The sequence below is a fragment of the Polyodon spathula genome, chromosome 4, assembly GCF_017654505.1.
Source record: "Polyodon spathula isolate WHYD16114869_AA chromosome 4, ASM1765450v1, whole genome shotgun sequence".
In the NCBI taxonomy this organism is placed as follows: Eukaryota; Metazoa; Chordata; class Actinopteri; order Acipenseriformes; family Polyodontidae; genus Polyodon; species Polyodon spathula.
This window is the reverse complement of record NC_054537.1, coordinates 62,431,645-62,674,144: the sequence shown is the minus strand read 5'-3', so window position 1 is coordinate 62,674,144 and position 242,500 is coordinate 62,431,645. Positions and strand designations below refer to the sequence as shown.

At 38.0% G+C, this 242,500-nt stretch overlaps 3 protein-coding genes across 6 annotated transcripts in view; 2 read left to right on the top strand and 1 right to left on the bottom strand.

The window, feature by feature from the left end:
- The window catches only part of LOC121314714 (dolichyl-diphosphooligosaccharide--protein glycosyltransferase subunit STT3B-like), a 66,353-nt gene extending 18,746 nt beyond the window's left edge, over nt 1-47,607 (top strand). The window contains exons 2-16 of the mRNA XM_041248282.1: nt 6,219-6,327; nt 7,581-7,868; nt 18,123-18,188; nt 22,882-22,981; nt 26,289-26,387; nt 27,660-27,806; nt 28,616-28,664; nt 31,885-32,039; nt 34,033-34,244; nt 40,013-40,200; nt 42,791-42,962; nt 43,392-43,565; nt 44,250-44,363; nt 44,699-44,911; nt 46,410-47,607. Of these exons, the coding sequence (XP_041104216.1) occupies nt 6,219-6,327; nt 7,581-7,868; nt 18,123-18,188; nt 22,882-22,981; nt 26,289-26,387; nt 27,660-27,806; nt 28,616-28,664; nt 31,885-32,039; nt 34,033-34,244; nt 40,013-40,200; nt 42,791-42,962; nt 43,392-43,565; nt 44,250-44,363; nt 44,699-44,911; nt 46,410-46,490 (2,167 nt within the window). The 3' untranslated portion in view covers nt 46,491-47,607. The remainder of the gene's footprint in view (nt 1-6,218; nt 6,328-7,580; nt 7,869-18,122; nt 18,189-22,881; nt 22,982-26,288; nt 26,388-27,659; nt 27,807-28,615; nt 28,665-31,884; nt 32,040-34,032; nt 34,245-40,012; nt 40,201-42,790; nt 42,963-43,391; nt 43,566-44,249; nt 44,364-44,698; nt 44,912-46,409) is intronic.
- Nucleotides 47,608-64,698: 17,091 nt separating this feature from the next.
- Nucleotides 64,699-189,853, bottom strand: LOC121314713 (oxysterol-binding protein-related protein 10-like). 2 transcript variants are annotated; one of them, XM_041248281.1, is made up of 14 exons: nt 189,681-189,853; nt 189,322-189,520; nt 170,337-170,512; nt 165,390-165,469; nt 163,080-163,148; nt 138,485-138,679; nt 113,983-114,190; nt 107,914-108,068; nt 88,555-88,701; nt 73,306-73,801; nt 68,795-68,981; nt 68,071-68,253; nt 66,065-66,218; nt 64,699-65,479 (listed from the first exon to the last, which is right to left on the bottom strand). In XM_041248281.1, exons 1-14 carry the CDS (start codon nt 189,703-189,705, stop codon nt 65,435-65,437), a joined length of 2,319 nt encoding a protein of 772 aa, XP_041104215.1. In that variant the 5' UTR covers nt 189,706-189,853; the 3' UTR covers nt 64,699-65,434. The 2 variants fall into 2 exon arrangements, with proteins under 2 accessions (XP_041104215.1, XP_041104214.1); XM_041248280.1 differs by lacking the exon at nt 189,681-189,853 and having other exon boundaries at nt 189,322-189,630.
- A 22,921-nt stretch (nt 189,854-212,774) lies between these two features.
- Nucleotides 212,775-242,500, top strand: part of LOC121314712 (programmed cell death 6-interacting protein-like) — a 31,295-nt gene continuing 1,569 nt past the window's right edge. The window contains exons 1-17 of one of the 3 annotated variants that reach the window (XM_041248278.1): nt 212,775-213,057; nt 221,594-221,648; nt 221,769-221,838; nt 223,483-223,610; nt 224,388-224,541; nt 227,561-227,661; nt 229,361-229,477; nt 230,606-230,828; nt 232,947-233,070; nt 233,689-233,866; nt 234,203-234,314; nt 234,587-234,756; nt 235,310-235,558; nt 238,203-238,337; nt 239,086-239,180; nt 239,616-239,757; nt 242,380-242,500. The exon at nt 242,380-242,500 is cut by the window's right edge and continues 67 nt beyond it. In XM_041248278.1, coding sequence (XP_041104212.1) covers nt 212,852-213,057; nt 221,594-221,648; nt 221,769-221,838; nt 223,483-223,610; nt 224,388-224,541; nt 227,561-227,661; nt 229,361-229,477; nt 230,606-230,828; nt 232,947-233,070; nt 233,689-233,866; nt 234,203-234,314; nt 234,587-234,756; nt 235,310-235,558; nt 238,203-238,337; nt 239,086-239,180; nt 239,616-239,757; nt 242,380-242,500 — 2,380 coding nt within the window. In that variant the 5' untranslated portion in view covers nt 212,775-212,851. Of the gene's footprint in view, nt 213,058-221,593; nt 221,649-221,768; nt 221,839-223,482; nt 223,611-224,387; nt 224,542-227,560; nt 227,662-229,345; nt 229,478-230,605; nt 230,829-232,946; nt 233,071-233,688; nt 233,867-234,202; nt 234,315-234,586; nt 234,757-235,309; nt 235,559-238,202; nt 238,338-239,085; nt 239,181-239,615; nt 239,758-242,379 lie in introns of all 3 variants that reach the window. The other 2 variants (XM_041248276.1, XM_041248279.1) reach the window with 2 other exon arrangements.

Below are 242,500 nucleotides of genomic sequence, written 5' to 3'. Positions count from 1 at the left end.
CAGCGACCCCTGTAGTCTGACTGGACGCCTGTGGGTTTGCCTGTAAACTGCCTGGAGCTGCACTGTCTTCCGAAGCAGTTGGCTGATGACACACAAAATGAAAGACCATCTGTGTGTGTCTTCGTGAGAGTGCAGCAGTGAGCTAAGACTAAAAATGATTGGCTATTCTAAATTTGGGAGAAAATAATAAAAAATAATTGCTGTCTACTAAATTTAAAAAAAAAAAAATAATAATCAAAAATGAAAGCCTGAAATAGCAGCAGCGCATTATGCAGTTCCCTTCTTGGAAGCATGGTGTTGGAGAAACATGCACTTTAAGAAATTATAGTTTAGTTTTAGATTGTTTAGTATTTAGGTTTCATTTAATTAGTAAAGAGACAATTTGGGTTTAATATTAATTACTGCAGCAGGAAGACAGATGGTAAGGGGAAAGCTTTAAAGTGCACTAAATGGCGATTTAAAAGGGGACCCTGTGATTTGTCAGCGAGAACACTTTGAGGACTAAAACCTTCAAAAGCTTAAACAATCTCCTTCCTTCCTTATCTTTTAAACTGTATTGTTTCTAAGTGGAACATCAAACAGGATTTGATGTTACAGTCACTTAAGGTAATAAAATAAGTGGACCCACGTGGTCAATGGTATTCTGACGGGTGATATCATAAAGTTAAATCTATATTAACCCAAAAATTGTATTGTCTTGTTGATTCTGTTATGACCTGTGCATAGAGAAAATGGAATACCCAACTGTTCGACTGTATTTAATAAAATAGCTTTGAAATCTACAACAGAGTTTGGAATCACAATAGTTATTTATGGTGACGGATGCAGAAGGAAAAAAAGAATACTAACCTCCAACAGGGCTCGCAGCATCGCTAGCCCGACGTTCCGGGACAACCAAAAAAATCTGTTGTACAACATGTTTTTTTTTTTTTTTTTTTGGGCTGCTTGCCCGACAGGCAATCCCATTTTTTTTTAAATTTATTTTTTTTACTCTATAACAAGATAACGTTTTGTGCTATAATCAAATAGCTGTTTCCCTATCTATCATCCCAGTAAAACACATTTAGAGGGATCAATGTTTTTCTTTGGGAATGCATGAGTAATTTCCGCGGTGACGTACACTTACACATTGCTTGTGACCAAATCCCGCGAGGATTGCCCGTGTAACAGCCCTGACTCCTCAAGCAATCCTGTCTAATCAGCGCGCTGGTGTATGTGACGTGACTGTCTGCTCACTGAAACGAAGCGTGAAATAGACGGTACGACAGCCAAAGTATATACTTTTATATTGAAGGGTATGATTTTTTAAACTAAGTTACAGACTGGAATTACATGCTACTGTACTCTGACCAAGATTGACATTTTGTTATCTTGTTGTTACATTTATTAAATCGTTAACGTTATTTCCCAACCCTCGAAAAAAAAAAAAAATCGAATACGGCAGTTATTATCACTGACTCATATTTAGCACGTATAGTGTTGACATCGCTTTTTTCTTTAATGTGCTTAATAAAATGTACCATTAATTTTTATTTTTAAATGTATGGTGCTTGCTTGTAAGTTAGTAACAGTCTCTGGTCCAAACCGTCAGCCGAGAGTATATATCAAGTGTGTGTGTGTGTCTCTCTCTCTCTCTCTCTCTCATATATATATGACACACACCAAAAATATAAACGCAACATGTGAAGTGTTGGTCCCATGTTTCATGAGCTGAAATAAGATCCCAGAAATTTTCCACACACACACACAAAGCTTATTTCTCTCAAATTTTGTGCACAAATGTGTTTACTTCCCTGTTAGTGAGCATTTCTCCTTTGCCAAGATAATCCATCCACCTTACAGGTGTGGCATACCAAGAATCTGATTAAACAACATGATTATTATACAGGTGCACCTTGTGCTGGGAACAATAAAAGGCCACTTTCTAAAATGTGCAGTTTTGTCACACAACACAATGCCACAGATGTCTCAAGTTTTGAGGGAGCGTGCTATTGGCATGCTGACTGCAGGAATGTCCACCAGAGCTGTTGCCAGAGAATTGAATGTTCATTTCTCTACCAGAAACCGCCTCCAACGTTGTTTAAGAGAATTTGGCGTGTATGGCGTCGAGTGGGCGAGCGGTTTGCTGATGTCAACGTTGTGAACAGAGTGCCCCATGGTGACGGCGGGGTTATGGTATGGGCAGGTATTAGCTACGGACAACGAAAACAATTGCATTTTATCGATGGCAATTTGAATGCACGGAGATACCGCGACAAGATCCTGAGGCCCATTGTCATGCCATTCATCCGCCGCATGTTTCAGCATGATAATGCACGGCCCCATGTCTCAAGGATCTGTACAGAATTCCTGGAAGCTGAAAATGTCCCAGTTCTTCCACGGCCTGCATACTCCCCAGACATGTCACCCGTTGAGCATATTTGGGATGCTCTGGATCGACGTGTATGTCAGCGTCGTCGTATGTTCCAGTTCCCGCCAATATCCAGCAACTTCGCACAGCCATTGAAGAGGAGTGGGACAACATTCCACAGGCCACAATCAACAGCCTGATCAACTATATGCGAAGGAGATGTGTCACGCTGCATGAGGCAAATGGTGGTCACGCCAGATACTGGTTTTCTGATCCACGCCCCTACCTTTCTTTTAAGTTATCTGTGACCAACAGATGCATATCTGTATACCCAGTCATGTGAAATCCAAAGATTGGAGCCTAATGAATTTATTTCAATTGACTGATTTCCTTATATGAACAGTAACTCGGTAAAATCTTTGAAATTGTTGCATGTTGCATTTATATTTTGTTCAGTGTGTGTGTATGTGTGTGTGTGTGTATATATATATATATATGTGTGTGTGTATATATATATATATATATATATATATATATATATATATATATATATATATTACGATTCATTATACGATTAAATACTGATTTAAAAAAATAAAAAATCAAACTGCTGCTGATGTTGGCTCGTACAGCTCTATGCAACTGGCATGGCAAAGCAACATTTTTTTTATTTTGTTTTTAATTTAAATAAGGAACCAATATTTCAATTAACATTTGCAATTGAAACAAAACAAACTTTATTGATTAGCTTTTTTTGGGGGGGGGGGGGGGGTGGGGGTTGTACTGTGTTCTTCAATGAATTAATATATAGCTAGAATACTAGATGCAGCATGCCACAAATAGGTACTCTACTTGTAATTCTACTTTTATTCTTCTTCAGTGCTAGTAGTGACAAATACTGTAATAAAGAAAATCAAAGAATGAAATTATTAGTATTATTATTAGTATTATTATTATTAATTTAGCTTATGCCTTTATCCAAGGTGACTGCCTTAACTAACTTTATTGTTGGTTTTGGATTGTCCTTTTACTATAGCGAACAAAAGACTTTGGACCTAAACAGGGTTGTTATAGCAAGGGTGTACTGTATTTAGTATTTGACTTATATGCTTAATAGACATTTTAATATATAATGTGTGCACATTTTGTTATTTCATTTTTGTATAAAAAAAGTTTGGATCAGAATCCAATATCATCTCTTACAAAAAAGTAACACACTGCATATAGTATACTTAAGTATACTAGTGCCAAAATTGTCTGGTTTTAATATACTATTGGTACTGTTATTCTGGCCTATTTTGGCACAAATGGTGTATACTTACAGTATACAACTTTGTATATGTATATATATATTTTTTTAAATAATGCAACTTAGTTCTCAAATATTGGACATTTCTTACATTGTATCTTACTTCTCTTTTGCATACCTGCATTGTCTCTTGCAAGATGTGCACCTCCAGGTTCTGACAAATACTTTTAGAAAACCAGGAGCAACTTCTGCTCTGGATCAAAAAGCTATAATGCTCTGCAGCTGCCCGCCTATGTGACTAACTATCAAAAAACTAGTAGAAACTAACTAAAACACAAGTCTGGTAAAAAACAAATGGAAATCTAGAAAAAGTATGGAATTTTAATGTTGAAAAAGTATGTAAGAACATAAAGTTTACAAATGAGAGGAGGCTATTTGGCCCATTTGCTTGTTTGGTTGTTAGTAGCTTATTGATCCCAGAGTCTCATCAAGCAGCTTCTTGAAGGATCCCAGGGTGTAGGCTTTAACAACATTACTGGGGAGTTGATTCCAGACCCTCACAATTCTCTGTGTAAAAAAGTGCCTCCTATTTTCTGTTCTGAATGCCCCTTTTTCTAATCTCCGTTAGTGACCCCTGGTCCTTGTTTCTTTTTTCAGGCTGAAAAAGTCCCTTGGGTCGACACTGTCAATACCTTTTAGAATTCTGAATGCTTGAATAAGATTGCTGTGTAGTCTTCTTTGTTCAAGACTGAACAGATTCAATTCTTTTAGCCTGTCTGCATATGACATGCCTTTTAAACCCGGAATAATTCTGGTCGATCTTCTTTGCACTCTTTCTAGAGCAACAATATCCTTTTTGTAGCGAGATGACCAGGACTGAACTCGGTATTCTAGATGAGGTCTTACTAATGCATTGTACAGTTTTAACATTACTTCCCTTGATTTAAATTCAACACTTTTCACTATATATCTGAGCATTTTGTTTCTCTTTTTTTATAGCTTCCCCACATTATCTAGATTAAGACATTTCTGAGTCAACATAAACTCCTAGGTCTTTTTCATAGATTCCTTCTTCAATTTCAGTATCTCCCATATGATATTTATAACGCATATTTTTATTGCCTGCGTGCAGTACCTAGCACTTTTTCTATTAAATGTCATTTACCATGTGTATGCCCAGTTTTTAATCTTGTCTAGATCATTTTGAATGACCTTTGCTGCTGCACGAGTGTTTTGCCAGTCCTCCTACTTTTGTGTTGTCTGCAAACTTAACAAGTTTGCTTGCTTACTATACCAGAAGCCAAGTCATTAATGTAGATTAGGAATAGCAGAGGACCTAATACTGATCCCTGTGGTACTCCACTGGTTACCTCACTCCATTTTGAGGTTTCTCCTCAAATCACTACTTTGTATTTTCTACATGAACCACTCCCTTATCCATGTACATGCATTTCCTTGGCGTGAGATACCTTGAAATACTGTTCCTATATTGAGTACAGTGTACTTTGTACAAATAACAGTCCATAGGTCAATTATGGACAACTTGACATTTTTTAGGACAACCAAATGTTGACAATGGACTGTTGTAACTAACCTTTATTTTTAAGACAACACATACTCTATGATCAGTGTCTTTAGTAAAGAATAGAGGCAGCAATTAACCTTTTTGTACTCTGTGCTGGAGATTTAACTAGGTTATTTTGGGTAGGTGTGTTATTGTACAATGTGATTTTATGCTGTACAAAACTTTCATAGAAATCAAATAGAAATTCAGAAATTCCATTCTGTGGAAGATTTGTTTTCTTATTGAACCCCCCCATTTTCAAGATGATGAAGCAAAACAAAATTACTTTAATTTGAAAAAAGTAAGCAGGAAATTAAAAAAATATCCTATTGAATTTCATTTACATTCTTATCTTTAGTCTTCATTCTTCATCTCTAACCTCGCACTTGGTCGTTACACATTCTCTTTTTACCCATCTGCAGGGAACAATGCTCAGTGGGACTGTTGGATAGTCCGCAGTGACTCACTTCTATTTTGACCTTTTATATGATCAAAGGTTTTGTGTAGAGAATCTGGCATAATCACATTCAGTGAAATGAGGGCTATCCCACTATTTTCAAATTAGAAATTTACAGCAAGTAGCTTCAAATATTTTTTTAATTGTTAATATTGGTCTCTTACTTTTTTTTTTCTTTTTTACGATCATTCTCAGTCGTTCTTGATGCGATTTACTCAAATATTGTTATGTGTATTTTTTTGTGTTCGACTAGGAGTTGTTCAGGAGATGCTCTTCAGTTTTAGTTGCCTGACAGACACACTATATGTAATGTAACTTAGATCAGCCAAAGTGCCGAGCTCTTCTGAACAGTACGGATGCATTCCAAAACCTTACAATCTTACAAATTGGTTCCGTCATCACCCGCTGCTCTTAGAATAACTGACAGAAAATGACCACTCCCAGGGTATTCGTGCAGTTATAGTTTGGCACAGTTTAGACTTTGGACAGCAAAGCATTTGTTATGCCAGCTAAAATGAGAAAAGCTCCTCCTACTTGTACAGCAAGTCTATTTTTAAGAATCTGTTTGGAATTAAGTGTCTTTCTTTTTGTCTTGCAGGTTTAACTACAGATCAACACATCACCTCACAACAAATGGGTTCTATGAATTTTTAAACTGGTTCGATGAGCGAGCATGGTATCCTCTGGGAAGGATCGTAGGGGGCACAGTAAGTACAGTTAAATTGCTGCAATCATTGTGGTATCGGCGGTGCTTTACAGGTACTACATAAATATGAAAAAATAAACGCAACACAATAAACTACTGTAAACAGTTGTGGAAAGCTGTATACACCTACAAAATTATAAACAATAACTGGTTATAAAAGTACAAGTATAACATAACAAGCAACGTGAATGCGCTTTGAGGGAGTCAGAGTTCAAAGGCATATCTATTACAGCTGTCTAATCGGTACAATCCACACAGAAAACGTGCTTTTCAACTTTACCAATGCATGTGCCTCAGACTGCCTTTTCACGGGCACAGACATCCAAAGTTGTTTCTGTTGCGTTTAGCAACCATTTGTCTTTTCTTCCGTGTGCCAGTGGGCGCAGCGCTGGCTGAAGGTTGAGGGGCATTTGCAAGCTGGCTTGCGCTTCTCTGATCAAAATGTTTCTTCCGTAGCTCCAGGGCTAGCTGCAAAATGAAGTCCTTACAGGAGATTGTGTTCCCAGTACACTCCTTGTACAAAACAAAAGCCATTCCAAAACATTAAAAACCGCCCCAGGCTACCTGCGAGAACCAGCTTTGACAGAATACTGCCGTGCCATTTGATCAAGTACATCCACACCATACTTTGTTGCTTTGCAAGATGCCACAGTCTCTGGCTTTTGTTTAGCATCAGTCCCAATGGTCACTGATCAGTGCAGATGGCTAATAATAATAATAATATATGATGTGTAGAATGACTTTCATCAGTGTTTCAAGCACTCAACAGGATTATAATATGTTCTTTCACAATGACTTTGATTGTATTACAAAGGCCAGACTAAATTGCCAGACAAAGCTGCAAGCATGAATATAAACCAGGTGAGGGGATGCATAGGGACAGTTCTGGTAAGAAATGCCTCCATTGCTGTAGATGCAGTCTTTATAATTTTGCATATTATTTACAAACCTACAGTGAATTTCTCTAACAGTGTGACATGATGTGTAAAATTGTGTTTCTTGCCATTGCTAATTCTGCATGTATCCTGTAACTAAAGGTATTTAAATATTTGGAGAGCTTGGTTTGGATAACATTAATAAATGCAATTTCTACTGAGTATGCATTATTTTAATCAAGCCAGGGAGAGTTGCATAAGCAAAACCTAAACTGGGACTGGTGCAGGATGAGGTTTTTTTTTTTGTTTGTTTTTTTTTTAATGAGAATGTTGGCGATCTGAATTCCTCTCCCTTTTTTTTTTTATTTCCTTTTTGTAGGTGTATCCAGGTCTGATGGTCACAGCAGGCCTTATCCATTATGTGTTAAACCTCCTCCACCTCACAGTCCACATTCGGGATGTGTGTGTCTTCCTGGCGCCCGTCTTCAGTGGCCTCACATCCATCTCGACCTTCCTGCTGACTAGAGAACTGTGGAACCAGGGAGCTGGCCTCTTAGCTGCCTGCTTCATAGCTATAGTCCCAGGCTACATCTCCCGTTCAGTCGCGGGATCTTTTGATAATGAAGGCATTGCAATTTTTGCACTTCAGTTTACATATTACCTTTGGGTAAGTCAGCTAATTACTGTGTTTTCATTTTTTTTTATTTTATGCTCTGTTTTCTGGAAGTTTTACTTTACAAATTGGGTTGACTTGAGTCCCAAATAAGCAGTTGCCTCCGTTTTTAAGTTTTATGTTGATAGAATAAAAGTAATCTAGTCTAATTCTCCTTATGGATTAAAAAAAATAAATACAAAAAATAATGGCATGTCGGTAGACATCCAGTAAACGCACATTGATTTATAGCTGGTTTAAAGTCTTTGATTTATTGCTGTATGGTGCTGTCAGATATATTGAGGAAAACGATTTAAACCCAATGTTCTGTGTACTGTCTGTTCTACAGTTATTTTAACAAATAGCGAAGGGGCTGAAACAACTGCCGCTAATGATACTGCTGGTGGGATGTTTGCCAATTTTAGGAAAAGCTTTTGATGTAACTTCCTCCCTCTCTGTATAAATCATGAAAACAAATTACTGTAAAGGCAATTAAACAATCATACATGACACAGCATGCATTTGCTGCTAGTTAATTTCCCCAGTTTTGAAACGTCATAATCGCTTAGTGTCAATAGGGCAACAGTTTTGCATAGGTGTGGGCATCGATATTAAAACTGTATATCGATATCGTGCATGTATTTCGATATCGATAATATTGACATCTTCCAAAACACAGAAATATAATAACGCAATATGAAACATATATTCATATCATTAACAGATATTTACATAAGAAAAGCAATAACTTGCTTTAACCCTCCTATTAGGTTTCGGGTCTGTTCGACCCGACTCTAGTTTCCAATTGGCTTTAAATGCTATTTTTCTTTTAATTTTCTGTGTAATAATTTATGGCTTTTCCTACGTTGGTGTCATGAACTTATACACAGAAAACCAAACCTTTTGAGATGTGTTTTTTTTAAGAATAGGTCATGTAGATGTTTCGGGTCACTGTAACCCGTGGCATTTATCAATGTAGGTTTGTGTGCAAGAATAAAACAAACTTCTTCAATTTGTTATATTATTATTATTATTATTATTATTATTATTATTATTATTATTATTATTATTACAATAATAATAATGAAAGAAAGGAAAGAATGTGAAAACAGCAGCAGGGAGAAAGACGTGTCGGTCAAACCAGCGGCCGCCATTACAGAGGCTCCAGCAGCCACGGCTCAGCCATTTCCTCCGCAGCTGCCTGTGCCTAAAGATCGATTTTTTTCAATGGCTTAAGGAATATGAGCAGTCAAAGCAGGCTCCACCTTCACAGCCTGTAACCCACACAGCAAGTTCCGGTACTGCTGCACCTGGAAGTACACAGGAGTAGTACTTTCGAGGTGCTACCCTAGTAGATGATGATGTAATTGACTCCTCCCTCAAGGATGATGCTTTATTGTACACAGACGGCCCCTCTCCTATATGTACAGATGCAGATGCCGTACTGAGAAGGATTTCTTCCTGTCTCAAAGTACAACCCCAGACCTGTTCAGATCAGGGTGACTTCCTTAGCATCTTAGATTAAAAAAGCCTTTGAGTGGTTCCCCTTCCGTGAAGCGATCTGGAGGCCCATTGAGGCTGTTTGGCAAAAGTCTGATACTTCTGCACCATACCATTGGTTCATATAAAACACCTTTTCAAACATCCTAAAATGGATGCCATTATGGGTACCCCAACTGCAGGGTACTGTATGTCTTCCAGATCTGCTTCTTTGGGTGGATCTGATTAAAACTGATAATTAAAAAAAAAATAATAATAATAATTACTCTTCCTTCACATGCAGCATGTGTGTTAATAATTCAGGTCTATGCAGCAAAGTGCCAGCATGTGCTGTGGAACCAGCTGTCTACAATTTTGCAGTCACACACACCTGAAAAATTAGAGGTAGGCATGCAGCTTGCAGATGAGGGAAAGAACACTGCAAAGGTTAAACTGCAAGCAGCATGTGATGCGATTGATACTAAAGTCAGAGCTATGGCTAATGTCATCACTGCAAGATGGTGCATCCAAATGAGAACATCTTCTGTGTCTGCGGATACCCAGACAAAAATATTAGATACCCTTTCAGGGTGATCTTTTATTTGGCACCAGCCTCAAAGATTATCTGTCTGTTAAGAAGGAGGATAGACAGACTAAGATCTTGATCTTGCTCTACAAAATGGAGAGATGCATCATACAACAGTTTTTTTCAGCAGACAAACCTCATTCAGAAATCAGCCACCTCAACCATGGTTCAACAGACAGACAGGGCCACTTTCAGCGTATTCAAGGGTTCAGACCACGCAGAGCAGTACGTGGCTATGATATGGAAGGAGGTAGACCTTCTACCTGTTGCTGGCATTTATTCTCTCAGCTTTCCAGCCAGACCTCTTTATTCCACCAGAAAGTCAAGATGGTATCACTAGCTGTTGTCATCAAGGCAGTTCAGCCAGGGCACTGGCTGATTTCTGTAGATCTGAAGGATGCCTACTTCCATCTTCCCATACACAAAGAATACAAAAGATATCTGGTTCTTTTAGCAAGAACCATCAGTTCCAGTTCAAAGTGCTTGCTTTTGGGATCTCCACAGCCCCCCAGGGTATTCACCAAGGTCATATTCACCAAGGTCATGGCTGCGGTAACACTACATCTCTACGGCATGGGCATCCATGTTTACCTGTACATAGACGACTGGCTGGTAAGGGCTCCCTCTATAGAAAAAGCTTTGGAACAGAGAGACAAGATACGCCAATTTTTTCAGGATTTGGGCTTAGTGGTCAACAAAGAGAAGTCATCTCTTATCCCAGCGCAGTCTCTAATCTTCCTGGGAGCACAGTACAATATAATCTCAGGAAGAGTGTACCTGACCGAGAACAGAGTTGCCACAATTCAACACATGGCAAACCATTTCAAGAGGAGCCAGACCAACAGCACACTCCTGTCAGCAGTTTCTGGGACACATGGCAGCATCAGTCTTCCTAGTAAGAGACGCGTCTCTACATATGAGACAAACTAGTAGTGCCTCCTTTCTTATTGGAACCCCACTCTGTCAGACTCCAAGCGCATAAACGTCTCTCAAAGGGCGGCTACAGAAGCCAGATGGTGGCAACTTTCACCTCGGGTAGCTATGGGAACGAACATCTTGCTATCTTCAAGAAAACCACCCACCTTTCACACCTATACAGGTAAATGAAGGGAGTTTGATTCCTGCTGTAAGTCAAACATTGCCCTCTCAGAATTTTTGTTTTAACCTCAGCCACCTATTCCATAGGGGTCTCTCCCTATCCTCTATTAAGGTGCATGCTGCTGCAATCTCCAGTGTTCTACCTGTTTGGGATAATCACCCTGTGGGTTCCCAATTGTTGGTTACCAGATTTGTTAAAGGAGTAATCCATTTAAAACCCTCAAGGAAATGTGTTATTCCACAATGGAGTCTCAGTCTGGTACTTCATAAGCTCTTAGGACCACCATGGGAGCCCATGGCAACTTGTACCTGACATAGAAAATGGCATTCTTGATGGCGGTGACATCGGCAAGAAGGGTAAGCGAGATCCAGGCACTGGTTATTGACGCTCCATATTTCTTTTTAAGGACAGGATTGTTTGCAGAACTAATCCCCAATTCTTGCCAAATGTGTTCACCGAATTCCATCTGGATCAAACCATAACATTTCCAGATTTCTATCTAAAACCTCATAAGTCAAAAGAAGCAGCAAATCTATGTCAAAAGAGCCCTAAACTTCTACATCCAGACGGGTTATTAACCCTTTGCAGTCCTATGTCGGACCAGGTCCGACATTACAATTTTTCCTTTCCGGTCCAAGACATCAAGCACAGGTCTCTAGTCTTTTGTTCTCCGGAAAAAGTCGAGAAAAGCTTTCAATTGCCAAGAGAAGCTGAAAAAAGAAGTGCATCTGAGCAATACGCATAGTCCCTTCACCATAGATATAACACGGACATAAACAAACAAGATAGCTGCTTCCACATCCAGTACTCTGAGAATATCACACGCATTTGCCAAGCTTTTTGAGATGTTATAGTAATACAACAATGACTTGCATAGCATTATTGAGGAGTTTGGTGATAAATCGAGTGATCAGGAGATGATTTATCAATATGCAATAATATGAAGAGATATGTGAGATATACAGCGAACAAGGAGTGGGTTAGGGCTGGAGATGCAGTACTTAGTGCCCTGTTGATATGCAGTGTCCTGACAGGCTCTGAATAAATAGACCGCTAATGGTTAATGTTGATAATCTCATTGGGGCGACTGCGAAATTTTACCTGCTCTGGCCGGTTTAAAATCCAGTGGAATTTTGTGAACCAGAACATGTAGAATCACTTGGTGTTCCTCAAGAAAAAACTCAAAATATAAAGTTTATATTTGTTTTAAAAAGAATCTGCATTTTGAGATTTATTTATTTTTTTTTTTTTTGTGAGATTCAGAACTTGAAAAACTTTTGTTTCCATGAATTGTGCACATTTTTATGTTGTTGTTGCTGCTGCTGCTGGTGGTAATTTATGGTTATTTAATCACTCAAAGTCTTTAACCTCCAACTTCACAAACCAGCCAGCATTTTTGTAAATAGCAACATATGTAATGAACAGTAAAACAAACCTTTTATCGTGTAAATTTCAGATGGAACTTCATGGTCGGCAAGGTGACTTCGCTGAGAGAACTTTTTTTTAACCTGGCCTTAAAGCTTATTTGAGCAAAACTGCTTTACAAGGGTTCTTGCAAATACTTGCACAAGCAAATGAGACAATTGTGTGATTTTTATGTTTCATGCTTCATTTACTTTATTGTGATACATGCGCTACACCGATAAATAGATACACAGGTTTAGTTCAGAAATAATTTGTTTGCAACATTTTATTCCATTTAATAATTTTACTGTGTTTTTAGTTAAACTGCTAGAAACTGTTTGTTTGTTTTTCAAAATGTAATAAGTAATAATTAACCAAGTGTAAAATAAAGTTAAACATCACATCTGTATTAAACTACCAGTATTTTATTTTAGCTTATCAAATACCAAAACAAGTTCAAGAACATATCATCTTTGCTTTATTGAACATTTCTTTCCAAAACCGTATGCAAACAATAGTTCCCACTGGACTGGCTTTACAGATTCATTGTATTCAAATTTTAAAAGAAAAGTATTAAACAGTGTTGCTTCATCAATTAAAAAATGCAAATAACGATATACACATACTTTACAAGTGTACCAGTGCGTTACAGTGTGTATTCAAGTCAAATTAGTCTAAACAGAATGTTTTCTACATCGGGTCATAAACACTTTCCTCCTATCAGCTTGTTTTTCTTTGTCCGTTTTAAGTTTGTCTTTGTTTCGTCTCTAGTCCCGTACTGTTTTCTCAGCATTGCGATTTAACATGTATTTCAGCAAATTCAACAACGTGCAATTTCAAACCTGTTGAGGTAGCATTTGCTTTTTTAATTTTTATTTATTTATTTATTTATTTTCATACTGGCCTACTTTTTATCCCGACTCAGTCACCTGCATTATTATATAGCATTGCAGGTACAACGAACAGAAGACTTGAAAAGTTTACTACTTAGATTTCTAACCAATAGCTGTTTGGTACGGATCCCAGGGGTGGGTTTCATTTTTAATGTTGGCACATAAATGGCTCGGGATGGTGGGAATAAGGAAATTCCAAGAGACTGACAGTTATTGTGTTAACACTAAGTGAAACAGTGCAGCTGTGATGTTGGAGAGGTGGTCAGTCAAGAGTTTGAAAGCTTGCGTGTAACATGCAAAATAACTAAGGGTATTGTGTCACGTCTGCTGCATTCACAGAGTTTTACGTACTCTCTTTTTTTTTTTTTTTTTTTTTTTTTTTTTCACTCTGCATACACTCTTAACTCAGGGGAGACGTTAGGAGGACAGAGATGTTATAAACTCCTAGTGGTTTATGTTCGAGCACTGGACGAGCTTGTATGTATGTCCATATAACCCATATTGTAATCAAGAAAAACACTCAAGACTCATTCATCTGAAGTTTTATGAATCAGAGCAATGCTCCTTAGCTTTATTAAAATGCTTTTAATATTGGAAAGGCAGTTTGCGCACACCACCAAAATCCATAAACATGTAATAACAATTAGCGTTTATAGGTTTTTGTCTCCATTGAAATACATGGACAGACTTAATCAAGTCCAGTTATTAATTTGGTTAGACACTTCTTATCTTTCTTTGGCACGCAACAACCTAAAAATTTAGGGCCATATGCCAATAACTTTCCAAGATTTCATTTCCAAGATCTCATCCGCTCATTTCTCGACCCCTCCTCTATCTAAAAAGTTAGGTGAAACATAGTTCACAAGACTCTTGCTAGCTCTCTATTTTATATGTGTATACAAAAAGAATAATGTTACTTTGAGTATATGAGTGTTGTTTAAAATATATACAACACTGTCAGTTATGATTATATTTGATTATGTGTATTTGGTGCCTAAATACATATTCCCTTACACCATTCTATTCTTCAAATTAGTTTTCCTTCTCTCTTTACAGGCGTGTGCTTAACAGATATAGGGAACTTCCATCTTATGTTTTTCTAATATAGAGTTTCTCTTCATGTATAATCTATTTGTTTTTTATTTAAGTGTAAGATTGTAATGTCTCTGTCCTATGAGTTTCTTAACAGCATGAACTCAGCTGAACTACGGCCGACCTATTTTCAGTAGCACACAAGCCAGCTAAAACCAGTTTGCTAGTGGCACACCAATCTTCCTAATTTCCAGCGATTAGCAATGTTTCCCACCTGTACTAGCTCATTCTTTCCAGGCAACTAATTTCCTAAAAGATAAGGGAATAATTTCCCTTGTTAAATTTTAACCTTGACGCTATAATCTTTTTGATAAAATAATTCTCTCTCTGCGTGCCAACTGTGCCTCCCTTTACCAGGCGTGGCTTTCTCTAAAAAACAGGCTCACAGAAAATTCGGGAAGAAAGTTCACATAAAGTTTACCTTTTTCAAAACCTATCCTCTACTTTTTATTATTTGTTTAAGCTTCTTATTTTGTATTTCAAACAACATCTCTTTATGTTGCATCATCTTCTAACTCAAACAGTTTATTCCCTATGGCACACAATTACTATTTATTTTAAATGTAAACTTATCTTGATGAGAAATAATTTCATGTATATTATTGTAACAGGCAGTGTTAAGCATATGGTCTTACACACACACATTGTTTATAGTAAAAAGCAAGCATATTATATAAACCCTATTTCAATATTTTCGACATTTCCATAGGCTAAAAGGGTGCTGTAGAGACTTAGCATTCAATTCTGGGAATCAAGCCTATCTTGATAAGGAACTGCCTAAAAACTGGCCACTTGTATCAAACTATACCAGTTTCTACTGCATGATTTTTATATAAAGAGAATACATAATTTTCACAATTACTGATTAAAACAGCATTAAGCGTTACTTTTGATTACACACTTACATAATTTTCCAAACTAAAGATTATACAAACACTACTTTTTCCAAACTAAAGAGTATACAAACACTACAAAGGATTATAACACACATTATTGCATTAATACATTTCATTTTAAATCATCCAGTCCATGTCCAGGGTTTCAGCTTGCTCCCAGCAGGACTCCACTTCGGTCTCAGGTTCAGCTCGGGTTGGCTCAGCGAACACGACAATAGGCTCTCGAATCCATCGGCTTGTGAGTCACCATGGCCTTGACTTTGTACCTACAAGACACTTGTACACGCTTAGCAGGGACACCTTCCTCACATTCTAATTTTCTCAGATGTGCCCATTTTACTAAGTGACCCTTTCACAAGTCATGCATTCAATCCTCTTAATATCTTTTTGGGTTTGCATTTAAATGAGAGAAAGAAACTCCTACAGAATCATTGCATTCAAACAAGATTCTGCAGTGTTTAGCCAAATGACTGCATGCCGGCCAAAGTCTGGGCCCAGTCACTGATGACTTGCTTTGGCAGATATTACATGCACAATTAACAAGAGGATTATGTTTTAATTTATGTGTCAGGGTTACTTCTGCACCATGTACAATAGTTCTGGATCTGTACACATTGTTACTATACATTTCTTTCTGCTCACATAAGGTCACTTTGCGCGGTATGCCTTCCATTCAGAATACTGAAGAAGGCCAAAACTCACTGTTATTCATATTTTCTGGTATCCAACTACTGTTCTGCCTCACATCATCAGTTGGCAGACACAATACAACTGAATCTGAATCAGTTGATGAACCATGAGCCTTAGCTACTGAGATTCTCCATACAAAGGAATTCAATGTTTTACTGACCAGCCTAGCTGATTCAGCGTTACTTGTGAGAATTGAGAGTAAGAAATTAAAACTTTTAATTAGAACAGTGGTTTTGTGTTTTTTACCTAGCAACATGACCTGAATACCGTAGATCCTGAAAAAATAATTGAATTTTGGTCACAATTTGGTTAAGGGCTGCAACGAAGGGTACGTGTTGACCTTTGAATGGTTGGAACACATTAACGAAGGAAGGTTCAAACCTTCGATTGGTACGAATTTGCATAATTTACTGGTGATGTCACTATAGCTACATTTTTCATATTTGATTGAAAATCCTGTTTTATTTTACAGGTAGTCCATATATAAATGGAATAAAACATTCACATGTAGTTTAAAAATATGTTATATAGAACAGTGATCACGTTTTTATAATTAATAAAAATACACGTGTTTATTTACACGTAATTGATGCAGCTTGTTGTGCAGCAGCACTAACTGCAGCGGTCTTAAACAAAACAAAGCTTTTTTTTTTTTTTTCTTATTATATATTTTGTATGTTGCAAACCTATTCTACCATAGCACTTCTCTTACACTGTCTTGTACACTAGGTATTCAGTACATATTTTACTAAAGCACTACAACTGCTATAGGTACCCCCACCACAGTGCTTTGGCATACTTTACCCTGCTCCGTACACGCCAGTGGTGCCATATATTTGTGGTGGATTTTAATACAGTAATTTTTTTTGTTAAGGTAATATGCATTATACAAATCAAAAGATCGAATTTTGCATGCGAGTGACATTTAATGCGTGAATTCCAGGCTAAGGAACAAACCTTCGAACGCAGCCCTAAATTTGGTTGGGAGTAGTGTGCTAGTGGTCTTTGACAAAAATCGATTTGGCAGAACTAACCTAAAATATGTAGCCCTCACCCCTTTATTACTAAATTGAGGTTAGCTTATCTAATTTAGATGAGGCACAGCTAAGTCACTCGTTGCCCCTATTTTTCAAATACATTTTTTTATGTGATAGATCTGTGGTTAAAAAGAATTACCACTGTATAAGCAGGAAATTGCACAGATCGCTCATTCAGACATCATTCAGTAGCCTAATTGTTCAAGATTAACACATGCTGCTCGATTGAATATACTGTACTTGTTAAGCATCCCTGTGAGGGGAGCTTTAATGAATAAATAAATCCGCCACCACTTCTACAACTGCTAATATCGCATATGCCATTTCAGCTTGCAAACATATTTTCAGTGTTCTGAAATGTCCTCGGGCAAAATCAAACGACATCCTTCATTTTAACCTTTTGACTTACGATGATTGCCATATTTGGGTTGTGTAAGTTTTTGCTTTCCAGAGGATGAACGGCCTCCTCCTCCATGGTCAAGTTCAGTTGTGGGTATTCAAAAGAAATGAAACCTTTCATAGCAGTTATTGTAAAGCTGCTGTTGCCAGTGTAAAAGCCTCTTTTCTCAGAAACCATTGGATAAATCCTCCATGCTAAGTGTGCTTGTGACCATGACATTGACCTTGCATGTCCTCCAGTCATATACCTTTAAGTTTCTACTGTGTAAAGACAGTTATTGTCTTAATATTTGGTACACAGCTGTGATTCTTTGATAAACATTAATACAGACCGCACGACTTTGACTTGTAGAAAGCTGGATATTGCCATTTAACGTATTTTTCAGGTTTTTAAGCATTTACATGTTTTGTGCACTTTTTTATTCTGCATCGGCTCTAATGAGGGTACCCTCTGGGTTTTTGATACACAGACTAAATGTACAGTAGAGGTCTTATCTGCAAACCATCCTCAAGTCTGGTTGGAACTAAGGTACTTGGTGTAACATTTGGGATTTAAATGACATCTAATTAGAATGACTTTCTTTTAAGCCAAGTTAATTTTTTTTTCTCCACAGTGTTCTCTTTTTATTATGTGTGTATATATAATATTGATATTGTGCCAAATTTTCTAATTTTCTTTTTTTTTTCCCTAAAGGTGAAGTCTGTAAAAACTGGCTCCATGTTCTGGGCGATAGGCTGTTGTCTATCTTATTTTTACATGGTAAGTTTTCAGAACTGCAGCTTGCCATGGCTAGTGGGTCAGGGTCTGAGCTTGCTAGAGTTGACGCAACTTTATGCTAAACTGGAAAGCTTTGGAATAAAATCATGTATAGGATTATTTAATTTGGGCTCCATTTCAAACCTGGCAATACAATTAACTACTTGCTCTTGTATACTTGTATATATCACAACCCCTGATTTTGTGGATTTTTTATATATAGTTTTAGCTACATCAATTTACACAAAAGCTTTCAAATAGAACACAAAAACCAATAATGTAAAGACTATTGCTTTTGACTACTGACAAGTTTAAATGGTACCTTAGTCTACCATATACATCTATATACATACATACATACTTTTTCATGACACTGTATGTATGTATGTATTTGCCCCTGTCTGATTTTCTGCATTTTTGCAAATTTCTGACACTGAATGTTATCAGACCTTCAACCAAAATCTAATATTAGATAAAAGGGACCCTGAGTGAACAAATAACACACAATTTTGATACTTATTTCATTTATTTGTTAAAAAAAGGTTCTGCAACACCCAATGTCCGTTTGTTAAAAAAGTAATCTCCCCCTCAGTCAGTAAAAAAAAAAAAAAAAAAAAGACTACAAAAACAGATATACCTCTCGATCAGTAGTTTGCAGGAAATAAAGATGTTCAGTGGCAATGTGAAGTACTTTGTTTTACAATGTTTAGTTTTTGAGAAAGTGTATTTATTTTCATGGAACGCCATTTGTGCCAAAAATATTCATCAGTTGATTTGTGAATGAATTAATACATTTGCGCATACATTTATAGAACAGCTACAACTACTGTCTTAAACTGCAGACACAAAACTACAGTAATCATTCTACAAAGATGTTAACTGGATAGGTGTGTGTGTGTGTGTGTGTGTGTGTGTGGTGTGTGTGTGTGTGTGTGTGTGTGTGTGTTGTGTGTATATATAATTATATATATATATATATATATATAAGCTATATATATATATATATATATATATTAATATATATATATATGTAATATATAATATATGTGTGTGTGTATGTATATGTATACACACACACATTATATATATATATATATATATATATATATATATATATATATATATATATATATATATATATTATATATTTATTTATTATATAACATATAATATTAATATGGGTATATGATAAATATACACACATACAATACATTTTAATAGAGTAACATATGTATTTATTCATGATATAATTATAAATATTCTACATCGTTTGGTACAAACAGAGTAAAACCAACGTGTTCAATCTACAAACAAATTAGAAATAGCACATATCGGTGTATGTGACCGTGATTAAATTATAATATAATATTATAATTTATAATATAATATAAATATAAATTTTTTTTTTTTTTTTATTAATAGTTAGGGTTCTCTCTAAACCACATATTTGTTTAGGCATTTGTATCGCTATGTTATTTATGCTCTTATACAGTGAAGTCTTGGCAATTAACAACTTTGTAGAATCTTTATCGTAGTTTTTGTGTCTGTAATTTAAAGGCCAGAATGGTATGTCAGATCGTAAATACACAGAGCACAAAAATATATTTGTAGAGCCCACCGATCTAGCCCTCCTGATCTCACTCTACACGCTGATGCAACCCTCTGATCTCACTCTGCATAGGAGCTGCCTCTCTGATCTCACTCTACACACCGATCTACCCCTGATCTCACGCTACACATGATCTACCCCTCTGATCTCACTCTGCACACCGCTCCACCCCTCTGATCTCACTCTGCACATTTGATTTACAGCAGCCTGGATCCAGCATTGCATCACCAGCTATATGCTGCCACCCCACTGGACCTATGCATTCTGCAAACTTCTTATTCTTATCGTACTTTGTTTTTTTTTTTTTTTCATTCTACCGTGTTTGCATTCTATTGTATTCGTCAGTTACTGCATATTGATTAGAGTGGAAAAAGACAACCAATTCTTCATAGAAATACTTGAATTATTTTTCATTTAGGCTTTTCTGTTCACATTTTTTTAGAGAACAAAAAAGCACAACAAAATATCAGCGTGTTTCGACAAAGTCTTAATCATGTCAACACTGCAGGTACCTTGCCTTGTGATAAAATGGGATTTCATTTCATGCAGGAATAAAAAGCAGCATTTCATTTTGTTTAGGAATAAAAAAATAATAATTTTACACATTTTTTTGTATGTAACATTTAATCATAATGTGATTTCATTCTTTTCATTTAGAAACAAAGTGTGATCTAAGGTCTTCTCATCGTTCTCTTTTTAATTGGGACAGCTACTTATTCTGGATATTTTTTACTTCTCTTGAGGCGTTCCAATAAAGCTGCGCCGACTGTACTTGAGGGTGGCCCCCTAGTGTTGATTTCCTAACACAACATCCCTAATTGTAATACTTTCACTCTTCTCTCTTGGTACCACCTTTACAGTCTAATTAGCTTTTCTAAAGGGGTACATTTCATTATTAAATTGATCAAAATTCAGAAAAACATCTTCCATGGATCTACTAAAAATAATCATGCACAATTTTTTTTTTTTTTTTCTTGCACTGAGTATATTCTTTTTATTTCAGTAAAAAAGTATCCTGTACATGTTTCAATATATAGTCCCAAAAGCTTTATTTTAATGCCAGAAACTTGGATCGGGTTACAGGAAGTTATTCGTGCCTGACTCCCAACCCCAGAGACTGCATCTCCTTGTCAATTCAGTCTTACTATCCTAACTGGCAGACCTGAAGCGCACTGTTTAAGTGTCCTTACACACAGGAATGTTGTATGCTAGGCTTCAACCAAGAGGCAACCCTGCCTCCCTAATGAATACTAATTCTTAAGTTGTTTTAAGTTCCTCGTGTTTAACTTATTTGCAAGGCAAACCTTTCTCTCTCGACTACGAAACAGTAATAAAAATAGACATTGTTTTTAATGTAGTCCCATTTAAACATTAATTTGTGTAGGCATATTGCTCAGATTACCTCAGCTCCTGCAATTACAACATTTATTATTAATTATGATTAAAAACACTTAAATGTATTTCTGAAGTTGATGCACTATACCATAAATGTACAGTTTGCATTCTCGTTTCGTCTTCCCGTGAACAGTATATCATGTCATCTTAGTGTTAGAGAACCCTTTACAAGAAACTATTACATTTGGGGTATCTTGCTTGTGTTGTCATACTGCAGCAATAGTCCCTATTTATTTATTTATTTATTTTTTATTCACATCCTAGGCAAATAAACTAGAATTACTTTTTCCAAATTTTACTCTAGAAAGTTCGTCAGAAGAAAGGCAATGTTTCTTCTAAACATCACTGTATCTCGTTCAAGCTCCCACCTGCAACAATGCCGCTGCATTGATTTTTGAAAAGTGATTTCAAAAACAGCAGTGTTGCAGGAGGGAGTGATTTGGTTACACTGAGATCCTTAGATATTTATTTTTCTATCCTAGAACGCTCCTAAGTAAATGTTCAGAAATGTATTGTCCAGTTGATTTAGACCCATGATGTGTGATTCAAAAGTCTGCAATATGTTTAAAAATATATACATTGCAATGTAGACCACACAGGAATGCTATCCATGAATTTCTTGTAAACTTTGGAGGGCGTTCTGTAACACTGAGTCAATTTTATTTATTTTTGCAGACTCTTATAACAACTATAGTATTGCATGTATGTATGTTGCATATAGCATTATATTTTGCTGTAGCAGATGTAAAACTAGTGCCTTTTGTTCCAACCACATAAGGAAACATGAAACTATTTTAATATACTTTTTTTTTGTATACCATTTTGAATTTGAAAGCCACATTTTATATACCAAGTTTCTACACTGTGTGCCTGAATTTACTTATCCTACCAATAGTCATGAGGGCTGAGCAGCAAACTCTGGTCACTCCTCTTTTTTTTTTTTTTTTTTTTTTTTTTTTTTGAAGAACTACTTTTCTAATGTGACTGATTGCACCTCCAAAAGCTCACTGCTCCTAAACATCCTGCTGGGGGACAGTGGTTGATTTTCAGTGCATTTCATTTCCAAAGGAACCTCTTAAGCCTGGTACATGGTGGTGAGACATGCTGGCATTTTGACAGCGTCTCAGATATTGTCTGTACGCAGTTTGGTTGGTATCTGATGCTGTGTTGCAAATTAAATTTGCAAACAGAACTGCTGTTGCTACAAACGGTGTAATATGTTGTATTCCATCATACTCTAAAACACTTCAACAAAATGTATTTTAAAATCCATTTCTACTTTCTTGGTGCATTGTGATTCTAACCAGATCTATACTCTGTACATAAATGATGCATCAGTTTGAGAGCTTGCTTACACACCTAGGTACTGTTTTTATCAATCTTAGAACCCTAAGTGCAGCAGTGTCTGCAACCATCCTCCCTCCTTTCTCCATATTGTCTGCTAAGCTTCCTCAATAATGGAGCATTTGCTGCCTTGAATGATTCTTCATAGAGAGAGGCCATTCAAAAACCTAATTCATGCACTAAAATTAAGCTAGTCTAGGGTTAATTAGAAAATGTAAATGTGAATGCTGCAAGTGCTGTAGGAATTAAGATGTCTGACACAGCAACTAATACGAAACTCCATAATAGGCATATAAAGAAAAAAATGATTAACTGAAGATACTGAAATCAGTCTCTGTATTCCTCTAGGTGTCTGCATGGGGTGGTTATGTGTTCATCATTAACCTGATCCCTCTGCATGTCTTTGTGCTGCTCCTCATGCAAAGGTTCAGCCGCAGAGTCTATATAGGTAAGTGACTGGAAGCCCTTTGCATTACTTTTTATATTAAACACAAAGATTTTAACATCTGCTTTTAAAAATATTTAAATACAATATAATCTCTGATACTCCTTCCAAAGTATTGCATAGGCATGTTTTTGTTGTTTTAAAAATGGACCATTGTGCTGAAAACAGCTTTTACTACAGTATGGGCATGAGATCACTTATGTGCCCTGCTGGGTTTAAATTATTGATAAATTTGTTCAGCTCCTTCTCACAACTCCTGAAATTGGCCAGCAGCTTTTTTTTCATTCTTCTAATGTGTCCTTGCTGACTAGTTTCAGCACACATTTCTGCCCTATGTTGACCTGTTTTTAGAGCAGGTTTTATTTAAAATCTAAAGAATATAAAGCACATTGTCTTATACTGGTGTAACAGTATATTACTCATCTCAGACTCATTAGTCCTTCCCACCTCCTTTTTTTTTTTTTAAATTTGGAATCGCCAATTATTTTTTCTAGTAGAATACAATGGACACCATGTTTATTTTACATGGTTTTTCTACCTCGGAATAAGGTTGTTTGCCTTGTCCCATAGTGTTCATTTGTAAAGACTAACAGTAATTGAGATTATATGCTATAAAAATAGTCTTGAAATATATAGTGAAACTCTGTTACAACGTGCTGCCTTGGGACCGTAAAAACAGTATGTTATAACAGAGGTATGTAATAACTAGATACATGCACATACCCGCCAAATCAGCACAAAAATCAAAACCTAGTATAGTACTAATTAATTGTACAATGTATGTAGTATAAAGGTTTATTACAGAAGAAACCATATAAAACCATGTAACTTGTACTGTACGTTACTATGCAGTATGTAACATTCTGTATTTTAATTATTTAATAGTAATTTTGTTGCCTTGGATAAAGATGGTCAGCTAAATTAATTATAAAAACTTACAAACATGTAACTAATGTACTTAATATTGTAATTAGTAAAATAAACTAATACAGTACAGTAATACATTTTAGAAATAATAAACCTGATAATAATAATAAAAATTATATACAAGTCCATAAACATTACCATAGAAACTGTCATTTCACGTACAGTACAGTAATCATTGCCTGTGTGCTATTTTAAGTTTTAGGCCCTGGTCACATTAGCGTTTTAGAACCGAGTTATTAACAAGTTAAAAGTCTTTATTTTGACTTTTAATTAAATTAAAGAACGTCTTATCCGCCCCAGATTTTCCCTTTTGTGCAAATGCCCATCTAATTTATTTACTATGGTGTGGGCATCTTTTCCCCCATAAAAAGGATTCCCCTTTTGATTACTTAGGCACTTTCTCGTCGCTCCTCTGTTCTGCTCCCGTGTTCAGTGAAAATAAACAACAACATTTACAGGGGGGAAAAAAAGAAAGAACGTGTATACATTAGTGGTTTTTGGGATTGTCATCCAACGAAGTGTTTTTTTCAACAACAGCAGGGTTAAACTAACCCGGCTTCCTTAAGGCAATCCGGACACTAACACTGTTGGGCTAGCGTTCAGGTTAAACTGTTTTGAACTTGAGCTCTTTGACAACATAATTCTGACTGCTTTCATCCCTTTAAGATTTCTCCAATAATGTACAGTTTGTCCTTAAGTGAAATTGTCGGTCATTTAGCTTTGACCATAATAATACTGCATAACTTACAGTAATAGAGAACAAGGTCAAGTTCAAACAGCAAGAAGTACGCAATATACACAGCACAGACCACTGCCAGTACTATCAGAGTACGTACTAAAAGGATAATTTAAACAGGATTTAATATGATTTTATTTCATTTTTTTATTTCATTTAAATGTGTATAACACAATTTTAGAACACTGGCCTAAGTATAAAAGTGTCTTTGTTAGATGTTCTCTGAGTTAACTAGCATGTTACCTAATTAACCTTTTGTCACCAATTAGTGTTAACATGTGAGGGTCCATGATTACTGTAAATATAGGTAGCATAGGCACAAGTTTGTCATTCCTGAATGTAAGGGAGCAGAAAATGGCAAAATACGCTCAGTTAAGCAAAGAAAAAAGTCTGTAATTACTTTAAGAAATGAAGGTCTATCTTTAATACAAACTGCAAGAACTTTGCAAGTGTCTGTAACTGCTGTGGCCAAGACCATCAAACAATTTGAAGAAACTGGCACTCGTGAGGACCGAACAAGGTCAGGCAGGCCAAGGGTGACCCCAGAATCGGAGAACAAGTTCATTTGAGTCACAAGTCTGCGAAACCAGCGATTAACTGCCCCTGAAATACAAGCTCAGCTAAATGCTACTAGAAGTACAGAAGTTTCAACATCAACTGTTCAGAGGAGATTGCGTGAAGCTGGCCTAACTGGAAGAATTGCTGCAAAGAAACCATTGTTAAGTGTGCAGAATAAGAGGAAGAGACTTGCCTGGGCCAAAAAACACAAACTGGACCTTTGAGGAGTGGAAGTCAGTCTTATGGACCGATGAGTCAAAATTTTAAATATTTGGGTCTAACCGCCGAGTATTTCTAAGATGCAGTGAGGTTGAGCGCATGAGTTCTGCATGTCTGTTTCCCACTGTCAAGCATGGAGGAGGCAGTGTCATGGTCTGGGGTTGCTTTGCTGGTGATAGAGTTTGTGATCTTTACCAAGTCCATGGCAAGATCAACCAGCATGGCTATCATAGCATACTTCAGAGGCATGCCATTCCATCAGGATTACGGCTAGTTGGGCAGCCCTTCATTCTTCATCAAGATAATGACCCGAAACACACCTCAAAGTTGTGCAAGAACTATCTGGCGAAGAAGGAAAGTGAAGGACAACTCAATCTAATGACCTGGCCCGCCCAGTCTCCAGACCTCAATCCCATAGAACTTGTATGGGACAAACTGGACAGAAAAGTCAAAGCAAAGCTACCCACAAGTGCCCTACATCTCTGGGAATTGCAGCAGAAGAGCTGGGAAGACATGTCGGGTGATTTCCTACTAAAACTTATTAACCGAGTGCCTCGTGTTTGTGATGCTGTCATTACGGCAAAGGGTGGCTATTTTGAGGAATCCAAGATTTAGAGACAATTTTCAATTTTCTTGAACATTGCTTTGATACTCCTTATGTTTTGTTTTGTATATTGAAACATGTGTTTTCATTTTCAAGTATTTACAGAAACTTATACGACATAAAACATTGTCTATTATGAAAAAAAACCTATTTTCCAGCAAGTGTATTCAAACTTTTGACTGTGTGTGTGTGTAATTGCTTGCTGACATACGTGTTCTATTTTTATAATGGTATGTTATTCTTAACATGTCTTTTCTTTCCTTTAGCTTACAGCACGTTTTACATTGTAGGGTTGGTGCTGTCCATGCAGATCCCGTTTGTTGGGTTCCAGCCTATAAGAACAAGTGAACACATGGCAGCAGCAGGTACTTTGTAGATTTCTGTCTGTCGCATAGTCCTGGATTGTTAAACCCCAAACAAGTCCAGATGTAATGTTGGGATAGGTAAGGTAGTGAAATGTTAGTTCCAGTAACACCCTCTTTATGTCCAGTACTAACACAATGCAGCACTTTTACTTGTTACTCTAGTGATAAAAAAAATCAATAAATGAATCAGTGATGCAAAACATTAACAATTATATATGTCTGTATGTTTAACCCACTTCTGTGTTAACACTGTAAATCATATGTGTCCTCCTATGCACTGATCAAAGGGCATATTAAAAAGGGCATTGTAGGTTTAATCAGTTTTACTTGGATGGTTTGATAATAGCTTTTGATAGTAATTAGATCATTGGGGGACAAGAAGAAGAAGCCGTTGTTTCGGGGAACGTTAATGGCTATTGTTATACAAGCAGATTGTTTCAGGCATGTTGGTAATGTAACACTATCACTCTGACAGTAAAATGTTCCTGCCGAAGGCTAGCAATACTGCTGGCAGAAAACCCCACTGTCTGTATTGTGTTGATTCAGTCAGTTGACAGCTAGATATATATGTCTGCAATGTGGCTAGTGAAGCGTGAAGAAAAACTATTTGACCTGCGAGACACTGCAGTTTCCAACTATAATAAAATGTAAAAATTGGACAGGCATTCAACACTTCAAGGCAATTGAGGAATAAAAAAATATGATTTGAGCAAATGTAAATGTGCTCGTTTCTTTAAGTACTTTCCAATGCACTGCAGTTGCCCTGTTTCTAACTATGTGGAAAGGGTATTGTTGAGTAATTGTTTGCTGTGGTTTTCACGGTTCAGAAGTTTCTCCTGTTTTTATATAGGGCAAGGTATTGATTGTTTCTGATATGTATTCAGACATGGCAGATTGAAATTGATGCAAGAGCTACAGTACAGGTATATTGACCTTATTCCTCTACTACTCATCTGGATTGTAGATTGGCATCATTTTAAAGGTTGAGTTTAGGTAAGCCTGTGTTTCCTGTAAACAGGCCATCACGTGCATCCGTCCCCTAACCCCCATCAATTGCAAAGTTTGATTTTTTTTTATATTGCTGTAACTGATACTTACTCTGGTCTGCTATATAAAAAGATTATTATAAAATAAAAAAAAAAATAGCTGTGAGATGTGACATTTGTTGCGTGTTAAACCCTAATTGGACCGCTTATCTACTGAGTATGCTTTTAAACCAAGGGTTTCTAAATCTCATTTAATCTTTCAACATTTCTTTTTATTTCAAACCAGGTGTATTTGCGTTACTTCAAGCTTATGCCTTCCTGCAGTATCTTAAAGACCGGCTAACTAAACAGGAGTTTCAGACGTTGTTTTTCCTTGGAGTTTCGCTGGCTGCTGGAGTGGTGTTCCTGACTGTCATCTACCTGACCTATACAGGTAAGCCTCTTTTGAGAAACAGGTGACTTCTTGTGGAAAGTCCTCTGGGATACTGTTGGAAACAAGTTGTTACAATTCAGTAGTTTAGCCATGGCATGTACATTTTTTGAAAAGAACAAAAATAACAAATAGAACAATAAAACTTAATTGTCAGGTGCTTGAGTTCTAGATTTAATATTTAATGACTAATATTGTTTTTAAATAATTAAGAGCACCTTAGTTAATTCCTAAAGTATTAAAAACACTACTTTAGATAATTGGTATGCAGTTCTTATAGAGTATGCATTGGTGAAGCTCCTTGAAGCTTGACAAACTAAAGCTGTGGTGACTTAACTTTTTGAAGCAGTTCGACATAATCAACCTTGTTGTTCTAGTTTGACAAAGCTTAACAAATCATCTGAAAAGTAGTTATTCTAAGACCTGAGGGCTCTCTCCCTTAAGTCGACTCTTAATAGTCATCCCTACCTTGCATTTTAAATAAATTCCAGTATCAACTTTTGTAACCCATTACCTATGTTTCCCTGCCCAGTTTAATTGAGCTTGAAACTTTTAAGAATTGAGAGAAATAACATCAACTTCAAATGTCCTTTCTTGCTAAGACAACTCTTCTTGTTTGGCATTTTAAATAGTAATTCAGGTCAGCATATCATATCCCATCTTCCCAAACTCTTCAGCTTTTCTGTGAATTGAGATTATTAAATCTATTTGAAAAAACTGAGACTTTTTGAAGACAGCTTGGCTGAGTGCTGATGGGTAAGATGTGTGACCTTCTGTGAAAAGCAGTGGCTTAACCCTTTATCTCTGTTTAGGGTATATTGCACCATGGAGCGGCAGGTTCTATTCACTGTGGGACACAGGGTAAGCATTTTCCAGCAGTGTTGCTGTCCGCATGCCTGACAAGCCTGGCTATGGCAAGCTCTTAAGTAAAAGGGAAGGTTTATTCTGTGGGACTGCCTTTATCTGTAATGCAAAATCATCTTCACCTCATTGAGCTGCTGTGATGAACCTCCACCACCCCACCCTCCTGTTACAACTTCACCCAAATTCAGTGTTCTTTTCTTAATTGCTTTTGTTTGATCCTAAAGGATAATTTTAAAGCCTTGCTTTGTAATCGCAACCAGTGCATTTACTAAGCAGACAGGCCATGTTGGCCCATTATTGTGTAATTTTAGCTGCTGGAATTGGTAATATTACTGTTTTTACATGCACATATCACATATTCAAATCTTTTGAAAAAGGTCTGCTTTATTTTGTCTAACTTGTACCAAACCTTTTTTTTTAAACCCTGGAAATGTGTGCTTTGTCTTGGGTAGCACTGTCGAGGGGTATGTTAATGAAGGATATATTCTCAAGGGCACCAAACTGACTAGCACAGACAAAACGATATCACAAACTGCACTATATACAATGGCTGAAATTATTAAAGTTGATTTTTTTTTTTTAATTTGTTTTAGAAATAAACTGGCCTTTTCAAACTAGAAATGTTCTTTCTTCTTCCACTGTCCCTGGTGAAATCACATTTTAGATTTAAGAATCGCAGCAAGTAGGTAAGCTATTGGAATCCTGCAAGATTAGTTTCCATTCCCAATGTCTGTATATAGGAGTACCTCCTAAGGGAACACTTTGGCTAAGCGAACAACCTTGTGGTGCAACTGATTTTTCTCATTATCTCCGCCTAAAGGAACAGGAACTTTGCTTAAAAGAACACCTTTTTGACAAAGATAGCGACTCATTCACAACTGTCAACACAGTACTGTTTTGTAACCTGACGCATCGTCATAATCAGACTTCAATTTAAAATAGTTTATTCAGTCTTTTCAAAACTGACTTTGCGAGAGTCTTGAGGAACACTGATTGGCTTATTCAATCTTTTCAATTTATCATTGCCTCGTTGTGTATTCTGATTTCAACGAGTGCACCTCATCGCTACAAAATGGCATGTAAACAAAAGAGAAACGCACCGCTGTTTCTCTTGCTACACAAAGTTGGAAATTGTTCGAGCTCTTGAAAAAAAACCTGAATCAGATACAAGTTGCAGAGCAATTTGGAGTTTCCTGTTCTGGCAAGTTGCATCACCATTCTGTTAAATAATTTTGTGTGTGTCCTTGAATATTGCTCCTGTACTCATAGTACTCATAGTTAATCTAGGGCTGCTACATTTTTTTAATCTGTGTAGGGATGCTGTGTTAATTGAGTTTGACAGTTTGTTTATTAACGTTAGTTTGTCTTTTACTTTTATTATAGTGCTGTGACAAATACCCGAATATTCGAACAAATAATTTTTGACATGTATTTGGATACAAAACTCAGATGTTAGTGTGCGCTACAAATGACAAAAATACCTTGCACTTGTTTACCATCTCAAAAAGATGGCAAATGAAAAAGAGCTCTGTGTGATATTTCAGACTAAAATATATAAAAAAACCACAGGATCAACACAGCAGCTCTTAAGCCTCTATTTAAAAGTTTTAGACAGCAAAAATTAAACAGACCAGATTATGCGCGTGCACGCATAGTGATCTCTATGGAAAGCCATATGGGACAAAAATGCATTGTGCTGCTTTAGAGCGAGCCAGTACACCTGCTTGAAACCAGGTTTTTCATGATTATCTATACTTTTAACTGTATAAACTTGTCTATAAACACTTAATATTTCATTATGTGATACATGTACTTATATAAGTTGATAATCATAAGTGAATTGCATTCAAATACATGAAAATGTAAATCTTGTTACAGCAAGGGGATTTCAGTAGAACACTGGCCTAAGTATAAAAGTGTTCTCTGAGTTAACTAGCATGTTACCTAATTAACCTTTTGTCACCAATTATTGTTAACAGGAGTAGGTCCATGATTACTATAAATATAGGTAGCATAGGCACAAGTTTGTCATTTCTGAATGTAAGGGAGCAGAAAATGGCAAAATACGCTCAGTTAAGCACAGAAGACAAATTGCAAGAACTTTGCAAGTGTCTGTAACTGCTGTGGCCAAGACCATCAAACGATTTGAAGAAACTGGCACTCATGAGGACCGAACAAGGTCAGGCAGGCCAAGGGTGACCCCAGAATCGGAGAACAAGTTCATTTGAGTCACAAGTCTGCGAAACCAGCGATTAACTGCCCCTGAAATACAAGCTCAGCTAAATGCTACTAGAAGTACAGATGTTTCAACATCAACTGTTCAGAGGAGATTGCGTGAAGCTGGCCTAACTGGAAGAATTGCTGCAAAGAAACCATTGTTAAGTGTGCAGAATAAGAGGAAGAGACTTGCCTGGGCCTAAAAACACAAACTGGACATTTGGGAGTGGAAGTCGGTCTTATGTACTGATGAGTTAATTTGAAATATTTGGGTCCGACCACCGAGTATTTCTAAGACACAGTGAGATTGAGTGCATGAGTTCTGCATGTGTGGTTCCAGTGTCATGGTCTGGGGTTGCTTTGCTGGTGACGGAGTTGGTGATCTTTACCAAGTCCATGGCAAGCTCAATCAGCATGGCTATCATAGCATACTTCAGAGGCATGCCATTCCATTAGGATTACGACTAGTTGAGCAGTCCTTCAATCTTCAGCAAGATAATGACCCGAAACACACCTCAAAGTTGTGGGATAGACTCCAATATCCACATGCCCCGGGTGCGTTAAGTCACGAGGCGAAGCAAATATAAGTGACTTAATTCTTCACAAATAAGACACTTTACTTCATATCCTGACCTGGACTGTAAATGCACAATATCTCATCTAGCAACATCCAGTGGGCTCCTTTTGCTGTGCTGCTTTGCAGTCTCTTTGTCTCTACTCTGAATGAAGGCCTGTTGATGGCTAAAACTGCCTTTGCTTATTTTGTTATAGGCTTGTTGAATTGCTTGTTTTTTTGTGTGCCGTTACTGTAAAAGTTTCTAACAGAAGTGATTGTTAGCCGCGTCAACACATTGCACTTGAATATGTTTTTTTTTTTTTTTTTTTTTTTTTTTAGGTGAAAAACTACCACCTACAGTGCTAAACGGTTTGGTATTTCCAATGTAAACATTTTAACCTGCTAGTTTGCAAGCATTACAGCTGTTGATTTATCTCTTTTCAGGTATGCCAAAATTCATATCCCGATCATCGCTTCAGTGTCCGAACATCAGCCCACCACTTGGGTTTCCTTCTTTTTTGATCTGCATATCTTGGTCTGCACGTTCCCTGCAGGCCTTTGGTTCTGTATCAAGAACATTAATGATGAAAGGGTCTTTGGTAAGAGCAGGATTTCTTTCATAACCTGCTTTCACATGGCTACTGCATCATCCTTCTCCTTAAGCTTTTTTTCTATGCGTGCTGTGTACAGGTCATATCACGAAGGATGTACATGGTTTTACTTTCACATACCAAAAAAGCATGTTGCACACCAATTAAGTAAGAATGTCTGTCTGGTTTGGCTGCCCTGCCTGTCATGCTTTTTGAACAGCAGACACTGAGGGGTGTCGACTCCCAAGCCAGCATGTAAAGTATATGTGAAAGCTTTTTTTATAAAGTATAACTTTGAACACAGTTCTGGGTTTTCAAGTCTTTGTTGGATAACGCACTCTTGACAACAGAGGATTGTTTTTTAAACAGGATGGGGGGAATACTGCTTCTTTGACCAAACAATTCAAAACAATAAAATAAATCCTAGCTCCTGTTTGAGCGCTAACTAAACTTAACAAGACCCCTAACTTTTTTTTAGTTGGCTGATCAAACATTACTGCATGGGTATTTACCTCTTAAAGACCCGAAAGCTGAAATAAGATTATATCAAGGTTGATTGCAAAGCCTGTGACAGTCATGGCCCACCCCCAAGGACACAAAAATTCTAAACGCATCAGTGATGTAGCCAGGATTTTGTTCCTGGGGAGTTGATGGAGATTCTTTGAAGGTTAGTAACACTGGCGTATCAAGGATTTTGTTCCGGGGAGTTGATGGAGATTCTTTGAAGGTTAGTAACACTGGTGTATCAAGGATTTTGTTCCAGCTAGTTGGGGTGCTGGTGGTGAATCGTCTGAATTTTGTTGGCAGGGGGGTGACGGAGTTGTTGACGGTGATGGATTGAAATTTTTGCACATGGGTGATACTTATTGTCCCACCTAGTTGAGAAATTCATTTCATGAGGGGGTTAAACCTCATAAAACCACCCCCCCTAGCTATGCCACTGGCACACACAGATCTCAAGACTGACCTAACAGGAGGAGCCTGATATCAGATAAGTACTTGTTGCTTATGCCTGTATAATTTTTCACTCATTATTGTATTTTACATGATTTATGTAATTTATTTATGCTGTAATAATAGGTTTTTAAAAATTAATTAGCCTTAGCCTTGTAGCATTCCAGCATTTTGCAATATTGCCTTTGCAACGGCTTTGGTACACTTACCTGTGTGGTAATGGTTACATTTCGTACTTGAAAGGTAACTATAGGACTATTATCATAACCCTAGTTCCCTGAAATAGAACTGTAACCATTAACCTTCAAGGTCACTGTGTCCATGATTGCAGCAAGCTTGAGGGAAAAGTGACGCTGAGATCTGTGCACCAAGTATTTTTGTGTCCTCGGGGTGGGCCGTGACTGTGTCACAGGCTTGGCATTCAACTTTTGATATATCTTATTCAGGTTTTGGGTCTTGAAGAGAGAAATACCCATGCAGTAATGGTTACTTTTCTGTTTGAGGGAACCAGCATTATGATAATAGCCGAACAGTCTTTACCTTCACACACCCAGCTATTGTATTTTTATACCTGCCTGACTCATTAAATTCCGAAGTGTGTTAACTGATTGCCAGATAGCCATTGGTATCTGAGGTGTCGTTTTCATTCATCCTTTAAACAGGAAAGACTAAATTTCTTTTTCACCAACTTTTTTTTTTTTATTAAATGCAGATCTTACATTCCAGGGTAAAGACTAAAGTTCTATTTGGGTCCTACATATCTACCTTCTACAGTTTGATTAAGGACCAACAAATTACCTTATTTATTTTTTCTGTATCAAATGTATAACATAAGATTTTGAGAATTTGAAAAATGTGTAGTTTATCCAGTTTGCATAGCAAAGTTTCACGTTGAATGTGTACTGCTCAATTTACAATGCTGAAACTTCATAATGGCACAGTGCATTTGGCGCTTCGGGCTGCTTGAGTTAATTTAACTGCATGGTGCAAGAGAGACTAGGGATTGGATAATTCTCATTTTGCAAGATGTTGTACTTTTCCATTGCAGTGGCCCTCTATGCAATCAGCGCAGTGTATTTTGCTGGAGTGATGGTGCGGCTGATGCTGACATTGACCCCAGTGGTGTGTATGCTGTCTGCCATCGCTTTCTCCAATGTCTTTGAACACTATCTGGGGGACGACCTAAAGAGGGAGAACCCGCCCACAGAGGACAGCAGTGATGAAGATGACAAAAGAAATTCTGGAAACCTCTACGATAAGGTAAGTGCGCTGTGTTCACTGTAGTGCACATCACGCTGTATGTTAGTTCTGTGCTGCCACAGAACAATTCTGGGACAAACATTTGCTTGCTTTCAAAATCTGTTTTTGCCAGAAAATAGAATTTAGGTTCATTTGGCAAAATGTGCGTCACTAATAAAAACAACCCTTGCACAGTAAGCTTTCCTTTTATATATAATCTATTTAGGTACAGCGATAGCCTTTTGTAAGGCAGTTTTGCATGGGACAGGTGTAAACTCTTGAGGCTTCTCCTTTTAAAACAGTACTGTATTTCATGACCAGTACTACGCTTTCATCAACATAGCCCATGACATGCTTATACTGTTAAATCATTTCTCAATCCAATTTATTGTTACACAGGAAAAACCTCCTGACTTTTCAGAAGTGTTCTTGCTAAGCTGCTGCTCTTGCACAGGATGTAATCAGCACAAATGGGCAATTACATTACGTTGACAGTGAAAGCAGCAACCAAAATTCATGTAAATATGAGTAATTTACAGTACATCTGCTGACACCACACCCACTCTATCTATATCCAGCTACTGCCTCTGCAACTTAATAATGTTGTTTGGATCCAAGTCATCCCTGTCTTTGGTAGACATTGTGGGACATATTCCCTGAATGTGATAATACATGAACGTGTATTGGAAATGTAACAGAATTAATTAACCTCTTACGCCCCCCTGTTCCGCGGACGGAACATTGGTACTGCAATTACACATTATATTTCAAAAATCATCTGTAATATTATTACAAAAGCAAAACAGCAAAAAAAAAAAAAAAAAAAACTCAATATCACAAACGTTGTTTTCCTACCGTCAGACAGCGAAGGAATTTTTCGAATTCGCCATTTCACCGCTGAGATATTCCCTTCGCAATGTGTCTAGTACCTCACGGTTCAAAAACAACTCAGATCGACTAGCTGTGTGTTTCGCTGCTCTGGCTTTACATGTATCTGTTGATGGTGAAATCTCCCTGATCACGTTGTAGGGGAGGTCACAAGCTGTCCATTCATACCTTGGCTTTGTTTGTAGCTTAATCCATTTAAGAGTAATCGAGGTGCGTCCGTAAACAAGACACATATCTGCAAACGAGAGCGCAGTGTTAGGCACATAGGATCAAGGTTTCTTACCGTTTTCTGATCATTTTTCAATTTGTAAAATTTATAAAATCGAACGAAATGGCGAGCAGTGTTCCAAAGCATCCCAAAAGAAGTAGATTCATTCCTTTTGAAGTTTTGGAGGAGATGGATAATGGTGAAAGTGACAGCGAAAATGATCAACTTTCTGGGTTGGAGAGTGCTGATTCAGCATCTGTGAAGCAGCATTTGAAGATGGATTGGAGCCTCTTCAGGATTTGTAAGTGTAATGGATCCACACTACATTATTATTATTATTATTATTATTATTATGGGTAATTTTCAATATGCATTTTTACTGTAAATGTTATTAGAAAATGCAACCATTTGACTCTCAAGGGGCAGAGAAATAACACATTTTTAACAATTTTTATTGCATAGTAAAGAGCAACACCATGTTTCATCTGTGCTGTGCTGCTGTATACGGTCCCTGATCTTTACGTTGCAATACAAGTTGCAAGAAGTAATTGTTGCTTCCCGGCTGTCTTTATTATTTTCTTATTGATGTTCATTGATTTAGATTATTGCATGGGAGTGTTTAGCAAACTTTTTTATATTTCCATGATTACAAGGAGTGATGCTACTCACCTAGAGACAGTGTAGGTTTCTTAGCCTTTCAAGATACGCTGTCTGCCTGCTCCAACAATCACTCGCACAGTTCCTTTGTTTGCCACATGTCAATCAAAGTAAAGATTGAAAGGAACTGAGGTGTTTTCAGTCTGGCATCCTGATTTAGAGCAGCAAAGGTGTCTGCAATCTTATTATTATTATTATTATTATTATTATTATTATTATTATTATTGTTATTGTTATTATTATTGTTATTGTTGCTGTTGTTGTTGTTGTACACATTTAGCAGACACCTTTATCCAATAATCAACATATGTTCACCTGTCAGCAGTGCTTGAATGAGTGTAACCACTTTTATTTTGAAAAAAAAAATCTCATTATTTTGCTTCTTGACATTTACATACTTTCAAGCAAGTGAGTAACAAAAATAGTCAGGTACTTAAAATTCAGAGCTACAGAAAAATCTCAGTAGCAACATTCTCCTGCACAAACACACAGTTATATGAGAGCAATGTGCCTGACAGTAGTGGCATATGAACTGAGAGTATTTGTCATGCATACTCATTATGGATACATTTCGGGCACCCCAAAGCTCTCCAAAAAGGCCACCTTTTGAATGAAATATTGGACAAATAAGTAAAAAAGAGTATTACAAAATCTAATTCATGTGACAATGTATAGCATGTGAGGTGCCAGAAGGTAACCTCCCTTTTAGAACTTGCTCAAGAAACTAGTGTATGACTGGCCATAAAGATTTACATAATATTCATTTTTGGAGAGGTTTGGGGACCCATGAGCCTAGCTTTGTAAAAACTCATGTAGAATTTGATCCCTTTATTCAATCAGTTTCAGTTTTTTATCCAGTGTAGTAGACATATTGGGGAAGCAGTGGGAAAACAATCTGGCTCTTTTCATGTGCTACAAGGTGAAAAAATGACGATAGAATATAAACAAATGAAATGCGTTTCTTGTTTTTATATGTTTTTTTTTTTTTTTTTTTTTTTTCTGGATATCTCCTTCCAGTATGGTACTGAGTAAGACTTGTATCAAATCTGAGTCCTATTGGCCAGGGGGTTACCTTGAATTCAAGCCCTGAACCATGCCTGTGCTGTCTATACTTTGGAAGATTATATGATTTATTTAAGGTCATAGCCCTCCAGGCAGAAATTGCCTGTGGGAGGCTGGGGGTTTAACAGGTTAATGAAACTGTGTGTCCTTGAGAAACAAGGCAAACTGCTGTGTCTTGAAGAGGGCCTCTTTCTTGCACACATACTGAACTATGTGACCTGCTGAACGAGGTGACCGGTGCTAGGTGATGCATGGACTGGATTAGGCTGAAATGACTTTTGAATAATGTACAGATAATTCACAAGTGCAACAACAATCGTTTTGACACAAGGACGACATAAACTGGTGATGTCCCAGTGGAAAAGGACATTGAAATTTAAAGAGGCAAGATGCACAAATGACGTCATTAAGTGTCTGTTTAGCAGAGTCAAAAGACTATAAATATCCAAACAAAACTAAACATTTTGAGCCCCACATCGAATGCTAAACAAGGTGCTGTCAGTCTGCTAAGCGAAGCTGCAACTCTGGGACTGTGCCTAAAAACGGACCCAGGAAGAGGAAGCAAGCTGCAAGCAAGGCACTACCACAAGCAACGGCTGGAGGACTGCCGTAAAACTTAGAGACTATTATAAGACAAACCAGTCTGGGTCTGCTGTATACCTAACCACAGTATCCAAAAGAAACTGTGCCCTGCTACCTGCGTAGCTAAAAGATTCAGCGAAGAGGACAGAACGGATGGGCGCTGTTGTGGATCCTTACAAAGGGACTGAAGACTTGGTTGCAGCTGTATGTTGATTCTATCGAGAGTTGAAAGGTTTGTTGCCGAGTTTGATCCAACGTGGGATTGAAGATTTCCTCTCAGCAAGGAAGGTTTTTGTACTGGACACTTCAACAGATTGAGTTTCCAAGCCAGCAGACCAAAAGCCTAAGCTTCAAAGAAGCGTTAAGTATAATTCCAGTTGCATTTTCCTTTCATGGAACTAAATTAATTCTAACACATTCACATATAATTGAACTGTTAGTTTAGTTTGCACACTGCGTGTGAAATAACCTTTAGTGAAACTTGAAGTAACTAGAAATAATCTACCTCTGTTGTATGAATAATTTCTTTAAAAGTGAACTTTCCACATCCTTAATCTATGTACCATTAATAAACTTAGTGTGATATATTCAAAGATTGCATCATTTCAGTTGAGGCTGTGCTTCTATGTGGACGTGTGTGTGAGCAATTTATTAGCTATGTCACAGCTTGCTTGAGTTGCTGCAGTGGCTCCTTTGTGAATCAATCAATAAAGTACAGACTGTAAATCTCATGGCAATGTGTGTGTATTAATTCATTTATTTATGGATTTTTCAGTGAGAGTAGTGCAGGGAAAGAATGTTGCCCTCCCAAAAACAAAAGTAAGAACAACAAAATGAAAAAACAACTTTTGTTTGCAGAATTTGATGGAGCCTACTGTAAATGTGCATTTTGGTAGAAAAACAGTAAACAGTAAAAACTGCAGAGAACCTTGACAGGTTATACACAAATCTGGGGTTCAGCAGTTACAAAACTGAAAGAACATCAAGAAATATCAGAATTCCAGAAAGCAGCAGTAATAGTTGGCAATGATTTCATATCTGTTATGCAACCCAAACTAAAACACCTGTACATCAGGAATTGGATTCAGCTTAGAGAAATAGGTGGGGGGGTGGGGGACAGACAGAAGCTATTTTTATATTTGAATAACTCCCAAGTACTGCTTATTATAGTTGTACTCTTAGTATGTTACTTAAATTTACCAGCAAATGTGTTCCAAACTGCACTGAAAGGAACATTTCCTTAAAGCATGTTATACATTTGTTGAGGAGAGGTGGGGTCACAGGGAACCTTTTGTCTGTCTTGAAGAACTTTGGTGAACCAGTCAAGCTACAAGGCTAGATCTGCCCCTGTTAATCACTAATCGATTGCTAAATAAAAGCAAAATCCTACTGTGACAGAAATACAATGATTCTTGGTTGTAAATCTTCATCTTCCTCCTGACCTGTGAGGGCACTAAGCAGCGAGAAGAGTTCCTTGAACTGGCTGGTCTGACAGTTCTTTCTCAGGGTTCAAGGGAAGTCGGCCAACCAGGAAAGGGGCGAGACTCTGATGCAATAACACATTGACCTGGATGGGAAACGATGTGGCAGCCGCAGATTGGAGATGCAGTTGCACTTGTTTACCAAGGGGTTATGTGTGGCAGCATAAAAGGGGACGGAGAATCGTAATCTGTTGCTTCGCTTTGGCTTGTGTTTATGAACCGAGAAGGACTGTGAGAGACCCTGTATCCCTTGTTTCAGTATTGTGAGCGTTTTGTTTGTTTGTCTTTGTGTAATTTGTCTTGTTTGTAAATCACTAGACGGCTAACACAATTCCGGAGCTGTCGCTGAGGGCCAGTACTAGCCGGAACAGCACTACTGTCACAAAATAAACTGTATCACCCACCTTGAGCACTACTGCACGCACCCAGGACTGGTGACCGTGTCGGTATTGTTGTTGGGCAGATACATATTATTTATTGTTTAGGATCTAGAAGGTCATTCTAGTCTACCCCGTGCAGTACACATTGCTGTGTATTGCCAGGGGATTATTGTTTATTGGTAACCAGACCAGGACAAAAATAAGGCGCACTTTCCAAACTGGAATACAAGGCTCTGTCTGATTTAATTACTGCACTGCTTCACCTCTGCACCTGCTTCAACTCAGCCACTTTGTCACACCTACAAATTATATTCTACTTTTTTGTGTTTTGTGCGATGGGTAAATTTTTAAGGGACAAGTAGATTCTTCTAGCATTTTGTCCCTTGGACAAGTTTTTTTCAACAGTTGCATACCCTTGAACGTGCAGATTTGTGATTGTCCTTATACGATTTCTGTATACTATGAATCAATTTCTTTGCAGATTGTATGTGTTATATTTTCCCATGAATAATGCAGTGTCTCCCTCTGCAGGCTGGCAAGGTGAGAAAGCATGTATCTGAACAGGAGAAGATGGAGGAAGGACTAGGCCCCAACATCAAGAGTATAGTCACCATGCTGATGCTTATGTTGTTGATGATGTTTGCTGTCCACTGCACTTGGGTCACTAGCAACGCTTATTCCAGCCCTAGTGTCGTCCTGGCATCTTACAATCACGATGGGTAAGACATTGAATAGTTGTGTGTAGAATCTACAACTTTAAAAAGGCTAAAGAAACTATGATTAAAACTAACTAAGACTATTGCTTTCTTTGGTTTAACTAGCCGAAATGTTTGTCTGTGATATAGTTTCTTTGTTTTACCTTCTCTCTAGTTCATGCGTTTCAGTGCAAGGTTTAAGCTGGGCAGGTAGATCTTTCTGGAAGCAGAAAGCTAGGCTATTAAGCAGGAAGGCTGCTATTTTAAATTGTTTGTTTGGCTGTGGTCTATAGTAATTTAAAGCGTGCACACTTTTTCTCCCAGGAAATGAGACATTGCACATCATTTTTAGTTTTGAAAGGGTCCAGATTTTGTTTTTGAAAAGCTTCTTGTCATCTATGTCTCTTGATACTTCCTGTTTTTTGAGTATTTGTTAAATAAAGTACTTTAACATGTATTACTGTATTGGTAATTTGTATAGTAACACAAGGTGTAACAGCAGGTTTGAAAGTGTACTGAAGACAAACAGAAAAGAAGGGTGACGGCAACATCTTGTCAAATGTAGACAACGGCATACAAATAATAAGATTTATTACATAACTTTGTACAAAGCTTACTGTGACTGAATGCTTAGTGTTCAGTCGTCCTCTGCATTGGAAACTCTGATTTAAACAAAATAGTAAGCACAATTAATATCATGACTATTTGTCTATAGCAGCGGTTCTCAGCAGTATTGATAAATAAAACAGTCAGCATCAACAAAACTAATATTGAGTCGTTGGTTATTTTTAATACACAATACCATGGCAAGACAGTTTCTATAATTAGCGATAAAAAGAAAACATTGTTTGGATAAACCCAAATCTGTAAGACAGGGCTCTGTGCTGCTGAGATGTACTTGTTTTTCAGTAATGCGAATGCAGAAACACCTGCTTTGAGCTCATGAGTGCTTTCAATGCTGCAGGTGGTAGCTCTGGGTATTCTTGTCGCACAGAAATCTAAAGGTTAGCAAGAGGTGTTTGAAAAAGTCTGAGCTTAAGTGTCTCGTCGCAAGAAAAGGATTAGCAATGCTTCTCCACACTGCAAGTGGCAAATTAGTTCTTAAGTCATTTCTGCAATAAAGGGGTTTCTAATCCACCCTTCTGATTTTTCAATCCTTTTCAGAGGACAACTCGAAATTGCAACTGAAGGCTGTCCCGATGGCTGGCACTGATGGGTTGTAAGCCATTCTTTGATAAGGAACTCTCATCCAAAAAGTCGTCCAGTGTAGGAAATGTTTCCAAACTGCCACATGAGCATACCACAAGGACAGCTTTTTGATCCAGCTTTCGATTTTGTCAGTGAGAGAATGGACAGATGTATCTCGTCCTTGGAGTGACGTCTTAAGAGTATTTAAGCAATCATAAATATCTGCCAGGTAGGCTAGCAAAGCAAGCCATTTAGCATCTACGGACTTTTCGGTGAGCACAGAGTCCTTGTCGGAAAGAAAAACTCTCACTTCCTCTCTGAGCTCAAACATACAATTTTGAGCATCATGAACCGAGACAGCCAGCAAATGCGTGGTAAAGTAGCTGATGGTGCTTTTCTTCCAGCTCATCACATACAACTCCAAACAGACATACAGTTGTTGGACAACTCTTGCTGCAATTGACAATGCAAAAAAAATTATTGAGCACTTGTTTCAAAACAGATGGCATTATTTTCAGCAAGGACTTGCCTGTGTATCATGCAGTGAGTCCAAACAGCTTGTGGTCCAACAGGCTGCACTCTGGTGACTAACCCGCTGTTTTTTCCTGTCATGGCACGAGCACCGTCATTGCAAATTCCTACACAGCGCTGCTATTCCAAGCCAGCATGGGAGAGAAAACAATGCAAAAGAGCAGAGCGGTTTCCCTGTAGCATGTTGAGGTACTGGCTGGCAGAACAGTTTTTTCATCATTCTCAGATCTAATGCAGGTCAGCATCTGAACAGCACCTGGCAGATCAGTCGTCCACCTTTTCAATAGCAAAAAAAATAAAAAATCTTTGCTTTACTGTGATGACTGCATGTTCGTACATGTCAATAGCTATACTGTGAATATGCCTGGTAATTGTATTAGACTGCTGCATTTTCCTCAACATAATGGAAACCGTTTGCTTGGCAAACAGTAGAAAAAAAGGTTCTCAAGTAGTGTGGGTTTTACCAGTTTTGGCTATTCAGTGTGACACAGTATAAGATGCATGGGGAGCCTTCTTGTGAGTTGCAGTCAACATCTTTAGTACTTTCTTCTGGCCCCATAGCTGTGTCTGCCTTTGTTGAAAAAAAATCATAAGGTTTTCCTTGAAGAGAACTTTGCTTTGTCTTAAGTGCTGCAACATTTTCGATTTGGTTTTACACTCTTCTTGCCAGCACATCCCCACACTGTGGCTGTGGCTCCTCTTCGCAATCGGCCCATGTAAAACTGAACCCCAAATATTTTGGATCTCATTCAGCTTCTTGCTGCTGCTCTGAGCCTTTGCTTTTGCTTACGACTTCCCTTTCCATTATTGAAATATAAAAGGTGGTTGAGGCCCACAGTTTGATAACCACTGGTCTATAGGAAGAACATGACAGACCCATTTTATTCCTTTTCAGCACGCGGAACATCTTGGATGATTTCAGGGAAGCGTACTATTGGCTTCGGCAGAACACAGATGAGCATGCACGAGTGATGTCATGGTGGGACTATGGTTATCAGATAGCAGGGATGGCCAACAGGACGACTCTGGTGGATAACAACACCTGGAATAACAGTCACATAGCGCTGGTAAGCTGGGCGGGACTAGAGACATGTATTTATTAATGAGACTACTGCCGACATATCTCAAAGGGCTGTTCGTTTTTTATCTAAGGTTTTTTCTGTGTTAAATGTCCTGCTCTTTTAAAACCTTGGGACCAGCTTGGATTTTAAGAAACAGCCATCCTGGTGTTTGGGTCTTTACCATGTTTCAGTTTTGTGATGCAGTGCAGGTCATGTTGGAGCATTTCAGTCCAGGTCTTTGTTCTAACCACGTCCTTAGTTTTTAAATGTAATCGGTGAAACCAGGTCCTAAAGGGCTTGATCATTTCATGATCCCTATTAGACCTGGAATATGTCAGCAGATGTGGGTGGATTGTGTGCAGATCATGATTTTTGGCTCTGTTGAGATTGAGGGAACTGGTTCTGTTTCTCATGGCTCTGGTTTTTGCTTCTCAGGTTGGAAAGGCCATGTCTTCGAATGAGAGTGCAGCTTACCAGATCATGCAGAGCCTGGATGTGGATTACGTGCTGATCATCTTCGGGGGAGTGATCGGATACTCTGGGGACGACATCAATAAGTTTCTGTGGATGGTCAGGATAGCAGAAGGAGAGCACCCCAAAGACATCAGGGTGGGAAATTACATCCTTTTTTAAAAAATATTGATGCAATTGTATTATATTTATCCCCCCGCTGTGTTGTATACATCTGGACATAGTGTATAGGGTATTGTAATGTTAGCCAGTACATGAGTCAGATGTGGTGTGTCTCCCATCATGACAGTGACTCGAGCAGAAGTATCGGCATTTATTATTGTGTCCAAGATCCGATGCCTGCTGCAGAGAATATTGAACTGGGAACTGAAAACATGGAAAAATAAATAAATAAATAAATAAAATAGTCCATGTGGAGGAACATACATTTCCACAGAAGTGTGTAACAGATATTGTGTGTTTTATTTTCAACCCGTCCTCCAAATGGACTAATGATTTATTTATTTTATTTTTGAATTGCAGTTCTTTGAAATATTCCATCTGCTTGAATTTTTTTATTTATTTTTTTGTTATGCTCCCAAGTAAAGGTTGAGCACTGAAGATTACCACTGGGTTTATTACCCTCTGCTGCAGACACGGCACGTTGTATTCAACGGGTTTAATGTTCTGTTGCGTATCCCATTGTTTCCCATGGTGTAGCACAGTAAGCTTTTGGTATTGGTATGCATTTGTTTTGTTGTCTTTGGTGCTAGTTGGTCCTGTTTAATAAAAATCCAGTGTTGGAGTTGAAGTGCTCATGATTTTTGTTTTGTTTTATTACAGGAAAGTGACTATTTTACACCCCAGGGTGAGTTTCGTGTGGATAAGGCTGGCTCCCCCACCCTGCTGAACTGCTTAATGTACAAGATGTCCTACTACAGATTTGGAGAGATGCAGGTATGAACTTGGATATGGGGCCATTAGTTTTGTTTATTTGGTTAGCGCTGTAGGGAGCAAGTGCAAGCTTTCTCCTGGCAATTTGAGCAATGCAGTCCCCAGAGAAGGCTTTGACTGAAGTCGAAGAGCCCTCTTAAAGTCAGTTCCATTTTACATTTACAAGGTCATGTATGTGGCAGATTGATTGGCTAAATAATGGAAAGGGATTACATGGGTTTCTGCCTGAATAGCTTTTTTGTTGTTTCACCAGGTTACAGGCAGGCATACTGTGGCACTGGAAAGACCCTTATTTGATGCTTTATTATTCCTGATAGTTCTAGCGTTTCCTTTCACAGCTTGATTTCCGGACGCCCCCTGGATTTGATCGCACGAGGAACGCTGAGATTGGAAACAAGGACATCAAATTCAAGCACCTGGAGGAGGCCTTCACCTCCGAGCACTGGCTAGTCAGGATTTATAAAGTGAAGAAGCTGGACAACCGGGAGATTCTGGATCACAAACCTCGGATCACCAACACCATTCCCAAACAGAAGTATTTATCAAAAAAGGTGGGTTTGACATGACAAGATCACCTTGGCGAAAGTTTAGAAGTTTTAGATTCATTCCGTGTGTTTTTAAATCTGCAGAAATTCAGATTTGTAGTAGTGTAGGTGTTTTTTTTGTTCTGTTCATTATTAGTTTTAAATGACTAAGCTTAATTAGCAAATTATATGGGGTTTTTTTATGTTTTATTTGACTGTCCCAGGTGTGATGCTAGACACCCCATTTGGATGTTTGATCTCGCACACAATTACATAATCAATAACTCATTGTAAAACCATCAACGAACACCGACCTCTCACGTATTCTTAAAATGGACAATCGGGTGAGATTTATATTTTTTACAATTTCCTTGGAAGTGTGTTCCTAATTTGACGGGGCAAGTTTGCTGATGGAGATCCTTTCCAGTAACCTGTTGGTATAATATAGGCGGGGGTACTTCTGATGGTCATGTTATATATTATCTCAACCACTGTGCATACATATTTTACTTTTGTTTAGCAGCTCAAAGTGAACTGCAGAAAAAAATAAAACACAGAATCTGTCACGTCCGTACTGTCCTCCCGTACGCAAGCGTGATTTCGATTGATTTAGTGGATTTCCACTCTGATATGGGTGGGTGAAGCAGCGGTCTAGTGATTTCTGCCTATGGAGAGCGCTCTGTGTTGCTCATTAACTTTGCTGTTTTAACTTCTGGCATACTTGAATACTAATCAGTGAAGCACACTCTTCTGTATTTTTTTTAGAAGTATAAATGCTCTGGTAAACATTACACAATAATCACAATACTGATTTGTTTATGGTTTTTGCAATAGCAGCTGGCTGAATTTGTTTTTGGTGTTTTTGAAGTGGATGTATTTCATCCTTTTGAAAAGTAGGAAGGAAGAAAATGTAAGAGCACAGGAAGAGCATAGTCATTTTATTGTTGGCTTTAAAAATCAATAACTATCAATGTTAGTTATTACAGTTTTATCTTGAGTTAATGTTTTTGATTTTGTAACCCATTTTAAATGGCACACTATTGTGCTGAGATGGGAAGTAAATGGTAATGTGCTAAACATTTACAGTGCAGGCTATTTTGTATTTATAATAACTTTGGAAACATTAAAACTTGTATTTGCTTTCTATTCAGCAAAGATATTCCCTAAATAATATCTTTTAATTTTGTGCATCCAAAGACATAAGAATTAAGCCAACTGTTTGGTATTTTGTCCTAAACCAGCAGTTTGTCAGTCTCAAACTGTTCTGATATATTCAGTTGAGTGAAAGTTGTAGGGGAACTTATACTGAAAACTCCAGACAGAAGTGTTAATAAGAAGTTTAAAATTAAAAAAAGGTTGAAAACCCCTGCCAATAGCCGATTTTATATTAAGTCCAACACGTGAAAGCATTGGTTTCCTGGAGTAGTAGTCCAGTACATACAGCAAAATAACAGGACATTATAACAAATTTTAATGTGTTGAGATGTATGCAGTTTAACTACAAATCGAACTTTATTTTTGTTAGATTGCCAAAAGGAAGCGTGGACACATCAAGAATAAACTAGTTCTGAAGAAAGGCAAGAGATCTAACAAAAAAGCAGTTTAAAAATAAATAAATAGCAGTCATCTGGAATCCCTGACTGTCTTTGCCTTGAGCTGAAGTCCTATTCTACAAAACAGTGGGGTACAGAACTACCATCTCTTCAGAGTTTATATGGAGATTCAGATTGGAGCTGATAAGAGAAATGCATTGGTTTGATGAGGACTACTCTGTGTGTGTGTTTCTCTCTCTCTTTTTTTTTTTTTTTTTTTTTTTTTTAAACTTGAATGTGCTGGCAAGGCAGAAAGCTGCAGCCAACCACAATTATTTTGTGGCAAATATTATATAATCCTATAAATCTACAAAAAAAAAACAGTTAAATTGGACAGATTGCACCAAAGAACCCTCTCTTATTTTGTACTCGGCACATGTAAACTTGTTACCTTTTTAAATAAAAACATCAAATCATACTTCACTGTAGGGTTCATTTAAAGATGTGTTCCAGATGTGTGTACTGACAAAGCAATATACGAAATGGAGGAACGTCATACGAGCGCTAGAGTTGTACTGTGTCGTTTTTAGGTTTATTTTGTCAGTCTTTTCTAAAAAAAAATGTTTACCAAATGTAAATATGTTATCTAAATAGGGTTATATAATATATTGGATTTTTTTTTTTTTTTTTTTTAAATATGCATAATGTTTGTTGCTTTTTTTTTATAGCAGTTACTGCTCTCCTATTCCTTGCCAGAATAAAACAAAAAGTCTAATTGATGTAATAACCTCTACATAACCTGCTGCTGTGAAATTACTAAGACTGACCAAACCTAGTAAGGTGTGCTTTTGAAAGCTGCATTCTTTTGCATAAAATGAAATGTCTGTTAACCTTAAAAAAAAAAAAAAAAAATTGCAGGCCAAACAGGGTCTGACTAATACATACAGTGTATCTATCTGCCGTCAACAGCTTTAATAGCAAGCCTAACTATCCCCATAAATATTGCACGTCTGTATATTATAATAGGAAGAGAGCTGTCCATTTTTGAAAAGGTGACAAGTCTACAAATCTCAGACTATGTAGGAGAGTAGAGGGTTTCTAATGTAATTGTTCTCCAGTTCAATACTGCTTACATCTTAGGGGTTTTTTGTGTGTGTGTGTGTGTGTGTTTTTTTTTTTTTTTTTTTTTTTTTTTTTTTTAACCTTTGAATTTAAGCCTTTTTCTTCTTTTCTAGTGTGCTAATTTGACTTGTTGTTTTTCTTAAATAAATAAGTGTGCCAGACTGAGATCAGTAATAGCTAAATGTGGAACTACAAACACTCCAGCAGACAGCTCGTCTCAGTAAACGACTTGAGAAGTCCTTGCAGCGTGTTTAAACAGATAGCAAGATGATCAATTTCAGATTTTAGTGGGGGCAAATGTTAGTGACATCCTGTAATTAAGATGTAAAATGTTTATTCCATTTAAAAAAAAAAAAAAAAGTGACAGTGTAAAAAGATGAACGAACCTTTTGAAATATACAAAAAGGAAGTTAATTGGATATGTTATAGTCTAATCAATATGTTTGGTTTCTGAAGATGTAAAATATTCTTTTGAAAAGCTTTTTTTAAGCTTTTTCTGTCCCACACTCCCCCTCCCTTATATTTTGGTGAATTCATGCTACAGGCATCTCCCATTCTCGATAAGTTGACCAGTATTGGGAGCTTTTTCTTTACCCAGGATTACTTGTTTTTTTTTTTTTTTTTTTTTACATTGTTGCTTAAAGACTTCAGACCTGTTCAAATGTAGACAAAATAAAGTTCAAGTTTATGTAAATCAAGTTTGTTGCTTTTTTTTATTTGTGTGTGTGTGTGTGTGTAATTATATATATATTACACACAGTACTGTGCAGAAGTTTTAGGCAGGTGTGAAAAAATGCTGTAAAGCAAGAATGCTTTCAAAAATAGACATGTTAATAGATTATATTTATCAATTAACAAAATACAAAGTGAGTGAACAGAAGAAAAATCTACATCAAATCCATATTTGGTGTGACCACCCTTTGCCTTCAAAACAGCATCAATTCTTCTAGGTACACTTGCACCCAGTTTTTGAAGGAACTCGGCAGGTAGGTTGGTCCAAACATCTTGGAGAACTAACCACAGTTTTTCTGTGGATTTAGGCAGCCTCAGTTGCTTCTCTCTCTTCATGTAATCCCAGACAGACTCGATGTTGAGATCAGGGCTCTGTGGGGGCCATACCATCACTTCCAGGACTCCTTGGTGTTCTTTATGCTGAAGATAGTTCTTAATGACTTTTGCTGTATGTTTGGGGTCATTGTCATGCTGCAGAATAAATTTGGGGCCGGTCAGATGCCTCCCTGATGGTATTGCATGATGGATAAATATCTGCCTGTACTTCTCAGCATTGAGGAGACCATTAATTCTGACCAAATCCCCAACTCCATTTGCAGAAGTGCAGCCCCAAACTTGCAAGGAACCTCCACCATGCTTCACTGTTGCCTGCAGACACTCATTCGTGTACTGCTCTCCAGCCCTTCGGTGAACAAACTGCCTTCTGCTACAGCCAGATATTTCAAATTTTGACTCATCAGTCCAGAGCACCTGCTGCCATTTATCTGCACCCTAGTTCCTGTGTTTTTGTGCATAGTTGAGTCGCTTGGCCTTGTTTCCAGGTTGGAGGTATGGCTTTTTGGCCGTAAGTCTTCCATGAAGGCCACTTCTGACCAAACTTCTCCGGACAGCAGATGGGTGTACTAGGGTCCCACTGTTTTCTGCCAATTCTGAGCTGATGGCACTGCTGGACATCTTCCGATTGCGAAGGGAAGTAAGCATGATGTGTCTTTCATCTGCTGCAGTAAGTTTCCTTGGCCGACCACTGCGTCTACGGTCCTCAACGTTGCCTGTTTCTTTGTGCTTCTTCAAAAGAGCTTGGACAGCACATCTGGAAACCCCTGTCTGCCTTGAAATTTCTGCCTGGGAGAGACCTTGCTGATGCAGTATAACTACCGTGTGTCTTGTTGCTGTGCTCAGTCTTGCCATGGTGTATGACTTTTGACAGTAAACTGTCTTCAGCAACCTCACCTTGTTAGCTGAGTTTGGCTGTTCCTCACCCAGTTTTATTCCTCCTACACAGCTGTTTCTGTTTCAGTTAATGATTGTGTTTCAACCTACATATTGAATTGATGATCATTAGCACCTGTTTGGTATAATTGTTTAATCATACACCTGACTATATGCCTACAAAATCCCTGACTTTGTGCAAGTGTACCTAGAAGAATTAATGCTGTTTTGAAGGCAAAGGGTGGTCACACCAAATATGGATTTGATTTAGATTTTTGTTTTGTTCACTCACTTTGCATTTAGTTAATTGATAAATATAATCTATTAACATGTCTATTTTTGAAAGCATTCTTACTTTACAGCATTTTTTAACACCTGCCTAAAACTTTTGCACAGTACTGTGTGTGTGTGTATGTGTGTGTATATATATATATATATATATATATAATATATATATATATATATATATTATATACACACACACACACACACACACACACACACACACACACACACACACACACACACACACACACACACACACAGTGCCTTGCAAAATTATTCAGACCCAATTCTCATATTACTGAATTACAAATGGTACATTGACATTTTGTTCTGTTCAATATTTTATTTTAAAACACTTAAACTAAAAATCAATTATTGTAAGGTGACATTAGTTTTATGTTGGGAAATATTTTTAAGAAAAATAAAAAACTGAAATATCTTGCTTGCATAAGTATTCAGCCCCCTCACATTAATATTTAGTAGAGCCACCTTTCGCGTCTTTTGGGGTAAGTATGTACCAGCTTTGCACAGTGTCTGAGTGATTTTGGCCCATTCTTGGCAGATTTGCTCCAGGTTGTTCAGGTTGATTGGACGACGCTTGTGGACCGCAATTTTCAAATAGTGCCACAGATTCTCAATGGGATTGAGTTCAGGACTTTGACTGGGCCACTGTAGGGCATTCACCTTTTTGTTCTTGAGCCACTCCAATGTTGCTTTGGCCTTGTCCTGTTGAAAGGTGAATTTCCTCCCAAGCTTCAGTTTTTTAGCGGACCGAAGCAGATTCGCTTGCAGTATTTTCATGTATTTTGCACCATCCATTCTTCCTTCAATTGTAACAAGATGTCCAGTCCCTGCTGATGAGAAGCATCTCCACAGAATGATGCTGCCACCACCATACTTCACTGTAGGGATGGTGTGTCTCGAGGCATGGGCAGTGTTAGGTTTGAGCCACGCATAGCGCTTTGAGTTTTGGCCAAAAAGCTCTATCTTGGTCTCATCTGACCACAAAACCTTTTCCCACATCACAGCTGGGTCACTCTCATGCTTTCTGGCAAACTCCAATGTGCTTTCATATGGTACTTTTTGAGTAACGGCTTCTTTCTTGCCACCCTCCCATACAGGCCAGTGTTATGCAGAGCTCTTGATATGGTTGACTGGTGCACTATTACTCCACTCCCAGCCACTGAACTCTGTAGCTCCTTCAAAGTGATTGTTGACCTCTCTGTGGCTTCTCTCACACGTCTCCTTCTGGTTTGAGTGTTGAGTTTTGAGGGACTGCCTTTTCTTGGCAGTGCCTGGATGGTGTGATGCAGCTTCCACTTCCTGATTATTGATCCAACTGTGCTCATTGGGTATCCAAACACTTGGATATTGTTTTGTACCCTTTCTCTAATCTATTCATTTGTATTACTTTATTCTGTAGAATGCTCTTTGATCTTCATTTTCCTTCACATTCACAGCCTTACCAATGATCCTTCAACAGTGGGGTTTTTATCCAGAAAATGTGACAGCAACTTTAATGGTTCACAGGTGGAGGCCAATGGTAAGGTAATTGTGTCCTCGTTAGGGTAATTTCTTTCATCGGTGCAAACTGGGAGCTTCCACAGCACAGGGGTTGAATGCTTATGCAAGCAAGATATTTCAGTTTTTTATTTTTCTTAAAAATATTTCCCAACATAAAACCAATGTCACCTTACAGTAATTGATTCTGAGTTTCGGTGTTTAAAAATAAAATATTAAACAGAACAAAATTTCAATGTACCATTTGTAATTCAGTAATATGAGAGAATTGGTCAGGGGTCTGAATACTTTTGCAAGGCACTGTATATAGTCAGATTAAAAAAAGTTACATTTTTAATACAGTACTGTTTTAATAAAATAAAATGTATTGTATTTCGACACAGTTCCGGTACTTTTCTCTATAGAGAGAACCTTGACTTAAGAATTAACTAAAAACATTTACTGATCTGTTATGAAAATGCTTAGGTAGTGCCAGACCGCTCTAAATTCGGTGCCTAGGTATCAATGAAGCAATATATTTTCTGTTGGGAAATCAAATCCATTGAATGCGCAATAGGAACACAAAAATTGAAAAAGTCTGATTCCCTACATACAGATTTTGATGGTACACCCTAATTTGGAAACTAATAACCAGCATGTATTTAAAATGTTTGCAGTCAAATCTCCTGCATAATAGTCTTATTCAGCCAGTGGCCTTTGTGATGCAATCAAGAGAGCATTAGGGGCTTCTATTACAAACTACAGTACTACTTTAAGAAAGCTGACATTTTTGTAATAAAAATGCTGACGAAAACAGCTGACAACCTAGGACGGTGGCCATCTTTTAAATAAACAAATAATAATAGTGTTATAGTTGTATATATATGAGACACATGAGTTTTTATACATAGGCTAGGTAAGTATGGGTTTGTAGGGGTCTGATTGCTTTTACTGTATTTCTATATGCAACATTTACAGTAAGTACAATTTTGTGAAAACAATAGCTAAGCATAGTTCTTATTAAATAGTAAACATTAAGGACATAGTAGGATGTTTTTTCAAAAAGAAAACCAGTGAGCTAGACATCACTTTTGCAATGTAAGTCCATTTCTAGCCGTATCATTTAGTTAAAAAAAATCCCCAAAAGAGGGCAGCACACTCTCAGTAGCTTTTAATAAATGGGATAGGATTTGCATGCCATGAAGTTACACAATTGCATATGGTGATAGGAATATACTGTAAGATCCCTGCTGTGAAATTCTCAAGAGGATTCTACATGCCTAGACTCCTTGTTACATTCACAGACTCCATTTTACATAAAATCTCATGCCATACAAGGAATACTGTAATGCTACTGCAGCCATCTTACAGGTTTTCTGTCTGAAGAGTTTCTATAATGCTGCCTTTTTGTTATTTACAACAGTTTGAAATATGAGCAAATATATGAGCAAATACATGTTTGTCAATATTTTTGCCTCCTCCATTTTAGCTGCTTCTGTCATAAACAATCATTGTAAATTTCAAGCAGCCTAACTGATCCAGTCCAAAACTAATAATTTAAAAAAAACATGTCTTATTACACAAACATTTTATTGCTTCAATATTTTCTGCATGAAATATTATCTATTTATCTATAGATAGCAACCTTAATGAGATACCTAAATGTTAAGCTGGTCAATTTTATAGCAGGCAAGGGCCAGTGCGTCAGACAGTAATACTTAATAGGCTGCCAAGAATTCTTCCACTTGGAGCTCCAAAGTTCTGCTCCCTACAATGACTTTAGTTTCAGTGGATTTCCCTTCTGAAAAGTGTTATCGTTTAAACATTTAGACAAGCAGAGCTGATTTCTACAAAAGTATACCATTCTGTCCTGACAAACAAGTAGAAAGAAGACAGGTTGTCCGCCTGCAGGCGTCTATGCACTGGAAGTGCCTTGTGAAACCGTCCCCTGGTATCTCCATACCTCCAGCGGACCGGAATGTTAGCCTGCTCAGGTGTATCGCCTTGTGCAATTCAAGGCAAACCATATGATGCAGGGGAGTAGTAGGGTTCCCCCAGGAATTGTCTGGCAAAAGAGATAAGGGCACAAAAATCCCTCCCAAAAACAATGCATTGCAGTTCTCTGCTTGCTGTGTGAGTTGAGAGGGGCTCTCTATGAAAGAGATTAACTATAGCTGAAATTTGACTTTCTAATAGCTAATCAGTCTGGAAAATATCCCAGTGTCATTTGCAGGGTGCTTGTTTAGGAGTGGTCCTGTCCGACACACTTCAATTCTTTAATAGTATCCAGTCCCACGCTCACTGTCTGTAATACAAAACACTGGAATCGACACCTCCCTCTTTCTGGCATCTTTATTCAAACAAAGAATGAACTCTCGAACTTTTGAATGAACTAGATTATTTGGTTCCCAACCTTTTGGCATCCTGTACATTGGTCACAAAATTGTTCCCGTAACAGTTGGTCCCGTAATTGGATGACATTCAAATGCATTGAATACAGGTAGCATTCCACATAAAAAGTACAAGATGATAAATACTTTTGGGAGAAAGTAAACAGCATTCATATCCCAGTAGAGCAGATTCTTGATACATGTTCACTTCTGAGATCCAATGCAATTAAAACTATATGAGATGAGATAGCCATGAGATACGTTGTGAGAACCCCCAAAAACTGTGTTCTGACAGATGCAAATCTTTGCATCTCTGTATTGCTCTTGCTGAGCTCACCTATAACTCAAGGCCCCACTTACTGTGAGTATTAGCCGATTATAAATGTACTGAATGTAAAATTACTGTATTTTTCTATTATTTGTAAGATGTTTTTATTTTTTATTCACTTGAAAAAGAAAGCACTGATTTTTTTTCAGTTCACTATTTGCTTTGTTTTTGCAATGGTGAAATGCAATGTTTGGCTATGCTAACACAGAAACATGAGAATACTGTAGTGTGTATGGGTGATTCACTTATAACTCGATTTTCTTTGAGACCGTTTCTGACTTAATGATGTAAACATAATGACGTAATTACCAACCTGCGTACTGAGGACACTCTACTGTCAGAAATAGCATCATATTCTCAGACTGTCAACATTTTGACAGTCAGACATCCGATTTACCACCAACAGGCATAGCAACACAAATTCCGTAATGTTAGCGAGCTACAAGTCACTACCACACATAAAAAAAATGACAAAAGTTTCTGACAAAAGCTCTCAAAAGTGTATTTGACTTCCCAAAGTGAGCTTAAATTTAAAAAGCTCTCATACAGTGACAAAAAATGAATGTTAATACTTCCCTTTGAGCTTTAGAAAAGTGTCAGTTACATGGGAACAAAAACAAAACAGGAATAGAGGCATGAGTTGAGCATAACATACATCTCAGCTGGATCAGTCAACTGAATTCAAATTGATAAAATTAAATGCAGGTACTTACATTACTGGCGAATTTGTCAATCGTCAGTTCGTTTTCTTTTTACAAAATGTGTCGGGACCTAGCTAATGCGTAAGACACAGATATAGCTCCGGTTTACTGTAAAGTTGTCTAAATGTTTTGTATTATTATATTTCTTAGCAGACACCCTTATCATTCAGGGCAACTTACAATTGTTACAAGATATCACATTATTTTTTACATACAATTATCCATTTATACAGTATAAATAATTAAACAGCAGCTGCACAAGCTGGTTGCTTGCGTGCCTTGCAATGAAAGAAAAGTTCCTGTATGTTTATTGCCACTGCGTTTAATTCCAATACTATACTATCGAAGACACAAGATCTCATATCTCAGCCGTCCAATCACCAATCTTTTTTTCATAACCATGACAACGGTACTGGGGTGGGTGGGACGGATATATTTTTTGAACCACGGGATGAGTTAGACTCGCTGCAGCGGATTACATTCTGACACGGTTTGGCATGAAATGTTTTTAATTGTCAATCGCTCCATAACTGAGTGGGCCTATGAGCAAAATGGGTGGGCCCAGGCCCCTCAGTCCCAAGCGTGGCACTGCCCCTGAAGAGGACAAGATTTATTTAGTGGTTTTCTATCCTCTGGATTACTACCGACACTGGTATATAATAATAATCCATAATGAAAAGGGGAAATCGAAACAAAACACTGTAAATAAAACTACAAATAAAAGTGCAGCTTTTAAGCAGGGTCTCGCTACCTCCGCTAACCTGAAAGGTGAAAGCTCTTAATAACGTTCACCTATTCCTCAACACTTTTTTGGGGTGCCTAGATCCCCTGAGAAAAACTATACGTCACCAGTATGGGGTACATAGAAACTACTATCCTGGCTGTTGACTTTAGCTGTCTCCACTGCCTTCTGCTGCTAAATCAGAAACAGGCAGCCTTCTTTTTCTCAATCCGTATCTGTTCTGTCTCTTATTCCACTCCTCCTGCCAAAGATTCCACTGTGTTATATCCTAAAAGGGCTAACCAAAAGAATAGGAGAGTGTTACTTTAATGATCCGTCCACCCAAGACTCACCCCTCAACCAATCAAAGAGAGCCGAACAACACACCCTCGCTCAACCTTTTTGTGTCAGCACCATGATTGACAGGCGAGTTCAACAGGGCTTCCTTCCCCTCCCCCTGCAGGATCATGCATGCGCCTGCTAGCCAGCACATATCCTCCCACTCAGAACGGCACCACCGGTGCATTCAAAACTTCTACAGCCCCTATGCATTCCTGAAAGAAAATCTGTGTTTTGATGCAGTTTTCCTGCTCAGTGGACTACCCCAAAGGCATAGGACAGAGCCAAGTACCACCACATGATACAGGCGTTGTTATTTTTCATCCGCTGGAGCCATGCTAAAGGGGCATGATCTGTAACCAGGGTGAAGTGTTGCCCCAGGAGGTAGAAAATTAGTGCCTTGACAGTCCACTTTAATAAACTGGTATAACCGAAGGGAGTTGAAAACGTTGTCCTCTCCCATCACTCTGGAGTTAGGGGTATCTGCCGGTACCCCTTTGTTAAATCCAGTGCCTAGACGCTCCAGCAGCTCATCTATGGGGCATGGGATAAGCATCAAACTTCAATTTTTCATAGACTCTCCTAAAGTCAATACAAAATCAAGTTGATCCATTCCGCATATTCACTGAAACAATCGGACTATTCCAGTCACTCTGGTACTCTTCTATTACCCCCAACTTAAGCATGTTTTCAATTTCCATTTCCACTACCTGTCATTTAAGTTCAGGTATATGGTATGGCCTCTGGTGAACTCTCGCCCCCGGCTCAATGTCAATGTGATGGTGGGCTACTCAAGTCTGCCCCAGGACTGGAGAGAACACATCCGGAAAAGCTGCAACCAAATATTGAGCCTGACATTTATGTTTTGTCTCCAATCTGCACCGGCCCTGTTCTTGCCAAAACAGAAAGATCAGACCCCAAGTCGTGATGTCATCAGCCTACGCTGTGAACAGAGCCTCCTGTTGCAACCATGGCTTCAGGAGGTTTATATGATAGACATGTTTTTCTCTCCGTCATATCTAGTCCACTGTTCCCACCTGACATTTAACCTCAAGGTCCTTGCCACTTTACCAGGGGCTGTATTCACAAAGCTGACAAGTCTAAGACAAAAGCTTTTGCTGACTTTGTTATGACCAAGTCTTAAGACTGTTTCATGAAACGATTTTCGGTGGGGGTCTTAACTTACACCAGCGTATCTGTCCTCATGCAACGTCTTCCACTTGAGAGAAAGCCGCTGCTTGAGGGACAGATTTATCAATTTGCTTTTAAGCTGTAACACATTTTATTGTGTTACAGCTTGGACTCAGAATGGATTTAATTAGGAGTCTTTGCCACTGATCAACACAGAAAAGTCAATAATGTCAAAGTAAAAAATGAATTTTACAAATTGTTCTAAATTAATTACAAATATAAAACAGAAAATAAGTGATTGCATAAGTATTCACCCACTTTGCTATGACAACCTAAATAAACTCTAGTGCAACCAATTGTCTTTAGATGTCACATAATTAGTTGAATGGAGTCCAGTTGTGTGCAATTAAGGTGTTTCACATGATTTCAGGTTAAATACACCTGTCTCTGGGAGGTCCCACAGTTGGTTAGTACATATCCTAACAAAAACTACATCATGAAGACAAAGGAACATTCAAAGCAAATCCAGAATAAGGTTCTTCAGAAGCACCAATCAGGGGAAAGATATAAGAACATTTCCAATGCCTTGAATATCTCCCAGAGCACACCCAAGAAATGTAGAGAATATAGCACAGCTGTGAATCTGTCTAGAACAGACCATCCTCAAAAACTGAGTATCCAGGCGAGAAGGGCACTAGTCAGGGAGGCCACCAAGAGGCCTATGGAAACTCCAAAGTAGTTACGGTCTTCCACGACTGAGCTGGGAGACACTGCATACGGCAACAATAGCCCAGGTGCTTCACAAAACTGGCCTTTGAAAAAAAAACTCACATCAAATCTCGGCTAGAGTTTGCCAGAAGGCATGTGGGAGACTCTGAGACCAAATGGAAGAAGATTCTATGGTCTGATGAGACCAAAATAGAGCTTTTTGGCCTCAAAACGAAGCACTATGTTTGGCGCAAGCCTAACACCATACATCATCCTGAGAACACCATTCCTACCGTGAAGCATGGTGGTGGCAGCATCATGCTATGAGGATGCTTCTCTCTGCATCAAGGCCTGGAAAGCTTGTGACGATAGAGGGCAAAATGGATGCAGGAAAGTACACAGAAATCCTGGAGGAAACCCTGCTGAAGTCTACAAGAGACCTGGGACTTGGGAGAAGATTTATCTTCCAGCAGGATAATGACCCCAAACATACAGCCAAAGCCTCACTGGAGTGGCTTAAAAACAAAAAGGTCAAAGCCCGGACCTCAATCTAATTGAGAATATGTGGAAAGAGTTGAAAATTGCTGTTCACCAAAGGTCCCCATCCAACTTGACGGAGCTTGAGCAATTTTGCAAAGAAGAATGGGCAAAAATTGCTATGTCCAGATGTGCAAAGCTGGTAGAGACTTATCCTAATAGGCTCATGGCTGTAATTGCTGCCAAAGGTTCCTCTACCAAATATTGACTCAAGGGGGTGAATACAATCAATTATTTTCTGTTTTGTATTTGTAATTAATTTAGAACAATTTGTAAATGTTATTTTTCACTTTGGCATTATGGTCTTTTTTTGTGGGGTGGGGTGAATACTTTTGCCACTGTAATTATATTTAAAAGTATGATTAAACTGACCTGTTGAATTATTTTACAGTGGTTGGGCTCTCATTGATTACTTAAGTGTGTGTGTGTATATATGTATGTGTATATATATATATATATGTACATGTAATTACAGTGAAACAAAAACAATGCAGAATGTTATGCAATTTGTATATCTGTTTATCTTACTATTTGCTGTTAGACATGTATCCCCTTAAGAAAGACAGTCTTGGTTTTTAATGAGTGTATGCAAGCATTTTTGTAAACAGGATATAGTTTCTGGCAATGGAGCAGCCAGGCAGAGGGTTAAACAGGCAAAGAAACAGTAGTAGGGCAATCGAAAAAAAAAGGTACACAGTTTATAGATTTGTAGTTTTTTGTTTTACAGCTGTGGCAAGTTCAAAATAATTTTTGCTAATCTAGTACTATAGATAACGCTATAGATAACAAACACAAAACTACAACGACGGAGCTGGTATTATTTTGTATGTTTCTACCTCTGCTAATGAATCTTTGTTCCTCTCAAGCCGTGCTTTTGTGCTGTTTGTTATAAATTAAACATAGATTTACAGCCCTGATTATAGTAATAATATCAATGGTATGATCTACATTGCAATAACATGTTCAATACTGAAATAAAAAAACAAAAAAAACACTGCAACAAAGCTGGAATTGCATTGCTTTGGTTAGTTAAAATATTTGTTAGGGTTTCAATTGACTGTCTAATAAAACGGTATTGGCTTCTCAATTCACTCTAGCTAAAAACTTACAACAGGGTTCTCTTGTCTACAAAACCACACGTAGGGCAATTGTCATCTGGATGATCATCAAATAAATCATATACTATCACCTGTCGAGCCATAGCAGAAAAAAAAAAAAAAGTTCTTTCATGCTTCCTTCGGGGTAGTCTTAAAGACAAACATAGACAAATAAGACTTAAGTCCAAATGGATGACTTATGACCAGTCTTAGACAAGTCAGCTTTGTGAATATGGCCCCTGAAGTTTAGACTCAAAGCTGGGTAATAATATAAGCGCTTTAGCCTGCTGCAAATTGTCATGTGCCCACCAAGCCACAGACTCAAGACGTTTGCGCAGGTCCAACACATACCGGACTGTATTGGTCGAATTGTCCTGCTGCTCCTCCCACATCGCTCTGACCAGATTGAGCACACCCGACTACTCATACAGCAGCTTGAATAGATAGAACCCCGTGGAAGCCTAGGGGACCTCTCTGATAGCAAAGACAAGGGGAGGGATCAGCTGGTCACAGTTGCACACGTCGCTTTCAATGAAAACAGCGCAACATGCTTTTAGTCAGGTGGTAAACTGGTGGTTCTAATCCCGAAAAGCTTACATGTTTTGCTGACCAGCCATAAAATTGGTGCCTTGGTCAGTCAGCATTTCCCAGGGAATACCTACCTGGGAGAAAACGTTCACCAGCTCATTGGCGTCAGGCTTAGCAGACGCAGAGCGGAGAGGGATGGCCTCTGGATAACACGTAGCGTAATCCAAAATAACCAAGGGTTGAGTGTATCCCGCCGCACTCCTCTCAAGCGTTCTGACTAAGTCTACCCTAATACGCTCAAAAGGAGCTTCCACCGGTGGCAATGGCAACAGTGAAGCCCGTGGGACAGTTCTAGAGCTGGCAAGTTGGCATTCCCGGCAGCATTCGCACAAACGCTGCATGTCCCCACCAAGCCCTAGCCAAAAGAACAGTGTCACGAGCCTCGTTCTAGTTTTGTCCCAGCCCAAATGACCAGAGAGGGGAATAGCATGAGTGAGATGCAAATAAATCACCCCTAAATGGCTTAGGAATGAGCAACAGATGACATACTTCCCGCTCTGGGGTAATAATTTATCAACCCGATACAGTAGATCTCGATCAATTTCAAAGTATGGGCATGTAGATGCACGTCTGGGCTCGATGAACCGACCATTAACCACATCTGATTGGTCAAACAGCCTGCCCAGCACGTCATCCTTGCTCGAGCTGAAAGTTATGGGAGCAAGATAAAAAATCAGCTCCCATGGTTTCCAACTCAGGGTCAGGTTAGACTTGGGACCACTTTGTCTTGGGCCCCATTACCCAAACGGTTGTATAATGTCTGCTAATGCCCTCTGTCTTGGATCTTATTGCTTACATCACCTAGGTCTGGCAATCGTACGTGAAACAAGCAATGTGATTGGTCAAGCAAGGTTCCAGCTGTCTGTATAGTGGATGGATATGGACAGTTGGAGCCTTGTCACATATTGTAAATCACTGCACTGCTTCACAGAAAGTATCGGACGGTAGCCATCTTGCTTTTACAGGTACAGATGTACAGCTGTAATTATGACACTGAGTGACCAATTACCTGCAAAAGCATATATATATATATATATATATATATATATATATATATATATATATATATATATATATAATATAATAAGTTTTTTTTTTTTTATTAAATATCCTTACGCCAATACAGTAGTCCCATTTATAACTTTGAATTACAAAATAATTAAGCTGAGTAAATTAATTTTACTCGAATACATTCAAAAGAAAGTATTTTTGATATACTGGACATTGCCACACCAGGGGCGGAGTTGAGACTGCACCAGGTTATTCTTTTTTTCCCTGTCACTGACAGTGCAGACACACACTGTTTGAGCAGAACAGACAGGAGGCAGAGCTGTCATGACAAGTTAATGACTCGACTCATTGTCATCAAAAGATTTGACTCGACTCTAGTCTCGCACAATAGTCTCCATCTGACTCCAGTCACTGTCTTTGTGATAAAATACATTTTAAAAATCAAAACGCGTGCAGCGGCAGCCCCTCTCTACAAGCAGCCATCTTATAGCATAAACAGAACAGGCTCGTGCAGTGAATGTCAAGAGCGTGGCTAAGGAAACACGTTTCAAGCCTATAGCACCGTTCCATGATCAAAACGTCATAAGCACAAGCTGGAATCAAGCATAATATGAGGCGGGAAGAAGACATCGGTGTAAGTTAACTGTATATTCGACAATGTAGAAAGCAGCACACTAAAAGTAGATGCGGTGGTGGAGTTCTCTTTCAAAGATTACACTATTGACAGGGAGAAGAACAAGCAGGCTGCATCTTGGCTACACTGTTAAGTAAAAATATGTGAAAAACTTGGAACATCGTCTAACTTCACCCAACATAACATACTCATATATGTATGTATGTATGCACGTATGCGCGTGCGTGAGTGCATGCATGCATACATACATGGAATGAAGGCTTAAATTAACATTGAAACAAAACTGAAACTTGGCTGATGTGCTTTTAAATGTTTAATTACTGATCGCGGTCTGGTATGGGGGTGGGTGCTACTGTAATAGCCTAATAATAATTAAAAAAAATAGAAACAGGACCGATTCATTTAACCAAGTCGACTTCAGAAAAATCTTGGACCCCAACAGGTTTGTAGATCGAGGCTGTACTGTACTATCGGTCTTTTTACTGTATGCCTTAAAATTGGATTAAATCAAGAGGTCTTGAACTGTCGGAACTAATGACTCGAATTGAGTCTTTACTCCTAAATGACTCGACTCGAGTTCCAATTTTAGTGACTTGGTTACAACTCTGACAGGAGGATTACAAATAAATACAACAACATCTCGGATTTCAGTAATTGTATGTGTTTAAGAGGAGTGGATAATGTGCAGAAGTGTCTGTGTTTTTCTGTAGCGTTTACAATCTGCTAAAAATACATTATTTTAAGTGACAAAGTCGGGATGACTGAGTATAAAGGCAGTGATTTTTTTGCTATCTTCCAGTTCAATTGATTGTTCTTCATCCAAATTGGCAGGTCTACTCACTACTTTGATTTTTTTGCAGGTAATTGGTCACTCAGTTTCATAGTTACAGCTGTACATCTGTACCTGTAAAAGCAAGATGGCTACCGTCCGATACTTTCATTATGTGAGGCAGCACAGTGATTTCTAATATGTGATGAGGCTCCAACTGTCCATATCCATCCAATATACGGACAGCTGGAACCTTGCTCGACCAATCACATTGATTGTTTCACGTTCCATTGCCAGCCCTGGATTATAACATTTGATATAATCGAGTCATTATCATCTACCCCTAGATCACATATTAAAAGGCAACAAGCACAGTATTATATCAACCTTAGTTAATTAGTCTGTTAAAATAATACCAACAAAATATAATAATTTGAATGCTACAACCTTAAGGAAAATAATCATCTTTAATAAATAACACTGGTCTGACGGTAAATCACAGGACATCTGAAAATGTGATTGCCACGGCATGTTTATTTTAACAAAACAACTTTTTTTTTTCTAACTATTGTGTAACATAGTGTTGCATAGGTTCTACACAGGTGAACACAGAGTTTGGTTAAAGCTATTGAATACACTGCAAAGCTGATCGTAGTGTACACATACATTTAAAAGTGGTGTTTTACCTGTACAAATACAGAAAAGGACAATGCTTTAAAATAAGACATTTGGATCAAGAGGACAAACCCAAGATTTATTATTCACTCAATTTCCTATCTGTTCTGGCCAATGTAAAACAAATAAAAAGAAAACACTTAAGGCAGGGCAAATTACAAATGCCCACTATTGAGCATGCCAAGATAATCATCACACAAACGATTTCAAAGAAAAATCTAGCCAAAGAATAGGTTATTAATTATATTTGCACTTTAAAATTAAATTACAAAACCAACAAAGCTAGAATAATAGTTATCAACTTATCCATATGGACACCATAGTGACAGTTCAAAATATGCTAAAAAAAACTTTGTAAATTCAATGACAAATGTTTGACTATAAATATTTTTGAAGACATTGAGAAAGACAGACAAAACATTCGACATTGAATTTAGAGTTCCTTTTAGTTTTTCTAAATATTACTTTCTAAATATATTGGTGATCTTTTATGTATTATCAATTAAGTGCAAGTAGAAGTGTTGAACTAGAGCATTCACAGAGACATACTATCTTTTCAAATAAGAAAAACAGAGACCCACTAAAAAGAAGCTGAAAAAAAATCATGACAACATTTTACCGTTTGTCTACATGAAGATATTAATGACCTCTCGTTGAAACATAATGTTTAGTATTCTACTTTCTTTTAAGTACTTCTAAATATCTTGTCAAATTAATGTTTAAAGTTAAGATTTTTGACTGGCCAATGTTAGTAAATGGTGGTACTGCAACTTAAAGAATTGTAGTTCCATACACATTTTATTCTTGCATGCATTCTTTTTTTTATGTACTTATAATGGCATACACAGCTCTGGATATCTGGAAAATGATGCCCAACATTTTACAACTGCACCATTGTGTAGTGAGGATGAAGAAATACTGCACTTGCCATTTCTACCTGTTAAGACAAATTGAAACATGGTGGTCTCATTAGTACCAGCAATGATAATTACACGAATATGTCATTGTCAACTTTTCATCACATGCTTCCCAGGAAGAACATAACACTGTTTTACAGTGTACTGTTTTGAAAAACCTGAATCTAATATTGGTATTTGTCCTTTTCCGTAGGCCAAGGAAACATCAAACGATGTAGGTGGTGGTCTAGAATTAAACAGGGTAATTCACAGCAGATGTGAATCTGGTATATCTTTAAATAACACATTTAAATGCAATCACTTGTTTTTGTTCATGATTTATAACATGGATATGTATCTTATAATGCTGAATGTAATTACAGGAGTATGAATATGTGGCTCACTGAGTGGTAATATAATAAGCAGGATTCTCTACAGCTAAAATGACATTTAAAAAATGCAAACTAGGATATGTATAAAGATTCCTTCTTCCCAACACATCCAACTGGAATTCATTCAATTCTAAATATGTGGCCATAGTTTGGAAGTGTATCAGTATAACTGGACAATCTGTTAAAAAATAACTAGAAATTATATTGTAAGCCACGTGAATTTGTCTCCATGAAACAAAAAATCAAGCAAATTCACGCAGAGTAATCTCTTTGAAGAAGTCAGTTTTAGAAAATGTCTCAGTTGTGACCTACAGCTGCTGAAGAACAATTATTGCTTGCTTTTTATTTGACCACACCTGGGCCCAAATTAAATACAAGATAACAGCACTGCGAGAGATACAGCAGGGTTGTAGTGCCCCAAAATAAATGTCTGTAGCCAACAAACACCAGGACTAAAGAACAGAAGACTGTGTTTGGGGGGCTGTTAAGCACAGTACAGTGTGGGATTTATCAGCTACTTTCTTTTTTTTTCAATGTCTAAACACCAGGAAAGCTCAATACATCAATAGGAAGCCCCTTAAGACTAGAAAGCAAATGAATGAAACCGAAGACACTTACGTTACAATAATCCAGGTATTAATTTGATGTTACTGATCGGCAGAAAGAAAAAATCAATCATAAGGTAAGACACATATTGAATATGAACATAAACAATGTGCAACAGGCACGCACAAACACAAAAAGGCAGAACTGGTGGTTCTTTGGAATCCAAAACAAGATGTTTGCAACGTAACACACTGCAGCGGTTCTGTATTGCTGCACTAGGAAGGGACAGGACTCATGCTGCTGCAGAGTACATTCTCACAACCTAAAGGAGGTGCACTAGCTTTGCATTGGCAGGATGAGTTGTATAACACAGTACATGATGTGAAGATGAAGAAAAAGAAAAAGAAACACCAATGGCTAAATCACTTTGTACAAGTGCAAAAGAGATCTTGGCAAAGTGAAAAATAGAAATATACTACTTGTAATAATAAAAATGGTCTCTCCCACCAACCCTAAACCCTCTGAAAGTTATCGCTGTTTTATACAAGGAGTGTATATACAAGGATAGCTCGTCTTAGTAGACATCTGGAGCTTGCTGCCTTTATTCAATTCCTCACTATTCACAGGGTTGTATCTGACTTTTCTGTATCCAGTAGTTTGTTGTCTTTTCCCCAGGTGGCTCCTGTAGCTAGCCAGATGGACTCTCATCATTGTGTTTTCCAGAGTGGACTATGGTACACCCAGCCTTCTCCCTAGCAGAGATACAACAGTCAATCATGTTATGATCATTAGGTCTTTTCATCTTTTTTAATACACATTTCATTTAAATATATTTAACAAGGTAGCAATAAAGACATCTTTTGAAATGGTGCTGGTAATAAACCTGTTATGAATTCCTATAGAGTGCTTACTGGTCATCAGCACTTTCTTCTAATCATGCCCAAAAATGCAAACAAAACATGTCATAACCTGTACGTTTGGAAATAAAAATTCCATTGCTCCAATTATTGCACAATACACCTGTGGCCCTATTTTAAAATTAATTTATGACCTTTGTAAAGGTTTACAAACATAATAAAAAGAAAAAAAAAAAACTTATTGAAAAAGTCAAAGGTTTCATGAATGCCTTATCTTTTTTTTTTTTTTAAGATAAGACAAAGGTCTGAAAAGCATCCTAGAAATATCAGACATTTATTATTTTTGCCAGGAATAGCAATTTGAGGTTCGTTATTCAGGCTCATATTTCATCAATGACTGTCGAGTTTTATTAAATTATTTACAGCTTTCTGAGTCTGTTTTATCTGAAAGATAGTAGTTAACAGATGTTGTGGATTCACCTCTTTTATAAAGTATTTGGGCTTCCAGGCCATGTTAGCAGCTGCTCTCTGCCTCTCCTCGGCCCGCTGCCTCTCCTCCAGAATGTGTTTGTGCTCAGTAGCCGTGTCAATGTTCCCGTCTTTCAGTGCAGTGGTGACATGCTGCCACAGGCGTCTGCAAGACAGCAGGCAAGAGCACTCTTACACACCTGTGCTGCAATTAAGTGAGCATGACACCACCATAGCTCATCATCCACAAACAACTGCACTGTGTGTGTGTGTGTCAGAGAATATGTGTGCCCTTATTAAACCACAGTAAAAGCGTAGCGCAACAGCTTAGTGCAAGCATGGAAAGCATTATAAAGAGTAGTTAGGTATGGTAGTACAACCATAGGAAAACAAAAAAATTCCATGCAAAAATACTTTAAGTATTTGGCTCATTTACAATGCTTATGGCATCAAAAAAGTCCCCACAAGGTAGGAAATCTTGAAAAAAAATCACCTCATGGGGACACTGGTCAAGTCCCTGTAATGTTTCAACCATAAAAGAAAAAAAAAAAAAACTTTTAAAAAGAAAACTTTTCTTATTTTGGTGATCCCTGTGCCCCCCTTTGAACTGGGTGTCAACTCAAAATCCACAGAAACACAAAGTGAACTATAATGTGTGTGACCTCAAATAGTTAGATGTTAGCTAGATGGGTGGAGAATGGTTAGCAGGAAAGTGGACTGTATCTGCATCCTAGTATTTGATCTATCCTACTATTGAAATGCTAGTTCTTTAACTAAGCAACAGTTGCACATGTGCAAAGCTGGTAGAGACTTATCCAAACAGACTCATGGCTGTAATTTCTGCCAAAGGTGCCTCTACCAAATATTGACTCAAGAGGGTGAATACTTATGCAATCAGTTATTTTCTGTTTTGTATTTGTAATTAATTTAGAACAATCTGTAGATTTTATTTTTCACTTTGACATTGTGGACTTTTTTTGTGTTGATCAGTGGCAAAAACTAACTAATTAAATCAATTTTGATTCCATGTTGTAAAACAATAAAATGTGGAAAAGTCCAAGAGAGGTGAATACTTTAGAGAGCCACTATATCTTGCATTTTCTTTCAGAACTGTACTACCATAAAATAAAATGTGCTTACTATGTGCGCGTGTACATTAGTTTGTAATTTACATGCTAGCTTGAGGCTCCCGTCTCTTCGAGGTAATACATGTACATAGTCAGTATTGCCCGTTTATTTGTTTACTGTGTGTGTGTTTTTTTTTTAATAGGGAATAAAAAAAAATACCTTAATGTTTCTTTATTGATAGCTGCATTTATTCGAGGGCGGCCTCTATTATAAAACTGATATATAACTGCGGCATCAATACGAGGGCGTCTAATTCGAGGTTGGTGTCAAATTGACGTAATGCAGTACAGATGTAGTTAAATTTTTCGCCAGCACCTTGCTTTCGTTTGCCATTTTCTGCAATGTGAACTGTAGAACTGCACCATGGCTATTTAATTCACAGTACTTGTTTGTGGACCAATGAAACAGCAACCGGCCAAGACAGCCGTCTGCATGCACCAATGGGGTACACAATGTAAAAACCACCATTAATGAAACTCTGCCTTTTTTTTTTTTTTTGTAAAAAATAAAAAATAAAAAATTTGAACCTCACCAACTGTCACAAATGTGTTAATAGCTTTAAAAAAAAATCCCAGGCCTAAAAAAAACAACCAAAAAAACACACATTTTTGTAACAAGCGCAAATTTCCTGGCAGCCAGCATAGTACAGATTTAAGTATTTCCTGGGCCAAAATTACAATTGCAGGAATAATCCCTGCTTAGTAATAGCTGCCGCTTCTACATGGACAACCTAATTAAGAGCTTTACACGGCTGCCTAATCCAGCAATTTTGTTTTTAGTGCAGTTTCAGCTTTAGCCTTTTACAGCTTCTACATAACCTATGCTATGACTAGTTGCTACTGTGAGTGTGTGAATGCTGTCAGGCTGGCTGGACTCTCATGCTGCCCCACCTTGACTCGTATGGCCCCTGTTTCTCCACTGGCCTGATTTTCTTCCGGATGATTGGCAGCTTGGTGGTGTCAATCACTTTGGTCTCTCCGCTGCTATAGGTGAACTCGAGGGTTCCATTCCACTCCCCCTGTGCCTTACACACGATGGTGTTGGTAGGGTTGTGTTTGACTTCGGCTGTCACTCTGCCAGGAGTGAAAGAACAAGTGTCAGTTAACTGCAGATGTTCTGGTTTGGGTCCTAGCCAGCCATCCTTCCTTCACAGATATTTCAACACAAAACGCACACCCAGAATAGTTTCTCCCTAAGGAATGGTTTGACCTTCACAGAATTTGTAAGATGCATATCCAGAAATATCACATTTATGTAACTGCATATTTCATATGAAATTATGTGAACTGCTTATTGCAACCATGCAAATATTTTAATACTGTGCCTGCTGATTGTGAATTTTAGCACTAAGGAAAACACAAATTGTTCCTCAAGACTAAAATCACTCAGAAACAACATAAATAGGCTGAAATAAGCTAAAAAGATGCACTGGCTGCACCTCTAAACAGTAATTTAAGTTCACAAAATACAGTATAATTAATTAAAAACAACTTTAAAAAAAAAAAAAAAAAAAAAATCTTCAACACCGCAATTCTGTTTTAATGTCCAGTGCAAACATTAACACACGCACACGCACGCACCAACAGAAGACTATGTCGTAAATGGTTGGAATACCTGTGGACTTTTCCTCCATAGAAAGGTTTGGTGTGGAATGTGACGGTGGCTGAATAGCCAGTCTTGGCACAGTTGATTGTGACTTTGCCCCCCAGCTCTACCCAAGGAATAGTGAGTATCGAGCGTGCATAGGCACAAGGCAGCGTGAAAACATACTCCTCGTCATGCTCCAGAAGGCAAAGAACACCTGGGGGTGGGGGAACAATGAGGACACATTACTAAAGTTTAATTAGCAAGAAAAGACTGCCTTTATTTATTTCTGCCTTGTGGTTCTATGAAGACTCCTTATTCATGCATAAAATTACTGCATACTTAGCAACACTTTAGTACATTGCCTGCCAGAGCTGTAAATACATTACAGGCATTAGAATGATGAAGTAAATCACCATAACCTAGCCTATGTCCACTTCATGTTCATCCTTACATTTCCAGATTCTGATACTCTCAATAACTTGTGGCAAAGAATCCCTATACCAAGTTTCAACTTTCTAAGAATCTGATGTTCTCAGTGGAGTCATGACTGATAATCATGAACCCAATAGGCATCTTATATAGCACTTGCAATTAACCAAGTCTCTCTCTCTTTTTAGATGTTTTGTACAGTTCTGCCTACATTGAATGAATCACAGTTTTGAAACATGTCCCTCTGTTCACGCCTACGGCTGATTTGCCTGCACTGTTGCTTGGCAGCAATCAAATATATATATTTTTTAAAGTAGCTCCCTTCACTAAACATGCAGAAACCTGCAGTTCAGCGCTCCACACTTATCCAATCCTGCTGTTAGATAATATCAAAGTCAAAGAGAATGAGCTCGGCACTGCTCTGTCATACAGTGGGTGGCTCTATATACAATATATATGTTAAATTAGCGTGTAAAATCGGTGAATCAGTTTAAGCAGTAAATGAGTAGATTAACCAGCTCAGCGGTCAATGTATAAAATAACTAAGGAGATGGTTAATGCTACAGCATGAGATGAACTTGGAAATAAAGTAACGTCAGGGAGCTTAGTGGCAAAAAAAATAAATAAATACAAAAATTCTGTAAGATTTGTTACATACTTGGGTAAATTGACTACCTGCCGCAAATTCCAGTTATGCGTTATGGTAAGTGGCACCCTCATGTTGAATGTAGACAAGATCTACAGTACAATATAATTATGAAGCAGCTCTATGCCCTCAGCCTTCTTTAGTTTTTAGAGGCATAATTCCAGTGTGACTTACAATTGCATATATTCACTTTGTACCAAAAAGCTGAAGATATAACAAATACATTAACAGACAGATTAAGTCCTGCTGAGGCTTGTAAACAGTTCTTGCAGTGCAAAGTTTATCATATGTTCAACCTGTTACTGTTTCAATTCCCTTAATGCCACTGACCATGTTTTAATTATCTGCTTGCAAAATGAGACCAGGGTTCCACATTTTGTTACTTTATCAGAATTTTTAAATCCCATCATTTACTGAGTGCTCCGGATACCTCAACAACCGATTGTAAAGTTAAGCTGTATTAAGGAGACATCGTGGTTGTAAGGTACTGTGATCAACTGGCTATTGCAGGTGGCAAGAAACAGTCGGAAGTCAGGTTTAAAATGCCACAAGTGAGATTTTATTGAAGCCCCCGTTAAATAAATGTTGGCAGTTTTAAAAACACAGGAATAAACTTGAAAATAACGATCAAATAAATAACAGTTCTATAGAATACAGCACTTCTCTGAACACACATCTATTCAGTCACCCCAGGCTCTCTGGAGTGTTCAACCTGCTCTCCTCAAATGAGCTCTGTCCAGGTTTATATTCCCATCTTCGCTGGGTCACTAGCATCTCCCTGAGTCAATCCACTACACCTTTAAACCCAAAAGCATAGTTACAATAAGGGTGACATAACTGCATTATAATTAACAAAATGATAGGATCCTTCCACTTGGTATTTATCTATACCTGAATATCCACACTCACATCAATGTGATATCACAGTTAACATCCTCACCAAATGGAATACTTCCTCCATTGCCTGTCATTGAGCGTGCTCTGGTCTATAACCAGCATTACGTGCTCAAAAGTCACCCCAACTTGCCGTTAGATTGTAAACCAAAACATGTTTTAAAAATTCACAAAAAACATTTGGAATGCCAAACTTCACCCACCACCTAAGAACCCACAATAACACTGCAAAGAAAATGTGCACCTATTCAATACAAAGTATTCATTGTAGCCGCGTTCGACTCAAAGTTGAACTTTTCCCTGTTTTGTTTTTACAAAGGAGAACGGCAAAGCGCAGTTTCATCTCCTAAGTAAATTATACATTTGTCTTTCCATTTTCACAGTATCTGTTATTCTTTTATATGTTTACATTATTTGTTTGAAACAGACAATAATGAAGAGAATGTCTTTGTCACATCATCTTCTATATTTTAAGTGTATCTCAGATCACACCGTCACAGTGGTCCACTGGTTAAAGTCCAGGGCTTGTAACCAGAAGGTCACCAGTTCAAATCCCACCTCTCGCACTGACTGACTCACTGTGTGACCCTGAGCAATTTACTTAACCTCCTTGTGCTCCATCCTGTGGACGAGATGTTAAATCAGTGTTCTCTTGTAAGTGACTTTGCATATAATGCAGAGTTCACAGCCTACCTCTGTAAAGCGCTTTGTGACAATGGTCCACTATGAAAGGTGCTACATAAAAATAAAGATATTATATAATAATAATAGGAAACATAGCTTCAAACAACATTTAGCCTATGTTGTTTTTATTCCTAGGAACTTTTATTTTTGAAAATTTGCAAAACTCTCTACAATACGTTATGAGACTATACCTATATATATATATATATATATATATATATATATATATATATATATATATATATATATATATATATATATATATATATATTAGTGGCAAGTCCGGAGATAAGTATGAACGTGCGCACATAACCAGTAGCAGAGATCCTCAAAGTTCCACACAACACAGTAATACGGTATTGATACGAGCAGCACCTGATACATTTATTTTCCACAATCCAAAGGCCGGTCAAAACACAGGCAGGGTTTGGTACACGTTACGAGTTCTCAGCAAAGTTCATCTTACTTCCGGTAATGTGAGGTCATAATTTGCCAGCAAACTTGCCCTCACATACCTCCCATTAATGACTCTACCCCTAGCTTTATCACAATACACATTCAACCTCGGTTAACTTGACTGGTGCATAGCTCAACACCTTGCTTACATGTAATTGTAAGTTAACCAAAGTGAGTCATTTAAAATATTAGCTTAGTTTTTAATTGTGGTTTGAGGCGTTTTGCTGAAGAGCTTAATCATGGCAGATCAATGGTTATGTGAAGGACGGATACACAGTGGGTTACTATATGTTGTATTTCAACTATATTTTTAAAAGCAGCGTAAAAATTTGCATTATAATAATGCAGCAACACCTCTTAAACCACAAGCGTACACACTCATTTACATAATCAAACCGCTACTGTGCTCTGCTGTGAAGTGGGAAGTGCAAACTGTTGCAATTAGGCTAATAGTGTCTGTTGGGTAAATAATCCCTCATGGAGTCTTACAATACTGTGAACATGTTTGGTTTAACAAAACACTTCAGTGGAAAAAAACGGCTTGGCTCTGCAAGGACAACTGTTCTTTGTAAAAAACGTGAAATAAATTAATAGTTAATCCATTCCAGTGATTTCCCATAAACATATTTATAGAAATGATGTATCAGTTTTAGAGAACATTTAGTAACAAATTATTTAGTATTATTGGTGTAAACAGTAAAAAGAAAGCAGCTCTGTGATTTTTTAACCTCATACAACACATTTGCTAGCAGCAACTTGTAACCTAATACAGTTGCCTTTACTTAGCTGCAGTCAACTAGGGAAAAGGACAAGCCAATGCAATTATCCAAAGGACCTTCAAAATGGGGGTCTGGAGTGTTTCTCAAATTTTTAACAAAGAAACAGACAACACAATAATCTACTTTTTATAAGAAAGCTTGAACAAAATTTCACCCAGAAAATTGTTTAAAAAGTTCCTTCTTTAGACGAGTATTTTACAGATCATGCATTATGCAAGCGTGACGTGTGTGCTTCCACCATATTCTTGTAGCAGAAGGCACACCTTTCCTACTGGAGATAATAATTGTGTTGTAATCCCACATCAATTCTGAGCCCAAAATAACGTCAGATGTAATATATAAATAGTAAACCATCATAGTCCCCAGATTCTAAAACTCTCAATACCCAATGAATGCCCTTAACCAGTTTCATCACAATTGGCTCTCTAGATATCTCTAAAACATTAACTGCGAGAGACAGACAGCAGACTAACAGCCTTCATGTGGCCCGAGACTATGTCAGTGGCAAGTTTTATCTCAATTGGATAAGCGATTCTCTATATGTAAAACATATGCGCGTTTGGTTGACTATCTGCATTATATTCCTGTCCCCAGGGGTTAGATGGTGAATAATAAATAGACACAACATAGAAATATCACATTAAACTTACCTTCCCCAACCATGGACACACCTATAGACATCCCCATGAACTTGCTCTTGGTCCAGACATGTGCATTCACACACATTTGCCTCTCCTTGCACTCACAGTAAAACCCTGACACAGGTGGATGATGGGACACTTGCTCCGCCACAAAGCGCACTTTGTAGCAGTCGGCCTGGTCCCTGCAAGACTCTGGGGCATGGATTTTGGCCTGGTCCTTGAGGATGGCAGTCGTGTTGTAAGTCCTCAGGGGTTTGACTTTGTCTTTAGGTACGTCCCAGGAGCAATGGAAGGTCTCACCGATGATGGGGTTGTAGGGTTTCTTGGCCACGGCACCCTTGCGGCCCTCATGGAAAGCGGTCAGGTAGTACTCCACGAAACGGATGATCCTGTCCTCGGGGCTGGAACCGGCCACGATGGTGACGAACATGTCCGGGTGCGCCATGAAGTTAGCGTACATCTCCAGCAGGGACCTCTTCTCCAGGATGAAGGTGGGAAGCACAACCTGGAGGCATGGGAGACATGCATACTGGTTAAATGAAGATCAGACTGTTCTGTAATAGAATTTTATTACAATAATTGATACAAATAAAATTTATAAATTTAGCAGGGTAACACATACTTTCCAGTATTGTAAGCAGCAGGGGGGAAAGTGTCTGTAGCTGGGGCATAAAGAAATACAATTAAAAATAAATGTTGATGGCTCCCAAGTGGTGCATTCCGGTTAAGACACTCCGCCTGGAGGACTGGATGCATCCTATAACTTGGAGATCGCCGTTTTGAATCCAAGCTATGTCACCGCCGACCGCGCACAATTGGCCAAGCTCTGCCCGGGAGGGGCAGGGGTTAGGTTGGCTGGGGAGTCCTTGGCTCACCGCACACCAGCAAACCCTGTAGCTGGCTGGGTGCCTGCCCCCTACAACAATAAGATCCCAATGTTCGAAAACGTCGGCATGACACTGGGCTGTGCTTTCTTTTCTCTGCTTGAGATCACACACAATGCATTGCATGCCAACGCTGCCTCAGTCGATTGCCGTTTCTGCTGGGTCCTAGTGGAGACTACTATAATGACTAGTGATTATACGAATATCATTGAAGAATAAAAGTTTTAGTACTGCTGCAACATGAGGGGGAAATTTTCCCATTGCTGAAAATATGCAATTTGCATACTCATTTTGGACAATTCATATCATATCAAACTGCTAAATTAATGTTCAACAACAAATATTACACCACTATTATGGCTTTTAAAACAACCACAGGACGAATACATCACTTTTTAGGGTGCCGCTGCAGAGATGAATTTCCCGTCTTTTCGCTATCATATTTCATTAATATTCTGCAAGATCTGCATTGTACAAAGCTACATGGACTTATTATCACTGAATACAGCAGTGTCATAATTTTTCCCAAAGTGGATTTAGATGCACCCTCTCCAGTAACAGAACGTTCCACTGCTATACATTCTCCTGTTGATATTTTATTTATTTATTTTTACTCCATCAGCTGATATACAGACCAATTATGACATCACATTACGAGTGCGAGAAAAAAGAAGAAAACTAACAATGAATTAAAGAGCAGTGTTTTAATACTAATCGTTCTTTACATTTAAATAAATGCATATAGTTTACCACAGGACAAATCCGTTTTGTATTATTAAATGGAAAGAAACAGTTTGTGTCATTATCTAAAAAAGGCATGAATTGTCTACAGATGACAGCAAGCAAGGAAATTATGTCAGTTTATCAGCCAAGACGATTATTGGTTGTTTGTTGCGTTGGAAATTAATTATATCCTGCGGTTATGTAGTAAAGCCCGGCACTGCTTAACAAACCAAAAAGTTAAATATAGACGGGTAATGGCAAGTGCGTATCTAATCTGAAAATAAAAAGGCTTGAAGTACTGGACAAGTACTTCTGTGATCACACTAGACTAGATAATCAAAGAAACCAAGCCGCCTTTACACTATTCGACAATGCTGCAGAAATAACTTGCATAAAAATCAAAAGCTCACCTCTATGTGTCTGATACAGGTTTATGATTTATTAATTTTTTTTAAATCTATTTATATTTAATGAATTTGTAACAAATAGTCCACCCATGCAAATGAATCACAGTTCAATAAGCGGAGCTTGAGATGTTCTATAAAATGTATAAGTATCAGATGGGGTCTTTCCCACAGACAAGCACACCTGTTCCGTGGTATAAAGACTTATAAACTTTATGGGTTCGTTAGACATATGTTGTATTGTTTTTTTAGGTAAGTAATTATCTGTATCTTAAGTTTCCAGTTTTCCAGGAAAATATAACACTTGGTTATGCATTGGTCTATGTATTTTTTTAAATGGTGTCACATATCTGCAAGCAATGATCAAAGCGTAACATAGCTATTTGAAGAACTGAACTGAATAAAGTTCTCCAGATATGCTAATTAATGCAGAATGATAGGTGGCTTGTCTAAACTAGCTTTTCTTTTTGCTGAACAATGCTTAATGAACATCTTTGATGGGCTTTCTGTCACTTTAGAAAACCACTCAAATGTCTCTCTGTTGTCAGCTCAGCACTTGCTTGCAACATTTTGACAGGCGACGCACATAAGGATTCTTTGTTCTTAAAGGTATCGCTTCATATTTTAGAATTGCGTACTGATACTAGATATGTGAAACCTCATGGAGTCAGTTGGAGGAGAATTGTGGTCCATATTAGCATGTCATTTCTGTTGTATTATTCCTTGAACATAACATCTAGGTCATGAGGACTTATTTATTCATGATTTCTGACCTTGGTTCATCACAGTCATAGTGCTTTTCAAGCTTGAGCAACAACACATAGCATGCAGAGTATTCGACTCAAATATCCCAAACCAGGACCCTGACTTTCAACACGTACGACAACTACTGTATTGGTGCATTAAACATGAAATAGTACATTAAATACAGTGGAAAGTGCATAATACCTGATAGTAACATAATACATGGAATAGTAGCAGCAACATAGCAGCTAATAGCAGATATCAGGCTTAAAGAGCATGGAAAGCAAGAGAGAACAGGTGGGTCTTCAGAGTTGATTTAAAGCGAGCGACGGTGGGAGCATCACGCACAAAGCTGGAAGAGAGTTCCAAGAGTCAGAGCCATGAAGCTAAACGAGCATTCTCCAAGCGTGGTGCAGTTTTACTTGGGGATAACAAGCAGGCCAGAGTTGGAGGACCTCAGCTTGTGGGCAGGGACACAGAGGGTCAGCATGATGCTGCCACCACCATGCTTGACAGTTGGGATGGTGTTGACTGGGTGATGTGCAGTGTTGGGCTTGTGCCAGACATACCGCTTGGAATTTAGACCGGAAAGTTCAATTTTTGTCTCGTCTGACCACAAAACCTTTTTCCATGTCTGCAGTATCATCTACATGCTTTTTTGCAAACTCCATACATGCTTTAAGATGAGGCTTTTTGAACAATAGCTTCTTTCTTGCCACCTGTCCATACAGGCCAGCTTTGTGTAAGGACCGGCTTATTGCTGGTGTGTGAACACTGACTCATCTCAGAAACATAACTTTGCAGATCTCTCAAGGTCATTGTTGGCTTCACAGTGACATCCCAAACTAGTTTCCTGATTGCCTGGCTGCTCAGTTTAGGAGGGAGACCTGATCTGTGTAGTGTCTGGGTGGGATGAAGCATCTTCCACTTCTTAATGACTTCACTGTGCTGAGAGATAATCAGTGCCTTTGAAATTTTCTTGTACCCTTCTCCTGCTCTGTGCCTACTGCTTTATCCCTGACTTGTTTTGAAAGCTCCTTGGTCTTCATGGTTGCTTTGTTGGATCACTATGTGAGTTGCAGCCTGAAAGTCTTTATATACCTGAGGGAAATTATCTACAAGTTAAACCACTTTGAGTACACAGAGGCTGAAACCATTTCACCAATTTTGTGACGTTTCAAACAAATCATTTGCACATCAGCTGATTTGTGGCTGCAGTAACAAAGGGGTTGAAAACTTATGCAACTGGGATTAATCTGTTTTTCTCTGTAAATCTTACTCATTTATGTTCTATATGCATTTTTTAACTATCAAAGTGGAGTAGTTTGTTTAGAGTCTACATGTAAAGTATATATACATACATATTAGAATATATATATATATATATATATATATATATATATATATATATATATATATATATATATATATATATATATATATATAATATAATTTTTTTTTTTTTTTTTTGTACCAGGAGGGCTTATCGCATGCAAAGCCATGCACTGAATGCATGCCTGGCACAGAAGGCTCCCCTGGGTCCTAAACCCTGCTAGGTACAAACGGGGATTGCAGTAACCACAGACCACACATGACTTTTGCAGAAATGAAAGGTTTTCTGACATATAGGGGTTTAACAGTAGAGTTTTTAGCAAAATACGGGAGAAATTTTGTTCCGGGAGTTGTCTGGGAGAAGTGTCCAAAAAACGGGCAAGTCCCGGCAAACAAGGGAGAGTTGACAGGTGCAGTACGATGATCTGACACTCTCAATAAATTATGCTAAGTAATGTTAATGTGAAGTTTCAGAGCACCTGGATAAGCATGCAGTTCTCTAGCAAGAATGTGTGACAAACAGATGGACAGATAGACACCCCTCTATATCCTAACAATCTGATTCTTAAGCTACTAATAACGTTAATACAGACAAATGAGAAAAAGTAAGTGTGAGAGATGAATGGACACACAACGTATGATCCTCCAAAGGGGATAAAACAACTGAAGTGGGTGCTGACTGGAACACAGTGGCACAATATTCAACAGCTGGGAGGTAGTATGCCACAATAATGCTGAATTGTCTACAGAAGCGGTATGCGTTTCACTGAATATGGATATCTAAAAAACCCAGAACATTAAAAAAAGAAACCCTGAAAAAAAGGAAAAAGACAAACATAATGCGGACCTACTTAAATGGTAGAACATGTCAATCAAAGTTTACATTTCAGCAATAGCTGGTTGCCTCTTGGCGACAATCCCTATTGGATTGCTTCTTATAAAATTGAAACAGATGATACGCAGCTGTCATTTTAACTAATGTTCCTGAAAGCTGTGTACAGGCTTAAACCGCAATGCCAGTGCAACTAATGTTGTACTGTATCCTATTTTCAGTGTTTTACAAATGAAATTCCCAGTGATGGCTATGGTTATAAACTCAGCTGGAATTTTGGGAGACGGTACTGAATAGACTATAACCCTTGAAAGCATAGATGGCCTAGAGTAGAGGAAAGCATCACTGTGTAAAAATCAAAATACCTGTCTGCTGTGATACTATAAGAGCATAAGGGGGGAAAAAAAAACCCAAAAACACGATTTCTCTCCTGCTATCTCCAGTTAATCTGTTCTTCCTTTTGTTGTCATGGATGAATTAATTCAAGCACTGTACCTTTAAGGTCTGATGGTCGTCTATTATTTTTTCACGTGAACCTTGTCTGAACCTGCCAAACAGGCTACAGTGGTTATCACAGAAGCCTCACACTTGTTATATAGCTCTTAAATCCATCAATGTGGGGGGAGCAAACATCCCCAGTGAGACCTATAAAATCAGCTCTGGAAGTTTAGGTTTTAATCTGGTTCAGATCAGAAATGAAATGAGTTTGGTGGTCTCAGTTTAGCCCCCAGTATACATTAGTCCACGTAACAAAAGTGTCTTGAGTGAATGATAGAAAGACAACCAGGATATAACAGCTTGGCAAAGTGTAGTAAAGCATGGTATTTAAAGTGGTATTTAAGCATTTAAAGCATGTTAAACATTACAAAAATATGGTGTGGTAAAGTATGATACATGCATGGGTTAAGGATGGGAAAAGGAAGTATGTACGACCAGTAAATCCCCATGTACGCTTACAGAGCTTCATGACACGAGCACTAAATTCACAACCAAGAACTAAACCCTTTACAAAATCAGTCTACTAACCACTGTTATCCAGCACAGGTATACCAATTTATCATCTTAACATTGGACTCTGCTTTTACCAAGACAAAATGAGATAGTAGTGGTGAGGACCAACCAAGACATGGTTTTGTTGAGCATCTGGTCACAATGAAATAAGATAAAAGCTTCCAGTGCTTTTCCTCTGCCAGGCAACCTGTACTTCTTATTGGCCCGATGTTGATGGCTGAAGTGTAATGCTGGTTCCAAGTATCAGCCAATTTGCAGCCTCCCTCGGTGGTGATGCTAGCTTCAGAAATCAACCCAAGTGCGGCTTCCTTAGCGCCTCATCATGTCAATGGTTTGAATGAGCTGGGTGGAGCACTTCACTGGGGTCATCAGATGGGTGTCCACGACATCTCAGGGAGGTTTCAACAGTGATGCTGGCAACAGCACCACCCTCTTCCATCATCTACCCAATCCAGCCAGCCCTGTTTACTTAGCTTAGCCATTCACTCCTTTTCATGTATGTTAAACTTCCCCATTATCTCTATTGAGGTCTCCACAGCCAGTTGCTACTTCTCTCTGCCTCCTCAGATAGAGTCTTCACTATATGCCACAACTCCTGTCCACTAAATCCAATATCTCTGACAAGGATGGTCATGGGATGCCCAGCAAATCCCTGACAACCCACCTATACTGTTCTACATCAGTGGCTAACACTAGGATATTACCATAACCCTGGTTCCCTAAAATAGAAATGTAACCATTACCTCATAGGTATTTATCTCCTAAAGACACAGTAACCGGAATAGATAAAACAAAGATGCTCGTCAGCCTCTGACGCAGTCATGCCCACCCCTGAGAGCATAACTGGACTGCACACATAGACATCGTCATCATTTTTCCTTCAAGCCTGCTGCAATCATGGAAAAGGCGACCTTGGCGGTTAATGATTACATTTCTATTTCAGGGAACCAGGGTTATGATAATAATAACCTAACGTTCCCTATCAAGTACAAAATGTAACCATTACCTCATGGGTAGAAATACCAAAGCTGCCGCAAGACAATATTGTAGACCAACTGGAATGCCAAAGCTAGGCCAAGGCCACCTTGCGGGTTACCATGAGGAACCCCAGTACAAGTAGCTAGGGCTAACTATTGAGGGAGAAACTCACCTCTGTGTCTATTTTTAATGGTTGACCTGGAAGTCACCCTTAATACTCTAGTGCCAAAGCCAGTTTTCTTGCGGATCCACAACCTAAGTCTTTAGAGTCTAGTAAAGGTATGGGGAGTAGCTCACACTGCTGCACTGCAAATGTCATTTACAGATGCACCCTGGAATAAAGCCCACAAAGCTGCCATGCCCCCGAAGGAATGGGCAGTCAACTTTCTGGAGGATGCAAGTTGGCCAGCTCATAGGCAGTTCTGCATTTATCTGCTATCCATTTGGACAGCCTCTGCCTAGACAGGGCTTGACCATGGAACTTTGTCCCAGAGCAGACAACACATCGTCCGGACTGCCTCTTTTTTATCCTGTCAACATAGCATGTCAGGGCCCAGACTTGGCAGAGCGTATGGAGCTGCAGCTCCCTGTCAGACTGGAAGGAGGTGAAAAGAAGCTTCCAAATCAACAGACTGGTTGACTTGGAATGCCAAGATAGTGTTCGGCAAAAGGCAGGATCGGTACGGAGCGTAACCTTTGTCCTGACCTTTAATTAAGCAGATTCTCAACAAGGAGAAACCCTAAATCTTGCTCACCTGATTTGTTAAGTGATAGCAAACAAACAGTCGCTTGAGTGATAATATTTTAGCTCAACTGAAAGCGTGGGCTCAAATGGAGGCTTCAAGAGCATTGAGCACCAGGTTTAACCTTTAGCGATGAACAAAGTCCTTCATAGGTGGCCAAATGGCACCAAACCACTTTCAAAATTTTATGCCCTGCCAGGAAGCTGAGTCAATTTTACATGGCAAGCCGAATGCCTGCCAGATAGGCCTTTATTCCTCTCATCAACAGGTGCTGCAAGTCGTAGGGTCGAACCCATGAGGCAGACACCTTGTCTGTAAGACACTCCACTTGTACCTGTACTGGGAAGGCGTCGACGCTGCTGTGGCATTTTGCAAGGTGTCAAAAACCCAGACGACTCAATGCAGCCGTTCAGGGGCCAGACCCAGAGCTACAGGTTCGATGGGTTGGAATACCATAAGGTCCCCTCAAGCTTGGGCAGTTTCCACGACTCTTGGGCAGTCTCCATTGTTGCCTGGCTCTTGGGCAGTCTCCCATTACTAGGAGCACAGCCCGGTGCCTGATTTTCTCAGCACACAGCAGGAGCAAGGCGAGCGGTGGGAAGACATATAACAGACATCTAACGCCTATTATGGAGAGCCAGAGGCAACTGTGGGTTAGAAATTAAAACGTTTAATTAGAACAGTGGTTTTGTGTTTCTGCCTAGCAACATGACCTGAATGCCGTAGATCCTGAACAAATAAATCCAGTTTTTACAGTATATCGCTTCAGACAAACTGACACAGTCCTAACGAGGGAAGCCTACTGTCAGGGGCCTAATAACACGAATAGTTTTCGTAATAAAAAACGAAACTAACATTTTAACTTCAAATCGAAACTAGCAGCCTACAAGACAGCACAGTCTAGCCGACTTAGGTTGTCTGATCCCTGGGAAGGTGTGACGGAGCTGCCTGCTTTGCGCAGGGCACATGGCTGATGTGGGATGAAACAGAACAGGCTGAGTGCACAATTACGTGTAAATAGCAATTACTAATACAACATTAATAATATTGCAAAATGTATTTGTAATACACAATAGCGAATAAGCAGATAAAAGTGACTTGTTACATATCTGTTTATAGCTCTCCCTTCAGGTTTAGAGGAAAGGAAAAATGATAATGTCTGCAGTCCAGTTATGCCCTCAGGGATGGGAATGACTAAGTCACAGGATCTGACGAGCAATCTTTGCTATATCTATTCAGGTTATAAGGTCTTTAGGCGATAACTACCCAAGAGGTAATGGTAAGGTAAGGAATGCTCATTACAGCCGTTCTGAGACTGACCACAGGACAACATTAACATGAAGGGTTGTTGTAGCAATCTCGGTGGGAAAATAAGATGCTGACCAACATTTATCTGCATTCTATAATCTCTGGTAGGTTTAAAATGTCCCCAGCGAATCTTAGTTCTAATAACCTTTCCTGTTATTTGCTTTCCTGGGCAGAGCAATGTCGTTCTCTGTGTGCAGCTGTTGCCGGTAAGCTGTTGATCTTAATATGCTGTTTTTCCAGTGCTAATGCATCTCAGCATGTCAAGTGAAGTGACCCTGATTCAGAGCCACTTTACAACCTGTAAGAATGTCCTTCAGAGTAGCCAGTGATAAACACAAATGACATGAAGGGTTCTCTCAACCCCACATATTCAGGTTATGTGGTGAACAAGATCATATGAATATCATATATAGTCATGTATGCTCTTTTTTAAGTGCTGGCAGCCACATGCCAGAAGCCAGCAGTTCTCCTCCTACTACCTATTTTGTGGCCCTAATAATGAATTCCATTGCCATGGTAAAGGCCAGTGGAGAAATGGTGCAACCTGACATGATTCCAACTTCGAGAAACTGCCAAGCCGTGGTAAAGTTGATAAACAGAACTGCAAGACCCTGAAGTAGGTTTTCAAAAACCCTATTGTAGTGCTGGGTATGCTGAAGAACTCAAAACTCAGCCCAAAGGAGCTTGTGTGGCACTGAACCATATGCATTAACTAAATCCAGGAATGTTATATGGAGCTCTTTCTCCTTTTTGTAAACTATCTGTTGCCAGATCAAACTGACATGCTCCAAGCATCCCGGAAAGCCTGGCATATCAGCTTTCTGTATGGAGATGTCGATCATGCAGTTCTTCAAAAGATAGGCTGACAACCTTTGTACCAAAATGTGTTTAACACACACTACCTTCATCCCCCTCCACAAGTGCACTCTGGCAAACTCTGTATGGTGCAACATGATGAAGCCCTTGCTTTCTTAATGGCTTGCTTCACATCCTTCAACTTACAAGCAGAATATTCCATTTGGTATACTGGTGTACTAATTAGAGGGAATCAACATTGACTCCCCTCTTGGATCAGTGTGCGTCTCTCCAACTCGACTCAGTTCCCCCAGTTCCATTTACAGTAGGTGAATAGTCTTTTGGAGCGCTTCAATGAACAATTATAAAACCCAATGCAAATATGCATTGCCCTCTTCTTTCTACTCTGAAAAGCTATATGGTTTTTCATGTAAAAAAAAAAAAAAAAAAAAAAAAGGTTTTCCCATGTATGTAACGCTAGCCGAATCTCCTGTAGATTTACATTATCACACACAAACAGATGGTAATAATAAAATGTAATTATGTAAAATCAGCTAGGATTTTCTATAAAACACTTAAATTGAACACATTTAACACAAATACACACTTACATATTTTTTAATATTAATTCACCTGATACTGACATCAAAAGTTTTCTTTTCCCCTTTATAACAAAGTAACTGACTATAGGCGGTATATACTCTAGACTAGATCAGACCTTATTATTGATGCTTCTGGGCCACTGGGATGCATCAAAATGAGAATAATATTATAATGCATTCAAAACATGCCCTAAACAGAGTCTAAAATTAAGACACACTCACAATCTACACACTGCAGCAACCTAAAACAGAAGAAAAAAATACCCCTAAAATAGCCAACATGTTTAATGGACAAACCTTCCTCAGGGAGCATGTTTTATTACTTATATTGACAAGTTCAGTAATAAGACCTCACAACTCTTTCCCAAGGGTAGGAGTGCAGATAAACCCTTTGTAACAACAGAATAACCATGGTGAAAACCACACGTACTTCTGCACTCCCTTGAAACTTCAGTCCCTGATTCACATCTTTTAAAGAGTTTACCTTAATCCTGGGTATAAATCTACAGACACGCATAAGACACTCAAAGAATGCATTGTTCTTAATACTGTACTGTATTAACCCTTAGCGGTACAATTATTCAGCGCTTGTCAGGCGCGTCAGGTCCAATTTATTTTCACGTGTGCTGTCTATTTTACACGCGCTATTTAAAATATACTTTTTTTCAGAGTAAAACAGGTTTATCTCTGTGGTGCATGGGGCTATCAAATACACCCTTTTCTTCGGCTTAATTCGGCTCCTATCAGTCTCACTCAGCCATTGAAAGGTTTTCTCAGCTTTTCTGAGAAAAAACGACTAGACCTGTGCTTTACATCTTTTTGATGATTTGTCGGATAGGATCCGAAATCGGACTGGAAAGGGAAAATTGTAATGTCGGACCTGGTTCAACATAGGCCCGCAAAGGGTTAAACAGTTGGTATAATGAAACATTTTTTTTGCAGTTTACCATCCTTGTACTATTAGTTTACAGCAATTTACCATACTCTCCCATTCTCCGCCTCACCATGCTTTCACAATGTCCTTTCACACTTTTCCCAATGCACGCTTCAGTATACTTTTTTATAAGAAGTCAGTCAGCCGGGTACTTGGTCTGACAGCAGCTTCAACAGCAGCGCAGTGAAAACAAACCCAGATAGCACCATCTTTATGCTGTTCGTTCAAATTGATGGTCAATAAAAATACAAAATATCTAAAAACAGCTGCCTGTGGAATTTTAAAAACGACACCATAATGAATTGTCAAGAGTGGTTCATACTTCAGTCTTGCGACCACTAGGAGGTGACTGTGCGACAACCAGCTAGAGTTGAGAAAAAATCAACTTTGGCAACCAGTCTCCCATGGATTAATAGAGAGCTGCACGACTACAGAGACATGACAATCGCCTCTCAGCAACGTTTGCACGATTGAAGTATAACCCTCCTTCACTTGTAAAAACTACCTTGAAATTACCAATTATAAGCACTAAAGACTGACAGCTAATAGAGCCGCATCAATTTTATTACAGTTGTTATTCAAATACTCAGCATTGTTTATGTTCATATATTTTCTTTTAATAACAACCTTGTTCAGTGAGAAATGAAGATTGATACAAGGGCAGGTTGGGCAATGCAGCACACAGTATGGGTAAACTAATAATGACTGCCAGTGCTATCCCTGGTTCAATCTTCTTTTTCTTCACACTTAGATATCCAATCACTTCATGCGTCAACGCTGCATTTTTTTGTATGCAATGTCTTTATATTTTACAATTATCGAACAGCTTGAAAAATCAAAGCAGACACAAGGAAACCAACAATTACTATTTCCAAGAACGGACTTGTTTTCAAATCAACATGGGCTTATTAAAAGGCACTTTGAGCCAGATGTGACTTGTGACCAATATAGAGAACAACAAAAGAAGGTGGCTAAGAAGGGCGTTTAAGAGCACTGATGTTGCAAGCAAGTATATATGTGGTTACTACAGTCACCAATCCAGTGTTAGCAGAGACATAATGCCAATCACCAGTTAGTGCAAACTGCTTCTGATCTCAGTAGGTAACACATGTGAAAACGCAAAATGAACAGGTCTAATAGACTGTCTCTGTTACAAATCAATCATGATTGAATGGACATTTTGAATGCCTCCCTAAAGAAATAGCAAAAGGTGTTTTCTGTAATAATTAAATCTAATGTTAGGATGCACCCTGTTGACAGTTCAGTTTGCCACCACCACCTTGTCATAATACATTATGTGAGCAACACCATATAGCACTACTAGTTGCTTAAGAAGGTTATTAGTGATTCTCAATCCACAGTATGTTAAAACATTCTAGACTGGCTATTTTTCAACATGGGCTTATTAAACAATAGACTTGTTTAATTTGAGGAACTACTTTTGAAACCATATGAGTCTGTAAGCTGTCAAAAATTTGCTTTTCACTATATACAGTGGTAATTTTCTGAAATTTCCAAAACAGTCAATGACTCATTTATGAATTTTACTAATATTTAAGTCAAAAAAGCACTGCAGACCACATCCATTCAGTTTAAACCATGTATTAAAAAAACAAAAAACATAAATGTACTTTAAAAGCAGGCCTAGTGATGAAAATATGACAACAATATATTGCACTTTCACTATATGACCCATTTAACTAGATTTTCTCATCCACATTGACAGTTAAACCAGCTGATGTATTCTATGCTGGGAAACTAACCTACAGATATGTCAAGAGCAAAGAACATCAGAGCAAAATGTTTCTGAAGTAATTGAGGCAAAGGCTGGCTCTGATTAATACAGCAGCTGCCTCAGATGCTTCAGTAATTCCCTTTCAGAAAAACTATACCCTTATTTGAAACTGACTCCCATTAACTACAGTAGTTCAAAAACTGTACATGAGACAAAGCTTGTAAGTACTGATACAGAGATTGGTGTTCTTTTATTTTATTTCTTCCCCACAAAGTAGCCCAATATGTTTACAAAAAAAAATAATGTAATAGAACATAGGAACAAAAACATCTTGGACTGAGAAAAGGCAATTTGGCCAATTAAGGTAAGTCTCTTTAGCACACCAATTGCCCCTACCAGCGCTGTTTTATGCAGTGAAAAAATATGAATTATGTATGAGATTTAAATTTAATACGTAAAGAATATGCATAGTAATTTTGTTGTACACCTTGAGTTTGCATGTCATCCAGTTCATGGCATCTCAATGGTCAATTGTTAGTATATTGCGAGTGGTAGCTAGAGAATGGATCACACAAATGCTTGGACAGCCTGGGAATTACCAGAAGCACGTAACCACCAAGTGTGGGTTTAAAAAAAAAAAAAAAAAAAAAAAAAAGAAGTAGGGTTGAATCCATTCACTTGCAATACGTGTTTGTGACTGGTGAATAAGCGACTATATTACTGATCGTCAGGATTTTTCTGCGCCATCTTAGCACCCCCTCAACCTAACCTACGAATTTACCAATCTTCCAACCAAATTTTTGGAAGGTAAATACATATAATAAGTACAATATTCTGTGTTTGGAGAGAGTCGGGATGTTTTATATTGCTATAACAAGGCGATCAATAAGGAATACAATATTATTGTTCTTTTATTTGCATTAGTTCAGTATCGGTACATCGACAGTAGCAACTTCCCAGACTATAATGTTATTAATGTTATTAAGGCAGGACTAAATGCCTGTGAAGAAGACACTGCTGGATTTTTTCAGGTGGAAAATAAGGAAAGGGAAGTTTTTATTGTAAGACCATGTTTTTGTACAGCAATTCAAAGTAACATTACAGTTAAAATGTAAAACTGTAGATAATGCATACCCCGTAAGTTAGAATTAAAGTACAGCACACCCTCGCTATAACAAACCTGTTGGGGTCCAAGCCTTTTGTTCAATATATCGAGGGGCTCCTTATAGCGAAAGGACAATCGAAATGAACGATAAACTGTTGGAGTAAGTGAACGAGATAAGATTGTGAATAAAAGTTGAATTACATGTACCTGTTCAGTGTTATGCCTTTGCTTTATCCTATTTGTTAAAGAACTAAAACGCAGTACAAAAAGCAAAAATCCAAAACTGACGCTGAACTTTTAATCAAAATCAATCTGACATAAATGATCTCAAAGTGCACCAAATCTTAATCCAACATGCAAGAATCCCACACTGAGCTTTTACTCTAAATCAACCCGACATGAAAAGTTCATCAGATCCTCGTGTTGTTTTTTCTTTAATCAATTTTGCTTTGCCGCATGGTTGCTGAACAAGCCAAAAAATAGAGTGCTTTTTGACATCCTATATTCACTACAGAGATATGTCTATGTTACTCCTTTTTTTCCCCAAACAATCAATATAGTTTCCAGCTTTGAGGAGACATGAAATGATTTTCGTTTCAGCGCGTGCTTCTTAAGACAAAAGAGTTGACCTCACTGTTTAGGTGGCATCCCGTGCATAGAGGCCAGGATGTTGACAGTGTGTGTTCTTTATTTATTTATTTTTTATTTGGGGGCCCAGGTTTGTTATAGCCGAAGGTTCGTTATAATGAAGGGCGTTAGAGTGAAGGTGTACTGTATTTCTTGGATGTACTGATGACTTCAAGGTAATGTTACATTTTACTCACCCAAAATGCATTTTACGCACATAATGTTTAAATTGGAGAGTAAACTACTCAATGACCCAAAACCTTACCTGGAACGCTGTTCCCTATTAAGGGAATTTAATTTAAAAAGGACAGAATCTAAAGTTGTTAGTCTTTTAGATGTCACTACTTCACTTTGTAAGATATTTACGAGGATCAGTTTTTCATTAGGCAATGGTAACTGTATTTTAAAGGTATTCCATTGTTAACTCTGTAAGGGAGAGTAGTTCTGCTGTGGCCTGTATGGTGACGCAGTGCACGTTCTCTAGTGCTGTGCTGAACCTACCTTGGTGAGGTCCATCCCCAGCTTGAGCTGGGAGAGGAGATGAAGGATGATGCTTCGCTGGTCGTCCATGACTCCTAGATCCTCCTCTTCATTGTCCTCTGTGTCGGTCACCTCCTCATTCAGATTGATCACTTCTGGACCTGGGTGCTGGAGCAGGCAGAAAGGATAGGAGGTCAGTATGGCCAGGCTGAGAGATAAATACACTACAGTATTGTGCAACCAAGCAAGGTTAAAACAACCCAGTCTAATATCAATCAGTTGAAATTTATTTTACATATCATAGATTTTATATTGGGTAGTTTTATCTTCCTATGATCCGAACTGCGACTCTTGCAACAAGTGCTGTGAAATCTTTACTATCCACGAAGCAGTTAGGCCTTTCTTGTCTTGATCTGAGGACAGCTCCTTCATTAGGATACCAACACACACTGTTCAGATCAATGTATCCCCAAGGCAATACACCATAACTCTGGTTTGTCCTGTATGTTAAATTGATTTCTGATGATTTTAAAGGGTCACCACGCCCTGCTCAATTACTGAGAAACTTTGTGAAAACAAGCATGTCAATGCCATTCATTTTCCACCACGCTGTAAATACAGAATTAGATCTATCAGTAACATGAAAAAGATCACCATGACCACCATCCACTATATCCACATATAAAAATGTAAGTCTGACATAGACAAACTGAAACATAACTTCATATACCCATATTATGATACTCCCAATAACAAAAAAATGTCCAAACCATTTTTCTTGACGTTTGAAAAAAAACCCCAAAAAACCCCCAAAACTTTTCAATATTTAAAACAGTAGATGGTCAGAAAAACATCCAGGTATAACCTTCATACTTTATATCCCCAGATTATGATTTAAAGAATCATGCGCTAAAGAATGTCCTTAGTAAGTTTCAACATAATTGGACAAGCAATTTTCATATAAAAAAAAATAAATAAATAAATAAATGTGTGACTTAGACAATCTGTATCTAAACTTTCATACCAATAGTGTATGGTATCAAGAAATAAAAGTAAGCTGCCAGAATGGCAGGTCTCCCTTTTTCTTGTATGGCTATATGCAGATGCTGGACTATGAGCACCGCACTCAATGACTGGTAAACTCACAGAGTTCATACAACCTATATACTGTACAGAGATACACACCAAAAACAGATAGATTAAAAGATTGTTCCACAATATAACCACACAGAACATGAGCAATCAATAAAATTCCCCCTATCACTGTGTAATTTCTAATAAATAACCCTATAAAATTAACACAAAATAAGTCTACACCAAAGTTAAGTTAACCTCTTTGGCTTAAATGGAACCTGCAGTATAACCAAGTCACCTCCATACAGAGCTGCTTTTCATCCCCTTGCAGATACTGCCAAGTTGGACCCCCACTGATTGTAAAACTTACAAGATATGCGTGCGTGACAACGGGCTTTCCTTTCATCCAGCTAGACCTCATTGCCAGTGCTGCCTGTCTGCTGATAGTCTGGCAGGGAGATTCAGAGAGATCCAGCGTGTGTGTGAGACAGAGTGTGTGCAGCTAAGCTGGTTGCTGGCTGTTCCTCTTCGCGTGGGCTGAAAACTAGTGATGCTGCCTATTCCCTAACCCACAATCACACCCACCCCTCCTCCTCCCCCACCCTCAGGTCATGTGACACCCAGAATCAGTCAGCATACTTCCAAGCCTGGCAGCCCAGAAGACACCATCCGTTCTCAAACCTGTCCTGGTGGGTGGTTTTCAAACTATTGTTTTTCATGTAAGCTATGCTGGAATACGTGGGTGGAACACATAGTGGGGGAAGCCTACAAATTATTTCACTTCAAAGCACTCCGTCTATGCTCTTAAGGCGGCATTAAAACTGATTCCCCCACTTCACTGTATTTTCCCCATCCTGTTCAAAAAGGTATGGGTAATTTCATTACTGCTAACAACGTCGGCTAACGTCTGACTGTAATCCCACACACAAAACACAAATGTCTGAAATAGAGAAGGCTGCTGCCTGCTTTAATCAATGCTACGCCACAATAAATGGTGTGTCGAAGCAGAAAGAGAAAAGGAGGCAATTTTCTCAAATGTCTCCTAATCAAGATGAACCCTTTCTTCACCAAGAAAACCCTATGGCGGCTAATTGCATGTTCTGTTACAGGTTTTCTTTCTATGCATGTTTGGTTGCCAGGTGTAAAAGTTGACTACATTTTTGGCCACAACCTGGCAATATAAGTCAATATCTTTGTCTGCATAAGTTGCAGAAATAACACTGGAGCACCCCAAGGGTTCAATCAGAACCCAAATGGCAAGGTAACAATATTGAAAAGGCTTATCATTGTGTATGTATAGACTACAGTCTGATAACACAACTCAACACCTGTTTATGTAATTCAAAAGATAAACTTCTGTTACATAGTCCAGTTACATACAGTAGCAATACAGTGTAAAAGGCTAACACACTAGTACTTACTCATTCTGTCCAAGTTACTGTACAACTTGAATGTGGCAGTACACTACAAATTATCATTACAACACAAATCTTTTGCGCACCCTGCCACAAAAAAAACTGATTTGCAGAAGCAATCCTTTGCACTGCATTTATCCCAATTTAAAAACCCATTAAATTACCGATTAAATTTTCTATTACAGTACTTAATTTAAGACGCAATACAATTTCACAGATTTTTTTTTTTTATTTAATTGAAGCTACTTTTTATTCTTGATACCAAATTATTTACTTTTACATTGTGTTTCAAACATATCCAGAATTACTTTTTTAAAATGTTTTAATAGATTTCAGTAATCAAAAATTCAGAATAAACTTCCCTTAGTGATATTTGCATAATATTATATAATTGTACATAGACCTTTCAAAGTTTTACATTTTTACTGGACATGTTTACAGCAGGGTTTTTTGTTTGTTTTGTTTTTGCACCTGATGACAGTTCTTAATTACTTTAAAAGGATCCTTGTATAACTGTACAGATACTACAATAAAACATCATTCAGGGACTGCTATTAGCAAACCATCAAAAAAAGACAGAAAAACATGATATTATGTATAAATTGATGTAACACTGCAGTGCCGAAGAAGAAAACGTGAACAACTAGGTCAAACTTTGAAGTCACCTAAGCAGATCACTGCACACCCCAAACACATCCCTTCATAAACAACTGTGCCCAAAACTTGATGTAACATTTAATAAAACTTTAATTTAAAACACATGCAAAGTATACGATGCATTTGGAAACTTTGAATGAATGCAAATTATAAATGGTTTTATCTAATCCTCCCCTAAGCCCTTTTAAGAAATAAAATATGCTAAACATTTTGGCTACGTATTGAAGATGGTTGTGTCACTCAATTGTATTGAAAGAAATTATGAAGCAGAAGATAACTATATTAGATAGAGTACAAAGAACTACAAATCACTAGTCTCTGGAATGTTCTGCCAAAGCAGTAGCAACAGTACGATTTCCAAGTTTGCAAAAAAACAAACTGTTCAAGTTTGGAGCGCTCACACTCCTAGCAATAAATACCAGGTTTAAGAAAAAAAGTAATTTTAACAGCCTGCAGTAGGTGGGAATATAAGGGACGGTGATAGAAGCAGTATCACAACAGACTTGACATTAATAATATACTGCAATGTACATGCTTAAGTAAATGCTAATTTGCATTTAAGGCACTATCATAAAACTTCACTCCCAACTTTGCAATAATATATGTACTGAATTAAGCCTTTCATCTGGATTTGAGATTTCTGACTGCAGAGGCTTCCATTTCCAGGTCAGCTTCTTAACTTCACAGACTCCATTAAGCAAGTGGAAGCAGTTCTTTCCAGGTTACTTCCTAAAATTCTGTCCACGCTACACTGAAAACACATACCTGCAATATTTTAGCCAAACAGTCAGTAATCTATGAAAAGTATTTCAGATTTTCAGACATGCCAAATGATTACCAGCAAGGAAGTGGAACTTCCAATTAAGAAATGCTAACGAGTTAACAGGTTAAGACAGTTTAGACACCAGACTTTATTGAATAAAATAAGCATTTAAAAAAAAAAAAAAGAAAAATTTAAGACCCAGAGTTGGCATCCCACATGTGTACAAAGTGCAGCTATTTTTAAAGCTTGCATCTTCAGGAGCAGAGTCTTTCTTATATCTAATAAATCTAAATAAGCCATAATAATTTGAATTTGATTTTTTAAACATTGTTTCTTTGGTTGATGAAAGCAGAGCTTCTCTCAAGATATTACTGTTCTAGAGAGAGAGACGATATTGTCCATTTTTTTTTTTTTTTTTTTTTTTTTCTTGTCGCCATATATATATTATATATATATATATATATATATATATATATATATATATATATATATATATATATATATATATATATATATATATATTATAAATAGCATTAACCAAAAAAGCATTTGTAGACATACTTTCCACTAAAAAATAAATAAATAAATAAAGAAAAATAAATAAATAAATAAATACAGACAGATGACTCCCCGGGCCCTTTCTTAAATAAAAGAAAAAATCCTCGAAGGCTGGAGCAAATCAATTACACAGGAATCAAATTATGTCCCAGTCGTTTCTACTATAAAAGGGAGATCACAAAAGCACATACTTAATGTATCCCCAGCCGTTCGTTTTATTCCCCTTTGTTCTGCTGCACTTACCAGTAAGGATAGCATAAATCTTTAGAAAACAACAACTGCTGGATGGAAACAAAGAAAAAAAAAAAGAAGAAAAAACTGTCTAGTAATCCTGTAAAGCGGAAATCTGAGGAGAGTGACGTGCGTGTGTGTGTGTGTGTGTGTGTGTGTGTGTGTGTGTAGTATGAAGAGAGATGTAGAGGAACTGGTTGGAGCTCACAAGTGGTGTGTCGCCTCCTCACTGTTGCCTGACTGCCGTGTGTGGAGCCAGGCTCATAGCGAAATCCTTCCTCAGCTACTACACGCTTGCTTGCTTTTTTTTTTTTTCTTTTTCTTGAGCCAGAATACTAATGAAGAGGAGAAAGTGACAGCTCCCAGAGAGTTGCCTCCAGTCACTTTTCTTCGCCCAGCAATCCGGATCTGCTTTCCCAAAACTCTATCTATCTGCAGTAATCCATGCGTCCCATTTCAAGCATGCAATAATACTTATCTAAAACAGTCCTAGTAACCACAGTGTACTATAGAAGCAAAGCTGGAGTACCTACAAAACAGCACATACAAGTAAACTAATCTTGTAAAGAACCTAAAATGTACGCTACAGTATAAGACATTGAACAGGGGTATGTAATTTTGGAAAAAAACAAACAAATAAAACCTAAGGGTCCAAGGGTCAAAATGTTAGAAAAATCTACTTGTCTTTCTTAAAACTCTACTTGCCCACTCCCCGTCGCACAAAACACACACAAAAAAGTACAATATAACTTCTAGGATTTTGGTTTTATTTAACAGTGAACACAGTCAATCAATTCGTGATTAAGAGGGGTGGATCTAGTCTTGTAGCTTGACTGGTTCACTAAATTCTTCAAGATAGACAAAGGGTTCCCCGTGACCCCACCTCACCTCAAAAAATGTATAACATATTTTCAGTGAGTTCAGAACACATTAGCTAGTAAATTTAAGAAACATATTCATAAAACTTCATAAAAATTCATAAAACTTACTGTCTCCTTTATTGTGCCAGTAATAGTATTTAACATCGGGTGATGTATAAACGCCATTTACAGTCAGAAAACTTCACTCATTGTGACGTTAGAATAATGTGCCCAATTTTCTCATTAGCATACTACTTGTCTGATTCATAAATCTGTACTGTGCATTTTATTGACCCTTAACTGCATTATAATTAACATGGGCTTCAGGCCAGGCGGAGAATGAGATGTGTCTTAATGGTATCATTTCCAAGCATAATTTCTGCATTTAGGAACATGTATTTAAGCCAATAGTAATAATAAAAATGTCTGTGTTTTATTATCTAGTAATTATGTCACTTAAGTATGGTATTTTGTTACTTGCAAAGCATACATTAAATTGCAATGTTAATTCAACTTTTTACACAGAGAATTGTGGGAATCTGAAACCAACTCCCAAGTAATGTTGTTGAAGCTGACACCCTGGGATCCTTCAAGAAGCTGAATGGCCTCCTCTCGTTTGTAAACTTTATGTTCTCATCCCTAAAGAGTGAGAAGACCCCTCAGATTTGAGCTGTGACTTGCTCTGTATTACTCTGATGATGTAATTTTGGCATGTATCGATTTAACAGGAGCACAATTATTCACCTTTTTGGAGAACTAACATGTACTGAAGAGTCAAACTACTAGAAACAAGGCTGTCCTCGTATTAATGTGTATTACTGACATGATTAGGATTCTGATGTTGGGGAGTTCTGCAGGTTTAAAGAAAAACAAACAAACAAACAAACAAACAAAAAAAACACACCTTTTTTGTTCCTACAGTATATTCATCACTGCCATGTGCAGAAAGCTAGTAAGCTACTTTATATATTTTTCATAGCATTCCATCTACTGATAGAGGAGCTCAAGTCATTTTAAAGTAAATTATATTTTAAATTATAAGGCCCACAACATCTACATGTGTTTACTATTTACAGTTATACTCAAAAGTTTTGCATCACCCTATAGAATTGACTAATTTTGCTTCATAAAGTCGAATGAAACCTGCTGAATAATGTTACGTTAACATATTGAATTCATTTTTGTAGTTTTTTTCTACCAGTGATTTTTCAATGTCAAGTTCATGCATGAAGAAAGCAGTATCACTTATTTGCTAATTTACAAAAAACGTAAAAAATACCTTAAGTTTAAAAGATTAGTCTGTGCATTGCCAGAGGCTCTCAGGCAGCCATTTCGGGGTTTCTTTCTAACCAAAAGAAGATCAGCGTCTTTCACAGCTAGCCAATCAGAAATGAAAGGGGTGGGATGTAAACACTTAAAAATGTTTGCACTTTTTATATTCAGAAACTTGCGTGGCTCTAGAAATATAACGGGAGTGTCTTTCTAGCAACAGAACAAACATAGGAAAAATAAATAAATAAAAACTACTTGTCCAACAGGCAAAATACAACGGCAAAACTTGTTGTCCCTCACACAAATCTTGTTGTCTAGGGTATCGAGCGATACGAATTGCACATCTCTGATTGAAACAATGCAACTGCTTATTTAGGGTAATCTTTCTTAGTGGGTAGGGAAAGGTACTAGAGCTGATGCCAGATTGCTATTAGGTTTGTGATTTATGCCATTCCCACAGTACTTAGATGGGCAAAGTGTGTTAGAAACCATCAACTGCTAGATGACAGAGACTGCCAGAAGGCATTCACATCAAGCATGTTGAAGACAGAAGGTCCTTGACTCAGAAAATGGTATCATTGCTATAGTTCTATTCCTGCCCTGCCCAGGAATAGCACTGCTGTTTATATTAAAGAAAGCATTCCACTCAAGCATTCCTACTATGTTCTCGCACTTCCCTGACCTGGTTTCACCAATACTATCCTCTCTTTTGCTAGTGAGAAATCCCAGTATTTTTTTTTAGAAACCCAGCATTTTCTATGTCTCCTAACCAACCGACCCAACAACCTCTCTCCTAGGTAAATAATCGACCAAAAGCATAGATTAGATGCAAATTTTACAGAATTTTATACATAAACATTCTCTGAAATTAAATCAAATATATACCAGTTGCAGACAAAGGTACTGGCACCCTACACTTAATATAAGATAATTCAAGAAAACATGCTAAATACAAGCACATGGTGAACATTAGCCACTAAATATAATGACAAAGACCAAAATACAAAATTTCTGGTAGTTTAACAGAAAATCTTTATTAAAAAAAAACAAAAAAAAAACAAAGAAACAAAAGCACTTAAGCCATTTCAAATATCTGTTCATGACCTTTACATTAAGTATGTAAAAATGTAATAGAACTAATTAAAAATATATATATATTAAATTGATTGAAAACCATTACATAATAATTCAGCTGCATTATAAAAGTCAATAACCAGAAAGAGGTCATTATTTCCAAAATCTGTTGAAGAAACATTTTGGCAACACAGCAGATGATGGTAAAGACAAAGGAGTTGGAGTCACAATTGAAAAAAACTTGTAGCAGACTACAAGAAAGGAAATGGCTACAGAACAGTATAAAAAAATATGGAATACCAAAATCCACAACGACAGCAATAACCCAGAACAAATTCAACTGAAATGCTTGAAAAGATGTGGACGTCCAAAGAAAATTACGGTGCAGCACGTAGGAGAACTGTTCAAGCAGCAAAACAAAATCCAAGATTAACAGCCAAGGACTTAAAGAAAAATTTAGTGCAGGAAAGAACTATACAAAGGCAACTAAACACAGAAGAGTTGTAAAGGCATAGACCTCCCTGCAAAACACCTTTAAAGAAAAATCAGAAAACAAACTGTCTAAAATTTGCCAAGAAATACAAACAGGAATCTGAAGCATTCTTCAACACAATGATTTGGTCCTATGAGACTAAAGTATAACATTCCCCCCAACATGGGCCACAATATGTTTGGAGAAAAAAGGGGAAAGCCTTCAGTGAAGAAAACCTCACACCTGCAGTTAAACATGGAGGTGGTTCGATCATGATATGAGTAGGGCTGCAACGAAGGGTACATTTTGACCTTCGAAGGTTCGGAACACATTACCGAAGGAAGGTTCGAACCTTCAATGGTACTGTGGAAGGGTGGTGGATAATTCACTGACACAGGAGACAGACAGGTGGATTTGGCAACACCGCACAGGTGCCCAGTTTTATTTTCGGGGTGCTGTTTTTCAGTTTATCCCACAGATGGCGCTGTGGGTCCTTGGTCTGATTTACCAACGATGGTAAACAGAACCACGGGCATACCAAGCGATGGTACACAATACCGGTGCCTTGCAGGTGCTCAAATAAATAACAACGAAAACAGAAGGCAAAAATAACAAAGGACAAAATAACACAATAACAAAACTACAAATAAAAGGTGCTGCACTCTGCAGCAATATCCCGTCGCCTCTCAGCCATTCAGAGAGGGGGAAAGTCCACACACCCACTTTCCCACCTCCCTGTGTCACTGCCATGACTCACAGGCGGTTGTTGGGCGACTGCCGCCCTCTTCCTGCAGCCCATGAACATGCCAGCAGAGTCAGCACAGATCTCTCCCTGCTACAGTACCAATTTGCATAATTTACTGGTGATGTCACCATAGCTACTCGTTTATATTTGACTTGAAATCCTACTTTACAGGTGATCCATATAAATGGAATAAAACACTGTCGTTTAAAAATATGTCATATAGAATAGGGTTCTCCCCAGGCCTTTTCAGCCGGATGTCGCCACCTGGCTGAAAAAAAAAAAACGTTATGTCTGTCTTGCAGATGCTACTGTGCCTTTAACAATAAGGACTGATTGCGCTTCTAGCAGACTAGATCACTTGCACGTGAAAAAAAAATATCTTGGAACCACATGACAACTGTGTTGGGTCTTGACACAACATTTAACCAATCAGAGAATTTAAGAGGCGGATTTTGTGTTTAAGCACTTCGAGAGGCTTAAACATTAGACTGCTAAAAAAAAAAAACTGATTATTTTCAAAGCAAAAATAGTAACAATGAATGCATTGTTTTTTAAAATAAGCCAGCGATCGGTGCAAATATAATATTAGGTGGTGGATTGTGCCGATTGCTGGCTTATTAAATGTTAAGATTTTCAGGTATTATCATTCAGTCCATTTTTGGTCATATTATTGTACTGTTCGGTGAAATATAGTACATAATAGCTGTACATATGCACCAAAAAAAAAAGATTCCTTTTGTTGTGATATCGTAAAAATATGTACCCAGGTGTTTGTGAGAGATATTGGAGGTTCATGTATAGAGGTTGTACGCTTTTAAGAAGAAAGGTGTGATGGTACATCTGCGGAACACTTGCCAGCTGACATACAATTACAAATGCTTAAATGCAGATGTGTTGGATTATTACAGCCTGGTATGGCAAGCCAAACTATCATTTAGAGATATCTCAAATTAATTTATAGATATCTCTAAATATTTGAAGATATCTCAAAATAATGTCCAGATATCTCTAAATATTTGAAGATATCTCTAAATAATGTCCAGATATCTCTAAATATTTGAAGATATACATGAACAGGAAGTTATTTAGAGATATCTTTAAAGGATTTAGAGAGATTTTTAAAACTCTCATTTTAAGATATCTCTAAATGACAGTTTGGTGTGCCATGCTAGCACAATCCATATGATTTCCATAGTATTTAAAGACATCTGTAAATCAATTTGAGATATCTTTATTTCATTTTTAAATATCTCAAATTGATTTGATTCATACAACAGTTTTGATGGCGACCAAACGTGTGTGAGTACTGTTGTGTAAAAAAAATGTAGAAAAGCGAAAACAAAATTAGACATGCATTAAAAAGTGAAAAGGTTACTGGTTTTCTTTTGTTTAGTTTTTTTTGTGTGAACTCTAATAACCCTACGCTATCTTTCCCTTGTCAAATCGCAGAGTGCCTAAATAAGCACACTAATTTACCATAATAAAAAACAGTCATGAAAAAGAAAATAGAACAAACAGAAAGAGTCAACGAAAAACAACACATTATTCAAATTCTTTATCGCATTATATATTTAAGGTAAGGCAAGTTTTTTTTTTTTCAGTTAAAAGTGCTCCCAGCTATAATGTTCTGCCACACGGCTGTACGGAATAGGCAAAACTAAGTTTTATTTAAGTCACAATTCCAAGCAGGTTATCAATCAGTGTCACATTTTACTACTACTAAACATCATAATAATAATAATAATAATAATAATAATAATAATATAATAATAATAATAATAATATGAACTTACGCTTGTCAGGTGACCGTAGAGATTGGATGTGCCTCCATGATACATCAGCAGTTGCTTGCACACTGCTGTGGCATCATACCCTACTGCATACACAGCAGTGGCTCCATACAGAGTTGATACATATAATGATTTTATAGTAGATTTTAATACAACAACTTTTGTTTACGTAACATGCATTATACAAATCAAAAGATCAAATAATGCATGGGAGTGACATTTAACGTGTGAAGTACAGTATTTCACACATTGCAAATGATTTCTGTTAACAGAAAAAAATACCTTCAAACTCCTGGCTAGCGAACCAACCTTCAAACTCAGCCCTAGATATGTGATTAAAGATCGAATGAATGCAGCCATGTATCAAAAGTACAATGATACCATCTGCTCGTAGGCTGATTGGCAGGCAGTTTATCTTCCAACACGACAACGACCCAAAGCATACAGCCAAGTCAACCCTGGAATTCTTAAAGAAATTAAGATAAGAGTTCTGGAATGGCCTTCACAATCACCAGATGTCAATCCAATAGAAATGTTTTGGACCGATCTGAAAACAGCTGTAGCCAAGCATTGTGTGTTCAATCTGTCTGAGCTGAAGGAAATATGCAAGACAGAACAGGCCCAGATTTCACCAATAAGATGCAACATACTGGTCAAGAAGTAGCATAATCGTCTGAAAGAGATAATAAAAGCAAAATGAGGACACACAAAATACTAGAGCAGGCCTTTTGTCATGAACAAATACTTTAAATAAAATAATTTTCATTGTTTTTTTATAAAGGTTTTTTGTTATAAGAAAATTGTGTATTTTGCTTTTAGTTTTATTAAAAAGTGGTTAAAGTTTACTAAATGCTTGTCGTTAATCCGTTACCATGAATTATGTTGCTACTTGTAAATTAACCCTGGAGACAAAAGTGAAGGTGTTGAAAATTGCAGATAATGCACCACTGTACAAGAAGAAAATATGCTGCTGAAGATTTCAACATTCCTGCAACCACTGTCAAGCATTCTGAAAAACTGGGGTAGAATAATACAGACCTGTGAACAGAAAACTGTGGAAGTAAGTTAGTGTTTCTGATTTTCTCAATACCCGATGTTGAGGACGCCTTGCTTTTGTGGTTTAAAAATGCCAGTGATCAGAAAGGGACATGGGATATTCCAAGTGCTGTTCATTTGCAATGCATACTTTTTAAAAGTTCACTTCCAACCGTATTTTCAATAAAATGCACAATACTGTAACATGTATATTACTTTTCCTTGTACTGTAATTGAAATTTGATTTCAGTGCTACTGTAACTTCAATAAAAACTGACAGTATTCATTTGGCTTCCTGATGATATGAATTACAGTAATAATATCTATTTTTATATAGCACCTTTCATAGTGGAATAACCATCACAAAGGGCTTTACAGAGGTAGGTTGTGAACTGTGCATTATATGAAGAGTCATTTACAATAGGACATTGATTTAACATCTCATCAGCAGGATGGAGCACAAGGAGGTTAAGTGACTTGCTCAGGGTCACACAGTGAGTCAGTCAGTGATAGACGTGGGATTTGAACCGGTGACCTTGTACAAGCCCCGTACTTTAACCACTGGACCACACTGCCTCCAGTAGTCTCTGCCTATAGGAAAACCTCCTATAGAACAACCCGTGGTGAAACAGATTTTTCCCATTGTAAATGCTCTGCCTAAAGGAACAGGACATTTGCTCAAAAGAACACCTTTATGGTACCGCTAGCAATTCGTTCACAATTGATAAAGTACTGTTTTGTAACCTTGTAAAGGTCACTACAAATTATGTGCAATAACCAGCTACAGTGAATAAAAAAATAATTTCCGATTTGCAAACAAGGAGAAATGCCAATGGTATTTTATTGCACTGCTCACAAGAGCTACACCCAATAATTGCAATAATGGCTTACACCCACAAACAGGTAGTAATAAATTATACGAATTGCAGCACCCTAACACAATGAAGAAATTAGAAGCAGCAGAAACTGCAATCCTTATAGTAACGTTCTGGAGTATACAATGAGACACGGGTGATTGAAGGCTTCAGCTATTCAAAGGGCAGATCCTGTTATACATATACAATTGCGAGCAAGTCCTTTAAAAGAATGACGAAAAAAGGACGAAGAAAAAACGAAAAGCGCAAAGTAAATGTCCGAGTCCAGCAGTTCAGCAAACAAAAAGGCTTCCAAACCCAAAAACCGAATGGCCATTCAAAAAATATAATTGTATAATCCAAACCATATTGCCCAAAGAAATGGAAATCTCTCACCGGTTGCTGAGTCAGCTGTGTAGATCCAATGCTGCAGCAACACGTTGTTGATAAAACATTCAGAAAAATACAGCGCATCCACAATAGGAAAATAATAGAAAACTAGTGTAACCATAAATAACAGGCTACTGATGTTAGTGTTGTTGTAATGGTAAATGTTGTCAAAAGTCAAACACAAATAATACTCGAAACATTTAAGGAATGAGTTGACTGCTAGTTAGACATATAAACACAAAATATATTAACAAAATAAAGCTGGATTGCTAAATGAACAAAAACAGCACAAAGGTTCTAGCAAGTAGAAAGCACAGACCTCATTTAATACATTGAGCAAAAAGAAAGCAAACCTTTCTTACCATCCTCTCTCTCCCTTTAAACTTCACCTCAAACTATGGCAAGCTGACTGGGCAAAACGTGTGCTTATTTAATACATAGAACTGTAAACAAAATTAAGTTTACAAGGATAAAGAAAGTACCTGTTTTTAATATTTTCTTTTAATGAACAGGGCAGAGGGGTCAAAAAAACTAGGAGGCTAGCTAGCCTGGCCAGGCACATTGCTACACAAGTAAACTACAGCAGATGTAGTGTTTATTACTCCATATTGGGTGGCAGGTGCCTCATCATCAAACTTAAATTCAAATGGTTTATTCAATCTTTTCAAATGTGACTTGTCATTACAAGAGTGTCTTGAGGCACACTGATTGGTTTATTCAATCTTTCCAGAACTGCCATCATATCACTGCCTCGTTTTGTGTTCTGATTTCCACCAGTGCACCTCATTGCTACAAAACGGCACGTAAACAAATGGCGACATGTGCCACTGTTTCTCTTGCTACAAGTCATTTGTAAATTGTTCGAGCTCCTGAAAAAACCTGAAATCAAGTACAAGCTGTATTTAACATGTATAGGGGTGCTGTGTTAATTTAGTTGGTCAGTTAGTTTATCAACGTTAGTTTGTCTGTTACTTTATTTTTAAAGTTTAACATACACTTGCCTATTGCTTTTATCTTCTATTTTTTTAATATGTTGACACACGTGCGTCAAGAGAAGTAATAAATATTTATGTATTTATTGATTCATATTGTGCCTGGTGGTCAACTCAGTCTTAGAGAACACTTCAGCTAAAAGAACACTTTGCTTGCTTCCTGAAGGGTGTTCTCTTAGCAGGAGACTAATGTACTGCTAAGACTATTTTTTTTGCTGATCTCTTGTAATTTGTATTAAATGAGGGTTGACTGTATATACATCTCTGTAGTGTTCCACTAGACTGGGGAACATGCCTTGCTAAAATCGTAAGTTTCTTTTCCAGAGTTCACAGGAGCATGTATGAGTTGACAATACACTTGCTTCCAGTGAGATGACTCTGGCTGAACTAGGACTGCACAGCATTGAAAAACACCTCTACCTATTTACAACAGTATATACTCTGGATTCCCCCAAATAAACAGCAAAATCACCTTAACAACCATAGCTTGATATACACAGCAATTTTTACATTAGATTGGGCTAGATTATCAGAGCTACTTTCACCAAATTATCATTAACACAGGTAAACAAAATTCAGATAGAAATAAATTTCCCAAAGCTTAGAAATAAAAATAATAAACAATTCAACTTAGGGGCTTGTGGAGAGTCTTGAGTCAATTTGGAGTAAATCACTTTGTGAATCTAGTCCATAATCCAATAGTAATGGAACGTTATTATTTTAGTTTGGATGCCTGTTTTTGTTTTTTCTTGAAAAGACAGTTCATGAGCCCCAAAATAATGAATGAGAGTAGGTGGCAATACGAGCGACCCTGACAAGCTTAGCGGGTGCAACTAAAGCAACTGATGCTCGGTCCAGCAATCCTGTGTTTCTAATATTAGTCAGTTGAAACCTCTCAATGTAAAACCCAAACCTAATAAAAGTGATTTGTTTTCCATATGTCAAAAGGGGGTATTACCGTATTCCTTGAATTTAAGATGCACTTCTTATACAATTTTTTCCTTCTCAAAAATAGCCTGCTTCTTAAATTTGAGTACATTATAGTGATGCGTGTATTAATTAATCACCAACAAGAGACGTGACTACTCGAGTACATAAACAGCAACGTGACACTGCCGAGAAAAGACAAACCAAAACGTTACTGCCCGGTCTCGAATCATCCATGACATACAGGCAGCCATTTTCAAAGAAGTGTCATTAGCTTCTTAAGGAACTCTAAGAGAAGCTTTTACAATTTCAGCGTTTCTAACAAACAGTACCAGCTTGGACAGATCATAAATGCTGATCAAACCCTCGTATTTTTCGACATGCCAAGCAATACCACAGTTCACAAATTGGGAGAAAAACAGGTGTGAGTAATCACAACTGGAAATGAGAAGCAGCACATAACTGTAATGCTCTGTGTGATAGGAGACAGCCGCAAACTGACTCCATACGTGTAACTAAGGTCGCATCTTTGTAAATGAGGGTGGGAAATTGTTGTCTTAAATTTGAAGAAATACTGTATTACTGTGTATCTGTCTATGTCTGTATTATTTATTTAAAAGGTTCCCTGGTAGGCAGGGTTGAGGTGCTGAATCAGATAAAAGGGAAATAAAAGACACAATATAAGACATGCTTACTATCTAATAGGATTCCTAGCTGAACAAATCAACAAAGGACTTGCATCCCTTAAAAGATAAGTATTGCAGCTGGGTATGGTACAGACCAAAGTCTTTATCTTCCCATTACTTTAGACTGCTATACATGTGATGTAAAGCTGTTGCGGATTCTGGCCCCATGAAGGTTAGAAAAGCCCTATAACTGTTTGTGCAATTGTGTCTGGCTACACAGCGGTTAAGATGCTCTCTCGGAGAAAGAATAGAGTAAGTTGAGCGAGCGGTCAGTGAGATTGTTCTGAAAATGACTAAATAAATGGTGTCATCTGAAGAAATCCTGTCATCTTAAGAAACAGAACTGGGGTATACCAGGAACTAAAAAAAGATACTGTGATGCTGGCATCAAATTGTTTTAATAAGCTTTATTTCAAAATGCTCAATATAATTAGGCCTAGCTGTAATTTTTCCAGACTGAGTCTCTGTCTGTCAAAACTTCAAAATGCAGAAGGAAACGATGTATTAATACCAATGAATCAAACATGGGGAGAATAACATTCAGATTATTACACTGCTGGCAATTCGATATTAAAAAACATTGGTATGGTGAATAATTAACTGTGATTACAGCCACAAGGGTTATAATTCTGCATCTCTAAACAGTTTAAATGGCAGAACGTTTCAAAAATTTCAAAATGAAAAAACTTCACAGCTGTAATAAGTGTCAACCAAACTCCAACATGGTGTTTGCTTTTCCAACAGAATTAAAATGTACAAGACATGGCCACCAGCATATTTAAAACTCTTTCTAGTGGAAATACTATAATAAACTGTAAACAGCATAACATTGCATTTTCTTTTGTAAAGAGCATTGAGATATATTGGCAAGATAAGATGTTAAGCACTGTAAGTTCAGGTTGTTGTAAAGAACAGTATTGTAGTAATATTAAGTTAAGTGGTCCTCAAAGTTTTTTTTTTTTTTTTTTTTTAAGCAATGTCTTATTAGGTTGAGGTCATAATTTCTCATTTGAGATTTAACTTATACAGTATTCCAAAATATGAATAAAATTACATTAATATACCAATTTAACAAATGACACAAACACATGTATTTTAGTAGTAGATGCTAATGACTTTATTTCCTCTAGCAATACAATAATATGGCAGTTTTCCAGATTATATTAAGTTGTCATCACACAGACAACACTCAGGTGCAGCAACTTTCCCTGTGGAATCCCCAGTGCAGACTGAAGTGAACCTGCACTTCCCTGACTGTCTAACTTCCCTTACACACTTGGTCATGTCCTTACCAGGTGAGCCATTGTGTGGATAAATTGCAATTACAACTTGTGAACTCCAGCACCACCTGGTGACAAAATTAAGGAATTTCCCCCACTGTTTAAATCTTTTTGTGCTGTCTGAGGATTATGCAGACTACACAATTAAATTACAGTACAAGTCGCAGCCAGAGATTTAATAAAGCAAATTAGAGGGATATCCTGAATCTGAGAAACCCTGCCCTGTTTTAGCATTAAGTTTCTCATCATAAACAAATCACAGTTCTATAAGAGCAGTACTGACATTTTAGTATATCACATACACGCTAAGCCCCTGCATATTAAAAGATGAAACATATACATGTACAATAGTGGAGTGAATCATAATAACGCATGAAGGACTGCAGTAAACAGAACAAGTGGATTATAATTTAGTGTAGATGTGCTACTTGTGTAAGTCTTCGGGCAAGGGGTAGCAGGTTATAACATAAAAGAATAAACAGAAACATAGATATATAGGCTAAATTAAGTGTAATACACAAAACACATGAATACTATGTACTTTTCTTTAAGTCAAAATCAGCAACTTACAAACCAGAAATTAAACTGTAAATAATGAATTTGTGTTTTATTATTTTACCAACATCACACTGTGTCCCAGGTATAAGCAACTGACACACACCACGACAACTGCTCACATGTTATGAACACGGGAGACTAATTATTTCCATCATTATGTAGGTATCTCTTTCTTATAGTTTTAATTTTACAAAAACTATAAACAATGAAATCAAATGTTTGCGCCCTTAACCTTCTGAATTGCCTGTTAATTTGTATTTTAAGAAATAGTTGTAAAAACCTTGAAGAATGTGTCCTTTTCTCTGGTATAGTCCTGCAGCAGTCTCTCCAGAATGCAGACAAAGACGATTTCAATCATCTAAGAAAACGATGCACCTCCTTATTGTAACAAGGTTTGTGACCTGTGCCTTACAGCAACATCCGATCTTGTAGTCCATTCTAAACACAACATCAGATCTCTGCTCTATGGATCTATTTATGGTAACTGCAAGCCATTTGCTGGTTAAGTGAAGGCAATGAACGGCAACCCAGCTTCTAAGAAACCTTAATGAATACATTGGAGCAATAATAGAAATGTCCCACAACTGTAAATTCTCTTTTATGGTGCCATATCATTCCATATACTGTACAGTATGTCAATAACACAAAAGTCCCATTAGACAAAAGATAAACCAATGTTACATAGCTACATTTTCTTAAGGATTTTTCAGCAACTTGAGCACAAGTTACCCATATTCATAAAGACAGTGAACCTAAATGCCCCTTTCCAATATTTATACACCCTTTTCAAAGCCATGACCTAAATCTAATGAACAATCTGTTATTGAACGAAGGCAAATGGAAAGAATAAATGAATGCCTGAGCCTGCCAGAACCAAGGAGCAGAACAAATGAAACGAGCGCAGTAGGATACCTTATCTGATGATATGTCAACCCGAATGAAAGCAAGCTTTGAGAGCACAATGCAAGTTATACAGAAGTAGTAAAGGTAGATGAACAGTGTCAAATATCATGCCATGCTGATTCTTTTGCCTACTCTACATGATTTCAGCTGTGGAAACTAGCTTCAAATACCACAGATTTATTTTCCTGTCAGTTTCATTTCTCAAATAAAGAGTTTCATGAATATTTTAGCCTGACTAAGATGACTTTAGCTGTTTTGAATAAGGCAGCCCAAAATACGAGAAGTTACTGTCCTACCCGATTCTGGTAGGTGTTATACAAGACTGGCTCCATGACTACCAGTAACCTGTTTACTATGGAGTGGGCAGTTTGGATTTGCAAAAATCATAAAAAGAGTTGAGGAGACAGTTAAATAAATAAACAAATACATAAAAAGAAGAAAAGCCTATCAACTGGTTTTCTTAAAGTCTTTTCAAATGTTCATATTGCTCCTTTTTTATATAACATATTTGTTTCTGAGAAAATGCAGTATGAAATGATGTAAACCTAAAGGTTTTTCCACTGCAGCTGTAAGAATACAACAGGGACTGACATATGTTCACAAATATCCAATTCACTGGAAAGCTAGTAAACAGCAGCATTTGGTAATCTAAAGTGTTTACTTATTTTACATGCCTCATCAAACAATTAAGTGTTTATAAGTGATCTCTTGGAGACGTGCCAAGCTGATCTTCAAGTTCTCAAGGGAGAACACACACAGTTTATCTAGATCACCCACTGACGTTGGATACAGTGCACTGTCCATAGAGTACTAGTAAAGCAACTTAATGTGGGCAGACACTCGCCTCCAAGCTGTGCTGTAGTCCTTTGTTGGTCTGAGAAGGGGAACGTTCGGCCGACCAGGACAGGTTGGCACTGGTAGAAGGTAAAGGAGTCAAGCCACCATTCTTTAGCTGCTCAGCAGAGCTGGACTTTGGCCCAGGCCACCCAGGAACAATTTCTGAAATAAGAAACTTTTATTAGCCAAACCCATACTAGTTTTGAGGACACAGACAATTAACAGTATTTTAAAATAACAGTGTTTTACAAACGGTATACCTGGAGAGGATCGGGCTGAGCACAAATGAAAATGCAGTACCTGATATCACTTGTCCTTTAAATGTGTTACTGATCTTTGTTTGAATACAAATGCTTTTTTTTTTTTCTTTTTAAAGAGAATATCGAAGTTTGTGTATTACAGTACATCACAACGATGGTATCTAAAATCTACAACGTATGCTCTTTTTATGATTTTAAATCATAAATGCCTCGTTTGATACTTTAAGATAAAAGGTGGGCCATTATGTGCTTATTTGCTACAGCACAGTATCTCACAGCACCTCAAGTTTCAATGCACAAGTGCAAGTAACAAACAACTGCATTATTACTAAGGGTATTATGGGTGCATATACTCTGTGTGTGTGTGTGTGTGTGTGTGTGTGTGTGTGTGTATATATAGTAAGCCCTTACTTTTAGTATTACATCTAGAAAGTTTCATAGTGAGTTCAGTGTTCAAATGGCTGTTCATAACATTCTTGACCACAATGCATCTGCATTTGATTATTTGTTCAGACTATATTTTTAATTATTTTTTGCTCATGTGAAGCAGCAAGAGAATGTTTGGGAAGCACTCAGAATGAGCTGGCAGCAGAGCTAAATGCATCACGTGTGTGGGTAGGCAAGCGCATGCATATTCTAAACCGTGCTAGGAGGAGGCAGGGCAACAGTTTAAATTCTTGCAGCGGCCAATATTGCACACACTGCTTTCACAGGCTAGTATGAACACCCCTGAAGGAACACCAAATTATAAAAAAATTATATATTTTATATATATATAGACACACACACACACACACACACACACACAGTGGCTTGCAAAAGTATTCAGATCCCTAACCAATTCACTCGTATTACTGAATTACAAATGGTACAGTGACATTTTGTTCTGTTCGATATTTTATTTTAAAACACTCAATTACTGTAAGGTGACATTGGTTTTATGTTGGGAAATATTTTCAAGAAAAATAAAAAACTGAAATATCTTGCTTGCATAAGTATTCAACCCCCACACATTAATATTTGGTAGAGCCACAATACCAGCTGCAATAACAGCTTTAAGTCTTTTGGGGTAGGTATGTACCAGCTTTGCACACAGTGTCAGAGTGATTTTGGCCCGTTCTTCTTGGCAGATTTGCTCCAGGTTGTTCAGGTTGGTTGGACGACGCTTGTGGACCGCAATTTTCAAATAGTGCCACAGATTCTCAATGGGATCGAGATCAGGACTTTGACTGGGTCACTGTAGGACATTCACATTTTTGTTCTTGAGCCACTCCAATGTTGCTTTGGCCTTGTGCTTGGGATCATTGTCCTGCTGAAAGGTGAATTACCTCCCAAGCTTCAGTTTTTTAGCGGACTGAAGCAGATTCTCTTGCAGTATTTTCCTGTATTTTACTCCATCCATTCTTCCTTCAATTGTAACAAGATGCCCAGTCCCTGCTGATGAGAAGCATCCCCACAGCATGATGCTGCCACCACCATACTTCACTGTAGGGATGGTGTGTCTTGAGGCATGGGCAGTGTTAGGTTTGCGACATACATAGCTCTTTGAGTTTTGGCCAAAAAGCTCTATCTTGGTCTCATCTGACCACAAAACCTTTTCCCACATTGCAGCTGGGTCTCTCTCATGCTTTCTGGCAAACTCCAGACGTGCTTTCAGATGGTGCTTTTTGAGTAACAGCTTTCTTCTTGCCACCCTTCCATACAGGCCAGTGTTATGCAGAGCTCTTGATATGGTTGACTGGTGCACCATTACTCCACTCCCAGCCACTGAACTCTGTAGCTCCTTCAAAGTGATTGTTGACCTCTCTGTGGCTTCTCTCACAAGTCTCCTTCTTCTTTGAGCGTTGAGTTTTGAGGGACGGCCTTTTCTTGGCAGTGCCTGGGTGGTGTGATGCAGCTTCCACTTCCTGATTATTGATCCAACTGTGCTCACTGGGATATCCAAACACTTGGATATTATTTTGCACCCTTTCCCTAATCTATGCATTTGTATTACTTTATCTCTAACTTCTGCAGAATGCTCTTTGGTCTTCATTTTCCTTCAGATTCACAGCCTTACCAATGATCCTTCAACAGTGGGGTTTTTATCCAGAAAATGTGACAGCAACTTTAATGGTTCACAGGCGGAGGCCAAAGGTAGGTAATTGTGTCCTAGTTTGGTGCAAACTGGGAGCTTCCACATCACAGGGGTTGAATACTTTGCAAGCAAGATATGTCAGTTTTTCATTTTTCTTAAAAATATTTCCCAACATAAAACCAATGTCACCTTACAATAATTGATTCTGAGTTTCAGTGTTTAAAAAATAAAAATCAAAACAGAACAAAATTTCAATGTACCATTTGCAATTCAGTAATATGAGAGAATTGGTCAGGGGTCTGAATACTTTTGCAAGCCACTGTGTGCGTATGTGTGTGTGTGTATATATATATATATATATATATATATATATATATATATATATATATATATATATTTATTTTAATTTTTTTATGATTTGGTGTTCTTCCAGGGGTGTTCAGTCCCCACTAGCCTGTCGAAAGCAAATTACAATGTTTGGTGGATTATACAAAATAACCAAAAAAAAAAAAAAGAAATTGGCCATTTTAAATCAGCAGGGACATTGAGCATTGAGTTATTCCTTAAAAGGGTCATTGCACATTGATTAGACATTTCTAATCCTAACACATTAGCAACCGTCAGGGGTTTGAATGATTGGGGAGGAGAGCGTTAGGGAACTTTGTTTTTTACTGACTTGTGGGGTCTGTTTATTGTTGTTTATTCTGGCACTGAAGCTCAGTCTGAAAGACTTTTTACATTTCCCTTTCTCTTTTATGATATTTGAAGTCATTCTGATGCATCAATACTGACTTCAAAAGGGACTGAGAATAAATGGTGACTATAAGCAGAGTTGACATTAGAGTTCACCAATAACCTAACATTGGTAGCTGGGACAACGTTAATAAAAAAACATTCATTACAGTAGAAGGCAAGACAAGCTATTAAAAAGATGTGGTCATGAATGCAGTGCAGCACCCAAGTTTGTAACAGGGTGGATCCAAATCTGTATTTAGCCCATGCTCTAAATCACAATCTAATTCAGGTATTTAAAAATGATAAGAATTAGTAGATAGTTCAAGGTCATGTAATATTCAAGACCACCACCGTAGTCAAATAGACTATTGCATACAGAAGTGTCCTTGAATATTGCATTACCTTGAACTATCGAATAATTCTTATAATTCCTAAATATTTGAACTTTTTAGTTGGTTGAACTGTTACAAATTATATGTAATGCTTTAGAGACTTGAATATCTGTCTATCTAAACCAGTTACCTGTTCGCTACCTTTTTTCTACCGTGTCTGTTAGATTTGTCTTCATTATCACACTTAATGCCTTCTGTGGTAAATTCATCAAATTGCATAATATTGAAGGATATGTTACTATGAACACTACTCTGCACACTTGAAGCCATCAGTGCCCTTACATCCTATCTTCTGTTATAATGGCAACTATTCACAAAACTGTGAAGAAATGTTTAAAATAATATTTTGTTAACACTGGATTAAACTGCTTTATTTTTCAGAATGAGAATACTACTAAAATACTCTCAAACAGTTGAAAAAAAGGTTTCATGAACAGATTTAATTATTTAAAAAGGGCTTGGAAAAATACTTCTTAACAAAACATTCCTTAATGGGCACATTCATTTGTAAGTAAGTGGCATTCAGCAGATGCTGAGTTACAGTATCAAGCCTCTGGTCAAAGTAAGAACCTGTGAAATCTTAATCACAACTTATAATTAACTTAAAGCAGTTGTACTTGTTTTTCTGTTTTTTTTTTTTTTTTTTTAAAGAGGGGCTTCTATTAGACACAGATGCCTTAAATTGTAACAGTTTAACCATATGCAAAGCAAATAGTGATAAAATGCAATATTTGTTTACAGCCCCTGTCTATATCTATTTACATACATACTGAACAAAAAAAAAGTTTAGCAACATATGCAAGGATTTGGCACTGTATACTGAAATAGGTAAATGTATTAAATAGATGGCTGAGCTAACATTCAGTCAGAGTTGTGATCCCAATGGGTCCTGCAACACTCTACAGTGTAAGGTATCGGTACCAGATGCTGACTGGGTCATCTTTGAGCGGACATTTTAAGGCCATGAAAGAATAAGGAACTGTCTTTGAATGGAAGGACAGAGTAAATAAATCCAGGATTAAAAGTAATGCCACAAGGGAGAAGTTGACCAACCAGTGATCGTAACCAGGAAGTTGGCATCAGATCAACCTGCCCCATCTAAACATACTAAAAGTCCTGCCATGGCCAGCCCAGACTATGACCAGTCATCTAATAGAACCCTTGTGGGGGGTGACTGGGAGACCGCAGGTGCAACGTCGTTCCTCTTCGTCAGATCCAGCACCGGATTTGAGTATGTGACGTTTCTGCAAAACCTACTCTTCATCACTCTCTGTGGCAGTTATGAGTGCTATTTCAGAGCTACTGTTATTTTAAGAAAAAAAAAACAGCAGTCTTCATCTGTTCATCTACAGCAAACAGGTAACGAAACATTCTGAAAAAGCAGGCTTTGCTAAACTCTTTGTGTTCAGTATGTTTAAGGCTGAGCAGAGAGGTGTTTTTATACTTGCTGGACAGTAGTCTTCTGGACAGACTACTTCTGTGTGTTGCAACACTTTGTAACTGCAGGACACAAAAAAAAACCAGGCATGACCAGAATAAGAGATTTTTTTAAAAAACACACAAAAAATACAGTAACAAAATTGGATAAAAAAAAAAATATGTTCCTTTACTAATAATTTGAAAACGAACACTATGACTACATACAGAGGGTTTTACAGCTTATTTTTTTTTTTTCCCCAAAGAGGAAGCTTCATGATCTGCACATCTTACTATATAATTGAAGTAGGAAGCTCCGTTCTTGGTTTTAGAAGGTATAAATGCATAATTAAGTGATTTAGGACCTGGTCAAGGGATAATTAATTAAAATGTAATATTTAACGACCTGGGCATCTATTCTTCTAAATTAATTGAATACACCCCATTTGAGAGACAAAAATATCAACTGGATGCTGCTTGAAAATATACATATAAAATAAAAAGTTGGCAGGACTCCATTGTATATATTTTTTTAACAGTTTCTTTTTATTTCAGTCCGCGTCTGTATGACCTCCATGGTCCATATTCAGAATAGATCTGTGGCACTTGTGGCTCTTACAGTTCATTCCAATCCAAGACTATGTTATAATAATTATTTATCTGAATAGCTAGGTTCAATTAAACAAGACCTGTATAAAACAAGCCTCTGGACTTCTCAATTCAATAATTAAGTAGCTAGTTAGAACAAGGTCCTGGACTGGAATGGATTGAAAGAGTTGCAAGTGAGGGAAAATTGTACATCATCCTCTTGCCAGTAAAGAGGTGAATGCAAGAATGTGCAGTAAATAGCACAACCTCAGAAGCAGTACGTGGACTAGCAACGGTATCTCAATTCTGTTGAAAACTGCGACGGCTGATTCTGCAATATAGGGGTTGTAACGTGTAAAACAAACAAGTTTTTCAACCAGTCTACTTAAGAGGTACTCCTGAATATTATATTTAGAATATGATTATGAAGCTCCCCCTTTTAATTACATTTATAAAACACAATTTTAATGATATTTATTTTCCAACCTTATTCAGAGAGAGAAGCTCAGTGCAAACTGACCCCGCTTTTTAACGATTCAGTTGCTTTGCCATCCTTCCCGAAGCCTCTGCTGTCCAGTCAGTCCTGCAACAACCCATTTCCCACTCACCTGTAGGCAGTGGCTTGCTCTGCTGGGTCACTTTGCTCATGTTCTGCTGCAGGATATTCAGGCATTCCCCAAGGCAGCCGAGCGTAGCAGCTGAGGTAGCCTTGAGGAGCAGCAGGTCCTGATCCAAGGCTGACAGAGATCCTCTAGTTGGGAGAGACTCGATAGAGTGCACAAGGTTCTTCTGCTGGCCCTCTATCTGGCTCATTATCTGTACAACAAAAAAAAATTAATACAGACAAAACAGTAATAACTTAAAACAAAACAAAAAATTATTTAGCCAGAAATGCAGTGAGTTTCTCAGCACTCTAGATCAGGTAGCGAGTGTTAACATGCCAATTACTGTAAATTTGGTAAACAGCAATTAGGATTTTGTTACACCTAGTTTATTGGAGTGGTGAGTTAAACATTGGTTTGAGTGAGAATGGGTATATTCAATAGGCGCTAAAACAATGCCTGGCAGTCATCTTAAATAGCTATCCAACTCTTTCCATTTTGAGATCACAGCATGTCTTTTTTCACTGGCCTCATTTCGCATGTCACTGACAGAAATGAGAATGCTGTTTGGTACACTGCTGTGCAGCCTCATTTTTACTGTGCTCTCCAGATTTGCAGCAATTATTACCTGGCAGAGATGATTTTTCAAACATCAACTCATTATAGCTCTGTTTGAATTTTTCTCTCCAGTACAGTGGCGTACAAAATATAACTTAAGCACAAATAATACATTTATTAAAAGGTAAAAGACCAGCTTAACCAGCTCCTCATCTCCTGAACCAGCAAATCAGCAGCTCTGACAAGTATACACTGCTAGAATTTCCTTCAGGGTCACCAGCTTCCCAGCTGATCCTTTAGCAACATCTTCCCTTGTATTAGAAATAAACATGAAACCAGAATCTGGATTAAGCTACGGAGAGAGGTGGAGGGTGACACTAGAGTGAAATTATGTGGGTTTGACTTTATTATTTATATTACATTTTCTCTCAAGGGAAGTATAGAACACCAACTACCTGAAGCCACCCCAACATCATTACTTAGACAAGGACTGTAAAATCACTGTAGTAACATTCAAGTGAGAGATGTGAAAATTGATAACATGACAGGTTAAAAACATTTGAAGTCTAGAAAACCAAAAATTAAAGCAGAGGAATATTCTATGCTTTTATAATTAAATTAGCTTAGACAAACTCAAAATTTATTTAATTTGGAAAAATAGCAAATGGTTCTAATTGCTTGAAATCTTTAAGCTACTTTGGACAAATGCTGCTGCTTCTTAAATTTAAATACAAACATCAATGTACAGTACTAATACTAAAGCAATATATATATATATATATATATATATATAATTATATATATATATATATATATATATATATATATATATATATATATATAAAAAACATGCAAAAGATCCTGAGAGTCTATCTATTTATATTTCTTTTGCATGACTTATCCAAATACATGTCAGTGTTAATTCAAATTTGACATTTCCCAGTATCATGCTCTATAAAAAAAAACCTTCTATGCTTGATCTCATTGATAGGAGAGATAAAGTACTGTAAGAAGAAACAGTCTAATTTCAAAAGCCATTTTTGATGCTGCAAAACAACAAGCACATTTTAGCAAGTGTGCTAGCATGGGACCGTTTCAGTTTTGAAAGCAATTTCTAAACCGCTCTTGCCAGTGAGTAGTATTACTGGAGTTATACAGGTGTCACAACCTGGCTGGAGGTGTACAGCAGTAGATAATGTACCACTGTTCCATCAATTGACACTTAACCATGGCACTGACAATGATTGGAAAAAACTGAAAACTGCCTGCCCAATTTCTGTAACATTGGATTAATTGGCATTCAGCTCCTACTTTTAAAAGACAAGATGGAGTCACAAGTATCGTAGCCTCTTACAGCATAAGGAAATCCACATTTAAATCTACTCTACTACACTGAGCAGGGAAAGTAATGATTTAAAAACACCAATAACTGATCTGAATGCATACTGCCGACTCCAGGTATTGCAGATGGATACAACCAGGGAAGCAGAACCTCAGGAGTAAGAGTTTTAGAGGAAAACAGTAATACTGAAGAAAAACCAATTTCACACAATCCAAAAGAATTCTGAATTCAGCTAAAAACCTAACAATTTCTCATGCCTTTCATTCACCTCTCAACGTTTCAATTGCTTTTTAAATGTTTTTATTTTCCCTTACTGGTTTATGATTTTTGTAACGCAATTATCTTTTTTTTTTTTCTCTCTAAATCTCCCTATACCTGGCTTTGAGCTTGCCCGTGTCCTGGAACTAAACAGCCTTTCTACCAGCCCAACCACTCAAATGCCTGCAAACACCATAACAGTAAGGGGAATGTTATATAAAAAAAAAAAAAAAAAATCAATTAAAATGACATTTTAAGCAACTTACTTTGGAACACCTATAAAAGATACAACACCACTGCTGCTTTTCGCTAGGATGGTCCACAAGGTATTAGAGCTTCGTAATAAATAATTCAATTGCATGTCATTACATAATACCAGAATGGAAAGGAAATAGCACACAAGTATTTTCAATGGATTACTTCTGGTTGTATACATATTTCAGTTGATCTTATTAAAAAATGTATCACCACTCAACCCTTGCTCACATTAAATATGAGGCTCCATACCTAGAGAAGATATTCTGGAAGGATAGAACATTTCAAGTAGTTACAAATTACAGACTGAAGAAAATATGCCCCTAGGTTTAAATCTTACATTCAACATAACAGTCTCTCTCAGCATCAAACCTATTCTTTACTACAGTCAGCATATTCAATAATTGGCTTCCATGGCACAATACCCATTGTTTCTTAAACCACATAAGCAAAAATTAAAAATAAATAAAAAAACAATATTCTGAAGTACCAAGATGTGTCACCTTAATTAAAACCACTTAGAGTAACCTACTATAACCAGCACTACATTAAACATCTGGTATTGAATTGCACACAGTACAGTCAGCTTAACCTTTTCAGCTTTTTACATAGCAGCTAGCTGTAAAATGAACAGCTTCTCCCCTAAAACTGAGCAGTTTAGATAAGGAAATGCATCATCATACTAATACGTTTACTTATGCCCCTTCTCAGAAATTAAAATAAAGCAGATGCTGTTGCCACAACTATTTTGTAACAATTCTAAATCATTTCAATAAAATAGAAAATTGGAGAGGTCTCAGGGCTGCGAAATGGACAATGGTCTGCAAGATGGGAATTATATATTGTAACATTCACTGTGTTGTACTGTCGCTCTGGCTTGCTGTGATGTGATTGACAATTAAAATGTCTGTTCTGATTGGGTCAAGTTCAAGGGTAGTGCCAACAGCACCCTTATTTGCATATGGGCAATTCCACGATAAAAGTGACCCTGACCAGGAATTTTTTTTTTTTTTTTTTTTTTGCCTATAATAAAAAACATTTCTCTCTCAATTTTTTCTAAAATGTGTGTACTTTTGCATGTTGTATCATTTTTGTTCAATTAGTGTTTGACTTTTATACATTTTCAGGTTTCAATTGTTGGATAAATGTTTTATTTATACATTTGTAAATATGCCTTGTTTAAACTCAATGGCTATGCAATGCCAAGTTAATAATATTACATTTTCTTGTAAAAATAATGGTGTTTATAAAAAAAATATATGGTCACGTCCATAACATTTTGTTGTTAAAGTTTTTATAAAAGTCGTATACTACGTTATATTTTTTTCAAAGCCTCTCTGCAAAGCTAACTTTTTAAATCTTATGGGATAAAAACTGTTCTTAATAAGGACCCTGTTCTTAATAACAGTTGCCCAAATTAGCGTTATGGACGTGACTGTTATGGACGTGACAATAATGTCCTAAGTAATGCTAAGCTTGATGGGATTGCAAATAAAAGACATCTTACCCTGCATACGAATATGAATTACATCACGTAGCACAATGTCATGCCATGATATTAACACAACACATCATTTTAATGGGTTTTAAAATGTTTTCTTTCATCTGGAGAACTTAAAATTGTGTCAGCACTCGTGCAATAGCTCTTCATAAATTAAAGGTTTGTGGCAATGTGTTAAAAAAAAAAAAAAAATGCGTATAATGCTGCTCTTCAAGCTATGCTATGAAAATATTAAAAACCTGATGTATTACTTAATATGACTTTTGGGAACTGCCAAGTTGTTTTTACAAAATTACATTTAATGTTTTGACTGCAAGTTCCAGAAATCGCAGAATTTTGAGAACATGTGAAGTGACCCAGCAATACTTGTCCATTTCTGTCACATCATTAATGCAAGTTTCTTTGGATGATAAAAAATGAATGGTGAAACTTTGAACCTTGAAATTTTAATAAGACACCATTCAAAAAGCACATTATCTAAACAGTGTATCATATTTAGTTAATTATTTAAATGGAGGTCTTGTATATGGTAACAAAGTTTAATTTTGTGTGCAAATGTCACATCCATAACACTGGAATTGCCCATATAAAGGGGCGGAACCAAAGGAATAAAGAGTCTGTGCCCGCCAGTTTGGGTCTTTGTTACTGGAAGCAGTGTTGCTGTCAGAGCTGTGGACTCTGAACCTGCCTGCGAGAGCGGCACTTGATAAAAGTGTGTCAATTCCCAAAGAGCGCCTCCGCTGTCTTTCTTCTGCCTTGCCGACACACTACACTGGCATCAGAGGGGGGATGGAGATCAATCCAGGCAGCGTGAAGCAAAAGCTGCCAAGAGACAGAGGGATGATCATCTCCAGCACGAGAAGGTGGTCTCTGGAGAGGCGGACAGAGTCTTGGCAAGCGCCAGAGAATGGAACCTACCGGCAATCGTAAGCACAGACCATGGCTGGGCTCTGGGAAGCGCCATGATGGTGCTGCTGAACCTGGCCGAGGAGGAGATGGGCAGTTACCACTGGTTCCCGCCCTCCAATGCCGGTCCAGCAGTACTGCAGAACCAGAGCTGCTGTGAGCCAGATTCCAGAGGAGAGAGTAAGTAGCGGGAGAGAGCCTGGCCCAGCTGGTGACTGACCTAGAGAGGGAAGCCCGGCTAGCTTACGCAGATGCTGCAACCAGAGAACAGGAGGAGCAAGCAAGATTCCAGTTTGTTGAAGCCATGGGACCGGGTGAGCTCCGCAAGTAGTTGTGCCTTGCCAAGCCCAAGTCCTGCAATCTGCTTTTGGATTTGCCCAGGGGAAGAGAGCAGTGCCACTCAGAGGTGCGCAGTTCAAATGAGAGGGAGACAAGGCCAAACAGGGCACCACACAGCTGGCGGAGATCCTGCGGGAGATCGTGGCTGTCCAGCAGGCCATGTTGGGGCGGTTAGCACCACCCACTGCCTCTGCTGGGGATGCGGTCAACCCGGCCACAGCAGTCACTGATGTGAGGGAGAGGGCTACTGCAGCTGCAGCAAGGGTGGAGAGGGTGCACCAGCGCAGTAGCATGGGGCTGGATGAACAGGAGGATGGCCAACTCTGCACGCTACTGCAGGAGTTTGAGCACCTCTTTGCAATCAAGCCAGAGGATTGGGGACAAACTGGCCTGGTCCAACATCACATCAACAGCGCAGTTTGCTGGGTCTCACTTCTTACTATTAGACACTTGTGAAAGGATTCGCCACCATCACTAGCCCCCATCACTGCCTCCTTGAGAAGAGCACCCTCTTCCAGTGGACCCCCGAAACAGGAGTATGCTTCCTCCCGACTGCGCCATGCCCTGACCAGCGCCCCCGTGCTCGCCCCGTAGCGGCCTTTACCCTGACACAGATGCAGGCAATGTAGGCATTGGAGCCATGCAGTCCCAAGGAGAGTGGCGACAAATTACAGCCCTGCCCTCAGCAAAACGGAGCGCAACTAGTGCATGACCCGCAGTGAGCTATTGGCAGTAGTGGAGGCCATCAAACACTACCGCCCCTACCTCTGTGTTTGCCAGTTTGTGCTCCGCACCGATCACGCCTCACTACAGTGGTGGCTGAGATTTCAGGGACCAGAAGGATAAGTAGAACGCTGGCTTGAAATGATCCAAACCTTAAAATTCGACATCCACAATCAACCATGGCGAAGCACGACAACACAGATGGCCTGTCCAGGTGACTGTGCAGCAAACTGGGTTCAGGGCAGGTGCTAGGTTCCACTGGGCCCTGGTGCAAGACTGTGAAGTAGACCCCCCCCCCCCCCCCCCCCCCCCCCCCCCCCCCCCCAAAAAAAAAACAACAAAAAAACCTCAACCTAAAAAATCTAATTGAAGTTTTGTTCCAAAAATGAGTACAAATAATGTCTGATTTTTGGGGAATTCAACATCAGTTTATTTAGCTGCACAGGTTTATGTTTAATCATTTCACTCTTTATTAGTTAAAAGTCAGAAAGTCTTGCGCCTCCATATGCACAGGCAAACTCTCCATACACAGGTGGGAAAAACTATCAATAACTCAATGTGTCGGTACCCAAAAGGGGACTGCATGGAGAAGCTACTAGAAAGTGATAAAACAATTACTGAGAGCTAGTTGACAATACATAAACAAGTGCACTAATCAAATCAAAGTGCACAATTATAAAAATAAAACATACAAGTTGCAAATACATGAAATATAATAGGCATTATTGACCCTGTTACAATCTTAACTATATTTTAATGAAACAAATATGATTTCTCTGTTTTCTGTGTGTGTGGCGAGTTTGTTTCTTTCTTTCTTTCTCTCTCTCTCTCTCTCTCTCTCTCGTGTGTGGTGAGTTTGCCTGCACTGATGGAGAAGCGAGATTTTTTTACTTAACTTTTTGGGAGAGAGTGCTTTTAACCGCTATTAAAACCAGCCCTGGTGTCCTGCCTTTTCAGCACCACCGCTGGAAACCCAGCACACAGTCGCTACATTGTTGTCAGAAGTGGAGGCGAGGCAGGTACCCCGGCACCCACTTGGAAGCTGGCAGAGGAGAGTGTAGAAATGCAAAACTAGACTCACACAAATAATTGGCATACGCAAAACTAGATTGGCCCAGTATCTACGTTGAATCTTTGGACGAAACTAGACTCAGCATTTGGCAAAACTTCAGAAATGTAACCATTTTTCCCCCCATGTGTATCAAATCCAATGAAGGCCTACTTCTGCAATTTTTATCACATCTCATAATTACAAACATACTGAAGACTGCTGTTATTAAAAGAGGCAAATTAACCCTACGGCAGTTCCATTAAATATGAAACTGCTTCCACAGTACATATTTAATTTTTGTAGGCAAGATTCCAATATTAAAGACCTTTGCAGTTTATGGAATGTCATATGCAAAACAAATATGTTTTCTACATTTTAAAATCAGGAAACTGTATATCCCACACATTTATATAATTGTTTTACAGATTTATTGGTTGCACATGTTCTTGTCATTTGACTCATTTATACACAGCTAATGTAATTCAAATTGATTGTGCATCTCCATAAAACCACCTCATTATTTTACTTCCACTAATTCACCACAGCTTGAATACAGTACTTTAGTTTAAAGTGACCTTCTGGGAAAATCTGATGTATCATTTCTGGTAAATTACTTTTGAGAACGAGACGCGTCTCCAATATCTAATCTGGCACTTGTTTCAGAAGTTCTGGCTTAAGTTCTTGGCTTTATTCACTGCACTATGGGGTCTGATTACACCTATAATGTGATTATAATGCAACCATTGTTACTCAACAGTTCACTCCATGAACCAGTTCCTGCAGAAAAAAAATTGGAACAATCCCGAGTATTCAACTTCTACATCTAGTTTAAAAGAAACAGAAAACCTGCAGTTACCTGACTGCATCAAACACTTGCTAAGATACATTGTACAAGTCAATATGCAATACCTTAAAGCTTTTGTATTGCAATTAATTTTTTTAATCTGACTTATTTTGTAACTTTGTGTTTGTTTTTCTCTTTCAAATTGTTTTAACCAATGCATGTGCTTGGAACTGTGCGAGTCAACAAGGAACTTCTTGAACAAAACGCAAATCTCAACAATGATCTCAAGAGGTCTATGCTGTGAGAGCGAATGTATTACCAGTAAATAACAAAAAAGAATTGCGAGAAAATGTCTGAAATCTATGATCAGGAATAAACAGCACTGCTGTAGTTAGATAACTTTAAGTCATTATGAATGCTGTTCCCAAATAAGCAGCAACAGGGAGGTACAGTACACAAGACATGTCTTTGACCTACTTATTTATACACACACACATTAATCACAAACCATACTTGAACAATAGATTCCAGCACCTGCATTGATTTCTTAAGGGAGATACAGCACTTTAAAACTAGATGACGAAAAGATAAATTTCAGAGAGTCAGCAATGCAAAATCACATTAATCATCATTATCTAAAGCTCACATTTCTGATTTGAAGTTTGGGTGATACAAGAATTCCCCATTAACTACATGACTGAAGCTACTGTATGGTATAACAGTTCACTATTGCAAAAGAGGTCAAGTTCAGGACTGGAAAAGCCATCTACTGTAGACAATGAAGAGTAAGAATTACAAAATCACAAAAAATAAAAAAAAATCAGGTTTCACTTTAATTTGATTTGAAGTTAATTATCTTAGACAAATAATGATATCCTAGCAGATGGCACTATGAACAACAGGTAAACTTGAATTAACTCAAAAAGTAAAACATTTCCGCCACTCTACAATATATATTATAAATTTTCATTTTATTTTTTAATAATTCAACAAATGTGTATTAAATCAGAAGGAACAATGCATATAAAGAATTGCAATCAACACGATAACGTAAAAAAACTAAACAGTGCTTGCTACTGAGCATTTCCTTACATATGGTGCTATGTACATCTTTCACTGGCTCACCTTGTCATTGTTAGTAAGTTTCATGGTCATTGTTTTTGTAGGTTATCGGTCTGGAGTGTGCTGCAAGTAAAAGCCTGCGAAATGCAGTTCACCAGACTCCACAACTTTATAAAACATGGGGAGTGAAACGCTACAAGAGATTTTTTATTTATTTATTTTTTTTAAAGCTAAACTTAAACCTTTGATTTGTATGCGTGGGTATGTCTCTGTGTGTGTGTCTTGAAAGTCTTGCTGCTATAAATCCTTTTTTATAACAACATCAAATGGAAAAGATTATGAAGTGCACTGAGGTGTGATTGGATGACTTCTCTCTATTGCTGTGAGGTGCGCAACTATACATTTCTTTCAATCTGGATCCATCTTGTTGGCATGCGGTTCAAGGAAAGAAGTGAGGAAAGAGCTGCTGTTTTTCCTCTATTTTGAGAGCTGCTGCTGTATCTAAAAAAATATTAGCAAACATTTCCATAGAAAACTATTACTTAAACAGAATTCTGGTGAGCAAGCATTACCGTCAAGTAGCTGACCAGAATGAGGGCTTTGGGTCCCCTTAAGCAGCAATAGAACCTTATTGCATTCTAATAATAATAATAATAATAATAATAATAATAATAATAATAATAATATAATAATAATAATGTAACGTGGTGCTTAGGTCAGGTAAGTCCAGTGCATTGGGGTAGATCAAGAGATCTGTAAGTGCAGTCTAAACAGGTTTTATGCCAATTCGGCTGTTAAACACATTTTCTCCACTAGCCAACAGAAAAAAGAAAAAACAGTAGCCCATCATAGTTTATTCTAATATACTTAACTGTTACACACTGCCAGTATATATTTAAAAAGGCACTGTGTACAACAAAAAATATATAGCATAGATTTCAAGACCATGTCAATAACATACTTTGCATACAATCTTTTTAAGGCAGGAGAAAGGCAGAAAACAATCAACCACATGCTATCGACTTAATTTGCTAAACTTAAATGAACAACAAAATTATATACAGTACAGGCGAACAAATACTGCTGGGGAAGGGCTAAAATAATATAAATACGAAAATAATATAAATACGACTTCCAACAAACACTAACAGAAAAAAAAAAAAACAACCCAAAAACTAGATTTATTCTCAGAGAAAGGAAGTGATATAATATGAGTTTGAAAATATATCTCATTTTACCGATGCTACCGTGCAACGAGCATATGCTGTGCTGTGTCTTCTGGGTATAGTACTTTATCTGGTACACAGCGAAAGGTGTTTCCAATCAGCAGAAATGCAGAGGAAAACTACAACTCTCGTAATCCATGCATGTAAACAATGTTAAAGTCATAGGAAACAGTCACGCTATTGAGTGTTGTGACGGGGTACACCCCTGCCCGTGTGTATTTTGTATTACGATTTAAATGCATTTGTGTTAAAAATTATTTATTGATGTTTTGCTAGCAGGGAGGGTGTTTTTAAAAAAAAAAAAAAAAACCTTCCCTGCTAGACATACTTGTGTAGAACGTGGCTGTCTTCACACTGGCTAACTGCTTGCCAGTTTGAGGACAGCCACTCAATACAAAAACTTGCTTCGGCTGAACGGGGCTGAGTGTGTTCTGAGGCGGAACCCGAGTCGGGAGGTAAAGCAAAAGAAACCAGGAAATACAACAGTTGCTACTTGTGCTAGTTTAGACTAGCACAGTACTTGTTTTGTTCCGTGTCTGTTTGTTTTGGCCATTTTGTTTTGTATAATTGTTTTATTTTAATTTTGTTTATTTGTTATTTAAATGTGCGCTTCAGTGCTTCCATATCCCAGTATGGACAGCCACAGTACAGAAATGTTCAATTACACCGTGTAACAAATATTATTATTTTTTTTTGTTCCTGGCTGGTAAGCATTATTTCCTAATTGGTTATGCCTCAAAAGTATAGAAAATGGCTATTATTCCCCACAGACTTTGCTTTTGTGACCAGGACAGTGATATTTCAAAATATCACTATTTCCAATGGGAAAACAGGCAAATGTGTGTCTTTTCGTTCACATAAAGTCAGAAAAAAACAACATATGAATCCAAATTAACAAGTATTTATACTAAAGTAATACAAAAATGACTACAAAAGATTTAGAAGTGAGTAGTTTTTTTAGATTTACAATTATACTGTATTTACTCCTTCTAGGAGTTAAATACAGTCCTTTGTTTAAAGTGCTCTTGGACCAGAAGCTATATATTTATATATCTAGGGTTTAACAGATTTCTAGAGTAAAAAATGGGGACCTTATTTGTTTTTCTTCAATTCACTGATGCCATTAAAATAACAGTCATAATTAAAAAAATAAAGATTGGGTGTATTTATTGCAGATCATAATCTGTTGTTTTCTATTGTCATCTAATCAAAACATACTGAAAGTACAAAAAACAGATTAGAAAAAATTGATGACTTATTGCCATTTAAAACAGGTGATATACACATAATCTGAATTATTAAACACAGCCTAATGCATCAGATTGTTTACTTTATTTTGAATGGCGCTAACACAATGTGAATACAATAGCAAAACCAGGACTATAACAATTTTGTTTCCGACAGGAACAAAAAAATAATGCTGAAAACTGGGACAACCCCAGTTATCTAATTGTTAGTGCCGTAATGTAATGACTTGTTTAATTCTAGAGGTACCCACAAAACCGAACATTTCCTAATATTAATTTGTATCTAAATACGATCACAGGTTACGTTTGTAGAGATGTGTAAAAATTTATATTTCTGACAATAAATATTTCATGGCAACTAGGCTTGTTTCACACTTATCCCATATGAATTGTTACATGATTTTTTTTTTCATATTATAGCACAAATATAAAAGTATTTTTTAATCCTCTGCCTCTGTCTCCGTTCTGTCAAATATATTTTTTGGTTCTGCCTTCCAAGTAACAATTACAACTTCCTGTTGCTGTTGTTTGTGCCGGTATGACTGACAACGGGGGCGTTGCCTCCGAGTGTACGTGGAAAACGTGAGCCGTCTCAGGGACCTCTGTGTTCACAGTAGAACAAAAAACAGACCAAAGTCATCAGAGTCCCCTTTGGAGCAAGCCACTTCTAGGATGGCTGGACCAGCTGCATTTACACTACAAAAAAACAAAAAAAATCTTGTCGGCTTAAAAGGTGACTACTGTAAATGACCTGTTTTCTATTAAGTGATATTTGGATACACCAAAGACAGAACTGGAGGTTTTTCTATGAAGCAATTCACAAGTGTCTTGAACAGAAAACAGCAAATCAGATTGAATAGCATATATTAGCAGCACACATATTGGAAATATTTTAAAACTTGTCCCCAGGACTAGTAGTTAAGAGTCCCCCACTACAGTGGCAAGACAGATGCAATAGTTTGAATCTTGTCGCCAACACTGCTAAAATACTTTCCTCCTACATTCTCTACTTTCTCACTTTCTACCCTGCTGTTCATTAAGATAAATAAATCATGAATAATAGATTGGTAATTTGCTTCATTAAGATTTGCATTGCTCCATTTCGGCCTTTGATAGCTGAGAACGTTAGGTTATTATCATAACCCTGGTTTTCTGAAATAGAAATGTAACCATTACCGCATGGGTATTTACCTCTTAAAAAAAAACCTGAATAAGATATAGCGAAGCTGCAATCACGGACACAGCGACCCTGAAGGTTAATGGTTACATTTCTAATTCAGGGAATCAAGTATGAAATTTAACCATTACAGTATGGGTAAGTGTACCAAAGCTGTTGCAAGGGCATGATTGCAGAATTACTGGAATACTACAAGGGTTTTGAAGATCCACAACATTAAGTCTATAGAGCCTAGCAAAGGCATGGTGAGTAGCCCACACTGCTGCATTGCAAATATCCTTGACAAATGCAGCCTGGAATAAAGCTCATGAAGTTGCCATGCCCCTGGTGGAATGGGCAGTGAGCTTTTCAGGAGGGGGCAAGTTGGCCAGTTCATAGGCAGTCCTGACAGCCTTGCTTGGATGGGGCTTGGCCATGGGACTACGCTCCATAGCAGACAAATTGTTTGGACTGTCTCCAACTTTTCATCCTGTCAATGTAGTATGCCAGGGCCCACACTGGGTAGAGCATATGGAGCCGTCGCTCCCTATCAGACTGGAAAGCTGGATGGAAAGCCTCCAATTCCACAGACTGGTTGACATGGAATGCTGAGATCGTCTTCGGCAAAAAGGCAGGATTGGTACAGAGTGTAAGATTAGTTTTGCCCTCTTAAGCAGGCTTTCGCTATAGAGAATGCCTGTATCTCGCTCACCCGGTTTGCAGAGGTGATAGCACGCAAAAAAGCCACTTCGAGCAATAAATATTTCAGCTCAGCTGAATGCATGGGATCAAATGAAGGCTTCATGACTGCATTAAGCACCACGTTTAACCTCCAACGAGGAACAATGTCCTTCATAGGCGGTCGAAGCCGTCATGGCCCTTTCAAAAATTGCCTGCTAAGAAGTGAGCTCCAATTTTGACCTGGCAAGCTGAAATGGCTGCCAGATAGACCTTAAAATGTGGAGGGGAATTTCACCTCGTCAAAAAGGTTCTGCAAAAACTGTAATATAACTGCCATGGGATAGATTGTGGTGTCAAACCCACGAGGCAGACACCACGTCTAAAAAACACCCCACTTGTACCCATACTGGGAACGCGTGGACGGTGCTCTGGTATTCTCATGGCAAGACCTTATTAGAAAGCCCCAGATGGCTCAATGCAGCCATTCAGGGGCCAGACCCACAGCTGCAGGCTTGATGGGTCAGGATGCCATAAGGTCCCCCACGCCTGACTGATTCCGGAGCTTGGGCAGTCTCCACAGCTGGCCGCTCAGGAGCTGCATCAGGATTGAAAGCCAGTCTCCTGGGCCAATAAGGGGCTACTAGAAGCACCTTGGCTTGGTCCTACCTGATTTTCTCCAGACACAGCGGGAGCAGGGCGAGTGGTGGGAAGGCATACACCAGTTACTTCAGCCACTAGTGTGCCAAGGCATCTATTGGCAGCGGGTCCCTTCCTCCATTTTTGGAGAACCAGAGGGGAAAGTGGGTTGTTTCCTGGGTGGCAAAGAGATCTATCTCTGCTCTCCCAAACCTCTCCTAAATGAGGCTCATCACCTTCACAGAGTGAAGCCTCCACTCTGAGGCACCAAGGACTCTCCTTGAGAGTAGGCATGTCACCCCAGGCAGATGTACTGCCCGTAGTGAGAGGTTCTCATGTGCCCCCAACAAAAGCTTGCGGGCCACACGATGGAGACTGGCCTAGCTGAAGCCACCCTGGTGGTTGATGTAAGCCACCACTGTTGTGTTGTCTGTACGGACAAGCACGTCCCTTGAGCCTCCTGCAACAAATTCTGCAAGACTAGGTAAACTGCCTGCAGCTCCAAAACACTGATGTGGAGACACTGTCTCTGCACCAGGCAGCGGAACCTCCATAGCAGGCAGCCGGGGCCAGTTCTGAACCTCACCTCTGGCAGACGCCACAGCCAGTTGTGCCAGTCTTTAAGACCGCTGAGGCCTAGAGCGTCAGTTTGACGCTGGTTTACGCACTGGAGGTGGTTGTTTGGGAAGCAAGCGAACCAGATCCTTTGTGGATTCCCGCGCTGCAGGAATCTGGTATAACAGGCACGCATGCATGGAAAAGCCATACATTTATGTATATATATATATATATATATATCTATTATATAGATATATATATATATATCTATATATCAAGTTTAATCCAATCAAGTTCACATTGGTTAGTGGAAGTTTTAGGTGTGGTTCAATTGTGTTAAGGTGAACACAATTCACAACATCACTAAGTGTTCATGTAATATGTGTGGTGTGCGTCGAGACCGTTCTATTAAGAGACCACTGCAAATTTTTCTTAAATCAGCATCTCTACATGTATGGCAGTCATTCCATTCCAGTGTCTGTTGAATTCCAACACAGGCACACCTCATTCTACTGAATGAGGTACTGATTAGGGGATCACCTGAACCAAATCTTATTTAACGAGGAAAAGTATAAAAACCACTCCTGTGGTCATCACTATCCTCTTGCAATAGGACCAGCTGGATGGCAAAACAGTGCTAGTAGTACCTCAAAAGTAATTGGAATCAAAAAATAACTATTGACCATGCCCAAAGAGTTGAAAAGGAAAGTTTTGAGTGAGGAAAAGAAGGGTTCAATTCTGGCTTTACTGGCAGAGGGATACAGTGAGCGTCAGGTTGCTTCCATCCTTAAAATTTCAAAGACGGCGGTTCATAAGAACAAGGTCAAGCAGCACACATTGGGGACAACAAAGCTACAGACCAGCAGAGGGCGAAAACGACTCTCCACTGACCGGGATGACCGCCAACTCATTCGAATGTCACTCAGCAACCGTAGGATGACATCAAGTGACCTACAAAAAGAATGGCAAATGGCAGCTGGGGTGAAGTGCACGGCGAGGACGGTTCGAAACAGGCTCCTAGGGGCAGGGCTGAAGTCGTGCAAAGCTAGAAAAAAGCCCTTCATCAATGAGAAGCAAAGAAGAGCCAGGCTGAGGTTTGCAAAAGACCATAAGGATTGGACCGTAGAGGACTGGAGTAAGGTCATCTTCTCTGATGAGTCCAATTTTCAGCTTTGCCCAACACCTGGTCGTCTAATGGTTAGATGGAGACCTGGAGAGGCCTACAAGCCACAGTGTCTCGCACCCACTGTGAAATGTGGTGGAGGATCAGTGATGATCTGGGGGTGCTTCAGCAAGGCTGGAATCGGGCAGATTTGTCTTTGTGAAGGACGCATGAATCAAGCCAAGTACAAGGTTGTCCTGGAAGAAAACTTGCTTCCTTCTGCTCTGACAATGTTCCCCAACTCTGAGGATTGGTTTTTCCAGCAGGACAATGCTCCATGCCACACAGCCAGGTCAATCAAGGTGTGGATGGAGGACCACCAGATCAAGAACCTGTCATGGCCAGCCCAATCTCCAGACCTGAACCCCATTGAAAACCTCTGGAATGTGATCAAGAGGAAGATGGATGGTCACAAGCCATCAAACAAAGCCGAGCTGCTTGAATTTTTGCGCCAGGAGTGGCATAAAGTCACCCAACATCAATGACTGGTGGAGAGTATGCCAAGATGCATGAAAGCTGTGCTTGAAAATCAGGGTTATTCCACCAAATATTGATTTCTGAACTCTTCCTAAGTTAAAACATTAGTATTGTGTTGTTTAAAAATGAATCTGAACTTATTTTCTTTGCATTATTCGAGGTCTGACAACACTGCATCTTTTTTGTTATTTTGACCAGTTGTCATTTTCTGCAAATAAATGCTCTAAATGACAATATTTTTATTTGGAATTTGGGAGAAATGTTGTCAGTAGTTTATAGAATAAAACAAAAATGTTCATTTTACCCAAACACATACCTATAAATAGTAAAACCAGAGAACTGATAATTTTGCAGTGGTCTCTTAATTTTTTCCAGAGCTGCAGCTTTGATATATCTTATTCAGGTTTCAGGTCTTTAACACTGGAACTACCACAGCAGCCATTTTGACAGTTTGAGGTTTTCAAATTTAAAATTACTGTGTGTGTCTGAAAGTTCTTTGGTTGCCTGTTTAACACTTTTCCTAAATACAAGTATTAATTTTTATTTAATTTATTTCTTATATACAAGCCTGTTATCTCTACTGGACTTAGCAGCCATCAAATACTTAGTTTTGTACAACGAAAGCAAAGGGGGAAAATATCAGTAGGAGAGATTTCATCTTGAAGCTAGCCACAGTACTTGGCAGAAACATTTTGATCAGAAAACTGCAAAGCAGCAGGCTGCTGCAGCTCAACCTGGATTCAGTGCTGCACCGAGTGGCACACGTGAAAGAAAACATGTTACTTTCGTCTTAAATTAAAAAAAAAACAGTTTTGTTTGTACATATACCTGTTTACATCTATTTACACACTAGTTTCTTTTGAACTTATTTTATTATAGTTTTTAATTTTTTTAAGTAGTGCTTTATATGTGGCAAGACAGAAAACAAACCCTTTTATGTTTAATTGTTCACTTAAATTCTGTGTTTCGGCTGTGCAGATGTTTGATATGCTGTGTCTGAATGTAACTTTTGAGTTGTATCCGATAGTTTGTTTTTCATTTTAACACTTTTGTTGTTTAAAATGTAACTGTCATAATGACTGCTGTTGGCAGTTTCAGGTATGATTAGAACCGCGGCGGTTCTAGTGTTAAGCTGTAACAGGAATTGCTGGGAAGCACGTAGTATATATTTTTTTTACATGACCCTCCGTCACATTAATGTCACTGTTCTGGTTAAATAAATATAATACAATTGAACAAAGTATTTGGAATAAATTAGCGGAATAAATATATGCGGTGACATCAGGCCGGAAGGCAGAACAAAAACAGACAGGCAGGTACTGCAGTTCACAGGTGCGGCGTGCGCCTTTTTATTTTCAACACAAAAATAAATACAATATTTAAACAAAAAATAAACACTTGCTCACAGAGCACAAATAAAATATTTAAAAAGAAACAAAATCACGAGGCTGGGCATTCGCCTTCCCTGGTCCTATACTTAGTTTCGTTTTGTTTTGATTTCTCCTCTCTCTCTTCTCCGTACACCCCACCTGGATTGCCGAGAGCTGCAGGTATTTATGCAGGTGACCATCTTCCCATTAGCAATAAATTAATCACTTAATTTGGGAGATGGCCACCTGCTGCACGAGTTTTTAATATGGAATGTTTAATGTAATGTTCCCATCCACGCTGCAAAACAATACAAACATATATATATATATATATATATATATATATATATATATATATATATATATATATATATATATATATATATATCACATGTTTTTCAGGTTTTTCTGGGGTACATTTACCTGAAGAAAAAGAATCAAAGTGTATTCAATCTCATCTACAACAGTGCTAGTCAAAGCTGATCATTTTGTTTCGCTTTCAGGTTGTAAAAAACTGCCTGGAAGAGGTTAATACTTGTCCATGGCATTAAACCCAAATTTAACTGCTGCAGAGGGAGCAAAGCTCTGGTCTGTTTTCTCCCTTGACAGAACATCCAAAACCTGCCTCTGCTCGTAATTTATGAACTTGTCAAGAAACAAATGAAGCGAGCGAAGAAATAATGAATGCCTCTATAATGTTAGCACTGATATTGATATACAGTGCTCCCTCACTATAAGGCTATTAATTATAACACGCCTCAGAATATAACGCTCCTACAGCATACCCCCCCAATTCTCTATACTAGAGATTCATGCAATATTTCAACAGTACACACAGTACCGGTGTTGTTCAAACTGTAAACAGCTTCTCAGTCTAACTTCCGTTTCTGTCTCTCCCTTTTAATATAGTATCTGAACTGAAGAAAAGCTGCGCTGACACTTTATAATACAGATATCTTATTCAGCATTTGTTTTATAACTAAATAAATATTAGGTCTATTACGTGGTTATCTTTCTAATTTACTTTTTTGCTGCAAGAGGTGCTGCAGCATTCTCCAGGAGACAAGATGCTTCAGTTTCGCTTCAGTCCCGCTCCGGCAACCGAACCTGGGACGAGCCCGTTCCCTCTTCCCCTCGCCCGACCTGCTCTCCTTCTCGCACTTGGTTTGCTTGTCTGTCGCGTCAAACTGAAGTCCCGACCACCATTTAGCCAGGCTATTTACAGTTTAAAAACTGCTAATTAAAATGACCCACGAGCAGGAATGTTACAAATATAGCGTTGACCTTATGGTGCTTTATGCAAGGTTAACTCACGGAAAGTAACATTTTTGCTTCACTATATGTGCATTATCGAGAGGGAGTTATTTTATATTCTTACTTATGCCCTTGAAATGGGGAGAAAATGTACATATACAAGAAAATGTAAATAGCTTCATACGCTACAGTCAAGGGATAATGTTAGGATTTTACACAATTCCAGCTTTTTAGCATACACTTAATTAGAATCACCCCTTACAAGGCTCAAGATTTCAGAATTAAAACATAACTAGGGCTTATGCAAATTGTTTCTTTTCTTTTCACTTTTTATGCATTGTTTTCAGTCACTTTCCAAAATGCTTGGGTGTTTTTTTTTTTCTATCACAATATGTATAGTAACTTGACAGTACATGCACACTTAAGTTGTACCTGACTAGCACACCTACTGTTCTTCAGAGCAGTAAGAGACGCAGGGTTCTCCCCAGGAATTCTGTACAGCCTGCAGCAGAACATTATAACGAGGAGCACTTTTAACAGAAAAAATAAACTTGCCTTACCTTAAATAGATAATATGACAAAAACATTTTTAATAATTTCGTTGACTAGATCTGGTTGCACTTTATGTTCTACATTCTTTTTCTGTTTTTTATCATGGTAAATTACCGTGCTCATTTAGGCACTCTATGATTTGACTGGGGAAAGATAACATAGGTTTATTGGAGTTCACACAAAAAAACGGTAACCTTTTCACTTCTTTTTTAGCTTAATTGTTGAGCTTATTGCTTCATTTAAATTGTTTTCTTTAATGTTAAGTTTTCAGGGCATTTTGGTAATGCACGCCTATTTTTGTTTTTCGCTATTCTACATTTTTTTAATGCAACTGTTCATTTTAACACAACAGTACTCACACACATTTTGTCACCATCACAACTGTTGCATTAAACCGCAGTGTAATAATCCAGCACCTGTGCATTTGAGAATTTGTACGTCAGCTGACAACAGCTGAAATCCCCATCACACCTTTTTTCTTAAAAGCTTACAGGCTCTATAAATGAACCCCAAATATCTCTCACAAGCACCTGGGTACATATTGTTCTATCACAGCAAAAGGAATATGCTTTTTGGTGCATATGTATAGCTATTATGTACTATATAAATCACCTTACAGTACATTAATACGACGAAAAATGGACTGAATAATAATACCCAAAAATAATCTTAATATCTTTTTAATAAAGTAGCTGGCGCTAATATAATATTAGGCGGTGGATTGAGCCGAACGGCGGCTTATTTTGAACGCCTGCATTCATTGTCACTATTTTTTATTTGAAAATAACTGGTTATTTTTTTAGCAATCATTTTTAGCATTTTAGCCTCTTGAAGTGCTTGACACAGAAAACCAGCCCCTTCAACTCTCTGATTGGTTAAATGTTGTGTCAAGACGTAACACAGCTTTTCATGTCGTTCCAAGATGTTTATCACTCAGCAACGCGCAAGTGATATAGTCTGCTAGAAGCGCAATCAATCCTTATTGTTGAAGGCACAGTAGCATCTGCAAGACAGGCAGATCGTTTTTTTCCAGCCAGGCGGCGACAACCACTTTGCTGGCTGAAAAGGCCTGGTGAGAACCCTGACACGAGACCTCGATTTAATTCCTTTTCCCGATGACCGTCCCTCCTTCAAAATCGTGCCTTCTGACACACTGCCGGTGTTTTGGTTCAGCTCCACAAACACCATTCTCTCCAGGACCTGGTTATCTTTTTTTTTCTGAAGAACCTTCTACATTACATTGGGCACAGTGAATTTAAATTAAACCATTCACCTGGCCCCTTACAAAGACGGTCTTTGTTGAACAGTGACTCATCACTTCTCTCTGTGAAAAATAATACCCAAGTACTGAAACAGAAACAAACTGCTGTGAACTTTTCACTCTGTCTTTACTTTCCCAATGGGGCATGGCCTCCGACCATTACATTTTAGTCTTGTTACTACACAAAGTGTGAAATAGTAAGACAGTATTTGGGGCAATACCATGTCAAAAGAACATTTTCTAGCAACCAAAAAACTTTGAAAATCTAGATTGTGTAACACTCTGTGTGTATGATCAGCATGCTCTATTTCTGCCAGATGCCTGACCTTCAGATCCTCTGCCTTGGTTCTTTGCTAATTGCCTTATCTAGAATTTATTCCAAGGCAACTCTAGGGGCTTTACAATTCTAAAAGTAGTTTCATATTCAAATACCCCAATGTTCAAATACGTTTTCTATTTTCTCACAAAGACCGTGAAACTGCTAGTTTTACATTTGAAAGAGGTCACTAAATGATCAACTTCAGTCACAAGCTTTGGATTAACAACTGCATCATAGATATCAAAAGACAAACAGACAATTACCAATAAATAATACAGATAATCGAATGCATTAGAACAGCTGCAATTAAAATATATTAAAATCCAGGTGCTACACGTGAACATAAAAACCAGTATGATGCATGTGAACCCAAAATATTTAGAATGCTAACAGAACAAGTGGGGGCTGGCAAACTGCAGTTTTCTCATTATTTGAAATCATCCTTCAACATGTACTTTAACCCAGGATACCACCAGCAGAACCGTAAGGAAAAGCAATCCAAAACTGCTGGTCTCAAACAGAAACATGATATTGTTGGATTAACTATTGAATGAAAGCCTATAGTCGCTGTTTAACTATGGGCTCCTGGGAGTAATGAGCAGTCATCGAAAACTTGTGTGTAAAAGAGGGATTTTGACCCGGCTACAGGAGAATCATTATCGCTGAAAGGGCTTTGCTTTCAACAGTCCCTGCAGCAGTTAACGTTATACAGCACATGAACCCCAGGTGTCGATGTCCCAAAAGTTAATATTCGCTTTCATTTTATAGGCAGCCTTTGTGAGCTGAACAGCTGGTGTGATTGTTCACTTGAATTGTCATATCCAGCCTACTGTAAAAGCTGTTTTATTTATCTTGGCAAATTTAATACATGTTCACTGTGTTAAAAATAAAAGTAAAATGGAAAGCCAAAATATATTGTATAAACACAAAACAAAGGCTTATTCCCCCCTCTTTACTAATGTGTTTTTAACACGTTACAAAAAGTGGTGAAAATAGTTTCAATGATATGTAAACTGTATCAATATCGTGCACGTATTTCAATATCTATAAAAGCAATAACATTGAAGTTTTCCAAAACACAGACAAATACACCAACACAACTGCAATATCAAAGATATATACATACAGTGCCTATAGAAAGTCTACAACCCCTTGAACTTTTTTCACATTTTGTTGTGTCAGTGTCTCAAGAGTTTCATACATTTAAATGAGGATTTCTTCCCACTTTTTTTTTTTTTTAATGCATTTTAATTCCAGGCTATAAGGCAACAAAATGTGAAAAATTCTGAAAGGGGGTGTAGACTTTCTATAGGCACTGTATATTGACATTAACAATAACATTCACAATATCCATGGAGAAAAAACAGGTCTTGTTATATTGTTTTACTATTCTTTCATCAGCCACCTCAAAACCAAAATATTTCTATACTTCATTTAACAGACTTCGGACTTGTTCATTTTCTAGCCAATCCAGAAGTAACTGAATCTTCAGATGCTGAGTATCAATGCTGACTCACAACAGTTCAAAAACTATTAAGTACAATGTCATGCCGAATTTTGTATTATTTTGGAAATGTGTTTTGATGTTTTAAAAGTACATCTCATTTACAATACCGAATCTTGACATTTAAAAAACACATTAATAATAGCACAAGTAATTACACGGACAAATTGAAAAATGAACCACTGACGCATGCGTAGATCTCAAAATAATGCAAAACCGATGGCCAATAGTGTTTAATACAGCATGCAAATAGCGTTTGGTACCTGTGTGTGTGTTGTGTCTTACCTTTATACCTAAAAAGGAGTATAGCACCATCTACTGGAAATTTTACATACAGGAACGCGGAACTGCATTAGAGGAGCAGATGGATAAAATGGCCGTCTTACAGTGAGCTTATACTACTTCGAGTTACATGTTTTCTTTTAACAAAGTGTTTGGTTCATTGAATTACTTGCTGCTGTTTTTATGGGAATACATCACAGTGTGGTGTTTGGCTACGAGACGAACATGGTTTGTTGTATCTTAACATAAAATAAACTTGATTATACTCCGTTTGCATTTGTAGCAGTATTAGCAATAAAAAGCATGCCGCCATATGGAAATTATTTTCAATACAGAACGATATCAATATCATTCAAAATATCAATACTGGTGCCCATCACTAGTTTTTTTCTTTTTTTTTTATTAACAGACTCCCTGAACAAAAACTCTAGACACTATGTCACTTTTCACTTTATAGGTTAATTAAAAGAGAATGATTCGACAAACACATGTCTTAAGGGTTACAGGATCCCCAGAGGTGTAAAGAAAGTTTGTTTTCTTCCAGTTTTATTAAATTAATGGAATCAGGGAAAGTCTAACCACCTGTTAAAAAAAGATGCTAAAGAACTTGATTGCCAGATATTTTCTGAGGATGGATGCATCACTGTCACTACTGGTCAAGGGACTACAGTAATACAAATCCAGCTTGAGGACTGTGCTAGACATAAGCAAATCAGCATAATGTGCAGGGGGTGACTTGTAAGTCAATATCTGTTACAATATTCTCTCAGACTAGATAAAGCACATTTCACAGGTCCAATGTTTCTTGAAGGACTACTGTACTGTATATACTAAAGGGAATCACAGAGCAAAATGTTAACCCAACACAATTTAAAAAATGTAATATCTTAAGTATTTCTAGTCATGAAATTGTTTTTACAGGGACTAACAATGTGGTTGGACAAATTCTTCCATATTTAAAAGACTCTACCCTTGTATAACAGGTACCTGAATCAGTACCAATGAAGCTCAACTGTGGTTTTTCCTTTACCAATTCAAGAAATATAAATATTTATTTATTTACTTTAACAAAGTTCTAAGATCTAAAAAGCCATCTATTTAAACCCTGGCAAGAGCTTCAAAATACCACCTTATAATACTAAACCAGGTACTGAATTTGTCGCATTCCAATCAGATTAATGCAATTACTTTGTATTTTACAAGAGGGGAATTCAATGTGGGGTGGCTGGCTTCTCTAATTTTAACAGGTATATGTGCACCCTTTGCCAACCATAACTTCTGATAATGTGAACTGCTGACTAAGTACTAATCATCCCTCATTTAGTAATTCTGATGGAACTTTGATGTAATTCAACTGTAAACTCTAGCAAATTGTATTGCAGAAAGGTTGACCTTTTGATCCAATTTATCATTATTGGGAGAAAAGTGAATTCTAATAAATGCCAGCCTAAAACTCGGAAGCCTGCTGTGTTGTTGTTACCCTATCCTGTTTCTCAAAAGATTAGCAAACATTTTCTTTGTTTTATTCGGCAGGGATAGTGTCAAAACACCCTCCCTATCCCTGAACAAATGGGAATGTAGTCTGGCTAAACTGAATAACTGATCTGCTACTACAAGCTCCTGACCCTACCTAAAAGGTCAGTACCTTTGGTTCTGAATTTTGTTTCATTTGTTTATTATGGAAAATAAAAGTCTGCTCCCCAACTCTTAACCACCTCCCTGAGTCCAAGTCTTTCATATGTTATTCCTGCTGCTTGCCCATCTTCACAGACAAGCTACCTTACCACCTACCAATAACAAGACTCTTGAAAATGTTTTCCAGAGAACACAGACCTTTCTGGATGACATTGCAATTGGAAATCTGCACAAAACTCACTTTCATCTTTGATTTTGACTGTTTCATGGTAAAACTGATTAAATAAATTATTTCAAGCTAGTCAGAACCCTCATTTTCAAAAGCAGATGTAAATTTTATTCGAAGCAAACCGCTTGCTGCCGTCATGTTCACTACACTGCTGAGTCCAGGAAGCAGTCCATCTCCTACCTCTTTGACTTCGAGGAGCCCTCCTGGATACTGGTTCTTGGCCCTCCTTGCTGCCGCTGGAGACTTGTGGTGAGTGATGGTGACGATGCTCTGCGTGCCACTGTGAGACAGGTGCCTCTGGCTGCTTGGCGATGCAGAGTTGGAGCCGCCGTGCGGGAGCAGAGAGAGGCTTTTGGTCCTGGCAGCCGCGTTGCTCTGGAACACAAGCATTACAACCACGCACTCTTTACTACACAAAACTTAAACTTAATCTTTTTTTTTATTTTTCTGCTGGCTTTCTTTTCAAGCTGTCAGTAGCTAATAGGAAATATAACTGGGTATAGTAAATAATGTCTTTAGTAAGACAGTCATCCAAGAAAAATAAGTGACCATCATCCAAGAAAAAAAAAAGTGAAATGTGTTTATTGTCCAGAAGGACTACTGTAGCACTGAGGGGTTATGTGTTGTGGAGAATAAAATATATACAATGTCGTATACTGTATAGATAATATAAGGATTTAACTAAACCTGGGTGCACAAAGTCTCTTCTGGCTTGGGAGGGCTTAAAGCCTGCATTAAAGAGACTGCTGTCTCTCTCTCACAACCAGGAAAAGCCCCCCACTTATGCTAGCTTCAAAGACTTCCAGCTGTGAGCACAAGCTTCTTTTAATTGTTTTGAATAAAGAAAAATGGTATGGTTAAGACAAACAGTCTCTCTTTGGAGGTATTTGTCCCATTACAGTGTAAAGGGACCAAGCTATCTACTTTACAAGGCTTTGTCTGGAGAAAATGGGAGTGTTCAAGAAGACATGACCAATTCTGTTTTTTCAAACTGTTCAATAATGGACCAGAATGTGTAAGGACTGTGTTTTCCTAAGGTTTGTAAAGGGACTGCTTGTGTCACAGACACTCTCTCTTTCTTACCATTCAAAAAACTCTCTACACATTCAAAACAAACTCCCTCAACATCTGCTCTACACAAATTCTGCGCTGCTGAAACACGACAGGGTTTGTTGGAATGGACAGCTTCATGCTGGAAATCCATACCTACTATCTAAAAAGACCACATACAGGAATTCTTTTCTTTGAAGAAATCACCAGGAAATGTAAAAGTAAACCTCAAATCTTCCACTGAATCGACCTTGTTTGCAAAGCCATTCACCACAAGAGGAGAGATTTACATGACGTCGCAAAGTAGTGGTGCTATCGCAAAGGTCGTTTGGGCACGATTTTTGGAGCTCAAAGTCGCTATAAACTTTTTTTGCACTGGAATTCAATTCTGGAGCCATGCTTTGCACAGTCTTTTAAGGTTAGCGCCAGTGTTGGCATAACTTTTGAAGCACAGTGTCATTAACATTTCATTGTGAAGTGAATTTGATGCGGCACAAAGCTGGCACTGTGCTGCGTTTGCCTTTTGTAAGAGCCATCTCAGGCAGGCTTATTGGAAGGAAGTGAAACGTGGAGAAACAAGAGAAGAGGAACATAAAGACAGAACTTAAAGTTTGTGAACACCAATGATAATTATGGAATTTCCATGACAGCCTTCTTGAATCAAAATTAGTCTTTTCTTAAATATCCAATAGGGTTTATGTTAATCAATTGCATGTCTTTTGAAACAAAATGATGTATGAATTTGACAAACAATGAGTAACTACGACTCAGGGTATGTGAAAAAGTAAGTGAACCACTGGTTTTATCAGCTCAACTAAGGGGATAATTAGAATCAGGTGTTTAAATCATTAGGTAGATCTTCACACTATATAAAGATCAGAAACTTTGTGAGTTTGGTCTTCACCATATAGGTGTGTGGGAACACGTCATGCCACAATCAAACAAAATCTCTGAGGACCTCAGAAAAACAGTTATTGATGTTCATCAATCTAGAAAGGGTTACAGAACCATTTGTAAGGATTTGGGACTCCACCAATTCACTGTCGGACAAATGGAGAAAGTTCAAGACCACAGTCGCTCTACTCAGGAGCAGTCGTCCTACCAAAATATCATCAAGGAAGTCACAAAGAACCCCAGCGTAACATCCTGGCAGAGATTTAAATTAGCCATGCTGACGGGGGGCAGATTTAAATTAGCCATGCTGACGGCTCACTTAGATTCTTGTGCTGTTAACCATGAAAGTCCCCACAATACTGTTTACATGAGCAGAGAAAAGTTTCATGAGAAAGAATCCACATGTCATCGTGTTTAACGTAAATGGTTATTAAAGATCTGATTTGCCGATGGATAGGGCCTGCTTTTTTAAAACTATGTTTTAGTGTTGTCGCCCACACTGCTTTGTTAGATATTTATTAATAATAAACTGAGCCAAATCCTCAGAGTGGTCGTTCAACAGGCGTTTGGGCTATTGAAAGGGAGGGCATACATACAACTGAAGGGTACTGAAGTGAACCACAAGCTTATTCCCCAAATTATTACAGCCTCCTGTATCCTGCACAATCTCTGCCAGGACCGTAAAGAGGTTCTCAATCAAGCAGAGGAACAGCTACCTCAGCCTTCAACAAGAATTGTAAAACGGCTGCTATTAGAGATGCACAGCTATCTTTATTTTTGTAATCTGACGGTGAACTTTTATTTTGTATCACATTTTCTTTCATTAGCTTGTTTTGCATCTCTTTATACTTTGTACTTGTATAACTGCTTCTGCTTAATAAAGAAATGGAATATTGAGTAGTATTGTTGACTCACAAGAAACAAGTCACAAAAATTCAACACCACTTTTGATTTTAAGAGTGGGTTAAACAATGTTCATTTTGTGCATTGCATCAAGCTGCCTCACAAGCCCACGATGCATAGTAATTTGCATATTCCCATGTGAATTCTATAGCAGCTTTAGGAAAGGACTTGAACAAGCTAATTAACATTTTCACAAGAAACTTGTGTTTACATGTGTAAATGGCCGTTGACTTCACAAGTTTTTCCTGGAATCTCACAAAAAATGAAGACCTTCACAGTAAAATACTGAGACTAGAAATAGGTCGGCCAGGGTGTCCTCGGCTCACCGTGCCCCAGCGACCCCTGTGTTCTGGCCGGGCGCCTGCGGGCTTGCCTATATGCTGCCCAGGGCTGCGTTGTCCTCCGACACTGTAGCTAGGAGTAGCTGTACGGTGAGTCTGCAGTGTGTAAAAAGGCGGGCGGCTAACGGCACACGCTTCGGAAGACAGCGTGTGTTCGTCTTTGCCCCTCCCGAGTCAGCACAGGGGTGGTATCGGTGAACTGAGCTAAAAAAAAAAAAATAAAAAATAACTGGACACTACTAAATTGGGGAGAAGATAAGAAAAAACTAATTGGCGACTATTAAATTAAAAAAAAAGAAAACATAACACGGTTGATTATTGAGACGATCGCAATTGGCGTGCAACCAACGTCAATTAAATTTAAATCTCCAGGAGGCTGTTGAGAGCAACCCGTGAGACAAATCAGGGCATTCTGAAAATTAATATTTAATTTTGAATCCAATTTATACAGTAGTCCAGCCAGTGTTTAAAATGCTGTGGTAATGCGACTATGTCATTACGTTAAGTCTGTGAGCCGTAACAGACATACGCATGCAAGCGGGCACGTTCATGCGCGTTGTCTCTTAGTCTACGCTACACTGCAGCTGCCTTGCACTTTCAAAAAAAAGAGAACACAAAATGGACAACGGCGAGGGTTCTTCAAATCATAGCAGCTCCAAAGATACCATAAAAACAAAAGTACTTTTGTTGTTACAATGACGACTGGTGTAAAGACCCTGATTATAAAAACTGGCTTCGCAAAGTCGAATGAATTTCCAGCAGAATGCATTTTGTGTCATCAAGCATTGTCGGTTAAATAAGAAGGGAGATGTGCGGTTAACATCCACGCTGAATGCACAAAAGGAAACTGTGAAAAATCAGTACCAGTAGCGAACACCTCAGATTACACACCTTAAGAAAATCTAGTAATGGCAGCAGAAATTGGAGAAATTTACCAGAGCGTGGCTCATCAATTAAGTTATGCTAGTCAAGACTGTGGAAACAAAATGCTTTAGAGGTTTTTACAGGACTCAGAAATTGCAAGAAAAATTACTTGTGGATGGACAAAAGCAACCAGTACTATGGAGAATGTTTTGGCACCAAAATCTTTTGCTTAATGATTTTTAATTGGCAGGGGTTTTTTCAGTTGGCCTAAGACGCCTCTAATAAGGGAAATAGGAAGTTTTTGCCAGTAACTGTTCGTTATTCCCACCCAGCCCCACCCCCCCCAGCAGAAGAAAGCAAACATTTTACCATTATAACAAACAAGGCCATTGCTGTACACATTTAAAATATTATTGAAGAAAACGGCCTTAGAATAAACTGGGTGTCATCTTATATAGCTGATAATGCCTCTGTTAATTTTGGGAAACACAGGTCAGTATATACATTACTAATAAATACAAATAAATAAATGCAAAAATATGTTTTTGTTTTTACTCGTTGAAATGGAAAAACTGAATTGTGATATTACGCGTTTACAACAACTACAGGGGGGGGCATGACAGACGGACCCACACTTGTAGATACTGCAGTCTGGCGAGCAGATGATAATTTGTGTTTGTTTCTCTGCCAGACATCGTTGAACCGTTTTCGGCACTTTTGTGCAGTTCTTCGGATGCCAGCCAAAGAAGCATTCATAGATGCAGCTGTTTGTTCCCATGCCTCTTTCACCTTATTTGTCCTGGGTTCTTGATGTTTTGTGTCATATTTATTGTCAACCTCCTGCAAAAATATCAAGTCCTGTGGCATGAAGCGTTCCTTTCATTGTCTGCAGATTGCCAAATTCCACTTTATGGTGCGATGGTGTCTCTTCCATGCCGGACACCAAAAACACAGAGGTAGCACTGCTTATGCTTTTGCTCAATTCAACAATGCCGAGTGTCCTGTGCCAGCGCAAACAGCTTCTTAAAAGGGAATGCTACTGCCTCACGATTGGGCAACAGATTTCATCTACCACTCTGCAGTGACTGGTGTAAGGCAAAGACATTGTGTCAGATTACGGTTGCGTCGGGCGCTAAATTTGATCAAAATCACCATCTTCGAACAGACCACTCCCTGCAGCACTACCGCAATGATTTTGTGCGCTGCCCTCGTGTTATCAAAATCAGGCTCAAGGAGTCAAAACTTTATTCCAAGACTTTTCAACTTATTTCTAAATCAAATTTTGGTAAATATATGCAGATTTATTAAATGTCATTGTGCATATAAATTATGTTAACTGAGCACTGTGAAGATATAATACCTATTAAGGTATCACAATACTAATATATGTAGTTTACTTAATTTACCCTAGCTAATCAACATTAAGTTAAAATATCCGCTACGGTGTTGTATATCCAAGTGGCAAATTTGTAAACAATCTAAATCAATATGGAATCAAATCAACAACAAAACACTTCCGATTGCAGAGCAGGATTTACTATTCCGATGCTGACTGAAAAGTAGATTTTTTTTTTTCAAGCTATTAGGACTCTTGTGTTACGCAGAAGTGTAGATTAATTAATTTATGATTGATTCTTCCAATTTAAAAATGTATTTAAAAACCGGCCAAGCTTAAGACATTTTTGCAGAAAATGATGCAATATATTTCTTAATTACGAGTGACACACTCAGCAAACCATTAAATATATTATGGTTTATGTACTGTAACAGAAGTAATGCAATGAAGTTTATACTGGTGTTGGTACTGGTTCACAATACTTTTTTTATGCAAAGACCACATAATAGCAAGCAGCCAGGCTTAAAAATTGAACATGCTAGACCACGCTCCCCAGTAACCCAAAACAGATTGATCCTCCTAATACAAAGTGTGCAAAAAAACATTACAACATGTTGTTTGGACAGCAGAAGTGATCAATAAATGTTCAACAGTTTTTTTTTTGTGTCACCTGCGTTCTTTTTTACAGACTGTAAAATGACTGCATTGGCGCTGGAGCTTTGAAATGTATGCTTCAGTATAAGCTAAAGAAACCAATGTCTTGCTATTGCTTTATTTTCAATAGTCTCAAAAGTGTCTTGCAGTGGTGCGGCTGGATTTCACAAATTCATGTATTCATTTAGCACAACCATTCAATAGACATTTGTGAGAGTCAGCTGTTCAAATCCAACACACTCATAGAAAAGAAAGTGCTATTTTTAGGCAGGCAAGAAATAAAAAGAAACAAAATAAATAAAGACCTGGAAATGTTACAGTAGAATCTATAATATCAGGTAAATATCGGTAATTGATCAATTAATGTTTTGTGTGAGAAGAGATGTGCACGCTGGGTCAATCTGCTTACAGCTTTTCCCACAGTGTCTCTGTACCACATGAAGATCTGCTTGCAGATTTAGTGTGAAGACTGTTAGGGCTCTAGCAGTAGGCTTTCCTTGGGTTTCAATCTGTTGGCTAGCCAAAAAGCGTTACAGGTGGGCATCCCTATATCACTCCTGTGGTAACTGTAGGTCCCAGACTGGCTACCACCATCATATATATTGTACTGCACTGTACGTGCACTGTCTCTGTGCACTGAAAAAAAAAAGTCCTGTTGCACTGTACTGTGTGTACTGGGCTTGTGCACTACAAAAGGTGTTACGTTGATACTAGTAATATAGGCTATACTGATAGCAATTGCAGTTCAAGGTTGTTTGTATTGCGCACCACTGCAGTTACATTATGCCGGGGTTTCATTCGAGCGACATATGCAAGAAAGGTCTCCCCACAGAGGACAGGTTGTATCCTCTCTGTGCCTCTGTGTATAGCTCTGTGCCTAGGGAAAATAGGAGAACAAGTAGGAGACTGGCTTCATGGTCCTCCTCATCTTCTCCTCCCCCCTCCGGCTCCCAAGCCTAAGAGGAGAAAAAAGAGCCACTGATCTCATAGATCAGACAACTGAGCAGCTGGATAAGCTCTGGGAGGCAGTCTCCCAACAGGGAAACATGTTAGCTGAGCTGTTGCACGAATGCACCATTACACTCACAAGGTGTAGTACACACAGAATGGCAACAAGAGGATCTGCCGTCTATCACGGCGTCTGATGAGGCAGTCAATCGGGAGTTCCCCTCTGAGGAAGGTGACTTGGATAGTGCAACACTAGTAGCACAGGTGCCACTATCAGCAGAGCTTTTGCCACTGATTAAGAGAGCCATTGACGTTTTGAATGTTCCATGGCCTGTAGATGACAATCGAAAACACTCAATTTTTGAGGACGGTCCCGCTCTCTCAAATGTCTCCTCCGGTACACCTGGATGTCCTCTTTGAGGTGCATTCATCCTGGGGTCCCCTGGCTACAGCGCCTGCTGCTTCATGTTCCTTGGGAGCGCTGTACAGCCTGCATGAGGCAGATAAACTTGGCTTGGCTGATTTTCCACCAGTAGATGCTGCTATCGCATCACTGGTGCAAGCCTCTAAGCTAGCGTTTTTAAATGAATGAATTAATGAATAAACAGTGCCGGGTTTCGGAGATCATGCTTAAAAAGAGCAGCATAAGCCTTTGCTGCGCACCTCGGAAATTATAACAGCATCTTGGTGGCTTTCCAGAGCTGTTTATTAAAGTTTTTTTTTCCCCCACAGTCACAGACCCACACCACAACAGCTTGAAGAACTGCGGCTGGTGAATAAAAACCTGCTCTGTTAGGGACTATTTTCCTCAGCGGAATGTTACCTGGTGAAATATCAGAAGTTCAAGGTAAATATTAAAGTTTTAAAGAGAAAATAAAGAAATAAATTGTTTTCCAATAGCGAAAGAGCCCTCTCGATGTGGGCTCTATAGTGTCGTTGATGACCTTGACTTTTGTTAGGGGTTAATTTCAGGTGAAATGACCAAGTAAGAACCCCTCTCCCTACCTGAACACACCCTGACCCCACCATATTCTCAACCGTCACACCACTACCTGACTGACCTTTGTTCCTTACTCCTGGCCAACTATATTTCCTGCCTTCAACTGCCTCAAACTCACCTGTTCAGACTGCACTTGTAGACTGCAATTGTAACCCTGTACTAACATGTAACACTTGTAAGTCACTTTGGATAAAGGGGTCTGCCAAATAAAAATAAATATATAAAAGAAAAGTATGTTTACTAAAACACGTGTTTCATTCACAACTGCACATTTGATAATATGTAGCTAATGGAATTATTTTGTTTGTTACAATCACTTTAATAAAAATCTAAGACATTTTTATTCGTCTTTCTTCCTAAGCTTTAGCAGAGCTTGTAGATGGCATTATTAGTCTCTGACTGTTGAAGCTGCTGCAGGAGTTAAACTATTTCATTTTCAGAATAACAGCATGACGAGCAGGTTTTATACTTGTGTCCCTGCAGCTAAAAATACTTATGCCTCCTGATGAGAACTTGCAGCTTCAATATATAGATTTCCTTCTACCACACTGATTCAAATAAAATGCATGTGGCTGTAATGCTCGACAGAGCTGGACTTATCTAGCAATTACTATTTTACCTTAAGCGTTTGACATTAAATTGATCTTGTCACAAAGCTTGTTTCATTGCTTCCAGAAGCTTAGTTGTATAGATGTATGTCTTTTGTTCCCTGCCTCCCAATGTCACAGCTCAGTAGGATGAGACCCTTAATAAATGCAATGAACAGAATTGGAAAAGCAGGTCAGGGTTAAACTCTGTGGTTTAAAAGGCTCCATGCAATTGCCTCTGCATGTTGGCCTCCCTGTGCTCCAGCACTGCATCTTCCCAGCTGGGTTGTTAAAAGTATTAAACCTTACATTTTCCCTCCTTAGTCATAGAGTGTAGGAGTCAACAACTATGCACCTTACACCATGAGAAGTGCACTTTGATAAAAAAAAAAATATGGCATTTTGATACTGCCTTCCAGCAAAAGTACTGTAACCACCAGAGATCTCACAGTTCATGATATTTTACTATGAAGCATGGTGGTGGCAGCATCATGTTATGGGGATGGTTCTCATTGACTGCGACTGGGGCACTTGTCAGGATAGAAGGGAAAATGGTTGGAGCAAAGCACAAAAAAGTCCTTGAGAAAAACCTGCTGCCCTCTGCAAGAAAGCTGAAACTGGGACGGAAGTTCACCATTTTTGCATAACAACGACTCAGAGCACACAGTCAAAGTTACACTGGAGTGGCTAAGGAACGAAAAGGTAAATGTCCTTGAGTGGCCCAGTCAGAGCCCCGACCTAAATCCAACTGAAAATTTGTGGCATGATTTGAAAATTGCTGTCCATCAACGCTCCCCAAGGAACTTGACAGAGCTTGAACAGTGTTGTAAAGAATGGTCAAAAGGTGCTTCCACCAACTATTAACTCAGGGGGGTGGAGACTTATCCAATTATGATCTTTCAATTCCGTATTTAATTATTATTTTTTTTCCTCAATAAAAACCTTTTTCCCTTTAAGTGTGGAGTATGGTTTGTAGATAAGTGGAAAAAAAAAAACATTTAAATGCATGAAACTCTGAGGCACTGACACAATAAGATGTGAAAAAAGTTCATATATATATTATATATATATATGCAACCAATAGCAAATCAATTCATAAAATGTTGTTTGATAATACTGAAGTAGTACTGAACACAATTTCAAACAAATTCCCTGATCCTAAAGATAATTTGGGGTGGTGATTTTAACATAAAACATTTGGATAATAATTTGGATAGATGGCCTCACAAAGTTATCAAAAGGAGAATCTGCTGAAATTAATTTTGTGTTCAAGTTTATATATTATTGTAACAATGCCCGCCCCTGTGTATATTATCTGTTATGTGTTGCGTGTGGTGTGTTAAATGTTGGTGTATAGACATTGGTACACAGGATATAAACAGGTCTGTGTAACACGAGTGTTTAAAAATGTATATGTGTATTTAGGCACGAGGATTGCACAGCACTTCACGTGCAAGTAAAATGTAATAATATGTGAGCACAGGGAATTGCACTTTTATTAATTCAGTGCTGGGAATAAAGTGAATAATGGGGAAATGCACTTATTTAATTCACAGCTGGACATGGTGAATATTATAGACGTGCACGTGTAGGTTGGGTGTTGTCGGTGAGTAGAGATGCACATAACCTCTGCTGTGTTTGAGGGAGAAAGGGATCGTAGTCTGTTTTTGTTTGTCTATTTATTTTGGCGTAGAGTGCCGTGTCCTGTGTTTTTCGTGTTTGTGTAAACCTTTTATTTTGTAATAAACCGGCGCCAACAGGCGTCTTCATCATTTCATTTCATCCGTCCTGTGTTTTGTATATTTCATTACCTTTCCTGGTTCTGACGCCGCCCACTTCGGCCGTCTCTGTGACACGTGGTGTCCTGCGTGGGATAACAGCGCCTCCAAGCGTCAGACCAGGAGAGGTGTTTTGTCAAAAAAAAAAAAAAAAAAAAAAAAAAAAAAAAAAAAAAACCACAGCAACAACAAAAAAAATAAAACATGGAAGGCTGGGACTGGAGAGATGGCTGCCAGGACCTGGAGGAGTTCCTCGGTGGTCTGGAGGACCAAGGCTGGTGCCTTGCCTGTGGGGAGTTTGGGCACCCGGTGGTGCGCTGCCCCTACCAGGAGGGAGAGGAAGAACTGCGGCAGGAGAGGAAGGTGAGGAGGTGGCAGAGAAGGGGAAAGGGGAAGAGGAAGGCAGAGGTCCAACCGCTGTCTCCACAGCCGCACCAGTATCCTGCAAGTGAGGAAGAGCCGCACCAATCCCCTGCAAGTAGGGACAGCCGCACCAGTCCCCTGTAACAAGGGGAGACTCATGCTGCTCCCACCTCCACCACCAGGAGACAACACGCCGCTCCCACCTCCATTGCCAGAAGCAGAGCACCAGGAGCTGCCTCTGCCCCCGCCACCACCACCGGCAGGGGGAGAGCGGCGGGAGCTGCCTCTGCCTCCGCCGCCACCTCCACCGCGTCGATCCTCGACTCGTAACGTCCTCGCCGATCCCCCTAGTCCGTCCTCAGACAGGAGACGAGCAGCTGGAGAGCTGCCTCTGCCTCCGCCACCTCCACCGGCAGGGGCAGAGCAGCAGGAGCTGCCTCTGCCTCTGCCTCCGCCACCTCCACCGGCGGGGGGAGAGCAGCAGGAGCTGCCTCTTTGCCTCCGCCCCCTCCACCGGCAGGGGCAGAGCAGCAGGAGCTGCCTCTGCCTCCGCCACCTCCACCGCCAGGGGCAGAGCAGGAAGATGGCTGACAACTGCCTCCGCCACCTCCACCGGCAGGAGGAGAGGTGGACGAACCAGGAGACAGCTCTGTGTCGACCCTTACGGAGGAGCGGAGGTGCAGGAGTGGTCGTGCGTGCCCACTAACCGGAAGACTATAGGAAGGCGGGGTAGGATCCCACTTACGGACGACCATAGTGAAGGGGGATGGCAGAGGGTGAATGCCTGCTGGTATCCCTGTCCACCAGCAGAGGGTGAATGCCTGCTGGGTCCCTGTCCACCAGCAGAGGGTGAATGCCTGCTGTATCACTTCCACCACCATCACAAGGAGAGGGAAATGCTGAACAGGTGGTCGTGTCCCACTTCCCACTGTCGGACGACCATGAGTGACGGACAACTTACGGACGAACCATTCCCTGGAGTGGCAGAGTGTTCTTGTCCCACTTACGGACGACCCCTAGAAAGGTGGTAGTAAAGTGGTGTTTCTTACGGGACGACATAGTTGAGGGGGTATTGGTATACCACCACGGAAGAGTTGAAGGGGGGTATCGTGTCTCCACTACTTTTGAAGCCATATTGACCTGAAGGACGGATGGTGGAACAGGAGTCCCCCCTCCTCGACTCGACGAAGGGAACGGAGCTGCGAGCCCGTCCCCATTTATTTCCTCCACGGAGTAGACGAGGCTGCTTACCTGCACCACAAGGGCCAGGACTAGATGCTGGCGGTCCTCAGCAGCCCTTGCATAGGCTGCTGAGGGAAGCACGGGGAAGAACCTCCCGGCTGCAGTGGCCGAAAAGAGGGCCAACACCCGCACCCCAGCTTGTCCTGACTCCCTGCCTCGCTTCGCCCAAGGATGCCAGCCTCGCTTCGCCCAAGGATGCCAGCCTCGCTTCGCCCAAGGATGCCAGCCTCGCTTCGCCCAAGGATGCCAGCCTCGCTTCGCCCAAGGATGCCAGCCTCGCTTCGCCCAAGGATGCCTCTGCTCTGCATCGCCTGGGGTTGCCCGCCGCTCTGCATCGCCTGGGGTTGCCCGCCGCTCTGCATCGCCTGGGGTTGCCCGCCGCTCTGCATCGCCTGGGGTTGCCCGCCGCTCTGCATCGCCTGGGGTTGCCCGCCGCTCCGCATCACAGCCGGAAGTACTGTGGCCGGAACCCCACGAAGGGGAGCTGCCGGCCATGAAGAAGGGGGAGGAGGTCTGGAGACCGCCAACCCCAGCAGCAGTTTCGCTGCCGGAGAAGGGGGAGGAGGTCTGGAGACCGCCAACCCCAGCAGCAGTTTCGCTGCCGGAGAAGGGGGAGGAGGTCTGGAGACCGCCAACCCCAGCAGCAGTTTCGCTGCCGGAGGAGGGGGAGGAGGTCTGGAGACCGCCAACCCCAGCAGCAGTTTCGCTGCCGGAGAAGGGGGAGGAGGTCTGGAGACCGCCAACCCCAGCAGCAGTTTCGCTGCCGGAGAAGGGGGAGGAGGTCTGGAGACCGCCATCCCCAGCAGCAGTTTCTCCGCCGGAGATCGTGGGGGAGGTCCGGAGACCTGCTCCCTCTGCAGTTTCTTCCCTGCAGGAAGAACGGTGGTTGAAGCCCCACCAAGGGGAGCTGCCGGCGCCGAAGGAGGGGGAAGGTCAGGAGACCACACCCCAAGCAGCCTTTCCGCTGCTAGGACTACCCTGGCAGGAGAATGCTACCCTGCTGACAGCATTACGACCTGTGGGCCCCTGGAAGCCTCTGGTCCTGGCCAAGGACTTTGGGCGGGACTTTTGGGCTTTTAAGGGGGGAGGTGGCCATTGAGGCCATGTGTGCTTTGCACAAGGGGGGTATATGTGGCAAAGTGCCCGCCCCTGTGTATATTATCTGTTATGTGTTGCGTGTGGTGTGTTTAAATGTTGGTGTATAGACATTGGTACACGGGATATAAACGGGTCTGTGTAACACGAGTGTTTAAAAATGTATATGTGTATTTAGGCACGAGGATTGCACAGCACTTCACGTGCAAGTAAAATGTAGTAATATGTGAGCACGGGGAATTGCACTTTATTAATTCACGTGCTGGGATTCAAGTGAATAATTAATTGGTAATTGAATCCCAGCACAATAGTATATATAGATGCACGTTGGCACATACTGGTTGTTGGGTGTTCGGTGAGCGGAGAACGGGATTGGAGACGGAGGAAATTAGTAGTAGTAGTCTGTTTTCGTTTGTCTATTTATTTTGGCGTAGAGTGCCGTGTCCTGTGTTTTTCGTGTTTGTGTAAACCTTTTATTTTGTAATAAACCGGCGCCAACAGGCGTCTTCATCATTTCATTTCATCCGTCCTGTGTTTTGTATATTTCATTACCTTTCCTGGTTCTGACGCCGCCCACTTCGGCCGTCCCTGTGACAATTATATATGGGATACAAAAATCCTGAAAAGAGCCAATAAAGATTTATCTACACATTCACATGTTAATTTCTGATTGATATCAAATGTTTTAGGAAACTGGGTAACAGACATTATTGAACCCTTCATTCTGATCATGAAGCTATATATTTAAAAGATGAATCTCTTGATCCCACACTGCTAAAAATGAATATGACTTATTGGAAACTTTAAAAAAAAAAAAAAAAACTTTGGAGGATGACAAATGTAGGGAGGAAGTTAAACACATTATTATTTATTATTGGAACCAAGCAGAGTCAATTAATATGTTTGGTAAATATTGGAAGTTTATGAAATATAACGTAAGATCTGTGGCTGTGAAGAGAGGAAAGGTGAAAAGAAAATAAATCTGACTGAAAAGCAGGACAAATTCAAAGGGTCACAAACTATTATTATTACAGTTAGAATTAGACAAAATGTATGATGAAAAAGCCAAAAGGTGCATTTGTAAGAGCTAGAAGTGCATGGGGGGGGGGGGGGGGGGGGGGGGGGGGGGGGGGGGGTGGGGGGGGGGGGGGGGGGGGGGGGGGGGGGGGGGGGGGGGGGGGGGGGGGGGGGGGGGTGGGGGGGGGGGGGGGGGGGGGTGGGGGGGGGGGGTGTGTGGGGGGGGGGGGGGGGGGGGGGGGGGGTGGGGGGGGGGGGGGGGGGGGTGGGGGGGGGGGGTGGGGGGGGGGGGGAGGGGGGGGGGGGGGGGGTGGGGGGGGGGGGGGGTGTAGATTTAGAAAAAATATGGTTCTTTTTTTCTCTTTGAGTCTTGATCGGAGACGACCTTTTTAATATGAAAAATTACCGTACGGTTACACTGAATACAAAAGTGATTTCTAAATCTCTCTACATTTTACCAGACATTATACACATCATCTCAACAGAACTCTGATATGGATACATTTTTTAATTCAAATCAAGGCAAAATGCAAAACCATTAGTCAAGAATGTAAGAGTGTATGTGATAAGAAGTTAGATATGACAAAAACTAACAAGCTTAAAGACAACAAATCTCCTGGTAATGACCTAATTAAAGTCTAATTAGTGCATTTTATAAAGTCTTTCTTAGCTCAGTTTCTGCTATCTGTGATTAATGAAGCTATTGAGAGGGAAGAACTACATCCTTCCATTAAACAAGGTTTAATCTCTCTTATGCCTGAAGCAAATAAGGACTTCTACTATTAGAAAACTGGAGGCCAATAACACTATTTGCTGGTAGACTAAAAAAGAGAATGGATTCAAATACTGATCAATCAGAGTCCGGTTTTATGCAGGGTAGACATATGTAAAAACATATGCCCGATTCTGAACAGCTTGATCTTATTTGTACATTTTTACAAAGCATTTGATAAAGTTGAGCATGAGTTTATTTTGAAAACTCTACAATTTTTAGATTTTGGTTTATATTTTCAAACGCTAATCAAAACCCTGTAGATTTCAAATTGGTAGAGGAATTCGACAGGGATGCCCCATTTCCCCTATCCTCTTTGTATTAGCCACACATACTTTTGCCCTATGTATAAATATACATTCCACTGTATAAATATGTTTGGTAAAGAACTGAAGATATGTCAACTGACACAGGGGCACCCCCAGAAATCTCACGAGGGACACACAACTGAACCACACTGACATATTATTATTATTATTAATATTAATAATAATTTATTTCTTACCAGATACCCTTACAGTTGTATACCAAAAATACAATGTTGTCCAATTGCTTTTCTGGTATTTGATGAATTTTCCTATTTTCTTCTAGTTATGCTTCTACTAAAAACAAAAAAAAGAAGTGTAAATGTATATCACTCAACGTCTTTTCTTTGTCCTGATTTTCAACGAACACGTCTCTGTTTTCATCAGTAACACTTTGAAATCTGGTCGTCATTTTCATTAACTGCCAGTTTGTGTGCTGTTGTGAAGTCAGTTAGGATCTGGTAACTTACCCTCTCATTTTAACAATTACAGAGTAAAATGTATTTATCAGAATGCAAAATGCAACTTTACCTAGAAGTCATATGTAATCTCAATAAATATGGTACAATATTTAATGGTACAGTAATGGGGCAGGCATTAAAAAAGAGCCTTCCATTTTAACTGCAATGTTACTTTGAACTACTGTACAAAAATGTAGTATTAAAATAAAATCAGAGACAACAGCTATTCTTATTCACTTTATTGACCACAGCCAATACAACTTTGAAGATAAGCAAAGAAACAGTAAATGCAGTCAAAAGTTTACATATCCCAATATTATTTCTAGAAATTTCTCAAACAAAGAATTTTAGGAAAAATCTTTTGTAGCAGAAGTTTTTTTGTGGAAGAGGAAAAAGAGTTACAAAAAACAGATGTCTACAATTATTTATTTCAGCAATTGCTAGACATTTCAATATGATAATGCAGAGCCTAATTTTAGAACAGTCTAGAAAATGCTGGATTGTATGTGAACATTCTTAGAGTATACAAGGGTTAGGCACAGGATGACTGCTGTCATTACTGTAAATACAGGAAAAAATAAAGAGCTATTTAAAGAACTTAGGCATAAAATGATTTATTGTCAAAGCTGGAGAAGGATACAAGAAGATATCCAAGCACTTGAGTATCCCAATTTCAACTACTGTTTCTATTATCAAGAAGTCCAAGACTCACGGTACTGTCACAATGATCCCTCGATCTGGAAGAAAGAAGATTCTTTCACCAAGAACAAGAATTGTGAGGAAGGTGAAAAATAATCTGAGATTGACTGCCAAAGACATTTAAAGTGAATTGGCTGCAAGAGGGACTGGGGTTTCCATGTCAACCATAGGCCGAGTATTGCATGGTGATGGTCTCAATGGTCACAGGCCGAGGAAAAAACCACTCTTAGGAAAATGTCACAATGACAATCGCTTAAAGTTTGCAAAATGACATTTGAATGATGGATATGAGTTCTGGTCAAAGATTTTGTGGAGTGCTGAAACAAACTCGAACTATAACGCTAGTCATTATGTTTGGAGAAATTCTGGTGAGGCGTACAAAGAAAAGAACATCATCCCTACTGTCAAGGATGGAGGTGGTAATAGCCTTCTATGGGGCCATTTTTCCTCAATGGCACAGGAAATTTAGTTCCAATTCATGGTAAAATTGATTCCATAGCATACCAAAATCATACATACAATCATCTGAAAACCTCCACTACAACACTTGGTTTAAAGCTCAACTGGATGTTCCAACACAATAACGATCCAAAATATACTTCAGAATGGTTAAAGATGAATAAAATCAAGGTTCTGGAATGGTCTAGTCAAAATCCCAATCTAAATCCAATTGAGAATCTTTGATATAAGTTGAAGAAGACTGTACACAAGAGAAGTCCTCTGAATTAATGAACTGGAACAATTTTGCGTTGAAGAATGATAAAAAAAAAAAAAAAAAAAAAAAAAAAACACTAAAGAATCATGCCAAAGGCTCATTGACAAATATCCTAATCGTGTAAAAGAGGGTATTATTGCTAAAGGTGCCTCAACTAGATATTAAATTCATTAACTTCTGAAATGGCATATTTGTGGGGTTTTGAAAAAAAAAATTGCTGAAATAAATAATTGTAGACATCCATTTCTTGTATTTTTTTTCCTTATCCACAAAAGCAAAACTTTTGCTACAAAAGATTTTTCCTATAATTATTTGTTTGAGAAATTTCTAGAAATTATAAATTTCCATTGGATATATATATATATATATATATATATATATCTATATAAATATATATATATAGATATATATATATATATATATATATATATATATATATATATATATACACACACACACACACACACACACAGTGCCTATAGAAAGTCTACACCCCCTTTCACATCTTCTTGTGTCACTGCCTCAGTTTCATGGATTTAAATGAGGATTTTTTTTTCACTTATCTAAATATTATACTCCACACTGTTAAGGGGGAAAAAAGTTTTTATTGAGAAAAAGATTATATATTAAAAATACAAAACTGGACGATCATAATTGGATAAGTCTCCACCCCCCTGAGTTACTACTTGGTGGAAGCATCGTTGGCAGCAATTCCAGCTGTGAGTCTGTTGGGATAGGTCTCTGCCAACTTTGCACACCTAGATTTGGCAATATTTGACCATTCTTTACAACACTGTTCAAGCTCTGTCAAGTTTCTTGGGGAGCGTTGATGGACAGCAATTTTCAAGTCATGCCACAAATTTTCAGTTGGATTTAGGTCGGGGCTCTGACTAGGCCACTCAAGGACATTTACCTTTTTGTTCCTTAGCCACTCCAGTGTAACTTTGGCTGTGTGCTCTGAGTCGTTGTTATGCAAAAATGGTGAACTTCCGTCCCAGTTTCAGCTTTCTTGCAGAGGGCAGTAGGTTTTTCTCAAGGACTTTTCTGTGCTTTGCTCCAACCATTTTCTCTTCTATCCTGACAAGTGCCCCAGTCCCAGTCAATGAGAACCATCCCCATAACATGATGCTGACACCACCATGCTTCACAGTAGGGATGGTATTCTTTGGGTGATGCTCTGTGTTGGGTTTGCGCCAAACATTGCATTTAGGCCAAAAAGTTCAATTTTAGTTTTGTCAGACCACAAAACTTTTTGCCACATGGCTACAGAATCTCCCAAGTGTTATTTTGCATATTTCAAATGGTATTCAAGGTGGGCTTTCTCGAGTAATGGCTTTCTTCTTGCCACCCTACCATACAGGCCAGATTTGTGGAGTGCTTAGGATATTGTTGTGACATGCACACTTTGACCAGTCTTGGCCATAAAACCCTGTAGCTCTTGCAAAGTTGCCATTGGCCTCTTGGTAGCCTCTCTGATCAGTCTCCTTCTTGCTCAGTCATCCAGTTTGGAGGGACGGCCTGATCTAGGCAGGGTCTTGGTGGTGCCACACACCTTCCACTTCTTATTAATCGTCTTGACCGTGCTCCAAGGGATATTCAAGACCTTTGATATTTTTTTTATACCCATCCCCTGATCTGTGCCTTTCAACAACTTTGTCCCAGAGTTCTTTTGAAAGCGCCTTGATGCTCATGGTTCAGTCTTTGCTTCGAAATGGACTACCAGCAGCGGGAACCTACATGAACTGCTGAATTTATCCTGAAATTATGTGAATCACTACAATTTAACACAGGTGGAGGCCACTTAACTTGGAGTGTGATTTTGAAGGTGATTACTTACATCTGAGCTAATTTAGGATTGCTGTTAAGTGGAGTGGACACTTCTCCAACCAAGCTATTTCAGTTTTTATTTTTAATAAATTTTCTGCAAATTTCTAGAATACTTTTTTCACTTGGAAGTTGTGGGGTAGGATGTGTAGATAAATGAAAAAAAAAAAAAACAAAACAAAAAAAAAAAAAAAACCCAACTATTTCAATGCATTTTATTTCCAGGCTATAAGGCAACAAAAGGTAAACATGTGGAAAGGCGGTGTAGTGTATATGTGTGTGTGTGTGTGTGTAATATATATAAATATATATATATATATATAAAATGATATCTAGATAGATAGACAGACAGATAGACAGACATATAGATATATACACACACACACACACACACACACACACACAGTGCCTTGCAAAAGTATTCAGACCCCTGACCAATTCTCTCATGTTACTGAATTACAAATGGTACATTGAAATTTCATTCTGTTCAATATTTTATTTTAAAACACTTAAACTAAAAATCAATTATTGTAAGGTGACATTGGTTTTATGTTGGGAAATATTTTTAAGAAAAATAAAAAAACTGAAATATCTTGCTTGCATAAGTATTCAACCCCCACACATTAATATTTGGTAGAGCCACCTTTCACTGCAATAACAGCTTTAAGTCTTTTGGGGTAAGTATGTACCAGCTTTGCACACAGTGTCGGAGTGATTTTGGCCCATTCTTCTTGGCAGATTTGCTCCAGGTTGTTCAGGTTGGTTGGACAACGCTTGTGGACCGCAATTTTCAAATAGTGCAACAGATTCTCAATGGAATTGAGATCATGACTTTGACTGGGCCACTGTACGACATTCACCTTTTTGTTCTTGAGCCACTCCATTGTTGCTTTGGCCTTGTGCTTGGGATCATTTTCCTGCTGAAAGGTGAATTTCCTCCCATGCTTCAGTTTTTTAGCGGACTGAAGCAGATTCTCTTGCAGTATTTTCCTGTATTTTGCTCCATCCATTCTTCCTTCAATTGTAACAAGATGCCCAGTCCCTGCTGATGAGAAGCATCCCCACAGCATGATGCTGCCACCACCATACTTCACTGTAGGGATGGTGTGTTTTGAGGCATGGGCAGTGTTAGGTTTGCACCACACATAGCGCTTTGAGTTTTGGCCAAAAATCTCTATCTTGGTCTCATCTGACCACAAAACCTTTTCCCACATTGCAGCTGGGTCACTCTCATGCTTTCTGGCAAACTCCAGACATGCTTTCAGATGGTACCTTTTGAGTAACGGCTTCTTTCTTGCCACCCTCCCATACAGGCCAGTGTTATGCAGAGCTCTTGATATGGTTGAATGGTGCACCATTACTCCACTCCCAGCCACTGAACTCTGTAGCTCCTTCAAAGTGATTGTTGGCCTCTCTGTGGCTTCTCTCACAAGTCTCCTTCTTCTTTGAGCGCTGAGTTTTGAGGGACGGCCTTTTCTTGGCAGTGCCTGGGTGGTGTGATACAGCTTCCACTTCCTGATTATTGACCCAACTGTGCTCACTGGGATATCCAAACACTTGGATATTATTTTGTACCCTTTCCCTAATCTATGCATTTGTATTACTTTATCTCTAACTTCTGTAGAATGCTCTTTGGTCTTCATTTTCCTTCAGATTCACAGCCTTACCAATGATCCTTCAACAGTGGGGTTTTTATCCAGAAAATGTGACAGCAACTTTAATGGTTCACAGGTGGAGGCCAATTGTAAGGTAATTGTGTCCTCGTTAGGGCAATTTCTTTCATCGGTACAAACTGGGAGCTTCCACAGCACAGGGGTTGAATACTTATGCAAGCAAGGTATTTCAGTTTTTTATTTTTCTTAAAAATATTTCCCAACATAAAACTAATGTCACCTTACAATAATTGATTCTGACTTTCAGTGTTTAAAAATAAAATACCAAACAATGAAATTTCAACGTACCATTTGTAATTCAGTAATATGAGAGAATTGGTCAAGGGTCTGAATACTTTTGCAAGGCACTGTATATAATTAGCGCTCCTCATAAGCTATGTAATGGGTGTTTTACATATTGAAAAAAATATGAATGACGCATAGATTTATGTGTCTCAATGGTCAATTGTGAATATACTGCATGCAGCGAGTGCAGAATGGATCACAGGAATGCCGGGACAGCTAATTGTAGCCTGCCTGGGAACTGCCAGAAACATGTGACCACCAAGTCCAGGTTTTCGATAAAAAATAAAAATAAATAAAACCTAGAGTTGAATCCAGACTTGCAATGTGCGTTTGTGAATGATGAATAAGCGACTGAATTCTTGATTTGGGATTCCTTTGCTCCGTCTTCTTGTTTCCCAACTAACCTACCAATTTATCTACCTGACTTGAATTTTTGGAAGATAAATCTATATGATATATGCAATATTCTGTGCTTGGAGAGTTGGGATGCTTTATACTGCTATAGCAAGGCGATCAATAAGGAATACAATATTCTTGTTTCTTTATAAATAAAGAATGTCAATGCAGACCTTGTGTTAGTATATTCCATCTGCAGCATTAGAACAAAAAAAAAATATTTCTGTTATTCAGTATTGTTTGTGCTTAATAAAGCAAATAAGCGGTCCCAGAGTGGCCAATTAAAGCTCTGTCGCTGGGAGCGCAGGAGGAGTCATACAGCTTGGATGGCACCAGTTCGCGTTCGGGCTGTGCAGAGGCCGAACTTTGCTGGGCACCTTGAAGGGGGCGTCACATTGGCCACGACACTCCCAGGGTGGGGGATGGGAAACCGGCAGGGATTGCTTCTCCTCATCGCGCAACAGCGAACCCCGCCGACCAGACACCGAGCACATTCAGAGTGGATAAAAAGCAGGGCTGATCTCTTCTCCATGATCGGTAGCCCGCCGACCTCTCCTCTGGATTGCTTAGTGTATAAGCAATTCTGGCTTTAGGCTTGTGAGATCGGAGGATGCTCACACGCCTTCAAAATAACTGTGCTGTGTGGGGACTCGCTGCAGGGAGGAGAAAAAAAAACATAATTGGACATTCCAAATTGTGGGAAAATAAACAAATACTAAGTTTAATTTAAAAATAAATAAATAAATAAATAAATAAAAATAAAGCAAATAAGTTTTTTTTTTTTTTTTTTTTTTTTATTGTTGTAAGACCACGTATTTGCACAGGAATTCAAAGTAACATTACTGTTAAAATGTAAGGTTGTAGTTAATGCATACCAAATAAGTTAGCATTAAAGTATGTATAGTATGTATTGCAAGTACTCATGACTTCTAGGTAATGTTGCATTTTATTCACCCAAAACACATTTTTCTCAGTGTCTAAATTTGAGATAGTCTGACTGTACAACAAACCTTGCACACTGCCAGGACAGATGAACAAAATAAAATACCATGAACCAGAAGACCACGTTTTTTTTTTTTTTTTTTTTTGCAATTATAGCCAAATGTTTTAATGTAATTAACGAGCTGCTTCCTGATTTGCACTTTGATCTGATTATTTTTAGCAGCACATTACACCAAACACTCCTCTTCTCTGCAAAGTCACTTTGTTTACCTTTTAACCTAATGTTAAAATAGTTTCAATATCAAATATGACCTGTTGGAAACAGGTTCACATTGTCTTTGAGGCGGATCAAAAAAGTGGGGAATTTACAGTTGCTTTGTATCTTAGGTTATAATGTCCACAACAGAGACAGGGTCTTTAATGTCTGGGCCTGGAAAAATCGGTGCTAAAAATAGGAAATTGCAGATAAAAAAAAAAAAACTAAACAATGAAACAGATATAAATTTGAAGCATGCCACAGAAACAGCCCTAAAAATAAAAAGAGATACTCAGCTAAACAAATGATCTTCCATTTCAACGGTATTGATCTGGTGTAACGCAGGCATTTACAGCTAATTGTTTATACTCTTGGCTTGATGCCCAACAGCATTACACAAGAAAGTCATCTTATTTTCTCTCTCTCTCTCTCTAACACTAAGAAACATTAAGAAATCCTATGCTTAAGCAAAGATTTGAAAATAAATAATGATTTGAAAAAAAATAGAAAAATGTGTTAACAGTAAGAAAGCTACAAAAACTCATGCAAAAGACAATTTAGCAGATTAAACAGAATATCTAACCTCTAATGGAAGCTTCAAAAGTTGTGGTTAAGAGTTTTCACCTGGGGCATCAAGTGTCTTTAGAAAAAGTGTTATTTTTGTGTCCATTTCCATGCATCCTACACTCCCTTACTGCTATGCCCAGAGGAAATGCTGCCTCTCACAGATGTTATTTTAATTTAACAGCCATAACAATAGGCGACTCCTATTTCTAGGTGCTTTGACAATCATGGCTTTCGGCAATTGAGCTGTGAAACAATTTTCCATTTTCATTTTCTGCACTTACTTGAAAACATGTTTTCTTGCTTTGTATGATACGGTACATTTTGTTCCCCATTATTTTTGTTACTGGACAATAGTGCTCTGCATCAATTATTAAGCCACTAATCATTGAACTGCTAAATGCTGGTCAAAAATTATCCATATTGAAGGTAGAATTCCACCAACAGCCCTAACAAATGACTTATCGCCAACATAAGGCTCCTATATAGCTAGCTTTATGTATCTGTTTATGAAAATCACACTATCTGGTAATGAAACAGAAGAGGATGATGATCCAATTAAGTGTGCCACTTCACAGGCAAGCAATTAAGGAAAGAAACAGCTTTAATGAATAAGAAGATACAGTAATGATACAGTTGGTTTCTCGCGCTAAATGTGCTAACCAGGTTTTATCATAATTGGATAACCTGTTCCATAGATATATCAAAATATATATGTGACATATGGATAAAAGGATGGGCAGAAGGATATACACAGATTCTGATTCTAAATAACTAGTAGTTAAGAGGTTCTCTAGACATTTGATTTGCAAACATTCTGTGTGTTTACATGACAAAGAGTTTTCGGAAAACTGAACCAGAAAACTGATTTTCTTAAAAAGTCACTTTTCTGTGTTTACATGATTAACAATAGAAAATCTAATTAGGATTCAACTGGATACATGGAAGTTTTCGGAAAACGCAGGATATTTTCGCATGTAAAGTACTGTGGTAGCCTAAGTACAATTTCAAGACCGGACATTTCTGCGACAAAGGAGACCAATCCAATATAGTGCTATATCGAAGTGTCAGGTCTTAAATGCAATTACTGTCCTATACCTCTATTCATATTCCCCTCAATGTGCAATCAGCCTTTCCAACAGTTCATCATGTTCTATATTACCAGTTTCTTTTGCAGACATTATTTTAACTTATCACGTCATTTAAAGCTGGGAAAACATTTGCTGCTTCAGTAAGGGCTATTAGTATTAACAATACATACAGACTAACAAATGTATTACTTTATCCCTAACTAGATAAATGGATGCATGCAGACTGACTACAGATTATTATTATTTTCTGTTTTCTAAAACCATGTGCAGGAATGAAGGTCAAAGTTTGCACATGTGTAGTAGGTTAACGGAATAAGTTTTCTGAAAAGTGTGTTTACATGATATACATTTTATTAGTTTTCGGAATTTAATCGGAAATTTCTAGGTGTTTTCCGAAAACTGACATTCGGAATATTCCGATACATTTTCTGAAAACTGTGTTTACATGATTTCTGACATAGTTTAGTTTTCCGAAAAATATCGGAATTCTTATGCTCATGTAAATGCACTGATTGGTGATGGTTTTACTGGTTCTCCAGTATGTAAAATTGTAAGTGTGTCATATGTATGGGCAGTGGATAATAAAACTATCTGGTTGGATAAAGGGGCATCCAATCCATAACCAAAGTCTTTTCCAAATATTGAAATACTTTTTGTAAAGTAAATGCTTAAGGAGAGACCACTGCTCACTTTCAATACATGATTTAGATGAAAACTCACAAGCCCATCTTGGCTGCCACCGGTCTTCTCCACACAGAGGTTTTCATCCGATTCCTTTAATTTTCTTATCTGAATAAAAAGACAAGAGCATTAATCTATATGATTATATGCTACATGCTATAACACACACAAAGACGCACACATGCTTACAATACAATAATGACAAAACACTGTAGACAATACATTTATTTGTAATGCATTTCTCATTTTCAACTTGCTGAACACTTTTTTTCTCCACTAAGATCCTGATTATTTTTGATCAATGAAGCACAGTACATTGCCAGAAGTATAAGCAACTTCATTTCATGAATCATCAGGACCAGACACTTTGGTCAGTGTTTTTCCTCTTTTTTTGTTGGCAACACAGAAGTCTCAACACAAACAAGAAACACACACACACTTATGTTGATGCCTGTCCAGGTCCAGGCTGGACTGTTTCATTTGGTCCTGTCTCCAGGCTGGAAAAGTCATGGCTTGTAGATTTCGACAACACTGACTATAATCTCTTTCAAGTTAATTTCCATAAGCAATCAGTAGAGTGTTTGGAAATAAAGACATTACAGTACATTTGCTTGCTTACTGCTATCAGTGACATCAACTTATATTTAGTTTATGATTAGAAACAGACTGCAGGAGATAATTTAGCACAAATGTCTTGCTCACACACCCAGAAAAAAAGGAATTACCCAAAACAGGAACAGCAGACAAACACTGTCAAGTGTACTACCAGCAGCTTTAGAAAATCAGTGATTTATTTACCTCAACTCACAACAAGCAACAGAGAGCAAAGTTCAGACTTACTTCGCTTCTAGTGTTTATGGAGTGAAGACTAATGTAAGGAGTACTATTATTAATTTCTTTAACTGTGTGCTGATAGCTAAAGTTATAAGCACTGATTAAGAAAATCATTCTGAAATTCATAGCGACACAAAGGAGGCTTTGCTAAACACCTTCAACACTAGGATGTGTAAACTCCTAGGATATGAATTAGCCAATCAGAAACTTCCTTTAGTCTCCTTCGTTCCAAAATGACATAAAAAAAAAAGAGCTTTAGCCACTAAAACGCGTCTTCACATGCGCTCCAAGCTGTTACTGTTGCACCAGTCTTCAAACTGCTCCGTGGAGGAACCCAGTTTTTTGATGGTTTAGGAAGTCCTTCCTGCTTTATAGTGGTGCAATCGCCACCCTAATTTTCTATTCAGTTATCCTATACACTTGCATCGATTATTTTTCAAAATATAGAACAAACATTTGTTTTAGTTAACAGAAGACCCAATAACTAAAAACAGTTGTGCATAACAGTTATACAAAAAGGCACAACTTATATTCAAATTAGAACACTTCCAATTGTAAAAAAAGAAATACAAAAGGACTTAAAAAAGAATATGCGTCCTTCTGCACAATTGGTCTGTCTGTATGTGTACCCTGGCTACCGGAACCTTCCAGAAGGTAACAGGTGATATAGTGGGGATCAACCTGTCAGCTGTGTCCCACCACCTCAACCGGTTCATAACCGCGTTGCTGCGACGTGCTGAGGAACATATTAAATTCCCCAGTACCAGAAGCAAACAGTGAGGAGATTATGCAGGGTTTTTATGAGGTCGCGTCACCTGCCGCTCGTGGTAGGTGAAATTGACTGCACCCATATTGCTATCCGGGCAACTGTTCCAGTTGTCCTGTTCTATCAGGATTCCAGTTTTATTCGGAATGGTGGGAAATTTGAATAGCTATTCCATGCAGTGTAAACAGGTTATTCCAAAAGAATTCGGCCGTATTCTGGATACCAGTATTCCGAAAAAGTGCTACCGAACACCCACTTAGTATGAGGATACTATCGGAATACTAGCCCTTCTAGACACCTTATTCAGAAAACCTTTTTTTTTTTCTAGACACACAAGTCGTCGTTTTACAATCTATAATATATATATATATATACATTATATATATATATATATATATATATATATATATATATATATATATAGCGATCTATAATATGCGCCAACCCTTTGCAAAAACTGTGCACAAATATTTTAGAATTTGTGACCCCAAACTGGTTGCCGACCAAACACTGGGAGTTTGACCAATTGGTTGCCGACCATGCAATATCTCCCTTTTTTTTTTTTTTTTTTTTTAAGTTTTTTAGTAGATCAACAGTCAATACAAGGAGATTATATATATATACACACACACACACACACTCCATTCTAGCACTTACCCCCTTCATGCGTTTACTAGGAATGTGTTGTTAAAGTAAGAAGTATTTTCTGAAAGTAGCCATGTCATAATGTACGAGGATGTTTACTGTACCTTGGCATTCCCTTCAGAGTGGGACTTCACACAGGCCTGCAGCTGGTTTATCCAGTACTGCTGTTCCTTGGCATCAGCAGCTAAGGAAGGGAAAAAACAACAATGTTAACACATAGCTGAATGACAAACCAACTGATCTGTATACACCTTAAAACAGTAAAGATGGCTCACACTTATTTTTCTCCAGGTGACATGGCATCATTGTATGCACTTATAATTTTATTGCTGCTGGAATCTTCATTAAAAGAACAACACAACATTTTTAATAATTTTAGGTGCAGGCCTCCAAAATGTTTTAATGCCAAAGTGTTAATATGTATTTTACAGTTGTTTTAGTGTTACATACACCCAAATTTGTTTATGGTTTGCAGGGCATCACATAGGTAATATACCTCATGATATTGTGTAGGGTTTTACTTAATCAATAGTTATTTTAACCCTGTCACTTGAGGTTTCCACTCAAGCTCACCAGGTGCCAGTCCAGTTGGGGCCACTGTAGCGCAGTAACTCAGACCCTGTCAAAGAACATAAACCTTGCATAGCTAGGACACAAACCTGAGCTACCCTGACTGTATAATAACCCTGCACACCATTCAATCGTGCCTAGAATGCATTAGGCTCATGGTATCACTTATGTATGCAAATTTGTCCATTTTTGTGTGTGGGTGCTGTATCACTGCATTGCATAACTCGGTGGTACTCAACTCTGGCCCTCAAGATCCAGTCCAGTCCAGGTTTATACTACAAACAGGTTCTAATGTAGTTAACTGAAGCTGTTAAGAGGCAATTAACAAATTTTTGGACCTGGTTGAAATAAAGACCAGGACTGAAATAGATCTTGAGTGCCAGAGTTGAGGAACACTGGTATAACTTAACTTTGCCAAAAAAATCTTCACAAAAGGGTGGACTGTAGCTAGGTTTATTTTATTTATTTTGGTATTAATTTGAATTTAATATCACAAAAGCATTTTTATAATGGTTAGAAAAACCACTGTACTGTGTTTCACAATACAGTAGCCTCTGGCTAAGAGAACACTCGTCAGGAAGCAAGTGAAGTGCTCTAAGATGTAGTTGACTAAAGACACAATATCAATCAATCAATAAATAAATAAATATTATTTGTCATGACGCACGTGCTTCAACATATGAAATGAACAGAATAAGTACGCGAAAAGCAATAGGCAAGTGTATTTTAATAAACTATAATAATAAAGTAACAGACAAACTAATGTTAATAAACTGTCAAACTAAATTAACACAGCAACCCTACAAAACATTAAAAAATATAGCAGCAGCTCTAGATACAGGAGCAATATTCAAGACATGCATAAAATTAACAGGATGTTGAAGCAACTCACTAGAACGGGAAATACAGAATTGTTTAGTGACGTCTTTCTTTTTCCAACTTTGTGTAGCAAGAGAAACAGCGGTGCATTTCTCCTTTTGTTTACATGCCATTTTGTAGCGATGAGGTGCACTCGTGGAAATCAGAATACACAACGAGGCAATGAAAAACTGAAAAGACTGAATAAGCCAATCAGTGTTCCTCAAGACTCTCGCAATGACAAGTCAGTTTTGAAAATGTTGAATAAACTATTTTAATTTAAGTCTGATAATGATGAGTTATTAGGTTACAAAACAGTACTGTATCAGTTGTGAACAAATCGCTATCGGTGCCAAAAAGGTGTTTTAAGCGAAGTTTCTGTTCCATTATGCAGAGCATTTACAATGGAAAAAAAAAAAATAATCAGTTTCACCACAAGGCTTTTCTCTTACCCAGCATATTCTCTCGGGAGCTGTACCTATACACGGACACTACTGTAACAACCAGATAATTCAACAGTGTGTAGCCATGTTGGTTTTTTCGGTCTAGGCATTGACATGAAGATAAACTACATCAACTAAAAATGTGTTTTAAGTACTGTAATCCCCATTTTATTTGGGTCATTAATTGTATCTAATTTTGCAAGATTTAATTATATTACTATTTTAATGGCTGCTAATTGAGTAGTGGCCTGTTTATTTCATTAATACGTTTTATGGTGTCCTATTTCTGAATTTCTTGAAAGGGGCAATAAAAAAGGAAGCCTATATTCCAGTAGTTACAGCTTTCACTTGGGTCTAAAGTCCTTTTCACTTTTCACAGAGGGCTATGAAAACATATATGTGCATGTGTAAACCAAACACAGAACAGGTAAGTATACAAGCCCAAACAATTATAAAATTGCATGACACACTGTGACAAAGTGCCCACCCCGTGTATATTATCTGTTATGTGTTGCGTGTGGTGTGTTTAATGTTGGTGTATAGACATTGGTACACGGGATATAAACGGGTCTGTGTAACCCGAGTGTTTAAAATGTATATGTGTATTTAGGCACGAGGATTGCACAGCACTTCACGTGCAAGTAAAATGTAATGATATTTGAGCAAGGGGAATTGCACTTTATTAACTCACGTGCTGGGACTCAATTGAATAATTAGTAATTGAATCCCAGCACAATAGTATATATAGATGCACGTTGTCACATACTGGCGTTTGGGTGTTCGGGAGTGGAGAACGGGAGAGAGAGAGAGAAAGAGATAGACAGGTGTAACTATAAATCTCAATTGTTTGTGTAGCGTTCGTCCACTCTGTGTTTTGTCCATGTCTGTTTATTTTGGCGCGAAGTGCCGTGTCCTGTCTTGTTTGTTAAACCCTTTTATTTTACAATAAACCGGCGCCATCATCATTTCATTTCACATCATCGTCTTTGTATATTTCATTCCTTCCTGGTTCTGACGCCGCCCACTTGGCAGTCTTTGTGACACACACACACACACACACACACACACACACACACACACACACACACACACACACACACACACACACACACACACACACACACACACACACACACACACACACACACACACACACACACACACACACACACACACACACACACACACACACACACACACACACACACACACACAGCTCCACTCATTACATTCTGGGAAAGAAACAATATAGGGTTACTGCCATAATTGTAAGGATAATGATATACAATAACACTGCTAAATAGTAGTAATTATATACTATAAGGAATAATGTACACAAAAGTGTAGATAAGGCCTTAATTTCCATTGTGGGGTTCTGGTGACAAGAAAAGTCACAAGTGAGAAGAGAGTGTATTATAAATGTTACCAAACCCTGCAAACATGTACAAGCTACACACAATACTTCCCTTAAAGTGTTGCAAATAAGGCTTGCAATTGCATCTTTTTATGGATAGTTGTTGTGTTTTTTATTTGTTATAATACATGCTAGCACATAGCATAATTTTTCACCAACAATTTCTCCCTTTCTTGTCCAAGAAAAAAATAAAAAAATAAACGAAGAGGCCTTTTGTTGATTTTGCCGTCGTCGATTTGTGTAGGATGATTTGTTTTGGAAAGAATTGAATGTGCATAATAAAAGCACTAATACTAACTCCTACTGCTACAAATAAAATGCTGTCCGCAAGTGGCTGTGCTGATGATAGCAACAGTAGGTATTGCTTCATTACTGGAATAGCTGTGAAGGTTTTCTGTGCAGTGTTTACTTTGTATCTTCTTGTTGAATTTTTCTCTGTCTGCAGCTGGCCATGGTATAAACCTTTCAGGTTTTTTTATTTATTTGTTTTTTTACAGTCTGTGTTGAAGGGTGGCTCGCTCAAAAGTTGTTAATCCTGATCACATCACTTTCATCTGCTACAAACCAAATTATCTGAAACCAAGAAATTTCAGGAGGACTAATACACACACACACACACACACACACACACACACATATACATAGTACTGTACAAAAGTTTTACGCAGGTGTGAAAAAATGCTGTAAAGTAAGAATGCATTCAAAACACACATACATTGTATTACTTCAATTTTATAATAGAGGCCACCCTCGAATAAACGCCTCTATCAATAAATAAACATTAAGGTATTTTTCTCCCCCTACTAAAAAAACACACACAGTGAACAAACAAATGCACAACACTTACTACGTACATGTAATGCACCCAAAGAGACGGGAGCCTCAATCTAGCACATACATTGCAAACTAATGTACACACACATAGTAAGAACATTTTATTTTATGCAGTTCTGAAAGAAAATCCAAGATAAACTACGTACAGAACAACAGTCTTTCTGAAGTTCTTACAGGTGGTTTTGCTGTTTTGTTTTCGGTTCAGTTGTAATTCCCGTACTCAATCCCCTTCAAATAAAAACAACACGCTTACTATCTATGAGAAGATTTAGTTTCGGTTTCTCTTGCAGAGAAATTACAAACAAGCAAGTTATAGAGGGAAAAAAAACAACAAGTAGGATTTACTGAGTTTTTACAGAAATCAAACCGATATTTGGAGGTACTTTTGGTGCAGAAAAACATCTACGTCACACTCTTGGACTTAACAGCCACAACAGCATTGCCCCGTCCCTTAACAACCAATACACACTCCTGATTTGCCGGTACAGTACTCCCTGACCTTCCAACTCCCAACTAATAGGCTCGTGTTAACTGTCAGTAAATGCACGGTGTTCAGTCTCAAAAACACAAGAGTATAGTGCTGCAGATCAGAGCCTCTCACGGCTTCGCTTCTAAAATGCCTTACATCATGTAACAAAATATCGCAGCGTTTGTAAAGCATACTATTATTAATAAAGGCAGTCCTTGTATAACTGGCTGTGGCGCCAAATTGAAGTAATACCCCACACACACACACACACACACACACACACACACACACACACACACACACACAGAGTTAAAACAGAAAATCTGATTCCAGGCTACAATTTACCTACCTATTTTAGCTTCACTGCTTCGCATGTCATAGTAAGGCACTGAATTTGCACTGAAGTCATTTACTAGACAAACAATGTACCAAATAAGTATAAAACAAATGTTCGGCACTATACCTCTGAGTTTGTAGAGCTCTCCATTGGTAGCAGATACTATGAACATGTGAGGGGCTTCATCACTGAGAGAGACAGTGGCCCCAGTTAAAGGCAGGACTCCTCTTGGCTTCTGGCTCTTGCTGGGCTCATTCACAAAATACTGCAGCAGCCCAGACTCCATATCCAACACAAAGTACCTGCAGATCAAGGAAAAAAAAAAAAAAAAAAAAAAAAACAGTTAACACAGGACTGAGTAACAGCCCTATGTACATGTGGCTAATGTTAATTAATATCAGTATATAGCCGGAATTCATACTATATTGAGACATTCCAGACAAACCAATTAACTCCTGAGTGCATGTCTGACTGTAAAATGTGTAAAATCCCCAGAGAGGGACCTATTTGGTGATTTAAAAGGACAGTGGTTATGTTAAAAAAGACAACAGGTATATCCTGGTAAATGTTTGCCTGGATTTGATCAATATTTGTACTGGTGCTACAATATACTGAAGCGTTCTGCAATTCCGGTTTATTCAGATTTGTACCGAAAATAACATATATTTTTTTCTTTTTTGATATTTTTACTGATTTATACACAATGTCTATTATTCAATATTTTCCCGATACTAAGCAGCTCTACACGATATATCCCAGGATACAGCAGATGTTTAGGACGTCAGATGATCAAATAACATTAAAAACGTGGTTCCTGTCACTTCACAAGCACATTATCACCTGATTATGTTGGCCAATCAAAGTCTGATTATTGTGGTAATTGTTGGGCATAGTAACTACTAGCTTGATCAAAAACTAAACTGAAATATTACATGAAAATATAATATTTTTATTGGATGAGGAAAGGAGAGAACCTAAATCAGCTTATGAATATTCAAAAGAAAACAAATGTTTCGAAGTACGCAAAAATAGGAATCACCAGGAAAAGTGGTCCTAGTTTCTTTTAAATTTTCAAACGTTCAAGTTGGATTTAATACAATTCTAATGATTCAGTATCAACAATATGGCTAGACCACCAATTCCATACCATCACCATTCTGTGTAAAGTGTCTCCTACCCTCTGTTAAGTCTCAATTATTTCCAACAGTGTTCTCTGGACCTAGTTTCTGTGCTGCGCTTAAAGTAATAGTAAAGATTAACTTTGTCAGCTACTTATAACATTTTAAAGACTTCATTCATGTCCACCCTAATTTTGTTTTGTTCTAGGCTAAATAAATTCAGATGCCTCAATCTTCTCAACTGATTCATAGTCCATAGGATTATTATACACTGTTCTGTAGACATAGGTCATGGTACCTGCTTTATCAGGATACTGGCACCTCTAATGTGATATTTATATACTTTGACTGGGAATATATATGTAGCCAACATATCAATTATTCGTGATATACTGTAGCTGCCAACAAGCTGAGGAAAGATACTGGAACAACCTAAACTATAAAACAATCTTTCAGTAGCAGCCATTCCTGACAATCAGCAAAAACTAAATGAATTCATTTTTCAATCGTCAATGCATCTGGTGACAGGATGAAGATTATCCAAGCAGAAAGAAGTTAGTAGTCATGTGCTAAAGATCTTGCATTCCTCAAGGGGACCACTAGTTGACTGACCGACACACTGGCAACTGTGGAATGCTTGTTACTAGTTACGGATTAACTGGCCTGGCTGATTACAGAGTGACAGTGGTTTGGGGTTGACAGAGAGAAAGGGAGAGGTACCGGAGGCACCAAATTACCTGTGTCCATAGAGATTAAACCACTTGATTCTCTTTTCTTCAGGTCTACAGTGCGTAGTGAAAACCCTTGCAGGTATCAATGACTAAAAATAAACAATTAGTGAGGGAAGACCTAAATACAGAGGGACCAAGACCTGTGTTGTTTACTCAAGAATTGATTATTTTTTTTAGTTAGTTACCCACAAAGAACCAGTTGCGTTTTATGCTTATACCGCACGTAATTAACAATTTAATCATGGAACTTATTATTGTGTTACAGATTGAACATTGCAATTGCTATGGGGAGGTCTGAATTCAAAGCCATTATTGTGACATCACTGCTACAACTGGCTTCCTGTTTGGTCATTCAAATATTAATTATTAATACAGTTTGGATCACCCACACACGTAGTATAATTCTATTTACTCTGTAGTATTTTGTTTGTTGTGCCACGAAATGGCCAAACCACCTGTTGTGTGAAATTTAATTACTTTAAATTTAAAAGGAAGTTGATGTGGAAGTAAATAAGACAATTACTTCACAGAGTAATTTTAAAAGGTCCTTTATTATTTCACACACACACACACACACACACACACACACGCAGTTACATACACAGATGCTATACTGCGAATAACGATATCCCTAACGGGACACAACCCAACAAGGTTACATACAAAGATTATATTAATCACAGATCAATACAATCCATGAGACGCAACTGAACTAATTCTTAACCTTCCAAGCGGATCGGGAGAGCCCTTCGACCCTGGTAAGAGAAAGCAGCTGTCACCAAGAAATTACCGAGCAGGACTGCGCGCTAATCCTCACGGCTGACTCTCATCAGAGCAGGGGAGAACCCCGTCCTTTATAACTTACCAAGTTAGGCTTTTGCATGCGAGAGAGTAATTGGCCAGATCACTCCCTCGAGGCTCGGCCCTCTGAATAAACCATTCCTTTCCCTAGAACATTCTAACAAAAACAAGTTATATAAACGTGACAAAAACAAGTTATATAAGATAAGGGGTTATTATAGGGCAAGGGCAAAGATGAACTCGAACGCATTTCTAGAACTTTCTAGAACACACTTTTTTATTACATTACCTGATTGATGTTTTATGTGAATGGAAACAATACAATCGCTCCAGACCAGAGTTAAGCACACAGACTGCAAAACCACTTGTAAATACTTCCATGAACGGTTTTATTTGGCCACCAGCCACAAACTGTCCGGTTTTCTCAATGGGGTTGAAAAGTGTGGAGTCTTTACATGTAGATTGTACCTGTGTGTTAAAGTATGCTCAAAGACAAAGTTTGGGGGGGGGGGGGGGGGGGGGGGGGGGGGGATTTTTTTAATTAAAATTAATAACAAGTGTTTTTTGGGTTTTCGTACAAAAAAAACCAAATTTTTTTCGATTCAAAAACTGGTCGTTGGTCATTTAACCAGCTGTAATTCAGAGTGTTCTTTAACAGTTAATTATGTGGATGCATTATTAGAACACAGAAATGGGTTATTAATAACAACTAAAAAATCTTGTGTTCTTTACCCAATGGAACTATTTTTGTCTTTGGGGCACCGTCTGAGTTACCCATACTCAATGGGAAATGACAATTACTGAATGTGTACAATGTTACAGGAATCATATAAAAAACAATGTCCCATTTCATTCCACGTAACACACTTTAGCTTGTCTTTACTGTCGCACTACAAAATGATAAGTACCGTTTCACAACACTGTTACACAACACTCCAAATATGAAGTCACTACCTCAAATGGTTTCTGAGATACAAGGGATTAACACTGTTGTGGTGGCAGCCTTATACTGAGTATGAAGCGAATACCCCAAAAGACATATGACACCAATATGACCACCATCTTGGGTAACAGGTCATTGTGAAAGTGCCATTAGATTTGCTATAGGAGTTTCCAAAATATGAAGTTGTTAGCTGAAATGGCTTATGAGATATTCACAGATGTACAGTAGGTAGGGTGATGGATGCAGAGCTGCATATTCATTGAAGCTCCCCTCAGAGGTATGCTTAAATAGATATTCTTGGTTGCTGGTTATTAGTATTTTTTTTAACCAAAGTCAGCTATGCATGTTCACAGGTGGCACTAAGTTGAAAAGTAATTGAGTAACAACAGGACATGCATTATAAAATGGCATTTTCTTATACACACAACTACTAAGGAAAACAAACACACAAAAAGGGAATATTGACAAAATGCCTCAAAATCACTGACTATTTTAAAAAATAATAATAAAACTGCCATCATCACCATCATGTTTTTCTATTATGAATGTTTATGTTTGAGTTTGACTGTTGTCGGATATTGGATAGGAATGTTGGTTCTTGCCCTACAAATCTAGTTAATAATCCATCCAGTTGTCTGGAATAAATAGCTGTTGTTGACTTGTCTGTTCTCATTCATTATGTCTGAGGTCAGAGTGCAGAATAAGCTGACGATATCAAATTCATAATAAATGTGCATTCAGTTCCCTGTGGGGTCAATTCCCAGTCCAACTATGGAGACAGCTTTCCCGAAAACATCTTTAGGACTCACGACAGTCTGGAATTGACAATGAAATCAGCTCAAAGAAGGACTTGGGTTAAACAGCGATAGCAGCTCTCACAGGTTCTGCAGTGTCTACTTTGACCCTTGTACACAATAGGTTCTGCTGCTAAAGCTTTTAACCGGTACACACATTTTCAAAAGGTAAACAAAAAACATTATTTAACAGTTAAATATTTAATGTGTTTATTGTCAGTCATGCAAGCCTTCCCACAATGTATTGTTTACATGCATGTAAATGTAGCAGCAAAAAATGTTCTATGTAAAAAACATGCGTAAGTCTGAACTAACCAGCAACAAAGGTACTGTGTGACAGTGCTACAGTGCCTCACAACCATGTTTAGTTTTACAACTTAGCCCCAACAGTGAACAGTCGCTCATACCACAAAATCACAACTAATCTGCACATAGAACAACACAGTTACAGTCCATATGCTTATTGTTCACATGGGCTCATGTGCAATATTGTTAGATGTCAAATACAGTGAAGATTACACTGCCATTGAAACTAAATATTCTTAGTATGGTTATGGTCTTGTACAATTTCAGGCTGCTATTTATAGTATACTGCAGGCTAGTGGAGTGTGTTTGAATGAGATTAGCTTATTAGTGTAGTGTTTCATAGAGCTTTTAGATATTTTAAGGTCAGTGTTCTTTCTGACAATTAAGAGAGCACAGAAGGCTAAATGTAGTAAAACAGACACCACAGAATTATTGTTTAGTGTAAAACTAAATGTACAGGAGAACACATAGCTGACTGGGGCTGCACAGAAAATGAATTCCCATTTACTGTATTTGTTTTTGACATTCCTAATCAGAAGATGATGGTCTTCATTGATTGACTGCTTCCAACTGATGGCACTTTGAGGGGGGGAAAGGGGGACATACTTAACATACATGACAGTGAATATTAAAAATCAAGAAAGACCCTAACTATAGATATTAAACAAAATAAATTATCATGTGTCCTCCTTGGATGTATAATTAACATATGTTTCACAGAATTGCCTTCCAATAATAATCATTATTTGCATACAGTACTACAAGTTACTTCACAAAAATACTGTAATCAATTGTACAGCTAGGACTAGACATATAAAAGGAAGTAATAATATAAGTTAATATGTACAATAACTTAATCCAGTACCCTAGGGGAAACTACTTATGTGGGTGGGCAAAATTAAATAGTGGCGCTCTAGCTAGGATACAGCTCAACTATGAATACTAATTTCTTAAAAAGATCCTCATGTACTTTAACCACTGCTATCAAAATTGCTATGTGCCTTTGACTACTGGTGCAGTACATATGTAAAATGTTGTTTATGCATTAGAAGACTTTGTTGGGATGATAGCAGAGATGCTGATGCAATGCTGGAAACATCAGAAGCTATATAATTTAAGCAACAGCAGAAGCATGGTGACACACCAGAGGCAGCAGCACAGAACATTCCTTACAGACAGCCTAGATGTGTATGCATAGCCTGGCCCTGAAGATTAAGCTACTGTATGACAGAAGATTGCTCCTTGTACTTTCTGTATCAGTTCCATGTTCAGTATCGACTAGAAATGTATTTATGTGCCTTTATCATCTCCCTTAAAGTGCAAACAGCTACAATATAATTCCATAAACATTCCTGTTGTGAACTTCCATTCATTATGCAGGTCTTATTCGTGCAGTTTTGAAAGTAGTATTTTAGAGCAAATATATTTCTTTCCTGAATGTAATTTTTGTATACATAACATACTGCTATTAATAGCTCCTACAGTACCAGATAAAGCTTTGATATGAAAAAATATGAATGCTGAACCCAAAAAACACATTCGCTTAAAAGTTATCCCTTTCTGCAGGCAAATAGGTTAGTTCACTGAAATCTGTAAAGGTAAACTGTAGTGCTGCAGTTCTTAAATAGATTCTGAATGTCTTAGATTAAAAAATGAACATAACCCTTCATTCTTCCCAAAACCACAATACTGTTGAAGACAAAGGCGGCACAGTACATGTAGAGATTTCTGACAGTCCCATTTGCATCAGAAAAGCAGCCATTTGGACAACTGAAAAGTGAGTTTGTAGTGTGGTATAGCTAGGGCTTCTGATTTTCAGTTTTAACTGATAAAACAGCCCTGATACAAAAAAAAATTAAAATCCTGTAAATCCAATAAATACCTGAAAACACCGTAAAACCTGTGAAAATGGTCTAGCGACCTGTCCTTTATGTCTTTTTGATGATGTCGGACAGGGTCCAGCATAGGACCGCAAAGGGTTAGAGCTGCATTACTGTGAAGATACGGAGAATTTAAAACAGAATTGTTGCGAAATGTACAAAAATGCCTACGCACGATAACCCCAGACCACAGGGATTTCATTGTGGAAGACAGCAAAGGAAAGAAGGTACAACTTAATAATAAGGATGCAAGTACTGTCAAGTTACTATACATATTTTGACAAAAAAACAAAACGTTCAAACATTTTGGAAAGCAACCGAAAACACAAAATTTCATACAATCAAAAACGAAAGCCCTGACAAAAAACAATTTACACAAAACTCGAAAATAGCTAAAAATAAGCACCGAAAAATACAATTAATAAAAACCGAAAAACAGAAGCCCTAGGTATAGTTTACCTTTTATAAAAAACATTCAGTTTCCCAAAGTGGGCCACCCAAATACAACAAATGAAAGTTCAACATGACAAAACAAACAGGATTTACATTTGCGAGTCCTGTGGTTGATTTGGTGCTCAAAACACTGGATAAAACAAGTTGGTTTGGTCACAGTTCAAATCTCCACACAGGTTTCAAGAATGAGAAAAAAAAAAAAAATCTTACCACTCTGGGGCAAAGTGGCCGCCCGAGACTAATGGGGGAGGTGGCCGCTGAAGCCATGTGTGGTACGCACAAAGGAGGGCGTATGTGGCAAAGTGTCCGCCCCCTCTGTATATATGGGTGCTGTTATTACTATTATTGCACCCTGTAAACTGGAGATTGCAGGTTCGAATCCAGGCTATATCACTGCCGACCATGACAAGGGGTTTACAGGGGTTAGCGCACAACTGCCCAAGTGCCGCCCAGGTAGGGATGGCTTAGGTCGGCAGGGCAATCCACGGTTCACCGCGCACCAGAGACCCCACACTGTGGCTGATAGGGCGCCTGCGGGTCTGCAGTGGAGCCATTCAGATCTGTGTTGTCCTCCGGCACTATAGGTCTGGTGGCTTTGCTGTGGATCCGCAGTGAGAAAGACAGATTGGCAGGAACACGTTTCAGAGGACATGTATTTCAGCCTCCGTTTCCCCGAGTCGTCGGGGGGGTTGCAGCGGTGAGTCAGAATAAAAATAAATAATAAAAATAAAGTTGATTGCAGGTACTCCTCTATCCAAAGACTGGATGATTTACTGATGTTTCATAAGAGATGACTAAAACTTAGGGGCTAAGAGGCAGTAATCATTGGTCAAGTATTCCTCCAAAACAATTAAAAAAAAAAAAAACACGGCAGACTTGTCACGTTGAATCAGTGCTACTGTATCCTCGCCACACATTGTGTCATTGTTAGGGCAGGCGTTTCTGTGTTGGAGTAGATCAGTGAATACACTTTCATTGCCTCTCACTAAGTGCTCATTTCTTTTTGTATCTCCTCAACATTGTAGCACAGTGCTTCAAGAACAGACCACTGGTATGGAACAAAAATACAGCAGCTGTCTTACTGTACTACTGTAGGGTGCATCACAAACCAAGCTCGACCAGGAATTAAAAGGACATAAAAGGATTAAAAGGATACTTCATGTCATCTACAGTATATTTACATAATATTGTAATTTCTTACCTATCAAATATCCTGTTAAGTGTGTTTGCTATCTGTGGTGGAAGTTTATACTTTAAACTCCTGTAAGACAGAGACTCAGAACAAACAAGATTGAGTAAATAAGTTTAATAGTTAAAGTTAAAGTTTGCAAACCTGTGAACACTCTCAACATACACAGGTGTTAGGAAAACCGAGCAACGTTCTGAGCTACTCAGAGCCAGTAAGCATAATATATACCTTGTAACCTACAGTTATTGCGAGCCAATCACAGAAGCTTAACTCAATATTAATGGATAGCAACAACTTGGAAGATTAAAATGAGACCAATCATAACAGTTTATTTAAATTGCAAGACCCCTAAAATAAAAGTAAGTCTGTGACATTTCTGTGAAATGCCACGGAAGCAGCTTGTGGTTGCTAAAGAGATAGAACTTCCTCTGTCTAGCTAGTAGTTCAGTACCTTTCCATCCCTTATAAGGGAAATGTCGGTTCTTCAACGAGACAGAGGAAGGATGTTCACAAACAACTATTGATAATAACACATTATTATTATATTATACCTAAATCTTATAAACCTGAGCATGGAAAGCTTAAACAGTTATAGCAGTAATAACATCAAAGAGGCCTATCAAATTATACAATAACAACACATCATATAACTAATACCGTAACTACTTATAATTAACTTATTATGGTTTTAGCAAGCAGTTTTGTTCCTCCTGGCACCATGACAATCTCCGTCTTGTCACGTACGCTTCTTGCAGTTTACTTCAAAGCATGACTATATACGGACATTTCCGGTCTACCTTGGACCCTCTTCACTTAGCAATAAGATGTGTGATGAAGGCAGAAAGAGGAAGAGAAGCGTCCAGACTATATAAGTGTATTTCTTAATTTTAAACATTATAGCAAATAAGCTTCAAACTTCTTATTACATTGGTATAATCCCTTTTAAAGTCACACAGGTTAAACAAACACACGAACAAACAGCTCAGAGGTTAGTACATAAATTGCATGGGATGTAATTTTCCCATCACACTATCATTCCCTGCTGTTGTTTCTGCTTACTGTATATCATTTACCATGCTAACTGCTGTAATCCAGCAAAAATTTGTGGTGAGGTGATTTTACAAATAGCCACTGGCTGCAAGTTGGCATATAAAAAGCCTCTGAACGGACACAAAGCGGATAATGATAGAGAGCTTGCAAAACAGAATTGTAACCAGGTAAGTAATTGGTAAGGAGCACGAAATAGCTCACTGTTCCTCTAAACTAGGAGATAAATACAGTAATTGATCTATTTTATGGATGACAAGAGTGTAGTAAAGCAGGTGGGCCGAAGAGCTTCAGGAATATTTTGCCAAGTATAAAATATAATGACAGGACCTGTGAAACAGCTATGCTTTTCAGTACAGAAGCAGTCCTTAGTTTGTCTGTTAGTATCATAGACCTCAAGAAAATATTTTGAGACAAGCATGTAACACTATGAGTAAGGTGTAGGACAGTGGTCCTCAAAGCTGTGCCTGTGGAGAAATTTGTGCCCATGAGACCAAAGTGTGGTGCCTGCCATGACAGCTGACATAATCTGCAATACTGATAGTTTATTAGCAGAAGAACTACACTGTAAAAAACGTCCGTAAATTCAACGGTAAAATTATGGTAAACAGTGAAGGTAAATTACCTTCTCTTAAGTAAAGCCCTGCCCCCTAATTTGGAAGGTTAAATTACATACTAGAGAATAATTATTGTACCATCAAACTTAAAAGAAAAACACAAATGTGCCTGTGGTCAACAAACTTTTAGCACCAGAGGAGTAGGGCTATCATGGTCAAAGTTATGTGGACATGACCAATTGCACAGTTTAACCCAAACAAAGCACAGTTCTTGCTTTTTCTTGGAACATTTTATTTAGATATAAATTAATTTTTGGTCTTAGAATACAACTCACAGAATGGGTTAAACATTAAGCTAGATTCTGGTTAAATTACTAGTTAGACAGTAAGTTGACAAAGTTATCTTTCTGGTCACTTTGTCCTTGTTAGGACAAGGCTGACCTCCAAGACATTTTGAAATAGGTTTTGGCCTCTACTTTGCTGTCCAGTTCTTGCCATTTAGAGTGGATCATTTTCGGTTTTGTGTTAGGGGTACCATCATATTGTTAAACGTCTTTACAAACTAGATAGAAAACTGGTTTTCTTAGGAAATTACAGTTAACTATGAGGATTATAAAAACTAGCTACTTCAAAGAGAGGCTTGAACCAGATGCTTTGAAGCCAGGGTTAGGACAAATGGGCAAATAACCAAGTGATAAGAGATTTGTGTCTTTTTCTAATTGGTTTAAGGAAAAATCATGATGTCACTGAAAAACTGTATTTAAACTGAGAAAACTGAAATGTTCTTTGTATTGCTCTGATCCGTGCTTGGAAAGAGGACACCTCCAAACTGTTGTCACCATGTAAAAAACTTTTAGAATGTCTGGTTGTAACTTTGCAAATCAGAACTTTTATCTTCAATAAACTATAATTATCTGGACTCAAAGAAGCCGCCAGTTACTTCTCTTTCCTTTCTTCTTTTATTTCTTATCTCAACACTTTTGAAAAATCAGATTCTCTCAGGACCACTTCTCAGGTTCAGTATCCCCAAAAACATTCTTAAATTTAGTCCAAACCATCCTTGTCTTTTTTTTCCTTGTAGTCAAATTAATTCCTTTTTAATCTGTAGCAGCTTGCTGCCTATGGCTGAACAAACTCTATTGCGTTGAACTGCCAAGAACTAAAAGAGTAGGTGGAAAAATTTTGGTCCCCCCCCCCACCCCCCCACATACTTTCTCCAAACAAAGACATACGCTAGTATACATGCCTGTATCAAAATAGCAGATAAGGAGAAAGGAGAAATAAAATATATAAAAAGCTGCATAAAAGTTACATATACCATTCGGTAGACATTTGGAATATGTCCACATTTGGGAATTGCCATGTCAACATTTGGGCTGATATTGACATTTAGGGAATAAAGTGCTGACTGTGATGATTGACTGCGGAGGCAGTGTTTCTTGAAGCTGACATCACTTGCTTCACTCCCTGTGGATACATTAGCTGTCAATGTATGGAGTCTCATGCCAGTCCCATGTGGATTGTTGTGGTTTTAGTGGTTCATTTTGGGTGAAGTCACGAGGGGGTCAGTGGTTTGTGTTTCTTTGAGCTAGCGGCCTAGCATCCACAAGTATGAATGTGTGTACTGGCTGGTCGAAGAAGGGGCGGGTGCAGTGATAGGGAGAGAGTTATGAGGCTGTGGAGTACATTGAAGCAGCTAAGAACATAAGAAAGAAAATTTAATAATGAGGAGGCCATTCGGCCATCTGGTTCCTAGCAGCTGATTGATCTCAAAACGTTGTCAAGTTGGGTGTTAAAGGATCTCAATGACGTGGGGTAAACTATCCACGTCAATCCATATATATATATATTAAATTTACTTTTGAATCCACTCACTTGCAATGCATGTTTGACTGGTGAGTAAGCAACTGGATTGTTGCTCTTCAGCATTTCTTGGCATCAACTTAATCACCCTCACCTACCAATTTACCTATCTGTTAACCAAATTTTTGGAAGGTAAATCTATATAATTAATACAATATTCTGTGTTTGGAGAGAGTCAGAATGCTTTATATTGCTATAGCAAGGTGATCAATAAGGAATGCAATATTATTGTTTATTTGCATTAGTACAGTATCAGTACAGTTTTAAAATATTTGTTTATTATTTATTTTTACTTTAGGGAGCACAAGAGAAAAGAAGATTTACAGAAAACAACTGTAACAGCCTAGTACAAGTGGGAGGAGACTCAGTGAATACAGTAACTACATCAACAGTTGCAACTTCTAGCAACTATAATATTATTAATGCAGGAGTAAATGGTTGCGAAAGAGACATTGTTGGATTTTTTTTTTCCCCAGGTGTAAAAGAAGGAAAAATACGTTTTCATTATAAGACCAGGTTTTTTTGTTCACCCTCTGTGCTGGATGCAAAGTTAATTGTTTGAATTTACTGAAACGCATTGCATCTTTTGAAGTAAGTATAAACAAATTTTACAAAAACGTGGAGATTTATACTGGGTTACAACTCTGACTGAAGATGTCATTAGCAAAGAGGGCTGGCTGTAATAACAAGGTCAAACAATAGGTCATGTTTTACTAAACATTTTAAAACTAATAAACAAACAATTACCATAACGATCATTATTGTAGCATGTTGCTTAAAACATAATAAAAAACAATATGTTCAAAATAAAGTTGAGTTCTTAACTATAAACAGTAACACGTTTAAAGCTTGGGACTCGCAGTCTGTAGCTTGGTGTGATTTACATTATTGTCAGCATATTTTAAGTGACTGGAAGCTAAAATTACTTTTTTAAAAACACTCTTTTCTTATACAAATTCAGTATGGATGAGCGACAATCAGGTCGTTGGAAAACCAGGCTTTAAATCACTGATAACAGGTGCACAGGCATTGATTCTGAGAGTGTTGCAGGGCTCAAGAACCAATAGGGGAAAATAAGGTCCCCCGCACAGTGCAAATAAATCACCTGTTCTGTCAAACTATAGTGTGGATGCTTCACAAGAACTGTTATTGCATCATTTAAAAATATAAAATCTGTTTATACAAAGTCTCCCAGCTTTCTTGAAAATATCTGTGTTTCCCTTGTTTTTCTTTTGTACTTGTTATACTCTCATTAGTATCTAAACCTAGTAGCTACCTCGTTCATCAGTACTAGCAGATTTTACTGTACTGCTGAAGCGCTTTTCTCCCACTGCTAATTAAAAAAACATAGCCACCTAGCTAACAATTTCATCCCGAGGGCTACAGTGAAACATACTGTCTTTAAATTGGGACTTTAGTGAAGACCGCATGTGTATGCAAGTACATTAATTATTGTAGATAGTAATTCATAGCCATCCAGCATTTTTGTAAATAGCAACACATGTAAATGTACAATAAAAAACATTTTATTTGTGTCATCTGTGTCAATTTCAGGCAGAGCTTCATGGTCGGCAGGGTAACACATCTGAGAGAATTTTTTCCTCCGTCATTCCGCCTGGTGCTGTCAGTTTAAGTTTCTCAGCACACAGTGCAGTAGTCGCTCAGTAACGAGGTGCAAACAGGTTATTGATTGATCTGAGCGTTAGCAAAATAAAATCTAAGCCTATTTTTTAGGGACCCCACTGTTGTTTTTGATTCTATCTTAGGCACTTCACATAAGGACTAGCAAGTCTACATCAGGACTACCAAGTTTCAAAAGGTACTAGTCCTTTGGACTAGTAGCACAATATTGTTAGTTTCTAACCCTGATGTACTTGCTCAATGAAAATCTGAAATGCAACTAAATGTTAGATTTCAATAATTTAACCAAGTCTACTAAGAGGTATAATCATGGTTAGTGCTAAATGGCCAATTAGGCATAGGAAGCTAACGTTCTGTGAAAGACTCATGAATGTTAATGATTAAATGAGAAACAAACACAGCTTCCACTGAATTTGACAACAGGTCTCCCAGTGCATCAATGTTGTTGTGATAATGGTATTCCTCCCCTGGGGCTGGCCAGCCTTTAAGCCTTGTTTGGTAAGAATACAGACATGTGTTGGTTTTCTAAATCTAGAACACAAGCTTTCAAAACTACATTAGATTGCTTATTCCTTAGGTGCCAAAATTTATACTATGGCTATTGCGCCACTTCAAGATAAACTCCCTGCTTTGTTTCCAGGGAGACAGATCAACTCAGATGCCAACTTTCCAGGTCATTTGATTGACTGAGGAGGTCAATATGTTGTATTTTTCAAACCTGGTACTTGAACTAAATATTTGTTTTAAAAAGGCAGTTTTCCAGTGCACATACTACTATAGAGTACTTACAGACTGACAGAAAAAACACACTGATGTCAGAGGTACACAGATGTGCTATCACTGTTCTGGGGCTTATAAGAGACACCTAGTACAGAACATGCTTTAAAAAAACAAAAAAAAACAGTTATTGTTTTTATGTCACCTTCTAAGGTAGGGTGATAGGGTTATACTTTTATGTGTTTAGAATGGTTTCCCAAGCCACTGGGCAAGAGTCTCAAATGGAAAGAACACCAATAAAACGTCACAAACAAATAAATACGAAACAACTTAACTAACACTCCATTCAAGCACCTGAACGAAAAGTCTTAGTTGTTTATTTCTGGTTTGGTAACTTTAATGGTTACTTTTCTCCTTTCTGAAAAAAATAAAAATTGTGCCAATGATTGTTTAGGCCCAACATTAACAAGTTTTAACATCAATCAACTACTAGGAACTGGGCGTGCACCAACCCATTTTCTCATGTTTTCATGTACTTGCTTTAGAAGTACCTTAATGACAATTGCTATAAACATTATTAGGTTCCAACAATCAAGCCATGCTGAACCTCTCCATAGGTGATAATGAGACTTAAAGTATATTGTTTGACAGGATAGATTTTTTTATGATAATAAAAGGTTTTACTGTCCAGTTTTGTTGGCGTTCCACTTCACGGTTTTGTCTGATGGGATAAAATGGAAGAAAGGACTTATGAACACTTAAGACTTAACATTCTTAACTGAACTACTGTGCACTAGCAAAGGCCTTGGCAGATACGTAAATATTTAGCCTAGATGTACTATAATGTAATATAACAGACCCTGCATCATAAATACAACTAGGCAGTGAATTGCACAGCTTAGCGCCAAAGCAGCTGAAGGCCCAACTGCCATCAGTTCAGTAAGTACAGAAGCCCAGGGCAACATCTGAAAACCTCAATTGACAACCGGGTGCACACTAAGGATTGAATGTTAATGTGAATGTTTCGCTCAACATTAATTTTCCTGGCTTTGTTATCAACGGTTTTCGCTCTAGAACCAAAATCATGGAACTTGGGTGTTATTTTCATTTCTGAGCTGTCTTTTGAGACCCATATTCTCCACAGTCTCCTTTTTTCCCCCTTAAAAATATAGCCAAGCTCAGGTCCTATCTATCTTTGCCTACTGCCAAGACTTAGCCATGCTTTAATTTATTCTAATATTGATTAGTCCAATGAGCTCTTTGCTGACATAACTGGAAGTTTTATCCACATGTTTAGAATGTTGTTGCAAGCGTGGTAACAAGTCTAGGAAATGTGATCATGTCACCCCAGTTTTTACCTTGTTACATTGGCTTCTGGTAAGATTCACCACCTTTGGTCTGCTACTATTTCATGTATTATGCACTTTCCACTCCACAGTATTTAATGTATTATGTTTTTTTTTTTTTTTTTTTCTGTATATCATGTACAGTGCCTATAGTAAGTATCCACCCCCCTTGGACGTTTTCACAGTTTGTTGTTACAACCTGAAACCTTGATGCATTTAAATGGGATTTTTTTTTACTTTGATTTACATAACCTACTCAACACTTTGAAGAGGCAAGAGAATTTTTATTGTGAAACAACAGTTAATGGAAAATAAAAAAAAACTGAAATGTCTTGGTTGGATAAGTATTCACCCCCCTGAGTCAATACTTGGTATAACCACTTTTGGCAGCAATTACAGCTTTGAGTCTTTTGGGGTAAGTCTCTACCAGGTTTGCACATCTGGATCATGCAATATTTGCCCATTCTTCTTGGCAAAATTGTTCAAGCTCTGTCAAGTTGGATGTGGATCGTTGGTGGACAGTAATCTTCAAGTCTTGCCACAGATTCTCAATCGGATTCTAGTCCGGGCCACTCTAGGACATTCACTTTTTTGTTTTTAAGCCACTCCGGTGTCGCTTTGGCTGTGTGCTTGGGGTCATTGTCCTGCTGAAAGGTGAATCTCTGCCCCAGTCTTAGGTCTTTTGCAGACTGCAGGAGGTTTTCCTCAAGGATTTGCCTGTATTTAGCTCCATCCATTTTGCCCTCTACCCTGACAAGCTTCCCAGTCCCTGCCAATGAAAAGCATCCCCATAGCATGATGCCACCAAAGCTCCTTGGTCGTATCTTTGCTTTGATTGCACCACCCAACTATGGGATTTATTTTTAATTGATTTGTTTTTTCACCCCCCTCCCCTCCCCTCCCCTCCCCTCTTTTCATACACTGAAAGGGTCGAGTAGGTTGTGTAAATCAAAGGAAAAAAATCCCATTTAAATGCAAAGATTTCAGGTTGTAACACAAACTGTGAAAACGTCCAAGGGGGTGAATACTTCCTATAGGCACTGTATTATGCATTTCTCTGTAATTAAAGTTATGGATTTTCTTGTTGTTACTGCATCTGGTAAAGCGCTTTGTGATGGTGGTCCACTATGAAAGGCGCTATATAAAATAAAGATTGATTTATTGATTGAAAGCTCTTTTCCAAATGTCCACTCTAGTGCACTGCAAGTGTAAGGATTACTGCCCGTTGTCAAAGAGATAACACATCAGTAATTATCCATGATGTGGTACAGAACAGAAAAGCCAGAGCACTTATGTTTTCTGGTTTGGTTGGTTTTTTTTGTTGGTTTTTTTTTTTTTTTTTTTTTTTTTAAATCGCTCTTCCTGCAGTGATTTAGAGGACACATCTCAAACCCCAGTGAACTAGAGAGTCCATTATAAAAAGCTGTCAGGATGTTAACAATGAAAAGAGAAATAATGTACCTGTAACTTTAACAGTTGTAGTAATATGTGCAGACATATAATGGTGTATTATTTGGAAACCCGCTACTTAGTCTAATGTGGTATGGAAATACTCCTAAGGTTCTGCTGTGTAAATCAACAATATCCAAAATTGTAAGCAAGTCTTTTAGAATTAATTCACCTCTCATTAGTGTGACATTGTCCCTTGTTCTTTTGTAGCTTTTGTTTAGTTTTCTAAACTTTTTTTCTTTTATCCAGCCACCAGACTATTAATTCACTGTTAATGTTGAAAAATCACTGTAGTAAATTGCTTTACTCTAGCTACAAAACATCATATTATAAAGTACAATCAACTACTACCTATATATATATATATATGTGCATGTACAGTACATAAATAATATTTTCTAAATCGCTAGATGGAATTACACTTAAATCACTCCATGAACAGCAAATGTCTTCTAATTGTACATCAAAGCCATTGAAAGAACAGACAGTATGTGTAAATTAGTGCTGTACTAAAAACATAATTTGAATGTGCTAATCAGCAGGCTGCACAATCTTACAAATTGAACACTGCATGTATAAAAACATTTATGAAAATGTTAAGAATTCAGATTTCTACTGTAAAGCAGCAGGGGTGTAGAAATTCACTGGCCCAGTTCCCAGTTCTGTTATGCAAGTATAAATACACTATTGAGATGTGAAATTAAAACATATTCACACTTTCAAAATAATCCACAATTACCACACATTATAAACATGGATGGGGCATTTAACCATTAAAAGTCTCACCCTAGTCACTCATCTGCAGACCTTCAAATCACTGACCTATTGAAAACAGTAGCCACTGCTGCTGAGCAGCTGACCAGCAGAGTGTTATATGTAGAAACCGTATGGCACCCAGAAGGTATATAAGATCCAAGACAGAGCTTATGGAGTGCAGTCTTAAAAGTAATTCTGACTTGAAAAGTTGTTTATTTAGAAATAAAATTGAATATTGTTACTGGACTAACTTTTTCCATGTCATAAAAAGGGCTAGGTCGATTCTATAAAAACTCTATTTAGACACATTTTTATCAATTTACGTTAACACAAAGTCATACATGGTAATGGCAGAAAAACTAATTTCTAAGTAGATGCAGAACCTGTGGATTTCCCCACGGCTGAAACCGAGATTTTGTCTTTGGTTCTGCCAGATACAGAAGCACCTGCCGCTTGAGTGTGCCTGCAAACCACACCTCCATCAGTCAGACCTACAGATCTTGCAGCAGAGAGCTGCAGCTATTTTCATATTGCACAACACGTCATGAATCCATGAGCCAAGTAAAATAAAACGGTTATTTTATACTTTAACAAATAGGGTCCAATGTTTGCAAAAAGTTAATCAGTCTGTGATACAGTCCAGTTTGTGTGCGTTGAACATTGCAGGTATTATTATTACAAGTAGTTTTTCTCATAAAAAAATCACAATATTGCACTATAAACACCTACCATGTACACTGCCCTATGGCAAGACTTGTTTTCAAAATACCATATCCATAATGTGTAATGTATTAGTAGCAAAGTGAACTGACAAACATATTGCACAGCGTGTCCTGATAATCCACAAGCGTGTGAACCACGCAATATGCTGGTAAATATACTGAGAAACAAAAATAAAATAAAACTACATACCAAAGGACAGCTGCCCAGCTAGTGCGGGGATTATGAACTTTTTGACTCATGGTATCCGTAAAACCCTGATCCTTACGAGAATGTTGCAGCTAAATTCGAATAAAAGATATTGGTACAATAGCGCTCAAGGTTATGTGTTTCTTACTAAAGCTTTTAATGTTTTTAAGACAAGCTAAATTAATAATTAATTTCACCACCAACTGACATTTACTGCTATGAACTTTTTTTTTTTTTTTTTTTTTTGCAATCCTGCAGATTAGTACAGCGAAGGTTTGTTGCCCAAAAAAACGTGTTAAGGAATGAATATTGAAGTTATGTCTACTGTATTAATAATATTCTCTCCCTATCAATCTAGTTAGTATAATGTATGTCCATGAAATGTATGTGCTATCCCTTGTTTTGGAATCAAATACCACCACCAATATACGCACATCACGTAACAACCCATCCAGGTATCTGTCCATGAAAAACACACACATCCACGTGACTCACTAATTGTGTTTTAACATCGCTGTGTTTGAAATGCATAGTGCCATGGGTCTAAGTTAAATAAACTTTGTATTCTTATTACGTCAAAAAGAACATGTATTAATATCGGATATTATTACCTGTTCTGCCATCCCTGCAGCAGGTTTGTGTATTTACTCAACACTCCTTCCAGCTGCTGCCTGTGTTGGTGCTGGACACCACCGCTGTTCCCCAATCCCCCAGCCCGGCTGGCAGCAACTCCGACAGGGCTGCCAACCGATCCCGAGCCGGGGCTCTGAGAACCACTTCTCCCGGTCTTCCTCGTAGAATTTCCTCGCTCTGAGAATGAAGAAGACCCCGAGCTTGTTTTATTAGTCACGGGATGCGAGCTGCTGAACGCAGCCTTCTCCATTATTTAAATTGGACGAAGTGAATATTTATATTCATAAGTAAAAAAAAAAAAACTAGTTATCATTATTGAATTAAAATCAAAACAAACCTAATGTGGAATATGTCGTATCCATATTTCTCCGTCCTTTTGCCTATGTATCTCCGTCGGTTGCTCTCTCGGTCATATTTCCAGTTACACTTACAGCCAGAACTACCTAACCACTTTCTCGCTGGTGCGGCTGCACTACTCTGGAAATCTCCAGAGGTCACTCCTTTCGCTTCTCAGCCAACCCGGATATTAGAGTAAAATAACCAGCACTTCCAAACACGCCACCCTCAGCTCAAACCAGAGAGGCGGGGTATACAATATTTGGGGCTCGCGTTAAGGAAGGTCAGCCAATTGCAGGTTCCTAATCAGATAACGACTGAATCTGCGAATTTGTTCAGGAACTATGCGATCGTCAACGGTAGCAACATTGCAGGTTTTGGTGGTAGAAATACCATTAGAACTCAGGAGGGTAGGATATTATTAAATATTACATATTGGAGTAAACTTAAGGCATTGAGTATGGATCATCCAGTCAGAAATTGTGTAAACGAAAACTGATATTGGCAAAAATGAAAACAACTTACAGAAATTATAGATAAGAGCAGTTGGGAATAAGTAATTAAAAAAAAAAACAATTAATATGTGAAAGGGAAGAAGAGAGCATGTATACAGATGGATCAAAGATCCAATGTCATGAACAGCGGCAATGGCAATATACCCGAGATGGAGTTTTGTAGAATGGAAAGATTATCTGATCACCTATATATATATATATATATATATATATATATATATATATATATATATATATATATATATATATATATATATAGCTGAACTTCTGGCTGTACTGACTGCATTGCCCTCGGCATTATTGTTTGCCATACATAATGCGATGGCAATAAAACCAGATAGAGTAGTTCTGTTTACTGTTTCTTTGAATTCACTGAATATTGTTGAGACAGGGAGTGGAGTCAGGAAAGACATTGCATTTGATATTTTAATAGCATTAAATGAATGTGCAATCAGACATAGACATTATATTAGCATGGGTACCAAGTCATTCTAACAAAACAAAAAAATCACTGAATTATGGCAAAATCAATGAGAACACAATCCTAAGGGAAGGCTTTATTATGGTGTGCAGCCAAAGGTTAAGATTAGGGAGTGAAACATTTAGAGGGGAATTGAACAAGGCAGAACAAACTATAATGAATAGATTGAGAATTGAGCATTGAGTCAGCAGTTTTTTAGAATAAGGAAACATGTAGATGGATTATGTGGAGATTGTCAAAGGTTGGAAACTACAACATTATATTTTGAAATATAGTAAATTCAAACAAAGAGAGGTGTTAATAAATCAGTTGAGTGCATTAGAGGTGGATAATAAATTAATGCATAGTGGGTAGGGTAAAGGAAAACAAAAATTGTAAGAACATAATATAATACAATATATTCAGTCTCTTGCATTTTGTGATTCTGTACAAATGTATCAAGTATCACATCTTATGTTGATATATCAACACCTGTTAAACCATCTTTCTGTTCCAAGCCTTTTTTTACCTTTTAAACCCAAATAATTTCTTGTACTTTGTTTATTTTCACAATAGACATGCCTAACATGAATTCCGTCATGCAAAGCTGTAATTTAATTTCAATGTATGAAATTCAGTTATAGACATCAGTCTATAGTGCTGTTGCATGCCGCTATAGACTAATGTGATTTGTTTTACTTCTCTGGCTAAAGGAGACCCAGATGTCAGATTTACAAAATGTTTGGATAAATATATACAATATTTAACAATAGCCTATACATAATATTTGTTGCAGGCTTTGTATAAACCCCCTCGCTCAATTATTTTATATTGTGATACTTTTCCACATTAGATGCATGCTTTATACTATAGTTTTCTTTTTAGGGTTTTAAGATACTGGTCTATTACTAAGCACAGTGTAAGTTTGATATGACATCACTTAAAAAGCAAATAAAAATACATCAGCTTTGAAGGCAGAAGTGTACAGGTCACTGACTTAACATGGGGAATTTACTACATGGGTGTGAATTCAGGTGGACATTAGCGCACCATACAATTTGACATTAGTCAGCCAGTTTCACGCACTGCTAAACCAAATGTCTAAGAATTAAACATAAATCTTAGACAACAGATTTTAAACATTTTTGCTTTTTACTTTATTTGCTTGCTTATGACACACTGAAACCTATTACCTTCAGTATGGCATGTGTGCACAGAAATAATGCATTCTCAGGGAGCTATTTCAGTGGGAACACGACAGATTACAAAGCAGAGGAAACACACACACAATAAATACATTTTACAACCACCAGCATCAAAACAACAAAGCCCACATAATGATGATACAGAACTTTTATTATTTAATATAAAAAATACAATATTTCAAGGTAACTTTTTTTTTTTAAGTACAGAAACATATTTGCGCCACAGAGAAAAAAATATTTATTTCATTATTATGAGATAACATTGCATTGTTTCGCAACAAATATTGCGTTATTTCGCAATAATGTTGGGTTGTAATTATTGTATATGTTCCAATAGTCTCAGTATGAGTGTCTATCATGGATGTGCACCAGTCAGCAGTTTGATTTGATGCGGATGAGTTGAGCCAGGTAAGACCTCATTCATTTTAATAGTGATATGTAAATACTACTAGTTTCACTGAATGCAGGAAACTAATAGTGAGATGAAATAGAGCAGGTTTTGAGGATATTATATACAAAATAGGCTGCATTATCTCTTTTGTTGTTTTGTGAGGGATAAAGGCCCATGGGCTATACATATTCAAAAAGTGTTTTCCACAAATACAGTTAGCATTATTTTTTCCGCAGATTGTAAATGTTGACATAAGCTGTAAAATGAAAGAATGCCTTACTCACACACAACATCTGTGAAATAAATCATATGAGCTGTGACTTCTTATATTTTAACTTTTGTTTTATTTTATTCCTTTTAATGTTAGTTAATATAGGCCTATATTTTACCCAATAGAACAAAAAGACAAAACTATCATGTAAATATAGTGGAATTGTCATGTTAAGCCTGTAGCAGGAATATAGCTGGTTTCACAAAAGTACATCTTAAACGTTTAACCTTTTCTTTATATGCCATGGACTTACAAAACTAACTGCACAGGCTACATTTGTTTTAAAGCATTTATGTAGCCAAACAGAACTGGTTCAGTAACATATTCCTTTACGTTTTTTGTATTTATCCTGATTTAATATATTTGCTGTAAGGGTAAATACACTCTAATTGAAATATTTATTATCATCTTTCTAGTGTACATACATGTGTTTTGAACTGTGCACTATTCCACTGTGTTTTCTTTACCTTTTGCTCCGTCCTTGTAATGAAGGGCCTACAGAAGGCTTTCCATGGTTTCCGATGTTGCTGAAATTGCAGTTTCATATCATGAGCAAAGTATCACAAAATTAGTATATTTTTGAAAACTGCTTTTCACATGAAAAAAACTGGTCTATAAAAAACTGGCCCCAGACCAAATCTGCCACATCGACCTAATGGCAGACTAGATTTCAATGGTGTTGTAGCCCCAGGTTTGTAGGTCTAATTTGCAATTGGTGGGTTGGTCAAAGTTTTGATTTGGTCTTACCCAAGTTCAGTGATGTAGTCAAGACCAAACTTACCGAGACCAAGACCAAGACCAAGACCAAACGTATCGAGACTGAGATAAGACCGAGACCAAGACCAAGACTGAGACCAAACGTATCGAGACCAAGACCAAGACCGAGACCAAACGTACCAAGACTAAGACCAAATGTACCAAGACCAAGACTGAGACCAAACGTACCAAGACCAAACGTATCGAGACTGAGATAAGACCGAGACCAAACGTACCAAGAACAAACGGATCGAGACTGAGATAAGACCAAGACCAAACGTACCAAGTCCAAGACCAAGACTGAGACCAAACGTACCAAGACCAAACATATTGAGACTGAGATAAGACCAAGACCAAACGTACCGAGTCCAAGACCAAGACTGAGACCAAACGTAGCGAGTCCAAGACCAAGACTGAGACCAAACGTACTTGGACCAAACATATTGAGACTGAGATAAGACCAAGACCAAACATACCGAGTCCAAGACCAAGACTGAGACCAAACGTACCAACAGCAAGACCAAACATATCGAGACTGAGATAAGACTGAGACCAAACGTACCAAGACCAAGACCAAACGTACCGAGTCCAAGACCAAGACTGAGACCAAATGTACCAAGAACAAATGTATCGAGACTGAGATAAGACCAAGACCAAACGTACCGAGTCCAAGACCAAGACTGAGACCAAACGTACCAAGACCAAACGTATCGAGACTGAGATAAGACCAAGACCAAACGTACCAAGTCCAAGACCAAGACTGAGACCAAACGTACCAAGTCCAAGACCAAGACTTAGACCAAACATATCGAGACTGAGATAAGACCGAGACCAATATATTTTTGCTGTGACCAACCTTGTAAACTAAATACATTTTTGCTAGAACAACAACGATAATAATAACTTTTTCTTTTTTGAAAGCTGTTTTTCTTTTAATAAACAAAATAAACACAACAAATGTAACAACTGAAAAATTTGTTCTATTGACTTTTTCCAGTTCCAATCAATTCACTTAGGAATACACACCCTGAAAAGGTGTATAAAAACATTTACTGCAACAGATGGCTGTGAGCTAGAAGCGGATGCTGCACTTAGCTTCAGGAGCATGAATAGAAGGATGTTTTCGCTTAACAAACGTGGTCCTGTATTTACTGATCATTCTCATGTCAGTAAAACCACTTGGGGCATTAATATTAATGACCTTCACAATTAAGATTTTATTACAACAATTTTTTTTTGGCTACAAACTTAAAATTATGCTCCAAACATGCTATATATATATATATATATATATATATATATATATATATATAATATATATATATATATATATATGGTTGTTTTTCATCTACTTACAATCTACATAGAATTTTGTGTAACCTTTGTGTTACAATGCTTGCACTTTGCCGTCCATTTATTGTTATGTTCATCAATTTAAAAATTGATGTAGGCAAACTGAATGACGGCGGCTGCTTCCATGCCATTTCAGCTCATAGAGAAGAGAAACCTGTGAGGTCTGAATTTGTTATGGAAACTGTCTGTAGCTATGTTTCCATCCAAAAAAATAAAAATAAAAAATGTGCTAAAACGTATGATGTGTATGAAAAAAAGGACAACAATTGAAACTGCAAAATTCGGTTACATTATATAGATATATATATATATATAATATACTCACACACACAAATCACATGGAAATAAGAATCAAGTACAGTATTCATGTAAATGCACCACATTACAGGTTGCATGTCGAATAGTAAATGTTATTCATGGACATTGAAGTATGTAATAACGTCACCCCCCACCCCCACTATCATAAATTAATAATAATATATAATAATAATAATAATAATAATAATAATAAACTTTTACTTTATATGGTGCCTAAATGCAAAGCAACTCAAAGCGCTGTACAGTTTCAAACACGGTAGCAAAAAACGTAGCACAAAATGCAGGTGCACGGACATATTTTATTTTCGACAAAAACAGTGATACATAATTCTAAATTTAAAACCTAACCGTGCCAATAAATCAAGATACATTTTTGGTTGTTATATGTTTTAAATAAATAAGAGAAAAATAATATACTTAGCCTAATATACAAACCAGGAAATTCCTAGATTAAACAGGCTCCAGGCGGGAGGGTCCTGATCAAGACTTGACAGATATGTACAGATAATACTATTTCTAGGCGTTTGTGTTGCTGACACAATTTTGTTAAAGTAACTAATATATTACAGGAAATTTATTTGCTGTCAGGAGGAAAGTTTGCTTATTTAATAGCTGTCAATGTATAAAAGTGAGAGCATTTTGAAGGATAAAAAAGGATATATGATAATCGAGGAAATAAAATAATCTCGAGAATGTTTATGAATAAGACCAATCTGCGTGCTGCCTGCTGTCAAGACCAAGACCCAGACCAAGAACCGACGTGCCAAGACCGAGACCCAGACCAAGACCTTAAAATGTGGCCTAAATAATCGATTAATTACATATGTTCTTTCATACTAATTCTTTTTCACAAGAACAGTGCGATGTTATTCATTGTATTATTAATCTAGATGGTACTATGCATAAGACTATTTGCCCACAGATGTGTACTTCATGCTCTAAAATGGATGACAAGGCATTATCTTTATATTTCCCTTTGTATGGTGACTGTCTGGCAGTAGTAGACTTCTGCAAGAGACAGACATTTCAGCCTCAAGAGAAATCCAGAAAATGTATTGATCAACCCCCAGTACCACTTTTGGTCACCTTGCATGTGAGACATGGACAACTGATTGTCCGCACACATTAATCAATCAATCTTAATACTATTAAGGAAATACAGTGGTTAGTGTTAATATTAATTTTTTTTATGAAACACTGCTCGTGTAGACCTTTACGGCCCTGAATTTTCACTTATTCTTTTTATGAACAATTTCAGAGGATTTTTTAAGGTAAAAGTCTTTATAATATTGTTTTTCACCCAATTTTTCATGTAAATATCTGGGAAAGTATTGTTGTACCTTTTCTAATTATATTTAAGAATGGTATTACATGGTACCAGAGTTTAAATGAGTTTTATCATTAAAAAAGTAATATTTCTTATTACTTTTTTCTTATTACTATATAAAGGAGTATTTTCATGTATTCAAGTGAGTCAAATGTTTGTTGAAATTCTGTTAAAAATGCAACTTCCTTTTTTGAAAAAGCATCAGATCTCAGTCTCACATGACAAAACTTCATCTTAGATCTCAATACTGTTAAATTTTCTACCCTGGATGCAATGTTTCTTCACCACTGTCTAGAACAGGGATGTACGGAAGCTTATTACCACCACAAGAAAAATATATTTATTGCAATATTACAAGATAACATTGTTTGTTACTTTGCAATAATTATTGTGTTACTATGAGAGGTTAACACCTAAACTCACATCCCTATACTGACACTAAAATGTGACAACATTAGTTCTGTGAAAATTATGCATCTTAATGCTTGCATATTTATGTTTAAACGTGAAAAGAAAGCTACAAAAACAGCTTATTATTGTCTGCTTTTTTATTTTTCAAATTTTGCAAGTTTTTGGAGCAGCTCTTATTCTGATAAACAGACAGACATAAATGACACCTGTTTTTCAAAACTTTTAATCTGGATAAGTGATCTGGTTTTATTTTATATTTTGTGTTCCATATTTCAGTTATCTGTAGTTTTGACATGTGTTTTTCAGAAAATGCCACTGCTGGATTACTTCTAGCCACATTACAAATAATTGCTATTATGAAATCCGTTTTGTTTTTAAAGGAATCTCGATCACAAAATACAGGATTATATATATATATCACTTGATCCAGATTATGTTTTGAAAAACCGGCCCCTGCAGACCATCAATACATACTTTGAGCTTCGGTTAGGACAAAAGCAAATTTAGTCTTGTTTGACCCATACATAATTATGGTATAATTCTCAGCTGTCAGACTTTGCAAAGGCACCTGCAGAGGTTAAACCTGTATTATCGAAACAACAAGACAGATGTTGTGGATTTAGCCATATTCCTTCAGCAGGAAATTATTAAATCTTCATGGATATGGGTGGATGCATACAAAAAGTGAGGGATTGTCACTGCATCGCATATTCTATTCTAATGCAAAATACAAAAACACGGAAAGCCATCTGTAGGCCCTTCTTTACAATAAGGACATAGCAAAAAAAATAACAAAAACAACGCAACAGTGCAGTTCAGAATACATGTACGTGCAATAGACAGATGATGACAAACATTTCAATTCGAGTGTATTTACCCTTACTGTGAATACATTCAATCAAGATAAATACAATAAACTGAAAGAAATATGTTAGGCCTATTGAAGTGAAAGACAGCCAGTTCTGTTAGGCTACATAAACAAACAAGCTTAAAAACAAACATAGCCTGTGTAGTTAGTTTTGTAAGTCCACGACATCAGGAACTAACGCAGTGTTATCTCGTAATAGTGCAACATATATATTTCTTTCTCTCTAGCGCTAATACATTTCTGTATGGATGGGCAGCTCCAGTTTTCGAGGGCCAGGTTCCTGCAGGTTTTATAACTACCTTTCAGTTAGCAAATGATTGTGATCTGGAAAAAAAAACAGGTGATTATACAAATAATAACTTTATTTAAGTAATTAAGAGCAGAGGTAGAGTGAAACCCTGACAGCCCTGCAGGACTGTAGCTTTTTGAACTGTTTGCTTGATTAGCTCAGTTGGAATGAAAACCTGAAGACACAGGGGTGTCCTGAGGACCAGGATTGAGAGACCCTGCACTGTCGCCCATGTGTTCAAGGTTTTTACTTGCAAAGTTACAAAACCAGTAATAAATAACTCAGGAGGTTAGTTTAAGAACTAATTTAAACCCACTTAAGTCAATACTAATTTTGTGTTACTAGTTATGTATGGACTGCGCTTGAATTAATGATTCAACTTAACCAAAATCCCAACTAAAGATTCTTGGTTCGATGTGCATATTTTTACCAGTGGGTGCAAAGTCTACTGTGTATTTGTGAACAGCATTGATCATGCAAGGAAAGAATATACATTATTTTGAAATGTTTGTTACATAGGTGAAGAAGAACATGTGCAATGTTGCAGTTTTGAAATGAGTACAAAGGTTTTATTTATTTAGGAGAGGCTTTATTTGTTGTTTAGGAAATTTTCCACTGACCAGGGTCCATTTAGATTTACTTCAGATCATCAAACAAAGCACGTCTCTGAAAATAATGTATATGTTGTTGTGGCAAAGTGCCCGCCCCTGTGTGTATTTTCTGTTATATGTTGCGTGTTAATGTTGGTGTATAGTCATGGGTACAAGGGATATAAACGGGTCTGTGTAACACAAGTGTTTAAAATGTATATTTGTATTTAGGCACGAGGATTGCACAGCACTTCACATGCAAGTAAAAAGTAATAATATGTGAGCACGGGGAATTGCACTTTATTAATTCACATGCAGTTGTACCGCAACACCAATTGAATGATTGATTCGCAATCGAGTCTCGGTACAGCTTCATAAAAGCTGCTTGTTTTCACCCACTCTGGGTTGTGTGTTCGGTGAGTGGAGAATGGGATTGGAGACGGAGGTAATTGTGATAATTGTAAGAAAAATAGAAGCTCACCGTGTTTGTCTGTGTAGTCCGTTTTGTTTGTCCATTTATTTTGGCGAAAGTGCCGTGTCCTGTGTTTTTGTTTGTTGCAACCTTTTTATTTCCTGACTGTCTGTTCAATTATTAATTGATGAGGGAGACCATTCGCTCAGCTCCACCAAACTCCACCTCTCTTGTTGTTTATTTCCTGGCTCTGGTCTGACGCCACCCACTCCAGCCGTTTTTGTGACACGTGGTTTTAGAAGTGGGATAACAGCGCCTCCAAGCCTCAGACCAGGGATACTGCAGGTAGAAAATTCATTAAAAAAAAAAATGGGATGGGAGGAAGAAAGGCAGCCATGGCGTAATCGCCACGAGGAGTTGAAAGAAGGAGGGGCTTCATGGTGTGCCTCCTGCATGGAGTATGGGCACCTCCGGGAAGTTTGCCCCTATGAAGACCCGCTCTTTTTGAAGGCCCTCGATCACGGAAAGGTGGTGGATACGGAGGAGTGGCTTCGCCTGAAGGCCACGAGACCAGTCACAGAAAGGGGAAGAAGCGAATGCCAGCTCCACAGCCAAAAAGAGAAGAGTCGGTGCATCCACCACCCAAGAGGGAGGAGCCTGTGCTGGTTTTGCCTCCAGAGCCAGAGGGAGAGGAGCTGTCTCCAGCGCCAGAGGGAGAGGTCCCACCGCTGTCTCCAGAGCAGGATGGAGAGCCGCACCAGTCCCCTGTAACAAGGATAGACTACACACTGCTCCCACCTCCGCCGCCAGGAGACTACACACCTCTGCCACCTCCATCGGCAGAAGCAGAACAGCAGGAGCTGCCTCTGCCTCCACCACCTCCACCGGCAGGAGCAGAGCAGCAGGAGCTGCCTCTGCCTCTGCCACCTCCACCGGCAAGAGCAGAGCAGCAGGAGCTGCCTCCGCCACGTCCACCAGCAGAGGGTGAATGCCTGCTGGGTTCTAGTCCACCAGCAGAAGATGAATGCCTGCTGGGTCCCTGTCCACCAGCAGAGGATGAATGCCTGCTGGTATCACTTCCCCCACCAGCAGAGGGTGAATGCCTGCTGGATCCCTTTCCACCAGCAGAGGATGAATGCCTGCTGGTATCACTTCCCCCACCAGCAGAGGATGAATGCCTGCTGGTATCACTCCCCCCCCCCCCCCCCCCCCCATCACGAGAGGAGCTGGAGCTGCCTCTGCCTCCATCACCATCAGGGGGAGAGGAGCAGGAGCTGCTTCTCCCTGCACCAGAAGGACCAGGAATAGATGCTGGCCGGTCCTCAGCAGCCCTTGTATAGGCTGCTGAGGGAAGTACGGGGAAGAACCGCCCGGCCACAGTGGCCGAGAAGAGGGCCAATGCCCGCACCCCAGCATGTCCTGACTCCATGCCTCACTTTGCCCAAGGATGCCTGCCTCGCTTCGCCCAAGGATACCTGCCTCGCTTCACCCAAGGATGCCTGCCTGGCATCGCCTGGGGTTGCCAACCTCTCTGCATCACCTGGGGTCGCTGTCAGCTCTGTTTGGCTGCAGGGGTCAGTGTGGCCAGAGCACCACCAGAAGGAGCTCTCAGCTATGAAAAAGGGAGAAGAGGTCAGGAGACCACCCTTCCCCGCAGCAATTTTGCTGCCTGAGAACTTGGGGGAAGTCTGGAGACCACCAACTCCAGCAGCTTTTCCGCTGCTGGACTGGCCCCGGCTGAAGGAGTCAGTCTGGAAGCTTTCAGCACATCTGCTGACAGCCGCACCATTGGCAGCATTTCCGCTGCCAGTGGTACAGCGGGAGGAGAGATTCGCCCCACTGTCAGCACTTCTGCTGACAGCAGGGCCAGTAGCAGCCTGGCTACTGGCAACATTGCTGCCCATCAACCCCTTAAAGTCCCTGTTCTTGGCCCAGGACGTTGGGCGAGACACTTGGGATTTTAAGGGGGGAGGTGGCCATTGAGGCCATTTGTGCTTTGCTCAAGGTGGGGGTGGGGGTGGGGGGGTATATGTGGCAAAGTTCCTGTTGGAAAACATGGATTGAGAATTGATTAGCAGTTTGCTACGCATGTGGACTGGCAGAGCTATACTGGTGTTTTTTTTTCTGAAAAGAGACTAATATTGCAGATAGCAGACTGTTTGGTTCAAATTGCATGTACTGCTTACAATTGATAGAGACAATGCGTCTACAAGTTTCTTGCCCAGCATTGACTGCAAGCTAAAAAGATAACAATGCTGTGGACCAGAAGGGGTCAGGCTGTAAGACTTTGGAATGCAAAGCATAAAGGGGCTAAAAGGCTCCCAGGGACTGGCGTTGGACCCAGAGGTTCTCAGAGAGATCGAAAGAGATAATGCCACTGGGATCAAAGGGGCAGATTTATGGACCTTTTTTCTCCAGGAGTGTGAAGAATGCACTGAGTTCAGAGGTTGTCACACTAGACTACACACACACACACACTAAATTAACAGAATAATGTGTTGTACCTTGACCATTGGTTAAGTGTCAGAGAAAGGGGAGGTGGACCATCTATACAGAAGGGTATTTAATGTCACGCAAACATTGTAATGTTGAGTATTGTTTGTCCTGTACCTGGGACCAGACTCCCTGCATATTTCAATACACCTGGCAACTGATTGAAGAAAAGGACTCTGTGCATTTTCTTGAATCTACTTACTCACCATCTATTTTCTTTAAGTTACTTCAGTGCCTGTCCCTGTGTGTATTTTCTGTTATATGTTGTGTGTTAATGTTGGTGTATAGTCATTGGTACACGGGATATAAACTGGTCTGTGTAACATGAGTGTTTAAAATGTATATTTATATTTAGGCAAAAGGATTACACAGCACTTCACGTGCAAGTAAAAAGTAATAATATGTGAGCACAGGGAATTGCACTTCCAATTGAAGGATTGATTCGCAATCTTTAAGTCTCGGTACAGCTGCATAGAAGCTGCATGTTTTCATCCACTCTGGGTTGGGTGTTCGGTGAGTGGAGAGCGGGATTGGAGACGGAGGTAATTTTGTTAATTGTAAGAAAAATAGAAGCTCACCGTGTTTGTCTGTGTAGTCCGTTTTGTTTGTCTATTTATTTTGGCAAAAGTGCCGTGTCCTGTGTTTTTGTTTGTCTTACAAACCTTTTATTTTCTGACTGTCTGTTCATTCATTAAATGCTCAGCGAGACCATTCTCTCAGCTCCACCAAACTCCACCTCTCTTGTTGTTTGTTTCCTGGCTCTGGTCTGACGCCACCCACTCTGGCCGTCTTTGTGACAGCTGTACATTAAAAAAAGACATGATAGTGTTTTTGGTTTTATAAGATTTTTATTTTACCAAATAATATTCTATAAAGAGTTCTCTACAAGTTATCTAGAAAAGAGCAAAACATATATTGAAAAAATGTGACAATCATACATTTGTTAATTTAGCAATAAGGGTTTTATTATACAGCATTGAACAGTTTCAGTTTTCTCTCTTGTTTTCTAAAAAAAAGAAACCTTTATTTTGGGTACATAAGCTCTATGTTTGGCTAATTCCTGCAAAACGTCCCAGTGAATCAATTTCCTGGGGCTCCCTCATATAGACACTGCCAAGAATGGGCTGTAACCCTGCAGACCAGGATTGTTGATCTCGTTCACACAACAGGTCAATGTGTTGCTGCTTTACATAAAGCAAAGGGTGGCGCTACCAAGTATTGAACCCACTTCTATTTTGCCAATGCTGTATATGGTTCCAGAATAAAAAAGTGTTGTTTAAACCTGGGAGTCTCTTTACTTATATCAAGTTTTTCTTTTTTTCTTTTTTAAAAGTAATAATAATAATTTAAAAAAACCTGCAATTTTCAATTATGCTAAGTATCATTGTGTAAAACATTGTATGTCAAATTATGCAGCTAAATATAAACATCAAAAAGTAAACTTTAAAAACAAATGTTTAATTTCCTCTTTCATTTTATTGTTTAGAGCAGGAGTCCCCAGTCCTGGTGGGCCAGTGTATGCAAGTTTTCATTCCACCTGAGCGCTTAACTACTTAATGTAACTAATTATTGTGTCAACAGACCAATTTAACATGTTAGTGATTTAATAAGAGCTAGAAAACCTGCCTGACTGTGGGCCGCCATGACCAGGATCCCTGGTTTAGAGATACAGTATAACAAATATGTAAATTAAATTAAATAAGGCTGTTCACTGAAATGATTTTTTTAAATAAGAAATAAGCAGTACAAACATGCTCAGTTCATTTTTTTTTTTTTTTTTTTTTTTTTTTTTAATTTCTTCTGGAGGCAGATGAACTAAATTCAGTGTTATTGCCTACAGCTAGAGATGGGAGGTAAAAGCTCCTACCATTCTTAAACCACACCCTTACCCTTACCCTAGCCCAGACCATAACTGTATCTGAAACCTGCCTTCAAGACAGATCTGCTCCCTGAATAAGGGGCCTTTCACACCTAGTTAATTTGGCTAGGATAATTCACACTAGAGTTCAGTTAAAACCTAAAGGTCCTGTCCAGACTACAAAACCAATTTAGTGAACCATACTCAAAAATGTTTTAATTAATCCAGCTCAAAGCGTCCCCACTGTAGTACTGTTTCATGTTTAGTTGGACTTAATGAATACACACACTATTAAAATAGCGCAATGAACAGTGGAAATATGCACTGAGGTTTATTATAAAAGAACGTGTTATGACCCATATTAAGAGGTCCATATTGTTAAAAATAAATAAAACAAGGATTTTGGAAAAAGTAAATGCGAACACACACAAACACACACACACACACACACACACACACACACACAATTTGGGCTTGAAGTTTTCGGGTTTTATTTTTAATCAGGTGACACCCCTTTAAACAAATTGAGCTGATTCTGTTTCATTAAAAAAATAAAAAAGTTAATTATAAAACAATATTTGTTTTTACCTTCATATCTTACATCAGCCTAATTCTGGTTCCCATATAGTTTCAAACAGAGCTGGCAAATTATGTGAATTGTTCATCCCCGATCTTACTTTTAACTTGCATTTCATTTTAGCCATTGCCTAATGTAATGTAATGTTGTGCTTTTGTTATTCTCCCCACCAGTGATGTCATGACATGTCATTTTTAAGCATAAAAATTAATACCCAGTACAGAGTGTACACTGATAGCAAGTCCTTCAGGTGCGCCTGTTCAGAGTATTTCACCAAACATATCAAAGAGCATTTTAGGATCTCAGAGGGGATCTACACAAAACATTTTGTTTGGTATTACAGCGTGAACATAAACCGCACTGATGCAATCTAATTTAGAACCGGACTCGAGACTATCCCCTGAAGTGGTCTCCAGTACGGTACTAAACGCTGGGTAGTGTAGACGCTAACCATATTTAGCACTTTTAAACTGGTTTAAAGGCATAGTGTGGACAGGGTCTTAGTTCGGGAAGTTTTAGCAGGTGTGAAACAAAAATATTAGTTTCGCATCAGAGTGCGCACCAAAGAAGAGGACTAGGGTTCACCTGAAAGGGTGGTCTTAGCTCAATTGAGGGGGAACTGTAATGCGTTTCCCTCTTCAAGTCAGCCAGCGTGAAAGCAATCATGTTAGAATTCACAATGCAAGAGAAACCTAACCAACTGGTGGTGATGTAATGCATAACCCACTGTATATATTATATATATATATATATATATATATATATATATATATATATATATATATATATATATATATATATAGTAATACAGAGTACAGTGACGTCCTGTCAATGCTTATTGTATTCTGCCAGGTCACTAACTGTATATAGAATTATTATTTTTACATTATTGTTACATTACATATATAAATAGCTTGGTCTCTCGCATAATTGGTCTTTCTGCCTTGACACACTTTTTCTGCGTTTGTGTCATTACAATACAATCATATTGAGACGAGAAATGCTGATAAACGGACTGCTTACAACTCACCGATGTCGGGCTAATGCCATAGGCAATGCAACAGCCGGCAAAAAATTCAAGAATAAAGCGTTCCTCAAATGTCAAATAAACCAAATGAACGTAGATAGCAGGCTACTAATATCTCAAGTCTGACACAGGCGGAACCCTCCATGTTTATACGTTCACTCTACTGAACATCTGCCTGGGCATTAACAGGAAGGTATCATTTTGGTTTCGTGCAGAAATCCAGACAAATCAGATTAACTTCAAATAACTGCAGTGAAAACAAATGCATTCTGGTGCGATCACAGTTGTGAATGCGAACTTAAAATTGCTTGGAGGAAAAATTTAGTTTGTTTGAGATTTTCTGATATGAAACCAACCGAAGCAAAAGGACATTTTGGTTTGTTTGCAAGTGAATTCTAAACCGGATCTACGAACTAGGTATGAAAGAGCCCAAAATTCATCCAAAAAAAAAAAACTGAACTGAGCTAAATGTAAGATGAGCATGCAGTCGTAACTAAGTTAGTCCACCTGATCAGGACCATCTCACATCTGATTTGGTACGCTGCAAACAGAATCTTGTTTAGTCCGATTTAGCAGATGTTCCACCTGTGCTGAGGTGATTATCTTTTGGTACGCTGCAAAAAGGTTTGGAATGTGTAGTAACTATAGTACAATCAAGTGGACTAAACCTGATTAATCCACTAGTTAGACGCATCAAGTGTTCAAACTTTGGTACACTGTAATCGACCCTGTAAGTTCATAAAATTGGATTTTGGCCCAGTATTTAAAGCACATTTCTCATCAATGTCTTCAGTCAAAAGGATCAGAGTGTGGGCTATTAAAGACCAATGGATGGGCATGAGTATCTGTAATAGTTTATTTATGTCATGTAGTTAACAAATAAGTAATTCTATGATGTGGACGAACTTATAAGGCGGGAAAACCTATCGACCGTTGGTCTTAATTCCAGCCATTCTCTTCTATTAAAATGCAACACAGCTCGAATACATCCTGGTCACATGAATATCCATTCGCTCTTTGGGACACTTTCTTGTTCACCAGCTTGAATTTCATTCAGGTCTACAGGAACACCCTGATCTTGACATCCATATATTTGAAGAAGACTGTGCAGGAGTGCTGGTTTTCCTCAAGGGAAGAATAGCCGATGGGTTTGATCTAATACTGTGTCTATTCCATACAGCAACAGCGTCATCCAACTCTGCCTGGAAAACATCATACAATAACTCATGTCCATCCATTGGTCTTAATAGCCCTAAATACTAACAATAATCTTTTAAAACCAGACCTTCTGACATACTTTAGAAGACCATCGGTTTTCATCCGTTTGATTGACAAGATCATTTTTTGTGATGTGAACAGCAGATTCACTGTTGTATAGCTCAATAAAATAGAAGCTACCTTATGGAAATCTCAGGAAAATCATTTCATGAATTTGGGTAAATTAGACCCTGTGGGAAGAAAGCTGCATGCTATAATAAAGTATTTGTAATAAAGGTTTTATGCACATACACTATAGCTATAGGCCTATATACTGTAGTAGCATACAAGTATTGGCATCCCCTGTCTTCACTCAGTAAGTTCAATCAACTGGAATATTTACTACTTCTCTACAGACTGAATCAGTGTTCAATAAACTCTGAAAAGATATAATTAATAAATAAATATAGTTCATTAAACAATGTTTATTAAACTAAATAAATTAGTGAATAACATTGTTTCCAATGAAGAGTGCCAATACTTTACTCTGCGACACATAACATCAATCATTTCACTGCACAAAATAAAAATAAAAACATATACACCTGTATTAGTTTGAGAAAGCAGAATCTTATCAAATGTTTGTCCAGGTAATTACCTGAGAAGTTGCCATCCTCTTGAATTTGCTTAAATAGATCCATCCAAACCTGAAGGTTTTCCTTCCTCAGAATTCCCCACCAAGATTCAATTTGTTGATTTGTCCTGCTTTGTCCATATGTAAGCTTTTTTTTCTGTAGCATGACCATCTGTGTGGTTTCTTCTTAGGAATATCTGCATTTTTTCCACATGTGCATTCTCTACACCCAGATCAACTCGAACAACACATGGACAGCCATTCCTATTCTGAACTGCCTGCACATTATAATGAGCAACAACACTGGCCTTTCCACTGCTACTTGCTTCCAGCCAAATGCTAAGGCGGGAAAACCCATTGATGCAGCCGTTAATGAAAATACTATAGATTCTCAGTTTGTCATTTGAGTCTATGTGCCAGGTGAAGCTGGGCCCATAATTGAAAAACTGGCGACGTTGTTCAACACCCGCAGAGTCAAGTATGTTTAGTAGAATCCTGATGGTTTCAGAGTCAGTGACAACTCCCTCACTTAAGCACTTTGTATGCATCAACTTGTTCCCATGAAGCCCTGAACTTCCTGCTGAAGGAATATGGCCAAGTCCACAACACCTGTCTTGTTTTTTCAACGATACAGGTTTAACCTCTCTCTGCAGGTGTCTTTGCAAAGTCCGTCAGCTGAGAATTATACCAATTTCAGCAACATCGTTGCAGATACTTTCAGTAGCATCAGAAGACATTACTAAAAAATACACCCCTACCGTTCGTTTAAAAATCGCTCATTCTATTGATATGCAGAATACAAAACCATGGAAAGCCTTCTGTAGGCTCTTCATTACAAAGACTTATAAAAGGGTATTTTAAATACTCTATCCTAATTGGTCAAAGCCGGTCACATGGGGGTGTTGATATTACAGAATATCACCATAGGTCGGCACTTTGTTTTTTCAAAAACGGGCAAATCAATGGCAGATGTCCTTACCACTAGAATTTAAAAATAAAAACGTCAGATATATTGGAATTTATCGCAATAAACATAACTGACGAGATTTATGTAAATGTTGAACTTTTGGGAAACCGATGTGTAGATGAGATATTGAATTAATCTGAATCGTACACCAATGATTAATTAGTGATAAAAAGCATAACTAAGTATTCAAATAAATTCAAAATTTGCCATTCTGATCGCTCTGTTCATTCTCCTTGAACTACGGCGTTTCATTGTCCCATTTTGAAAATAAATCGTTTAAACTTTTTTGAAAAAAAGTCTTAAACTTTCAGCTTTTCATAAAAGATTTGAGTCCCTCTTAAGAGACTGGGGTTAAAACGTGTTTTGTTACCGTTGCTCCCGCTGTCTGTGCTTCGGTCTGCTTGCCTGCTCCCACCCTTGCGCTGCTGTGTGATCTGATGCTGAACATTTATAAATTATTTCGACTGTTCCTGCCATACCTTTTAAATGTGTCCAGGTAGGACAGTATCATGTCTTCTGCTGTGCCCTGCATTGTTTTAAATTGTTTCTTAACACAGGCCCAGTAGTTCTCTACGTTACCAAGCTATAAATTGCAAAGTCAGTTTGATAAGTGACCAGGTATTCCATTCAAATAACGTCTTTCTCGCCACTGTGAAGCTGTAGCACAAATCTGGTATGGATACCTCCTGTTACTACCCCGGATAACAAAGAATGAAAAAAAACGCACTCTCACCTGATACTATTGCAGGTGCTGTGAGGAAGGGTGTGCGTGATTTAAAGGAAGTACTACTTTACTTTAAAATGTAATGAATAAACCAAGAAGTGTAACAAATCAAAACTGCACTTTCAATGGCAATGTTCAATTCGACATCTGAAATTATTTTTTAATTAATTAATTTTAAGGAACTTTTTTTCTAAGTTCAGGCAGAGGTGGAAGGATATTTAATAAAAATTACTTTTTTTGTTAAAATATGTTTTTAAGGTTTTTTTTTGTTTGTTTGTTTGTTGATCCATTTATAAGCGCAATAAGGCACTTCAGGGTGTGGGATATACGCTATATCCCACACCCTATACCAGACTTTTTGTTCTATTGGGTAAGATATAGGCCTATATTAACACATTTGCTTTTACCTACAGTAAAAGGCATAAAATAAAACAAAAGTTAAAATACAAGAAGTCACAGCTCGTATGGTTTATTTCACAGAAGCCTGCAGAAAAAATAATGCTAACTGTATTTGTGGAAAATGCTTTTTGAATATGTTTAGCCCATAGGCCTTTATCCCTCACAAAACAACATAAGAGATAATGCATTCTATTTTGTGTATAATCTCCTCAACACCTGCTCTATTTTGTCTCATTATTAGTTTCCTGCATTTGGTGAAACTGGTAGTATTTACACATCACTATTAGAATGAATGAAGCCTTACCTGGCTCAACTCATCCGCATCAAATCAAACTGCTGACTGGCGCAAATCCATGACAGGGACACTCTTACTGAGACTATTGGAACATATGCAATAATTACGACCCAACATTATTGCGAAATAACGCAATAATTATTGTGCAATAACGCAATGTTATCTCGTAATAACACAATAAATATTTTTTTTTTCTGTGTGGCGCTAATGCGCTTCTTTAAAAAAAAAAAAACTGATGGATGTGGCTGGGCCGGGTGACTATAAGTGATATATATATATATATATAATTATCATATAATATATATATATATGGGATATATAGATACCCACACACACATACTGTGACACAGTGTGGGGGGGGGGGGGGTGTCTCATTTTGTGACTCACTATAAGTCTGAAAGAAAAAGTTTTTAATAACAACTAGAATGGAAGTTTCTGAAGAATTTTCATCTGCGTTGTAAAACACCAGTGCAGACGCTGTTCTTATATACAACTGGTCCATGTAAACAGTGTGGTAGAAGTGGTTTTAAACAGCTATAGTTTTAGAACTGAATTTAAACACCTTTAAACAAAAACAAACAAATAAAAACATAGTTAGAAGCCAGTTTTAAATGTATTATTGTTATTATTATTCTATTTTAGTTTGTTTATTTTGTGTAAGGAATTATAATACAATTTTTATACCAGTGTTTACATTTAATGATTTATACCTGAACAATTGTCGTCAAAGACTTACATAACCCAGTGTACGGAAATTAACACACCCTGGGGCATGTGAACTTTTCACGGTCGTAAGCGCCCTCTTGTGGTGTATTCGAATGCAGTCTTTGTTCAACAAAGCTTCAAATAAAAATCAATGCAATAAGCTTAACTGTGTATTTAAAACTAACTTTCAACGTTACATTACAGTAACAATCTTAATAGCCCTGGGATTATACTAGCTTAGAGCCTTTATTTTTAGTTTAAATTTCGTTTGTGTCCTGGTTTAAAGCAATCTGAAGCAGTTTTTCTTCTCGAGTAGATTACAGCAGCTGTTCAGTGTGCAAAAATACAATTCCATTGTAACATTTTTTGTAGCTGACCCGACGTTTAACTTGCATGTCACCTTGATTTCTAAGGTGTACCTTCATTATAGCTTCTAAGCAAAGTATAACATTACGGCGCAAATATCTCCAATCATTGTTATTAGTGCGCCTGGTGTAAAATGTTCGTTTTTCGGGGTGGTTCATAATCGTGCCATCGTTACCGTTTCAAGTGTATTTCATAGAGGAAACGATTCTGCAGAGTTTTGTCTATTTTTACATAAAATAGTTTGTTCCATAAAAGATAAGCTGGTAAAGTTGCACCACCCCTTAGTTAAAGTCCAAACAGATTTTTTTTTTTCCCCCTTTCACTTTGGTTTATGCAAAGTACAGTGATATTTGTTTTTTTAATGCAGGATTTACTGTGTGTGTGTGTTTCAGTACAGTAGTCTGCAGTACTCGTATGCCTGCATTTTAACTTGGTTATTTTAAGTCGACGAACAACATTAGGACAGAACAGCTGCTTAAGCGTACTCAAATTAGTGTTGTGATTAGTGCGCTGCGGTCTAAAATGTCCGCTTTTCAGGGGTATTCTCCGTGAATAACCGTGCCTGTGACCGCGAAATCCATATTTCACTTATTTATAGTGAGTTGACAGCAACAAGCATGCACAAACAAACCAGTTCTACGTGACACAGTTCCCAAGTTACAGCCATTACAGTTTTTGGGAGTTACAGTCGGGGGTCAAAGTACAAAATACAGGTTTTACATCAAGCACACACAATATTTCACTTATTCAGTATTTAGAGATAGTTGAGAGCTACCACCAAAGACACAGACACAACAGTTCTACGTGATATCGTTACGGGGTTATAGCCGTTACAATTTTGGGGGGGGGGGGGGGTCACAAATTTGGGGGTATTGTCTGGGTTTACAACGCAGACAATAATAATAATACTAATAACACTACTACTAATAATACCGAGAGAAAACAACCTCTGCGTTTTACAACGCAGATATTTTTAATTATATATATTCTAAAACAAAATTAGAAAACGAATATTACACTATTGCATTTAAAAGTACACATTTAAAAACCTAAGTGAAATAAATAACAAACATAACTTTAAAATATATCAAATACATCTTAATCAACATTTAAAAAACTACATGAAATAACAGAAACGTTACTTTAAAATATATCAGATACATCTTAATCAACATTTAAAAAACTACATGAAATAACAGAAAGAAACATTACTTTAAAATATATCAAATACATCTTAATCAACATTTAAAAAACTACATGAAATAACAGAAACGTTACTTTAAAATATATCAAATACATCTTAATCAACATTTAAAAAACTACATGAAATAACAGAAACATTACTTTAAAATATATCAAATACATCTTAATCAACATTTAAAAAACTACATGAAATAACAGAAACGTTACTCTGAAAGTAAAATATCAAATATATCCATATCTAGCGATACTATTGTATTGTTATAGTTGTCCTGCATTATAGTACCATAATAGGTAATTGCATTGATGGTATAGGATATATTCATATATTATACAGTATCGTTGTACTTTCACTGTGATCCAATGATACCATTGTACCTTGTTCACAAACCCAGTGGTACAAAAAGCATGGTACATTTTTATAAGGGGTGGGCTACTTTTATATATACAGTCCATAATAATTTAATTGTGTATGCATTTGTTGTAGATTGCCGATATGTCTAAGGGTCAAACCAAAGAATTGCAGATCGAAGTAAAAAACACTGCATGAGGAAAATGCCAGCCTTAAACAACGTCTGTTGCAAGGTATTTTATTGTTTAAATATTTATTAGCTATATTGCTATATATTGCATTCATTGAATGGTTAAACACATTTTTTTAAATAGCTGATTATTCTGAGTTCCACCTCCAGTCTCCGTCATTAAATGTTTGCAAGCAAGAATGCTACAATATTATGGGAACAAACGCATTTAACCTAAGAAAAAATGTCATATTTTGTTATTTATTCTGAAACCATAAAACTTTGGAGTGCTTACTACAAATTGCTAAATTAGCGGTACGGAACCAATCATTTGATACTGAACCCACAACTTCTAGGACATCAATTACTCCAATTACACCAAAAGTGGCCAACTGAAAGTAACGAAAAAGAGGGCACAGATGTGAGCAGGAGAGATGTCGTTGTGTGTGATAAGACGGCTGCGGCAAACTTCTGGTGACTTCAACCCTTGCCATAGCCTGACAGTGTAATGCGCTATCCAGTGTTTATAGATCAGTGGCTGAGCCCTGGGCCCCCTTCCCCAGTCTATAACACAGTCCAATTAAGTATTTTTAATGAGCATGGCAAGGAAATGAGAAACAAGTCATTTGTCCAAATGTCCCGTTCCTCCAAAATATGAAGTGCATGACCTTTCAAGCCTAAGTAACAAGGTATTTTTTTTTTGTTTGTTTTTTAATAGTAATAAACTCCAGAGATGTTAACCTTCTTGTAACTGCTGTGTGCAATCCATTTTCTAGCGTCAGAACAGTTCACAGATGTATGCTTATTAATTTTGTTTAGCATCTCTCTGTTAGTGTCTCGTGATGCTTGAGTGGCATTGTGTCACTCATGTCATGTTATGTCCTCCACTCCCACCCGAGCTCTCGCACGCCCATTATTAAGCCAGTCACGGTTACGCACAGACGTCACCTGACGTTTGCAGCCGTACCCAGGAAGTACTGAGGTTTGTTGTTGATCAGTAGATTGTTCTCCCTATCGGATCATTTTGTTGTTAGCGGGGCGGAATGGCGACTTTTATTTCAGTTCCACTAAAGAAGTCCTCCGAGGTGGACTTGGTGAAACCTCTGACCAAATTCATCTGCGCTACCTACACAGCGGCGGAGGACCAGGGGGAGTACGTCCGAGCGGCGGAAGAACTGAACAAGCTGCGGAAAAGTGCGGTGGGGAGGCCGCTTGACAAGCACGAAAGCTCTTTGGAGGTTCTGTTGAGGTGAGTCCTGTCTTCCGTGAAGTTCGTGTCTCAGCGATTAGGAGTAGGGCGAAACACAGAAGTTACGCTGAGAAGGTAGGTAGTACATTGTTGATTTTATTAACATCGCTTTCTAGGCCTGCTCATTAGCTTGGTTTAACGACTGGAAATGAGCATGACTGTTTCGTGGATTCACAAACAGGTTGACTGGTTAATGTCATAGCAATTGACATACTGCTATGGATACCAGTTTAGTATCTCCAGGACCACAACTAGTGCTGCTGTTGATTCGAGAGTTAGCAAAACGTAATGATTTTGTGACAATCAGATGAAAGAAACAGCAAGGATTGTTTTTTTATTTTTATTTATTTATTTATTTTTTATTTTTATATTGAATTTGCGAATGTGCGCGGTTACAAAAATGTTATTTGCGCGTATATATCTATATATATATATATATCTATATATAATATATATATATATATATATATATATTGCATTTTCTCTTGTGGATAAATGTTACCTAGTGATGAAAAGGGAATGTAAAAAGTTCACTTAATGTGGAACTTTCTCCTGACTACTTGGATATAACGATAAAAAACAGTAAACCCTGTTATTTTGTTTGTCGAGGAAGTATAATAAAAAATGTATCCCAAACTAGGAGGAACAACGTATTGGATGTGTCATTGTGACTTATTACGGTATTTGAATGAGTGTCCGCCCCACCTATGTGGAATTTGATAAGCAGGCAGGTGAAAACCGCATTGTTCTCTTCTGCATATAAGTGCAGTGACAGGTGGGTTGGCACTTCTGTGTCGCTAGATTTTAAAAAAACATTTGTTTAAACCTTATTTCAACTATTAGTATCACGTCCAGAGGCTGCTGTGTTGTCCAGTGGTTCAATAAAGGGACTGTAACCAGGTCCCCGGTTCAAATCCAGGCTTAGTTCCTGACTCATTGTGTAACCCTGCGCAAGTCCCTTAACCTCCCTGTACTCAGTATTTCGGGTGAGACGTTGTTGTAAGTGACTCTGCAGCTGATGCATAGTTCACACACCCTAGTCTCTGTAAGTCACCTTGGATAAAGTCTGTTAAATAAACAATCATTTTGGCCCGAACGGTAGTCGGCTATGTTTTGATTTGTTTTGACCTTTTCGACGACACGGTCTGAACAGGTCCTGAGACTGCAGTGTGCACTGTCTAATATGTGAGACGTGTGTTAATTTGTATTTGGCCACTTCATTTAAATTCTGTATAGGCAAATCTATCTAGTAATATATTATTTATTACAGTAACAGAAGTGTCTTTAAACAAAGTGTACTGCGTTTCAATACATCTCCTGTAACAGACATATTATGATCGGAGATTAAAAGCTCTGTTATAAGACCTTACTAGTTAGACTAGGCCGTCATCTAAAATAGTACAATAGTACAGTATCTCTAATTTACCTGGTTGTAATGTGAAGCGAGCAACTACATTGGCTTTTAAATCGTTCAAGTCTTTACTTTCTAATTAAAAATTCAATGAAGAACGATAAAACGAGATTTTAATTAGTGATTTATACAGTAGTGATTGTAATAGTGCCTACTGCATTGGTTTTTATGCAGTTTATTTGTTCTGCACGCAGCAAAACACGTTTTACTACTAAATGGCTAACATGCATCAATCGAATTCTGAAAGGGGAAGAAAAACAGTAATAATAATAATAATAATAATAATAATAATAATAATAATAATGCTCGTTCTATTAACTTATTAAAATGAAATGTTTAATACGTTAGAAAGCTACTTGTCAACAGTTAAGAAAATAAATTACCCCTTCAAATTTAGCATGAAATGGCTTATTTTCAAATAAAAAAAATAGAGCTTTTTATTCATGCTGATACTTTTCAGTTTCCATTGTATTTGAAAATAAGTAATTTTAGAGAGCTCATCTTTAAAAATTTTAAACTAAATAGCTAAGTGATGTCTTTTTTTTTAGGGTGGCTAATTGCTGAAGCAGGAGACACAGCCAAAAGCTTCTGCAACTACTGCAGCATCAATAAGAGCACAACCTAGTGACATTCAAAAACAATAAAACATGTGCCTTGAATAAAATAGCAAACTGCTTCCAAGTAGTATTATATACTATATATCTAGTGACAAATCACACCACCATTTGCACTGTGGATTGGTTGTCTGAGATTGTCAAAGACTTGGGGTGTATTAAGTAACTGAGTGGCTCAGAGCAAGACATTTTCAGCTCACCTGGATCACTGATGAAATCCGCTATGCAGCACTCTGAGCTGCTCAGGCCATGCTTTTTAAAAGTAGGAAGAAGTAGGTGGGTTTTTGTAAAAGTAGTTGGCAGCCCTGGTAGGCTGTCCTTCATTACAAATGCTAGTTGCAGATATGCATGGTCGAAAGGTCACCTATCTACAGGGCTTTTGTGTCCCCTAACAAGTGATATTTATTGGCAACACGCCATAATACAGGAACAAATGATCACTGTAATTTATCTGGTAATTACCCTTCTCCTTTCTTGTTTACAGCTCACGGTGTATGTAAGCTGCCCTCATGCAATAAACTTTAGTTTCGCCACATACTGTCTGCACATTCATTCCCATTCACGTCAGCACACTCCATAACCTAACAGTTTTTTTTAGTTTATTATTATTTAACTTCTTCAATTAATTACTCCTCTGCTATAACTTATCTGTCCTTTAGGTTGCTGTTTAAATGCTTGCTGTTTACCCTGGTCCACTTCTGACATGGAAAATAATTCAAATGTATTTATGCGTGCCCACACAAAGTGAGGCCCCCTCAATTTTTTGTTCTTGTTTTAGAGCAAGAGTAGATACACAATACATGCAAACGAAAACAAATTCCAGTGTTACAAAGAGCGCATCCACCTTGACTTGTTTATAAAACGATTGTCGCCATCTTTCACACCATAGTAAAATTCAGTAATATTTAATGTTCCTAAATACTGTGAATGTATTCATTAACAAAGCCTGTTTGCAAATTAGTAACATCGTATAAAATGTTCTGTACAGTATGAAATACTGTATTTTTACAGTACATTTAACTAAACAGACATGATTTTTTTTTTTAAATTATGGTAGATATTCAATATTGATGTAAAATACTTAAACAATGATGTACCTTTAATAAACTGGCATTAATCTACAGTTTTATTAAGTAATTAATAAGGTAAATTTACTGTAAAATATGGTATTTCTTTTACAGTATACACGTAAATGTGACTGTACAATCAGAAAATTATACTCGAGCAGTGGCGACTCCAGGATTCTGGAAAAGGGGAGGCAAAGGGGTGGCAGAGTGTGTGTTTTTTTTTTTTTTAAACCTAACCCTTGCCCAGCACACACCATATCATGATAGGAACAGGTGGAAGTTATTCGGAACCCCCCAGTCTGTATGTTACGGAGCACACCGCACCCCTGTGTTTATTTATATTTGTGTTATTGTTATTGTTTAATGTATTTGTGCTGTTGTTATTTTAGTTAAATGTAGTTTGCAGGGACAATGTTTGCTTCTCGTCTCTGCCAAAAGACCTCCGTGAGAATGCGTGGTCGACATCTAATAATTTATTGACAGGTTGGGTGCTGACCACGAGAATTGTGGTCGAGGGATAAACGAGGTAACCAGTTAGTCCTTCGACCCCTCTATAAACCAGCAGCTTTTGCTGACTGGGGTTGGCTGTGGTGGAGTAGAGGAGACTGGAGACGGAGAGACAGTAAAAGAAATAACTAAAAACAATTGTCTTTACACCAGCGCAATTCTTGTTGAAATATTGTTTGTTTATTTGGCCACCATGGTGTTCTGTTTGTGTTTTTAGTTTATTTAATTTGTTTAATAAAAAGAGTGCATTTGAGACTCACCCCGCAGTACTGAGCCTGTGTATGCTTCCTGGTCTTACGTCACCCAGCTATCCGTTACGCGTGTTATCTAAATGTACTGCAGTTTGAAGTAGAACTTTATCCATCCATGCCTTTCCTTTAAATGCAATCAAGGGGCATGCCACATTTTCAGATCTGTTTCATACACCTTTACAAATCTGTTTCTACAGTGCCTGAAAAAAAGAAGGGGAAGACTTAAACTACAGTATTATTTACTTGTTCATCACATTGACTGACATTAGCTATTCCATATGAAACTTAATGCACTGTTAAGTCCTGTTTCATCTCCAGTAACGCAGTATTATCAATACTTGCTACAGACCTGTCCGACATTAGACAAGTAGTTTTCAAACTCTGCGGGCACGTTCCAGCAATGCAGTTTTCCAAGACAACACAACACATTAGTCTACTTTTTTTTAAAAAAAATTTCAGGTAGCATTCATAAATCTTTTTTTTTTTTTTTTAACACATTTTATTTATTTCCAATAAACCATAAACCATCACACAGTAACATGCTGTCATATGTTTCCTAAAGCAAAATGTTTGGTCTCTGCATTGGAAAAGAAACCAGACACATTCATAAATATGTACCTGGTACTGGCTTAATGAAAGCATACCATTTTGAATGGAATACTGTTGTGTACTGTTGTACACAAATATGAACAGAACCTACGAGTACTAAATTATACTCAATCCACATTGCGCACCAAACTCATCCTGTTTCATCAGCGTTTTTATTATCAGCCCCTTTTCCATGCATACACTCATAAGCATGAATACAAACATCACATATACCATTTGAGTTTATTACAACTCTGTGTGTGTGTTCTACACAATGTTCTTCATCAGCTCGGCGGAACATTCTTTTCATTGAGGTTTGACACCGACTCTAGAAATAATGACGTTACTTGGGTCCTGTGTTTAACTCTTCATCTCAGTTAACTTGTTAAAATGTACAACACCATGGATTAGCTTACTTTGTATTTTTATTAATAAACGGCAATCAGAAATTGTATCATTGTAAGCTCAAACATAACATTAACTGTGTTTTCTGAACGTACTCAAAATACAGCAAGAATTGCCCAAAATACAGTAAAATTATTCGCTTGTTTTATGTGCAAGGATATGTAGCCATAAGCCGATACATGTAAGTTGTATTGTATTGATTTCAACTTTGTTCTGGTTTCATTTTGATCCTACATTTTGCACTGGCAAAGCAGGACTTGATGATATTTTTTAACAGCTGATATTTTTAAATCGCAATTCAGAATTTGCATAAACTGGAAAGCTTTTTTAAAACAGTTTTCTTGTAACCAACCTTTGCTGCATAACGTTTATTAAAAGTGCAGGTCTATGAAAACTGTCTAGTTTTTATTTCTTCTGAACTCAGTGCCTTGTAGAAGCGGTATTCATGTGGTTCAAGTGTATTTAGCTTTAAATTTGTTCAGTTCCAAGAAGTGTTACATGTTAAATTTATTCAGCCCACAAGCATGATTATTGTGATAATTTATAGCTGATAATCGATATATGAAAAATAAACATCATGGCAATAATTGTTTTTATTACAGTGTTCAGAATAAAACAGTATTCTTACTTCAATAATAAGAGCGAAACATTTAAATTGAATTCGTATTTCTGGGTACAGGACTTCCTTTTAAAAAAGGAAGTGGACTTGAAAGGTCACACCACACAGGTAGGCATCTACAGTGTTAAAGAAACAAAAGATAGAAGATAACGAGCAGAGAACACATTATCTCCTTTATCTACAGTTTGCAGGGAATAACAAAGATGTTCTATGGCACACTGTGTCAAAGTGGTTGGTAGTGCTCCGGTGTATAGGTGCGGTGCTCTGAGTGCTGGTGCTCGTGCGCGTTCAAGTCCGGGCTTCTTGCTGCAGCTCCAGCTTCGTATCAGCCGTCTGGTAAAACAAACACAATACTCCTCAATGAACCCACACTTCATTCAAGATTCCGTCCTTGTCTCCTCCCATTAACCACAACAAAGGAGCCGATTACGGCGTCACGTCCCCCTAAAGTACCCTAAGCCCCGCCCCCTCCGATAGCTAGTTCAATCACGTCTCCTCCAATTCATGACTGAAACTTCGCTCATCGTACTAGGGCGATGACTCCAGGTACCGTAACGCCGCCCTCTTCCTGAATGGCCGGCTCCCGACTGTCTCCAGGATGAACTGCCCAACCATTCAGTAGGAAGCCCGCAGCTCCTGTTGTACAGTGCCCTCACTGGTCGAGAGGGAGATTCTTATGTATTTTGTTTGAAATGTTTTTGTTTATTTTTTTCGGGGGGGGATTGCATTTATTTTCATCAGGCTGCATTGGGCCGGTGGGACCAGGGGAATATTAGTTATACTGCTATACACTGCATTGCTGAGTTCGAGTAAGGGATTTTTTCTGATTGTTCCACGGACAAGTGAAAGGCAGGGAGTTCACCTTGACAGGAATGCACCAAATGTGATTTTTGGAGTCTATTTCGATTACCGGTATTCCATATCAATAAATGTCAGGAACCGATTCTGATACAAACTTTTTTTTTTCATTATTCATGATACAAATATTTACTGAACTAAAAATATATACATTCACTAGATGAGTGGATTTACTAAAGTTTTTATTAGCAGTCATGCTACACTAAAACCAGCATTTCCTTGTTTTCTGAGCTAAAATAATTTGCTCACAAAAGCCTGTCTGCTGCATCCATCTTGCTCCACTGTGTTTCCTAATTTCATCTTACCATATTCATGGAGGTCGTCGTCTTGGTCGCTTTATATATCTTGGGATCAGGTCTAGTATCTCCTTGGTCCAGCGATGGTCTGTTCTTCTTGCTTCATGTCTGTCCCACTGCCATTTCAGTTTTTTCGCTCTTATAATAACATTGCATACTTTTGTTTGCGCTCTTATCCATTCCTTCCTTTTCCTGTCTGTCCTTGTTATTCCCAGCATGCATCTTTCCATATCAACTTACTATAAACAATGTTTGTTGTATATTCCTTAACTATGGAACAACAGTGACAAACAGGTTTTCCACTTATTCTTGCAATCGTACCTGTGATCAAGTGTAAGTTACGTTTTTTAAAGGTGCAACAACCATATATATCGGAACAACGACAACAAAAGCAAAACTCCACAATCACATGATCACAGTAAAGTTTATTAGAATATTTCAAATTTGAGATAATGCACAGATAATACAATACAACTCGCATGCAGAAACTACTACTATGCAGTAGGCTACGATTGGTGGGGGGGGGGACCTAATATTTATGCTATTTTTGAAAGAAGAATAAAAACAGCACTAATTAAATCGTAGGCCATTCTTCCTGTTTTGAAAGGTAAAAACAGGTTTCTCTGTCTGACAGAAACGATAACACTATGGCAGAAATGTAGTTTCCCCTCCGTGGACTGGCGTCTATGCGTTGCTAGGGAGTACGTCCTCCTATGACACAGACTGCATCTATCTACTGACAACCATTGATCTAGAATGTTATGCTGACAACTACTTCCACAAAGCATAACCTTGTGCATGACTTGTCCTGCCTCGCCTGCAGGGGGTTGTGAGGATCTCTGTTTCTTGCTGTGTTGCAGCGTGGATGGGAAGTCCCATCCACATTAATAAACTCGTGCAGATTGCGGCTGAGGGGTAATACAATAATTACTCGCTAGTTAAACCCCTTGGCCACTACATATAAGCCTGCATTTCTCTCTGCTAGGAGAGAGAGAGAGAGAGAGAGAGAGAGAGAGAGAGAGAGAGAGAGAGAGAGAGAGAGAGAGAGAGAGAGAGAGAGAGAGAGAGAGAGAGAGAGAGAGAGAGAGAGAGAGAGAGAGAGAGAGAGAGAGAGAGAGAGAGAGAGAGAGAGAGAGAGAGAGAGAGAGAGAGAGAGAGAGAGAGAGTAAAAACAGCTGCTATGAGGGCTGGAAGCTCCAGCACCGTATTTGTTTAGTTACGGTTATTTTTTGTTTGAGGCTTTGTTTTGTTTATCTGTTTTATTTGCTGTGTGACCAGTGTTTTCTGTTTAAACCTTTTTATTTTGTTTTTGTGTTTAAATAAACACAGCGCTGCCATTCAGTTCCTGCCTGCTTGTTTATGTTCCTGCTTCTGGCCTGACGTCCCAACACTGGCTAACCAGTCACAGTACTACATTTGCAACATGCCAGTCGACATCTCCTGTCTTGTCCTTGTTACAAAATAGGATCTGGAAATACCAAAACCTGACACCCTACAAAATAATCTAACCTTGTAGACATTGTTAGTATTGTTTTTAGCTAAAAAACAAACAAGTAAGTTTTATTGTTTTTTGTAATGCTACTTCTGTATAAGTAGCTCTCTAAACTAAAAAATGTGATGGTGACATCATTAGCCCACATGCTTAACATATTTATATATTTTTTCTGTTCAAAGCAATAAACAGGTGAGATTTTTGAATACCAGGGAAGTGGTCTGCAATGGGTTTTGTTTTTGCAGTACAGAGAGAAATATGATGAAAAATGCAGTATGGACTTAACTGAATCTCTTCTGGCATTGTGTGTTTGTGTTTTTTTTTTTTTTTTTTTTTAACATCATTTAAAAATAAGTACATTATACGAATGGGGCCCTTTTTTCTAATCAGTTCTGATTTCAAAATGCAGATCTTTTTTTTTTTTACAGGTACTATGATCAGCTGTGTGCCATTGAACCCAAGTTTCCATTCTCTGAAAATCAGGTATGACAAATTTGGGTTATCTGTTGAATTGGAGAAAAAAACCTTGGGAGATGGGACAGAATGAATAGACCCTGCAATTGTCTGGGCAAGAGACATTATTAAGTATGTTTTGTTTTTCAGTTGTGTTTAACGTTTACCTGGAAGGATGCGTTTGATAAAGGATCACTTTTTGGAGGCTCAGTCAAGCTTGGTGAGGTTTATTTTTCTTATGTTCATTATTTAAGTGTAACTCGCCTCCTCTGGGGTTTTAATTTCCAAATCCATTGCATAAGCTTTAGAAGGCATTATCACCATTTGAACAAGCTTATTTGTGCTAGGCAGATACAAAACCCTTGACTTATTTTAGTTTTTAAAAAAAAAAAAAAAAAAAAAAAAAAAAAAAAAACATTGATTGTAAAGCAAATGTTGAAGCAGTAACCTTGAAAACTATATTTAATAAGAAGATAGTGTACAGACATACTATTATTCTGTTTCTATCAATAATAAAGAATGTGCTTTGCACATTTCAAGTATGATGTCCAGATAGGCGGACGGACAGCCAGCCAGCTTCCATTTACCATTGGATTATAATACATTCAGTAATAGTAATTTACATTCGCTAAAGATGGTCGTTCGCAAGTTCTTATCACATTTGGCCAAGCGGTTCTCTAGATACATTAAAAAATCATCTGTGTGACTGCCTCCATTGTTTATGAGAAATGTGCATCCCAGGGGGGGAGTTGAACTGTGTAATGGTACTTTAGTAACACCGCATTAAGCATAAGGCTGAGCCCATGTTCCGTGCCAGAGACCTGAGTAGCATAAAACTTGAATACTGCTAAGAGATACATACTAATAAGGTATAGATGTGTGCCTGCAGTGTGCATCACAAATGGCACACATTCTGGAGTTCAGATACCACTGGCAATCTGAATGCAAGGTCATTTTATTTATTTTTTTTAATAATCGTAGGATTAAATATCTTGTGCTGTTTTTAAATGTGCTAATTGTGTTCAATTGTATGAAGGCTGTATCGTGCAGTTGTTGGTTGTGACTGGAGTTATGTGTTCTGAGCTGAAGGAAGGGGCGCTAACGAAAGTCAAGGTCAACTACTACATGGTAGAGCATTCATTGAGAAGGCAGTATTGCTATTAAACTATTTTTCATTATTTTCTTTAAAAAAGCACTTCAAAACCTAGACCGGAACTTATAATGATCTGTGGGGTACCCTTGCACTGAGAAAAGCTTCAGGAAAATAGTGCTGAAACTGTTTAAAAAGGATCATATACACAATTAGAGAAAAAAAAAAACTTCATTAAGCAAATCATTTTTTACTTGTCAGAGTTACTTATAGTTTGTCAGTGTCTCGGTTTGATATTGTTGAAAGATGTGGAGCTCTAGCCTAGCTGATATGCTGTGTTTGGCTGATGTGGCAGTTGTAGGTATAAGACTGGTTGCTTTTGTCGGTGAAAAGTATTTTTTGGCTAGTTTTGATGGTGGGTAAAATACATTTGGACCTATTGTGTAATATTTGCTGCCCAGTAGATGAACTGAGCTTTCATTACGGTGAGTGAAAATAAGACTACATTTGAACAGATTGATGCTGTGACATTCCAGCGGTCATCTGTCTGATAGAAGCCCACTAGAGCTGGAAGCTGATTGGCTGATGGTACTCTGTTAATAATAATTTTACATAAAATACCAAAAACAATAAACTATGTATCTCAGTTATTTTTTGTGATTGATTACCATTCATTAGTACACTATGAACTGAATAGGTAGCAAAAGTAAAAGCACATGGTGTGTATGTGCCTGTGATATTATCCAGCTTAATCAATGAGTGCTTGCCTTGCAGCCCTGGCTAGTCTGGGATATGAGAAGAGCTGTGTTTTATTCAATATTGGTGCCCTGGCCAGCCAGATCGCCTATGAACAAAACTTAGATAACGATGAAGGACTGAAGACAGCTGCTAAATATTATCAGGTAAAATCAAGGGATTGTCCTTGTTGCCACACTGTTCACTTCCTGCTGCTTATTAAACACACACATTATTTATGTATTTATTTTATCTATAGTTTGTGTCATAGCAAACAGTATCTTGAAGTGTTACTTAAATGATCATACAAGATTTTGAGAAATGTATTTCTAGATTATGACCCATGCTTTATGCATACACATATCCAATCTGTCAGGTTTATGTTAAATTAGGTCTGTATCCTTTTAATATTTTCAGTGTGGATTTCCGTAGCAGTGGAATTCGAACACATTTGCATTTTTAACCGTCCAGGTTATTTTGCAGTTGTGTCTAAAAATATTTGAATCTTGATTCTTTTGACTGGCATGAACCAAAATGTTATTCCGATTTGGGTTCTAGCTTGTGGTTTCAGTTTGCTGTTTTAAATTGGACAGATTCACAACCTATTTCCAATGCCGGACCAGATGGTGGCAGCGGAGACATTTACAAAAACTTCTGCACATAGATGTTTGGAACAAAATTCAGATAATCAGTGTTCTATTAGTTACCTATTTTTAGCTTTATTATTTTAGCTTTTTTTTTTTTTTTTTTTTTTTTTTAACGACATGCAAATATTTCAAATACAGCACTGCTGCATTCTCGTAATTTTGCTTTAGGTTTTATTGTATCTAGAGAATTGGAATGTGTTTGAACTGCAAAACATGACGTTTTTAGGTGCAGGGAAGGCCTAGCTTGCTCAAAGTGTTTCTCTAATGCTCCTCTTTATTTTTATTTTTTTCTGACAGCTGGCCAGTGGGGCTTTCTCCAACATTAAAGACACAGTGTTGTCTGCTTTGAACCGAGAGCCCACCATGGACATCTCTCCAGACACGGTCGGGACCCTCAGTCAGATCATGCTGGCTCAGGCACAGGAGGTGTTTTTCCTGAAAGCCACATCAGGTATCCTGTCTTCCATTTTTGTTTTGGCTTGATCTAATGGTGGGATTAAGAACATAAGAAGAACATAAGAAAGTTTACAAACGAGAGGAGGCCATTCGGCCCATCTTGCTCGTTTGGTTGTTAGTAGCTTATTGATCCCAAAATCTCATCAAGCAGCTTCTTGAAGGATCCCAGGGTGTCAGCTTCAACAACATTACTGGGGAGTTGATTCCAGACCCTCACAATTCTCTGTGTAAAAAAGTGTCTCCTATTTTCTGTTCTGAATGCCCCTTTTTCTAAACTCCATTTGTGACCCCTGGTCCTTGTTTCTTTTTTCAGGCTGAAAAAGTCCCTTGGGTCGACACTGTCAATACCTTTTAGAATTTTGAATGCTTGAATTAGGTCGCCACGTAGTCTTCTTTGTTCAAGACTGAACAGATTCAATTCTTTTAGCCTGTCTGCATATGACATGCCTTTTAAGCCCGGAATTATTCTGGTCGCTCTTCTTTGCACTCTTTCTAGAGCAGCAATATCTTTTTTATAGCGAGGTGACCAGAACTGAACACAATATTCAAGATGAGGTCTTACTAGTGCATTGTACAGTTTTAACATTACTTCCCTTGATTTAAATTCAACACTTTTCACAATGTATCCGAGCATCTTGTTAGCCTTTTTTATAGCTTCCCCACATTGTCTAGATGAAGACATTTCTGAGTCAACAAAAACTCCTAGGTCTTTTTCATAGATTCCTTCTCCAATTTCAATATCTCCCATATGATATTTGTAATGTACATTTTTATTTCCTGCGTGCAGTACCTTACACTTTTCTCTATTAAATGTCATTTGCCATGTGTCTGCCCAGTTCTGAATCTTGTCTAGATCATTTTGAATGACCTTTGCTGCTGCAACAGTGTTTGCCACTCCTCCTACTTTTGTGTCGTCTGCAAATTTAACAAGTTTGCTTACTATACCAGAATCTAAATCATTAATGTAGATTAGGAATAGCAGAGGACCTAATACTGATCCCTGTGGTACACCGCTGGTTACCACACTCCATTCTGAGGTTTTTCCTCTAATCAGTACTTTCTGTTTTCTACATGTTAACCACTCCCTAATCCATGTACATGTGTTTCCTTGAATCTCAACTGCGTTCAGAGATTAGAGTATGTTTTAGTTTATTGAAGCATTTAGTCTTGAACAGTTGTCTTTGGCATCTGTTCAAGACTAAATGAAACATGTGCACTTCTAGTAGCATTTAGCTGAGCTTGTATTTCAGGGGCACTTAATCGTCGGTTTCACAGACCTGTGACTCGAATGAACTTGTTCTGTGATTCTGAGGTAACCCTTGGCCTGCCTGACCTTGTTCGGTCCTCATGAGTGCCAGTTTCTTCAAATTGTGTGATGGTCTTGGCCACAGCAGTTACAGACACTTGCAAAGTTCTTGCAATTTGTTTTAAAGATTGACCTTCATTTCTTAAAGTAATTACAGACTAATTGCTTAAATGAGCGTATTTTGCCATTTTCTGCTCCCTTACATTCTGGAATGACAAACTTGTGCCAATGCTACCTATATTTACAGTAATCATGGACCCTCACCTGTTAACAATAATTGGTGACAAAAGGTTAACTAGGTAACATGCTAGTTAACTCAGAGAACATCTAACCATCTGTCCATTTCATTGAAATTGACAAGATTTACATTTTCATTTAAAAATTAAATTTTTGAATGCAATTCACTTGTGATTATCAGCTTATATAAGTACACTTATCATATAATGAAATATTAAGTGTTTATAGACAAGTTTTTATACAGTTAAAAGCATAGATAATCATGAAAAACCTGGTTTCAAGCAGGTGTACTCAAGCTTTTGACTGGTACTGTATATAAAAACTAACTTAAACTAGTCAGATTTACCCATTTTTAAATAAATGAATATGTTAAAAGGATAAAACTAGTCAAAACAAGTACAGAGGGTAAGGAGTAAAGAAAAAGAAACTACCTATTTTTAGTGAGACCGTAAAACATGTTTAATCAGTATGTGAAGGCTGGCATATTCTTTGGTTCTCCCAATGAAGTTCCATTACAGGTGATACTCAGCAGATATTAACCATGTCACTGCCCCATTGTTTCAACCGCTGAAAATACAGGTAAAATAAAATATAGCTAACAACTATTATTACTTGACAAATCCTTTACAGCAGCTTTACTCCTATTTTAAATGGTACCAAACCTGGTGATTAAGACACTGGCAGGAAAACTCATGAGCTTTAATTAAATAGGCGTGTCTACTTGTAACAAATTTTATGTTGACATTTTTAGTTTAATATTAGTTTTTCCTTTGACCATTCCAAAATATTATGAGCATGTACAACACTAGAGGGCCCCAAAACGAAATAAATTGAATTTTTATTGAGGAAAACCCTTTTTCCATTCCATTGCCATTCACCAACAGACAAACGTGCACAAATCTCGCACATTCATATATAATCCTTTTGCAGTTTTAAATATAAAGATTCTGAAACTAGTAGTGATAAGGAAGCAAAACAACTGCATTGGTCATGTTCTGAGCATAACTGACAAAGAGGGGGTTGACGTCCACGATGGGGTATTTTTCAAATCCATTGTAAGCTTATATAGAAAGAAATAATCATTATAAGAAAAGTAATATATACGAACTATGGGAGTTTATAGCCTTATGTGCAGTTGTTGTGTGACACCTGTAAGATAAGACTGCATGTTCCTCCTGTAGTTAATAGACACAAATGTCTTCACTTGCTTTGCCTCAGAACAGCTGCACAAACCCACGTGGAGATAAAAATGATGTGTAGAATAACTCACTTATTATTTAAAGTTGGGTGTACTTTTATTTTTAATGATATAGTAATCTCTGTTCCGATGTGGATTCTTTTCCCCCAAAAGTTTCTAGAATGTTTCAATAAATTATGACAAAACCAGGAGCAGCAATGGATTTCAAAACCCTGACATTGCCACTTGCTTAAAGATTTGTGTGTTCTAAAATATTTTCTTTCTTTATTACAGACAAAATGAAGGATGCCATTATAGCTAGACTTGCTAACCAAGCTGCAGATTTTTATGGTGATGCCTTCAAACAGTGTCAGTACAAGGAGAATTTACCAAAGGTATATGACTACATTTTCATTTGCCCATTTTCATTTTAGAAAGACAACACATACAGAATCCCCACACATTGCAAACCAATGTAGACTATATATAGTTTTTGGGGTTTTTTTGTTAATTAATGTTGTTTTGCCATTAAAAGACCAACATTTATTTGGTTGCATATGTATTCGTAGATTATGATGTTAAAATAAAAATAAAACTATGTGACCTTTTTTGTTTTAAGATTGGTCTACATGGAAAATAAGACACCATACATACATACATAAGACACCATGTATATGTATTTTTTATTAATTTGCAAGGTAGTTTTACATTGAGTAAATTTGTTGTATTTGTCATCACACTTTTCCATAAGACTTAACAGTAAACTTGAATAAGCACCTTCACCAGTCATTTAAAAAATAAACAAATGAATACATACATACCATATAATTCTGGACATTGAAAAGTGCTGCTGTCTCCATACAGTCAGGAGACCTGCCTTAACCTACTGATGCCAAGAATGTGCCCCAAAGCACTCCTTACAATCTTAACTGTCCCTTTTCTTTTCTGGCCATGCTAACTCCTCTGTAGTATCACACATCATATTGTTTTGTAGAAGATGTGTGACATGAACAGTGTGTCTTTTCACTTTAACCATGGGATTATTGGTGGTGGCACTGGTGTTGGATGGACCACAGCAAGAACATTTTACCTCTTCCTTCATATGCTGAAATCATTATAACTGATAATAAGGAATTTTCGGTCATTCGTATATTTAAACATTATTTGTTTTTTTTGAACAGCCAACGCTTGAACACTTGTTGGTGAATGCCAAACGTATTTCAGAAAAAAAGGTCTTGGCAACCATAAGTAGAAAGAATACCAGTGTGTTTACAACCTGGTATGGGGGGTTGGCAATGGAAGGGGCAGATGGGAAAGAAAATAAATATATGAATGATCTCTAATCACTTTCTAGAATAAGTGTAGTATTGTGTTTGTACTATACTTATTAATGCATGCACAGTTACGTTACCTATTCAAGAGTTGTTGGGTAAAAATGACATTGGCTTGAATGTTATCTCCACACAATGATATTTACAATTGTGTAATGAAAAAAACAGCAATTGAATAACAAGAATAAGCACGCTATTGTGTGTGTGTGTGTGTGTGTGTGTGTGTGTGTGTGTGTGTGTGTGTGTGTGTGTATATATATATATATATATATATATATATATATATATATATATATATATATATATATATATATATATATATATATATAAAATAACAAATAACATAACCACCATTTTTTAAAGCAAACATTGTTATTAGTGTGCATAACATGTTTAAAGAAGTCTAAATTGTACAGAATAAAGCAACCATTCTTTTCCACCAATATTATCTCTAAAAACACATGTTGAAAAAATAAGTTTGACTGAATTTACCAATTTTATCACTGCTGTAATACAGAAGCTTAAAGATAATTGAACAGATCTCATGTCAGTAAACTGGGTATTTTTTTATTTAATTCAAGCCAATGTTTTGCCTACCAATTCTTGTTACTCCTAATGATTAACCTCTCTAAAACATTAACAGTTAATTCTCATTTCCTTTTGTCCTCCCTTTTTTTCCTCTTCCTGCATCCCATCTTGTGGTTGTGTGTGTGTGTGGTTGTTTGTGGCTGGACTTTCCCCTGGTCAGTATTTTTATTTTCAGGAAGTGCTGCCTGTCCTTGCTGCAAAGCACTGCATCATGCAGGCCAATGCAGAGTACCACCAGTCCCTCCTGGCCAAGCAGCAGAAGAAATTTGGGGAGGAGGTTGGAAGGTTACAGGTGGGTTTTCTAAATGCAGTGCTCACTAAAAGCAGGTTAAAGGCACTAAATATGTGGTCCCGACCAGTCAGTCTTCACAACATTCATGTGGGTAACCCTGCAAGTTTTACTTCAGAAAGATACAAATTAGTTGATAGCTGGACCTAACTATTAAGGTTTAAGTGATTTATTCATATACCATTCAAATAGGATTGTTGTACAGTGTTGTCTTGGGCTAAGAAACAAAAAGGTAAATGTCCTTGAGTGGCCCAGTCAGAGCCCCGACCTAAATCCAATCAAAAATTGGTGGCATGACTTGAAGATTGCTGTCCATCAATGCTCCCCAAGGAACATGACAGAGCTTGAACAGTTTTGTAAAGACGAATGGTCAAATATTGCCAAATCTAGGTGTGCAAAGTTGGTAGAGACCTATCCCAACACTCACAGATGTAATTGCTGCCAAAGGTGCTTCCACTAAGTACTAACTCAGGGGGGTGGAGGCTTATCCAATTATGATCTTTCAGTTTTGTATTTAATATATCATTTTCTCATTAAAAACTTTTTTCCACTTAACAGTGTGGAGTATGGTGTGTAGATAAGTGGAAAAAAATCATCATTTAAATGCATGAAACTGAGGCACTGACACAACAAAATGTGAAAAAAAGTTCAAGGGGGTGTAGACTTTCTGTAGGCACTGTGTGTGTGTATATCTGTATATACATGTGTGTGTATGTATATATATATATATATATATATATATATATATATATATATATATATATATATATATATATATATATATATATATATATATGTACCACAGGGTATAATACAGCTGTCCCAGGTTAACATTGGAGCAGGATTACAACCAAGTTTGAAGTTTGAACACAAGTGTGTTGGATGTGTAATATATATATATATATATATTACACACACACTTGGTTCAAACTTCAAACTTGGTTGTAATCCTGCTCCAATGGGAACCTCTTTCAGCTGTATTTTTCTTGTATTTAAATGCAAAACTTAAGGGGTTAATTATCCTGCTGTCAGGCGAGGTTTATTAAGAGCTAAAGAGTGGCAGTATGTAGATGCGCAGCTGCTCTATATCATTTCAAAAGACATTCAGAATGTGTAATCTATATTTTTCAGCATGCGACAGAGCTGGTAAAAACAGTGGCATCTCGCTATGATGAGTATGTCAACGTGAAAGATCTCTCCGATAAAATTGCCCGTGCCCTAACTGCTGCAAAGAAAGACAATGACTTCATCTATCATGACCGGGTTCCAGATCTCAAAGACCTGGAGGCCATTGGCAAAGCTGCCTTGGTAAAGTCTACAGTAATCAAAGTGCCCATTAGCCAGAAGTTCACTGGTAAGGCAAACTCATGTACTCTCTTACTATTAGTTTGTGATATGATATATGTTATTTATACATGCAACAATGAGTTGATAATTGATTGACATGGCTTTCATTTTACAAGGCTCCAGTTAAGATACATTGATCAATTGCCTTACTTATAATGATAAACACATGCATGTTTTTAATTGTGTTTCAAGGCTTTTGTGATGATCTAATGATATGACAATATATGATAATATACTGTCATATCATTTAACATTCCTTATTTCCAGGGCTACAGTTCATTGTCCCCATATCATCATGTTGTACTGACATTACACTAGAGTTTCAGCAAGTGCATAATGAAATAGATTTTTAAGTTGTCTCTGTTTTTAAAACAAATAGGGCATTCCAGCTTGTAGGTCCTGAAACAGCAAATATCCTTCCAACTCCCAGAATATCTTTTTATTGAGTTTCAGTAATAGGTTACTTTTGTCATCATTGAGAAGTATAGACACTGACAGCGTTTACATGCACACGTCATGACAGTTTTCCTCATTATGTTTTTGCCGTACCTTTCAGGAAATGCATTGCTATGCTGTTCTGATTTAGGAAAAAAGTCGTCTGTATCGATGCAGATCGCTCTCTTCATAGTAATTTAGGGGTGGGGATATTTAAATGTCCGTGCCTGCCTAGTAATTTAGCAAAATGTGGTTTACACTACAATACAATACAAAACGGTATGATCCTTAGGCCTATGTGAATATAAGATGGAGAACATGGGGGATATGTGAAAATACATACAAAGTTCCTAAGCAGCTTCATGCACTGTTAGTTCTATAGGCAGAGTACCAGGCTGAGCATCCTAATGTTCCTGTACACATCTGCCGGTCCCTGTACCCTTCCTCTGCTCCGAGAAGCCAGTGACTGCTGGTCTGCAGCTGTGGTAGAAGTTCCAGGCACAGAATCCGCTTAACACACACACACATTATAATGAACCATGGATGTCTTGTAATATTATAAACATCCAAATAAAAGTCTTTGTTAATTATATCCATTACTTATTGCACAATATGCCAATTGATGCAAACAGTTCATTCCAGTTCTTTGCAGTGGAAGAGGAGGTGGAGCTCTGTTGTTCCTGAGACATCTTAAAGGAATTATAGAAGGAAAATATGACTACTACTACTACCAATAATAATAATAATAATAATAATAATAGTATCAGGCTAAATGTTTGGTTAGTTCTGCTTAACAACATGCATTTATAATACATTCAAACATTAATAATAGGCTATTCGGGTGGTTTACATTTGCAGCGTCCTTTGCATTCTTGCTTGTATGTGTGTGGCTTGCTGCGGCTTTGCTGAGGAATGACGTGAGATTCCGCCAGTTAAACGGTGTCTTGACTGCTGAAATCTCGTGAGACACAAACACGATTCCTGCTCCGGTTTACATGGGTTTTTGCAGCTGTTTTTATCGTGAGAAAGCGTTTGACCCTGCACTTAAATTTGCTCTGACCAAAGGACATTCTTTTGCTGTTTTACGATGTATTCGCGTGACCACGTCATACAGTCATGACTATAGAGTCGATTTTCATGTGCATGTAAACCCAGCCACTGTCTTGACTCTTTATTAGCAGATTATTCAAATAGGATGGATGTTAGCTTCTTTGACATAGCAGGAATTTAGTACCCAAGCAGGGAAAAAGAATGAAGAATGTTATGTTTTCATCTTCCCAAACCCTATTTACTGAAGTGTCCTAAATTCCCATGTTTGGTTGCATTTTTGTTAAATGGATTCTGTAGGAATTTTGTAATGTGTTTTTAGTCTTCCTTGGTTGTACCTGGAAACAAGTAGTTTACACTTCATAGTGCATATCCTGGAGGTACATTTACAATGTAATACAAAATATAGTGGTTTACAGACTGATCTGTTTAAAATTATCTGTTATGTTCTTTATTTATTTTTATATATTAAGTATGACAAAACAACACAGTATTGGCACTGACTTCAGTTTGACTATGCTTCAGGATGCAAGCTAACCTGTAACAGAAATGGGATTCATGTGTCTTTCTCATTCACAGTTCCGTATCGGTGCTTTTTTACTGCAACGTCAAGTTAACTAAAGTTGTACTCTTGTTTTTCCAGACCTGTTTGAGAAGATGGTCCCTTTGGCAGTGCAGCATTCCATGAGCGTTTACAACTCAAGAAAGGCTGAAATAGTAAATAGGCTTATCGGGCAAATGAGAGAAGCAACAAACCTGTCTAATGGGTAACAAGACTTGCTGAAATTATAAATTACTTTTTATAATGGTATTGTTTTTATCTTTCTTTGGGTTTTATTTTTCCCCCAGTGGGGGGGCAATGATTGATTAATTTGCTTCGCATGTTAAATCTGCTAAAGGTAACTAATATGAAGACGTTAATACTGAAGCTGCGGCAAGGTGGGCAACTGTGGGAAGCTTTTATCTTTCATTCTGTTCCATTAACTATTTCACCGCTACATTGTTTTGCCCATATAAGTGTTACCGACCACACTGGGTGTCTTCACATTTGGTAGCTCTTTTCTCTGATTTTTGTCACCTTTATTAGTGTTATCCTATAAAAATAGTTGTATACTGCTGCATTGTTTTAATCCTGGCTTTATATGTTACAGACCACATGTTTTTTGGTAGTGCCTTTCTATTTGGTACAAAGCTAACTTTAATGATACCCTTGATCACTTTTGATTACTGAAGTTGTCCAATAAAAAACAAACACCCCATTCTAGCTCTATTTATGTAAACTGTGAGTAGCAGCATCTCTCTTGCTATTCAGTTCAACTATTTCTACATCTTTAAGCAGTATGTTGTAACACTGAAAATGTGTAATTTGTGGTTTCTCTCCTCAGAGTCCTAGCCTCTCTGAACTTGCCTGCTGCTATTGAGGATCTCTCTGGAGACAGCATCCCCCAGTCTATCTTGGAGAAGTCCAGAGCTATTATCCAGCAGGGAGGCCTGCAGAGCATTGACCAGCTGATAAAAGACCTTCCTGAACTTCTGCAGAGAAACCGAGAGATCCTAGATGAGGTCAGCTGGCATTTACCTTTACAAGTCAAAAGAAAAATGATTTTATAGGGAAGTATGACTGTCCTCTGGTGCTTCATTAGGGATGGGGAGAGGGGAACACAAAAACTGTTTGAAGTTCATTAGTTATGTTACGACTCCATGCCTACTGTCTGGTATACTTTGTTAACCCTTTTACCTTCAGAGGAATTATCAGTTTTTGCTGCACAGGTGTATGAAACTTTGTTCTCAAAGGATCTGTAAGAAGACCCATGGTAGCTTTGTAAAGGAACAGTTTAATACATATACTTTCAAACTGGCTACCTACCAAGTTGTTGTTGATTCACTCTTTCTATTTAGTCTGTGAGAATACTGGATGAGGAAGAAACCACAGATAACGAACTCAGGAACAAATTCGGTCAACGCTGGCAAAGAACTGCATCGAATGACCTTTACAAGCCCCTAAGAACAGGTACTGTTTTCACAATACATTCAGCTATTTATATCCACCTGACAACATGATTATTATTTTTTACAATTGCTTAGATGTATGAAGTTGATTTTTAAGTCACTTGACCAAATGACTCTGCAGCCCAGCAGTACATTTTATTTCCACCAGGCCATTGTCACATTGATCACGCAATTAACCGTTCAACTTTTATTGTCTTTACTACATCTCTCCTTGAGGGTGTGGTAACATTTTTCACATTTTAGGTATTTCTTTATGTATGTATTTATTTCCAGAGGGAGAAAATTTACGCAAATTTTTGGACCAAGCTGTCCAGGCGGATAAAGTTGTCAAAGAACGCTACAGCAATCACAGGGACATGATTGCCTTGCTTTGCAAACCCGAGGCAGAGCTTACTGCTGCAATTCCTTCAGCCAATCCTGCAAAAACCTTGCAAGGCAGCGAGGTGAGATTATACAATAAACATCCGTATACAAGTTGGAGACAGAGTGTGCAAAAAGCTAAAGGTGGTTTGTTAAACTCTAAGCCTTGGAATAGCAGAGTTGTAGTTGGCTCCTTACTGTTTGCCTTCTACAGCGGATCCTGTAGAAGGCAAACAGTCATATTCCAGTACACATCTATAACTGTATACACTTAATCAAAGGCCTGTATGTAATGCAATATAGCTTCACACTGCCATAGCAATGGCAGGAATGAAACCTGGTAGTGCAAAATAAAAATATGAAAAATAAAGACTTTAATATTGAGCAGTGTGTTGGTGACTAAGCTGATCCAACACTTTCTCTGTCTACTGTTGCCCAATCCCTTTGCAGGTAGAGGCATCATGTTTTTGTTAGTAGAGTTTTGCACATACATTTTCATAACCACCCCCTAGCAGGTGAAAATGATTGCTGATTTATTTCTGTTCTGGTATTGGATCAACTGTGTAAGAAATAATGGTACAGTATCCAGTTGTCAATTATTATATATTTTGTTTTATTAATCTGTGTTTGTTTTAGGTTGTGTCAGTGCTCAGAGCACTGTTGGCTAATGTTAATGAAGTAAAGATGGAGAGAGAGAAGCTGGAGAATGACATCAAATCAGCCCAGTGTGACATGACCAGCAAATTCCTGACAGCACTTGCTCAAGACGGCACCATTAATGAGGAGGCAATCTCTGTGACAGAGCTTGACAACATCTACGGAGGATACACCCAGAAAGTGCAGCAGAGCTTGAAGAGCCAAGAAGAGATTCTGGGAAATATCCAGGTCAGTGATGCTTTTTTAAATACCTGCACATTACCATTATTGGGAGGTCAGCTATAAAGTCAGCAGTGGCATTCTATTATCATGCTAGATTTATTTTATTATTAGAGCTGTCAAGCGATTTAAAAAAAAAAAAAAAAAATTAGCAGAGAAAAAAATTAATCTTGGTTTAATCGCATATTTAATTGATCAAATTACTGTATCCATCTCATCCATTATTAGGCTTCCAAGCCAAAGGCTGGGAATCCTGTTATTGTTAAAGTTTTTTTTTTTTTTATTATTATTATTATTATTATTTTTTTCTTCCCAAAACTTTAAACTGCTGCTGCTTCAAAGCTGTGTGACTGATCAGGTTCTGACTTGGCAGGTAACAAGCTGGATACATTGGCTGTCAGATGCTGAAAAAATGTTGCTGCTGCGTCCTTGCAATTGGCGTTGTGATGCATTTTCGATAAAACCTTTCGAAATCATCTTCCTGGGAACCGGTGGAGCCATTGATCTGAAGCTTGACATATATCATCAGCATCCAAACCTGCATCAAGTTTGCGAAGCAGAAGTTGTTGTGATAAATTTTAATGTCAAAATGGCTGCCACAAATCTTATCGAAACACGCCCCTAACAACAAACTGCTGCTGTTTGAAAACAGTTTATGCAACAAACTCCAATCTTGGTAGTTATCGTCCCAGTAACAATGAGATACAAAAATGTGAAAATGGTGATGTTCTATAAAACTAGATGGCCGCCACTTATACGTTTTACATTTGAAATTGAAACCTGCATCAGTTGACAGATGATTTACTTGACTAACTCCAAACCCCATCTTCCCTGATACTGTATCAATACAACTGACTTTTAAAAAAATTGTGTTGACCGGAAACAAAAATGGCTGTTTTACGCATTTTTTTTAGAAACCTTTCGAAATCTTCTTCCTGGGAACCGGTTAAGCCATTGATCTGACACTTGGCATATGTCATCAGCATCCAAACCTGCATCAAGTTTGCAAAGCAGAAGTTTCTGTGATAAATTTTAATGTCGAAATGGCTGCCACAAACTTTAATGAAACGCGCCCTTAACAGCAAACTGCTGCTATTTGAACACCGTTTGACCAAGAAACTCCAGCCTTGGTAGTTATAGTCCCAGTAACAATGGAATACAAATATGTCAAAATGGTTATGTTTTATAAAACAAGATTGCCGCCAGATGTACATTTACGTCTGAAATTTAAAACTGCCTCAGTTGACAAACAGTTTGCTTGACTAACTCGAAACGTCATAAGCATCATCCTTGACACTGTAGCAATACAACTGACTTTTAAGAAACTCACGTTAAACAAGATGGCTGCCTGACACATTTTTAAAAAAAAAAATCTTTCAAAATCTTCTTCTGTTTACTACAGTGTCTATGTGCAGGATAAAATAGAGGTGCAGTGCCAATCCAGTATTATGTGGCAGCTTGTGACTAAAGGGTTGTTCACACCGGACGCGGCACGGCAGTACCAATTGTTTTCAATGTAGGTAGTCACACAGAGGGAAGCGACACTCGAGTGGAACCGCAGAGCGGCGCGCAGGAGATAAAATGTTTTCAACTTTCGCTGCGCTGTGACGTAAACTACCAGCAGTCAATCAGGGGAAAGTAGGCGGCTCCTTTGCATGGAATAAATAAATAAATAAATAAATAAATAAAATGGAGAGAAAGCTCATGGTTCTGATTTCTGATTTTCCAGAGCTGTATAATACAACATTAAGTGGTTTGAAATCTGCCTTCATCCAACCGGAGCTCCTGTATCAGCCGATGATATTCACAGTATCTTTTTCTTTTCATGGCAATGTCATGGACCCACAGCAATCATACATTTTTCTGTCTTTCTCCGGTAGAGCAGGGCGATCAGTTATCTTTTTTTGTTTGCTGTTCATTGTTCCAAGTATTGTGTTGTCAGATGCACAGTACCATGGATTGTTGCCGCTTTTTGCAGTTCCCCAAAAGTGTGATATGATGGGATGACAGTAGTTGCATTTTTTAATCACGTGTATACAATTATAATGATGCCTTTAACTCACACTCTCTTTGCCTATACCCAGCAAACCAGACAAAACTCACAAATAAAGAAAATATCTGTTTTTAAAAGCACCATTTTTGTTATTGTATTTTAAAACACTATTTCCTGATATTTAGGGCAATTTTGAGGGGATTATGATGTGGGTGGGAGTTAAAATGAGGTTTTAAAAAAAAAAAAAAAGTTTTGCTCCTTATTACTTGAAATTTTTTTCTTTTTTTACTAAGCTTTGTGTCTTCTGTGTAAAGAGTTTTCCCTTCCCGCTGGCATTTACTGTTTGTTGCATGGCAACCAAAAGTCACTGTACATGCAGCCGTGACCTAACAGACAGGCTACTGACTTCCCCTGCCACGTTCAGTGTGAACAGTGTTATATATGTATATATTATATATATATATATATATATATATATATATATATATATATATATATATATATATATATATATATATATATATGTGTTATAGATTTGCAGCCTTACTATTGATTGACACATCAATTGAATGATCCACTCATCTCTACATCAGCAGGTACAGCAACAGGTTAATTTTTACTATAAAAAAAAAAAAAAAAAAAACATGCTTTCTTTTTCAGAACTCTCATCAGGAATTCTCTACAATGAAACAATCAAACGCAGATGCTAACCAGAGAGAGGAGATGCTCAAGAAACTTGCGGCTGCTCACGATAGCTATGTGGAACTCTCCAACAATCTGAAAGAAGGCACCAAGGTTTGTACAATACATTATTAACTTGAGGTTTTTGTAGCAGTTTGATTCATATACACAAAAACATCTCCCAGCAGCAAGAAGCTAACTGTATATAACAGTGTAACCTTTTAAATATTCAACTATAAATCACATAGGTAACTGAAACAACAAGTATAAAGATGGATGTTTATTTATTTTGCTACTCTGTCATCTAGGTTATTCAGATATAACTAAATTTACTGTTTAGATTACAAGTGGCACTCTTCTGTCTGCGTTATTGGTTTAAGTTAGCTTTGTAATAATAATGATATGCTTGTGTTCTGTGTTTTCACATTGTATCGGTACCTGAATAATAACCTGCAAAGTTTTCTTGATCACCTATAATTTGTATTCTTGTTTAATAGAGTTGTAAATAATTCTGTACCCTTTATAATTATTTTAATGATCCAGTTTCTTAAATAATTTTAATGTTCAATATATGTAAAGGTTAGTCTACATCAGAAGATGATGCCTAGTGGTACAGTAGCTGTAAATGTCTTGGTTTTAATATAGAGGTCTATAGAGGTCTATTAGTTTTTTGTCTTTGACTATTAGTTTGTAACCAGATCCATATGGGCCACCAGGTCCATCACACAGTTTAATTTAATATAGATGTTCTGATCTTCCTTATAAGCTATTCTTAAACCTTTCATTTACTGTGCCTGCATGTTTTAATAATGATGAATCACAGATATTTAAATTAGCTCCCCTTCTGCCCTTTCTGTTACAGTTCTACAATGAACTTACTGAAATCCTTTTGAAATTCCAAAACAAGTGCAGCGACATTGTGTTTGCACGCAAAACTGAACGGGATGAACTTCTCAAGTAAGTCTGTCCATTCCGGAAAATGTTGCTGAAATGACTCCTCCTCATTATTATTTTTATATTCTGTTTAAATATATACATATGGGTAAAACTGGCCTGCTGCAGGAACAGAATCGCCACACGGAATCCTGCACTGTGGGATTCTGTCGGTTTAATATCAGTAAATTTAAGTACATAATGTAATGTATAAAGCTAAATGTTTATTAAACTATACAGAAAACAGGTTGGAATCTCTCAAGGCATAAATGTGTGGTAAAAAAAATCTTGCTAGTCATGTGTAATGATTTTATTCAGATGATGGTCACAGGTTTGGTCAAAAATCTTTCTCTCCCAAGTGAAACAGTGCTTTTTGGTGCACACAAAAACAGCAGATAAGTAGGCATGCTCTCTTACATGATGTATTTAATGCATGTTCTAACCCTTTTGTGTTGTCAGGGATTTACAGCAGAGCATTGCTCGACAGCCCAGTGCTCCCTCGCTTCCTGCAGTGCCTGCGTACCAGTCCACCCCCAGCAGTACCACAACACCAGCCACTGCTACTTCCAGTGTTCCCACACCTGCACCAAGAACTGTGTTTGTAAGTACACTGCAGTAACCCTTTACATAATCAGCTTAGGCCATACAGTAAAAGCTGTATTTTGGTATTGCTTTACTTTTGGCATCTCATTCATTGTGTTATAAAAGCAAAGTTAAATTTTATTAGAATACCTGAATTTACATTAGTCATTTTTATTTATTTATTTATTTTTAAATATTTAAAGACAGGTTAGATTAGTTGTCCAGAATGTGCAGAAGGACAGAAAAACAGCCCCTTTGGTCACATGGTAAAACATGAAATAAGCAGACTGTTATTTTTAGAACTGTTTGGTCAGTCTCCAGTTATTCCCAATTAAATACTTTTTGGTAAAAAATGTGTGTTACAGAGGACATATTTTATAAATTTTAGTATGCTGTTTTTTTGTTTAAACAAAAACACGCCTCCACAGTTCTAAATAAAGAGAATAATTAGCTCCTTCAGTGCTAGGGGACATATGCTGTACGTCCTCCCATATATTGCACTGTCCCACAGGCTGTTAGTAAACGATCATTTAAAAAATTGCACAGTGTGTGTGGGAGGGTTTAATCTCTAGAAATATGTGAATGGTTGATCTCTTACGTCATTTAAACAGTGGATGATTGACGTCTAAATTAGCCTATAGGAGTTATCTGTGTTATTCAGTCTGTAATTCAGAGTCGAGTCAGCAAACTAAAGTCTATTATATTGTGGATCACACGTTGATCTGATCAACTCGTGATGGCTACAACATTAAGGGGCTCCAATTAGATTTTTTTGTCAAACTCAATCATAAAAAAAATTAAAAATATGTGAGTAGGGTTTTTTTTCTTACCTGAGTGCTGAGTGGTTGGTATTTAGTTCTGCGGGGTGCGTGGTTGGGTTGGAGGGGCTGGGCTCTCTCCCTCGGAGCATTGATGCTCTGGGGGACAGGCCAGGTCTCAGCTGCTGATTTTCATTAAATTCAGTATTTGGGGATTAGGTGGCACTGAGCGTTAAATATTTTTCATTATTCATTCATGGTTGGGCAGCCTCGTCTTTTTGATGAGAGGTGACTACAGCCACTTATCTGCGGCACTGGGATGCATGTAACTGCATGTAACTGCATGTAACTGTTCATGTATTTCCAGCTTGCCTCGCACAGGTAGCCGCCTGGCACTCGCGGATGAGACCTCCGGCCAAATTTATATTTCACTCGGGCCAAGCGCCCTTCATAGTCATAAATCTTCTGCAATTGCAGTCGCTGTCATCATCATTCATTCATTGCCATTCATTTAAGCGGATTCTCCGTGCTGAAAGTCAAGTCAGCTACCAAAGTCTGTATTTATATAGGATGATGCTTTGAACTGAACAAATAGTGATGGCTACAACATGTAGCAGATCTGAAGAGCTACTTTTGGCAAACTTGATGTTATTTTCAGAACTAATCGATCACTGTTGATTGCTGCAGGGTGTCCTATATTGTACTGAACGTGGTGTATATCAATGGCATTGCACTGCAGATTGTGAGTGACCAGTCGTCTCGAAAATGAACGTGTGTGGGAGGGTTTAGTGTCTTTGGAAATATGTGAATGGTGTACCCAACAGTCCAGCAATAAAAACTGGCCTATAAGATTTCTCCTTTTTCTTTTGTCTGGAATTCAGTTACTGTCTAGAAACTGTAGCTAGTCTTTTTGTGTTGTGATGTGAGGTTGAGTGGATCAAAGTTGTTATAACACTGAAGGAATCAAATTCCTTTTTTTGCAACTTATTATAAAAATAACTGATTATTCAATAAATAGATCAGAATACATTTCTGCATTTTGTACACCTCTTTTTGAGTGTTTAGAATTCTAATACATTTATCTTTTTTTTGTGAAATAATTTATATCTATTTGCCAACACTGTCACAGTTAATTTCAGAATTTTTGTAGCTGTTAGATAAATTTGCGACTGTACATTTAATTCCCATTACTAGTTCTAATACATTTCTCTCTTTTTTGTTATATATATTGCTGTTGTGTGAAATTTATTCCATTGACAGTAACTACTGTAAATTGCAATGCAAAAGGTTGTGCACAGAGGAGGTGGCAAGGATGATGATGGAAACTCTTTTTAAATGTTTATTTTTAATAATATTTAAGCAGTCTTGACAGAAATTTAACTGTAATTATATATACACACACACACACACACACACACACACACACACACACACACACACACACACACACACAGAGCTCTGGAAAACATTGAGACCACTGCAAAATTATCAGTTCTCTGGTTTTACTATTTATAGGTATGTGTTTGGGTAAAATGAACATTTTATTCTATAAACTACTGACAACATTTCTCCCAAATTCCAAATAAAAATATTGTCATTTAGAGCATTTATTTGCAGAAAATGACAACTGGTCAAAATAACAAAAAAGATGCAGTGTTGTCAGACCTCGAATAATGCAAAGAAAATAAGTTCATATTCATTTTTAAACAACACAATACTAATGTTATAACTTAGGAAGAGTTCTATAAGAGTTTTATATACTCTTCTATAAGAGTATGTAAATAATAGTTTTCCTATGTAACCTAGACATGTGAGAAATTTGACTTTTAAATGATTCAGTCCCAAAGGGTTAAGTAATTCTGAAATTTGTTTTGTCTTTGCAGCAGAGCAAACCCCAGCCACCAGCACGCCCGCCTCCCCCTGCAATTCAAGCCCAAGCGGCCAACACCAGCATTCCACCAGCCAGCGGGGCAGGGCCGATTCCCCCTGCTACCCAGCCAGTGT

Coding starts and splice junctions, on each gene's coding strand:
- LOC121314713 (XM_041248280.1), bottom strand. CDS start 189,593: ATGGAGAAGGCTGCGTTCAGCAGCTCGCATCCCGTGACTAATAAAACA. Junction 163,149..165,389: donor ACTCTGAAGGGAATGCCAAG/GTACAGTAAACA, acceptor CTTTTTATTCAG/ATAAGAAAATTAAAGGAATC. Junction 108,069..113,982: donor GAGCAAGCCACTGCCTACAG/GTGAGTGGGAAA, acceptor TTCTTATTTCAG/AAATTGTTCCTGGGTGGCCT.